Genomic DNA, 245,967 nt, shown 5'->3' with positions numbered 1-245,967 from the left:
TTCCTTAGCGGCCTTTCAGGTTATGTCGATATAGGACAAGTTTTACTGTGGATATAGATACTTTTTTACCTGTTTCCTCCAGCATCTTCACAAGGTTCTATCCTGTTGTTCTGGGATTTGCACCAAAGTAAGTTCATCTCTAGGAGACAGAATGCATCTCCTTCCTGAGCGGTATGATGGCTGCATGGTCCCATGGTGTTTATACTTGCGTACTATTGTTTGTACACATGAACGTGGTACCTTCAAGCATTTGGAAATTTCTCCCAACGATGAACCAGACTTGGAGGTCTTCATTTTTTCCATGAGGTTTTGGCTGATTTATTTAGATTTTCCCATGATGTCAAGCAATGAGGCACGGAGTTTGAAAGTAGGCCTTGAAATCCATCCACAGGTACACCTCCAATTGACTCAAAAGATATCATTTAGCCTATCAGAAGCTTCTCAAGCCATGACAAATTTTCTGGAATATTCCAAGCTGTTTAAAGGCAGTCAACTTAGTGTGTGTAAACTTCTGACCCACTGGAACTGTGACAGTGAATTGTGAGTGAAATAATCTGTCTGTAAACAATTGTTGGAAAAATTACTTTTGTCATGCACAAAGTAGATGTCCTAACCGACTTGCCAAATCTATAGTTGTGGTTGAAAAACAAGTGTTAATGACTCCACCCTAAGTGTTTGTTAACTACCGACTTCAACTGTGTATATATACATAAATATACACATATTCATATATATATATCAAATAGAAAAGGTAAAAAATTACAGCCTGTATGGACAGTGCATCAAATGCGTCGAATGTTATGCCACATATGCAGTTGTCATACAGTATTGTATGTGTCCGACACAGCCGCTCATTGTATAGAACTTTTTGGTTTTGCTGATATTTTTACCTCTTACCTTAGCAATTTGCTCATGGGGTCAGCAAAATACTAACATTGAAACATAACATGCTGGTCTTAAACCATTTCTTAAAATCAACATATCATTCTATTCCTTTAATACAGGGGGGTCAAAATCATTCCATGGAGTGCCTACTGTTTGCTGGTTTTTGTTTTTTCATTTCAATTAAGACCTAGACAACCAGGTGGGGGGAGTTTCTTATTAATTTGTGACCTTAATTCATCAATCAGGTACAAAGGAGGCGCGAAAACCCAGAGACACTCGGTATTGCGTGAAATGATGCATCCATAGAGCAAGAAAGCCATTGTTCATATAGATCTAACAATCAAAAGACATCTGGACCACTCATGACTGCTGCTATGTTTGCTATAGCTGATGCATTCTGTCATTCTTGATAAGGATGCAGACTCAAGGGAGTGGCAATGCTCGCTGAGCGACCCATCGAAGATGTCTACTTGGTTTCTTTGGTTTGGATTGTGCTGGGTCTAGGCTAATTTTGAAGTAGGCAAACACTTCACTCTGGAAATTAGTACACTGAACAAAAATATAAACACAATATGTTGGCCCCATGTTTCATGAGCTGAAATAAAAGATCCCAGAAATGTTCCATGCATACAACAAGAGTATTATTTCTCCTTTGCTAAGATAATCCATCCACCTGACAGGTGTGGCATATCAAGAAGTGAATTAAACAGCATGATCATTAGACAGGTGCACCTTGTCCTGGGGACAATAAAAGACCACTCTAAAATGTGCAGTTTTGTCAAACAACAATGGCACAGATGTCTCAAGTTGAGGGCACATGCAATTGGCATGCTGAACGCATTAATGTACACCAGAGCTGTTACCAGATATTTGTTCATTTCTCTATCATAAGCCGCCTTCAACATCGTTTTAGAGAATTTGGCAGTACGTCCAACCAGCCTCACAACCACAGACCATGTGTAACCAAGCCATAGCAGAACCTCCACATCCGGCATTGTTTGAGACCAGCCACCCGGACAGCTGATGAAACTGTGGTTTTTCATAACAGATGAATTTTTGCAAACTGTCAGAAACCTTCTCAGGGAAGCTCATCAGCTTGCTCTACGTCCTCAACAGGGTCTTGACCTGACTGCAGTTTGGCGTCGCAATCGACTTCAGTGGGCAAATGCTAACGTTTGATGGCCACTGGCACATTGTGCCATTCACGGATTACTCCCGGTTTCAACTGTACCAAGCAGATGGTAGACAGTGTGTATGGGGTAGTGTGGGTGAGCGGTTTGCTGGTGTCAACTTTGTGATCAGAGTGCACCATGGTGGTGGTGGGGTTATGGTATGGGCAGGCATAAGCTACGGACAATGAACACAACTGTATTTTAACTATGGCAATTTGAATGCAAAAAGATACCGTGACGAGATCATGAGGCCCATTGTGGTGCTATTCATCCACCGCCATCACCTCAAGTTTCAGCATGATAAAGCACAACGCCATGTCGCAAGGATCTGTATACAATTCCTGAAAGCTGAAAATGTCCCAGTTCTTCCATGGCCTGCATACACACCAGACATGTCACCCATTGAGCATGTTTGGGATGCTCTGGATCGAAATGTACGTCAGCGTGTTCCAGTTCCTTCCAATATCTAGCAATTTCGCACAGACATTGAAGAGGAGTAGGACAACATTCCACAGGCCACAATCAACAGCCTGATCAACTCAACTTTTCCTGTGACCAACAGATGCATATCTGTATTCCCAGTCATGTGAAATCCATAGATTAGGCCCTAATTACTTTATTTTATTTTAATTGACTGATTTCCTTATATGAACTCTAACTCAGTAAAACCTTAGAAATTGGTACATGTTTCGATGATATTTTTGTTCAGTGTAGGTATGTTGAAATGGTCTTGAACGTTGTCCCTCTCCTCTCCTGCCAGTTTGGGACATTCAATAGAACTGAGTAGGACCTCAACTTCCTCAGGGGCAGACTTATTCCTATGTGCCCTCCACATGACTCATTAGTACTGTATTCTGCAGTGCAGTCTCTTGTGCCCAGGACTGCATGGTATGCAAGAAGTGGGCAGTCAGGGCACTTTTTCTCAGCTGGTATTAAGATAATCAAAATCTAATTGTATGAGCAGCCACAGTGTTCGTTAGAGTTACAGTACAGCCAGAGGATAACTGGGACCAAGCTGGGACCAAGCTAATCATTAAGAGACTTGTGGAAGAAAACAACTTCAGCCATATTATATAAGCAAGGATAAATCAAAAGCATGAAAAGGCAAGCATGTCAGAGATATGTACTCAAACAAAATTACAGTGATGTAGACCTAGTAAAGTGCATGTCATATTGTGTCAACGGTGCACAGTAACCTACTCATACTAAATTTGAGACTTTTCAACTGTACATTTATTTCCAAAAGGCTACATATACATTTGCAAATTCTACTGTACATAAAACATCCAAAATGTCCATAATTATATAGATATAATATACCACAAAGCTGCCCTGGCAATACCAAACATATATGTTTAGCACTAGAAAAGCTCTGCAGCCTATTAAATTATTTAATCTTAAATACTTTTTGAACTAATACTTTTTAAAATGTATATTGGTATGGTTTTGTTTTGTTGCTTTTTTTCATCCCCATCTGTACTTTACAACATTCACCATTTACAGTAGTTAAACAAGGCACAAGAATAGTGACATGAAGCCCAATGCCATGCGTGATGTAAAAATGAGCATTGTAACCTCTAGCTCTGGTACACAGGGTTAGTGTGGCATGATGACACTGAGCCAGCTAATGCCCTGGACCAGAGCTAGGTAACATCCATCTGTGATGTAAATCAGGGTGGAGATTTAGTTACCAGGGTTGTGTCCTAATTGGCACCCTTTTCACTATATACTGCACTACTTTTCACCAGGGCCCATAAGGCTCTAGTCAAAAGTAGTACACATTATAGGGAATAAAGTACCATTTGGGACACCTCCCAGCTCAGGGGACAGTAAATCAGGGGTCCAACAGTAAACTCTTCAGCCAGTGACACAGCAATACTCTAACACAAAGCATAAGTATACAGAGAGTGAGTGTGTGTGTGTGTGTGTTCATGATTCAAAGCTCAGTGGCCCCACTTAACATTTACAAACTTAACTTCAACATTTAATAAGTTGGACATGACTCAGCATTGCTGCATTAAATAAAATAGTTACAATTATGTTTGGTTGTTAAGATGTATTGTATTTTACAGACAAATGCTCTTAATGCAACATCAGCCACTGTTTAGCATTACAACAGCACACTTGCTTCCATTTTTTGTACCACTCTTGCTCACATTAGTACAGGGGAGGAGAATTCAACAACAATTAAAAAACAATCATATTCAAAATGTAAAGCTCACTCACTAATCTGTTCTATAGCCAGCTGGGTTGTATAACGATTAACATTCGATTGATCACTAGAGTATAGCCAATCTGAATAGCAATGTAGGTTTCACTACAACGTAACTTCAGCTCTTCATGATGAGAGCGACAAAAATGGTACATGAATCCGGTCATGTAGCATAAACACTTTTCAGCTCAACACTGTATGTTTTGTGTCCCAAATGGAACCCGATTACCTTTCAAGTGCACTATTCAAAAGTAGCGCACTATTGGGAATAGGGTATCATTTGGGACGCATATTGTTGTATATGAAATTGCATATAACAAACTATGTGCCAACAGTGTTTTAGGTACAGTAGTTCAGAGGAGACTGCAACATGTGTACAATCAACAAGTTGAGCGTCTTTCGTAAAATGAGCAACACTTTCAAAAACTATTCAGATAATTTCAAATCCTTGTTATTATGATCATAATACTATAGCAATGAAAGCAGTGAGTAACTACAAAGGGACATGATCCAAACCTGTAGATGAGAAATCACACTGAACACATACAACAGAAATATGCATAATAACAATGACTTTAAAGTATACATCCGCCCTATGAATTACATCAAGAAAAATAACTATCCATCCTATGAATTACTGTTGCATTCTTTCATTTTTGTTTTAGCTGGATGTCTTTTCTAAACATGTTCAAAACAGTGCCTATTGTTCAGACCAGTAATTCATAACCCCCTGCTTTCCTAGGACATTTAAGATGCGTCCCAATTGGCACCATATTCCCTACATAGTGCACTGCTTTTGTTCAGAGCCCTATGGGCTCCCCTTACTTGTACAGTACAACAGGATGTTAGACATGCATGCTTAGTGTACCAGAAGGGCTTCCATACCATAACACATTCTATCCGCATTGATGTCCTGTGTAGTTGTGAAGTGCTGTGCCTCTGCTGGGAGGCTTGTGTGTGGTGGATAGCTATGCAGCACTTTGACAGGTGTCAATGGTTGGAAGTGGGTGATAAGATGCAGTGTTACACATGGCACAGGGCCAGGAAATGATGTCTTACAACTCCTCCAGATTTCTCCTTCTCCCCCTGGGTGGCCAAACCACAACTCGTGCGCACACACACAAACACATACACACACACAATAGCCTGACACAAAAACATTTATCATCATCGTCAGGGGTTTTGCCATTACAGTAAAACTCATGTTAATCTAATCTGTACCTTTCACATGTTTTTCAGAGTGGTTTCTCCCATTTGATACATGATTTGGAATTGATAACCTAGTCTTCAAATAGGAACGAATACCATACAGATGTCTTACGGTAAATGGGTGTGATATTGGTTCCTTCCCAAATAGCGGACCCTATTACCTATTTAGTGCACTACTTTTCACCAGCGTCCATAGGGCTCTGTCCAGAAGTACTGCACTACATAGGAAATGGGCTTCCATTTGGGCACTGAGGATAGTTTCAACCTCTCGGGATGGGGATGGTGAAGAGCTGTTCCACTCTCTGAAGAGCATTGGTTGGTCCCAACAACAGAATAAGAAAACAAGGGCAACAGAAACTCAATTGAGGGGCAGCCTGACTTAAGAATGGATTGACTAAGAGGAAAATAATGGAGGGAATGGAACACAGAAAGGCAAAACAGATTTACAGTACATCCTCAGAAAAGGGTGGATACAGTATGCACACAGCAATGACAGATTTGATATTTTTTCAGTGGTCATTGTTGTCGGCCATGTTGTTTTGCACTGTGAACAACAATCTCCATCCTATGCATTACGCTTCTGTTGTTGGGATCTATGTAGAAGAAGAATTCCTCTCATAAATCAGCCAGTATACTCTGGGACTGAGTTAGCAGTCTCATGATTGGGTGAGTTCACCCATTCCACACACTGGGTTGCCTGGGCTTCCTGTTCCTAAATGATGTACTAAGTCTGATTCAGGGTCCTCCTGGCTCTTTGCTGCAGTGCTTTTGGAGTGGATCTTGCCAATTTCCTCCAGAGCGCTTGCCAGAGAGTCCAGGTCACCAGTGTCTTGGTGTCGTGCCTCCCACAGGCTCAGTATGACCGCAGAGGGGCTCTGTTGCTTAAGAAAATATGACAGGTTTCTGTAGGGAGAAAGGGGGGGGGGACACTTTTGGTAGACAAAGTGGTCACAGCACACTTAGCAAAGTGAACAACACTGTTGTCTATAGATTTTTTGTCTCCTATGAGACACAACTCTGTTTCAGCAAAGCACTGTTTCCACATCTCTACATCTCAACTGACATGCAATGCTAGTAAGTGTGTATCTGAGAAATGACATACTAGACATGATAAGAGATTTCTTGAAATATCAACGTGAGTAAACTAGTCAACATTTGAGGGGCGAAACGTCCATGTCACATTAGGACTGAATATGTACTGTAGGCCTATGATAAACACTCTGTAGTCCTATTGGGTCGTTTGGGGTAACAACTTGCAATGCGTGTATTACAGTAAGCCATTAGATCCAGTGGAGGGCAGTATTTCACTATAAAACATTGGTTTACCCGTCCCTGCCAAAAGCATCACCCTCTGTGAATGCAGTCATTTCTGTGCCATCAGACTCAATTAAAATCAGCTTAACATGATAAGATATAATATGAGGACAGCTGATTGGGCTCATTTGGAAGCCCAAAAGTCTCAAATACCTTCTGCTGTTTGTTCAAGTAATCATTGAAACATTCAGTGAGACATGATAGACAGTTAGGCTACATCTCAAATGGCACCCTACTCCCTATTTAGTTCCATGGGGCCCTGGTCAAAAGTAGTGCACTACATTGGGAATAGGGGGGTATTTGGGATCACAGCCGTGGACACTCACCTATCTAGATGGAGTTTCTGGGCTAAGAGCTGCCAGTCCTTGCCCTTGGCATTGGCAGTGTCAAAGGTGGCACATATCCTCTGGCGGATGGAGAGGGGGATTTTGAAGGCTTTGGGCCCTGCCTGTGAGGTGACGGTGCAGTCCGTCTGGGTAAAAAATGGGACTGACTCCTTCTTGCTCTACAAGGGAAAAACAGAGCCAAAACACAATGTCACAGGAGTCAAGTTTAATTAAAAATATATTTTATTTAACAAAAAGGCTGTTAGGATACACAGGGCCATCAATAAGTCAGCTCTCATTGATAGCGTCTAGCTACCCTCGGTTTTAAAAAGAAGCATAGGATGCATCCCAAATGGCAAGCTATTCCCTATATATTTCACTACTTTTGACCAGAGCCCTATGGGCCTTGGTCAAAAGTAGTACACCACAGGGAATAGGGAGAGACAACCACTGCAGACTCCTGAGAACAGGATGTTCAGCTAGTGACAGCAGAGGACACAGACTTCACTAAGGTTAAATAAAGGTTGTGTGGATTGTGGAAGTAAAAAGTCATCCACACACGAAGAGCCAGGCTCACCTCCGCCACGGACGTATAGACCTGCAGAATCTGCTCATGACCTTTGACCTGGCGCACGCTGATCTTGCAGGAGAGCTGGGTGGTGGTGGGGCTGTTTCTCTCCAGGGAGAAGGCACAGTGCAGGGGCTTCTGATTGCTGCACCACACTTGGGAAAAGGAGAATTCCTGCAGCCAGGCACACAAAGAGAGAATTATGTATGGAAGTAATAAACATTTGTACTGGGGGGGGGGGGTTCATTTCCCACTTAATTCTGATAATGGATGTCGGATCGCGGGCTAAATATTACACACAATATGCGAGACCGAGGGAATGACGAACGGGAAAATTATTGCCTTTGATGTTTAATACATTTCAGCAGTGGGCACCTCTGTAGGGAAATCCGTGACCTCCTGCACACTTCCATCTTCCATCTCTGCATAATAAAGTCACCAGTAAACGAGTCACAGTGATGGGCTGCCTCCCAAATGGAACCCTATCCCCTATACAGTGTACTACTTATCCTCTACAGGATGGGTGTCCCTAAACTGGGACGGTTGTTGCTAACGTGCACTAATGTGACTAGAATGACGTTGTATACAACAGCCAACTTTACGGGATATAGACATGTCTTATATGGGCAGAAAGCTTAAATTCCTGTTACTCTAACTGCCTAGTCCAATTAACAGTAGCTAAAAAAAATAAATACCATGTTATTGTTTGAGGAGAGTGCACAACAACAAAAAAACTTCTATCACGGCAACTGGTTTGATACAATCACCTCTGAAGGTAAAGCATGTGCTTACATTCAGTAATCTTGCTCTGAGTTGTCATCCTGAGGGTCCCAGGGATAAAATGTAGCATAGTTTTGTTTGATAAAATCTATTTTTATGTTCAAATGTAGGAACTGGGGTCTACAGTTTGACCCCACTGCTGTCTCTGGCTCCACACCCACCCCGACAGGCCATCTAGATGTGTGAAAGTTAGTGTATAAGCTAATGATCCACCATGTATGACATTCCTGGGAGTGTGTAAACTGAACATTTTTATTACCATAGCATTTTTGTATGTTCTCTATAGTTATGTACTTGAAAATATATCAATTGACCAAACCTTTGGCAGACTTGATACAAAATATGATGCAGTAATGTAATTCTTCACTGGATCAGCCTGAAACTTAGCAAACACACTGCTGCCATCTGGTGGTCAAAATTACACCTAGACTCCAATCAATGTATGGCCTTTCTCTTGCATTTCAAAGATGATGAAAAAAAGTTTTTTTTTGTTTGTATTATCTTTTACCAGATCTAATGTGCTATATTATCCTACATTTATTTCACATTTGCACAAAAGGTATGTTGTTCTGCCCCTGAACAGGCAGTTAACCCACTGTTCCTAGGCTGTCATTGAAAATAAGAATTTGTTCTTAACTGACTTGCCTAGTTAAATTAAAAAATTTAAAAAATCATTGCTTCAGGTCCTGAGCTGCAGGCAGTTTGACTTGGGTGTCATTTTAGGTGAAAATTGAAAAAAAGAGTATGATCCCAGTGGGCTCTGGTCAATAGTAGTGCACCATATAGGGAACAGGGTGCCATTTGATATGTAACCATGGCAATAGGGACACTAGCTAACTGTACAGTAAAAAAAAACAGCCTAGTGTGCCTAAAGAGAACTTAACCCCTTAGCCTTGATCATCTGATCCTCCCCGATGTGGGATGGATGTGTCAGATAATGGTGCACAGGGGAATGATGGACGTGGAGAGGCCAGGTACTCTAGCAGTAAAATAAAAAATAAAAAGCTAACTTGATGTATGGGCCAGGCAAGAGCCATTACTCTCCAACTGCCCTTTGAATGGGGGAGGTTCATAGAGGCAGTCTCCTTCCAAAGATCATCATAAATAAGCCAAGAGGAGGTGTCTGTCTGACGGTCTGTGTGAGACACGCTACCCTACTTCCTCACCCCTCACAGATGTATGGGGGCAATGCAGTGTGCACACACAGTTACCAATTAAGGTAAACAACCTCCTGTAAAAATGGCAGTCTGGTTGTAACCAAACATTTTGTTAACCATCTGGCAATTTATAACACATATAACTTTCTATCAGTGGTGTAAAGTACTTTTAAAAATACTTTAAAGTACTAATTCAGCAGTTTTTGGGGGTATGTGGTCTTTATTATTTATATTTTTGACAACTGTTACTTTTACTTCACTACATTCCTAAAAAATAGATATATATTTCACCATACATTTTCCCTGACACCCAAAAGTACTCATTACATGTTGAATGCCTCTGATCTGGTAGACTCACTAAACACAAATGCACCATATGTAAATGTTGTGTGTTGGAGTGTACCCCTGGCTATCCATACATTTTTAAAACAATAAAATGGTGCCATCTGCTTTGCTTAATATAAGGAATTTTAAATCATGTATACTTTCACTCTTATTTTAGAAATTACATTTACTTTTGATACTTAAGTATATTTAGAACCAAATACTTTTACTCTAGTAGTATTTTACTGGGTGGCTTTCACTTTTACTTGAATAACTTTCTAGTTAAGGTATCTATACTTTTACTCAAGTATAACAATTGGGTACTTTTTCCACCACTGCTTTCTATGCTAAGATTTGCAGTTTCTGAAAATCTTTAGTGCTCAAAACTTTAGGGTAAGGCAGAACAAGATAATGTCCCTATCTGGAAGTACCAAACAGTCTACATTTGTACGCCAAGAGTGCTTTAACAATACCTGACATCTGGTAAAGAGTTTGAAGTTCCAGTTTCAACAGTCTCTGAAACGATTCAGTGCGAAACGCTTTAGGGTAAGGCAGAAGTCGATAATGTCTTACAGTGTCTAGTTCTGATTAGACTGACACAATTCTTCCTGAAACTTACAACTGACACAAGTCCTGCTGAGACAGAGACTGTCATAACATGTACATCATAACGTCTACATCTCTAAGTAGTTAAAGTCTAAAACAGTTACCTGACACGTAGTAAAGGGTTTGATGCTCCATAGAAATTGTGGGACATCCTGGATGTAGACCTGGAGGCTGAAGGTGTTCCCTCTGAAAGGCAGCATCTTAGGTTCCTCCAGGAGCTGTCCTCCTCTACTGGTCTCTGTGGCCACCACTCCCTGGAGGGAGTGAGGGACCGGAGAGTCAGTCGGCCAGTTCTCTTTACCACCACAGTTCACTTCTGCTTCCAACCACAAATCCTCACAAAACCTGATCATTTTCTAAAGTTAAGAGAAATTACATGAAATACTAGAAAACAATTCTCATTAGTAGCCAGCTATATTAAATATGGAACCACAATACAAGATTGAAGTCTCAATTTAATGCATTGGATGAGCATGTATCGGCTAACATCCATCCCCAAAATTGTATTTGAAATAATGAAAGTGCCTTTTGATTTGAGGCTGTAAGGTATTCATCTGTCACCATTGTTCTGCTCCTGTGGGACGTTTAATGTATGAGCGGTCTATTCTCAGACATCTCAATGCCAAAGAGAAGCGACAAAAGAAACAGAGGGATGACTAACACCATGCCACGCTGACTGCTTGTGACTGTTTGTTTGCATTTGTGTTAGGGCTGTGACGGTCATGGAATTTTGGATGACGGTAATTGGCCAGCCAAATGACTGCGGTCTCCGTAGTAGCAAATAGATATATAGGTACAGTGAATTCTGAAAGTATTCAGACCCTTCGTTACAGCCTTATTCTAAAATTGTACAAGTATTTTTTTCCCTCATCAATCTACACTCAAAACCCCATAATGACAAAGCAAAAACAGGTTTTTAGACATTTTGCAAAAAACAGAAATAGCTTATTTACCTAAGTATTCAGACCCTTTGATATGAGACTCGAACCTGATGGTCGCTCTGACAGAGCTCCAGAGGTCCTATGTGGAGATGAGAGAACCTTCCAGAAGGACAACAATCTCTGCAGCACTCCACCGATCAGGACTTTATGGTGGAGTGGCCAGACGGAATCCACACCTCAGTAAAAGGCGCATGACAGCCCGCTTGGAGTTTGCCAAAAGGCACCTAAAGGACTCAGACCATGAGAAACAAGATTCTCTGGTCTGATGAAACCAAGATTTAACTCGTCACGGTTAAGCGTGGTGGTGGAAGCATTATGCTGTGGGGATGTTTTTCAGCGGCAAGGACTGGGAGACTAGCCAGGATCGAGGCAAAATTAATGGAGCAAAGTACAGGGAGATCCTTGACGAAACCCTAATCCAGAGCACTCAAGACCTCAGACACTAAGCACACAGCCAACACAATGCAGGAGTGGCTTCGGGACAAGTCTCTGAATGTCCTTGAGTGGCCCAGCCAGAGCCCAGACTTGAACCCAATCGAACATCTCTGGAGAGACCTGAAAATAGTTGTGCAGCAACACTCCCCAGCCAACCTGACAGAGCTTGAGAGGATCTTCAGAGAATAATGGGATAAACTCCCCAAATACAGGTGTGCCAAGCTTGCAGCATCATACCCAAGAAGACCCGAGGCTGTAATCGCTGTCAAATATGCTTCAACAAAGTACTGAGTAAAGGGTCTGAGTACTTATGTAAATGTGATAAAGTTTGTATTTTTTCTTTGCAAAAATTTAAAAAAGCCTGTTTTTGCTTTGTCATTATTGGGTATTCTGTGTAGATTGATGAGGAAGAAAAAAAATAATTGAATCAATTTTAGAATAAGGCTGTAACGTCACAAAATGTGGAAAAAGTCAAGGGGTCTGAATACTTTCTGAATGCACTGGATAGGGAGACACATTTTCTCCTTTCCTCCGCTCCTGACTGCATGTGCTGCCATAGAAATAGAATCGATAGAATGGGTATCCCCATTCAAGTCAATGATGGCATAAAGTGTGGACTGCCTGCCATTGCGAGTGTACCCATACAGAGAGGAAGAGGCGAAACGAGACGTTTTACTCCGTTCAAAAGTATTATTTTTTGTGTTGAGGCCAACGAGTTTCGAATAGAATTTAGGTTGTTGCGAATGCACTGATATACATGGCATATCGGCAACTTACCCAAAAACAACTTTATATCGGAGTTGTGCCTGCTGTCATTACATAGATAGAGGACTCATCATGGATATAACTCATTTTAGCATGGATATTACAATTGAGGGCTTCCACAATTTTAAAGAGTTGGGACTTGTGAGCTAACAGCCAATGAGCTGGGAGAAAACAGCCAATGAAGAACAAGAAAATGGACTCATTTAAAATGGAGATAGCCTCAATGGTGCTGTCCATACTGTCACAGACACTATAATGGCACAGGCAAGCATTTTGCTACACTCACAATAACATCTGCTAACCATGTGTATGTGACCAATATAATTTGATTTGATTTGATACACAGATTAGTCCTCTATTTATCTTGGCCTGTTCTTCATACTCTTATCTGTGCTCTCATTTGCTAGAATGGTCCTACCTGATCTCACCTCCTCCCGCCTCCCGTCTTTGAGGACATGCATTTCCATTGTTAGAGCAGTTACTTGACTATCTTGTCAATCTAATAGAACATCTTTGACCCATAGGAGCAAAGCAGGAAGCACAAGCAGGAAGTAAAAGCAGGAAGTGTACCCATCAATATGTGCTGTGATTTGTTGATTCAACTCAACTGACATTACAAAAAAATACATTCCATTACACGAGCTACATCAGTTGTCATTTGAATTAACATTTAATCCTATCCGATCAGATAACCTGATCTGCAGGACGAAAGTTTTCTATTAAAATCAAATTTAAAATCCATAAAATAATTTTTAGGATACATCATGGCCATTTTCTTTGACCTTTTGAGAAATGACACCCTTCCACTGCTACATTTCCTCTTCCCCTGCATTAATATCAGCATTGCTTGAGCAAATGGTATTCCTCTGTAATTCTGTAATCTGTATTCCCTATGCAGACTAGGTTGTGTGCTAGCCCCATCCTCATATTTTATGGCAACTGAAGCCAGAGTAAGAGCTACATTTTGCACTGAAATGACACCCTTAATATTATTATCAGGAGCATCCTGTTGATCTAAATCTAGGATATGACCGGTGATTGACTCTGTCCGTCTACAGCCAGAACTTGAACAACATGAAGCAGAGTGAGTGTGATTGTAGCCGACAGAGACCCAGAGGACAGAGGGGGCTGGCATCTGCTCGGCAGGCTGCGCTGGGGACGGATTCATAAACCAAATCCAAAAAGCATTTTAAACCCAGCTGTCAGTGACTTCTGGTAAATCACAGGAACACAAGCAGGGGCTGAGTCACTCTTGAGGCCTATTCTGTTCTGATCACTTCTGTTCTGTTTTATGTTTCTTGGGTGAACTGAGGCAGTTGATTTCCCTGATGCTAGATGATGAGATATCAATACAGACATTCACATGCTTTATTGAATTATATGACCGAATGATTGGAAGGCTAACCCGTAAATATCCATGTTTGTGAGGGACTTGATTCTCTTCTATCATCTGCCGCCTAAGCACTGCCATCAATACTGCGATTCAGATGATTGCCCAAGAGCAAACTGCAATCAATGAAAAGAATGAACCAAGCAAAGGAAAACAACGTGTGCGTATGCATTATGCAACCACCAGCAAATACACCTATTATTCAACAGTATTTCTTATATTCCACTGCTGACAAACAGGCATTGCGTGACAAAAATGGATGATAATGACCTAATCTCAAATTGACCCCTAATAGCTCTACCTTGGAAGATCCCCATATTGCTTATACCAATCAAATCCTCTCAGATCTCCACAAATGCATAGGGCACATTGGTCGATTTATGGTGCAGAGCCCCTTCCTGTTTACCTGAAAGGCGTATGGCGTGTCGTCCACACAGTACACTCTGAGGCTGTAGTGCATGGGTGTGGCCCCCATGCTGCCAAACACTGCTAGCTTCAGCCTCTTCACGGCTGCCTGAGTGAGTGGTTCACCAACCAGGGCATAGGAGCCAGGCTGGTCCAGCAGCAGGTGGCAGCTACTGGAGTCCATCAGGCAGTAACAGAATGTTGACTCATCCTCTACTGACATCACTTCCTGTGACAGGGAACACAGAACACAGGCCGGTTTGGCAACAGAGGATGATAAGACAATTGCATGAAGCATCATTACATTTGATTACATTGAGAAGAAATACTATAATTATGCAATTGTGCTATGTGTGGATGTGTATTTGTTCAGCATCTTTTATAGTGGTGTGTCATCATGGGAGCATTTGAATGTTTGGTTCAATGAATATAATTGAAGTGCTTTTTTAAACGGGTTTCCGAGGTAGATGAGATGGTAACATCTCAGAACACAGATACGTCATCATGAACAACAGCAGTAGTTGGGAAATCCCTTTTATTATTTTAAACTACAATAATGGAATCAGTCGTTTTTATCATCCCAGCCAGCTACCATAATTATATCCCACATTATCTCCCTCTAAAACAGCTGTGTTCACTTCAAATAAAATAAAAAAACAGTGAGAAAATTGGAGACATACAAAGCTACATCATTTACACAAATGAGAAGTAATGAAGGGCCAAGGAAGGCGTGATGGTTAGTAGCTACCAATTTCGCTGTCTCTTGTTATTGCGTGTTGAACCTTTGGTCGCAGAGTCGGTTAATGAGATGCAAGGCTTAGCTACAGTATGTCAATTACACACCTGTACCATCCTCAGCTAGAATGACCTCCAGGGAGTCTGCAGGGTATGAAATCTGCAGCGGTGCATGTTGTATATCCAAGAGAGATTATAGACTTGGTCCCAAATGGCACCATAGGGATCAGGTCAAAAGTAGTGCACTACATGTGAATAGCTATTTGGGATATACCCATAGAAAAGGGCAAGAGACAAAAATGGTGTATATGAATGGTGGGGTCAGGAGGCAGCCTGTAATTGAGACAAAGATCCCTGCCACCCATTCCCATTGTTTCCTTGCCTGGGGTAAGCAAGCCAGTGATACATGCAAGGACTGCTACAACCTCTTGTATAGTTAATTGCCTTACATAGGGCACACAGCCCACTTCCATTGGTTGTAACAGCATTATATAGGACAGAGTGGGTGCAGGAGCAAATCCAGAGGCTGCTAATATTCTAAATAACAACCCTGTTTTAATCACCGACACCACATAGCATAACAGCCTGGGGCAGAACTACAATATTCATTATTCTGACCCCCTGTTCAGTCTGCCAAAACGTGGTCAGATGTACAATTATATTACTGCCTGCCTGGAAATGCTCTTAATTATTTTCTTTTACACTTGTTTTGTTCAAAAACACAGTTTCATGAACAAATCACTCTAAGTGAGGGAGGGCATTGCCTACAGAGCCTCTGGGTTGTGTATTAACCTCTTGGGAATGTACAATAAGTTATATACTGTAGAAAGCTCTTTTTTAGACAACAAAATAATATTAGACATTCCTAAGGCGAACAGTACACACGGGGGGAAAAAAAAACAAGAATGCTGAAATATCTCAACTAAGCCTACTACTAGCAACTTTGCATGAGAAGAAACAAACACTATGGCTTTGGGGTGTAGGCCATGGTATCTTAACAACGGTGTTGAGAAATACAAAAGGTAACAAACCAACGTCTAACAATTACTGAAAAAGCCAGTGAATGGCAGGTGGGCTGATTCACGTGTCTGTTTAGTGAACATGTCCTGAGAAGTGGGAGGTGTTTAGAAAGCAGGGCAGGCAGAGGCATCACAAATGGCACCCTATTCCCTATATAGTGCAACACTTTTGACCAGGGCCCATAGTTAAAAAATAGGGCACTACATAGGGAAAAGGGTGCCATTTGGGACACATTCGGCAAGTCCAGGTCAGATGGGAGGCCATTTCCATGACTCTTCCCCTGATTGCCTCACGTCCACACCCATTTCAGTGTGTCCATCCAGAATCCACCAATCAATACTTCCGATGTCTAACGGGCCCTTTTGCCCTGTCGTTACCCCGTCTGACTGACACAAGCAATGTGTTTCCTCTGCTATTACATGCTGTAATTGTTTTGTTTTTTTCTCCAGCGCTCTCAACGTTATTCCCCTCAGGCCGGCTGTTGTTCCCCTCAAGCAGGCTGTTGGATCCACAGTGACCGTAAGCCTTTGTGTGAGTCACAAATGGCACCCTATTCCCTATATTAAAGTGCAGTACTTTTGACCAGATCCCTATGGGCCCTGGTTAAAGGTAGTGCACTACGTAGGAATTGAGTGCAGTTTGGGACGCATCCTTTAGCAATGCCCTGCGCCACACCCTATGCTCTCAAGAGCCTTTTCACACTTTAGACACACACATCTCAACAGGCACATCACAAAAAGGCTCGCTGGAACATTGTCCCTCACAAAAGAGAGATACAGAGGTCAGGAAATTAAAAGAGCTGATGGAACAAACTGTGTTGAGGTGTCAAGGGAAAATACAACCTCTATCTGGGAATATCTTTGACCAGTTAAAAACACACTGCCCCCAGGGTTATAGAATAAAAAATAAACAATAACATAGGGCCTGCCCACATGAAAAGAATACTACAATGTATACTATGGTAGGAATACTATGGTATTCACTGTAGTGTTTTTTCAGACTTTACTGTAGTATTCACTGTTGTGTCTGAAGTGTGAAAAGGCTATTGAGGGCAAAGGGTGCGGAGCAGGGCATTGCTCAAGGATCCACCCCAAATGGCACTCAATTCATACATATGGGCCCTGGTCAAAAGTAGTGCACTTTTTAGGGAATATTATACTATAGTATTTACTGTACAGTATACTACAGTCTGCAAAAACACTAGTGTTTTTGGGGACATTACTGTAGTATTTCCCAAACAGTTTTTGTTTTATTATCTTTGACTTAAAACTGGGGGGGCTTTCTCCTAGAGGAAACCTACTGGAGAAATACTAAAAGAGCACATTTTCAGGTAGTTCAGTTTCTGCTCTTTCTATAACCTGTAAGAAACACAATATATGGTCTATACTTGGCATGTGGGTTTCTCATTTAAAGATGGCACAAATTGCAGTATGGGGGAGGGGGGGTGGGCAGGGTATATGCAAATGAAATACAGAAGTATTTACTATAGTAAAAAAATGTTTTGCGTACATTTCTGTATTATTTAATGGTGTTTTTTGTCGATAATACTAGTATTTACTATAGTATTCTACAGTATACCACACAAGTATATACTAAGTACTACACATGATCGAGGTAGTATTCTATAGTAAACTGTAGTATTTTCTTATGTGGGTGAGTAACTGGCCCAGAGAGCACAGAGTTATTTATGGTTAAAGGGGCTTCTCTTACCTCCCAACTGTTGTCCTGTGTTTTCCTCTTCAGTTGGATGTTCCAGTTCTCAGTGTCAACCTCTGCACAGTGAGCTATCGTCATAGCAACAGGACTGGAGAGGTCTAGGCCTAGAGGACCATAGGTGACCTCTGGTCCTAGTAGGATCTCACAGCCTTCCTCCGTCTGGAAACTGAAAAACACTAATTGTCGTTGGTTGATTCTGAAAAGACGCTATTCAACTAACTGTAGCTACAGGTATAATGTATTTGATAAAATGTGGTCAAATATTTAATGGAGGGGGGCCTTCCATGTCTAAGGCACTGGGTTCGAGCTCAGGCTCTGCCACAGCCAGCCGCGACCGGGAGGCTCATGGGGCGACGCACAATTGGCCCAGCGTCGTCTGGGTTAGGGAGGGTTTGGCCGGCAGGGATATCCTTGTCTCATGTGTATGGTGTTTCATCCAACACATAGGTGCGGCTGGCTTCCGGGTTGGATGTGCGTTGTGTCAAGAAGCAGAGTGGCTTGGTTGGGTTGTGTTTCGGAGGATGCATGGCTCTCGACCTTCGCCTCTCCCGAGTCCGTATGGGAGTTGCAGCGACGAGACGGTAACTACTACCAATTGGAAACCATAAATTGGGGAGAGAAAGGGGTAAAATAATACAAATTTAAACATATAATAAATATATAAATATATAAGAAATTAATATATATATATATATTTAATGGATTTGCAAATTTAAGGTACTACTAAATGAACATTGTTTAGTAGTACATCGTTATAAGACTAAAAACAACTGAAATGCTAACTCTACATAATCGACTTAAGACATGAATCTATTCCCCATGTAAAACAGGGACATATTTTAGATCATGTATGTTAAGGCCTTGAGTGTGGACCAATAATAGTCTTATAAAGGGATCTGTGTGCCGGTCGGTCGCTGATGAATTTGCATATTCATCAGCCTTGTGTTTATCATCTTGGAGTCATTATCTTTCCATCGCTCCTTGTGGTGGTACTGCATGAAATCAAAGCAATTAATGAAGGAAAACGAATGAGGGCGGTGGACAGTCATGCAAATTCACAAACAGCATAACGACACAGAGAGCAGCCTGCAGGTGTTTGGTTCCCGGATTCCCTGCTAGAGACAGAGTCATAAAGTCAGAATATGATTTACCTTAAAAATGGATGGTGTATTCATTAAAAAAGGGCTGACAATAAATAGCATCTTCAGGTTGTGTTGCCAGGGGGGGTAGGAAGGGTAGGCGGTGGTTTGAAAAGGCCAAGGAAGATCAAGGCAGTGCAGCGAAACGCCTTCGCAAAGCTCTCTAAGCTCATATCAGTCATCAAAGATCTGAGAACTGTGAATTGTCAAGATTTCCTCCACTGAATAAAAACTGATTTAGGCTATATCCAGATCCTTGAGTGATTGAGCGAGTGAGTGAGGTGGAAAGTTCACCGCGTCAAGATGCAGTGTGACTTTAAACAAATAACCCAAGGCATAAACAATGACAGAAATAATATTGGGGCAGATAAAAACTTCATTATTTCAGTAAGATTGCCACATACAGTACCAGTCAAACGTTTGGACACACCTACACATTACAGGGATTTTTCTTTATTTGTACTATTTTCTACATTGTAGAATAATAGCAAAGACATCAAAACTATGAAATAACACATATGGAATCATGTAGTAACCAAAATAATGAAAAGTGATGTAACAAATCCAAATATATTTGATATTTTTCAAAGTAGCCGCCTATTACAGTACCTTGATGTCAGCTTTGGAGGTGTTTCCAAAGCTGTCCTTGATGACACAGTAGGTGTGTCCAAACTTTTGACTGGTAATGTGCTCTCGTGTGGATTGCCCAACAATGGTTAAGATCTTTCATGATTCACTTCTCACAGTCAATGTATACTGTACAATACAGACACCTTTCAGACGTCCCAAACATTTTCAACATCTGAACCAGTCAGTACATCTATTGATAAAACATAATATATATGTTTCATTTCATTGACTTGCAGTTACATGATTGTGAATACGCTAGTAAAATACACTAATAAATAGCAATAAAATATGTGATTGCATATTCAGTGCTGACGATGACTATTTCTATTCATATAACCTTCACCTCACACAGTTAACCTGTACCTGTTTTATACAGAGGAGAGCTCACTGCTCACGTCAATCACCGTGCTGTTTTAATAGTAGCCCTGGCTGGTTTTTGAATGGTCCAGCGAGAGTTCTGACGATCCTTTAGTCAACAACGAAGAGCCTGATCACACATTCAACGGCAAGAGTAGCTAAGCAAGGTACAGATTAGCTGGACTTTAAGTAGCTGCCTACCACTTATGACTGAGAGGAGTCTAGAAGCAGCAGCACCTAAAAGAAGAAGTGCCTCTGGCTCTTATCCTGGCTGAGTCCGAAATGGTACCCTCTTCTGTTTATAGTGCACTACTTTTGACCAGGGCCCATAAGTCTCTGGTCAAAAGTCGTTTGCTATATATGGAATGGGGTGCCATTTGGGACGGACTCCTCTCTTTTTCAATTCCACTTGTCATCATCATGAAGGGTCCTGTACCAACGTACGGCTCGGCTTCCTCCCTGGCCCTAGATGAGGTGCATTACTCAAAGTGACTGATGACTCACTCTTCAGGGACTGGGGAGCCATGCAAAGTGGCCTATTGGGCCACGACGCCACAGAGAGAGCGGAGGCAGCGTGGGGCTTAATAAATGCACACATTAACATGCTCCATTAGCTTCACCTTTATTTGCTTGTACTCTCCTACCTGCCTGTCCAACTGGGTTTTTGTAAATTTTTTAAGGCGACGCATAGGCACATGTTATGGGCAGAGAATGGGGACATTCATCACGTTGGTACCAAAGAGTGAAAGCTGTACGTTATGGACTACAATTGGCTGCACATACCAAGCCATGATTTAATGTTTCATCTATCCCTTTTAGCCTCTCTCTTTCTCGAATAAAGAAATGTGTACAGTTAAATTAAATGAACATTTACATTACTAAATGACATCTTTGAAGTACTTGTTTTACTCAGGAGCTCAAGAGAATGAGGGATACTAAGATATAAACTGGACAACCATATTCTCTCCCTGTGGCATTCAAAATGAATGCTATGTTGAAACCATTACAATAGTCCCTGCCAGAGACAGTCAGGGACATCCCACCTGCAGATCGAATGGACAAATGACCCGAGGGGGCTTAGGAGAGCTCACAAATCTTTCCAAAATGGCACTATTCGCTATATACAGTAGTGAGACTACTTTTGTCCAGAGTCTTATGGGTCTTGGTCAAAAGTAGTCTCCCTAAAACGGGAAAGGGGGCACAGCCACAGTCTGTCCCTGTGGGGTGTTATTGAGGCTAACTAGAAGGTACAGTGGCCGGGCAGGGGAGCCATGTCATCCTCAAGTGGGTGAGATGTATTGCACAGCCCGGCCATGACCGCATTCCCACACCATCTTGGCAGAGCCAAGGAGAAAACACCTGGCATCCAGAACTTCAGCAAAGAACATTTCGAATGTAGGTCTTTAAATTCACAAGTTGTTGTAGGAATGTGGGTGTACAAAACAGGTGGCTCTAGCTTTGAAATACAAACAGATCTTTTTTTGTTTGTTAGACCAACACCAACTCAAACTCCACACATCAACACTTTACCTATTTGAAGTAAGCTAGACTAAATGAATCAAGACTACATTGGGAATAAATCCACATTGCTCCACATGAGCTGCACTTTCTGTGTTGCACATGAGAGATCAAAGCTGGAATATCACCCGCGAGGTCACAGTGGAAATGATCAGCCTGATCTTGCCACCTAAATGATTCGCGTGGAGAGTGCTAGATAATCTGTGGTGGTCGCTGGGTCCATCTGCCAGAGACCTCCGTATTTATAACGTTTTTAACTCATGAGGCTAAAACAGGTGAGGAAGGGTGAACAAGTAGCATTGTTCAGCTGATAAAGAATGGTAAGGCTTGATGATGAAAGATGAGGAAGTAGAGAGCGACTGACATACAGATAGATGGTCACGAGATCTGCTCTCACCTGGACTCTCCCTGATTTATCACCATGTACATCTCCCAGGAAGTGTCCTCAGTGATCGCACCATGGGGAACCAGCAGGCTGACTCCTGCAAGACACAACAACAGAGTCAACAACGATAACAACAAAACACTAAATATATCTTTGAGATGCCTGTGTATTCTATACTGAACAAAAATATAAACGGAACATGCAACAATTACAAAATGCTATTAAGTTACAGTTCATATAAGGAAATCATTAAATTGAAAGAAGGTTTGAAAGAATTGAAAGAAGATTTCACATGACTGGGTAGGAGTGCAGCCATGGATGGGTCTGGGAGGGCATAGGGCCACCCACTTGAGAGAAAGGACCAGCCACTGTGGAGCCCTGCCAATCAGAATGAGTTTCCCCCCACAAAAGGGCTTTATTATAGACAGAAATACTCTTCAGTTTCATCAGCTATACAGGTGGCTGGTCTCAGACGATCCCGCAGATGAAGAAGCCGGATGTGGAAGTCCTGGACTGCCATGGTTACACATTGTATGCGGTTATGAGGCCGGTTGATTGCCAAATTCTCTAAAACAATGTTGGAGGTGGCTTATGGTAGAGAAATGAATATTCAATTCTCTGGCAACAGCTCTGGTGGAAATTCCTGCAGTCAGCATGCCAATTACACACTCCCTCAAAACATGAGACATCTGTGGGATTGTGTTGTATGACAAAACCGCACATTTTAGAGTGTCCTTTTATTGTCCACAGCACAAGGTGCACTTGTGTAATGATCATGCTGTTTAATCAGCTTCTTGATATGGCACACTTGTCAGGTGGATTGATTATCTTCATATGGCTGCAGGGGCAGTATTGAGTAGCTTGGATGAAAAGGTGCCCATTGTAAACGGCCAGCTCCTCAGTCTCACTTGCTAATATATGCATATTATTATTTGTATTGAATAGAAAACACTCTAAACTTTCCAAAACTGTCGTAAAAATTGTCTGTGAGTATAACAGAACTGATATTGCAGGTGAAACCCTGAGGAAAATCAAAACAGGAAGTGGCTTCTATTTTGAAAACTCCATGTTCCATAGCCTCCCTTTGCTGGATTTAAAGGGATATGAACCAGATTCCTTTTCCTATCGCTTCCTCGAGGTGTCAACAGTCTTCAGCATAGTTTCAGGCTTTTATTTTGAAAAATGAGCCAGAACGATAACATCGCGTCAAGTGGTCACATGAGTTTTGCTCGCGCAACAGCGTTTGGGCAGCCATTGCTTTTCCCTCTCCTACTGTGAAAGACATTTGCGATTGATATATTATCGATTATATATTTTAAAAACAACCTGAGGATTGATTATAAAACATGTTTCTGTGGACATTATGGAAACTATTTGGAATTTTCGTCTGCGTTGTTGTGACCGCTCTTTCCTGTGGATTTCTGAACATAACGCAACAAACAAACGTAGGGATTTTGGATATAAATATAATCTTTATGGAACAAAAGGAACATTTGTTGTGTAACTGGGAGTCTCGTGAGTGAAAACATCCGAAGATCATCAAAGGTTCAAACGATTAATTTGATTGCTTTTCTGATTTTCGTGACCAAGCTTCCTGATGCTATGTGTACTTAATGTGTTGTTGTGCGATCAAAAAACTTACACAAATGCTTGGATTACTTTCGCTGTAAAGCATAATTTTAAAATCTGACATGACTGGTGGATTAACAAAAGGCTAAACTGTGTTTTCCTATATTGCACTTGTGATTTCATGAATATAAATATTCGTAGTAATATTTATTGAATGTAGCGCTATGCTAATCAGCGGTTGTTGATGACACTTATCCCGATAGGGAGATTGCAGCCATAACAGGGGTATAAGCAAATTTGAGAAAAATAAGCTTTTGTGCTTATGGAAAATTTCTGGGCTCTTTTATTTCAGCTCATGAAACACAGGAACAACACTTTACATGTGCCTTGCTAAACTATTCTGACCCCTTGGAGTTCTTCAGATTTTATTGTGTTACAAAGTGGGATTAAAATGGATTTAATGGTCATGTTTGTCAAGAATATGAGAATATGAACATCCTTATTAACTAAGATATACTAAAATATACTGTAGTTGTCGCATAAAAGTATTCACCCCCTTTATTAAGGCAAGCCTAATTAGTTTAGAAGTAAACATTAGCTAAGCAAATCACATAAATCACATGGGGTTGACATGATTTTCGAATGAACACTTCCTCTGTCTCCATACACAATACATCTTTAAGGTCCCTCAGTCAAATATTGAATTTTAAGTACAGATTCAACTACAAAGACCAGGGAGTTTTTAGAATGCCTCAAAGAAGGGCAGTGATTGGTAGATGTGTAACAATAACAAATCAGGCATTAAATATCTCTTTAAGCATGGTCAAGTAAATAATTTTGCTGCAGTGCTTGAGGCGTCCCTACAGATCCGGGTTTGATCCCAGGCTGCGTCACTACCATCTGTGACCCGGGAGTCCCATATGGCGGCGCACAATTTGCCCACCGTCGTCCAGTTCAGGGGAGGGTTTGGCTGCGGGGGACTTTAGTTGGCTCATCGCGCTCTAGCGACTCCTTTGTGGCGGGTCGGGCACCTGCAGGCTGCGCCGGTCGTCAGTTGAAGGGTGTCCTCCGACACAACAGTGCGGCTGGCTTCCGGGTTAAGCGGGCGGGTGTTAAGAAGTGCGGTTTGGCGGGTCATGTTTCAGAGGATTGAATGACTCGAACTTCGCCTCTCCCGAGCCCGCCGGGAAGTTGCAGCGATGAGACAAGATCGTAATTGGATCGCAATTGAATTTCACAAAATACATCCCAGACACATCAAAGACACTGTCATCCTTCTGAACTGAGCGGTAAGGACAGGAATGAAACTGCTCAGGGATGTTATGGCTGTGAAAACTGAGGATGGATCAAAATGATTGTAGTGACTCACAATAATGACCTAAATGACAGAGTGAAAAGAAGAATATAAATAAATATACAGAATAAAAATATTCCAAAACATGCATCTTGTATGAAAAAGGCACTAAAGGAATACTGAAAAAAGAACACAGCAAATGAATACACTTTTTGCATGTTTAGGGCAAATCCCAAACAACACATCACTGAGTAACTGCCTCTTTATTTTCAAGCATGGTGGTGGCTGCATCATGGTATGGGTATGCTTGACATCAGCAAATACTTTTCTTTAAAAAAAAAAGTTTTTCAGGATAAAAAGAAACGGGATGGAGCTAAGCACAGGCAAAATAAGAGGAAAACCTGCTTCAGTCTGCTTTACACCAGAGACTGGGACAGGAATTCACCTTTCATGAGGACAACAACCTAAGGCCATATCTACAGTGCCTTCTGAAATGATTCAGACCCCTTGACTTTTTCCACATTTTGATACGTTACATCCTTATTCTAAAATGGGTTATATGGCACCCAATAATGACAAAGCAAAAACAGGTTTTTAGAAATGTTTGCAAATGTATTAAAAATAATATCAAAAAATTATTTACATAAGTATTCAGACTCTTTGCTATGAGACTCAAAATTGAGCTCTGGTGCTTCCTGTTGCCATTGATCATCAATGAGAAGTTTCTACAACTTGATTGGAGTCCACCTGTGGTAAATTCAATTGATTGGACATGATTTGGAAAGGCACACACCTGTCTATATAAAGTCCCACAGTTGGCACTACATGTCAGAAAAAAAACAAGCCATGAGGTTGAAGGAATTGTCCGTAGTGCTCCGAGATAGGATTGTGTCGAGGCACATATCTGGAGCATTGAAGATCCCCAAGAACACATTGGCCTCAATCATTATTAAATGGAAGAAGTTTGGAACCACCAAGAGTAATCAGGGGAGAAGGGCCTTGGTCAGGGAGGTGATGGTCACTCTGAATCCAATGGTCACAGAGTTCTAATTCCCCTGTGGAGATGGGAGAACCTTCCAGAAGGACAACCATCTCTGCAGAACTCCACCAATCAGGTCTTTATGGTAGAGTCGCCAGACGGAAGCCACTCCTCAGTAAAAGGCACATGACAGTCCACTTGGAGTTTGCCAAAAGTCACCTAAAGACTCTCAGACCATGAGAAACAAGATTATCTGGTCTGATGAAACCAAGATTGAACTCTTTGCCTGATTGCCAAGCGTCACATCTGGAGGAAACCTGGCCCCATCCCTATGGTGAAGCGTGGTGGTGGCACTATCATGCTGGGTAATGTTTTTCAGCAGCAGGGACTGGGAGACTAGTCAGGATCGAGGCAAAGATGAATGGAGAAAAGTACAGAGACATCATTGATGAAAACCCACTCCGGAGCACTCAGAACCTCAGACTGAGGCAAAGGTTCACCTTCAACAGGACAATGACCCTAAGAACACAGCCAAGACAACTCTGAATGTCCTTGAGTGGCCCAGCTAGAGCCCGGACTCCAACCCGATTGAACATCTCTGGAGAGACCTGAAAATAGCTGTGCAGCAACACTCCCCATCCAACCTGGCAGACCTTGAGAGGATCTGCAGAGAAAAATGGGAGAAACTCCCCAAATGCAGGTGTGTCAAGCTTGTAACATCATACCATAGAAGACTTGATGCTGTAATCACTGTCAAAGGTCCTTCAACAAAGTATTAAGTAAAGGGTCTGAATACTTGTGTAAATGTCATATTTAAGGTTTTAAATGAATTAGCAAACATTCGTAAAAACCTGTTTTCATTATGGGGTATTGTGTGTAGATTGATGAGGAAAACACACAAATTAATCCATTTTACAATAATGGTGTAACGTAACAAAATGTTGAAACAGTCAAGGGGTCTGAATACTTTCCGAAGGCGATATACACTGGAGTTGCTTACCAAGAAGACAGTGACTGTTCCTGAGTGGCTACGTTACAGTTTTGACTTGCTGCAAATCTGCTGCAAATCTATCCCCAATATCTTGAAAGATCTTGAAGAATAATGGGCAAATATTGTATCATCCATGTGGGCAAAGCTCTTAGAGGCTTACCCAATAAGACTCACAGCTGTAATCGATGCCAAAGGTGTTTCTAAAATGTATTGACTCAGGGAGCTGAAAACTTGTGTAACAACTATATATATATGTTTTTATTAATAAAAAAAATAATATATATATCACATTTTTCTTACACTTTGACAAACTATTTTGTGTAGATTGTTGGGGGAAAAATACAACTAATCCCACTTTGTAACACAATAAAATGTGAAGAAATCCAAGGGGTTTGAATACTTTTGCAAGGTACTGTAGGACTAGACATTCAATATTGCGCATCAGCACAACCACACAGCTTCATAGCACCATTCATATATTGGAAACAATACCACTTACAATGCCTAAAAACCCTGTCTGAAACCTTACAAAGGGTTAGCGAAGACTGGGGTACAGCAGCTGTAGAGGAGATTCCATGTCTGCCTGTCGATAAAACAGCAATGGAAGTGTTTTGTCATCCCTCTGTCTGTCATCTCCCCTCTTGCAAATCAAGCAGTTAGCGTTCACCTGCCACCCTGTCAGATGTTTCACTGGGGGATGGCTGCGCAGGAGCCCTCCAGGACCTCTTCAATCCCCAGAGTGACAGGGAACAACATCCTTAGCCCAGAGGATTATGCTCACACCGCCAAAGTTTGATCATCATCAGTTTACGTCCCACAGGACTGACTGATGTCTGAGCTTGTACTGAACGTTGTCGGTCTGCATGTGTGCGCACACATGTTCATGTGCGTTTACACTTGTGCTTGAGCGTGTAGGACATGTATTCACCCCGAAAGAAGAGACTGGCAGTTAGCCAAGTGTTGGCCATGTATGGTCGTCTGTTCAGCATCGTTAACGACATTGTAGATGTGAGAGTGGTCCACTTGACCGCTGTGACTCTCTCCCCTCACACACAACCATCAGACTGAAGGAGTCTGATTTTCCTGTGCCTCTCCATCAGTGCCTCTCCAACAAAGCTGAGGGCCCTACACACACTAGGGACCGGGAGAGAGATGTCAAAAGCTACAGTTCACATGGAACTGTTGACCCCTGACAACTGTGGCAGTCCTCATAGCAAACTCATCTACTCCCTCCACTTGTAGTCATTGTCTATGATAAGAGGCCCAACCCCCGTTTGCCTGGGAGGGCTGGTGGGAATGTAGAGGAATAACAAACAGCTATACTAGCTTCCTGTACTTGACCTACCTGGGAAACAACATTAATGATTCCTACTGTACTGTAGCAACATGCATTAGACTCTAGAGAGATTAAAGGGACCTGGTCTGAGTCCAAAATGGCACCCCACTGTTTTCATAGTGCACTACCTTTGACCAGGGCCCATAGACAATACGGTGCCATTTGAGATGTGTCCCTGGTTTCACTAACCAAGACATTCACTTAGACTACCTCTACTTGTAATTAGTCAAGAGTGTGCATGTTTTTGCTAAACTGAGAACTTTATTTTCCATTAGAATAAAACATGCTAGAATGAGATATTAGCACAGAGTAGCCATCATCAAAGAACAGTCTACCCATCTCTCTTCATTAAACCTATGTACTGTACTTTACCAGTATTTGGCAGCACAAACTGTTTAATTCAGCTTTAAACACAGCTTCATGTGTAATTCAGTCTTTAAACACATTGAACTCACCAGTATTTGGCACCACCAACCGGCCACCCAGATGCCCAAACACGCCCGTGGTTCTCATCTGATCTTTAGTGGGGGTGAGGGGGGGCCCGTTGGGGGTGAGCAGACCCTTCTTGGTGCTCCGTCTCTCCACAGTGCTGTTGCTGTAGTCTCGGTTCAGCCCCCTGGGGAAGGTCTCGGGCGGATGGCCTTTGGGAGCGTGGTACTCAGCGCGGTCGGCCACACCTAGTGAAACCATAAAGGAGCTCTGAACTTTGACCTTGTTGTCTGGTAGGGGGTCAAAGAGCTCTTTATTGTCTATGGAGTCCTTGAAGCAGATGGGGCTGCTATAAGTCCGGCCCACTGTCAGTTCTGGCTGCAGAGAGGAGTTGAGAAGCAGTGGGCTCCCTAGAGAGATGGAGTGGAACACACAGCCACAAAGTCATGCCGTCATCTAAATACCCTAGCTCTCTCTGCTGGAGCCATTGGCTGAAGTGAAGTCCACTGAGCAGGGAGCACACTCTGTCAACTGATGGAAAACAGGCTTTTAGTGTGAATAACATGTCAGGGTATGTGACTAACACAGAGTTACGGTTCAGGTAAATAACGTGGATAAAAGATACTGTAGCTATCCAGGTCAGGGCTGAGTCATAGTCACTGGTCAGAGGTAGATTTAATTACCAAGCATACACAGCTTGATTGCCATAATCCATCTGTTGGAGTCAGTTCCTCTCTGTACACAAAGTCATCCTCCTGGAGGACACAGTCCTTCTCTGTCTGTGGTCACAGCACAGCGCTGGGGTTGTGTGTGTGTGTGTGTGTGTGTGTGTGTGTGTGTGTGTGTGTGTGTGTGTGTGTGTGTGTGTGTGTGTGTGTGTGTGTGTGTGTGTGTGTGTGTGTGTGTGTGTGTGTGTGTGTGTGTGTGTGTGTGTGTGTGTGTGTGTGTGTGTGTGTGTGTGTGTGTGTGTGTGTGTGTGTGTCTGGGAAGGTGCTAAGGAGGTCTGGGTGACCGTCCTGTAAATGAGGGTCCTTCAGCTCTCATAATCAACTCAACCGTCCAAGGAGGTGGTCTTCATCCACAGCCATTAGACGCCTGACCATACTGCCAAACACCGCATGCATCTATCTGGCACATCCAGACATTAGGGCCCCAGGACTCCCTGTGCCAAGATAACGGAGGAGTCACAAAGTCATTGCTGCCCAGCTGCTGCCTGGCGAGGGGCATAAGGCAGGAGGCTAGTGTTTTATTTTTAGGGGAATCGTTAATTGCTGGGGGGCTTGATTTGTGTCATGCTTTCAGGGTGTGTTTGTTTCTACTGAAAGACTAACTAGAGGGTATTGTTCAATTAAGGGCTTCTCCTTGTAACTTCATCGTCTAGTCTAGTGCCGGAAAATGCGTAACAGGATGAAAGTATACAATTGAACCATTTTGAAATCTATTGCACTTCAATCAAACACATTAAAGGATATCATGGGAAATTTCATGGGCATTTGACGGAACTGAGCAGTGTGAAATATTACTGATCAGTGGTGATTTGCTACTGATTGCAGTAAACATAGTAGTGGACTATTGAGAACATTCATATAGATCACGCAGAAGGAGAAAAAATCCAGTGGCCATTGGCCAAACTTTCAATCTGGCATGCATACTTTTTTCTTCTTCTCAGCGCAGTGGAAATGGTAGAGCAAAACGGAATTGAAGAGGAGGTGGGAAGACAGAAGTTAATGAAATGGACCTCACGTTGAATACCTTGAGGGATAGGTTTGGAATTGGACCTCTGATTAAAAAAATATTTAAAAAAGAAAATGGCTCATGGCCAGCAGTAATGCAGAGACAGGGTCAGGCCTAAAGATTCATTCACCACTCCGCCTAAGCTCCTGCCACATGAGGGGGTGTGTCTAAAGGCATGAAAAGCTACTAATTTCTTATGAAGAACACACTTGAGAAAAGCGGTTTCTCTCTCTGTGTATTGCCGTATATTATTGTGATGATGAAAAATCAACCTGAATAAGGTCGACTGGGGGGGAACAGTCAGGAAAAAGATGATATTTTTTGCTATTCATTTGTGTTTCTTTCCTTCCCTCTAAAAGAAGGATCCAGACGGGAAATGGGAAAGCGGATAATATGAGCTCTATTTCTTCTGCTCCATTAGCAAGTTGATGGAGAGGGGAATGGGATGGAGTGATGGTGGCCGGTGGAGGGCACAGCAGGCGGCTCCTGAAAAGCTGGCCTATTTAAATAGGATTGATAGCCTGCCGGATGTAGCGCTCCACAGTCCCCCATCTTTCCCTTCCCGCCCTGCGCGTGGTGAGGGGCTAGGCATGAGTGTCAACCCAGGCCTTGGGAGCAGTGGATGTAGTGGGCTCAGCGTGGCTCCGGCAGGGCTTTTCACAGTGGTGTCACATCCAGCCAGGATTTATCACCCGCTTCTGCAATGGCTATCGCTTGTGCTAACCCAGAAGTGTCATTGACAGTAATAGGAAGGATGCCTGGGACAAGCCACAGCGCCAGACACTGTTATGAACAGAAGTTATTGCTGTGCACAACAAAAATGCAATTGATGTTCAGTGTTCCATGCTTTTCACATTTATCCATCAGTGGATTTGGCTGGGGCTATCTGACGGCAGGGAAGGGGGATTGGTGGCTTGACAGTCATGCGTGTGTGTGGTCTGCGGCCAGGTGGACACAGGATGTGTCTGTCAAAGATTGATTACCTATCTCGGCAATAACAGAAGAACTGGTCTGTCAAAGTAGAAGGACAGATCCTTTCAGCGCTTATGAGAATATAAATTTGAGGCAGATGTGCAGGGTTTGCACAGTGCCGCCTCAATGCAAACACATGCAATCAATCACCAGCAGAAGCAGCCTGTCAAAAGGGTCCTTGAAAACTCCTGCCTACCGTTTGGCCTTGTGGGCACCTGGCATGTCTCCATAAAGTGAAAGGCAGCGCTCGGTCACCTTGTCTGGTGGTCTTGAAGGTGAAAGACTGGAAGCCCCCGGTGAGCGCGGATGAGTCGATGACGTCAACGCCGTAGTTACTCTGGCTCCTCCTGTACAGCATGACGGCCACCACAAGGACAGCCACAACTATGACTCCCGACCCCAGCCCAGAGTAGAGAGCCACGTCGTTGGAGCCGTCCATACCTGGTACACACACAGACCAACGCAGAAACAACAGTCTCAATGGATGTTTGCTAAGGGTAAACAATAACATGCCCGAAGTTCAACTAAGGTACAGTACAGAGACACTGAAGAGGAAAATGTGAGAATGGTGATGGTAGTGATTATTTTGTGGTGACATTCTGAGGCATCTAAAATAGTAATTAAAGTAAACAGTATTGTATTGCTAAATGACTTAAATGTGAATGTAAATGTATTTGACTAGGAGCTTTTGGAGAGAAGTGAATTCATTTGAAAGCACAGTGTAGAGCACTTCGATGACTCTCCATCCCAAGACACAGTTCAACTGCTCATCCAACAGGCTCATCTTCCTATGCTACATTATGCAGCACACAGAGGACTAGATGAGCGCGCAGAATCTCGCCTCTACACTGCAGTTACACAATACATTCATAAAGCTGTTAACAGTGAGAGTGAGAGGGGTATAACTGCCTTCACACCCACTAGTCTATATCCAATAAGCCTAATGGTACATATTAAACTACATAGTATGGCCCAATGGTCAATGTCTGACAGTGACAGGAAATGATCCGAAGCAAATTAATTTAGAGTAGCCCCGTTAGTATGATCACTCACCAGATGTCTGTCTCCCCCTTCTAGAACTCTCCACTGAATTGTTTGACCCAGAATGCATTGCAAACCAGGCACAGTGAGTGAGCCTGTCTGTCTTTCTAATGAAGTCTCATTACAATCACTGCTGAGGCTCCAGTCAAGGTAGCACCTGAATCATTTCAGGAGGTGTCAGGCGGTATGCGAGGGGAAGAGAGTGTCTGAGCTGAGACCCACCAGGGGAATACAAGTGAGGATACACTGCAAATTGGTCAAATTAGCTTGTTTGCATAATTACACTGCATTAATCCCTTACAATATAGCATATGTTCAGTTGTCACAACCGATCAATCTCTCGACTCAATCCGAGAAGAAGAGCACGTTGTGATGTCACACTCGTGAAGCGCGAACAGCTGACTGATAGAATGGTAGAACCTGGTTATAGTAAAATAGATCCTATTCAATTACTCTAATTAGTCTAATTCCTAATTCTACGGTTATAGTTCTGTTCAGAACCTGACGACAAGGGTTTTGGATGGGTGTGATGGTTGTATAAAATGCAGGGAAATTAAAGTTAACTAATAGGTAGATGTCTAAAAAAAAAAGCTTCTCATAAAAAAATAAGCTGTTAAATATTCTGATTCTGGTTTCCTGAACTTTCACAAATGAGGTAGACAAGCTACCCTGTTTAAAGAGTTGGGGGTTGAAAATAAAAGAAATGCAGAAAGGAAGGACTCACTTTGAGGTTTAACATCATGCAGCAGCTTTCCATCTGCAAAGACAGACACAGAATGAGACAGAAGAGAGAGAGAGAGAGAGAGAGAGAGACAGAGGGGATTAAACGCCAGCCCTGGTTGTGTCCCAAATGGCACCCTATTCCCTTTATAGGGGGGGGGGGGGGTTGCCATTTGGGACGCATGCAGAGCGAGGTGATTAAACGCCAGCCCTGTGTGAGTGAGGTATCCTACTAGTGCACTTCTTTCTGACTCAAATCATGTGGAGAGGCCCTACCACTGAGATATGCCAATACAGATACAGACTGCCCAGATAATGATGCATGGCTTCATTACCAGACTCAATATCCACATGGATAGAAGTGGCCAAGGGAGAGACTGGCAAATGGGTCTGAAAAATACCTTGATTATCTCTCTCCTTAACAAAGAGAAACATTTCAAATATTTTCAGAAATTGTATTTTTACCAATGGAAAATTGGAGCTTACCAATACTTCTACCAGACGAGGCCAAAATACCAGTCCTACTTTTTAAAACATGTTGATGCCTCTTTCTTTTATCCAATTCAGGGACTGTATGTGTGTAAGATTTCCCTTTAGTCAGGTAATTACTGTCACAGTTTGTGACCCTTAATATTACATCATGGACCCCATTTTGACAACGCAAGCGTGACTCTAGTTTGCAGTAGATCAGACCATGTGTTACTCGATATTTATTTCAAAACCTCCCATTGCGCAACATGCATGAGTTTATCACTAAATTATGCAAATGTGAAATGAAGCATCACGGGTGCGGGTAATACACTGCATCAGTTACTAAATTGCTTTGACAACCATAGTCAAAACGTTCAAACTGTGGTCAAAACGGAATACACTCTCCATGTCTTCAGTGATCGCTAGAGTATATTCTCCTGTGACACGGGGCACGTTTCGCCTGAACACCACAGGAGGAATTACCATAGTGGTATCATGCATCGAGTGCTCCAGCAATGTGGACTCCGTTCCAGTGTGTTTATTTGTCCAGCAAATCCCTCTGGGGCCAGCTGTTCAGATGTGTTGATTGAGAAGTCATGTTATGATGGGTGTAATGGAGATACGGCTTAATGGAGATGATAGTCGAGGTTAAGATGGCAATGTAGAAAAGAAAGAAATCCTTCAGAGAAAAAGAGTAAGGGACTTACTCTGGGTACACATTCCTCCAGTGCAGTTCTCGGTGGCATTGCTGGGCCCCTCACACATAATGCCCCTGTGCCTGGGCGGTGGGTTATTGCACTCCCTTCTACGCCGTCTTTCACACTGCACACTGCACGCCGTCCACTCACTCCACTTTTCCCAGCCACCGTCAACTGTGGGGGAGGAAATGGAACGAGGAACACACAGACAAGACAGAAGGTGAGGCGATGGTCCCTCTCAACGAACATTTAAGTCCACATTAACCCTCAGGTCCTCCTCACATAATGGGATCAATTGTCTCTCTCTCTTTCTACAGAATGTGAAATGAAATCCCCCGATTTAACCGTGCACGTTAAAACTCAGGTTCCTCGGTCGCCGGTGTCATTTGATCTAGGAGGAACCCATATGGTGCCAAAAAGAGATTTCTTGGAAGCACTTTTTCGGCAACCTTAAGCAGTCTCTCCCCGCACAAGCTCTGAAGAAGAAGATTTCTTTTGTAGGATTCCATGAGTTCTATAAGCTCTTTGTTCTATAACCCCTCTGTGTGCATACATATTGTGCTCTCTCTCCATATAGCTTCTTCCCTAATAGATCCAGTCTCCCCCTTGACCTGCGAGGAAACAGTTTAGAATTGTCCGTGAAAATTCACAGTTACATGAATTAGAATTGAGAACTACTACAAACTATTGTCTGGTGCAGGAATAGACACAGAAAATACATTGGCCTAACATCATTTCTAACCTTTAGACATATAGTGTAAGTTATCACACCCGGTCTCAGGGATGGAAATTCCGTTGGCCTCTATTGAGTTGCATCTTATTTGTGGCACAATCTTCAATATGTTTTTAAATGTGATGTTTTGGTGCCTCTAGGGCAATTCAGAAAGCTGATTGAGGACCTTATTATGGATGAATGTTTTTGCTTTATGTACATATATTTTGATATGTGTATTTCTGTCATTTCTGCAGTTCAGGGCTCATCTGTAAAAGAGACATTGGTCTCAGTATAACTCCCTGATAAAATAAAGGAAATAAAAATACTAAATATTATAATATACAGATGAAGTCGGAAGTTTACATGCACCTTAGACAAATACATTTAAACTCAGTTTTTCACAATTTCTGACATTTAATCCGAGTAATAATTCCCTGTTTTAGGCCAGTTAGGATCACCACTTTATTTTAAGAATGTGAAATGTCAGAAAAATAGTATAGAGAATTATTTATTTCAGCTTGTATTTCTTTCATCACATTCCTAGTGGGTCAGAAGTTTACATCCACTCAATTAGTATTTGTTAGCATTGCCTTTAAATTGTTTAACTTGGGTCAAACGTTTCGGGTAGCCTTCCACAAGCTTCCCACAATAAGTTGGGTGAATTTTGGCCCATTCCTCTTGACACAGCTGGTGTAACTGAGACAGGTTTGTAGGCCTCCTTGCTCACACACGGTTTTCAGTTCTGCCCACACATTTTCTATAGGATTGAGGTCAGGGCTTTGTGATGTCCACTCCAATACCTTGACTGTGTTGTCCTTAAGCCATTTTGCCACAACATTGGAAGTATGCTTGGGGTCATTGTCCATTTGGAGACCCATTTGCGACCAGGCTTTTACTTCCTGACTGAGATGTTGCTTCAATATATCCACATAATTTTCTGTCCTCATGATGCCATCTATTTTGTGAAGTGCACCAGTCCCTCCTGCAGCAAAGCACCCCCATAACATGATGCTGCCATGCCACCCCCCGTGCATTACAGTTGGGATGGTATTCTTCGGTTTGCAAGCCTCCCCCTTTTTCCTCCAAACATAACGATGGTCATCATAGCCAAACAGTTCTATTTTTGTTTCATCAGACTAGAGTACATTTCTCCAAAAAGTACGATCTTTGTCGCCATGTGCAGTTGCAAACGGTAGTCTGGCTTTTTTTATGGCGGATTTGAAGCAGTGGCTTCTTCCTCGCTGAGCGGTCTTTCAGGTTATGTCGATATAGGACTCGTTTTACTGTGGCTATAGATACTTTTGTAACTGTTTCCCCCAGCATCTTCACAAGGTCCTTTGCTGTTGTTCTGGGATTGATTTGCACTTTTAGCACCAAAGTACGTTCATCTCTAGGAGACAGAATGCTTCTCCTTCCTGAGCGGTGTGACGGCTGCGTGGTCCCATGGTGTTTATACTTGTGTACCGTTGTTTGTACCGATGAACGTGGTACCTTCAGGTGTTTGGAAATTGCTCCCAAGGACGAACCATACTTTTTCTGAGGTCTTCCTATGATGTCAAGCAAAGAGGCACTGAGTTTGAAGGTAGGCGTTGAAATACATCCACAGGTACACCTCCAATTGATTCAAATTATGTCAATTAGCCTATCAGAAGCTTATAAAGCTATGACATCATTTTCTGGAATTTTACAAGCTGTTTAAAGGCACAGTCAACTTAGTGTATGTAAACTTCTGACCCACTGGAATTGTGACACAGTGAATTATAGTTGAAATAATCTGTCTGTGAACAATTTTTGGACAAATTACTTGCGTCATGCACACAGTAGATATCCTAATTGACTTGTAAACTAATTCAGACCACCATGGCAGGCATGCAGCAGCATACAACATATATGAATCGCACACAATATAATAAAGTTGTCATAGTCTTGCATAACCAGATGTTGTATTCACGTTTACTCTGCACGTAGATGCCTGCATGGCAAGCCTACTATATTCATAAAGTCATAAAGTTGAGCATGCTATATGTACTGTATGTCCTTGCAAGTCAAATTGCTTTGCCCTTTGAGACATGCCCAATAGATAACAGCATATTATTGCCTGGTGAAACCAACTGACCTCTGCGAGAAGAGAAACAGAATGTGATCTCACAAGATCATGATGGTTGAACGAGGCTGTCTATTCACCAGCTCTACAGTACTTCATGAGGCAGAAGGGCTTACTTGGACAGAGCGCATTACAGGTGATCTTCTGCACAGACATGCCCTGGCAGAAAGATCCTCCGTTGAGCGGGGCAGGGTTGGTACAGGTACGGGAGCGTTTCTGAACACCCCGACCACAGGGCACGTTACAAGGAGACCACTCTGTCCACAGCGACCATCCACCGTTCACTACAGAGAGAGAGAGAGAGAGAGAGAGAGATAGCGGTGAGAGAGCGAGAGATAGGGGTGAGAGAGCGAGAGACAGACAGACCGAGAGAGAGAGAGTGAGAGATGGATGGAGAGAGAGATGGATGGAGAGAGAGATGGATAGCGAAAGAAAGAAAGATGGGTGAGAGAGAGCGGGAGGAAGAGAGGGAAACTTAATTTAAACTAATCTAATCTCCCACAGAGTTAACTATATAGACAACAGTTTAGAGGTATTAATGACTAGCAATGTTCCATGACTATAAGCTTGAAAATACTGAGTACAGTACATCAAATGTGGAAAATGTGAACTACTCTTCCGTTAATTGTCAGTTCAATTGTCAAAGCTCTTTGAATCAAAGAGAAAAACAGAACAAAATTGATAAGAGGAATCCATTCAAATAGGCCACTGCACATTAATACAGTCGGGCAGATGAAGTCATGATGAATGAGAGGTTCTCTTACTAAGTAGTCAACCACTTTGTGGTCTGACTTGTTTGGTCTGTGATTTGTATGAGTGGAGACAAAGTTTTCTACCAAATGCTACCAAAGCTTGTGAGCCACCGCATTGCTCCAAGGCCTCTGGCGAATGCATAATTCATAAGCAACATGTCTTTAAATGAGATTAAGAAACAATAGCACATTCCCTTTCATAACATTTCAGAAATACTGAGGCAGGGAATTATATCCTTGAATAATACATTTATCTTTCACTCGTGCTGCCAAACATACCGTCATAAAACTGACCATCCTACCGATCCTCGACTTCGGCGATGTCATCTACAAAATAGCCTCCAATACCCTACTCAATAAATTGGATGCAGTCTATCACAGTGCCATCTGTTTTGTCACCAAAGCCCCATTTACTACCCACCACTGCAACCTGTATGCTCTTGTTGGCTGGCCTTCGCTTCATACTCGTCGCCAAATCCACTGGCTCCAGGTCATCTACAAGTCTCTGCTTGGTAAAGTCCCCCCTTATCTCAGCTCGCTGGTCACCATAGCAGCACCCAAATGTAGCACGCGCTCCAGCAGGTAAACCAATTCCTCCTTTGGCCACCTCTCCTTCCAGTTCTATGCTGCCAATGATTGGAATGAACTACAAAAATCTCTGAAACTGGAAACACTTATCTCCCTCACTAGCTTTAAGCACCAGCTGTCAAAGTAGCTCACAGATTACTGCACCTGTACAATTTAACCCAAACAACTACCTCTTCCCCTACTGTATTTATTTTGCTCCTTTCACCCCATTATTTATATTTCTACTTTGCACATTATTCCACTGCAAATCTACCATTCCAGTGTTTTACTTGCTATATTGTATTTACTTCGCCACCATGGCCTTATTTTGCCTTTACCTCCCTTATCTCACCTCATTTGCTCACATTGTATATAGACTTATTTTTCTATTGTATTATTTATTTATTTATAATATGTTTATTATTTTACAATAAAAAATTAAATAAAAAAGACAACAATACTAACAATGACATGCATTGTACTGTTGAATGGGATGGCCAATTTAGAGGACAAAACAAAACTTAACTCACACATATACAAAATAAAACAAAATCCTATTAGGTGGTAAATGTATATGAAGACCGCATATAGTCATTACAAGCAGTGTAGTTAAGCCAAAAATAAATGTTGAGTGGAGTACAGCACAGAGTAGCAGCAGATCGTCAACCCAGTTATGAAGCGGGATTAGACCATTTATCCAGTATCGTCTGCCATATTTTGTATAACATTGGACTTCTATTGGAGGTATTGTATCGAATCTTTTCCATATGTATTACATTCCCTAAATCCCGTAACCACATTTCTAGGGTAGTTTCCAAAATTGCAATATGAGCTTATTGGCTATTAGAGTACAAAGAGAGACAGCTTTCCCTTCGTGGTTATTCCCATCAACTGTACCAAACAGAGTGGTCAATGGGACTGGGGCTAGAACTCTATCAAAGGCTCTAGATAAATAATCAAAAATGAGAGCCCAGTAAACATGTAACTTAGGACATGTCCAGAATAAGTGGGTCAACGTCCCCTCATCCTGCTTGCACCTCTCACACAGTGGTGAGGTGTCCGGGAATATTTTATGCAGTTTTACTTTTGAGTAATGTAACCTGTGTATCACCTTAAACTGTACAAGGTTGTGTCTGGCATTCACTGAACTGTGGTTTATATTCATGAGAGCTTCTACCCAGTCCTCATCTGAGATTTCTGACCCAAGTTCTTGTTCCCAAGCCCTTTTAATGGTGTCTGTGGATACCTCTATGTGGGCCTGTAGCACATCATACAGTCTAGAGACCGACTCTTTTGAATGGGGTTTGACAAGGATCAAGCTATCTAATGTAGGACTATTTGGCTTCATGCCATACTATGGGATATGTGTCCTTACGAAATTCCTGATTTGGAGGTATCTGAAAAAATGTGTTGTTGGCATGTTGAACTTTCCCTGTAATTGTTGAAATGAAGCTAACTGACCATCTATGTATAGATTACCAATTGTTGTGAGCCCCTTCTCCCTCCACTGTGAAAACACCACATCATCCAATGCGGGGTGGAAAGCATGATTCAGGCAAATCGGGCTGTCAATGTATACAGTGGGTATGTTAAGAAAATACCTAATCTGTTTCCAGATCCTAAGCGTATGACAAATGACTGGGTTAGAGTCATAAGTGGATATTTTCCACATATGATGGGCTATTAACAAGTGCAGGGAGTGAGGAACGTTGACAGGAGGCCTGCTCAATCAAAAGCCATGCAGGCATATCCTTCTGTCTGGTAAGCTTTCCCTCCAGAAAGACACAATATTCAGATTAGCAGCCCAATAATACAGTTTAAAGTGAGGAAGGCCAAAGCCCCCCTCTATTTTGTACTTGCATAAATGCTTCTTTGAAATTCTGGCTGCCTCGTTATCCCATAAAAATGGAGTTACTATTGAATCCAGTTTCTTAAAATAGTTTTGTGGTATGAAATTGGGTAGACATTGGAAGAGGTAAAGAAACCTGGGTAGGACAACCACTTTAATAGCGTTTATAAAAAAAATCTATATTTAGTTTAAGCTGATATATTTTAATGTCCCAATTCACTTTCAATAGCTGATCAAGGTCTCTTGTCACTACAATGCCAAGGCTTGTGAACTTGTCCATCACTGTTCTAAACGGGGTGGATTGCAGAAATTGCATATCCACAGGCCGTGATATTGGCATCAACTCACTTTTTTGCTAGTTTATCTTGTAGCCAGAGAAGGAGCCAAATGTGTTTATCAAGTTAAGTAAGGGTGGAATAGAAGTTTTAGGTTTGGACAAAAACAAAAGAACATCGTCTGCATATAGGGAAATGTTGTGCTGTATGTCCTTTATTTTAACAGAAGCTATATCGGCACATGCCCGAATGCGAGTAGCAAGGGGTTCCATGGCTATAGCGAAGAGAGCAGGCGAAATAGGGCACCCCTGTCGGCACCCCTTGAACAAGCGGAATGACTGCAACATTTCTTGATTGGTTACCACGGACGCCATTGGGTGTGCATAAATAATTATTATCCAATTAATAAATTCCTTTCCGAACCCGAAGTGCTCCAGAACCGACATCATATATTTCCACTCAATCCGGTCAAACGCCTTCTCTGCATCAAGAGCTATTACCACTGCCTCAACCTTATGATCGTGATACATTACATTGAAAAGACGTCTCAAATTGTAGTGTATATGTCGGCCTGGGATTAAAAACCTGTCTGGTCAGGGTGTATGATGTCAGAAATATATGTTTTCAATCGGTTTGCCAATATCTTTGTCAACACCTTGTTTTCTATGGGGAGTAACGACACGGGGCGTTAAGACGACATCTCCATGGAATCTCTATCTTTTTTCAAGATCAGTGCTATTGTAGCCTCATACAGTGTTTGCAGGAGTTTGTCATTTTCTTTGGATTGTTTAAACATTAAACATTAAACATAAGGGGAGATAGACTGGCGCAGTACTTCTTATAGAATTCTATTACATATCCATCGGGCCCAGGGGCCTTGCTGTTTGGAAATTGTGCCATCGCTGTGTTAATTTCCTCCAAAGTTATCCCTGCATCGAGTGCAGAAGCTGCCCCCCTGTCTAGTTTAGGAAGTTCACATTCAGCGAGAAAGCGTTCCATAGTTTGTGGATTCTATTGTATTATTGACTGTATGTTTGTTTTACTCCACGTGTAACGCTGTGTCGTTGTATGTGTCGAACTGCTTTGCTTTATCTTGGCCAGCTCATAATTGTAAACGAGAACTTGTTCTCAACTTGCCTAGCTGGTTAAATAAAGGTGAAATAAATAAATAAAAATCTAACATCTTTTAAAAAATTAAAAAACACTGAGATGGGTCTCATTCATTTGTGTGGGGGCATGAAACACACAGCAACTTGATCTGAGGCGCACCTTAAACACTTTGGGCTGGTTCGCTAGCACAGATTAAGCCTACTGCCGCACAAAACATCTTCAAGGAAGATTCTCCATTATCTGTGTCCGGGAAACGAGGTCTACGTTAGACAAACACAGTCAGCTAATGGGTGAAGCTGTGACCGGAGCTGTCATGTTTTGTCTTATATTGTCTTGTCATTTTGCTTTTCCTTCTGTTCGTTTTCCCCCTGCTGGTCTTTTTAACAGGAGCCTTACCAAAAACAACCACAGTGGCTGTGGCACTCCGTCTCTTGGCCACAATGTTGCTGGCCAGGCACTAGGAGTATTGAATATTTACTTTACTGGATTAAAGAGTTTCGCCCCGTCCTCATTCAGTCGGACAGTCGTGCCTCGTTAATGATGAGATTGTGGTCAGCTCGGGTGTCAATGTTGTCATCCGTCAGGGAGCTCACTAGCTCTTCGTTCTTCAACCACTCCACCTGCCCAGAGATTGAGAGAGTTATTACAGACTTATTATAACACACAACCTATACAACCAAACCACATCACACAATCACGTGACCACAGCCATTAGGCAGTCAGAGGAGGGCCATACCCATTACCAGCAACACAGACACAGAGAGGAAAACGAATTATGAATTACAAACTTAGTGATGCTTTACTGCTCCTGCCCTGGTATATGGAGCTGCATCGCTGCTTTTGCAAATTGCATTCACACCGGAAGAAATGATGGATTTATAGGGTGCAAAACAAACGCATGGAGTGTTTTCGAACTGCAAAAAACGTGTACACTTATTGCACTGCACTGGGCACACACAAACACACACCCATACTCAAAATGTTTTCATGGATAGGCCTACTGTATTCACTGCAGCAGGGCTACTCTAAACTACAACCAATCTGATGTCATTGAATGATGTCATCATACATTTATGACCTAGAAAGAGTAGAACTGGGAGTAGCCTGTATTCCCTTCACTTTAAACAAGCCTTGGAAAACACATTCATTGGATTCCTGATTCCAAGGTGCAATTAAAAGATACCCTTTAGCAGGGTGGCATCAGAGGCAAGCAGTTAATGTACTAAAGCTAAAAGATAAGGGGGAAAAGACTGGGAATTTACTCTAATGTTCCATGATTAAAACAATGCATCACTGGGTGAGAGCCGATTGGATGACGCGACAGTGGCGGTGGCAGAAGAGTATTTTCCTCTTCATGTATTTATTTCAATTTGATCATGGGGAACATTTGCAAGTTGAAAGAGGCAATTAAAGAGTGGCACAATCTGCCTGGCCCTCACTGCTGATCTGTAGCACTTGCTCTACATTCCCGGGCTGTCGCCTGCCGCTGCTAACAGCCTTAGGGTAATGATGAAAAGATACGCCCGGCAGAAGGAAGAAGAGAAACTGTGGCGGGACAAATTAGCCCTGTAAGTGTGTGGCGGAGGATGTGAGAGATGAATTACCTAATTGGCACATTTGTTTCAATTAGGATGCGGTTATCAGTGTTACAGGCTTGACAGACAGCAGGTTTCCAGGGCCCCCACACAGACACAAGGGGGTCCTGTGATTTCATTATGATGAAGATTGAGCCAACGGAGTGATGGTCATATTCTTCAGGTTGAGGCTGTGTGTATCTGTGGGGGTCTGGGGCTTGGGAGGACTGTGGGCAAGGAAGGACCTCTAATCTCCTGGAGCAGAGAGGAGCCAGAGGCTTGGGTGGGTGACAGTAAAGTCTTATGTCTGTAATGTATTTTTGTTGTGTGTTTGGATCCCAGAAAGATTAGCTGTCGCCATGTCAAACTGAGATAAAGATACACTACATGACCAATAGTATGTGGACACCTGCTCATCGAACATCTCATTCCAAAATCACAGCTTTAATATGGAGTTGGTCCCCTCCTTTTCTGCTTTCCACTAGATGTTGGAACATTGCTGTGGGGACTTGCTTCCATTCAGCCACAAGAGCATTCGTGAGGTCGGGCACGGATGTTGGGCAATTAGGCATGGCTCACAGTCGGAGTAATAATTAATTCCAAAGGTGTTCGATTGGGTTGAGGTCAGGGCTCTGTGCAGGTCAGTCAAGTTCTTCCACACCGATCTCGACAAACCATTTCTGTATGGGCCTTGCGCATGGGGGCAATGTCATGCTGAAACAGGAAAGGGCCTTCCATAAACTGTTCCCACAAAGTTGGAAGCACAGAATCATCTAGAATGTCATTGAATGTCATCCCTTCACTGGAACTAAGCGGACTAGCCTGAACCATGAAAAACAGCCCCAGAACATTATTCCTCATCCACCAAACTTTACAGTTGACAATGCATTGGGGCAGGTAGCGTTCTCCTGGCATCCGCCAAACCTAGAATCGTCCATCAGCCTGCCAGGTGGTGAAGCGTGATTCATCTCTCCAGAGAACACTTTTAAACTGCTCCAGCATCCAATGGCAGCGAGTTTTACACCACTCCTGCTGACGCTTGGATTTGCCCATGGTGATCTTAGGCTTGTGTGGGCTGCTCGGCCATGGAAACCCATTTCACTAAGCTCCAAATGAACAGTTCTTATGCGGACGTTGCTTCCCAGAGGCAGTTTGGAACTCGGTAGTGAGTGTTGCAACTGAGGACAGATCATTTTTTACTCGCTACACGCTTCAGCACTAGGCAGTTGCGTTCTATGAACTTGTGTGGCCTACCACTTCGTGGCTGAACCGTTGTTGCACCTAGACGTTTCCACTTCACAATAACAGCACTTACAGCTGTCCAGGGCAGCTCTAGCAGGGCAGAAATTTGACAAACTGACTTGTTGGAAAGGTGGCATCCTATGACGGTGCCACGTTGAAAGTTACTGAGGTCTTCAGTAAGGCCATTCTACTACCAATGTTTGTCTATGGAGATTGCATGGTGGTGTGCTCGATTTTAAACACCTGTCAGCAACGGATGTGGCTGAAATAGCCGAATCCACTAATCTGAAGGGGTGTACACATACTTTTGTATATATAGTGTAGATGCAATCAGAGACCTGGGTGGGTGGGTGACAAGTAAGTCTTCCTCATGCTTCCAATCCAAAACAGTTTGTGTATATTATGACAACAATTTGTGGAGCATAAGTCTACGCTGCTTCATCAGTGTTTGGTCAACAGTAAAGATTATTCAATTATGTTTGTTGTCGTTCAACGAGAGATGACTCATTTTCATGCACATTTCTTCAATTGAGAAATAGTGCACCAAAAATGATAAATTCATTACATATTTCTTGACCAATCTTATATTAATTCAGACTATTTTGAGGAAGTGTAAACTGGTTACGGCATCTCAACAGAGACAAACAGGACTATTGCAATTTTTTTCTCATTTTTCAAGCAGCCTTTTTTAGGGAGTATGCGAGGCACAGACGTTAGGAGCAATCCGAACCTAGCACCCAGACGCCTTTAGAGACATATGGGTGGGTGACACTGAGCAGCATAGCTGTAGAAGTGTTGATAAATGTATTGCATTGGCTCTGAGAGTGTGCAGCTTTTCTTTTCTGGGTGACACTACCTTACGACTGGGTCTTTGTCCCTTCCCTACTCTCCTGTGGAGTTACTGTAGTTTCAAGGTGACACACTCTAAAGTGCTTAAACAGGTAATAGCACTCTAAAGTTTTTAAACAGGTAAGAGCATAGAAATGCTGAGTCATCGAGTCATGGCTGATTCTCTGAGGATTTCACAGGGTGTGTCCAAATGGCACCGTACTTCCTGTATAGTGAACTGCTTTTGTCCAGATCCCTATGGGCCCTAGTCAAAAGAAATGCACTACATTAGTCGTCAAATAGTAGGAAATAGTAGGGCTGGGAATGGCCAGGGACCTCACAAAATTATATTATCACGATACTTAGGTGCCGATACGATATGTATTGCAATTCTCATGATTCTATATGTATTGCGATTCCATACTGTGATTTTATTACGATTCAATGTTCACTATGTGGCTGAGAAATCAAATGTACAAAGTAAAAAGTGCTGAAAACAAATTGGCTCTGTGTTTTAAAAGAACATGGAGAACAAGCTATGAATGAGTTAAGGTGCAGGTATAGCCAACTAGCGTAAAAATAATATTGCGATATTGCGATACAATATATCGTCAACAATAATATCCCAATATGTAACTGTATCAATTTTTTTCCCCAATCACTAGGAAATAGGATGCCATTTGGGACACACACAGAGTTCGTAGTGCTCCCCTTCAGCCAACAGTGCTGAGGAGCCATGGAAGGTCCGTAGATGCCAGTGGCGTAGCCTGTGACAGTGTGGGTGGGGTAACTTTTTTAATGGTTGTATATCTGATCAAGACAATTACATGGATTAAATAACTCTGAAAGACAAGCCCCAGGGACAGGAAGATAACGTGGGGGTTTACTGAAGACTGTGTTGGATGCCACCACCAAATGTGTTAGTAATCCACGAGCACACACACACAGATTGAGCCAAATCAAAGGCTTTGAACTTGCCTCTGTGTGTTCATGTCTGTGTGAACCTGACATACATACAGACAGGGGAGGGCTGTGATGGAGCTATCGCCACCGCTGCTGTGGTCACCAGCCAGGAGGTTAATCAAAAAAGATAAGGGAACACAAAGTGAGGTTGTGTAGCTGGCCCGCCTCCAAGTTGCATCCCAAATGCTACCTCTTCTCCCCTGAGCAATGTGGCTGCACCACATTCCTATTCCACCTAGATCTGTCTTATCTTAAGGAAATAAATAGAGGGAGCAGGGAGAGCTCTTCACTACACTGCCTGACCAAGCTTGGGAATGTAATTGCTTGGCTCATCATTTGCTGTCTTGGATGCAGGGCCGGCTCCAGGCATAAGCGACATAAGCAGCCGCTTACAGCCCCCAGCTGCTAGGGGGCCCGACCAAAATCTCTCTTAGGGCCCCCAAAAGGCTAGATCCGGCCCTGCTTGGAGGAACTGTGAGGAAACAACAGAGGGAGCAGGGCTAGGGAATTAGAAGCATGAGGGCACATAAGGCTGAATGTGTGGGGTTGCTGCTATATGCTAACTTATATAGCTAAGTATAATATAATATAGTTAAGTATAGAGTACCTTTCCCAAATATGAATTCAACAGAGTACATACATACTCCCCATCAAGGTGGCTAACATTGAATTCTTTATACGCCCAAAAAGTAGAAATTCACCCATTTACAATTACTCCCTTTGATTGATGTGAACAGTAAAGTTTGTGTATTGTGGGAGAAACTAACATGAAAGGAATGCAATTACATTTGGAATGTAATATCCATTTTGTTTTACAAAACACTGAGTTTCACAAGCTAAATTCAGTTCCTTTTCTACAGTTTCACTTAAATAGGCTTAAATGAATCAAAAGCATTAATGAAAATAGCATGTCGTACAAATACTCGCAATTACATTTGAAACACTCACCCTGTGTGAGTGCTTCCCAAATGGTACCCTATTCCCTATATAGTGCATCATGGGCCCTGGTCAAAAGTAGTACACTAAATAAGGAATAGGGGACGGAGCCCTGCAATTTTTCAGTATTTATTTGTGTCATAGAAATTGGAACCCAGGCCCGAGTCAGTTCAATGTGTTTCATCTCACATTAAGGTGTGGGCTCCTGAGTGGCGCAGCGGTCTAAGGTACTGCATCATAGTGATGTGGCGTCACTACAACCTGGGGTTCTTTTCAACGTCAAAAAACCCCAAACATCTCATCTGTTTTTTGGTTGAAATCTGATTGAACTACTGACCAGTGATCAAAATGCTACTCAATTAATAGACACCAAACTACATAAAACATGTGCATAGTGCTCATGGGCCATGCACCCATTGCATATACTGTAAGAAATTAGAACCTTTACGATTATTAAAATTGGAGCGATCTTTTTTAGCAATTAACATCAACAAAAGATAGGTGCATCCAACAATAACATTGTCATTATAACAAATCACAGTGTGTAGTGTATGTCTACCTCTCCCATTTACACAGTTGGGAAGAAATATATTTTCAAAGCAGACAGTTTCCCCTTGCTGCAAAGAGTTGAAATGTTCAAATCTAGAGTATTTCAACAGCCTGGAGTGTAAGGTAAGCTGTTCCCCTGCACAGAGAGGCTCTCATCTTGTTGGAGGGGTGTTAAGTGTTAAGGACTGGGAAGCTGGGGTCTTACCTCTGCCGTGGGCACTCCCTCTGGGGGGCGGCAATGCAGCACGATCATCCCTTTGATTGGCACTTCCTTCCCCTGGGGGTCCTGCTCAAAGTTCTTCCTCAGGTCTGTGTGGGGAGAGAACACCGTGCTGTCAGTCCGTGCCATGTCCAGCCTGCCCTCAATCTCCCCATCACTAACACCACTTGCCACTGCCACTCTCCCTGCCTGACCCTGCCCTTGGTTTGGACACAGTATCAACCTTGCGAGTGAGAAACGGGCTGGGGGGATGGATGAATTGGGAGCTCATCTCCTTCCTTCCTTCCTTCCTTCCTTCCTTCCTTCCTTCCTTCCTTCCTTCCTTTCTTCCTTCCTTCCTTCCTTCCTTCATCTGCCTGCAGGTTCCCAAGGTAATTTGGAGGATAGACTGCACTGGCTGATGAGTACATATACTTTATAATATGCCCATGAAGCTTTACAGTATATGCCAAGGACATCATTTTTTTCTCTACGTTGCACTCTGCTTTAATCTATTTACTCCTGCAGTGCAGTTTTGTCCATTCACTGTAATGTGAGACTGTGGTATTACCATATAAATATAATGAGTAGGATGAGGATCGAACCTCTAACCATGACAATTCTACCGGCAACCTCCTGGCAAAACTCAAAATGGCCACCAGTCCACCCATGATGGCAAAATTGACCTGAATGGAGACACCTGATCTATTCATTCTAATTCTATGGGTCAGTGTTTCCAAAGCCTGGTTCTGTGCTCTAGCACTAACATACCTGATTATACTAAAGGCTTGTTGATTGGTTGAATCAAGTATGCTAGCGCAAAAACTAAAATGTGCATTGCTATGTAGGCTACTCACATGCGATGTGTACCGTGGCCTTGCGGCTCTTGGAGGTGCCCAGGTGGCTCCAGGCCACACAGAGACACCAGTAGTCCTCTGGGCCGTGGAAGTCCTCCACCTGCTGACGGGACACGTTGATCAGCACCTCACGCACCTTCAGACCTGCATAGTGGAAAGAAACAGCCAATAAGTGATCTTACTTGTTAGATCAGGTGTTATTTAGAGATCACAGCACAAGTGCCAGGAACATTTACAGGACCTCTAGTTCTCAGTCCTTGGAATGTGCTAACCATAGTTGAGAGATCCTAACAACATATTTAAAGGGGAGGAGGGTGGGATCTGATCAAATATTTAGAAAGTCTGTCTGGTAGTATTGATCAATGGTTTCCCAAAATACAATTTTAAAAATACATTTGGTTTTTATGGTGGCCTGACACACTGCTGCAATCAGTGTGTCTAATGTTATTCTGTTCTCCCTTTACTCTATGCTGGGTATTGAAAATGCATCACAGATGAAATAGGCAGTCCCCTAGGCCTCTCTTAGGATTCTGTTGTGCGTGATGCAAAATAGTGCGAACAAGAAAAATAGTTGCCTAGAGCAACATAATCCCCACTAACAAGCTTAACATCAGACCCGCTTCAAAATAATACTCTAGTATGTACAGTATCCATGACACAATAATAGTACATATACCACAGTGACACAAGCACAGCTAGCACAATGCAAACGCAGCATATTTTTTAGAACAAGCACATTAAAGTGTGTCTGTACGAATGGACTCTCCCTACTCTGAAATCCTCTTAGCGGCGAAGCGCAAAACTCGCCAACTGAAATCTATGCAGACCTGTCACACAGTTTAGAATTGTTAAAGGCTTCCATTTTGTATCGGAGTCATGGGCTTAGGGATCTGCCATGTGTGTTTTCTTTCCTCCTTTTCAGAGCCTTGATAGCCTGCAGGCTTCCCAAACACAGGATTAAAGAAAAGATGCAACGTGGGGGTTTATGACAGAAAATGGTACCCTATTCCCTATATAGTGTACTACTCTGGTCAAAAGTAGTGCACTATATAGGGAATATGGTGCAATTTGGGACACATGCCGAGTCTCTTAACACCCCCCACCCCACTCTCCTCTCCTGCACACAACAATAAATGATAAATGCAGCCTAATCTGACATGCTCATTGAGTCATAACAGCACATTTACTGCACAGCATATCAGAGTTTTGAATAAATAACAATTCAACTCCACACTAAATAACTGCAGGGAACATGGATATTAATGTGGATATTAACATATATTAATGTGAGAGAGAGAGAGAGAGAGAGAGAGAGAGAGAGAGAGAGAGAGAGAGAGAGAGAGAGAGAGAGAGACAGCTGCATGTGAGCTCACATTTTTCAGCATGTTTTTTTTAACAAAAGATTTGATTAAGATAAACGTATATTTGTCGGCAAGGACATATACAGCATACTACCCTCCACAACATAACCTTCACTCCAAATCAAAACTCCAAACCTACAACCTGATTTTGGACAAAATTACCGGGAAGGATTTGAACTACCAAAGATTCCTATTTCCAAGCCATACAGCAAATGCTCTGGCAAACAAACATAAAGCTGAAAACACCATCCAACCTGGAACTGGAGGCCTTTGAAGCCCCCTCCTGCTGTTCAGAAACCATCTCCTGGCATTTTCTACAAGGAATCTGCCTCCAGAAAAAAAGCTTCTCCCAAGTGGGTGTGACACCTACTTCTGTTGCCTGCTGCACTGCTGCTTGGATTCCACCTGGCGATCTGTTCACCGTCTGCCCTGGCCTGTCTCCCCCTGTCTGGTACAGGTACCCCCGCCACACTCCCGAGCTTTCGTTTGCCTCCAGCACACACGCACTGTTGAGCGAGCGACTCTGAACATACAATGGCTAGCCCCAAGTCGTTTCATTTGTTATTGAGCTTTATGCTACAGTGGCTTGCGAAAGTATTCACCCCCCATGGCATTTTTCCTACTTTGTTTCCTTACAAACTGAAATTAAAATGGATGTTGGGGGGGAATGGTTGTATCATTTCAGTTACACAACACGCCTACCACTTTGAAAATGCTAAATATGTTTTTATTGTGAAACAAACAAGAAATAAGACAAAAAGAAACAGAAAACTTGAGCGTGCATAACTATTCACCCCCCCAAAAGTAAATATTTTGTAGAGCCACCTTTTACAGCAATTTTAAGTCATACTACAGATTCTCAATTGGATTGAGGTCTGGGCTTTGACTAGGTCATTACAAGACATTTAAATATTTCCCTTTTAACCACTCGAGTGTTGCTTTAGCAGTATGCTTATGGGCATTGTCCTGCTGGAAGGTGAACCTTCGTCCCAGTCAAACAGATTTCCCTCAAGAATTTCCCTGCATTTCGCGCCATCCATCATTCCTTCAATTCTGTCCAGTTTCCCAGTCCCTGCCTATGAAAAACATCCCCACAGCATGATGCTGCCACCACCATTCTTCACTGTAGGGATGGTGTTCTCAGGGTGATGTGAGGTGTTTGGTTTGTGCCAAACATAGGGTTTTCCTTGATGGCCAAAAAGCTAAATTTTAGTCTCATCTGACCAGAGTACCTTCTTCCATATGTTTTGGGAGTCTCCCACATGCCTTTTGGCAAACACCAAAAGTGTCTGGTTATTGTTTTCTTAAAGCAAAGGATTTTTTTCTGGTCACTCTTCCATAAAGCCCAATTCTGTGGAGTATACGGCTTAAAGTGGTCCTATGGACAGATACTCCAATCTCCGCTGTGGAGCTTTGCAGCTCCTTCAGGGTGATCTTTGGTCTCTTTGTTGCCTTTCTGATTAATGCCCTCCTTTCCTGGTCCATTAGTTTTGGTGGGTGACCCTCTCTTGGCAGGTTTGTTGTGATGCCATATTCTTTTCAATCTTTGTCATAGCCGCTTGCTGAAAAACTGATAGAGGAAAATATAGTTTAGATGATCAATTATGTATACTTTAATGATTAGAACCATTCATGCTAATACTATTATGTTATGATTTGAAAAGTATGGGTTCTTAATTGTACTGTTATTGAAAATGTAAGCAGAAATTAATTGTCTGTGTCTCCTGGGAAAGTTTTAAAGCAGAGATAAGATAGTACTTCAAACAGATAAGAATGTTTTGGTTGGATTCCATTAGCAGGGGGAAGTATATCCTTTAGGCAGGTTGGAATGTAGTTTATGAGGGGAGTGAAACTATCTCCAGGACCGAATACTACGCCATTGTAAGACTGGGAGAGGGGGTGTAACTGATGACGTCATTTTATGTCTTCTTCAGATTTAAAATGTAATGTTCTTTGTATTTTGGGTCAGTACTCATCAAGAATAAATGCTGAACTTGTTTTTAAGACTGGTCTCTTGCTAATTCATGCAAATGATAAACTTACAACTTATCATGAATTAGAAATGAGTGCGAATTTAATTGGTTTTGGCAATAAAACATAAGGGAATTTAAAATTCCTCTATCAAAAACTTTAATGAGCAAGCCTTCCTTCATGACCTGGCCTAAATTGGTATAGAATCAGCTGTCAAAGACGCTTGGACCTGATTTTTTTTATTTTCAGTGGTATTGTAAACAAACACAACCCCATAAAGAAAATGAGAATTAAAAACAGGTTCAGCCCCTGGTTCAACCGTGATCTTGCAGAGTTACTCCACCTCAAGAATTCCATTTGGCGAAAGGCTCGGCACACGCACACTCAGGCTGACTGGCTCTCGTTCAGGCAAATGAGAAATAAGTGCACTTAGGCTATCTGGAAGGCCAAGGTTAGTTACTTTAAGGAGCAGTTCTCTCTCTGTGGGTCTAACCCCAAGAAGTTCTGGAAAGACCTGGAGAATAAACCCTCCTCCTTACTGCTGTCCATGTCCCTTAAAGTTGATGATGTCATTGTTACTGACAAGGAGCACAGGATTCCTATTTGACTCAGCAATGCCTCCTTGCCCGTCCAACATTTCCTCATCTCCCACCCCTTCTAATGTAACTAGCCCCAATTCTCCTCCCTCCTTTTCCCCTGCCCCTCTACAATGTTTTGCCCTGCAGGCGGTCACCGAGTCTGAGGTGCTAAAGAAGCTCCATAAACTTGACCCCCCAAAAAACATTTGGGTCAGATGGTTTAGACCCTTTCTTCTTTAACCTGTTACTCCTACCCCCTACTTTTTCGAACATTCTGTTAAAAATTGCTCAACATTTCAGCGCCCTGCTACTCATGCCAGGAATATAGTATATGCATATGATTAGTATGTGTGGATAGAAAACACTCAGACGTTTATAAAACTGGTTAAATCACGGCTGTGACTATAACAGAACGTGCGTTTCAGCGAAAAGCGCAGGAAAATCTGATCACTGAAAATGGGAAAATATATCCAATAGTGATGTTTATGGGACATCTAGGAGTGCCAACAAAGAAGATGGTCAAAGGTAATGAATGTTTTATATTTTATTTGTGCGTTTTGTGTAGCGCCGACTATGCTAATTATTTTGTTTACGTCCCCTGCGGGTCTTTTGGGGTGTTACATGCTATCAGATAATAGCATCTCATGCTTTCGGCGAAAACCATTTTAAAAATCTGACTCGTTGCCTGGATTCACAACGAGTGTAGCTTTAATTCAGTACCCTGCATGTGTATTTTAATGAACGTTTGAGTTTTAACGAGTGCTATTAGCATTTAGCATTGCGCATTTGCATTTCCAGATGTCTAGATGGGACGCCTGCGTGTCGGGTAGGAGCAAGAGGTTAAGGTTTCTGCCCCTGTCATTGCCAAGCCTATCTCTGACCTTTTTAACCCGTCTCTCCTCTCTGAGGAGGTTCCCATTGCTTAGAAGGCAGCCACGGTGCATATTTTATTTAGAAAGAGAGAGCTGATCCTAACTGTAATAGGCCTATTTCTATGTTGCCAAAAGTGTTGGAAGTACTTGTCAGTAATCAACTGATTGGCTTCTTGATGTCTATTGTATTCTCTTGGGTATGCAATCTGGTTTCCACTCAGGTTATGGATGTGTCACTGCAACTTTAAATGTCCTCAATGATGTCACAATTGCCCTTGATTCTAAGCAATGTTGTGCTGCTATTTTTATTGACTTGGCTAAAGCTTTTGATAAGGTAGACCATTCCATTCTTGTGGGCCGGCTAAGGAGTATTGGTGTTTCTGAGGGGTCTTTGGCCTGGTTTGCTAACTACCTCTCAAAGAGTGCAGTGTATAAAGTCAGAACATCTGCTGTCTCAGCCACTGCCGGTCACCAAGGGAGTACCCCAAGGCTCGATCCTATACCCCACGTCTTTCTCAATGTTCATGAGGTAGTCACCTCATACAAGTACTTGGGAGTATGGCTAGAAGGTACACTGTCCTTCTCTCAGCACATATCAAATCATCAGGCTAAAGTTAAATCTAGACTTGGTTTCCTCTATCGTAATCGTTCCACTTTCACCCCAGCTTCCAAACTAATCCTGATTCAGATGACCATCCTACCCATGCTAGGTTACAGAGATGTAATTTATGGATCGACAGGTAAGGGTGCTCTCGAGCGGCTAAATGGTCATTATCATTTGGCCATCAGATTTTCCACCAATGCTCCTTATAGGAAACATCACTGCAGTCTATACTCTCTAAACTGGTCATCTCTGTATACCTGCCGAAAGACCCACCCGTTGATGCTTATTAATAAAACCCTCTTAGGCCTCACTCCCCCCTATCTGAGATATCTATTGCAGCCCTCATCCTCCACATACAACACCCATCCTGCCAGTCACATTCTGTTAAAGGTCCCCAAAGCACACACATCCCTGAGTCGCTCCTCTTTTCAGTTTTCTGCAGCTAGTGACTGGAACAAGCTGCAACAAACACACAAATTGGACAGTTTTATCTCCATTTATCTTCATGGAAACTCTTACTGACAGTTGTGGCTGCTTCACGCAACGTATTGTTGCCTCTACCTTCTTTCCCTTTGTGCTGTTGTCTGTGCCCAATAATGTTTGTACCATGTTTTGTGCTGTTACCATGTTGAGTTGCTACCATGTTTTTGTCATGTTGTGTTGCTACCGTGCTGTGCTGTTGTCTTAGATCTCTCTTTATGTAGGGTTGTGGTGTCTCGTCGTGATGTGTGCTTTGTCCTATATTTTTATTTTATTTTTAATTGTTAATCCTAGCCCCCGTCCCCACAGGAGGCCTTTTGCCTTTTGGTAGACCGTCATTGTAAATAAGAATTTGTTCTTAACTGACAGGCCTAGTTATATAAAGGTTAAATAAATAAAATAAAAAATATATAAATGGATGGATTAATAAGGGCCCTATAGAACCGGTTTTATTTTTGCTTTATTTATTTATTTATTTATTTAGAATTCTGCTTTCTCTGTTTTGTTATTACAGGTTTCAGATTTGAATCTGCCATGCAGTATTGAGGGAAAGAGTCTACCAGAACAAAGTGCTTATCTTAGTTCAAAACTCGTAATTCCCAAAATGGGAGAACTAAACAATATTTCTACTTTTGAGAATGTGGGAATGGTCCGTGGACACTGAAGAGGCAGTCATGACAGGTGTGTTTCATTTGGTGATCTCATGAAGCACAGGAAACACACAACTGTATCTCTTAAAGTGTACATTTCCCAGCTGTCGGGTTTACATATATTCATTGCAAAACATATGTGATTAAACATGAATCATGTCATGTAATGTTAACCTTCCAAATGAGAGTACGGATTTCCTATAAAGATTAACTAGTCAGTGGCCATACCCCCATGAGCCAAGACATCACATTAGGCGTCATAGAATGGCCCCTTCTTCAACAGAGGATAAAACCCACTTCCTACGAAATATACATTAAAGTCAGGGAACGCCGGGACGGAGTCCCCAAGTTGGATTGGCTACAATTCTATAGGCTACGGAGATAATACAGCTGTAGTTTTGGCTACACAGCTGGAAATGGTTAAACTCTGAGACTATAGATCACTACAGAATAAGAGCACATCTTTGACGTATAATTACTAGTCTGCAGCTAGAAATTACATAAGTCTAGAACGAGAATACCGACAACTGCTGAAGCATCTATTTTATGAGAACATTTTTTAATGGTACTCTGAAGTAACCATTCTAACCACCTACAACCACAAAATACATTGTGACTTCTGGGAAAGTTAACCAGAGAGTCTGATGAACTCTACAGGATGATTGAGGATTCCAACAGAGAAGACAACAACGACATGGGTCGTAAATATATACATTCCAATTATTGAGTGAGTGGACGTTCATGTGCAAACGATTAGCATATCAATGAATATAATTATCGACTGTGTGTAGTGAATCCATTTAGTCTTTCCCGCTCTTTCTCAGTCCCCACCCCTTTCTTTTGTCTACCAAGCCATCTTATCGGCATACCCCACTAGGGGTTTTTCGATCATTGTTAGTAACCAATATCTACTGTTTGTTTTGTATGTATTTCTGTGATTAGTTAGTTAGTAAATAAATCATTTTGCCAATTTGTATATTGCTGATTCATTATGGAAACTAAGGTCTGTGCAGATATTCAAGGGTTTGCAATGTTCAGTAATGAGAACTGATGAGGTAATAATTCATTAATAGAAGACCAATTGATTAGACATTAAAATATCTGAAGAGTTATATTCGGAAAATTATAACTGTGTAATCTCAACATTTTCCGTGATGCCCCAACTTCCTAGTTAACTAATGTTTACATGATCAGTTTAATCACATAATAATTAAACCTAATTGATCATCAGAAAACCCTTTTGCAATTATGTTAGCATAGATGAAAACGGTTGTCTGATTAAAGAAGCAATAAAACTGCAATAAAACTGGCCTTCTTTAGACTAGTTGAGTATCTGGAGTATCAGCATTTGTGGGTTCAATTACAGGCTCAAAATGGCCAGAAACAAAGGACTTTCTTCTGAAACTCATCAGTCTATTCTAGTTCTGAGAAATGAAGGCCATTCCATGCGGGAAATCTGTTTGTCCTGTGCCGTTGCCTCAAAGGAATATACAATCACTTATGCATTTTGTTCATGTCTTATCATCATCTTGGGCAAATAAAATAAACATCTAATAAGTTCAATACATTTAGTTGATTGCTACTAATTTCAATACATTTCTTTATATTGTCGAATTCCGTTTTAATATCTGGATTCCGTCCAGATAATGCTGTTGCTTGAGGGGTGATCGAGAGAAGTACTCAAGATACACATTCATCGCCACAATTATGAATACGGTCTACATTATGGCCCTGAAGAGTAGTGTATCAATGATGCTAACAAACAACCTCAGTCACCTGTTAAGGGCTCTACACAGTCTACGCAAATGGAGCCGATGGAGGTCTGTTTGCGTCACGTTTAAAAATATTAAAAACGCACAAATGTACGTAGAACTAAGTAGACGGAGCGACGCAAACGGATCTCCGTCGGCTCAGTTTGCGAAGACTGCGTATAGTATATCCCTTTAGTCTCCCAAATTGATTTTACAGCACAAATGTTGTTGAAACTCGGCCCACTGCTATCGTCCAAACAAATTCAAATTCTGATGGGAAATGTTTTTTTATTAACAGACATCTCTGTAGACATGATTATATCCTTAAGGGACAAGTAGATTCTTTGAAAGTTCTCCAATCACTACTACAGCCAGCCAGCACCAGTCACAATGTGTAGTGAGACACAAACATAATTCATAACTCCCTTGCAAAGATATGGCAATTGACAGAGCATGGGGTGAAGAGATAGCAGAGAAGGTCATTACTAATGATGTCACAGAAGCCCCCCCCCCCCTAAAAAAACAAACATCACTGAGTAATATGCTAATGAGAGTTAGCAGGTCCCGATATCTCTAGCATCGGAGAGGCACATTTCCTTGAGGACTAACCGTCCACGACAGGTGGTGTGCCTGAGAGACAGACCCGAGCTTTGGCACTTTGTCATGCCACCCCTTTTGTTTACAGGCAGAGCACCGTTGACAGGACATATTAAACTAAACCCTCGATTTCTTACATTTTTTTTTAACAAAGAAAAGTTGGGTGTAAGTGGTTTTACAAGTGACAAAGCGATCCAAAGGGCAGAATTATAAAAATAATGACTTAAGCCATGGCTATTGGCCGAAAACATGAAATAGGAATGGAGGTTAGGGTGGTGGGAGCATAGTTGGAGGGGACAAAGCATGGCTAATCTGTTCTTCCTATGGATTTGCTCTGTTGTCTTGCCATGGCTCAGCTTTTGCTGTGAGTTGGACAGGAGGGAGAGCATAAGAAGAGCCTGGATCCCGCTTTTGATCTATTAACCAACCAGCGGATGCTACATCTTCCTGCTAGGGATTATCAAATAAGGCTAAATCCCAAATGGCACCCTATTCCTTATAATGGGTTGCAATATAAGCCTTTTCACTGAGCCATTTCATGGAGCTACACTTCACTTCCAGAGTCCACTGTAAGTACGTTGGTATTACAAAGTCAGAAGGTCCCCATGGAGTGCTCTTGCCATTGCTGTTCCACCTGCACAGTGTGCATGTTGCTGTCTCCACCAAGCCTCCTCATTCCCTCTTAACACATCATCCAACCCTCTAAGAGAACCATGACTGGCCTCTGGCAACACCCGTGTTTCTGCTTCCTGCTAAAGTTATTCACAGGGGAGGCACTGGAGGGTTCGGCATATAAAACGTGTGTAGAAATCGAGACGTTTTAACCACAGATAAATGAGAAGCAGGGTGATGTATTTGACCCGATCTTACCGCAATAATTTAAACTATCAACAATGTCTAACCATTAAGGAGTTCTTAACTTGTTGCAGTTGAGGTTGTATGTGTGGGTGCGCACGTGTGTATCCCAGTCTACCAAGGCAGCCATGCTAAATGTAAACACTTTGAGCACAATTGAGAATGTAACCTCTCAGTCGAGGAGAGAAACAGCATTAGCACATTAGCACAACCTTTGGGTAGAAAGAAAGAATGTTCACACAAGGCAAGCATGGTTTAAAAATAGGCCTATCTAAAACAATGACAGGGCACTTAATGCTTTAATACAGAAAATCTATTACGAAATCAGACAACCTCTTCCCACCTACACACACTCTAACCACTCACATAGACACGAGCTTGCACGCATGTGCACACACACACACACACACACACACACACGATTCAAGCTTTAAGCTTGCTAGAAAAAAATGATAATTTCCTGCATTTGGGGACATGATATTTTATAATGCACCATTTTTATTCCTCACTGCAGAGATAGGCTGCTCTATCCAGATAAGGCTATTGCCTGCCACATCCATTAGGCCCAATGCCCACTGTTTAACTCTGGAATTAGAGGCCAACAACACTGACAGAGCCAACTCTCCTCTTTACCTCTTAACAACAAAATCATATCCAATGTAAAGCTTGCTAAAATGAAATCAAAAGTCTGACAAAAGAAACACAGACCATTAATAGCTTGTTTGGATCCATGGCATTATAAGCAGAGATAATTAGCAAGTGAGCCAAAAGGGCATTATGCGGCAATAGTTGTGGGGGAAAGAGTTTACCTAATTGCAAATGCAACCACTCGTACAGGAAATATTGGGACAGAAGTTTTCAAGTTGAGTTTCATCTCCATCTGTGGCTAGGTAAGGGAAGCGATGTCATACTGTTTTCAGTGGGCGATGGAAAAGGGGTTTTATTATTCTTCAGAATTCGTGACTTCACTGCTATGTTTGTTTTGTTTGCTGGAAAGCCGTGTTTGCTCAAGGATGTCCTGGGTTGAACCTAAAGTACATGATTATTGACTAGGTTCTGAAATGTAAACAATAGAATGAATTGACGTGTGTATACAACGCCTTAATGTATAGGCAAGCCCATGTTCAGTACAGTTGTGGGCACAAAACAAAAATCACAGTACAGGTTTTCGTAACAAACTATTGCTAGAAAAAGCCACAGCGCCTTGTTGCATTGCAGCAATTGTTCTGCCAATACCCTGTTGCAAGCTACCTTTTTAGTGGCAACAAAACCTCAATGCAAAACCCTAGTTGTGCTCCAACTGCCCATTAAATGCACCCTGAGAACATTTGAGGAGAAAGACTGAGTCCACTATTTGAACATGTCAAGAAAGTGTCCGGCACAGACAGATCTCAGGTGGACTTAGCCATCTGAGCCCATGACAGACCTCTAGGTGCACTCGAAGGAATTGTGATGGTTTCAGTACCTACCCAACAAAAGGGATATATTGTACAAATAGAACACAGGCCTCAATACACCCAGTCCTGTCTGGCATGGAATAAAGTTATATCACCCCTAAGGAGCCTATTCTGTATAGGGTACGGTATGTGTGTGAGGTGTATTGTATTGTCTGGGCACATTCAGTTAACAACACCATTAACAGTGTCACACAGGAATCCTGGGGCAAAGATAACATCAATCCTCGCTTTAGTGCCCATTACATAATGGTAAAAGCAATCCAACACTCATGATATAGGAGAGTTGAGCGTGAGGTGAGACTGAGGTCACTGCTGAGGGGAAGTAGTGTCACTGCCTGTTTTCAGCCTGTATGCTGTCTGTTTGCTTCCTGTTTGTTGCTTCTTTGCAGCAGGATTACAGCCTGTTTGTGGTCTGTTTGCTGCCTATTTACTGTTTTCTGCCTGTTTGTAGGTTACATGTTAATGGTGTTCCTCTGTCCTGGACTCATATCTCCTAGGTCTCATTCCAGGAATATGCTCCCTTCCATCTGCCCTCATTTACATTCTTTCACTGATCTGATAGGATCAGATTGGAAAGCAGCTGCGGTCATCCCCCTCTTCAAAGGGAGGGACACTCTTGACCCAAACTGCTACAGACCTATATCTATCCTACCATGCCTTTCTAAGGTCTTCAAAAGCCAAGTCAACAAACAGATTACCGACCATTTCGAATCTCACCATACCTTCTCTGCTATGCAATCTGGTTTCAGAGCTGGTCATGGGTGCACCTCAGCCACGCTCAAGGTCCTAAACGATATCTTAACCGCCATCGATAAGAAACATTACTGTGCAGCCGTATTCATTGATCTGGCAAAGGCTTTCAACTCTGTCAATCACCACATCCTCATCGGCAGACTCGACAGCCTTGGTTTCTCAAATGATTGCCTCGCCTGGTTCACCAACTACTTCTCTGATAGAGTTCAGTGTGTCAAATCGGAGGGTCTGCTGTCCGGACCTCTGGCAGTCTCTATGGGGGTGCCACAGGGTTCAATTCTTGGACCGACTCTCTTCTCTGTATACATCAATGAGGTCGCTCTTGCTGCTGGTGAGTCTCTGATCCACCTCTACGCAGACGACACCATTCTGTATACTTCTGGCCCTTCTTTGGACACTGTGTTAACAACCCTCCAGGCAAGCTTCAATGCCATACAACTCTCCTTCCGTGGCCTCCAATTGCTCTTAAATACAAGTAAAACTAAATGCATGCTCTTCAACCGATCGCTACCTGCACCTACCCGCCTGTCCAACATCACTACTCTGGACGGCTCTGACTTAGAATACGTGGACAACTACAAATACTTAGGTGTCTGGTTAGACTGTAAACTCTCCTTCCAGACCCATATTTGGCGATGTCATTTACAAAATCGCCTCCAATACCCTACTCAACAAATTGGATGCAGTCTATCCCAGTGCAATCCGTTTTGTCACCAAGGCCCCATATACTACCCACAATTGCGACCTGTACGCTCTCGGTGGCTGGCCCTCGCTTCATACTCGTCGCCAAACCCACTGGCTCCATGTCATCTACAAGACCCTGCTAGGTAAAGTCCCCCCTTATCTCAGCTCGCTGGTCACCATAGCATCTCCCACCTGTAGCACACGCTCCAGCAGGTATATCTCTCTAGTCACCCCCAAAACCAATTCTTTCTTTGGCCGCCTCTCCTTCCAGTTCTCTGCTGCCAATGACTGGAACGAACTACAAAAATCTCTGAAACTGGAAACACTTATCTCCCTCACTAGCTTTAAGCACCAACTGTCAGAGCAGCTCACAGATTACTGCACCTGTACATAGCCCACCTATAATTTAGCCCAAACAACGAATGAGATAAACGCATATTTTAATAGGCTACATATAGACCTACTATTTGTATTTTATATTTATACCTTTGCCTATTCAATCTGGTTACCAACATAGGCCTATTGTATTGTCTCCAAAGTCTGTGCTTTAAAACCAAAAAGATCTGAGGGAATTTTTGCTACCTGCACTGCTGACAACTATTTTGGTCCACTCACACAGCAGTAATAAAGGCCCAGATCACAACATTTATGGGATTACAATTTTTTTTAAATGATTTATCAGAGGGTGCTGCAGAACCTTTAGCACCCCTACTTTCCGCGGCTATGCTGAGCACACCTCTTATTACCGGCGCAGGTGAAGAAATGGGAGCAATTAAGGGGAAAAACAGAACAATGGATAAGCAGGAGAGGAACGCACGGACAAATAAACAAGGAGAACTATAGAACCAAGAAACTAGGAGAACTATAGAACCAAGAAAAGGGAAGAACTATAGAACCAAGAAACAAGGAGCACTGTAGAACCAAGAAACAAGGAGCACTATAGAACCAAGAAACAATGATAACTATAGAACAAAGAAACAAGGAGCACTATAGAACCAAAAAACAATGAGCACTATAGAACCAAAAAATAAGGAACACTATAGAACCAAGAAACAATGAGCACTATAGAACCAAGAAACAATGACCACTATAGAACCAAGAAACAAGGAGAACTATAGAACAAAGAAACAAGGAGAACTATAGAACAAAGAAACAAGGAGAACTAAATAACAAAGAAATATGGAGAACTAAATAACAAAGAAACAAGGAGAACTATAGAACCAAGAAACAAGGAGAACTAAATAACAAAGAAATAAGGAGAACTAAATAACAAAGAAACAAGGAGAACTAAATAACAAAGAAACAAGGAGAACTATAGAACAAAGAAACAAGGAGAACTAAATAACAAAGAAACAAGGAGAACTAAATAAAAAAGAAACAAGGAGAACTAAATAACAAAGAAACAAGGAGAACTAAATAACAAAGAAACAAAGGAGAACTATAGAACAAAGAAACAAGGAGAACTAAATAACAAAGAAACAATGAGAACTATAGAACCAAGAAATAAGAAGAACTATAGAACAAATAAACAAGGAGAACTAAATAACAAAGAAATAAGGAGAACTAAATAACAAAGAAACAAGGAGAATTATAGAACAATGAAACAAGGAGAACTATAGAACCAAGAACAAATAACCTAGGAGACTATAGAACCAAGAAACAAGGAGAACTAAATAACAAATAAGGAGAACTAAATAACAAAGAAACAATGAGAACTAAATAACAAAGAAACAAGGAGAACTAAATAACAAAGAAATAAGGAGAACTATGGAACAAAGAAACAAGGAGAACTAAATAACAAAAAAACAAGGAGAACTATAGAACCAAGAAACAAGGAGAACTATAGAACCAATAACAAATAACCTAGGAGACTATAGAACCAAGAAACAAGGAGAACTAAATAACAAACAAGGAGAACTGAATAACAAAGTAACAAGGAGAACTAAATAACAAATAAGGAGAACTGAATAACAAAGAAACAAGGAGAACTAAATAAAGAAACAAGGAGAACTAAATAACAAAGAAACAAGGAGAACTGAATAACAAAGAAACAAGGAGAACTAAATAACAAAGAAACAATGAGAACTATAGAACCAAGAAACAAGGAGAACTATAGAACAAAGAAACAAGGAGAACTAAATAACAAAGAAACAATGAGAACTATAGAACCAAGAAATAAGAACTATAGAACAAATAACCAAGGAGAACTAAATAACAAAGAAATAAGGAGAACTAAATAACAAAGAAACAAGGAGAACAAAATAACAAAGAAACAAGGAAAATTATAGAACAAAGAAACAAGGAAAATTATAGAATAAAGAAACAAGGAGAACTATAGAACCAAGAACAAATAACCTAGGAGACTATAGAACCAAGAAACAAGGAGAACTAAATAACAAATAAGGAGAACTGAATAACAAAGAAACAAGGAGAACTAAATAACAAAGAAACAAGGAGAACTAAATAACAAAGAAACAAGGAGAACTGAATAACAAAGAAACAAGGAGAACTGAATAACAAAGAAACAAGGAGAACTAAATAACAAAGAAACAAGGAGAACTAAATAACAAATAAGGAGAACTGAATAACAAAGAAACAAGGAGAACTAAATAACAAAGAAACAAGGAGAACTAAATAACAAAGAAACAAGGAGAACTATAGAACAATAACAAATAACCTAGGAAACTATAGAACCAAGAAACAAGGAGAACTAAATAACAAACAAGGAGAACTGAATAACAAAGAAACAAGGAGAACTAAATAACAAAGAAACAAGGAGAACTAAATAAAGAAACAAGGAGAACTAAATAACAAAGAAACAAGGAGAACTAAATAACAAAGAAACAAGGAGAACTATAGAACCAAGAAACAAGGAGAACTATAGAACCAATAACAAATAACCTAGGAGACTATAGAACCAAGAAACAATGAGAATTAAATAACAAACAAGGAGAACTGAATAACAAAGAAACAAGGAGAACTAAATAACAAATAAGGAGAACTGAATAACAAAGAAACAAGGAGAACTAAATAACAAAGAAACAAGGAGAACTAAATAACAAAGAAATAAGGAGAACTATAGAACAAAGAAACAAGGAGAACTAAATAACAAAGAAACAAGGAGAACAAAATAACAAAGAAATAAGGAGAACTAAATAACAAAGAAACAAGGAGAACTAAATAACAAAGAAACAAGGAGAACTATAGAACAAAGAAACAAGGAGAACTAAATAACAAAGAAACAAGGAGAACTAAATAAAAAAGAAACAAGGAGAACTAAATAACAAAGAAACAAGGAGAACTAAATAACAAAGAAACAAAGGAGAACTATAGAACAAAGAAACAAGGAGAACTAAATAACAAAGAAACAATGAGAACTATAGAACCAAGAAATAAGAAGAACTATAGAACAAATAAACAAGGAGAACTAAATAACAAAGAAATAAGGAGAACTAAATAACAAAGAAACAAGGAGAATTATAGAACAATGAAACAAGGAGAACTATAGAACCAAGAACAAATAACCTAGGAGACTATAGAACCAAGAAACAAGGAGAACTAAATAACAAATAAGGAGAACTAAATAACAAAGAAACAATGAGAACTAAATAACAAAGAAACAAGGAGAACTAAATAACAAAGAAATAAGGAGAACTATGGAACAAAGAAACAAGGAGAACTAAATAACAAAAAAACAAGGAGAACTATAGAACCAAGAAACAAGGAGAACTATAGAACCAATAACAAATAACCTAGGAGACTATAGAACCAAGAAACAAGGAGAACTAAATAACAAACAAGGAGAACTGAATAACAAAGTAACAAGGAGAACTAAATAACAAATAAGGAGAACTGAATAACAAAGAAACAAGGAGAACTAAATAAAGAAACAAGGAGAACTAAATAACAAAGAAACAAGGAGAACTGAATAACAAAGAAACAAGGAGAACTAAATAACAAAGAAACAATGAGAACTATAGAACCAAGAAACAAGGAGAACTATAGAACAAAGAAACAAGGAGAACTAAATAACAAAGAAACAATGAGAACTATAGAACCAAGAAATAAGAACTATAGAACAAATAACCAAGGAGAACTAAATAACAAAGAAATAAGGAGAACTAAATAACAAAGAAACAAGGAGAACAAAATAACAAAGAAACAAGGAAAATTATAGAACAAAGAAACAAGGAAAATTATAGAATAAAGAAACAAGGAGAACTATAGAACCAAGAACAAATAACCTAGGAGACTATAGAACCAAGAAACAAGGAGAACTAAATAACAAATAAGGAGAACTGAATAACAAAGAAACAAGGAGAACTAAATAACAAAGAAACAAGGAGAACTAAATAACAAAGAAACAAGGAGAACTGAATAACAAAGAAACAAGGAGAACTGAATAACAAAGAAACAAGGAGAACTAAATAACAAAGAAACAAGGAGAACTAAATAACAAATAAGGAGAACTGAATAACAAAGAAACAAGGAGAACTAAATAACAAAGAAACAAGGAGAACTAAATAACAAAGAAACAAGGAGAACTATAGAACCAATAACAAATAACCTAGGAAACTATAGAACCAAGAAACAAGGAGAACTAAATAACAAACAAGGAGAACTGAATAACAAAGAAACAAGGAGAACTAAATAACAAAGAAACAAGGAGAACTAAATAAAGAAACAAGGAGAACTAAATAACAAAGAAACAAGGAGAACTAAATAACAAAGAAACAAGGAGAACTATAGAACCAAGAAACAAGGAGAACTATAGAACCAATAACAAATAACCTAGGAGACTATAGAACCAAGAAACAATGAGAATTAAATAACAAACAAGGAGAACTGAATAACAAAGAAACAAGGAGAACTAAATAACAAATAAGGAGAACTGAATAACAAAGAAACAAGGAGAACTAAATAACAAAGAAACAAGGAGAACTAAATAACAAAGAAATAAGGAGAACTATAGAACAAAGAAACAAGGAGAACTAAATAACAAAGAAACAAGGAGAACAAAATAACAAAGAAATAAGGAGAACCATAGAACCAAGAAACAAGGAGAACTAAATAACAAAGAAATAAGGAGAACCATAGAACCAAGAAACAAGGAGAACTAAATAACAAAGAAATAAGGAGAACTAAATAACAAAGAAATAAGGAGATCTATAGAACCAAGAAACAAGGAGACCTAAATAACAAAGAAACAAGGAGAACTATAGAACAAAGAAACAACGAGAACTATAGAACAAATAAACAAGGAGAACTAAATAACAAAGAAACAAGGAGAACTGTAGAACAAAGAAACAAGGAGAACTAAATAACAAAGAAATAAGGAGAACTAAATAACAAAGAAACAAGGAGAACTAAATAACAAAGAAATAAGGAGAACTAAATAACAAAGAAATAAGGAGAACTAAATAACAAAGAAACAAGGAGAACTAAATAACTAAGAAACAAGGAGAACTAAATAACAAAGAAATATGGAGAACTATAGAACCAAGAAACAAGGAGAACTATAGAACAAAGAAACAACGAGAACTATAGAACAAAGAACAAATAACCTAGGAGACTATAGAACAAAGACACAATGAAAACTATAGAACAAAAAAACAAGAAAAGGAAAGCAGATGACATGAAAGTCAAAGACAAAGAACGGACCAAAAGACAAAGAACGTGCGTGTGTTGATTCCCATAGCCGAAAGCTAAAGCCAAGCCTAGCCACGACAGAGATGATTTGATTTAGGGTTTGACGAAAGACTTGAGTTAATGAATTAGGTTTCATTTTCCCTTTATTGAACAGGATAAACGCCATGCTGTGAAAAATGTTATATATTTTTGCAACTTAAAAGCTGACTCCTCCGCTGTATACACCACACCCTGCTACTTCATAGATCAGAACCCCTCTGGACCGATCACAGCTACAGGCAGGCCATGCTTTCCATCCAACCCTGCAACCGCCGCTACAAACAGGTTGGCCATATGATCTTGCTTTGGACTCCAGAAAAGGTGACAAGATATCCCTAGTTGATATTGGCTGCTGACATGAATAACTTTTAGCTCAAAATATAAAAACACAGTGTATTTATGCATCTTTCGTTTGGAAATGTTTATGGCTGCAATGGCGGGTCAACGTTGGAGAACAACTGGCCTACACAAACCCAGTTGTCTCAGTAAGATCCATGAAGGGAAGTGAAGGAGGACAGGGAAAGAAGACATGGTCAGGGAAGCGTGCAGGTGTGTGTGTGTCTTTGTAACCATCAAGGTTATTCATCTACTATTCTCAGGCCTCTTCTCCCCCATAGTGTCCAAGCTTGTCTGGACCTGCCACTCTCCATGTGCCTTCAATCTATGTGAGAGAGAGCAAGCGGCTTTGTCTGCTCACTGCCCGCCAACAATAACATTCACTATGCACAGACTCAACAAGAAAGGTAGGTGACTTTTCTTTAATCCAAGGGCATTGAGTCCTTACGGAATATATGGGTCTATATGGGGCCCCAATGGTGTGTGATTCCTTAGGCACATTGACTATTTACCCCTGATAAAGGAGATTTTAACTAGCTTAATTAAAAACACATAAAAGACGGTAGGAAGAATGGATCTTAAAAGGACCAATCCAGCCATTTTTATCTCAATATCAAAATCATTTATGCGTAACAATTAAGCACCCTAGCTGTGATTGTTTTCAATTAAAATGGTCAAAAATAAACAAAAATAGCTTCTTAGCGAAGAGCAATTTATCAAGCAAGAATTTAGCTAGTAATGTCTGCGAGGGGTCTGAGTGGGAAAGGGAAAACAGAAAACTAGCTATTACTGGAAGAGAGGTTTGGCAATCTCTTTCTTATTGGTCTATTAACCAATGTACTGCCTAGTCACCAGGCAGGCCAAAAGTCCATTCCACCAAAACAGGCAGAAATTATAGCTCTTGCACTAAAAGGGCATTTTCATCACAATTTCACAGTATTATTCCAACCTCAGGGGGAAATATATAGCACCAGTCAAAAGTGCTATATAGAGTTTTTCTTTATTTTACTATTTTCTAACATTGTAGAATAATAGTGAAGACATCAAAACTATGAAATAACACATATGGAATCATGTAGTAACCAAAAAATGTGTTAAACAAATCAAAATATGTTTTATATTTGTCATGATGACAGCTTTGCACACTCTTGGCAAATAGTTTTTGACTGCACTAGGCCTTTAACAGCATCAACGGAGCAGTCCATCCATAACATCATAAATACTTCTCTCGGAACAAACGTATTATGATTCCCTCTCACATACAGTGCCTTCAGAAAGAATTCATTTACTTATTCCATATTTTGTTGTGTTACAGCCTAAATTCAAAATGCATTAAATGTATTCATTTTTCTCACCCATCGACACACAATAATATTTAGACAGTTTTGCTAATTTATTGAAAACTTAAACAAAAATATAAACACAATGTAAAGTTTGTTCCCATGTTTCATGAGCTGAAATAAAAGACCCAGAAAGGTGTTCGATGGGGTTGAGGTCAGGGCTCTGTGCAGGTCAGTCAAGTTCTTCCACACCGATCTCAACAAATTATTTCTGTGTGCACGGGGGCATTGTCATGCTAATACAGGAAAGGTCCTTCCCTGAACTGTTGCCAAAAAGTTGGAAGCACAGACTCGTCTAGAATGTCATTGTATGCTATAGCGTTAAGATTTACCCTCGCTGGAAATAAGGGGCCTAGCCCGAACCATGAAAAACAGTTGCAGACCATTATTCCTCCTCCAACAAACTTAACAGTTGCCTCTAAGCATTCGGGCAGCTAGCATTCTCCTGGCATCCATCAAACCCAGATTCGTCTATCGGACTGCCAGATGGTGAAGCGTGATTCATCACTCCAGAGAACGCGTTTTTTATACCACTCGAGTTTCATAACACTCCAGCCGACGCTGATTATACCACGGCAAGTTTTATACCACTCCAGCCGACATTTGGCATTGCGCATGGTGATCTTAGGCTTGTGTGTGGCTGCTTGACCATGGAAACCCATTCCATGAAGCTCCCGATGAATCGTTCTTGTGCTGACGTTGCTTCCACAGGCATTTTGGAACTCTGTTGTGAGTGTTGAAACTAGGAAAGATCATTTGTACGTGCTACGCACGTCAGCGGTCGCGTTCTGTGAGCTTGTGTGGGCTACCACTTCGCGGCTGAGCCGTTGTTGCCCCTAGACGTTTCCACTTCACAATAATAGCACTTACAGATGACCGGGGAAGCTCTAGCAGAGCATAAATTTGAGATTATATACACCTGTCAGTAACGGGTGTGGCTGAAACAGCCGAATCAACTAATTTGAAGGGGTGTCCACATACTTTTGTATAAATAGTGTATGAACAGAGCTTGTCAATTCAATTATTTTAAACCTAACCACACGTCATCGCTTGCAGCCGTCGGTTTCAACCGGAGGCCACTGTGACATTGATTTCCCCAGTAATCCTTCGCTGTTCAATTATGTATAGGCATGCTGACCCTATAAAAAATCTATTACTGACAGGTAGACGAGACCCGCCTCGTCCCAGAGGCCTCAGCACAGCTGTCTGTAGTCATCTCTAGTCATCACACTGCACTCCATGGGGTCTGAAATTAATTCTCTCTGCTTAGGGAAATACCTGGACAGAGGTGTAGGTGGCTGTCTGGATTCATTTGCCACAGCGATATTCAAATAGACATTTATTGACATTTAAACATAGACAAATTGGGACAGAAGTCCATTTTCCTTTAAGGTAGGAAGGTTAATTGAAAGGAAACGTTCCATGAGCAGCACTTCGTGACAGTACATTCTCAACTTATTACTTCACCTTGCTGGCTGACTTCAGCCAGCCAACAGTCAGTCCCTGCTCTCCTCACCTCATAGCTCTCCTCTTCTCTCTTCCTAGCTCTCCTCCCTGTGCCTCAGTCTGGCTAAATCAAGGGCACTGGAGCACTGCTTATCTGTGGCTGTGATTCGTCAGCCTGGTTGGTAAATAAGAGACGTTATAATCACGGGCCTCCTGGTGGCATTGAGGGTCCATTTACTAATCAATAACATCCAATTCTTCATACATCTTCTGCTCTGATTATCTTGGCCTAATCCAACACTACACAATTTGTCTGTCCATTACCTGGTGCAGGACAAAGCACCGCTGAGCATGTTGTTTTCACTGGTGGTTATGATTTTAATGGTGATAAAGCTAGTTGGCTATCCAGTTGGCCAGGTGTGAGAAGAGGTGAGAAGAGGACAATCTCAGCCAGGCTCTTTTAATTGCAAATCCACCTGGTCTCCTTTTGATACAGAAACCATTGGTTTCACAGCCTAGGCAACATCGCATGCGGTGAAGTGCAGAAGATTAAGAAAAAGTAATAATTGTTCTCTGGAATATAGCTTAAAGGCAGAGAAAATGTTCAAATACTGGGAGTGCTTGAATCAAAATCTGTGAAATTGCGTAGCGAGCGAAGATAATGTGTTAGGTTAAGTACCATGTGGGGAGGCGGTGGCGCCGTCTGGAGGGAGCCCAACGAGTAGACAGTTATTCACTTGAGAATGCAGATGAGCTGAACAAGTATGAACAGAGTTAATGAATACAAAACAGCTTTCATGTCCTACAGTACATCAGACCTGATCTACTCTGGATTTACAGAGACCATATACTCCCTTTACAGTAGGAAATCACCACCATGGCTCTATGAAATAAAAAAGGATAATATCAAGTTCATAAGCTTATGAAATAAGCAATAGGAGCCATTATAGTACTGCTAGTTGCTTTATTGTAGAGAATTGAACAGACACTGATTGGTCAATATGTTATCAGACCCTATATGCACACATGTCTACAGGTAGCCTAATCTAGTATTACAACAACCCCTTTCCTCCCAATCCAGTGCAATTGTCATGCTTAGTCAGTGCAATTTGCTACATTTTGGTAAATAGCATAACATTATTCAAATACAGTGCTTGGGTTGGAGCTCATGCTTTCCATTTTCTAAAGAATTGATGGAATTTGCCAATAATTCAGTATTTAGCAACAACATATTTTTGCCCACAGTCCTCCTACCACCTAAAACATCCCAGTATGTTCAGCCCACTGTGTCAACATGTTGAAGGAGAAGAACAGGCACTTTACTTTTTGTTATTGCTAGATAACGCCCCATTCTCATCTTTCATATCAATTAACTAGCTGGCCTCTTGCTAAGCAGTGGATTTAGCATAAAACCAAAAAGAGTGAACTATTCCCTCATACTTTTCCCATGCTCTGACTGAATCACACAGAGTGGAAATGGTACAAGTTCTGACTTTCATTTCCCCCATTATCAGTCCCACAACAATTTCACAGCACAGCAATCACACAAATATGAACTTCCAGAAGTAATTAAACAGGCTTTACTGCAAAGGGACCTTCATGAATACCAGAAAGACGACGATTCCTATTGAAAAGCCACTAATCAGAACACATTCCAGACGAGGTGTCACATCAGCTTTGTTTTCCCGGAAATCCCTTCAGGAAACAGAAGTGTAAGCCTCTAATCAACACAACCTGCTCTAGGATACATCCCAAATGGTGCCCTATTCCCTGCATAGTGCACTATAGGCTCTGGTCAAAAGTAGAGCATAGGGTGCCATTTGGGGCACAGCGCTAGTCTGTTGTGCACGTCTCTCTCTCTGACACCAGCCTGATGGGTCTTAATTGGACTGAACATATGGGGTCCATACTTGCCAACATTAGAAAAAGTTCAAATTGAAACTTTTTCTCCATCTCAAAATATGCATCAGCCAATTACAATCGTTGACATAGTTGCACGTGACCAAAAGCTACGTTAGTTGTTCCCATTAGATAACCTGCCACATTTAGCCCCTTGTTGATTATCCCTTACACATATAGCATAGACATAGGCCTACACTTACAATACCGGTATTTTAAAATGAGATTATAATAATGCATATGAAACGTTGTACAAGTACACTACCGGTCAAAAGTTTTAAAACACCTACTCATTCAAGGGTTTTCTTTATTTTTTAAAACTATTTTCTACATTGTAGAACAACATTGAAAACATCCAAACTATGAAATAACACATGGAATCATGTAGTAACCAAAAAAGTGTTAAAATCATCCAAATATGTTACATTTGAGATTCTTCAAATATCCACCCTTTGCCTTGATGACAGCTTTGCACACTCAAACAAATGGATAGTATAAGATCAAAGATACAATATGGCTACATAAGCCTACGAACATTTTCATTGAATAGCAAAATCACAAGAATGGCTTCAGATCAAAGTCTACGTTGAGACTGAAGGGAGCAAGAGTTTTTAAATTAAAGATCCAAGCAGCCTCTCGTTTTTAACAATAAATTGTCGAGGTCACCTCCTCTCCTAGGGAGGGTGACGTGTTCAATTCCGATATAATGTAGGGACAAAATCGAGTGGCTGCATTCCAAAAAGTGGCCTGCAACTAGGTACACCGAGTTTTTGCACGTAATGTTACCACAATCCTCCGAGATTCATACTTTTAATTCGCGTTTCGTTTTACCCACATCATGTTTTTACCACAAGGACAAGTTATAAGATAAATAACTGCTTTAGTGGAGCAAGTGATAACACCTTTGATTGGGATGTTTCCTTGTTTGAAGGATCTACATTTGTAAGTGCCATTGCATTGAGCGCAGCCAATTACACTTGTAGTTTCCATCCGGTAGAGGCGCAAATAGATGTTGTGCAGGGGTATTTTAGGATAGAATTTCAGAGTGTATAAATTGATTTCTGCCCCGCGAGAATACGACCAGGGGAGGATCCAAAAACACATTAACAATACTGTCATCGGATCTTAGAATGAGTCAGTGTTTGTGAAAGATTCTCTTAATTTTTCAGAGCACTTTGAATAGCGGGTAGTAAAAACGCAAAAATGCTTGTTTGTCTGAGACTGTCCTGGAAAGAGATCATGTCTTGTTTTATCACGTGCAACTAAGTCGACAATTTTAATTGGCTGATGTGCATTAAACTTTTTCCTATCTTCGCAAGTATGGACCAACAATCTCCTTAAAACTCTGCATGATAACTTTAACACAACTTTAAAAATAACCTGTTGACATTTATGAGGGAAAGTTAGTGTTTTTCTTTGTTTGTTTAGGGTGCTGGATAGAATATGTAGTCAACAAAGGTTCTTAATGTGTGATTTCTGTAAGCCTACTTGTCGCCTAACTTTGGAAACATCAAAAAGAACACTGACAAGTGCCTATAGACTGAAAAGCATCTGTTGTAACAATACGTAATGTACATGTGCGGCAGGTAGCCTAGTGGTTAGAGCGTTGAGCCAGTAACTGAAAGGTTGCTGGATTGAATCCCCGAGCTGACAAGGTAAAACTCTTTCTTTCTGCCTCTTGAGCAAGGCAGTTAAACCACTTTTACCCGTGTGCCCGAAGACTTGGATGTTGATCAAGGCAGGCCCCCGCACCTCTCTGATTCAGAGAGGCTGGGTTAAATGCTGAAGACACCTTTCAGTTGAAGGCACTCAGTTGTACAATTGACTAGATATCCCCCTTTCATCCGATGTACTGCATCAAGTCTTAGATGATCATAATCAAAATGTCATTACGGAATTTTCCCACAATAAATATGCAGGCCCATGATTCCACACATGGAATCCATATGTCATCTCACTACCTAGTAGCTAGACAAGGCGATATAAATCATGCTTCTTAAAACAGAATCAAATACAACATAGAATTATAGAATATAGGATGATCTCTAATCAGGGACTGATTTAGACCTCGGACACCAGGTGGGTGCAATTACAGTGCCTTGCGAAAGTATTCGGCCCCCTTGAACTTTGCGACCTTTTGCCACATTTCAGGCTTTAAACAAAGATATAAAACTGTATTTTTTTTGTGAAGAATCAACAACAAGTGGGACACAATCATGAAGTGGAACGACATTTATTGGATATTTCTAACTTTTTTAACAAATCAAAAACAGAAAAATTGGGCGTGCAAAATTATTCAGCCCCTTTACTTTCAGTGCAGCAAACTCTCTCCAGAAGTTCAGTGAGGATCTCTGAATGATCCAATGTTGACCTAAATGACTAATGATGATAAATACAACCCACCTGTGTGTAATCAAGTCTCCGTATAAATGCACCTGCACTGTGATAGTCTCTGAGGTCTGTTAAAAGTGCAGAGAGCATCATGAAGAACAAGGAACACACCAGGCAGGTCCGAGATACTGTTGTGAAGAAGTTTAAAGCCGGATTTGGATACAAAAAGATTTCCCAAGCTTTAAACATCCCAAGGAGCACTGTGCACGCGATAATATTGAAATGGAAGGAGTAACAGACCACTGCAAATCTACCAAGACCTGGCCGTCCCTCTACTACACAACTCCATTGTGTCCTCCTCCCAGAGTGCTAAGAACCTTGGCGTGATCCTGGACAACAAACTGTCGTTCTCAACTAACATCAAGGCGGTGGCCCGTTCCTGTAGGTTCATGCTCTACAACATCCGCAGAGTACGACCCTGCCTCACACAGGAAGCGGCGCAGGTCCTAATCCAGGCACTTGTCATCTCCCGTCTGGATTACTGCAACTCGCTGTTGGCTGGGCTCCCTGCCTGTGCCATTAAACCCCTACAACTCATCCAGAACGCCGCAGCCCGTCTAGTGTTCAACCTTCCCAAGTTCTCTCACGTCACCCCGCTCCTCCGCTCTCTCCACTGGCTTCCAGTTGAAGCTCGCATCCGCTACAAGACCATGGTGCTTGCCTACGGAGCTGTGAGGGGAACGGCACCTCAGTACCTCCAGGCTCTGATCAGGCCCTACACCCAAATAAGGGCACTGCGTTCATCCACCTCTGGCCTGCTCGCCTCCCTACCACTGAGGAAGTACAGTTCCCGCTCAGCTCAGTCAAAACTGTTCGCTGCTCTGGCTCCCCAATGGTGGAACAAACTCCCTCACGACGCCAGGACAGCGGAGTCAATCACCACCTTCCGGAGACACCTGAAACCCCACCTCTTTAAGGAATACCTAGGATAGGATAAAGTAATCCTTCTCACCCCCCTTAAAATATTTAGATGCACTATTGTAAAGTGGTTGTTCCACTGGATGTCATAAGGTGAATGCACCAATTTGTAAGTCGCTCTGGATAAGAGCGTCTGCTAAATGACTTAAATGTAAATGTAAATGTAAACTTTCAGCTCATACAAGGAGAAGACTGATCAGAGATGCAGCCAAGAGGCCAATGATCACTCTGGATGAACTGCAGAGATCTACAGCTGAGGTGGGACACTCTGTCCATAGGACAACAATCAGTCGTATATTGCACAAATCTGGCCTTTATGGAAGAGTGGCAAGAAGAAAGCCATTTCTTAAAGATATCCATAAAAAGTGTCATTTAAAGTTTGCCACAAGCCACCTGGGAGACAGGTGCTCTGGTCAGATGAAACCAAAATTGAACTTTTTGGCAACAATGCAAAACGTTATGTTTGGCGTAAAAGCAACACAGCTCTACACTCTGAACACACCATCCACACTGTCAAACATGGTGGTGGCAGCATCATGGTTTGGACCTGCTTTTCTTCAGCAGGGACAGGGAAGATGGTTAAAATTGATGGGAAGATGGATGGAGCCAAATACAGGACCATTCTGGAAGAAAACCTGATGGAGTCTGCTTTAGACCTGAGACTGGGACGGAGATTTGTCTTCCAACAAGACAATGATCCAAAACATAAAGCAAAATCTACAATGGAATGGTTCAAAAATAAACATATTCAGGTGTTAGAATGGCCAAGTCAAAGTCCAGACCTGAATCCAATCGAGAATCTGTGGAAAGAACTGAAAACTGCTATTCACAAATGCTCTCCATCCAACCTCACTGAGCTCGAGCTGTTTTGCAAGGAGGAATGGGGAAAATTTTCAGTCTCTCGATGTGCAAAACTGATAGAGACATACCCCAAGCGACTTACAGCTGTAATCGCAGCAAAAGGTGGCCCTACAAAGTATTAACTTAAGGGGGCTGAATAATTTTGCACGCCCAATTTTTCAGTTTTTGATTTGTTAAAAAAGTTTGAAATATCCAATAAATGTCGTTCCACTTCATGATTGTGTCCCACTTGTTGTTGATTCTTCACAAAAAAATAGTTTTATATTTTTATGTTTGAAGCCTGAAATGTGGCAAAAGGTCGCAAAGTTCAAGGGGGCCGAATACTTTCGCAAGGCACTGTAACTATCAGGTAGAACAGAAAACCAGCAGAACTCCAAATCAAATCAAACTTTATTTGTCACATGCGCAGAATACAACATGTGTAGACCTTACCATGAAATGCTTACTTACAAGAGCAGAGCAGTTCAAGAAAGAGTTAATCAAATATTTACCAAATAAACTAAAGTAAAAAATTATAAAACGTAACAAAATAACAATAACGAGGCAATATACAGGGGTTACCGGTACCGAGTCAATGTGCAGGGGTTCAGATTAGTCGAGGTAATTTGTACATGTAAGTAAAGTGACTATGCATAGATAATAAACAGTGAGTTGCAGCAGTGTAAAAAACAAATGGGGTGTCAATGTAAATAATCCGGTGGCCATTTGGTCAATTGTTCAGCAGTTTTATGGCTTGGGGGCAGAAGCTGTAAAGGAGCCTTTTGGTCCTAGACTTGGCACTCTGGTACCGCTTGCTGGGCGGAGAAAACAGTAGAGGAAACAGTTTATAACTTGGGTGACGAGTCCTTAGCAATTTTTGGGGCTTTCCTCTGACACCGCCTAGTATATAGGACCTGGATGTGGCAGGAAGATTGGCCCCAGTGATGTACTGGGTCGTACACACTACCCTCTGTTGTACCTTATGGTCAGATGCCGAGCAGTTACCATACCAGGCGGTGATGTAACCTGTCAGGATGCTCTCGATGGTTCAGCTGTAGAACCTTTTGAGGACCTGGGGACCCATGCCAAATCATTTCAGTCTCCTGAGTGGGAAAAAGTGTTGTCGGGTCCTCTTTACGACTGTCTTGGTGTGTTTAGACCATGCATGATAGTTCGTTGGTGATGAGGACACCAAGGAACTTGAAACTCTCGACCCGCTCCACTACAGCTCCGGTCGATATTAATGGGGGCCTGTTCGGCCCTCCTTTTCCTGTAGTCCATGATCAGCTCCTATGTCTTGCTCACAGTGATGGAGAGGTGGTTGTCCTGGAACCACACTGCCAGATCTCTGACCTCCTCCCTATAGGCTGTCTCGTCGTTGTCAGTGATCAGGCCTACCACCACCGTGTCCTCAGCAATCTTAATGATGGTGTTGGAGTCGTGTTTGGCCACGCAGTCGTGGGTGAACAGGGAGTACAGGAGGGGACTGAGCACACACCTCTGAGGGGCCCCAGGGTTGAGGATCAGCGTTACAGACGTGTTGTTAACTACCCTTACCACCTGGGGGTGGTCCGTTGATCCAGGATCCAGTTGCAGAGGGAGGTGTTTAGTCATAGGGTCCTTAGCTTAGTGATGAGGTTTGTGGGCACTATGGTGTTGAACGCTGAGCTGTAGTCAATGAACAGCATTCTCACATAGGTGTTCCTTTTGTCCAGGTGGGAAAGGACAATGTGGAGTGCGATTGAGATTGTGTCATCTGTGGATCTGTTGGAGCGGTATGAGAATTGGAGTGGGTCTAGTGTATCCGGGAGGATGCTGTTGATGTGAGCTATGACCAGCATTTAAAAGCACTTTATGACTACCGACATGAGTGCTACGGGGCGGTAATCATTTAGGCAGGTTACCTTCGCATCCTTGGGCACAGGGACTCTGGCGGTCTGCTTGAAACATGTAGGTATTACAGACTCGGTCAGGGAGAGGTTGAAAATGTCAGTGAAGACACTTGCCAGTTGATCCGTGCATGCTTTGAGTACACATCCTGGTAATACGTTTGGCTCCGCGGCTTTGTGAATGTTAACCTGTTTAAAGGTCTTGCTCACATCGGCTACTGAGAGCGTTATCACACAGTCGTCCAGAACAGCTGGTGCTCTCATGCATGCTTCAGTGTTGCTTGCCTCGAAGCAAGCATTAAAGGCATTTAGCTCATTTGGTAGACTCACGTCACAGGGCAACTCACAGCTGGGTTTCCATTTGTACAGTGGTTGCTTAACTAAACATTTTGCGATTATGCTGCGGAACTTACAGGTAATTTGTGGTTTAGTACGGTACCCTGCATCACTACTTCAATGTGCCAGACCAGCGCAAAGGGGAGTTAGAGCACTGATTATGCTTTTGTGTCCAAGGTGCTACTGCGTCTCTAACTGACAATGAAAGGGCGACGTAAACCAAATAGAAACTGATAATTGTGCACGACTTCAAAATTGAATTTCAATGAACTGAATGATGAGGATGAAGAAAGTGATTCAATTTAGAACAATGGTGTAATAATTGCTATTCCTCTGTCCTGCCCGCTGCCCGCACCCGGAAAAATAGTATTTTTTTTGTTACAACTCGACAGTATTACCTACTAAAACTGTTGTTACACTAAGGTTTTTATTCTAAGAGAAACTTCTAGAGACTACAATTAGGGTGTGGAAATGTTAGGATTATTTTGCTCTTACTGTAGTACTGTAGCCGACTCTCGACCGGTCACGTTGTACAGTGACCGAGTGGCACAGTGGTCTAAAACACTGCATCGCAGTGCAAATTGAGTTGCTATGGATGCTGGTTCAATACCTGTACCGGCCACTACCAAGAGACCTATGAGGTGACGGTAGGCTTTTGGTTTCTCTCCCTCTAAAAACAGAAATAAATCATTCTGAATAACAAACTGGCTTTATTTACAAATTAGTAACAATGTCTCTCCCCATGCTCAAGAATGGTCTTTTTTTCATTCACTTTAGGTTATTTGAAAACAAAATCGTCTCCAAAATATCCTTATTTTTTTAAACAAGCCAAAGATATTTGGTTGTAATTTCAGTTTAATCCACCAGAAAAGACAGAACAAATAATACAAACAAATATTGTGGTTAAACTCAAATATACTGATTGATAATAAAAACTGTACTATATTTTATGTTATTCCTGAAAGCCCTATTCTGCTCACTTAAATTAATAGAGATCCTGATCATGGTGCTACAAGATGTTGTTACAGCATAATCAAAGTGAGGACAATCGACAATCTGCTGTATGCTTATGGCCTATTGTAAGCTGAAAGTCACATCTTTCCAGTACTCCTCACACCGCCCCAAACTCCACCGTTAACACAGTTACCATTCAAAAACGAGATGCTTATCTAAAAAAAAAAAAAAGACATTGCGACCAAAGAGAACAGATGAAATGGACATAATTTTCATCAAGCCAGCTTCTTTCTACGGTGCTACCTGTTCCAGGGTTCCACCGTAGCCATTTGAGGTCTTGAAAATTAGCCGGAGCTGAGAGGATCACCAAAACAAAATGGTATTTCGGTTTCAGTGCATTTTCTTAAAACAAATGTATATAGCCTATCAACGTGTAGGCATACCATTTGATAAAATTGATCATTAAATAAAGTTTAAATAAAAAAATCATAATAATTGTGTACTAAAACGTGAATGTGTTTTTGCAGAGTATACCAACCATGCCGACAACCATCCGTGGAGATTAGTGGACAAAAGGCTGGACAATCCATGACTTCTGTCAGACTCATTTAAGAAAAAATATTCTTCCAGTTCGAGTTGAGCAATCGCTGTTCTGATGTCCATAAGAGATGGTAACAGCAACATTATGTACAAAATAAGTAAAAAAATAAGTTACAAACAATGCAAAAAAAACTAACAAAATAGCACAGTTGGTTAGGATCATGTAAAATGTCAGCCATCCCCTCCGGCGCCATTCTACACAACTCCAAACATCCGCTGTAGGATTTGAATACCCTTGGATTATAGGATCTCTATGGCTTCTTACCAGTGTTCTGATCCATGTGCTCCCGGGACACATGTTCATTCTGGTGCACCCATTCTCCATTGCACTTGAAGAAGATCTGCAAGGCAGGCACAGCCCGACACAGCAGCTTGATTGGGTTGCTTTTGATTATGTAGGAATCTTCTGGTTCCTTGAGGAAGTGAGGCAGGGTACCTGGGACTGATGGTAGGGAGTCTGGCAGGATGTCACCTGTGGCTCCTGCAAAGAGAGAGACTAGTTAATTCAATCAATCAATTACATGTATTTTATAAAGTCCTTTTTACATCAGCACAGCAGTTGTCACAGAGTGCTTTACAGATACAGCAGATACCCAGCCTAAATTCCTAAAGAGAAATACAAAGCAGTGTTCTTCTGGGTGACAATGACTGACATTCAAAACAAAACCCAGGAAAAAGCACTGATAGATATGTTATGAAGATTTTAAAGCTGCATTATGTAACTTTTTCTATGTCCAAAAGCTGTAAGTTGCTAGTTGTCATTCAATGTGATTCAACAGTAACAATTTAGTGCCTGCAGCCTACCTGAAAACCCCTGTATTTGATTTGGCTGTTGGTTTGGATTTTCCTGACAGATTTAGTACTGTGCACAATGAATGGCAAGTTTCCGCCACAAGCTCATTGGGTCAGACTGAGAAGATCTCAATTGCATACTACTAGCATCATCTCTCCTCGTCCAGACCCATTGGATGAGAAAGGCAAAAGGCTGAGAAAGGCAAAAAGGCTGAGAAAGCCAAAAGGATGAGAAAGGCAAAAGGATGAGAAAGGCAAAAGGATGAGAAAGGCAAAAGGATGAGAAAGGCAAAAGGATGAGAAAGGCAAAAGGATGAGAAAGGCAAAAGGATGAGAAAGCCAAAGGGATGAGAAAGCCAAAAGGATGAGAAAGGCAAAAGGATGAGAAAGGCAAAAGGATGAGAAAGCCAAAAGGATGAGAAAGCCAAAAGGATGAGAAAGCCAAAAGGATGAGAAAGGCAAAAGGATGAGAAAGGCAAAAGGATGAGAAAGGCAAAAGGATGAGAAAGGCAAAACCCACCAATGGGTTTTGAGAAGGAAATGAGAGGAAAGGACGAGAGTATTATTCCATTTAGAATCTCCCAGAAACGGAAGAAAAATGGGATGCATATCCACACTTCGCTAGCGAAGAGATATGGCAGATGCGGGGAGCAAACAACATGTCCCAGCATCTCCTCCATATAACCCAAAGAAACTTAAAAGGGAGAACAATAGAGCCCGGGTCAAGATGAGAGTGAACCTCGGATTTGTGCTCACAAACTCATGACTCTCCTGTGACGATCTGAAGGATCAGGTTACATCGTAAATAAAAAATTAAGACAATTTGTATATTGCTAATTCATGATTCTATGCTATGGTTCATGCAGATACCCAAGGGTTTGCAACCTTCAGTAATGAGACTGATGAGGTAAAATTCCTTAATGAGCTACTGTTTTCATAAGATATGAAAATATAGGAATTCAGGAAATTAATGAATTAACTCGGGAAATAAAGACTCGTTAAACATTTTCCTGTGGTGCCCCAACTTCTTAGTTAATTAAAGTTACATGATTTGTTTAATCACGTAATTAAATTACACATAGAGAATTGATTTGATAATATACAGTCTTCACATTTAACAAAACTAGCTAAGGGATTGAAAACCAACCAAGAGACTGTTCTGCTGAAAAGACAAAGCTAGCCAGCTAATAAATATTTCTAGATATAAAGTAATATGTTGCGTTTGCTATTTAGTTGTAAATATGTATGCAAGTGGGCTCCTGAGTGGCGAAATGGTCTAAGGCACTGCATCTCAGAGCTAGAGGTGTCACTACAGACCCTGGTTTGATCCCAGGCTGTATCACAACCCGCTGTGATTGGGAGTCCCATGGGGAAGCACACAATTGGCCGAGCGTCGTCCGGGTTAGGGTTTGACTGGGGTAGGCCATCAATGTAAATAAGAATATGTTCTTAACTGACTTGCCAGATAAAGCTTAAATACATTTTTTTCCAAATTAAAAAAGTGCTATAGCTACTATTGATTACTTGTTTTCAAGCCATGTTAGCAGCTAGCTAGCTAGAGACTGCGTCATTGGTTTATTTAAATTTGTATAAAATGTTGCTTTGCTATTTACTTTTAATAAACTATGACTATATGTATTAATTTGTTATATTTCTTATCTCTGTGGTCTGAATAGTTAGCTAGTGAACTTTACTTCTCTTCACACTACTGTACTGGCACGGAATAGCAGTTATGGCAAAAAAGCTCTAGTTAGAAAATATATATGAATAAAAATATTGCTTCTATTTCAGTTATGAAAGGGATCAATCAATATCAATACCTACCAAGCGTTGTGTGTTTCCAACCCCACCATTGTCAAGTATTGGAGCAGAATACTTCCCAAGAATTGATCTATTAATAAAGTGTACATCTTCCAATAATAGGCATACAGTGGGGCAAAAAAGTATTTAGTCCGCCACCAATTGTGCAAGTTCTCCCACTTAAAAAGATGAGAGAGACCTGTAATTTTCATCATAGGTACACTTCAACTATGACAGATAAAATTAGAAAAAAAATCCAGATAATCACATTGTAGGATTTTTTATGAATTTATTTGCAAATGATGGTGGAAAATAAGTATTTGGTCATGTACAAACAAGCCAGATTTCTGGCTCTCACAGACCTGTAACTTCTTCTTTAAGAGGCCCCTCTGTCCTCCACTTGTTACTTGTATTTATGGCACCTGTTTGAACTTGTTACTTTGAGAATGCGGAGGGCAACAAGATCTACAGTGCCTAGCAAAAGCATTCATCCCCTTGGGGTTTTTCCTATTTAAATGTAGTTTAAATGGATTTGGATTTCATGTAATGGAGATACACAAAATAGTCCAAATTGGTGAAGTGAGATGAAAAACATTTAGTTCAAAAAATTCAAAAAATAAAAAACAGAAAAGTGGTGTGTGCATATGTATTCATCCCCTTTGCTACGAAGCCCCTAAATAAGATCTGCAACACCACTAAGAAAGCGGCAAGCTCTCCAAACAGGTCAGGGACAAAGTTGTGGAGAAGAACAGATAACGGTTGGGTTATAAAAAAAAATATCAGAAACTTTTAACATCCCTATGAGCACCATTAAATCCATTATTGAAAAATGAAAAGAATATGGCACCACAACAAACCTGCCAAGAGAGGGCCGCCCACCAAAACACACAGGCCAGACAAGGAGGGCATTAATCAGAGGCAGAAAAGACACAAAAGATAACCCTGAAGGAGCTGCAAAGTTCCACAGTGGAGATTGGAGTATCTGTCCATAGGACCACTTTAAGCCGTACACTCCACAGAGCTGGGCTTTATGGAAGAGTAGCCAGAAAAAAACCATTGCTAAAAGAAAACAATAAGCAAACACGTTTGGTGTTCACCAAAAGGCATGTGGGAGACTCCCCAAACATATGGAAGAAGGTACTCTGGTACCATCCCATGATGCTGCCACCATCATGCTGTGGGGATGTTTTTCCAACGGCAGGGGCTGAGAAACTGGTCAGAACCGAATGATTGATGAATGCACTAAATACAGGTAAATTCTTGAGGGAAACCTGTTTCATTCTTCCAGAGATTTGAGACTGGGATGGAGGTTCACCTTCCAGCAGGACAATGATCCTAAGCATACTGTTAAAGCAACACTTGAGTGTTTTAAGGGGAAGGGGAACATTTAAATGTATTGGAATGGCCTAGTCAAAGCCCTGACCTCAATCCAATTGAGAATCTGTGGTATGACTTAAAGATTGCTGTACACCAGCGGAATCCATCCAACTTGAAGGAGCTGGATCAGTTTTGCTTTGAAGAATGGGCTTGGCAATTATATGTGCCAAGCTTATAGAGACATACCCTAAGAGACTTGCAGCTGTAATTGCTGCGAAAGGTGGCTCAACAAAGTATTGACTTTGGGGGGATGGACAGTTATGCATGCTCAAGTTCAGTTTTTTGTATGTTGTCTTGTTTCACAAAAAATATTCTGCATCTTCAAAGTGGTAGGCATGGTGTGTAAATGAAATGATACAAATCCCCCCAACATCTATTTTAATTACAGGTTGTAAAGCAACAAAATAGGAAAAATGCCATGGGGGTGAATACTTTCGCAAGCCACTCTAAGTGTTAGTCGGCAGCGTAGCCTAGTGGTTAGAGCGTTGGAGTAGTAACCGGAAGGTTGCGAGTTCAAACCCCCGAGCTGACAAGGTACAAATCTGTCGTTCTGCCCCTGAACAGGCAGTTAACCCACTGTTCCCAGGCCGTCATTGAAAATAAGAATATGTTCTTAACTGACTTGCCTGGTTAAATAAAGGTAAAATAAAAAAAATAAAAAAATACGTTGTGAAAAAGATTTGTATATGTCAAATGAAAAGAATGTCCTGTTATTATTTTCAACAGATGTCAATGCTTCAGTTCTGCACTAATACTAAAATTCAATAGACAATAATATTTTATGAGTATTCTGTCTTTCAGCTATATATTAAGAAGTCTGCATAAGAAGTCTCCCTGAAGTGCCACCAACAACGGCTGAGCTGCTCCAACTTTGAGGACACGTTTCCACGCGACAGAGGATGCGGTTAGCAAACCTTTGAGAGGGGAATGACCTGAGCTATCCCTATTGTTGTCAGATTTGGTGGCTCTCTAGAATTGTATAAACCTACAGAGTACTGTGAAATGTTGAAAGAGAGGGACTTACAACCAAACTTATAAATCATATAAAAATAAGGGTAGTTTGTGTGCCAAAAAAAATAATAATTGTGCATTCTTTATCTAGCATTTCAGCATCATTGTTGTACTTTTGAAATTGTTTTAGATTAATTTACAAAACTGTACTTTCTTCCTGGATATCTACGATCCTGAATGTTTCCTACAAGAGGGTAGGTATGCAGGAAGGTGGAAGGACTACCCTGTTGTAGATACTGTAAAAAAAAAACAAGTCGGTACGATCAGACAGATCAGGTCAAATAAAAGTGTATTAGGGAGATAAGCAAGAATACAAGGTAGTAGCTGTAACTTCAATAACAAAAGCACAGTGTGAGGAAACAATTAGGAGAATGTACTGAACTGATATCACCCTAACCATGAAAAAAATCACTAAGAAAACAACTGACAAAGTAGTTGCATATGCCAATAGATGCCTAGTAGATGGCATCTGAAGAATAAAGTACAGTGTAGTCTTGGAAAGTGTAAAACTTATGTAAACAGACTTGGTAATAAAAAAATAGAATAGTGCAGTGGTGAAATGGCAGCAGACGTGTGTTGTAAAGTGCAGGAGTCTAGATTGAAGAATTTAGCAGTCTGTGCAGTCATCTTAGCAGCCCTCAAGGTCTTCCTCTGCAATTCTTTCTGAAGCCTTGCCTGTGCCCCCTCCTCTAGCTAGACTCTTCAAAGCTGGAATCCTTCAGACAAAACACACGAACAACACTGTTAGGAAGTGGTCATGATTGAATGTGTTGTCTATGATTAGGCTACATCATATTAATACCAATTTCCTTTGGTTTGATAAACATTTACCGCCACTTGTCATTATCAGAAATTACTATTTGAGAAAAAAAACTAGTTTATTAGCTTGCAAGTAGATAGATAGCGAGCTAAGGACTACCATAGTTCTCGAGAATGTTGGGCAATACCCAGTACAGTAGTATTTTCAGAAGAACAAAGGATTACCGATGCATGCTAAAGCCAAAGTTATGTTCTGTAAATGCAGAGCTATATGAGAGTCAAAATGCATTGTTTTGATAGCTATCAAATTGACCAAGTTAGCTTGATAGCTAACGTCAGAGTGTGATCTAATATTTTAAGAGACACTATAGCTATAATGTTATTGCATGTCTCCAACATAAAAAGAAATAAAAAAAGATAATTCTACCCAGTGTATCACGTTTTCACCTGTTCTCAAGACATTTCAAAATGTAAATGATGAATCTTATTTTTTTTAACTGTTTCCATAGCTGTTCCATAGCTGATCTATCGCATCCACTTTCAGTCCCGAATCTCCACCAGCCTCAGAGCGGATGCTGATGTACCTGATTTACCCAGGTCAGTGGTCACCAACTGGCCGAACTCCAAGGCATTCATAATCTGTCACCAAACATTTCTCGTAAAAACCCAATAATAAAACTTTGCGTTCCTACTTTTTTTATTTGTCTCCCGCTGTTGGCGGTAGGTGCCCTGCACGCCGGGAAGGCAAAGTGTTCCCATTTTGAACCATTTAAGGCCCAGAGAGCAAATCAAGTGTACTATAGACCTACTACTGACCAATCAGATGGTTCAGATTACCATGTCTGTAGGTGTAAAAGAAAGCTACAGCAAAGTTGATACTGTGAGATTTCTAAACTTTTAAAACCATGACTAGATATTCAACAAATACAGCAAAGAGCTGTTGTTTTTATGAGAGAGTTCATGTAAAAAAAATACTCAGCACTGTCAACACTTTTTATTCAACACTTATATAAGCTATAAAATGTGCATTCTCCCTACTTCAACTACCACCGCAGCGGCAATGAATGAGTAGGAAGTGTATCAATAGCTATGCGTTATTATTAGTAGCTTGTTTTTTTATGTCGAGGAACATTTCACTTCCTTTGGTCATTGGAGTAACAACATTAATTTGTGCATGAGACAAAAATAATGCGGCGCGACTCGAGTTTCTACATCAGTTGGAAGACAATGTACCTTTTTGGTCAGTGTGAGCGCAGGAAAGGGAGAGGGGAGGGACGTTGAGAGGGGGACCCACAGTCTGCTGCTCTCTCCCTCTGCTGAGATTGACCATCAGATGCATGCACCATCAGCCCAGTAAAATACAAAAATACCTAATTATTTAAAAATGTATGGCCACTCAGATGTGCGTCACAAGCAATACAACAACTGATCTATTACCGATGTGATCATGTAGCCTAGATAGAAAATGTTGGTCTGAAAAGAACAACCATGCATTGCCAGGGCAGTTCAAGCAAAGCCAATATGCAGTGATCATTTATTTGGCCTATAGCTTACTGCACAAACTTCATTGCTACAGTACAGTTTTAATAGGATAACGTTGCATAGGCGTACATTTTTTAAGTCATGTTAAAAAAAAAATCTGAGATGTAGATATCGGTTGGCATTTAGACTCAAAGTGATCTCGACTCAGAAAAGATTGACGACCACTGTACTACATCATCTATGAGAGAGTCATCTATGTGTAACGGTTTTCTAGGTGTGGTGAAGGGGAGTCGGACCAAAACGCAGCGTGTAGATTGCGATCCATGTTTAATCAAACAAACATAAACACGAAATAACACAAACACTACAAAACAATAAACGTAACGAAAACCGAAACAGCCTATACTTGTCAACTAACACAGCGACAGGAACAAAGACACAAAGGACAATCACCCACCACAAACTCAAAGAATATGGCTGCCTAAATATGGTTCCCAATCAGAGACAACGATAAACACCTGCCTCTGATTGAGAACCACTCCAGACAGCCATAGACTTTGCTAGATACCCCACTAAGCTACAATCCCAATACCAACACCAAAACCCCAAGACAAAACGCACCACAATACAAAAACCCCATGCCACACCCTGGCCTGACCCAATACATGAAGATAAACAAAAAATATTTCGACCAGGGCGTGACACTATGAGATTCTGGGAAATTGTTTTCAAATCTAGAAAAAAAAGCACCTGTACACACATAGCTATGCAGTGTAGCTTTAACTAACATTTTTAACTAAAATTAAGTCATTTTAACTCCTCTACTAAGACGTGCCATAGAATGAAAATGATATGCCTGGAAAATAATTAGTCCCAAAGAGGTGTCACTGGTCTATACTAAAAACAGACCTTTCTCATTCTGAGGCACCTTTCACATACTTTGGATTCACTACTCTGCCCATGTCCATATTGAAAATCTGTAATTTCCCCACAGACAATGTTCACATTTCTCATTCATCATACGTAAACATAGTCAGGAACAATAAAGAAGAATACATGGAGAACAATTCAAGCAATTCTCTTCCACATTAGTCGAAATCAGTCTCTTCAGGGTAATTGGTGGATGAATGAAATCAGAATAGACCACCAAACGAAGGCATTGGGCGAGGACTGATTACCAGCACTGTGACCGTTGAGCCCGAATGCATCTTATCTCTACCGCAAGCCCTCCTCTTTGTGCACACAATTTCTTTGTGCAGATGCCCAATATGTCCCTACGTGAGCACACAATTCATACCAGGTTATTCTTTCAAGTCAGTTTGGCAAGCAGCTGAAACAGGTTTGCTTGCCATTGTGCGTTAGATTACCTCATCAATTTAACAGAGAGAGAGGAAACATTGATCTAACAAACAGGCTCAACAATACGAGATGGGATTATAGTTCAAGATAAGAGCTGGGATGAATCCCAAATGGCACCCTACTGTATTCCCTTTATAGTGCACGACTTTTGACCAGAGACCTATGGGCTAGAAAGGAAATAGGGTGTCATTTTGGATGCAGTCCTGGACTCTTCATATGAAGCATCCAGTTCAGGGAGAGCCCTCTACATCACTCCTGGGCCCAGAACAATAAGGAGGAACAGGATGCCATCGCTGGGCTTCATCCCAGAATCGCTGGGCTCATCCCTCAATCCCATCAAGGACGATACAGCTAAGCTATTCAGAGCTGTAAAAGCCCATGAAAGCTATTATGCCCCTCCATCAAATCCAATTCTGTCCACTGAAATCGAATCGTCCGGCCCCACTTTCCACCACCACCTCCCATGAATGTTGTTGTGTCTAATAGATACATGAATGAATGCACACATACTGTAGGACGTAGTGTGTAATATAGTGTAAACACATCAAAACATCTGAGTACAGGACTCAGTACACAAGGTCTTCTAGGGATTGAAACTTTCAGAAATGACCCTGGACTTTTGAAGATAGAATTGTGTTATGTCTTCTTACCCAACATTCTTACGATTTGACGCACACAGTTTGCCAAGCCAATTCTATAGTTATTGTCTGTAGCCAGAAGGGCCTTGAGCACCAACTGCTTTTTTATGAAGTGGAAAATCCATATTTGTAAGTTGCTGTTCTGACAAAGAGATGAATGAATTCCAGTAAGAGTAAATAAGGCAACAGTTAAACATGTGGGTGATTGGAAATGACGCAGACAATTACATAGATGGAATCTACAATCGACCTGCACTATTATGGCTGATATACGCCCCAGTAAAACAACAAAAAAGTGGGGGGAAAAGAAATGTCAATGGAAATCCGTTCCAACAAAACAAAATGCAGATTGTTTGCAGTCTTTCCAGCTTCAGTTTGAAGTGATTGCATAGGCTGTGTGGTTGGCTAACTCCTCTGAACAACATTGTCCTGACGAGAGAGCACATTTTCTATGTATGAAAGGCGATATTGCACACTTGGAACACTTAGAATGAACGACTGGGTCACGTCCATAGCTACATAACAAAAATAATTAACGACCGGGTTGTGTCTCTGGCAACCGAACCGATAGAACTAACAACCAGCTGGCTTGCGTAGCAACCAATCTGTGTTGGGACTATATCTCGTGTAAGGATGAAATAGTATGAATACATTCATCAAAATAAGGTTTTTAATTAAAATGTCAATCATTATTTGAATATGTTGGTAACCCAGGTAGCCTAGTGGTCAGAGTGTTGGACTTGTAACCAAAAGGTTGCAAGATCGAATCCCTGAGCTGACAAGGTAAAAATCTGTTGTTTTGCCCCTGAACAAGGCAGTTAACCCACTGTTCCAAGGCCGTCGTTGAAAATAATTTGTTCTTAACTGACTTGCCTAGTTAAATAAAAGGTCAAATAAATAATAGTGGTGAATCTTGACTTAAACACCAGCTTCAATGACATTAAGTCAAAACTGTAACTCGGCCATTCAGGAACATTCACTGTCTTCTTGGTAAGAAAATCCAGTTAAGATTTGCCTTGTGTTTTTGGTTATTTTCCTGCTGAAAGGTATATTCATTTCCCAGTGTCTGTTGGAAAGCATCCTGAACCAGGTTTTCCTCTGGGATTTTGCCTGTGCTTAGCTCAATTAGATATTTTTTATCCAGAATAACTATTCAGTCCTTATCGATTACAAGCATACCCATAACATGATGCAGCCACCACTATGCTTGAACATATATTCAGAGTGGTACTCAGTAAGTACTGTGTTGTATTGGATTGGCCCCATAGATAACACTTTGTATTTGGGACAAGTTAGTTGTTTTGCCACATTTTTTGTAGTAATACTTTAGTGTCTTGTCGCAAATAAGATGCATGTTTTGGAATATTATCACTCTGTCAATTAAGTTAGTATTGTAGACTAACTACAATGTTCTTGATCCATCCTTAGTTTTCTCCTATCAGAGCCATTAAACTTTCCTTCCTCTCCAGCAGCTGAGTTAGGATGGACGACTGTATCTTTTTAGTGATCTGATTTATTGATACAGTACACCATCCAAAGCGTAATTAATAACTTCACCATGCTCAAAAAGGATATTCTGTCTGATTAGTTTTTTTCAGCTACCAATAGGTGCCCTTCTTTGTGAAGCATTTGAAAATGCTGGTGATTGTGGTTGAATCTGTGTTTAAAATTGTATGTGTGGGGTGCAGAGACGAGGTAGTCTTTCAGAAATCATGTTAAACACTATTATTGCACACAGAGTGACTCCATGCAACTGATTATGTGACTTGTTCCGCAAAGGTTTACTCCTTATTTACACTTGCCATAAACAATACTTATTGACTCAAGACAATACAGCTTTTCATTTTGAATTAATGTGTAAAAAATCCCCAAAACATTATTCCACTTTCAAATTATGGGGTATTGTGTATAGGTGTAACACATGGGGATCCTCAGCCTGAACTGTCCGTACTTGCGCCAGCGAATAGCTAGCTTTCTGCATGGCTCCGACTGGTAAGACACTTCAGGAGGGTGGTCACGTGTGCTAGCAAGGCATGGGCCAAATCGGGAGGAAGTGGTGCTTGCTAAGCAAGCAGCGTGGTGTCATTTACTTAAGCCAGTGACAATAAAATCTCAATTCGATCCATTTTAAATTGAGGCTGTAACACAACTAAATGTAGAACAAGTCAAGGGGTGAGAATACTTTCTGAATCCCTGTAATCTTTCCCAGATCATTAAGTGACAAGTTGGACATTGTTTCACAAGGAGAAGAAGAACCAATGATGTTATTTCTGCTACAGGAGGTAGATTGGAAGGGAAAGGGGGATACAACCTGTAGAATAAATGAATTCCTCCCAAACCTGTCAGGCAGTGGGGGCCAACGCTGACACATCCTTTGTCAAATTGATTCCTGACAGATTGTTCATTTCCATGTTACTGATGTCTGTGCTTGTCCTACTCTCAATAGGAAATGACTGCTCCATGCATACACTTTATCGCCAGGGCGTTACATACTGTATAATTAGCCCATTAGACCAGATGAAGGACAGAAAATGGTGAGTGTCCTTCATCTGGGCTAATGGGCTAATTCAACAGGAAGCGTTGACGGCTAAGAAAAAGGCCAGGTGACCCCCAATAGATGCTTTGATTTGGCTGAGAGTACACATCCATTTTCCACTGCAAACTGCTAATTATGAACCCGGTCCTCTTCTTAATGCCTACACACTTAACGTGGTCAAAGGTAACAGATAATTGGAACACGGTGACAATGCACGCTCCATAAAACACCCCTAGTCTCACTCTAGGCTGCCTGCTCGTCTCTCTCCCACCTCATGATAGATGTTCGTAAATACAGTACGAGGCTTAATGAAGGCAATGAGTGGGCCGCCAATAAGTCACTTATTTCCTCATTACGTCTGCACATTTTTACACTGCCTCTTAAAATGCTCCTCGCTTTCCTCCTATCTGCCGCCAGTCACTGGGTGGAGGGCGGGCAACAGGCTGATGCTTTCCCCCCTGACTGAGCAGAGAGCAGCCTGCCTGCCTGGATGCTGGATGGATGTGAAGGCAGGCAGTGCAGGTAAATGCCACGGTGGTTATCTGTATGTAGGGACGTTTGCGTTGTCGCCGTGGCACTGATGCTGTGATCGGGGACAAGGGAAACAATGCCAATGAGCCAGGGGACCTTGTTTAGCATGAATATTTAAATCAACTATGTCTCTGAGATATACATGCATGTCGGCTTCAGTCAGTTCTGTTCACTTTGTTTTTGGAACGCTGCGGAGTGCGGAGGACTGAGCTTGTAGTGTGATGACTCAGGACGAGGATATGCCAAAAGGAGGTTCGCATTTTCCCCCATGAATCTTGTTCGGGAGGTAGCTCTGCAGTGGTCACTAGCACAAAGCCATAGAATCAGATCTTTAACCTAACCCAAACTACACCGCTAACCCTAATGCCTAACCCCATACTTAAATTATGACCAAAAAGCACATTTTTACAATACAATTTTGACATTGCAGCCGGCCTAAGGGGGGAAATCGCTCAGTTTTGCCTCCAGAACAAGACTTGTGACAATAAATGTCAACCTGCATGCCAAGATAGGTAATCTACTGAACAGCCAAATGCTGTAAAAAGAAAAAGGAATCATACTAGGACTGCTGCCTCTCTCATACCCCTGATATGTTTGACAGTTTGTGTCTCTCCTTCCAGCAATAAGCCTCCCAGCAATGAAAGGAACTGGACAGCAGCAGAAGTAGGCTACCTGTTTATCCAGACACCAGAGCACTCCACTCCTCTACCACTCTCCTGGTTGCCTCCCTTCCTCACTCAGTTACACATTACTATTTCACAGCTTCCTCTGGACCCAAAGTCCTTTAAACCATACACTTTTATTGTCACATGCTGAAGATCACCGGGGACTTTCTCATAGATTTTTTACAGGGGTTGAGCTAGGTAGACGGCGAGGAAGAATACTGTTAGGCTGTGTGAGTGTAAGCTTTACATGGTGAGCACCCTCTCTTGGATTTCAGCAGGAATCCTCTTCATTTGAAAGCCGCGAGTGTCAGTCTAAGGTGTCAGGCTAATCCAACCACAAGGCTGTTGAAGGAGAGGAGAGGAGCGGAGAGGAGTGTGGCTGAGCTGAGTTAAGAAGAGAGGACTTGTGCTGACGAAGGTGTCTACACTCTTGACTGTTCTGTTCTCTAAAACCCCCACTTAAACTCTAGGGAGTAAAGAGAAGCAACAGAGGCACAAGCATGCTCACTAACACCCCTGGGCAGACCACCAGAATTATCCTATATCATAAAGCATTGCATGCATCTATGCAGACTAATATTAAAATGCTATTCCTAATGTGATGAGTAGCCTAGCCTAAGCACAAGACTCGGTAACAGTATCAGTGCAGCCCAGCTCATGGCTTTCTGCAAAAAAGGCAGTTGTGAACAGCGTGCACATTTCTTTGTACTGCGTAATTACAACAGGTTCCTGTATGAGAGCGATAGTGAGAGAGAACACGAGAGGGGTAACTAAATTAGTAAACACAAGATTGTGCCTAAAAAATAGAGCACAAAAAAAATGGTTTCGGGACCATGGACAGCTATGCGAGCCACTGCGGAGAAAGGCACTCACTGGCAGGGCAGCGCCCTGTATTGCTTACTAGTGGGCTATTAAGCCTACGTGTTTGACATGGGCCGGAGCAGGCCTGCGAGCCGAGGGCGAGAGAGTACCATGTTCCTTACGTCCCTTTTAAATGTAAACCAATAGAAAATATAAGTGGGAGACTATTGCAAGCTATAGTTCTCATTTCCAGCACAAACCGGGCCAGCTCAAATTCTGTGAATTGAGTCAGGTTGTGTGGGTTTCGGGCTTGCTGTGCTGTGTCTGTGCCCCTTTTCACCTACTATGGCTTGCTCTCAGCTGCAGCAGCTGCAGACATTAGTGACGCCAGGATTCCATTAATGGCTCGGCCAGAGGAATGTGTGGCCATGAGAACACACATATTTTCTGATGATTGAAATGTTTCAAATTTCGATATGAATAGGCTGGCGTACTCTCGGGAGAATGATGATCCACAAGACCACGACAGGCAGTGCATCTCAGAATCAGGAGAAGCTCATATTCCAATGGAATTTGTTAACGTCAATACATCCTAACAAAATACACCCCATGACTGCCCTCCTAATGTGCCTTTGCTGGACCTTTTAAACTATCGAAAGCAGACCCATAACGGATCCAAATGTTTTCCAAATCAAACAAAGCTAGTTATTTATTTATGATTTAATTATTCAAGGGTACCTTTGTTCTTTCATTTCTAGGCCCAGTGGCTGTTTCCTCATCTCCTCACTCCGTTGCCACCACTTTACGTCAATGTTTTCCAGAAATAAGGCTTTTTCCCCGGGTTCATTTCCTTTCTGTGATGTCGGACTGGGCCTGGGCATCGGCTCACTGGGCTTGGGTCGGACCGAGCTCGAACGTCCAGGCACGACGAGAACGCTAGCGGGGAGGTGAAGGGAGTCAAAGGTCTGTGCATCCAGTTGAGTTGTGCTTCCTTTTTCTGGGTCAATGATGGTTCTCTCCTGCTGATATCCCTAGCCCTTCCTCGTCAAATCTTCTCTCCACTTCTGATTGCACCAGATCCACTGCTTCAAAGAACTGGTGTCTCCACTGGAGTTCTCCTGCTCGGGTGCAACCCTAGCGGTGGGAAGTAGGGGTGCTGAGGGTGCTGCAACGCCGGATAAATCAAAATCAAAAATAATAATAAGACAAATTAGTGAACGAGGCTTTTGCTATTCCTATATGAGCAGAGAAAAATACTCTGTTCATATAGGAATACTAAAATAAGTTGGCAAAAAACACATGCTTCATAAACAACAGGTATACACTAACATTGAAATGCTTCCTTACGGGTCCTTTTCCAACAACGGAGAGTTAAATAAATAAAAAATAGATAGTGACACGATGAATAAATACACAGTGAATTATCATAAAGAGTAAAAATAACATGGCTCTATACAGGGAATACCAGTACCGAGTCGATGTGCAGAGGTACGAGGTAATTGAGGTAGCTATGTACATGCGCTTTAGGTAGGGGAAAGTCACTAGGCAACAGGGTAGATAATAAACTGAACTGCAGTAGCGTATGTGGTGAAAGTGAGTGTGAAAGTGTGAGTTGTCAGTGTGCACATCAAATCAAATTTGGTTTGTCACATACATATGGTTAGCAGACGTTAATGCGAGTGTAGTGAAATGCTTGTTATGTCTGTATGGGTGTATGTAATGTGTGTGTGTGTGTGTAGGTCTGTCAGTGTGTGTGTGACTGTGTGGGTAGAGTTCAGTGTGTATGCATAGTCAGTGCAAGATAGTTTGTTTAAAAAAAGGGTCAATGCAGGTAGTCCGGGTAGCCATTTGATTAGCTATTTAGCAGTCTTGTTAAGCAGCCTTGTGGCTTGGGGTAGAAGCTGTTCATGGTCCTGTTGGTTCCAGACTTGGTCCAATGGTACCGATTGCAGTGTGGGAGCAGAGAGAACAGTCTATTGCTTGGGTGGCTGGAGACAGACAATTTTTTGGGCCTTCTTCACCAGCCTCTGCAGCACCTTGCGGTTGGGTGCCTTGCAGTTGCCATACCAAGCTGTGATGCAGCCGGTCAAGATGCTCTCAATAGTGCAGCTGTAGAACATTTGAGGATCTGAAGGCCCATGCCAATATCTTTTCAGTGTCCTAAGGGGTAAGAGGCGCTGTCGTGCCCTCTCCACAACAGTGTGGACAATGTTCATTCGTTAGTGATGTGGACACTGAGGAACTTGACGCTCTCGACCCTGTCCACTACAGTCCCATCGATGTGGATTGGGTTGTGCTCAGTCCTACCACCATCATTTCGTCAGCAAAGTTGATGATTGTGTTGGAGTCATGCGCAGCCACGCAGTCGTTGGTGAACAGGGAGTACAGGAGGGGACTAAGCACACACACACACACACACACACACACGAGGGCCCCCCTCCATGTTAATAAATACTAAGCTGTAGTCAATTAACATAATTATTACATAGGTTCTGTTCTACCAATGTATATCAAAAAACTGCTAGATTTATATTTACCAATGTCCTTGTTCAGCCACGACTCTGAGAACCATACGATATTACAGTTTTTCAGATCAGGTTAATAGGATAGTCTCGAACGGAGCTCATCCAGTTTATTATCCAGTGATTGCACAATCGTCAATAGAACGGAGGGTAGAGGCGATTTATCCCAATCTCTGACATAGTCTCGTCAGTTATCCATCACGCCGGCCTCTATTGTCTATCCCGTCTGGGGATTTGGGCCCAGTCTGGGATAATCAATGTCTTTTCAATAAGTCTTTATCCAAATTGAGGTTAGTGATCGCTGTTCTGATGTCCAGAAATATTATGTACGAAAAAAAGTTAAGATCAGAGTAAAAAATAAATAAAATAGCACAGTTGGTCAGGAGCCCGTAAAACAACCACTATTCCTTCTAGCGCCATTGTCAAGCCAGTCAAAATGACCGCTTCAGCGATTCAAGTGTTAAAGTTGGTGACTGATGTGGTAAACTCCTCAACATTTTTGGATGAACCCCCGGAACACATTCCAGTCTGTGCGAAACAGTCCAGTAGCTTAGCATCCACTTCATCGGACCCCTTCTGCATTGAGCGTGTCACTAGTACTTCCTGTTTGAGGTTTGAATTCTAAGTAGGAAGCAGGAGGATAGAGTTACTGTCGTTATCCTTAGAGGCTCCTTAGATTGACTCATGAAACGTAAGTACGGTTTAGTATTTAATTGTAACTTAGAATGACATTCTCTAATGCACCTGGCATAAGCTACCTGAAGCTTTCTCAAATCACGGTTATATAGGCAGAGATAGAAACGGCTACGGCTAGCGGAAAGTAAACCCCTGTCTTGAGTCAATACTGCCATCTATTGTTAAACATAAATATACCCGGTAAACTACAGTTATGCTCTAATTTACCAAAGAGAGGGTCTTGTATGCGTTTCTGTGTGTGGAGTAAAGGACATCTAGAGTTTTGTCGCCTAACTGATTAACGCAGTAACTCTTCTGTAAATTAAATGATGTTAGTATTTTCAGACACAAGCTTTACTGTAGAACCTAACGATTGACATAAAATGCATGGTCATGATAAGACTTTGAAAAGCATTTTAGATGGACAGTAACCAGTAAAAAAAAATGTGAGTAACAGCTATAAAAAGTAGCGTAGCTCCATTTCCCCTCTATGAAAAGCAATTACATGGCGGATGTGTCCACACTCAACCAACCCATTAATTAACCTGCTCTGTGAGAGATTGGCTCAATGTAATTTTAACCATAGATCTGGAGAGCCCAGTTAGTTACGGAGGTGCTGTTGAGTCCAGAGGCTGTGAGTGCTCGTGTACGCTGATTGACTGAGACAGACTGTCAATTATTGACACTACCTCTGTGCAAACATCCTGGTAGAAAATATAAAATAGAAATGCTTCCACCAGAGGCCTGTCTGCAGTTGAGCCACCTAATTCTTGTCACTTAAAGTGATCCGTGTCTAAAGCCTTCATAACCCACCCATACTTAGTTAGCCCCCAATCATTTTCACCTCTCAAGTCCTCACAGAAAGAGAGAGGGCTGCATCAACAGTTCAATCAAATGAGCTGTGCCAGAATCCCTCTGGAAGTAGGGTAGAATGTTCCTTTTAGCTTGGTGAGTCTGCTAAGGAGACTGGTAAACGTCTACACTACCGGTCAAAAGTTTTAAACACCTACTAATTTTTCTTTATTTTTACTATTTTCTACATTGTAGAATAATAGTGAAGGACTAAAAACTATGAAATAACATGTAGCAACCAAGAAAGTGTTAAACCAATTAAAGTACATTTTACATTTGAGATTCTTCAAATAGTCACCCTTTGCCTTGATGACAGCTTTGCACACTCTTGGTATTCTCTCAACCAGCTTCAGCTGGAATGCTTTTCCAACAGTCTTGAAGGAGTTCCCACATATGCTGACCAGTTTTTGGCTGTTTTCCTTCACCCTGCGGTCCGCCTCATCCCTAACCATCTCAATTTGGTTGAGGTCGGGGGATTGTGGAGGCCAGGTCATCTGATGCAGCACTCCATCACTCTCCTTCATGGTCAAATATCCCTTACACAGCCTGGAGGTGTGTTTTGGGTCATTGTCTTGTTGAAAAATAAATGGTAGTCCCACTAATTTGACCATGACGGCCTGATTCACACACTCTTATGAACAGCTGATGTTGAGATGTGTCTGTTACTTGAACTCTGTGAAGCATTTATTTGGGCTGCAATTTCTGAGGCTGGTAACTCTAATGAACTTATCCTCTGCCACAGAGGTAACTCTGGGTCTTCCTTTCCTGTGGCGGTCCTCATGAGAGCCATTTTCATCATAGCGCTTGATGGTTTTTGTGACTGCACTTGGAAGAAACTTGAAAAGTTCTTGACATTTTCCAGATTGACTGACCATGTCTTAAAGTAATGATGGAGTGTCGTTTTGCTTTGCTTATTTGAGCTGTTCTTGCCATAATATGGACTTGGTCTTTACCAAATAGGGCTATCTTCTGTATACCCCCCTTACCTTGTCACATCACAACTGATTGGCTCAAACACATTAAGAAGGAAAGAAATTCCATAAATTAACAGCTGTTAATTGAGATGCATTCCAGGTTACTACCTCGTGAAGCTGGTTGAGAGAATGCCAAATGTGCAAAGATGTCATCAAGGCAATGGGTGGCTATTTGAAGAATCTCAAATATATTTTAACACTTTTTTTGGTTGCTACATGATTCCATATGTGTATTTCATAGTTGTGATGTCTTCGCTATTATTCTACAATGTAGGAAATAGTATAAATAAATAAAACCCCTGGAATGAGTAGGAGTTCCGGTAGACCGGTGACCGGTAGTGTACTATAGTGGTAGTGTTCTTGGTTTCAGGGTTTCATCTTATAGTGGTAGTGTTCTTGGTTTCATCTTCAAAAAGGGTTCCCTAAAAAAAGAAGGGGGACAACACCCTTCCTTAAGTTCAGTTAGGTGTTTACTGGATAAGACCATTTTAACTGAAATACAACACTGCTGTCTCTTCTATGGCATAGAGTGCGAAAATAAGAGACATTGCGACAATTGTTAGCTGTAGTGGTCACAAGGTAACATGAATAAGGGATCATAGATTTCACCTGGTCAGTCTATGTCATGGAAAGAGCAGGTGTTCCTAATGTTTTGTACACTCAGTCTTACCTGTTTTGTACACTATATCTTACCCTGGCAGAGAAGAGAAATGGCCCAAACACATGTTTGATTCAGATCAATACAAAAAAATGTAGAGTTTGAGCAAATCAGAAATCTTTCAATAAATACAGTACCGTCGAGCAATACTTTAAGACCACTTAAGATTGTGTTGTTGTACAGTTCCTTTGCTCCCGAGTGGTGCAACGGTCTAAGGCACTGCATCTCAGTGCTAGAGGCGTCACTAAAGACCATGGTTCCATTCCAGGCTGCATCACAACCGGCCGTGATTGGGAGTCCCGTAGGGCGGCGCACAATTGGCCCAGCGTCGTCTGGGTTAGGGTTTGGCTGGGGTTGACTGTCATTGTAAATGAGAATTTGTTCTTAACTGACTTGCCTACTTAGATAAAAGGTTAAATAAAACAAAATATAAAAACATGACCATGGTAGATGACTGAACCAATCTCTCTTTTCAAACTGTCAGAGTAGTTATCATTATTATAGTTTAGTTTTTTCTTATTTACTTTTGTATATACACTGAGTGTTCAAAGATTAGTCCAAATGAGGATTAAAATAGAGCCTAATAAAATAAAATATCAACAAGTGGCAGTTGGGATGTAAGTGCGCATCGTCTCAATTCTCATTGGCAGACTCGAGTGATCACTACAGTATCAAAGACATCAGAAAGTGGCCACTCGATAAAGGGCTTAGGGGCCAAGTGTTCCTTCAATTTAACATTGGCGATGTGTTGTCTTATGTAAACAAGTCCGAGGCGCTGCACAATGCGGGCAGGTCTGTCTCACAGTCTGCAGGTTCTGCCGTATGATTTGATAGAGTGCAATCAGTGCAGCTGTTTCTCTGTGTCACCATCCCGTATTAGCGGGCATGATCGAAATCCCAACCCAACCCTCAACTGTACAATGGATCCAGGAACCTAACTTGCTTCCATAAAACTTGCAAATCTCAGTTTTTGAAGACTGACCAAAATAATGCTATTTACACTTTGTAGTCAATTTTTACACAATAATCATTGTTTCTGAATAATATTGATGAAACATATTTATTTATTTTTTGACCAACTGCCCTTTACAGCTTTGCCACTGTCAAATGTCATTATTCACTGACACCTGTAAATGAATTTTGGCATGCAAGCTTGATACTGACAACTTTGTGAGGAGAAAGAGGTGCAGGATAAAGACAATTTCACCTTGCATGCATTAATAACTTCCATGATTAGTTTAGCATATACTTGAGAATTTAATCATCTAATGTTTATTCATGAAACATAGCAGATGAAAACTGAGTGAAATGCTACATTTCTGGTTAACTGCGACATATTTTTCAGAGAAGTTGAGGCAACATTGCAAAATTGACTGTCAAAAGCCAAGGGGTGGGAAATGGAGGAGAAAGAAAACCTCAGAATCCCACTGAAAGTTAATTTAATTAAAGCCTTGCTCCTTGCTAACCGGTTACATTTTCAGTCTCATGTTATAAACATGAGGTGTCGTCACTCCTAATCCTCACAATACTGCTGAATCAATCAGGCCTTATTAGACATTCACCAACTAAATAGATTTTGTTGTTGAAAGTTCTGATGAATTTTCAGAGGAAAGAAAGAAAATCTTTCAACAGTATGGATTGTCTTGTTGCTGAATTGATCCAGCTTAAAAAAAATGTAGCATATCACAAGGTCCTTAAATCTAAAAATGCACTCAAGTCTTTATATTGAGGACAGGAACAAGTGTTATACAGATGAGCAATATGAGTCGTATAGTACTACAGTATTACCATTATTTTAATGTTTTATGTTTGTCTTTGGAGTCATGATTTCGAGAGCTTGGTTCTAAGGTTCTATCTGCAAAAAGATTACTGAGATAATTGGCTTTAAAGTTCTGAACCCTCATTGGTTTGAATGGTGCCAGTGATTTTTTAAATCTTGTATTCATTCGAACTTAACATGAATTAGGGTATATAGAGTACTATACGGAACACTGAACAGAACAAGGCTGTCAATAATTCAATTTTGACTAAAATTCAGATAGAACTTTATAATCCCAAGCACTCGATTTCTCTCTAGATGTGAAAAGTAAGATTTGGTTTGCGTTCTAAATGGCAAGTTATTCCTTATTTAGTGCACTACTTTCGACCAGGCACCATAGAACTCTGATCAAAAGTAGTGCACTATATATGAAATAGAATGTCATTTGGGACAGAGCGCAAACAATGGTATTTGAAGCCACACATTTACATAACAATGACTGGCAAAAAAATATGACTATGGTCATCGTCATTGTTCCTGACGTGATTCCCTCACGTGTCTCGGCGTTCCTAATGTGATTATAAAGTCAGTGACCAGTGGTGTCTTATCTGGTGGCTTTTTTATATCCACAATGGCAAAGACATTACCATAACTCTTTCCCAGGCACATTTAAATTAAAGGACCAGAATGTGACAAAACATGTTTTATTTAATTGTTTTAATTACAAACCCTGAATGCATGACACGGCTCAATTTCTACCTCATTTTAGCTGTCAAACAGAGAAGAACTCTGATCAATCTTATTTAATACCACACCAATAGATTACGCCAATAGACTACTAAAGCCAGCCTCAATGTGTTCAAATGACTGGGCATTTACAAACCAAAGACGGCTTAGTCTCATCTGATCATAGCCCTGAAATGTATAACAGTCATTGCAACCAACTCTTCTCAACAACAGCTGATTCATTTGAAAATGTGTTATAAGGTTTGAGTGACAGTCTACAATACATTCCAGAAGGTTTACTAAAGCAAACTGTAACATGGCAGTTGTTGCTTTATATTCCACTCAATCTGTGTATGATCTCCTGCATGTTTAATCAGGCATTTTAACAAAAACCAAAGCAAATGGTCTGGATTAATAGGCCTATGCATGAAACACTGGCGACTGAACTATAGCTAAAACAATCCCACAATAAACTCCAATATACGGTCTCTGATATGCCAATATACAGTCTCCAACATATAAACTCAATATGTGAAATGCCAATGCACTGTAATGAAGGATTTGTCTTTCAGCTGTCAGATCCATCACATTGATTTATTAATATAGCATTCTGTAATTGATAGGGTGTATTGGACGTATCCTTGTTAATATTTCACTTGACCTATCACCAAACAGGAGGTGATCATTTCTGATGGATGACTTCAGTCTGGAGAGAGAAAGATTGAGGGTGAAGTCTGAGCTGAAGCTCCCACGTTGTTTCACGCAACAACACAATACGTAACCGAGGCTAAACCTAATGAGGGGAAACGACTATAAACTATACTGTACATGGCAGACCTATCCATATAATACATTATACAAGGTCAAACCATTAAACATAAACATCCACTTTGACATCCACAATTATGCATCAAACTCAAGGGGGCTTGGACATTAGAATGCCACTGCATATCAGATATCAACGGAATGCATACAGTATCAAATTGCATGCATTCTAGAGTAGTTTTAATATACTACTAAACAACAGCACTACATAAATTGGGGGAAATGGAAATGGCCCATGGGAGATCTTGCAACATTGCAGGACTAAGGGTAGTGAGCAAAAAGAGCAGGGAAGAGGATGGCAGCTAGCTAGCTAACAATTGGAGAGATAATATCTCTTCTGACACCCCACCACCAACAGCAGCAGCGTGTAGAGTACAGAGCTAGAGGAAGAGGATTCCCTCCGATCCTCAGAGGCACAGGGCTGGAAGCATTGTTGGAAATGATTTACTGAACAGCTCCAATCTTTGGACACTTTCCCATTGATTCCAACTTCAAATCAGAAAAGAGAACAGAACTCGAGTCAGGGATTTAATTACAACTCTAAAAGGACGAGAATGAGTGACATTACAGACAGGATGGTGCGAGAAATCAATTGCAGAATCCCCCCGTAATCCCCTCTGGGGTATGGTGCTCTTTCTCATCCGTCACTGCCTTCTTAACCAGAGAGAAAGCATGACCCCTTAGCCCGCAGTTAAGATATATATAAGCAAAAGATTTAGAAGCTATTACTAATGATTTAGCTATTATTACTATAGGACTTAGGGGGGAATTTTCTAATCATCTAATAGCTGGGGTGTTCTATTAGTGCAAATAGGAACAGTAGGGATCGAAACCACTTGGATGCCAATAGCAGACACCCCCAGTACTGTATACCTGACAATAAATGAAGGTTAAATGGAGTAAGAGCAAATTGTATAAACAGTGCTGTGATTCATTTCTTGGATCACAAATAGCAAATATACCTGGCTGATGTAAACCATTTTTTCCCCCTCACAACCAAATCATTTCTGCACAAACTGTCAGAAATCGTCTCAGGGAAGCTCATCTGCATGATCATTGTCCTCGCCAGGTTCTTGACCTGACTGCAGTATCAGATTATTCCAACCTGATAATTGTATCTTATCACAGGTAATGGTTGATTATTCAAAAAGGCCATTAGCATAAGTCTTGGGTAGGAGGCTTTATTTTCAAAGCCATTACCAAGCATATTTTATTTTTTACCAGTGAATACTGTTGAGTGAATATTATGGTGTACAGCTAGCCTTGAACCCTGTCACCTTCCCTGAAGCTAACAGGGCATAATCATTGATAATTGGCAGCTGGCAGCATTTACAAGAGGATAAGTGATTAATGCTAATTAAGCCTGGATGGAGTGTGTGTGTGTGTGTGTGTGTCTGTGTGTGTGTGTGCTCATTCGTCTGACCTTGCCAGGTCTCTCTCTCCTTCCTCTACTTGCCCAGCCAGCCCAACCTAAAATAGTTGTCTTCCTAAATGTCACCATATTCCCTTTAAAGTGCACTAATCTTGGCCCAAGTAGTGTATTATGTAGAAAATAAGGTGCCATTGGGGACACAAGCCTAGACAAGTGTGAGTAGCTCACCCCTGAACCTCCCTACAGCCAGATTGTGATGTGTGCTCTTTCAAGGCAGTCTCCCTACTAACACTTGCAGAGAGAGAGAGACTGAGAAGGAAAAGAAGGAAGTGTGAGCACAGAGGGGTCCGTTTTCACAGCGAGATCCCCCTGATCTCTTCACATTGTGTTGATGTCTCTGCTTGCAGCAGCAGGGATGTGTGGAGTCAGCAGTCGGCACAGACATTATGGTAGAGCGGGAAGTCAGGTAAGGAGTGAGGCAACGGTTGGGAATACAAACAAATTTTTAACACTATGGCTCAGTCCCAAATGGCAACCTATTTCCTCTGTAGTGCACTACTTTTGAAAAGGGCACATAGGGTAGTTGTGTACGATGAAGGGAATAGGCAGCCATTTAGGACACAGACTAGATTACTATGAGCAGCCATGTTCCCTTATGATCTATGTGGCCTTATCCGTAACCAGCCGCCACTGCATGCTGTTGTGAAGAATGCAAAAACATGTGCAGATGAATGTGGTCATTATTATGCGAGGCAGTGACTACGACTGGGGCAGTCTTGGCAGACTTGATTGTTGATTGTGTATTGTTAGATGAAGTATGCCAAGCAAAGCTGATTTGAGAATGAGCAGATGTGGTTATTAACTACAGTACATATTTGCACAGCAGGTGTAATACAAAAGGAGGTAAAAAGTCTGCATGCAATCTTGTGATTTACAACTGACAGTTTCTAGTCAAGAGCACACAGCATATGATATAGTTGACATTACATCAATCTATACCTGCATCATCAAAATTAATGAAATCGAAAGTCGACAGTAAGAGCAATTGTAGTGGCGTCGTTCTACCAAATGAGTACCTTTTGTGTTGTGAAATTTAAATGTTTTTTATTTAACCTAATTTAAACATTCTGTCATAAAGAGCACGATTCCCCCCAAAATGTAAGCGGATTTTCCCATGTCAAAAAAATTAAAATATAAAATACTATAGTAAGTGCCAAATAAAGTAAAAGGGTTGACCGTAACAGGGTTGACAATTTCATCTTAAATCAGCCATAAATCCCCAAATACTTATAGCCTGTTTGTCTATGGGTACCAGGGTTGATGTGTTATGCTCGACCCGCTCATTTTCCACCACAAAACCCCAGATAAGGGCCTAAAAGTGTAGACCCAGCTCACCTGCTTTTAAACTATGATTTGTCTATTCGTCAATATTTGTTTATGAATAGTTTGGAGCTTCGGATGACATCATCCACCTAATGGTTGCTTGCTAGGCACAGCCCTGTCCACCCTAAACTACACTGAACAAAAAGATAAACGTAACGTGGAACAATTTCATCGATTACAGTTCATTTAAGGAAATCAGTCAATTGAAAGAAATGAATTAGGCCCTAATCTATGGATTTCACATGACTGGGAATACAGATATGCATCTGTTGGTCAGAGATACCTTTAAAAAAATAGTAGAAGCGTGGATCAGAAAAGTCGATCAGGCTGCGAAGTTGCTGGATATTGGCGGGAACTGGAACACACTGTCGTACACGTCGATCCAGAGAATCCCAAACACGATCAATGGGTGACATGTCTGGTGAGTATGCAGGCCATGGAAGAACTGGGACATGTTCAGCTTCCAGGAATTGTGTACAGATCCTTGAGACATGGGGCCGTGCATGATCATGCTAAAACGTGAGGTGATGGCGGCAAATTATTGGAACGGCAATGGGCTCAGGATCTCGTCACGGTATCTCTGTGCATTCAAATGACCATCGTTAAAATAGATTTGTGTCCGTGGTCCGTAGCTTACATACCATAACCCCTACGACACCATGGGGCACTCTGTCCATAACATTGATATCAGCAAACCGCTCACCCACGCCATGCCATCTACCCGGTAGAATTGAAACAGGGATTAATCCGTGTAGAGCACACTTCTCCAGTGTGCCAGTGGCACATAGAAAGTGAGCATTTGCCCACTGAAGTCAGTTACGAAGCCAAACTGCAGTCAGATGAGGACAATGAGCATGCAGATTAACTTCCCTGAGACAGTTTGAGAATAAATTCTTTGGTGGTGCAAACCTACAGTTTCATCAGCTGTCTGGGTGGCTGGTCTCAGACCATCCCATAGGTTAAGAAGCCGGATGTGGAGGTCCTGGGCTGGCATGGTTAAACATGGTCTATGGTTGTAAGGCCGGTTGGACATACTGACAAATTCTCAAAAACTTATGGGAGACAAATCAACATTCAACTATCTGGCAACAACTCTGGTGGACATTCCAGCTGTCAGCATGCCAATTACACACTCCCTCAAACCTTGAGACATCTGTGGCATTGCGTTGTGTGACAAAACTGCATATTTTAGAGTGGCCTTTAATTGTCCCCAGCACAAGGTGCACCTGTGTAATGGTCATGCTGTTTAATCAGCTTCCTGATATGCCACATCTGTCAGGAGGTTGGATTATCTTGGCAAAGGAGAAATGCTTACTAACAGCAGTGGCGGTCATTGGCATTTAAGATGAGGGAGGACAATTTTTTAAAATGAGCATGGTCTTATTTCTATTTAAGTGATAATGCCAGAGTAGCCAGTGTTTGGAGGATATATTGGCACAGGTGTTGTTGAGAGCCGGCAAACCATCCCAATATATCCTCCAAACACCGGCTTCAAGGGCATTATCACTTTTATACAACGGGTTACCAACATATTCAAATAATGATTGACATATTTTCATTAAAAACATTATTTGGAATCATTTATTCATACTATTTCCTCATTCCACAAGATATAGTCCTGACACATGTCAGTAAACCCACTACAATCATGCAGTACAGTTTACAGTCATCAAGTAGTTTAGCAGTTACACGGGCGGGCACTGGTGGCAAAGAAATGAATAAAACCAAAGGCTTACCTTCACTTGGAAGAGTTCTAGTGTTGGTAAGCCATAGCCAACTAGCATAACTAACATAACATAGCTCTGTTTGAGCCGGGTGTTTGAGTAGGCTAAACTAGCTAGCTGCATTTGCTAGCTACTGTAAGCGAAACTGAAAAAAAATGCAATGAAATATAGCTACTGTGTGTTCAGAAAGTATTCATTAAAACAATTATTTAAAAAAAATGAAATATCACATTTACATAAGTATTCAGACCCTTTACTCAGTACTTTGTTGAAGCACCTTTGGCAGCGATTACAGCCCCGAGTCTTCTTGGGTATGACACTACATGCTTGGCACACCTGTATTTGGGGAGTTTCTCCCATTCGTCTCATCAGAGATGTTTGATCGGGTTCAAGTCCGGGCTCTGGCTGGGCCACTCATGGACATTCAGAGACTTGTCCCGAAGTCACTCCTGCATTATCTTGGCTGTGGGCTCCCTCGATCCTGACTAATCTCCAAGTGCCTGCCGCTGAAAAACATTCCCACAGTATGATGCTGCGACCACCATGCTTCACTGTAGGGATAGTGGCCAGGTTTCCTCAGGACATGATGCTTGGCATTCTGGCCAAAGAGTTCAATCTTGGCTTCATCAGACCAGACAATCTTGTTTCTCATGGTCAGAGTCCTTTAAGTGAATTTTGGCAAACTCCAAGCGGGCTGTCATGTGCCTTTACTGAAGCTGGAGCTGTCAGAGTGACCATCGGGTTCTTGGTCACTTCCCTGACCACGTCCCTTCTCCCTCGATAGCTCAGTTTGGTCGGGCGACCAGCTCTAGGAAGAGTCTTCGAAGCTATTGTTCTTGGGGACCTTCAACACTGCAGCATTTGTTTTGCACCCTTTCCCAGATCTGTGCCTCGACACAATCTTGTCTCGGCTCTCTAAGGACAACTCCTTCGACCCCATGGCTTAGTTTTTGCTCTGACGTGCACTGTCAACTGTGGGACAGTGTGTGCCTCTCCAAATCATGTCAAATCAATTTAATTTACAACATGTGGACTCCATTCAAGTCGTAGAAACATGGTCAATGGAAACAGAACGCACCAGAGTTAAATTTTGAATCTCATAGCAAATAGTCTGAATACTAATGTAAATAAGGTCTGTTTTTTATTTTTAATACATTTGCACACAAAATAAATTGCTTTGTTATTTTGGTGTTTTGTGTTGATTGATGAGGATAAGGCTGTAACGTAACAAAATGTGGAAAAATTCAAGGGGTCCGAATACTTTCCGCTCATGAATTTCAGCTCATGAAACATGGGACCAACACTTTACATGTTGCATTTATATTTTTGTTCTACCTCCATCCATTGTTTTGGCACCACGTTTGTGTTAAACATCTGAAATGGATTCAGTTTGAGCAGGCATGGAAGAAACACGTTAGGACCGAAGGGAAAACTAAAACGACATGAGCCCGACGATGGCGATGCTAGCCCACAGGAATCACAGGCAACCAAAGTGGGCACAATTGTTACTGAACTCAGAAAATACCGACAGGAGATGAATGAAAGCCTGAGTAAGATGAAGAGCTCCATTGTCATGCTGGAACAATCTATTAAGGGACTCTGTGAAAGGGTGACTGAGGTGGAGAATAGTATTTATGACAGTGGAGGATGGGTGTGTTAGCACTGACCGTCTCCTCTCATACCTGCTACAGAGGGTCAGACAGATCGAGGAGCAACTTGAGACTCTATGGGTCGCAGAAAATTATAAGATTGGGGACACTGTCCAGTGGTTTGAAAACTTCCTCAGAGAATTACTGAAACTACTACCGAACTTCTCTCTGAAACTTGAACGAGTGCACCGCTCACTGCAACAAAAACCGACCGAAGTCAATGCGCCCCCACGATCATTCATGATGAAATTCCGCAGCTTTCAGACACAACAACATGTACTCACGAAAGCCTCGAGTGTGAAGAACTTGAAGTACAAAGGAAAGAGGATTACCACGACTACTCACCAGCGCTGCAAAGGAGACGACGACAGTAAGCAGACAGCTACGGGAAAAGAACATCCGATTCCAAACCCCATACCCAGCGCTGCTGAAAGGCCACCTGCAGGAAGGGACCAAGACCTTCAACTTAGCATGGGAGGCGGCAGATGGGCTACAGATACTGGGCATCGAAGCGACCCTATCCAAGGACGAACGTCTGGAAAAAACGCTCCACCGCATCAGATGGCAGACAGCAGGTGGGAGAAACCGAAGCTGCGGCTCGGCTCCTAGCTTAACCGGAAAGTTGTCTGGGATATGGAAGGACTGCTCAAGAATGGGAACTAGCTTGAATGCACCGGTGACAAACTGAATGTAGATAGCTATGCTAGGCTAATGACTGTTATTCTTAGCTGAGATGTTAGGCAAATTCATTGAGATTTGACAACATTAGCTAGCTATTATTAACTGTGAGTGGCTAACAAGCCACACAATTAAAGATGTTTCATAAAGTGAACAAAGAATGCAACTTTAGTTGTTCATATCAGGTAAACATATTTTATGAGTGGCTGGAAACAATGCTTTTACTACTGAATGTATAGCTGGCTAGCTACAATAGCTCAAATGTGGCTAGTTTTCACTCGGCCAAATCTGTGGGAGACAGAGTGGATTGACTGTTGGGATGGGTGGGGATAGCTGTTTTGCAACCCAACGTGAAAGCCTACAGTCAGGAGAGTAGTAAGAGAGTTCGCACAGCTGTGTTTACACCATACAGTTAAGGTCCGAGCACCAACAGGTACAGCTCTGAAAATCCTTTACAATTACATACATTTGTTTGTGTTACTGCATCAGGTCTCATCGTTCAATAGACTTTCCTGTGACAGGTCACACAGCTACGAGGAATGTTGTCCTATGCCCATCCTGTGGGCTTTTTTGTTATTATTCTCTCAATAACCAAGGTAAATATCTTGGTACGGTTTTACTCCACCCTTCCCGGTACACATTTCCTTTTATTTCTGCTTTGTTTTAGTTTTTTTATTCTGTCCTACTGGATAGTTTCAAATGTCATCACATCTGCTTATAGAACATTCTGGGGCCACTTAAAACCTCTGCAGGATTGGTGTCCCTAAACCGGGACGGTTGTTACTTAATATGTGATAATGTGACTATAAAACATTGTATACAACAGCCAACTTCCCGGGACATAGACATGTCTTATATGGGCAGAAAAATTACTGTAACACGAATTTAAGTTAACTACAGTGTCCAATTTACAGTAGCTATTACAGAAAAAGATACCATGATATTGGGTGTGAAGGTAAATAATGTACTTACATTCAGTAATCTTGTTCTGATTTGTCATCCTGGGGGTCCCAGAGATAAAATGTGGAGTAGTTTTGTTTGAAAAAAAATAAAAATAATTATATTCCAATGTAGGAATTGGGTTCTACAGTTTGACTCCACTGCTGTCCCTGGCTCCACTTCCACCCCGCTAGATGTGTATTTTCTGTATGGAAGCTAATGATCCATCATGTATGACATTCCTGGGAGTGTGTAAACTTGTATTTTTTATTACTATAGCATTTTTGTATGTTCTCTATAGTTACGTACTTGAAAATGTATAAATTGACCAATTCGGCACATTTGGGCAAACTCCTGGCAGACTTGATGCAAAATGTTGTGTAGTGAGGTAATTCTTCACTGGATCAGTCTGAAACTTTGCACACACACTGCTGCCATTTGTGGACAAAATCAAAATTACACCTATGTTAATGTAGGCTTTTCTCTTGCATTTCAAAGATGATGGAACAAAAAAACAAAAAAGAAAAAGCATGTTTTTTTAAACCAGATCTAATGTGTTTTATTCTCCTACATTAATTTCATATTTACACAAACATCAAAGTGTTTCCTTTCAAATGGTATCAAGAATATGCATATCCTTGCTTCAGGTCCTGAGCTACAGTCAGTTAGATTTGGCTGTATCATTTTAGGCGAAAATGGAAAAAAAGGGTCCGATCCTTAAGAGGTTTTTAAGGTAATAAGCTATACAGTAACTTGAAAGGCATTCATAACCCGAATGAGAAAAATAAAGTACTCTATCAGTTGAAACAATTTGGATGTAAGATTGCATTTCTGCAGGAAATGCACTTGTCGGGTAATGAACATGAGCAACTGAATAGAACATGGGCTAATAAAATATTGTATTCATCTCATATATCAGGAAGGAAAGGGGGGGCAACTCTAGTGCACAGGTCAGTCAATTACACTGCCAGCTCCTTGGGATACATAGGGTAGGTTCATATTAGTAAATGGAACTATAGATGGGGTGGATCTATCATTGCTAAATGTCGTGGAAGAGGAAATTTGATTTTTTTATTTTTTTTTATCTTATATTACCTAAAGAAGAAACAGGTCATCCTGTTCCTCATCTTGTCTGTAAGATTGCTCTGTTCCCTGATATTCAATATAACCAGTCTGTTCTATAACTGTTTCTAAACTGCCCTGTTCTTACTGTCTGTAAAACAATCTTTCAAGGTTCCTGTTATCCCAGGATGTGTGGGGGAGTGGTAATGTCCTTGGTATGATTTTCTCTGTCTTTCTCTGGCCTACTATCTGTGGTGATAAGCAGAAGTACCGGGCATTTGAAACCCCCCCCCCCCCCCCCATACTCGGTCCGTATAAAATGTCTGTAAGAACAAAAAAGCGAGTCGAATTGGTCTTCCCATGCATGTTCAAATAAAGCTTTTGTATATTGAGATTGGACTGCCTTCTGAGTTTTTTTTTTCCCAGCACAATGTGTACACTCCCCAATGAGGATGATCCGAGGTTCGTCAAAAAGATTTTAAACCTCATCTTGGAGAAAGGCTCTGGCTTACTCCTAATGGGGGAGACTTTAATTATGTCTCAGACTGTAGATAGATCACCTGTACCATCAACTCAATCCTCTAGGATGTGCAAGTCATTGACCAGCCACTGTCTAGAAGTGGGATTGGTTGATGTATGGAGATACCTTTATCCAAGTGAGAGAGGCTCAAACCACCACTTATCCTGTTCCCGCATTGATAATGTCTTTACCACTCAGTCTAAAGCCAATAGGATAATGGATTGTGAGATACTTCCAATAACGTTGGTCGGACCATTCACCATTAATAGCAACGTGGGATTTAGGACAAAAATATGTCTCACAAAGATGGAGACTAAACGTGTCCCTCCTTAATGAATGACTCTAAATGTGTGGCCTTTGTTAGAAAAGGGCTGCAGTTGTATCTTGATTAGTGTTGCAAAAAGGGTCAGAAACTTTCCAAGGGAAGTTAAAGTTAGCGTATAAAAATGAACCTTTTTTTGTGAGATACACATCAGGCAATTCTAGGTCTTATGGCATTTTTGGTTAAACTATCCCCAATTGAATGAAATTGCAACCCTCTACATGCACAGTGCATTCTTCCATCATCTCACAGCTGATTCTCAGGATCTTGCACACTAATGAGACGCTATTGAGCCCACACTACTACACTGTCTGAGCCAAGTACTACATGCTATCTGTTAAGTTTTGGTTACAATACTGTGGTGGGGGGGGTGGGTGGGTGGGTGGGGGGGGGGGTTGAATATATTTTACATGACATACAGTGGCAAGAAAAAGTGTGCGAACCCTTTGGAATTACCTGGATTTCTGCATAAATTGGTCATAAAAAGACATCTGATCGTCATCTAGGTCACAACAATAGACAAACACTGTCTGCTTAAACTAATAACACACACACAATTATGTGTTTTCATGTCTTCATTGAACACACTGTGTAAACATTCACAGTGTAGGGTGGAAACAGTATGTGAATCCTTGGATTTAATAACTGGATGACCCTCCTTTGGCAGCAATACACTCAACCAAATGTTTCTGTGGATCAGACCTGCACAACTGTCAGGAGGAATTTTGGACCATTCATCTTTACAAAACTGTTTCAGTTCAGCAATATTAGGATTTCTGGTGTGAACTGTTCTTGAGGTCATGCCACAGCATTTTAAAATCGGGTTGAGGTCAGGAATCTGACTGGGCCACTCCAGAAGGCGTATTTTCTTCCGTTGAAGCCATTCTGTTGTTGATTTACTTCTGTGTTTTGGGCCGTTGTCCTTTTGTGTCACCAAACTTCCGTTGAGCTTCAATTGGCGGACAGATTGCCTTACATCCTGCAAAATGTCTTGAAAAACTTGGGAATGAATTTGTCCAGTGATGATATAAAGCTCTCCAGGCCCTGAGGCAGCAAAGCAGCCCCAAACCATGAGGTTCCCTCCACTATACTTTACAGTTGGGATGAGGTTTTGATGTTGGTGTGCTATGCTTTTTTTTCTCCACACATAGTGTTGTGTGTTATTTCCAAATAACTCAACTGTAGTTTAATCTGTCCACAGAATATTTTGCCAGAAGCGCTGTGGAACATCCAGGTGCTCTTTTGCAAACTTCAGACGTGCAGCAATGTTTTTTTGGACAGCAGTGGCTTCTTCCGTGGTGTCCTCCAAAGAACACCATTCTTGTTTAGTGTTTTACAAATTGTAGACTCGTCAACAGAGATGTTAGCATGTTCCAGAGATTTTATAGGGCAGGGCAGCTCTAACCAACATCTCCAATTCCATCTCATTGATTGGACTCCATGTTAGCTGACTCCTGACTCCAATTAGCGGTTGGAAAAGTCATTAGCCTAGGGATTCACATACTTTTTTACAACCTACACTGTGAATGTTTAAAATTATGTATTCAATATAGACAAGAAAAATACAATAATGTGTGTGTTATTACTTTAAGCACACCATGTTTGTCTATTGTTGTGACTAAGATGAAGAACATATCCAATTTTATAATATATTTATGCAGAAATCCAGGTAATTCCAAAGGGTAAACATACTTTTCATGCCATTGTACATTATTTTTTTGTTAACTAGTAAATAGTAGCCTACAAAAAAGTGTGTTTAAATAATTTCTAACTTGTTAACAATTTCTGGTAGTTCATTTTTGCTACCATGTGGGTTTTAGCTTGCTTGAGCCTGCTAACTGAGGAGTGTTAATTCACCTGCTTCCATACATGAATCATTTTAAAACATTGATCTTACAAAGGAGTTGTTTAATCTTACCGCTTAACTATGTATCTGTACATGGAATTGTATTTGTTTTTTTAATGAAAAAAAAATGATAATCTTTACAGTAAAATGCCACGGGCACTATCTGATATGTGGAGACATTTCACTGCAGCTAATATATAAGGAAAAGCTGTGTACATTTGCAAATAATGTGCCAAATCATATGTGAAGAATGCAACAAAGATGCAGAATCATCTGGCCAAGTGCATAAAGTTCCTTCAGCGCTCGCTGCTCACAACAAGCAACCTCTGACAACCTCTGACAAAAGTCCCTCTACTTCTATTTGAGGTGAAAATTATGAATCAGACCACCTCACCAGCTCATGGTCCTCCCGGAATCAGATTTTGTTTTGACTCAATGGAGGAACCTAGTCAGAGAAATTCTGATAAATGTCTTGCACGAGCTGTGTATGCAACTTGTTCACCTCTGATGCTCACAGGAAATGTGTATTGGATTACTGAATATTTTTTTGCCCAGCATACACCCCGTTGTTGGGCTTTTAGAGCCTGACAACGAGCCATCCTCAACAAGGTTGCAAACTGACAATGAAGATGAGGCCTCAAAGTCTGATGTTCAAGAGGTGTACACTGAGGAGGTCCAGGGAGAAGACATGGAAGCCTGAGAGGATGACAACCAAAGCTTTAGTTTCTAGACTAACGTTTTTGGGTGATGCGATGGATCATTGGGGATCATTCAATATTCCCTTTCTTTTGTTGTTCAGTGAAATCATCCCATGTGACGAGTCTACTAATGAAATTTAAATTAAATTTGTAACACAATTGTTTTAATCAAGGATTTAATCATTTGCAATTATGTCTATGTATGATAAGGTAAAAGGTTTATGTTTCTGTCTCCATATGTTAAGGTAAATATATCCAATGCAAAAAACATCTGCATTTAAATGGTATTAATATGCATATATTTCCATTAATTCTCATATATTCGTGTTAATTCTCATGGAAAGTTTCCTCCACTGAATATTTCCCAAAATGTGCAACCCTAATCTTGATCTTAACCCCTGAGATTTCATTACTTACGCTTTGGGACTGTGCAAAAGCATTCCTAAGAGGTCGCAATATGTATCATTCGCAAGCGGGGAAAAAACAGGAACAAATCCAAGCACACTGAATTGGAAAGCAAAAGAAACCATTTCAAACAACAGAACAAAGTGAAACCATCCACAGCTCTGATGACATCCCTTAAGGAAATGCACAGAGCTTTAGATAGCTTGCTCTCTGAAAACATAAAGGGCCAATAAAGGATTGCCAAGGAGAGACATTATGAACATGGCAGTACAAGCCGCTTATTAGCATTCCAGCTAAGGAAGCAGCAAGCAGCTAATATACAGAGCCTTCAGAAAGTATTCATACCCCTTGAATTATTTCACATTTCTTTGTGCTACAGCCTGAATTCAAAGTGGATTCAATATTTTTTTCCCTCACCCATCAACCCACAATACCAAAGTAAAAACCTGTTTTAGAAATGTTGGCACATATATTGAAAATTAAATACAGAAGTATTGCATACAGTAAAGTTCATAAGTATGTGGACAGTGCCACAATTTGCATAACTTTGGGTCTGTACACAAACACCACAATGGATTTGAAAGGAACCAATCAAGATATGCTTGAAGTGTCGACTTTCACCTTTAATTTTAGGCTTTTGTCTAAATTATTGTATGAACCATGTAAGATGAACAACCATTTTATACATAGGGGCTCAAAAGTAAATGGGACAAACTAACATAATCATATATTAAATTGTGAGTTTTAATAGTTGGTTGCAAATATTTTGCAGTCAATGACTGCCTGAAGTCTGGAACCCATAGACATCACCAGATGCTGGGTTTCATCCCTGGTGATGCTCTGCCAGGCCTTTACTGCAGCGGTCTTCAGTTTCTGCTTGTTCTTGGGGCATTTTGCCTTCAGTTTTTCCTTCAGCAAGTAGAATGCATGCACAATTAATTGGTCAGGTGATGTGATTGCCATTACAGAACATTTCACTTCTTTGCCTTTAACAAGTATTGGGTTGCTTTTGCTGTATGCTTCGAGTCAATGTCCATCTGCACTGTGAAGCGCTGTCCAAAGAGTTTTGAAACATTTGGCTGAATCTGAGCAGATAATATAGCCCTAAACACTTCAGAATTCATCCTGCTGCTTTTGTCAGCAGTCACATCATCAATAAATTCAAGTCTGTAATTTCAGCTCATATTCATTATTTAATTTGAACTCCAATATGCTTTGTTGTACTGCAAAAAATAATAACTGTAACCCGGACACTCCCGAACATTCACTGTCGTCTTGGTAAGAAACTCCTGCTGAAAGGTGAATTGATCTCCCAGTAGGGAGCGATTGAATATACCTTGCGAGGGTTAACAAGTTTAAATGTTTTACTCATATCAGCCATGGGCGCAGTCCTTGTTAGCGGTGTTACACTGTACTATCCTCAAAACAGACAAAGAAGTTGTTTAGTTTGTGTGGAAGTGTGATGTCAGTGTCAGTGACGTGGCAGGATTACTTTTTGTAGTCTGATTTCCTGTACACCCTGCCACATACGTCTTGTGTCTGAGCCGTTGAATTGCGACTCCACCTTGTCCCTATACTGGCATTTCACTTTGCGGAGGGAATAGCTACACTGTTCATATTCAGTCATATTCAGACCTCTTTCCATGGTTGAATGTGGTGGATTGTACTTTCAGTTTTGCGCGAATGCCACCATCCATCCACGGTTTCTCGGTTAGGGTAGGTTTTAATAGTCACAGTGGGTACAACATCTCCAATGCAATTCTTTATAAACGCACTCAGAGTCAGCGTATAGGTCGATGTTGTTCTCTGAGGCTGACCGGAACATATTCCAGACCGCGTGATCAAAACAATCTTGAATCATGGCTTTCTATTGGTCGGACCAGCGTTGAATGGTTCTCGTCACTGGAACATCCTGTTTGGTCGGATTTGCCGAGGGGAGGGCGGGGGAGGGCTTTCTATGCATTGCAGAAGTTAGAGTAGCTGTGGTCGAGGGTGTTGCACATGCGCATAGTGCAATCAATATGCTGGAAGAATTTTTGGTCGACTTGTTCTCAAATATGCTTTGTTAAAATCCCCAGCTACAATAAATGCAGCCTCAGGATGTATGGTTTCCAGTTTGCATATACTCCAGTAAAGTTCCTTGTTGGCAGAGTGCGACTCCATACAACATATGATGTGACTTGTTTTTACTCCTGAACTTATTTAGCCTTGCCATAAAAAAGGCGTTGAATACTTATTGACGCAAAACATTTCAGATTTTCATTTTTTATTCATTTGTAAAAATGTCTAAAAACACAATTCCACTGTGATATTATGGGGTATTGTGTGTAGGCCAATGACAAAAAATGTCAATTTAATTCATTTGAAATTCAGTCCAACATAAAATGTGGAAAAAGTCAAGGGGTGTGAATACTTTCTGAAGGCACCATACTGTAGTTAAGTAAATAAGGTCACAGATGCCAAATCACTTCTTAACTCAACCAGAACCGATATCTGAGACCTTGCCGACTATTATAAGGTTCTCTATAGAATCTCAGGTACTTGCTCAGATAGGGAAGAATTTAAATAATTTTGGGAAAAGGTGGGAATGACAGAGCTACTGTACCTGAAACATTGGCTAAAGAATTAGCTAGCAGAACCTATAGAAGATTAAGATATTGATGAGGTCATTTCAAATCTTAAGAATAACAAAAGCACTGAATCATATTGAAGATGTGCTATCTCCTCTTCTTCTACATATCACCACTCCCTAGAGACTGGGAATCTTGCCCCCTCCTGGAGGGATGCAACCATTACAGTAATTTACAAAGAGGGTAAAGACCCAACCCAGTGTTGTTCGCATAGGCCTTTTTCTCTTCTCAACCTCAACATTTTAACAGCAATCCTAGCCAGATGGGTGAATAAATGAATTGCCTCTATCATACACGTGCACCACAGGCTTCATCCCAGGCCTCTACTCAGGTGACAATATTCGTAGGCTCCTCAATGTCATAACCCATTCGCGGGCAACTGGAAGGGAGGCAATGATCTTAACTTTAGATGCAGAAAAGCATTTGATCCCGTGTCCTGGGGATTCCAGTTTGCAACTCTGCAACGCGTTGGGTTCTGGCCTAACTTTTTAAAATGGACTCGGATACTTTAAAATCCACGAGCGTCGATAAGGGTGAATGGTCACGCGTCGGCAGCCTTCTCCCTATAGTGCGGCTCCAGGCAAGGGTGCTCTCACTCTCGCCACTTTTTTTCCAATTTGAATTGAGCCCTTAGTCCCTTAGCCCACAACTGATTAAAGATAAGACAATAACAGGAATTGTGATAGGGGGGAAAAAGCATAAAGTGTCACTGTATGCGGACGATGTATGGCTTTCATCAATACCCGATGTGAAGGAGTGTGTCTCACAATTTGGATTCTATTCAGGCTATAAATTTAATGTGGATAAGACTGAGGTGATGGACATAAGTGGGATGATTCTACCCCAGGTTGAGATACAAAGTGGCCCAGTGAGGGCACTTTTTATTTTACCTTTATTTAACCAGGCAAGTCAGTTAAGAACAAATTCTTATTTTCAATGACGGCCTGGGAACAGTGGGTTAACTGCCTGTTCAGGGGCAGAACGACAGATTTGTACCTTTGTCAGCTCGGGGGTTTGAACTCGCAACCTTCTGGTTACTAGTCCAACGCTCTAACCACTAGACTACCCTGCCGCCCCAGGGTAGCCTAGGAATCTTTATTCCGCCATCACTAGAGTTTATACGGGGGAAACCATGATAAGATAATCCATTGCAATAAAAATGACCTGCGAATAGATTGTTGTATCTGTTTCAAACACTTCCTATACAAATCTCCAAATCTACATTCAATATGCTTGACCGCCTGACTTCCAGATTTACAGTGGGGCAAAAAAATATTTAGTCAGCCACCAATTGTGCAAGTTCTCCCACTGTGTACCTATGATGAAAATTACAGGCCCCTCTCTTCTTTTTAATTGGGAGAACATGCACAATTGGTGGCTGACTAAATACTTTTTTGCCCCACAGGGAGACGCCCGAGAGTAAGACATAAAACATTACAGCTTCCTAAATCAGTGGTAGGCTTGGCAATTCCAAATGTAAGGTTTTACTTTTGGGCAGCGCATTTAAAACCAATGACGTCTTGAGTTATTGACAGTATGAAAACATGCTGGCTAAGCATAGAGAAATGTGCATGCATGTCAACAGGGGATTTTGAGTTTGCCTTTTATGGATATGGCTGTAAAGAACTATAGAATTAATGAATGGACTGCGTGAATGAATGAATGAATGACATTTATTTTTATGTCAAATCTGCAGTTGGCAACACATCCCTTATGGGGTTAATTGATACAAAAACCAACAATAATTCACTGTGATAATTCAGTAATAATTATTCCAGTGTCCTGTGCAGTGGACAACGCATAAAGAGTGAAACAGAAATCAATACATAATAGTAAATATGGTTAACTAAGCAATAACTATAACCCCAGAGCAGTAAAAATAATACAAATAAATACAGGTAAAGAAAGAAAGATTAAACGAAAGGCGTTTGAACCTTGGCATAAGGAGAAGAGTCAAGTGTGAGACAAGCATACACACAATCTATATCTATCTATATATCTATATATATACACATACATATACATATATATATACACATATATATATATACACACACACACACACACACACACACACACACACACACACACACATATATACACACACACACACACACACACACACACACACACACACACACACACACACACACACACACACACACACACACACACACACACACACACACACACACACACACACACATATATTTATATATATACACACACACACACTTGCCATTCACTCTATAGGGCCTGAAATATTTTTAGGTTTCTATAAGTCACCCTTTTTATTTTATTCCAGGCTATATCGAAAAACTCTACAAAATGAAATACACAAATGGACAAAAAAGCATTTCAGTTTCTCCTCATGGCTCTGTGCAAGGTGCCTCCCCTGAATAAGGGATAGCCAGTGCATTCGGAAAGTATTCAGACCCTTTTTTCACATTTTGTTACATTACAACCATATTCTAAAATGGATTAAATTGATGAAGGGAAAATACAATCTACACAAAATGACAAAGCAAAAACATAGAAATTTTAGCAAATGTATTAAAAATAAAAAACTGAAATACATCATTTACCTAAGTACTCAGACCCTTTACTCAAAACTTTTGGCAGCGATTACAGCCTCAAGTCTTTTTGGGAATGACACTACAAGCTTAGCACACCTGTACTTAGGGAGTTTCTCCCCTTCTTCTCCGCAGATCCGTCGCTGCCAAAGCGTCGCTGCACTAGAAACTGTGGGATTTTTTAAAAAATATACAAATAAAATAAAATCTACAAACCTGTTTTCACTTTGTCATTATGCGGTATTGGTTGTAAAGTGATGAAAAACATTTATTTAATACATTTTAGAATAAGCCTGTAACATAACAAAATGTGGAAAAAGTAAAAGGGTCTCAATACTTTCCTAATGCACTGGCTATCCCTTATTCAGGGGAGGCACCTTGAAGTCATGTGAGAATATTAGAGAGGAGTTCAACCTCCCTAGAACAGACTTCTTTAGGTTTCTACATATTAGGAATTGTCTTAACAAACATAAGCATCGCTCGCGGGAAGGTAATATCTTGTACTTAGACACTGCTATCCATGGAACCGAATTGCTCCCTCCATGTAAAGAGGAAGTGGGGAGCTGAAATGCAGCAGGAAATACAAGTAGAGACATGGGATGAAATCTGCTCTGAGGCCTACCTAGTTACCTGTTCAAACACCTGGAGGAAATTTTAATGGAACATGATTACAAGATTCTTTAGAACACCACATGTAACAGGCAAAATGGTTGTAGTAGTAGCTGTTAGAGGAACAAGTGAGCAACTATGCACATACATTCTGGTCATGTCCAAAGTTGAAACTGTATTGGGATGACGTTTATACAGCTTTACATGAAGTGTACCATGTAGAAATACCACAACACCACCTGGTGGCTCTCCTGGGGGCGATTCCAGAGGGCATAGAGGGAAGAGGTCAGAACTATCTTTTGCAGATTTTGCTCACAGACTCCATAAAGGGCATTAAAATGAATTACATTTATTACAAGATGGAGCCCAGTAATGACACTATTAATGTCATGAAATAAAGCACCCAAGTATTTAATCATATAGAAAATCTTCATTTAATATAACAGGCTTTTAAAATTCAATATTTATCATTCAAATATCAAAAGATTGAAAAAGAAAAGGTGCTAAATTCACTTTTGTCATGTAACGACCCAGTGCCATCATTAAACTCATGGTTGAAGGATGAATTCTAAAGTTTCTCAATTACATTTTTTTTGTATGTCAACTGTCAAAAAGGTTTCATCTTTGTAGGGAGTCTTTCATACAGTACGCTTCATATGAACATAGAGCTTTATTTCGCTGTAGAACTTTAGAATCATTGAGCCTGAAGTTGTTGACCTTCATGTCAGTTCAGCTTAATACTACATGCCACGACAACTGGCAGCGTTGCTATGACGTTCCCGGCCAATAACTAGCTGTTATTGGCCGAGAACTGAAACTGCCTATTAAAGTAGTTCTTGACATAATGCGAAGCAGGAACGGGATTTCTCTAGCATGACAGACAGATATGTTCTCAGAGACAAAAGGTTGCATCCTAAATTGCATCTTCTAGTGACTTCTTTCGCACCTTATAGTACACTACTTTTGACTAGAACCCATAAAAGTAGTGCACTATAATCGGGAATAGGATGCCATTTGGGCCACATTCTGAGCTTTAAAAGTCTGGGTTATAATGTGTCTGCTGCCTAGACAGCTCTGCCCACAGGGTTTCTCATCCTGAAGGTTAACATGGTGGTGGAAACATTCAACATCACCTCCTGTACAGTTAGACACAGGCCTCATTTACATCTTCACAAGACCACATCAACTGCTGCATGGCAGATCGTGGAAACAGGTTCAGACTCACATTCACATTCATGTATTTTATAGGTATCCTAAGGTATGTGTCACAGGTATACTAAGCAGAGGAACCTGGTGGGAGGAGCTATAGAAGGACAAGCTCATAGTAATGGTTGGAATGCAGTGGTGGAAAAAGTACCCAACTGTCATACTTGAGAAAAAGTAAAGATACCTTAATAGAAGATGACTCAAGTAAAAGTGAAAGTCACCCAGTAAAATACTACTTAAGTAAAAGTATATGGTTGTAAATATAATTAAGTATCATAAGTAAATGTAATTGCTCAAATATACTTAAAAATCAAAAGTAAAAGTATGAATAATTTAAAATTCCTTAAATGAAGCAAACCAGATGGCACAATTGTCTTTTTCTTCTATATTACGGATGGCCAAGGGCACACTCCAACACTCAGACATCATTTACAAAACGAAGCATGTGTGTTTAGTGAGTTTGCCAGATCAGAGGCAGTAAGGATGACTTGGGATGTTATCTTGATAAGTGCGTGAATTGGACCATTTTCTGTCGCGCTAATCATAAAACTTGTAACGAGTACTTTCAGGTATTATTTTCCTTAGGAATATAGTAAAGTAAAAGTTGTCAAAAATATAAATAGTAAAGTAAAGTACAGATACCCTTAAGTAGTACTTTAAAGCATTTTTACTTAAGTACTTTACACCAAGTACTTTGGAATGGAATAATGGAATGTAGTCAAATGTGGTTTCCATGTTTGATACCATCCCATACTATTCATTACAATGAACCCATCCACCTACAGCTCCTCCTAGCAGCCAGATACTAAGGTATGTGTCATCTCCAGAAGACCACATCAACTGCTGGTCTGTCAGATCATGGATATATTGTATAGAGGTCAGGTTAAGGGGTTTACACACGATATATCGGTTCACATCCACATTATATTGACCTTGTCATATACTGTGTTCCATCCACACTATCATCTAGGTATACTAAGGTACAGCTGTGCCATAGGTATCCTTAACCCCACGCTGTTACACTTCCTAGACCTGGCAGAACATTGGATATCAAGGTTCTCCCTAGAGTGCCTACTGTACAGTGCATGCCAGTACATAGAAATAAGTATCTTACCAATTTCTGCCTCTGCCCCATGTTAAAAGTAGCTACTAATTAGAAATATATTATATTAGAAAGCAAAGCTCATTTGCCAAATTAAAAATATGTTAAAAGTGCACTGAGGGACTGACAGTCTGATCTTCTCCCTCCACTATCCGCTTCGAAACCCGCCTCACTTATCTGCCCTATCTTTGACCATGCAACAGGAAAAGACTTAGAGACAACACAGCTCTCTCTATATGAGCTTAAGTCACATTTTGTGGTTATTATTATTTTAATTTTATTTTATGTCCAACGTAGCAGTTTTTATCAAATCATTTCTGGGTACAAATGAAGTACCTAACTGTAATTGTTTTCAATAAAAAAACATCAACAATAAACAAAAATAGCTTCTTAGCATAGAGCAATTTCTCAAGCAATACTTTTGCTAGGACTGTTTGGAAGTTGTCTGAGTGGGGAGAGGAAAATGAAAACTATCTGTTATTGGCCAAGAGGTTTGGAACCCTCTTTCTTAATGTTCTATGAACTAATTTACCACCTGGTGATGTCACCAGGCAGGCCAAAACCTCATCCCACCAAAACAGGCTAAAATTTCAGGCGGTCTTTTCAAATAGCTCTTACACTAAAAGGGCATTATAATTATTTTCACAATTTCACAGTATTATTCCAACCTCATTGTGGAAATACATATAAAAACACAGGAAAATAATATCTAAGGAAAATCATAGATATAAAACACAGGAAAATCATGTTTTTGACAGCACGGTAGTTTTATGAAACATCGGAGTTTTGCTGCTTTGAAAGTTCATAAACTTGTAAACCCACTTAATAGAGAAAAGGAGAAAAGTACTAGCTAAATTCAGGGCAGGAATGTTTTTGAGAGCTGAAACAACACTTTTGCAGTTTCACAGTATTATCTTTCCAAAACTAGAAAACAGTATCTACAGTGGGGCAAAAAAGTATTTAGTCAGCCACCAATTGTGCAAGTTCCCCCACTTATAAAGATGAGAGAGGCCTGTAATTATCATCATAGGTACACTTCAACTATGACAGACAAAATTAGGGAGAAAAAAAATCCAGAAAATCACATTGTAGGATTTTTTTATGAATTTATTAGCAAATTATGGTAGAAAATATGTTTTTGGTCACCTACAAACAAACAAGATTTCTGGCTCTCACAGACCTGTAACTTCTTCTTTAAGAGGCTCCTCTGTCCTCCACTCGTTACCTGTATTAATGGTACCTGTTTGAGCTTGTTATCAGTATAAAAGACACCTGTCCACAACCTCAAACAGTCACACTCCAAACTCCACTATGGCCAAGACCAAAGAGGACCAAAGAGGACACCAGAAACAAAGACCTGCACCAGGCTGGGAAGACTGAATCTGCAATAGGTAAGCAGCTTGGTTTGAAGAAATCAACTGTGGGAGCAATTCTTAGGAAATGAAAGACATTCAAGACCACTGATAATCTCCCTCGATCTGGGGCTCCACGCAAGATCTCACCTTGTGGGTTCAAAATGATCACAAGAACGGTGAGCAAAAATCCTAGAACCACACGGGGGGACCTAGTGAATGACCTGCAGAGAGCTGGGACCAAAGTAACAAAGCCTACCATCAGCAACACACTACGCCACCAGGGACTCAAATCCTGCAGTGCCAGACGTGTCCCCCTGCTTAAGCCAGTACATGTCCAGGCCCGTCTGAAGTTTGCTGGAGAGCGTTTGGATGATCCAGAAGAAGATTGGGAGAATGTCATATGGTCAGATGAAACCAAAATATAACTTTTTTATTAAAACTCAACTCGTCGTGTTTGGAGGACAAAGAATGCTGAGTTGCATCCAAAGAACACCATACCTACTGTGAAGCATGGGGGTGGAAACATCATGCTTTGGGGCTTTTTTACTGCAAAGGGACCAGGACGACTGATCCGTGTAAAGGAAAGAATGAATGGGGCCATGTATCGTGAGATTTTGAGTGAAAACCTCCTTCCATCAGCAAGGGCATTGAAGATGAAACGTGGCTGGGTCTTTCAGCATGACAATGATCCCAAACACACCGCCCGGGCAACGAAAGAGTGGCTTCTTAAGAAGAATTTCAAGGTCCTGGAGGGGCCTAGCCAGTCTCCAGATCTCAACCCCATAGAAAATCTTTGGAGGGAGTTGAAAGTCCGTGTTGCCCAGCAACAGCCCCAAAACATCACTGCTCTAGAGGAGATCTGCATGGAGGAATGGGCCAAAATACCAGCAACAGTGTGTGAAAACCTTGTGAAGGCTTACAGAAAACTTTTGACCTCTGTCATTGCCAACAAAGGGTATATAACAAAGTATTGAGAAAAACTTTTGTTATTGACCAAATACTTATTTTCCACCATAATTTGCAAATAAATTCATTAAAAAAATCCTACAATGTGATTTTCTGGATTTTTTTGTCTCATTTTGTCTGCCATAGTTGAAGTGTACCTATGATGAAAATTACAGGCCTCTCTCATATTTTTAAGTGTGAGAACTTGCACATTTGGTGGCTGACTAAATATTTTTTTGCCCCACTGTATATACCCACCAGGGAAGCCCCCGTTCTGTTATAGACTGAATCATGTGACATGACAGACCAATCAGTACTCATCTCTTGGCATGTCCAAACTCAACATAATCGCAGCCAATCATGGCTAGCCAGGATGGATCCTGTCTTTTTGCCTATATATCTGTGCCAATATAGCTCAGTGCTCTTCTCCTTGGTTTTAATAGTTTAATTCATATTTCCAGAATAAAGCACATTAAAGTAATTAAGGCACAAACAGCCCTACTGTGACGTAGTAACGAGCATCAAACGCCTTGGATCATATAACCAGTCAAATGTTTTACTGACACAAGCCTGCTTTTTGATCTTCAATAGCAAAATATCACAAGCTTTGCTAATTTCTTGAGAGCTTTCTAATTTGGCATACGGTACCCACAGAAGGTGACATACTTCACACCACCCATCGAGTCACAACTGGTGCGGTTGTTGTTCTCTCTCCTCTCTGTCAGAACTCAGAGTCTCTCGGCAGTCAGGTCAACGGTGGAATTAATTACACATTCACAGGTGTACAGATCTCACTGCAAACACAATGAGATCAACATAAACATAATTTAATGCTGGTCAGCATCAAGCTACACACAGTCAGATGAATAAAACACACCATTATCTCTGGCTATCATCTCTCTTTTGGCTCTGCTGCTCCACTTTGCAGAGCAGAGAGTGAATCTGCTGACTGCCTTCGTTGTGTGCAGCAGCTTGATATTAGAAGCAAAAAAGGCATTTGCTTCTCTCCCTGCATGTGATGAAACCCCCATTGCAATTAAATATTAAACTATCATGTACTCCCTTATGTACTCACTAATGAATACATACAGTTGAGGTCGGAGTCATTAAAACTCGTTTTTCAACCACAAATTTCTTGTAAACAAACTATAGTTTGGCAAATCGGTTAGGACATCTACTTTGTGCATGACAAGTCATTTTTCCAACAATTGTTTAGACAGATTATTTCACTTATAATTCAGTCAGAAGTTTACATACACTAAGTTGACTGTGCCTTTAAACAGCTTGGAAAAATCCAGAAAATGATGTCAATTTGAGTCAATTAGAGGTGTACCTGTGGATGTATTTCAAGGCCTACCTTCAAACTCAGTGCCTCTTTGCTTGAAATCATGGGAAAATCAAAAGAAATCAGCCATGTCCTCAGAGAAAACATTTGTAGACCTCCACAAGTCTGGTTTAACCTTGAGAGCAATTTCCAAACGCCTGAAGGTACCACGTTCATCTGTACAAACAAAAGTACACAAGTATAAACACCATGGGACCGCGCAGCCGTCATACCGCTCAGGAAGGAGACGCGTTCTGTCTACTAGAGATTAACATACTTTGATGCTTGAGGAAACAATATCCACTATAAAACAAATCCTATATCGGCATAACCTGAAAGACCACTCAGCAAGGAATAAGCCACTGCTCCAAAACTGCCATAAACAAGCCAGACTACGGTTTGCAACTGCACATGGGGACAAAGATCGTACTTTTGGAGAAATCCTCTGATCCTCTCGTCTGATGAAACAAAAATAGAGCTGTTTGGCCATAATGACCATTGTTATGTTTGGAGGGAAAAGGGGGAGGCTTGCAAGCCGAAGAACATCATTCCAACAGTGAAGCACAGGGTTGGCAGCATCATGTTGCGGGGGTGCTTTGCTGCAGGAGGGACTGATGCACTTCACAAAATAGATGGCATCATGAGGACAGAAAATGATGTGGATATATTGAAGCAACATCTCAAGACATCAGTCAGGAAGTTATAGGTTGGTCGCAAATGGGTCATCCAAATGGACAATGACTCCAAGCATACTTACAAAGTTGTGGCGAAATGGCTTAAGGACAACAAAGTCAAGGTATTGTAGAATTGCCATCACAAAGCCCTGACCTCAAATCATATAGAACATTTGTGGGCAGAACTGAAAAAGTGTGTGCGAGCAAGGAGGCCAACAAACCTGACTCAGTTACAGTTGTCAGGAGGAATGGGCCAAAATTCCCCCCAACTTATTGTGGTAAGCTTGTGGAAGGCTACCCGAAACGTTTGACCCAAGTTAAACAATTTAAAGGCAATGCTACCAAATACTAATTGAGTGTATGTAAACTTCTGACCCACTGGGAATGTGATGAAATAAATAAAACCTGAAATAGATAATTCCTTCTACTATTATTCTGACATTTCACATTCTTAAAATAAAGTGGTGATCCTAACTGACCTAATAATTTTTAAATTATTTATTATTTAAATGTATTTGGTAAGGTGTATGTAAACATCCGACTTCAACTGTACATGCATACATACTGTGCATCAGCAATAATTGTAATACAAAATAGGACAGATTAAACTAAACTAGCTTGAAATATTGTACAAATAAAATAATTTATGGAGAAATGCAGAGTAACCTTCCTTGCTATTAATTTCAAAATGTATCTTTACAACAAAATAGATATCCATGATAGCAGTTACAAAAAAATTGTATTTACAGAAACACTAAGGTTCAATTCTAAAAAAACAAACACTTAATTACCGACTTCAACAATAGGCTCAAGCATTGACAGATTTTTTACATTCATTAAGGATCCCAAAAGATTTATTACAGAGAAAAGGAGCTTCTTCCTATTCATTAAAAAAGAGCAAACCTCGTTATTCATGATAACACATATCGCTGATGTTACATGAATGACATTACATCCATCCTTTGTCTGTCAGCGCTTGCTCTGTTACTGCTACGTTGCATGGAAAATTATCCGCAAAGCCTTTACTTCTCTCATATGAATATATAATGTGTCAGACCTCTGATGAATACATGTACATGTTTGTACTGTCCTGAGTTCACTGATTCATAACTATATGTACAAGTTACACACAATATACAGTATGTACTTTTTTTCAAAAACTGAATATATGTTACCAACAGGAACATTAAGAGAAGGTGCACTTGTTGATAACTATCACAAAAAAACAGCAACATTGGCTACATTGCAAGAAACTCAATATTAAGGCCAGAAAACACAGTTTCTAAAATGTAGAAAACATTGGCAGGGCATAAAAAAATTATCAAGTCCACCCCCAAACCAAGGAAAACATGGCAGAGACAGAATAGGAGATGCAGCGCTCTTTTCACAGGAGTGGGCCTCTGATCCTTGAGCTGAAGGAGCTTTGCTCTCTCCAGACACGCTTCCTGCACACGCAGCATTACAAGTGAACTCAAGCCTGATTGGAAAGGACAGGCTGGCAGACAGAGCCAGCCAAAGGAGAGGAAAGGAGCTCAGGACGCAGTGTACAGTACCCACGCTGGGCTGGCATTCTCCTCGCATCCTGTCAGGGACACCAGTGTGATGGGCTGAGGTTGGACTGTACTGGCAACAGAGACAGGTGCCACACCTCACTTGCAGCAGAAGCCCAGATAACATCTGGACATGGAGACTTGGGGTGTTCAGACAGACGAGTGGTTCTGAGGTGCCAACGTGGCAGTGAGTAAAGAGAATCAAAAGACACCTCGGAATATGTCCCAGTTGCTCCAGCAGGTTAGCCATATCCCTGGGAAAGACATCTTTATGTCTTCAGAAAATATCCCTCAACAGAGGAATGGACCTCTCGCTCTCTCCCTAGTGAGGAGTGAGACAGGCAGACAGAGAGGCGAGGACGCAGACAGCTAGACTTGACTGCTGAACAGATAACTGCAGGGAGAGCAGGTTTTCCCTCTACTACAGAACAGAGGACACGGTCAAAAGGAGGGCTTGACACAGCGCCTTTGAAGACTAATGGCATTATGGTTTCAACCGGGCAGCTGGTTATTCGGGGCGAGGGGGAGCGAGCGAGAAGCAGGAGGAGTGCATTATTAAGTGTAATGAATGTCAGCCAGCGCATCCAAGTTGTCTGACACATCAGGTGCCAATTATATTGGCAGGCCCATTTTCCCCCTCATCCACTCTGTAGCTCTGAGGAGAGTCTTCTTTGGCATACCTGACATCTGCCTCATTAGCTGGGACAGACGGACAGACTAAGCAGGCTGGTCGCTGTGCTCCATGCCCAACCCAGGCCTCCCTGGGCCTTCACAGGGGTGCAGGGAGACTATCCACTTCTTCAAACTCCTCCACTTAGCTCAGCTCTCTTACCTATTATTGATGAGGTGAATGGAGGACGTGGTGGAATATGAATTAGAGACAGATGGACTGAGAAGAGTGACATTTGAGGTAATTATAGTATTTTGTCCAAAATGGCACCCTACCCCCTAGGTAGTGCATGGGATCAAGTATTGCACAATATAGAGAATAGGGTGCCATTTGGGACGCAATCGTACTGGTACGTGCTGTAGCTGTAGTGGTCCCTTGGTTTGGTATCACAAGCAGGGCAGGTTGTTCATTAGTCAACATCTGTGGTGTTTTCGTATCAGATATTCATAAAATGGTAAATAAAGCATTCATGGGTATCGTCGCCTCAGGTGTTTCGGAGCAAACACTATTGATTTTGTGAAGCTTTTGCAAAATAATGGTCACAGATGTGTCAAGGCATTCATCAGATTGTATCAATGAGTTCAATGGTGTTTTCGTATCAGATAATAAGCTGTTCTCTCTGATAATCATATGCACTGACTGATCTCAAAAGGTATTATAAAACGGTTTGCAGCCAAGCCAGGCATTCTTACATTTCATCTCTCCCAGAAAGAAAGTGTCTAGACATTATTTCCCCGTGCTTATTGGCTAGCATTTGGTTCAGCGGGGGTTAATAAGCCTTGTCGTGTTTCTACCTGGCCTGCGCAACATCTTGTAGTATTTCTTGTGATCTCCATTGTGCCATGCATATGAACGTGACGAGACTTACACCTTCTCTGAGCCAGGCGTATAATTATCAGGATCTTTAAAATGAAGATATTCAAAGCAATAGCAATATAGAAACAAAGGTAAAACAAATGGAAATACACAGTTCGCTGTCATTTCAGCTGCTTTATGTTATTGTGTGTTAGCTTGCCTTTAGTTGGCTAGCTAGCAAATGAGAAGTAACATTAGCCTAGCTATCCTCCATAACTATGTTATCGGCATGACAATCAACTGCTTTTTGCCTATTTATACATGATTTTTCAAATCCTTATTTGCTGAGGTTCTTGTTGCCTATTTCTAAATTATTTAAAAAATCATTTATTTATTGGTGCTCATCTCTCATCATCATTGAACCTCTGCTAGCTAGCTGGCTACATGTGAATTATTTTTTTAGCATAGCAATTTATAATAAATAAAATACATTTGAACGAAACGTACCAAAAACATACCAAAAAAATGTATGACCAGCATGTTTGGAAAGCAACTTCAGAACCTCAGAGTTAACAACTGGCTTTTTGCCTAGGCTAAATTGTCTGGTGGAAGTACAATATAAAACCAATTCACTCATTAAAATAATGTTTTTAATGACAACATGAAGTTAATCTTCAATTTTTTTTATGATGGCAACCGTTTCATGAAAGCGGTTTTATAAAATCATTTTCACCAGACAATTTAGGCCAGGCAAAAGCCAGTTGTTAACTCTGAGGTTCTGAAGTTGCTATCCAAACATGCTGGTCATACATTTAAAAAAAATAATTTTTATAAAAGAGGTTTTATAAAAGCAGTTGCCAACTGCTTCGCCTTGGGCCTAACAACAGGAAAGATGGCGTTTTACTGGATTGGGCCACTGTTTAACAATCTCTGACCCAATTTAGTTATTTTGTCTTTATTTGTATTTTATTTGCACAAAATGTATCCGCTATCATTTCTTACAACCGACAAGAACTTGTAAAATTCAGATCGGCAGTTACTTACCTAAATTCTGGCTTCAACTTTGACTCATCTGCCCTTTCTGTAATTCCGACTCAATTTTCGTACTGTATTACCCAAAAGGAAACGCCGGCACAACAGAGCCAAAAGAGGGGGGATCCTAGCGAGACTAAGGCAAAGGGAAACCTGGCAAACTCTTCCCTTCATTCTACTAATAAGATAGATGGATGACCTTCGATTGCGGATTTGCTACCAACAGCAATATTCTCTGCTTTTCTGAAAAATGGCACTTACTGAACTGTACAAGGCTATAAACAGGCAGGAAAACCTTCATCCGGAGGCTGCTTATCTGGTTGACATAGATTTTAAGACACGTGATGGTGGAAGGACGATGTACATCAACGCGTCTCCTTCGCCACAAGGGGAGATAAAGTCCTAGACCACTGTTATTCTACCCACATAGCAAGCAATCAAGGCCCTTATGATCCATTTGCTGAATGGCGGACAACTCCATACTCCTGCTTCCTGTTTACAAGCAGAAGCTCAAACAGGATGTACCCATGACTTGCTCCATTGAGAAATGGTCACCAGAATCAAAGATTATGCTACAGGACTGTTTTGCTAGCACTGATCGGAAAATATGTTTTGAGACTGCGCCGATAACGTCGGTGAGCTTACCACCTCAGTCACTGGCTTCACTAGGAAATGCAATTGATGACATTGTCCCCATAGTAAAAGGTTAGCTGCGGGATTAACTAAACTAAAGGACAGGGCAACCACATACAGGGCTATCGCAGACTACCCTGAGGCTACGGCTGAGGACAAGAACATGTACAAAAAGTCCCGCTATGATCTCAGCAGTCATCAAAAGTGCAAAAGGACAATATAGGAATAAGGTGGAATCCTATTGCACAGGCTCAAATGCCCACCAAGTGGCAGGGGATACAGTCCATTACGGATTACAAAACGAAGACCCCAGTCGTGATGTGCCCAACGATGCCTCTCTACCAGACGAACTCAATGCATATTATACACGCCTCTACAATAACAGCATTGTGCCGGGTGTGAGGGCCACCACTGACCTCAGAGGACTGGGTGATCTTGCACTGCAAAGCTGGAGGGAAAAGTCTTTAAATCAGGTCAACACCCAAAAGACCGCATGGCCCGATGATATTCCCGGGTTCATTCTCAGAGCATGCGCAAAACAGCTGACAGGCATATTCACAGTAATTTCCAACCTTTCCTTGTCCCCGTCTGTAATCCCCACACATCTTAAGATGAACACCATCATTTCTGTTCCCAAGAACTCTAAGGCTTCAACAATGACTACCACCCTGTAGCACTCACATCTGTACTCATGAAGTGCTTTGAGAGGCTGGTTATGGCACACATCAACTCAATCATTCCAGACACCCTCGACTGAACACCTCCCTCTGCGAATTGGATCCTGGACTTCCTGACGGGCCGACCCCAGGTGGTGAGGGTAGGCAACATCACTGTCGCCACGCTGACCATCAACACGTGGGCCCCACACAGGTGTGTGCTTAAACACCTCCTGTACTCTGTTCACCCATGACTGCGTGGCCATGAACGATTCCAATACCATAATCAAGTTTAATGACGACATGACGGTGGCAGGTCTGGTTACCGGTGACGATGAGAAGACCTACAGGGAGGTAGGTGGTCAATGACTTGGCAGTGTGGTGCCGGGACAACAACCTCTCCCTTCACACCATTAAGACCAAAGAGCTGATCGTGGACTACAGGAAGGGCTGAGGGTGGGGGGAGCATGCCCCAAACCACATCAACAGGGCTGCAGCGGAGCAGGTCAAGAGTGAAGTTCCTCGGTGTCCAAATCAAAGGACTCAAAATGGTGCACACACACAAGCAGTTGTGAAGAAGGCATGACAGAACCTCATCCCATTAACGAGGTTGAAAAAGTTTGTCATGGGCCCTCAAATACACAAAAAGTGCTTCAGCTGTACCATTGAGAGCATCTTGACTGGCTGCATCACTGCTTGGTATGGCAATAGCACCACCCACGATCGCATGGCGCTACAGTGGGTGGAGCAGACAGCCCAGTACATCACTGGGGCTGAGCACCTTACCATCAAGGACCTCTATACCAGGCGGTGTGAACGGTAGGTCCGGAAAATCGTTAAAGACTCCAGCCACCTAAGCCAGAGACTTCCGCACAGCAAGCAGTACCAGTGTTCCTGAACAGCTTTCCCCAAGCCAGAAGACTGCTAAATAGCTAACTAATAGCTAACAAAATGGCTACATGAACTATTTGAGTTGACCCTTATTTTTGCACCGTCTCTATGCACACTCACAGGGCCCTACACACTCAGGCACACCAACACTCCAACACACACACACAAACACTCACTTCATAATTTGCTCACATACACATAGCCATACATTTATACCGACTCCATACACACTCACACACAATCATCATAAACGCTGCTGCTACTCTGTTTATCATATATCCTGATGCCTAGTCACCTTACTCCTATACATATCTACAGCTATCACCCCAGTATCCCTGCACATTGTAAATAAAGTCATAGAACTGACTGACCCTGCATATAGTATGCTTACTTACTTTCATGTTCTTCATATTTCTTATTTGATTTCTTGTGTGTTTTTGTTCTACCATATGTTATTTTAGAATTAAATTGTTATTGGATTACCGCATTGTTGGGATTAGAGTTTGAAAGAAAGGCATCTCACTGTAGTAGTGCATGTGACAAAAAAAAACGGGTCGTGACAATGATATTCACCATAAGCACATCACACCACTGTTAGAAAATAAAGTTCCTCTTTTCAAACCAACAAGTCTTCTAGAGTGCTTTACCCCAAGGTTCAAGTTGTCTACTCTCCAGATAATATGCAATGGACTCCTGTGCCATTAAACAGCACTAGGACCTCTCTAAGGCACTCCCGAATGTCCCATAGTATATATGCTTGCTTCACACAGTGGCACTAAACACCAACCTACACACCATTATATTAGGACAATAGATCACTGTTAACGATAGTCCCCTAGTATGACTACGATGACCTTTTATATCTCTGTCCTTTGTAAAGCTTTATCAGAAGTCTGTGTCCCTATGGCACCCGATTCCCTTTATAGTGCACTACTTTTGACCAGGGTTCATAGCACTTGGGTCAAAAGTTGTGTACTATTGTATATAGAGGACAGGGTGCCATTTGAGATGAAGCCAGGATGAATTGACCCCAAGTACCCACTAGGGAAATAGGATACATGTGTCAGATGGGGGGGGGGGGGGGGGGGGGTCAGAGGATTGATTGTAACCTCAAGCATTTTGATAGAGTGACTCTTTAGGACATATGTGTAATGTAGTTAACCTTCAAAAATCCATCAAACCACAAAATGATTCAAAATTCAAATTTGTTTGAATCATTCAGTGTTGAATGGCTTTACTTTTCAAGCCATGGCTTTTAATCTGCACAATATTGCAGACTTTGATATTACTTTGATATTGCATCTGTTGATTTACTTACTTCAGTACATCCATCAGGCACCACAAAGACTGGCGGATGTGAACTAATGTGTTTCTAAGACTCTTGTTTCTTCAATTCAGTGTTCGATTAGTTTACTTTTCAAGCCATGGCTTTTTATAATGGCCAAGAGAATATTGTCAACTGTACAAAACATGAGACCAGGGCTAAGCTTTTGGTATTTTGTTTACAAGGCAACTGTGTTATTCTTGTCCTGTCCAACAAATGAAGCATCAATGACAAAGCCATCAATCACGTGACACCATTCATTCCTATGTGAAGACTCAATCACGTGACACCATTCATTCCTATGTGAAGACTCAATCACGTGACACCATTCATTCCTATGTGAAGACTCAATCACGTGACACCATTGAAGCCAAATTACGTCGGTTAAGATGTGAAAGTGACGTTGCAGGCTCGCTCAGTGCTGACCCCTCTCATTGAGTAACTGTTTAAGGGCGACCAGTGTATTGCAGGCTGCCATTCGCTACTAAATTATCCTCATAACTTCTTGTGTGTGAATGGAGACCTCAAAAACTTGTGTTGGCATCAAAAATGGAAAACAATTGGCTTTCAATATAACCTTTACTGAGTAGATATACTAATCTGTATTTGATGTTTAAAAAATACACTTAAGAGACTGAGATATGCATACGTTAAAACATCTGGTCATGCAGGAAACAGTGTTTATGAAAGTTGTTTGGCTCTAGGCCAGTTGTTCCCAAACTAAGGGTCGCAACCCCAAGTGGGTTCGCCTGATATGAAAATGGGGTCGCAGGAGAATTTCCAAAATCCTGGGAAAAAAACTAAAACATTATAATATCGTCTTTGTCTCTCAAAATCATTGTAATGTAGTTAACCTTAAAAATCTAAATGAAAATGATTCAAAATTCAAATTAATTTGAATCATTCCCACGGTGAATGGCTTTGCCCGCTACGCTATTAATCTGCACACTATTGCAGACTTTGATATTACCGTCCGCAATTGATATGGTGAGAACAATGTGTGGGGAGGCATAGGTAGAGAAACTCACATCAACACCTTTGTCAGATGACAGTGTGAAACTAAGAATTGATGCTATAGCTAGCAATCAAGAGGAAACTGACTGAACGACTCAAACTCCCCACCTTATGCTCTCCAAATGGACGTTAGCTGTGAGCGCCGAGATGCCCATTCATCGACTTTTGTTTGCTATATGTCAGAGGATGCTATTCACGAGGACATAGTGTTCTTTCTCACAATTCCCGGGCAGGAAACGGCTTAGAGGATGTTCAGTGTGCTGCGTGGCTATATTGGCAAAAAACTGATTCCATGGGATTGAATGGTGAGCTTTTGCACAGATGGGGATCTATCTATCATGGGAAGGCTGGCAGGCCTCTGCAGTGTAGTTATGCATGCGTCTCCCTGCCATATGGACGCATTGTATGATACACCCACTGAGCTATAATGGATACATACCAAGAGCAACTGGCGGCAAAAGAGCTGAACGCAGAATTCTGAGATATGAAGCAGGTAAAACTATTTTGAGATATGGGATCAGAGCATGGACATTTTATATTTCACACCAAGGCTTGTTGGTTATCGAGGGGGGAGTGTTGGAAAGATATTTCGAATTGAGAGAGGAACTGTTGTCATTCGCAATGTATGTAAAATACACTGTTGACTTTCTGTGTAATGAAAAGAATGTGTGTCCTTGCCTAAGTAACAGACATATTTGGGAAACTGAACAAACTGAACGCAAACATGCAGGGTAAATAGAAAAACGTTCTACATATGTGACCCGTTTCAGGAATCTGGGCGTATGTCGCAAGTCACGACTTCACAGGAGAGCCATTTGAATTTATACACTTTTTTATGTGTTTTTTTTTGCCAGAAATGCCTTCTGGAACATGTGAACTGTCATGTGCCTTAATAACAAACTTGTATGCCATCTGTAAATATGAATAAAATTGTTAAAATTACAAGCCTTGTTGGTTAAGCCACAGAAAAAGTAAGCAACCTTCCCATTAGCCATGATTGGCTGAGATAATGAGTAGGCTGGACATGCCGAGAGAGGAGTTTGGATTGGTCTAGCATATTGAGGGCTTCTGTCTATTTGAACTGGTCAGTTTGTGTTGGTAATCCTGTAGAACGCAGATTTATTTTAAATATATCACTGCATAAGAGTGGCTCTCAACTTTCTGGAGGATCGAGTTTCAAACTAATTACAACGTGGCATGGCATCAATGACAGGGCAACGTTTCTATAGTCTTTGTTACGCAATTGCATGAGAAAACAACGTTTTAAAAAGAGGAAGATCTCTTAAAACGAGGATCCCGCCAGCTTTGTATTGGCTAGGCTTATTATATTTATTACTCAACTTTCCATAAATTAAAGACACTGCTTGGCTTTACGAGCGGAGTAGCCTACCTGACTGGCATGAAAATTAACCGTTGGGAAAAGCCTCCTCAATTTGCTATTCAAGTGCATACGGATGACATTTTTTCCCCTTGCCGGTTTCGACAGGTGCATGGTAACAGCCCATTCTAAATCAAAACTCATTTCACACATATTATTTAGTATATGTAAAGACCCGTGCTTCATTTGTAAATCGGGAGGTGACGGAAAAAAGGGAGGTCGAGATGGGGATGACCTTGGGAGCTCTGAGGTTCCGAAACGCATAAGAAGAACAAAAAACACCTTTATAATAAAGCTTAAGCATTTGCATAGTGGCATCGAGCAAGTGGAGCTGAGGCACTTACAGAAGTGGCACACGTTGGGACAAATTTGTCCTTTTAAAAATTAATTTTACATGACTGGAGACTGGCACCGCACAAATGATAGAAATGACAGGCTACTTTGACACAGACAAACGGAGATCAATAAAGACGACCTTTTCTTCAATCCATCAATAGCCTAGGCCTAGGTATGTGGGGAGACTCACATATTGTAGGCTACAATATGAGGAGGAAATTATAGTCCTAAAAATGCTTTCCAGTTTCACTGACTCACCCAATGATGCCTAGCTCACTCGCAGCAATGTGTTCGAGACAAACGCCTATCTCGCTTGTTTTACTTTGTAAAACAATATTTGGAAGTTGATTCAATACTTTGGTAGCCTACAGCATACGGATTTGAGTCTTCTCTTTTCAGCGGGAGCCTTTGCATTTGAACCTGTGTTTTCCAGCAATTGTATTTCAAATATTGCGAAATGACAGTTTTGTCTGCATGGTGTTTAGCCTTGCTATTGGGCTACACACAGTCCACAGCTTGGCAATTTTTTAAAGAAGCTATTGATCCTCTGTGTCTAAATTATTGGCCTTCTCATGGTGTAGTAGGCTATTTTGAATGATTTAATTTATTTCTGAACAGCTAGCAGTGCAACATTTTGACTGGCCACTAGATATTAAAGTGGATCCCAGATTTCTCCTGCTGCTATACAGTATTTATTGCTAAATTCTTCTATTAAACACATTCATCCACTTTACAAGTGGTGTAGCCTACCTGGCATATTAAAAAAGTAATTGCACATAACTTCCATTCCCTAATTGGGTGCAGGCTATGGATGCCATTTTTTGTGGGCCATCCTAAACAAAAAAATAATTACACACATACAGTACCAATTAAAATAAATTAAAATTAAAATTAATTTAATTAATTAAATTAAAATAAATAAAAAATTATATGTTATATTTTATATTCTTCAAAGTAGCCACCCTTTGCCTTGATGACAGCTTTGTATTCTCTCAACCAGCTTCATGAGGTAGTCACATGGAATGCTTTTCCAACAGTCTTAAAGTACTGGTCCAACTCATCCCAAACCATCTAAATTGGGTTGAGGTCGGGTAATTGTGGAAACCAGGTCATCTGATGAGGCAATCCATTACTCTCTTACCATATAGCCCTTACACAGCCTGGAGGTGTGTTTTGGGTCATTATCCTGTGGAAAAACAAATAATAGTCCCACTAAGCACAAATCAGATGGGATGGTGTATCGCTTCAGAATGCTGATTAAGTGTGCCTTGAATTCTAAATAAATCACTGACAGTGTCACCAGCAAAGCACCCCCACAAAATCACACCTCCTCCTCCATGCTTCACAATGGGAACCACACATAAAGAGATCATCCATTCACCTTCTCTGCGTCTTACAAAGACACGGAGGTTGGAACCAGAAATGAATTGCCGATTTCTGAGGCTGGTAACTCTAATGAATGTATCCTCTACAGCAGAGGTAACTGTGGGTCTTCCTTTTATGTGGCGGTCCTCGTGAGAGCCAGTTTCATCAGAGCACATGATCCTTTTTTTGACTGCACTTAAAGACACTTTAAAAAAAATCCACATTGACTGATCTTCATGTTTTAATATATTGATGGAATGTCATTTCCATTTGCTTATTTGAGTGGTTCTTGTCCATATTATGGCTTGGTCTTTTACCAAATAGGGCTATCTTCTGTATACCATCTCTACAGTACCTTGTCACAACACAAATGATTGGCTCAAATGCATTAAGAAGGAAAGAAATTCCAAATGAACTTTTGACAAGGCACACCCGAAAATCGAAATGCATTCCAGGTGACTACTTCATGAAGCTGGTTGAGGGAATTCCAAGAGCGTGGAAAGCTGTCATCAAGGCAAAGGGTGGCTACATTGAAGATTCGCAAATATAAAATGTTTTGGTAACTACATGATTCGATAGGTAGAAAATACTAAAAATAAACAAAAACCCTGGAATGAGTAGGTGCGTGAGGACCTGTTTCTTTGTTAACCACTCAACACAGAAGAGCCACATGTGCACACTCCCTTGAAAAACATTTGTGGAAAAATATCCTTTCTATTTCATTCAGCTATGTTCAATTGTATTGTTCTTACTATAAAATAATGCCATTGATTAATAAACTAGTGTAGCCCACAGCCCCATGGCATAACCAGATCAAGGACTAACATAAGGACGACTTAGAATATGCTATTCTGTTCTTATTAAATATGCTACATTTTGTTCATATCATAATGCTGCCTAAAATAAATAATGGATGCATTGTGATGTTGTAGGCTATATTAAATTGCCTAAAATGTCAAATGTTCCAAAGATCCACATTAGAGGCTTGTAGGATATGCGTGGAAGCCTGAGATGCTAAATGTGTTAATTAATGGTCAATTACCGTGAGACCGGCAATTATTTGAATGACAATCACCGGCTGACAAAATGTAATGACTGCCACAGCACTAGTTGGGTCGCGAGAATTTTCAGATATCAAAATGAGGTCATGGGTCAAAAAAGTTTGGGAACCCCTGCTCAAGGCCTACATCGTCTAAAAGTGATCCCAGGTATTGCCTTTGGACTTAACCTAGTAGTGGGAGCACTGTCTCCCCAGGGGTTGTTGGACAATCCTACCTGGTGACACATTGATGCATGATTTCCAGTTTCGCTCTCTCTCTCTCCCTCACCTCTAATGAGCAGATGTGATGATCAGTGCCACTTGATCTGTCAGTTGGATGGATAAAAATAGCCATAGAGATAGAGAGCAGGGAGTGGGACTTGATTTGTTTAACTCTTATGTGCACGGAAACTCAACTGAAATTGAAAGGCTCTGCAAGGTTCTTGACCATGGGGAACGAGACAGTATTTTTCAAGGTCAATTGTTTAAAGATGCCTTTTCAATTTTCTGTTTGTCAGCAACATAAAACTAATGTGTTAACACTGCTACGGTATGTAACACTGCGATCAAGACTTCATTTTTGAAAGATATGTCTCATCTAAAGCATAGAGGCAATCAACCCCACTTGGATGGAGAAAGAAGTCATATCCTCCCACCTAATGTAGAGAAATCAAATGTGTTCCAATCTGCTTGCTAGTCCACTATACCTATACCCAGTATTTTACTGTCAGATTTGCTTGTTATATCCTATCTTTTTGTAGCTGTAGGCTCTTCAAAAATGCAAAACTTCACATATGTTTTGAAAGTTCACGATCAAGTGGGTTGGAGGGCAGGGACTATAACATGGGCTTGAGAACAGCAGAGTCAGCATGTTGCATTGTGGTGGAGAAGGCATCTAAATGGTAACAGCTATTAAACCAATGGAGGCCCAAAATAATTACCTCAGCCTGAAGAAAGCTCTGTGCCTTCTTCCCAAAATGTCACTCTCTTGTCGAGTCACAAAAATGGCACCCTATATCCTTTATAGTGCACTACTTTCGACCAGGGAATAGGGTGCCAGTTGGGACACACCCAGAGTACTGCTCACTCACTGAGCAAGGGAGGTCAGGAGGGAGGCAGTGTATCGTTATACTGCTGTTGGTTCATCACAGTTTGTTTTATAGTTCATTACATTTCCTTCTCTCTAAATTGTTTCCCCTCGCAGTTGAAGAGGAGATGATAATATAATCGAAAATGAATAGCATTCATGTTAAGGACTGCATTATTAAGCGCCCCGTATTAAACCCAGGTCAATTAGTTATGTAGCGAGGGTATCACCTCTTTCTCTGACGGAGTTCACTTTTAATGAGTCATTCTGTCATTTCAATTTTCACTTGACGCGGTTCGTATCTGACTTTATCACAGGTGTGAAACGAGGTGCTAAAAGGAACCATGTTACATTAGGTAACCACTTAGAGGTCTCACGGCTATGATTCCAAATACTGAGGCTATTATTATCATCATCATCATCATCATGGCTATTACCATTACAACAGCCAGAGGCCATTCCCACCAGGTAAACAGAGCTAAATGACTGAGAGCAGCACAGTCAGGCTCTGAGACCCTAAGGATCCAGCTGGCAGAGGTTTAAGAGAGAGAGATGGACAGAAACAGAAGGGACAGAAAAAAGTGGGATGGAGAGGGACAGAGAAAGAGAGAGACAGTAGAGAGGACAGAAAAAAAGTGGGATGGAGAGGGACAGAGAAAGAGAGAGACAGTAGAGAGGACAGAAAAAAGTGGGATGGAGAGGGACAGAGAAAGAGAGAGACAGTAGAGAGGACAGAAAAAAAGAGGAGTGGTCATTATATAACCGCTGAGACCATGAGACTGATTTCCCTCCTTCAGCCTCCAAAGTCAGACACAGACCTGATTTCTCCTCTCTGCGGGGACTTTCTGCTTCACCAGGCAATCTCAACACATGCATGTGGCTGGTAGTGACAGTGGCTCCCTGTAGTGTTTATTAACAGCTGGCGTAAAGCGGATGTTATGTTGACCTACTGGTAAGTGGGTTTAGCATAAAAGTGTATGCTAAACCCAACTACATCATGTCAAATGAATAATCTAATGTTTTTTCCTGAATGGACATCCTGGACATCCTTTATTGTTTCTGTCCCACAGCAAATTTTCCCAATGTGTTTTTTCACTCCAACTGTAGTGATGCTCAGCAGTTTTAAGAAGATGTGGCCACTTCGGCATGAGGAAGAAACAGATAGTTCTATTTCCTGACACTCAGGTAGCATCATTGCATCTTAATTAAGTTAATTATGTAAATACTGTTGTTCTATTCCCTTCTCACCAGTCAGGTTAAATGTTCAGTTTCTCGATTCATACTCCATCCGAGAAGGATTATCTGCATTAGTCAAAGCTCACCAACACACCTGAGAGGATGAGGTGTCCGTCTGTTTGAAAAGGAAAAGCCAATACCAAAACGCTATCACAACAGAATTTAAAGTGTGGATTTTGCAAGGATTAGGAAAACAAGTACTACACCAGTTATACCTTGAGCGATAGGCCCCATCAGGGTCGGTTCCAGGCATAAGTGGTCGAACATTCTCTCCACCCCATGGCAAAATGTGTAGAATTACAGAATATTGAACTTTAAAACCAAAATGTTTCTCTCCACCGTCAAGAGGGGGGCCACAAAAATGATATGCCACAAGGTGGGGGGCCCCCAAGCCAAATCTTGCTTAGGGCTCCAAAAAGGCTAGAGCCAGCCCTGGGCCCCATCAGAGAAGGGGGGGGGGAGGTTTAATTATGTGCATAAAGCAAAAATAATCAAAGCATATTATAGAGAGCGGGAAAGATAGACGCTTAGGCTGTGTGTTTTAGTCCCAATTGTCCCAAGGCTTTCAAATGCACTGTAACATCTTCATCAAACGACAGCTTTGGATTCATAGATAGTTTCACAATTTTGTTATGCTCTATCAAACACCTAAACCCCTCAATGGCTTAGGAGGAGGAGAGAACCACAATGCCTTTCTAGGAATTCATTAGATAGTCAAAAGCCTTTTTTGAGGCTGTTTCTAACACAATGTTGACAAATGTAAGGATAATACGCTGTGTGGTTATATGTGCATTAGTCAAATAAATACGCTACCACTGACAAACTGTAAACATTTACATAAAATAGAGGAGGTTAGAGCAAGCATTTTGACACCAGGGAGAAGTTTAACTCTAAAACACCACACAGCAAGCAGAGGAGACAGGAACCATGTTGAATCAGAGGAAGGGGGAACCATTGAACAAGATAACCCAGTATATTCGGATCAAAGATTGAGATGGCACAGGGAAAACAAGACATTTAATCTCCAGAGTTTTTTGTTGTTGTTGAATGAAGCCACGCTTTGGTCATCGGGGGGGGTTCCTGGCAAGTAGGGTAAATCATGTCCAAATGGCCCCCTGTATCTCAAACAGCCTCTCAACAGTTGTACCGAATATGGAGAATAAGTCAGCATATTACACCTGCTTGGCTGGGCCAATTTGAGGGAGAATATTTTACACGTATCATCTAAATTAAAGTCATGGGAGCCAGCACCACAGAGAGAGAAAGCCTGTGTCCCAGATGGCAGCCTTTTCCCTATATAGTGGACTACTTTTGACTAGGGCCCAGATGTTTCAGGTCAAACGTAGTGCACCAAATAGGGAATAGGGTGCCATTTGTGACGCAGCCAAGGCTGAAGTGAAGGCTAGTGTAATCTCGGCAGAAAATAAATAAGTCAAGCATGGACATTTAATTGGTCCCTCTAACTTGGCCTGTCCCTGGTCTCCAGGGAGCGAGAGAGAGAGAGAGCAGGCCTGCTGCAGAGGAGAGCTGGGTAACCATCAGAGAGAGAGATAGGGGCCTGGCTGGGCAGTGTGCAGAGAGAGGCTAGGACTGCGTCTCAAATGGCACCCTGTCCCTGATATAGTGCACCACTTTTAACCAGTGCACTATGACCAAAGCCTATAGGTCCAGGTCAAAGGTAGTTCACTATAAAGGAAATAGAGCGCCATTTGGGACAAAAACTTCAGATTTAGCCTGGGTGACTGAACTCTTGGACATAAGGTCATGTGTGATTCATAGCTCGGATTTCTCCTTCTATGACCTCTCTCTCTGTCTACTCAGAAGTGAGTGAGTGTATGTGGAGAGATCTCACTAATATTTCCTGGTTTAATAAGGGATGGACATTGCCAGTAACATTTGCATTCTATTGATCGACCATTAGAATGAAACTTTGATTTAATGGTGATTTTGATTTAATGATGATCACATACCTGCACAGATTGATGACAAATCATGTCACCTCCTTTCGAATGGCATTATCACTTTACAACAATGGCGTACACAGAAATTCATAACAGTGACACCCACTGAGGGGATCAAGCTACGTATGTACAGCAGAGATATTCCAAACAGCACCATATCCCCCTATGTAGTGCTCTACTTTTGACCAATCCTGCCTGCATTGCTTCCTTTACTGCCCCTTGTATTTTCCTTTCAATGTCCTCCATTCAAATCCTGATGCAGCAACTCTCAGATGCTGTCTCTCTCTCAGGCCCCTAAAGTTTTTTTTTTTAATCCTCTCCCCCCAACCCCGAGGACTTGAGATTATAAACTAACAAATACCCATTCCCTGAGGAGAGCGAGCCACTAGGCCTATTCCGCAGCAGCATACCCTACTTATCAGAACACAATGCCAGGTTGTTGATGCTTATCCTAACATATCTCGTTAAATAAAAGTCCTTTCGGAAGCATTTTATGTTCCCGCTGTATGCTATTACTGCAGCTATAATGGTATAGAACACAATTTAAATGTTCTCTTCCCAAACAAATCAAACTGCTTTTCCTCCGAAATAAAGCATTGAACTGAGTTGAAGGCTATTAACATTTCAGCAAGACAGGAACATCAAAAGCATAATCATCTAGCAGGGGGAGAAAAAAAAACTAATTTTCTTTTTACTGACGGCGAGAGAGATCCGATTCTCAGCCTCATTAGTTATTCATTGCCTCTGACGTCCGAACATCTGGTCAATCACTGCAAATACTCCACGGATCACTGAAGTTGCCGGCATCACACATGAGAAATGTGGCCCTGAGCTTTCTGGAAATCAAATAGGCTACACAGCTACACATTCACTGTGGCTCTGCTCTGACTGCACCCGGCCACTGAGTTTATCAGCATTCATTCAAGATGTTTGTGCTGTGGAAATCATGAGGTACAGTGTCAATCTGTGTCACTAATAAAAACTCATATTTTAAAGAGGCAGTGCAGTTAACATGATTTTCATGTATTCTTTTATATAGTATTTCCACACTATGAGGTGGAAATAACACTGACATTTTGAAAATGATTTGATTTGTTAGACATAATAGCCTTCATTAAAAAATGCACAGGGGCTTTAAAGTAAACATTCTCTCTTTGGGTGTATGTTATTTGGAATTCTGGGTGCAGGTATGACTGGGAGGAAGGGATAAGGTACAAGCCTTGGGTTATTTACTAGTTTGGAACTTTCAGAACCTTGCAGACAGGCAAATAAGGTATATAATGGCTGCAATGTTAAATTTATCACATTTCTTTCTGCATCTCTTGGAACATTTCACCCCATTTAATAAGCCTCAGTTGGACTAACTTGGACCAAGCTGCTAAAGAATTAACACCACACAAACGCTGCAAGCATGACCATTCTTGATGGAATGGGGGAACATGGGAATTCAAAATGGATTTTAATAAGCATGTTAAAATGTAGCTTTCTGAGAAACACTTATGAGATCTCACAGAAGCAACAAAACCGAGAAAAGTGTGACTGTGGCCCGCAATTCAGGGCGTTCCTGCATCTTTATACTTCTATTGGTACACTTTTCAGCTAGGACTCCGGTACACAGGTGGGAGACTCCAGTACGGTAGTAGGTGGCAGTAATGCACCATAACATTGGATGCCAAACGCCGATAAATCCCAGTCGAAAAAGACAGGTGGGAGGCAGCTAGCTACAACACCGGTAGACAGTGTCCTTCGCCCCTGACTGCCAAGGTTAGGGGCGAAGGACACAGTGTTTAATTATGTTCATGCTTCCCCACCTCTCCCTGGCCTGGTCTGAACAGCAGGTAAACTGTCTGTATCCTAAATGGCACCCAATTCTCTATTTAGTGCACTATCACAGGTCTCTAGTCAAAAGTAGTGTACCATATAGTGAATAAGGTGCCATTTGGTATGCAGACACTTCTTCCTCCACAGCAAGAGGCAGGTTAATAAAGGAGCATGTTTGCCTGCAAACTTACCCAGGTATGAGTCAGCTAAGGTCTGAGAAATCAAAACTGCTTTAAAAAAAACCAAGGATAATCCCCAACTAAAATACTAATTGCTTTACTCAAGCATTGAATAAGATGATGACTTGTCTAGCATCAACTGTTATCATCAAAATGCATTGAAAGGTAAAAACAATTTAAGGATAATAAGAACTTGTAAATGAATAACTTATCTGTTGTGGCAGAAATTGGAGAAAGAAGTAATCAAGTGGGAAAATGTGTCAGCTATTTCAGACAAGCAGAGCCCACAAGATACTGTGCATTAAAAAAACAAGGGGATGCTTACAGAATGCCACATCTCATGGCCTTAAACTAAAATAGAGATAATGGGGTTACACACAGCAAACACTCTTTAATGCCACTGCTTTGGGCTCCCGAAGATCCATACCTCTGAGATCTGGTTCTAAAAGAACCATGTACTCCCTTTTCTATTTTACAATCAAACACAGTCCGTATGGATTTTATTCAGGACTTTCATTGTGTGGAGCACAGCACTCGTGCAACAACTCCTGTTATGAACGACCATGCAGAGCTTTGTGTCACCGCTGCCTTCAACTGGAACATTGGACATTTCCCGCTCTCTTCCATTTCATATGCTTTCTAACGTCCGCCAAAGCTGCACAAAGCATATCCAATGCTAATTAAGGCCAAACGACATGAACTTATCTGAGGTCTGGGATACTTGATAAGGAAAGACAATTATCTGAAATTAATAGAATGATGGAATGTCTACACACAGTATCTTCACACTCAAATCTTGGCAAACTTTCAAGGCCATTATTAAGTAGGCCTGTGCACTAACGATATTGCCTATTATGTTGGGTAGTGGTATCTGAATCAGTTGGTGTTTCATTAGAAACTAAGTGATTACCAGTCAGAGGTGATGTGTTGCTGTGTTCCAAGGTAAATACACTCACACCAGCTGGGCCAAGGTTGATGGTTTGGCTGTAAGGCTTTGCACAGCGGGAGCTCTGTGTACTGATGAAAGTGCATAAATAAAGCCTCGAACAGCCTATTAATTGCTGTAAGCAGCCCTCCCCCTTGACTGGAGGTGGAGTTTGAAAAGACAGTAGCATAAATTGGCACTGAATTCGATGATTCCATTAGCCTAAACCATACAGTAATACCAATCCTGGTGCCATTTCTGCTGTGAGGAGTGAATTGGCTACAGGTTATGGGGATTTAATGTTTTCTCTAAACTGCTATCTCTGGGGCAGACAGCTATGGATACAGTTATTTGAGGGGTGATGATGGTTGCTTCATGGCATTGTTGCTGCTAAGAGTTCTAATCATCCAAACCGCCACAGTAATCCCTTAAAGTAATAAGGTCAGGAAGGAAAAATAGATTTTCTGTTGCTGCTGAGCTGGATTGGTCCTATTACAGTAAGCTGTCAGAGATTTGTTGAAATTAACTTTGTGCCCTAGTCTGTGGCAGGTCACTACAGAGACATATCAATAATTCAGTTGGCAGCTCAACTCCCTTCCCTGATCTGAAATAAATCTTGTTAGCAAGACCTGCCAACACACTCTGGTCTTCCTACTACGCGGGTTATTTGTATCCCAGCGTTGGCTTGGAGATTATAAAACTAAATATAGATGTGAAAGCCATCTTCCGGAAGTTGCAAATTAAAGACATAGTGTCCATCTTCTGTTCCTTCCCTAACTTGACACTAACATCTGAAGAGTGTGTTTTTCAGCTCATTCCCAAACAGGGGGGGGGGGAAGAAAGAAGGAAAGAACGAAGGAAAGAGAACTGCTCAATGTGCCACTCTGATAAGATCCAGGGAGACCTCTCAACCTCTCCAGACTTCTCAGGACCAAAGTAATCTTTCCCGTCAATGACAGCAGGGGATTATGGACAACTACTTTCAAATTAGTACAATTCTTCCTATGTTCTCTATCGTCTTCTTAAGGTGCAACATCTGGGAGGATAAGGGTTGCTGTGTGACCATTTCATTTTGAGTCGAGGTGCCGTTATAATATCTTTCCCCCGTAAATGGATGTGCACTCTCTATGTGAATATGCTTTGATATCTGTCTTGAAATTGATATCTAAGTGAGTTTTGATGACAAGGCAACATGCCTAGCCTTTTGGGGGCACTAAGCGAAATGTTGTGGCGTAAGTCACACATTTGATCGCAAGACTGTAGGCCTATTTGAGTCTTAATGAAATTGCATTTCAGCTCTTAAGCTAACATCTAAAACATTATTAATAAACAAACACTGTAAATTACAGTGAGCTCCAAAAGTATTGGGACAGTAACAAAAATGTTTTGCTCTGTACGCCAGCACTTTGGATTGTCAAGAGGTTAAAGTGCAGATTTACAGCTTTGATTTGAGAGCATTTTTATCCATATCGGGTGAACCGTTTAGAAATTACAGCAGTTATTGTACATAATCCCCCTATTTTAGCAGACCAAAAGAATTGGGACAAATTCACTTGTGTCGTCAAAAGTGTAGTATTTGGAACCATATTCTTAGCACACAATGATTACATTAGGCTTGTCACTTTACAAACTTGCTGGGTGAATTTGCTGTTTGTTTGGGTTGCGTTTCATTTTATTTTGTGCCCAATAGCAATACATGGTAAATAAATGTTTCGACATTTTTATTGTAACTTAGAATATGTTTCTAAACACTTCTACATTCATCTGGATGCTACCGTGATAACGGAGAGTCCTGAATGAATCGTGAATAATGATGAGTGAGAAACATTCGAGGCCCTGGTCTAAAATAGTGTACTATAAAGGGAATAGGGTGCCATTTGAGATGTATCCCCTGTTCTAGTTTAAATTTAATCGACAAGGGTAAGCCAAGTCTAACAGAGTCCCCTATATTAGCTTGTTAATGAGGTCCCAGTGTGATGCTTTTTAATGAAACCATCCAAGAGGCCAATTGCCCATAACTAATTATCATATGCTAATCGGCCAACCAAAGTGGTGGAGAGAGCAGAGGACTGATCTTATTTATCTCTAGTTTTTCATATCATATTTCAGTCTCTGTGTGCACATTGTTTCAAACGTGATTAATGGTTGTAATTAAGGGCTAAAACGTGACGCAAATCTAATGTTTCTTTAATGTGACTGCTACAGGAACCTTCATTAATAACGAGGAATTCTTTATACACTATATACCTCATCTCCTCATGTAATGTGATAATGAAAAGTAAAAAAAAATCCTTGAGATCCTAATTTTGAAAGTCTGCAGGAATTAGGAGGGCAAACAACAAACTTTGTTGGTTCAGCCTCTATCTCTGCCTAGGGGACGTCGCAGTCCAATTTAGTGTGTAATTATCATTCCGATCGATGATTCTTATTCAGTCGGTGGTGGTCTTGATAAGCCAGGTGTAACAAATGCTTCATCAAATAGCTTTATATTAGGCTACTTGCCACATTTAGACCCCTGCAGTATGAAATAATTTTGAGACAGACATCCACAGTGTATCTTACGGTTTTATTTCAAATAAAATAAAATGAGTGGAGGCTACTGGAGATGGTCCACATTGGGTCAGTTCTGGTTCAATGTGCCATAAAATGGCACAGAGACCACAAACAAAAATGGAACCTAGCTTGCTTTAGGGACTATGCTGCTTGCCTTGTTTCACAAAATATGTAGGGCTACAGCCAAGGCATGGTTCAATGGTTAATACATAGTCAATGGCCGTGCTAAAGCATGTGGCAAGGCTACACTCCAGTGAGGAAATGGCACACAGAGATTGGCCTTGTCATTGCAATGGTGTATGACTGACCAAATTGGGATTCTAACGGTGCCATGAGACTGCTGACAGGCTAGACAGCCAAAACGGGCACAGCCCAATTCCCGATGACAAGGCTAGGCTGTGTGTTCAGTTGTTTGTAAGCCTCAATCTCCCTTTCCATGCCCAAGTGCATACCATCCACATACACTCCCCTACGTATTTATTTGGGCAGTGACGCAAAAACTTTTAATTTGCCTAGTTAAATAAAAGGTGAAATAAAAATAACAAATCCTAACCTTCCCTGTTATTGGTAATGGTGAGAGGCTAGCTTGTTTTGGGGGCATGATCTTTGTACATCTGGAACTTGCTCATTCATCATTCATGATTATCCGTAATTATTGTAGCATTCACATTAATATAGAAGTGTTCAGGAACAGATTATATTCTTATGTACAATAAAAGTGACTCCAAAATGGAAGCTAGGTCTAATTATTGCATGGAACCAAATACTAAACTTGACTAAATTTAATACACTATAAGTGTATTTGTCCAAATACCTATAACATTTTCAAATGGAGGGACTAGATACATAAAGTGCATTCATTTCTAAACAGTAAAGCATACAGTGGGGAGAAAAAGTATTTGATACACTGCCGATCTTGCAGGTTTTCCTACTTACAAAGCATGTAGAGGTCTGTAATTTGTATCATAGGTACATTTCAACTGTGAAAATTCAGAAAATCACATTGTATGATTTTTAAGTATGTCATTTGCATTTTATTGCATGACATAAGTATTTGATACATCAGAAAAGCAGAACTTAATATTTGGTACAGAAACCTTTGTTTGCAATTACAGAGATCATACGTTACCTGTAGTTCTTGACCAGGTTTGCACACACTGCTGCAGGGTTTTTGGCCTACTCCTCCATACAGACCTTCTCCAGATCCTTCAGGTTTCGGGGCTGTCGCTGGGAAATAGACTTTCAGCTCCCTCCAAAGATTTTCTATTGGGTTCAGGTCTGGAGACTGGCTAGGCCACTCCAGGACCATCCTTCTTACAGAGCCACTCCTTAGTTGCCCTGGCTGTGTGTTTTAGGTCGTTGTCATGCTGGAAGACCCAGCCACGAACCATCTTCAATGCTCTTACTGAGGGAAGGAGGTTGTTGGCCAAGATCTCGCGATACATGTCCCAATCCATCCTCCCCTCAATATGGTGCAGTCGTCCTGTCCCCTTTGCAGAAAAGCAAAAAGCATCCCCATAGAATGATGTTTCCACCTCCATGCTTCCCGGTTGGGATGGTGTTCTTGGGGTTGTACTCATCCTTCTTCCTCCAAACACGGCGAGTGTAGTTTAGACCAAAAAGCAATATTTTTGTCTCATCAGGCCACATGACCTTCTCCCATTCCTCCTCTGGATCATCCAGATGGTCATTGGCAAACTTCAGATGAGCCTGACCATGCGCTGGTTTGAGCAGGGGGACCTTGCGTGCACTGCAGGATTATAATCCATGACGGCGTAGTGTGTTACTAATGGTTTTATTTGAGACTGTGGTCCCAGCTCTCTTCAGGTCATTGACCAGGTCCTTGTGCAGGTCTACAATTGTATCCCTGATGTCCTTACACCCTCTCTGGTCTTGGCCATTGTGGAGAGGTTAGAGTCTGTTTGAGTTTTTTTTTTTTTTTACAGGTGTCTTTTATACAGGTAACGAGTGGAGAACAGGAGGGATTCTTACAGAAAAACGAACAGGTCTGTGAGATCCGGAATTCTTACTGGTTGGTAGGTGATAAAATACTTGTCATGCAATTAAAATGCAAATTTATTACTTGAAAATCATATAATGTGATTTTCTGGATTTTTGTTTTAGATTCTGTCTCTCAGAGTTGAGGTGTACCTATGATAAAAATTACAGACCTCTACATGCTTTGTAAGTAGGAAAACCTGTAAAATGAGCAGTGTATCAAATACTTGCTCTCCACACTGTATGTATGAAAACACCCTTAAATAAAAAGGTGACATTCTGTACTGTCGCCTATAATAAAACATTTGTTCTTGAATACAAAATGCTGGAGAATAAAGCCAAATTAAAAGTTGTAATACGTAGGCGAGTGTAAGTGCCTTCCAAATGAGCATATACACGTGTCCAAATTTGATTTTCCTAATTTAGCATATTCATTAGAATAGTGACAATTAGCCATGGGCAATCAGCTTCAGAGGTAGGACAGAGGTATCATGCTGCATTATCTCATTATCCCATCTCCATTATCCCATTAGTGTGAAAGGCCATTAGTTGGAGTGAGTTGGTTGGGGCCCGGGATGTTGTTTGTTGCACTGCAGTCAGACAGTCGGCCAATGCAGCACACAACAGGGAAAGAGGATGATGTCCCAAATGGCACCCTGTTCCCTATTTAGTGACCTACTTTTGACCAGGCCCCATAGGGAAGGGGGTGCAATTTGGGATGCATGCAAGGACTGGAAACGGTCCGAGAGACTGATAGTGTCACGCCCTGGTCGAGGTATTTTGTGTTTATCTTCATTTATTTGGTGGAGTCCAGGGTGTGGCATGGGTTTTTGTATGTGGTGTGTTGGTATTGGGATTGTAGCTTAGTGGGGTGTTCTAGTTAAGTCTATGGCTGACTGAAGTGGTTCTCAATCAGAGGCAGGTGTTTATCATTGTCTCTGATTGGGAACCATATTTAGGCAGCCATATTCTTTGTGTGTTTCGTGGGTGATTGTCCTTAGTGTCCTTGTTCCTGTCTCAGTGTTAGTTTACACAAGTATAGGCTGTTTCGGTTTTCGTTACGTTCTTTGTTTTGTAGTGTTTGTAATTGATTCGTGTTTTACGTTTGTTTATTAAACATGGATCGCAATCTACACGCTGCATTTTGGTCCGACTCTCCTTCACCACAAGAGAACCGTTACAGAATCACCCACCACACCCGGACCAAGCAGCGTGGTAACAGGCATCAGCAGCTGCAGGAGCAGCGCGACAAGAATTTCTGGACTTGGGAGGAAATCCTCGACGGGAGAGGACCCTGGGCTAAACCAGGGGAGTGTAGCCGCCCCAAGGTGCTGCGAGAGAAGGACTGGACATGGGAGGACGAACTGGACGGTGAAGGACCCTAGGCTCAGCCTGGAGAATATCGCCGCCCCAAGTGGAGGCAAGGAAAGCGGAGAGGCTCTGGTATGAGGAGGCAGCACGGCGACGCGGATGGAAGCCTGAGAGTCAGCCCCAAAAATGTCTTGGGGGGAGGCTCACAGGGAGTATGGCTATGCCAGGTAGGAGACCTGCGCAAACTCCCTGTGCTTACCGGGGGGCTAGAGAGACCGGGCAGGCACCGTGTTATGGCTGTGGTGCGCACGGTGTCTCCAGTACGAGTGCATAGCCCGGTGCGGTATATTCCAGCTCCGCGTATCGGCCGGGCTAGATTGAGCGTCGAGCCAAATGCCATGAAGCCGGCGCTACGCATCTGGTCCCCAGTGCGTCTCCTTGGGCCGGCTTACATGGCACCAGCCTTGCGCTCGGTGTCTCCGGTTCGCCTGCATAGCCCAGTGCGGGCTATTCCACCTCGCCGCACTAGCAAGGCGACCGAGAGCATTCAACCGGGTAAGGTCGGGCAGGCTCGGTGCTCAAGAGCTCTAGTGCGCCTGCACGGTCTGGTCCATCCAGTACCACCTCCACACCCCAGCCCTTTGGTAGCAGCTCTCCGCACCAGGCTTCTTGTTCATGTTCTTGGTCCAGTCCCACCAGTGCCAGCACCAAGCATCAGGCCTACAGTGCGCCTCGCCTCTCCAGCGCTGCCGGAGTATCCCGCCTGTTCAGCGCAGTCAGATCCGCCAGTCTGCGTGGAGCCGCCAGATCCGCCAGTCTGCGTGGAGCCGCCAGATCCGCCAGTCTGCGTGGAGCCGCCAGATCCGCCAGTCTGCGTGGAGCAGCCAGATCCGCCAGTCTGCGTGGAGCAGCCAGATCCGCCAGTCTGCGTGGAGCAGCCAGATCCGCCAGTCTGCGTGGAGCAGCCAGATCCGCCAGTCTGCGTGGAGCAGCCAGATCCGCCAGTCAGCCAAGACTCTTCCAGATCCGCCAGTCAGCCAAGACTCTTCCAGATCCGCCAGTCTGCGTGGAGCCAGAGACAGTCTGCGTCCAGATCCGCCAGTCAGCCAAGAGCCTTCCAGATCCGCCAGTCAGCCAAGACTCCGCCAGATCCGCCAGTCAGCCAAGACTCTTCCAGATCCGCCAGTCAGCCAAGACTCCGCCAGATCCGCCAGTCTGCGTGGAGCTCTTCCAGATCCGCCAGTCAGCCAAGACCGCCAGATCCGCCAGTCTCGTGGAGCCGCCAAGACTCGTTCCAGATCCGCCAGTCAGCCAAGACTCTTCCAGATCCGCCAGTCAGCCGTGGAGACTCTTCCAGATCCGCCAGTCAGCCAAGACTCTTCCAGATCCGCCAGTCGTGGAGCCAAGACTCTTCCAGATCCGCCAGTCGTGGAGCCGCAAGATCCGCCTTCCAGATCCGCCAGTCAGCCAAGACTGGAGCTTCCAGATCCGCCAGTCAGCCAAGACTCTTCCAGATCCGCCAGTCTCGTGGAGCAGCCAGAGACGTGGAGCAGCCAGATCCGCCAGTCTGCCAAGAGCAGCCAGATCCGCCAGTCGTGGAGCCAAGACTCTTCCAGATCCGCCAGTCAGTGCGTGGAGCAGCCAAGACTCTTCCAGATCCGCCAGTCAGCCAAGACTCTTCCAGATCCGCCAGTCAGCCAAGAGCAGCCAGATCCGCCAGTCTGCGTGGAGCAGCCAAGACTCTGGAGCCAGATCCGCCAGTCAGCCAAGACTCTTCCAGATCCGCCAGTCAGCGTGGAGCAGCCAGATCCGCCAGTCTCAGCCAAGACTCTTCCAGATCCGATCCGTCAGTCCAAGAGCTTCCAGATCCGCCAGTCGTGGAGCAGCCAAGACTCTTCCAGATCCCAGCCGTGGTCAGCCAAGACTCTTCCAGATCCGCCAGTCAGCCAGAGACTCGTGGAGCAGCCAGATCCGCCAGTCAGCGTGGAGCAGCCAGATCCGCCAGTCAGCGTGGAGCAGCCATCCGCCAGTCTGCGTGGAGATCCGCCAGTCTTGGAGCAGCCAGATCCGCCAGTCAGCGTGGAGCAAGACTCTTCCAGATCCGCCAGTCAGCCAAGACTCTTCCAGATCCGCCAGTCAGCCTGCGTGGAGCTTCCAGATCCGCCAGTCTGCGTGGAGCAGCCAGATCCGCCAGTCAGCCAGAGACTCTTCCAGATCCGCCAGTCAGCAGCCAGAGACTCTTCCAGATCCGCCAGTCAGCCAAGACTGGAGCTTCCAGATCCGCCAGTCAGCCAAGACAGCTTCCAGATCCGCCAGTCAGCCAAGACTCTTCCAGATCCGCCAGTCAGCCAAGACTCTTCCAGATCCGCCAGTCAGCCAAGACTCTTCCAGATCCGCCAGTCAGCCAAGACTCTTCCAGATCCGCCAGTCAGCCAAGACTCTTCCAGATCCGCCAGTCAGCCAAGACTCTTCCAGATCCGCCAGTCAGCCAAGACTCTTCCAGATCCGCCAGTCAGCCAAGACTCTTCCAGATCCGCCAGTCAGCCAAGACTCTTCCAGATCCGCCAGTCAGCCAAGACTCTTCCAGATCCGCCAGTCAGCCAAGACTCTTCCAGATCCGCCAGTCAGCCAAGACTCTTCCAGATCCGCCAGTCAGCCAAGACTCTTCCAGATCCGCCAGTCAGCCAAGACTCTTCCAGATCCGCCAGTCAGCCAAGACTCTTCCAGATCCGCCAGTCAGCCAAGACTCTTCCAGATCCGCCAGTCAGCCAAGACTCTTCCAGATCCGCCAGTCAGCCAAGACTCTTCCAGATCCGCCAGTCAGCCAAGACTCTTCCAGATCCGCCAGTCAGCCAAGACTCTTCCAGATCCGCCAGTCAGCCAAGACTCTTCCAGATCCGCCAGTCAGCCAAGACTCTTCCAGATCCGCCAGTCAGCCAAGACTCTTCCAGATCCGCCAGTCAGCCAAGACTCTTCCAGATCCGCCAGTCAGCCAAGACTCTTCCAGATCCGCCAGTCAGCCAAGACTCTTCCAGATCCGCCAGTCAGCCAAGACTCTTCCAGATCCGCCAGTCAGCCAAGACTCTTCCAGATCCGCCAGCCAGCCAAGACTCTTCCAGATCCGCCAGCCAGCCAGGATCTGCCAGAACCGCCAGCCAGCCAGGATCTGCCAGAACCGCCAGCCAGCCAGGATCTGCCGGATTCAGCTACCTGCCTGAGCTGCCCCTCGGTCCAGATCTGCTCCTCGGCCCCGATCTGCTCCTCAGTCCAGTGGGGTTCTGGGTGAGGACTACTAGGCCACGGTCAGCGGCGAGGGTGGACTATCCAAGGACGCGAGGAGGAGGGACTAAGACGGTGATTGAGTGGGGTCCACGTCCCGCGCCCGAGCCACCACCATGGACAGACGCACACCCGGACCCTCCCTATTGTTTTGAGGTGCGTCCGGGAGTCCGCACCTTAGGGGGGGGGGGTTCTGTCACGTCCTGGTCGAGGTATTTTGTGTTTATCTTCATTTATTTGGTCAGGCCAGGGTGTGGCATGGGGTTTTTGTATGTGATGTGTTGGTATTGGGATTGTAGCTTAGTGGGGTGTTCTAGTTAAGTCTATGGCTGTCTGAAGTGGTTCTCAATCAGAGGCAGGTGTTTCGTGGGTGATTGTCCTTAGTGTCCTTGTTCCTGTCTCTGTGTTAGTTTACACAAGTATATGCTGTTTCGGTTTTCGTTACATTCATTACGTTCTTTGTTTTGTAGTGTTTGTAATTGATTTGTGTTTTACGTTTGTTTATTAAACATGGATCGCAATCTACACGCTGAATTTTGGTCCAACTCTCCTTCACCACAAGAGAACCGTTACAGATAGGCACTTTACACTTCAGTCACACTTAAGAATGGGGATACCTCAATGTTAATGATCATGAAACAGAGGTTCCTTTGAGAAAAATTCATTACAAACAACCGGTTAAAAACATTAGAAACAACTGTTCTTGCAGAAAGCATATCAGAGCCAATTGCAGCAGCTACCGTTTGCAATGTTTGTTGAACAGCAAACGCATGAGACCGATGCACAAGAGTTTGACAATCAAATCTGAATCTCAGTAACTGCCTGTATTTGTTAGAACTAATCAACCATGCTGCCAAAATACCATTCAAAACCTAGGAAATATCAACAATATTCTCATTGCCGAAATCCAAACACAGTAGCATGAGGGGTAGTTAGCTATAAATTAGAGGTCGACCAATGATTTTTCAACGCAGGTACCGATTATTGGAGGACCAAAAAAAAAGCTGATACCGATTAAATCGTCCGTTATTTATTTATTTGTAATAATGACAATTACAAGAACTAAATGAACACTCATTTTAACTTAATATAATACATCAATAAAATCAATGTAGCCTCAAATAAATAATGAAACATGTTAAATTTGGTTAATATAATGCAAAAACAAAGTGTTGGAGAAGAAAGTAAAAGTGCAATATGTGCCATGTAAGAAAGCTAACATTTAAGTTCCTTGCTCAGAACATGAGAACATATGAAAGCTGGGGGTTCCTTTTAACATGAGTCTTCAATATTCCCAGGTAAGAAGTTTTAGGTTGTAGTTATTATAGGAATTATAGGACTATTCCTCTCTATACCATTTGTATTTCATATACCGTTGACTATTGTATGTTCTTATAAGCACTTTAGTATTGTCAGTGTAACAGTATAGCTTCCGTCCCTCTCCTCGCTCCTACCTGGGCTCGAACCAGGAACACTGATAACAACCACCCTCGAAGCAGCGTTACCCATGCAGTGGAACAGCCACTCCAAGTCTCAGAGTGAGTGACGTTTCAATCGTTATTAGCGTGCATCCCGCTAACTAGCTAGCCATTTCACATCGGTTACACCAGCCAAATCTCGGGAGTTGATAGGCTTGAAGGCATAAACAAAGCTGCTGGAAAAACGCACGAAAGTGCTGTTTGAATGAATGCTTACGAGCCTTCTGGTGCCTACCATCGCTCAGTCTGACTGCTATATCAAATCATAGACTTAATTATAACTTAACACACAAATACGAGCCATAGGTCATTAATATGGTTGAATCCGGAAACTATCTCGAAAACAAAACATTTATTCTTTCAATGAAATACAGAACCGTTCCATATTTTATCTAATGGGTGGCATCCATAAGTCTAAATATTCCTGTTACAGGCCTCTTGGGTGGCGCGGTTGTCTAACCAGAGACTCTGGGTTCGAGCCCAGGCTCTGTCGCAGCCGGCCGTGACCGGGAGGTCCATGGGGCGACGCACAATTGGCCTAGCGTCATCCGGGTTAGGGAGGATTTTGGCCGGTAGGGTTATCCTTGACTCCTCTGGTGGGCCGGGCGCAGTGCGCGCTGACCAAGCCGCTAGCTGTACGGTGTTTCCTCCAACAAATTGGTGCGGCTTGCTTCCGGGTTGGATGCGCGCTGTGTTAAGAAGCGGTGTGGCTTGGTTGGGTTGTGTTTCTGAAGACGCATGGCTCTCGTCCTTAGTCTCTCACAAGAGCCGTATGGGAGTTGTAGCGATGAGACAAGATAGTAACTAATAACAATTGGATACCACAAAATTGGGGAGAAAAAGGGGAGAAAACAACATACATTGCACAACCTTCAATGTTATGTCATAATTACGCAAAATTCTGGCAAATTAGTTCGCAACGAGCCAGGCGGTCCAAACTGTTGCATATACCCTGACTCTGTGTGCAATGAACGCAAGGGAAGTGACACCGTTTCACCTGGTTAATATTGCTTGCTAACCTGGATTTATTTTAGCTAAATATGCAGGTTAAAAAATACATAAATCTGTGTATTGATTTTAAGAAAGGCATTGATGTTTATGGTTCGGTACATTCGTGCAACGATTGTGCTTTTTTCGCAAATGCACTTTTGTTAAATCATCCCGTTTGGCGAAGTTGGCTGTCTTTGTTAGGAAGAAATAGTCTTCACACAGTCCGCAATGAGCCAGGCGGCCCAAACTACTGCATATACCCGGACTCTGTTGCAAGAGAAGTGACACAATTTCCCTAGTTAAAAGAAATTAATGTTAGCAGGCAATATTAAGTAAATATGCAGGTTTAAAAATATATACTTGTGTATTGATTTTAAGAAAGGCATGGATGTTTATGGTTAGGTACACGTTGGAGCAACGAAAGTCCTTTTTCGCGAATACGCACCGCATCGATTATATGCAACACAGGACACGCCAGATAAACTACACTGCTCAAAAAAATAAGGGGAACACTTAAACAACATTTAACATTTACATTTAAGTCATTTAGCAGACGCACTTATCCAGAGCGACTTACAAATTGGAGCAACACAATGTAACTCCAAGTCAATCACACTTCTGTGAAATCAAACTGTCCACTGAGGAAGCAACACTGATTGACAATACATTTCACATGCTGTTGTGCAAATGGAATAGACAACAGGTGGACATTAGCAAGATACCCCCAATAAAGGAGTGGTTCTGCAGGTGGTGACCACAGACCACTTCTCAGTTCCTATGCTTCCTGGGTGATGTTTGGTCACTTTTGAATGCTGGCGGTGCTTTCACTCTAGTGGTAGCATGAGACTGAGTCTACAACCCACACAAGTGGCTCAGGTAGTGCAGCTTATCCAGGATGGCACATCAATGCGAGCTGTGGTAAGAAGGTTTTCTGTGTCTGTCAGCGTAGTGTCCAGAGCATGGAGGCGCTACCAGGAGACAGGCAAGTACATCAGGAGACGTGGAGGAGGCCGTAGGAGGGCAACAACTCAGCAGCAGGCCCGCTACTCCGCCTTTGTGCAAGGAGGAGCACTGCCAGAGCCCTGCAAAATGAACTCCAGCAGGCCACAAATGTGCATGTGTCTGTTCAAACGGACAGAAACAGACTCCATGAGGGTGGTATGAGGGCCCGACGTCCACAGGTGGGGGTTGTGCTTACAGCTCAACACCGTGCAGGACGTTTGGCATTTGCCAGAGAACACCAAGATTGGCAAATTCGCCACTGGCGCCCTGTGCTCTTCACAGATTAAAGCAGGTTCACACTGAGCACATGTGACAGACGTGAGAGTCTGGAGACGCCATGGAGAACATTCTGCTGCCTTCAACATCCTCCAGCAGGACCGGTTTGGCGGTGGGTCAGTCATGGTGTGGGGTGGCATTTCTTTGGGGGGGGGCCGCACCGCCCTCCATGTGCTCGCCAGAGGTAGCCTGACTGCCATTAGGTACCGAGATGAGATCCTCAGACCCCTTGTGAGACCATATGCTGGTGCGGTTGGCCCTGGGTTCCTCCTAATTTAAGACAATGCTAGACCTCATGTGGCTGGAGTGTGTCAGCAGTTCCTGCAAGAGGAAGGCATTGATGCTATGGACTGGCCCGCCCATTCCCCAGACCTGAATCCAATTGAGCACATCTGGGACATCATGTCTCGCGCCATCCACCAACGCCACGTTGCACCACAGACTGTCCAGGAGTTGGCGGATGCTTTAGTCCAGGTCTGGGAGGAGATCCCTCAGGAGACCATCTGCCAACTCATCAGGAGCATGCCCAGGAGTTGTAGGGAGGTCATACACGTGGAGGCCACACACACTACTGAGCCTCATTTTGACTTGTTTTAAGGACATTACATCAAAGTTGGATCAGCCTGTAGTGTGGTTTTCCACTTTAATTTTGAGTGTGACTCCAAATCCAGGCCTCCATGGGTTGATAAATTTGATTTCCATTGATAATTTGTATGTGATTTTGTTGTCAGCACATTCAACTATGTAAAGAAAAGTATTTAATAAGAATATTTAATTAATTCAGATCTAGGATGTGTTATTTTAGTGTTCCCTTTGTTTTTTTGAGCAGTGTAGTAATATCAACCATGTGTAGTTAACTAGTGAGTATGATTGATTGTTTTTTATAAGATAAGTTTAATGCTAGCTAGCAACTTACCTTGGCTTCTTACTGCATTCGCGTAACAGGCAGGCTCCACGTGGAGTGCAACGTATAGCAGGTGGTTATAGAGCATTGGACGAGTTAACCGTAAGGTTGCAAGATTGAATCCCTGATCTGACAAGGTAAAAATCTGTTGTCCTGCCCCTGAACAAGGCAGGTAACCCACGTTCCTAGGCAGTCATTGAAAATGATAATGTGTTCTTAACTGACTTGCCTAGTTTAATAAAGGTGTAAAAAAAAAAAAATTGGCCAAATCGGTGTCCAAAAATACAGATTTCCGATTGTTATCAAAACTTGAAATCGGCCCTAATTAATTGGCCATTCCGAGTAATCTGTCGACCTCTACTATAGATGGATGGAAAACAAACATTTCACCGTTGATCCTTTTTCCTGCCAACTAATTCGGATGAAAATCGATGTTCTTTGGTTTCCCAGTGTTATGTGTCACAGATAAAGCAACAGGCCGTCCCCATATCCAGCTTCTAACACCTCTATGATGGACCATATTGAGGTAGGACCAAACCCCTTTAGAGCAGCAGCTCCATTGTCTAGCTAGGCCACTTGGTGTGTTTCTCAAATTGCACCCTATTCCCTTTATAGTGCATTATTTACGAAGAGAGCCCTATGGGCCCTGGTAAAAAGCTGTGCACTATAAAGGAAATAGGGTGGCTTTTAGGATGCAGACCTGATTAAACCAGCCCCAGTTACTGGCTGGGCTAAGAGTAGTTCTCATTCCTCTTAGCCAACCTCCAACCCCCCTTCCTGATGTGGAGCATGGTCGTTTCTGGGAGTAGTATTGACTTATCAACACAAGAGACAGCATGAGGGAATTTCAAGCAGGTTCCTGGAAACCGAGGGCTAAAAACATCCATCACTCTGGGCCGGTTTCAAATTCAGACATAAAAAAAGTAACCTTTTCGATTGATCTCTGTGATCATATAATGGATTTCAGCAGTGAGACTGACGTGTGTAATGGGTTCCTACTACACTCTCCCTATCGGAGGGAGTTCTACGCTGTCGGTTCCTCAGTCTTCTCTCCTAATGGAATGTTCCATACATTTTCCAGAGGCTACTAGAACCTGTTCCTCAGCGGCCACTTCAGAGCTAAAATTGACTTCAGACCCATCCAAAATACTGAAGTGATTCAAAATTGCTAAATCATATACTATCACTTTTATCAGCCATGCTGTCTTCAGTGTTGTGATTGAGACCACCTAGAGCAAGACCTAGGAAATCAAGTCAACACCGAGATCGAGAGGTGGACAACGGGGCCAAGACTGAGTCAAGACCAATATCCAATTCTAGACCATGATTTTAATTTAGTCATATCAAGACCATAATAAGAGTGCAAAATGTAAAGTGTTTCAGAACATCATATGGATTCTTTAGACATTCAAAATAGTGAAAAAATGCATGCTGGGGGAAAATAGAGCCACTGCAAATTATTACTAACCCAAACCCAGTGGGAACAATGGGCATTCTACGGATTCAGAGAACAAAATAACGATTATAATAATTTAAGAATATAATAATGATAATTACATCTGGGAACATTACAGCCTTATTGATCAAACAACCATGAAAAGGTAGGCTCTCTCTCCCTCAGTTATGCACATATCAAGAACAATAAGATCAACAACTAATGCTAGCCAGAGCAAGATGAGCTCAAATCTAAAAGAAGGAACATTAGATAAACCCTCTCAAACTTTTCAGCTCGTTGGCCGTCAAAATTGCACTGATAAATGATGGAATTGTAGCCTAGCTAACCATCTCTTTGCTGTGTATAGCCACCAAAAAAAAACAATATGAGGGGTAAAAGTCAGTCACTCACCCCCTACTCCAATGGCATGACATCCTCCTAGTAGCTAGCTAGTTATCTAGCTAGCGTAAGGCTACATATTTTTAGCTTGCTATATAGATACGCAAGCCTAATAGCCACGTTATGACTGACTTGTGATCATTGTCCTTGCTAGTTTGATTGTATTGACATTCCCAGCCTTAGTTACATTTGTCCATTTTTGTCCAGAATATCCAGCTGTGATTTACAACCTGATAGTAATAACTTTTAACTGCCAAGAAATGGATTGGTGAATTATATTAATCATGCATTGAACTATTGGCTATTCTGCCAACAATGCCTTAGTGCATATCATGGAACGTTGAGTCAAATGTAACCTATTTTTAAACCTCTTATAAAGTTTGTTTTGAAGCATAAACTGGGAATTTGATCTTTTTTACTGATATTATGATTAACTACTTTTCAGATTTTGTCACGCCTTGGTCATTATATTTTGTGTTTTTGTTATATGTTTGGGTATGCCAGGGTGTGACATGGGTTTATTATGTTGTTTTCGTAGTGGGGTTTGTATTATTTGGGATCGCGGCTGATTAGGGGTGTTGTTAGGCTTGGCTGCCTGAGGCGATTCTCAATCAGAGTCAGGTGCTTATCGTTGTCTCTGATTGGGAACCGTATTTAGGGAGCCATAGTTTCGCTTTGTATTTCATGGGTGATTGTTCCTGTGTTTGTGTAGTATTCACCAGATAGGCTGTAATTTAGTTTCACGTTCCGTTTGTTGTTTTCGTCTTTCAGTTATTTCATGTACCGTGATTATTTCATTAAAGTCATGAGTAACCAACACGCTGCATACAACACCGTTACAGATTTGAAACAGGCAAACTGCTATCAGTTCCACTTTAAACTTTAGGTCACCGTTTACTTTGTGTGATTAAACATAAAATGTTTTTTGGAATGGGAATAGTTGTAAATTTCCATTCAGAAATGCTTAATGGTTTTGTTTTTGTATTCTTATGCATGGAACCTACTGTCTTATTATGTCAGAGTTGACGGACTACTACAAAAGTATGAATTATTTGTAGTTAATCTTACCTGTAATGTTAGTTCATCATATCAGTGTTGTAGCTCCGCCCACCTGTAAAGTGGAGCAGAGCATGCTGGGTGATATCCAGCTCAGAGAAGATGATCAGCTCGAGAAGTGAGAGAAAGTTCCAACCATCCTTGTGTTTTCCCACCAATTAGCTTTCATTGTGTTAGCCAATGCCGTGTCCTTGTTGACATGCAAGTACATATTTCATATCTTTCAGGTGTTTATGTCTGAAGATGCACTCTGTCGATAATGTCATGGTTATGCTAATTAGTAGTTTCTACTGTGAGCTAGCTATTGTGAGCTGGCCAGCTCTGTTTTGGTTGTCATATAATTTCTAACATTTGTAAAGGATAATGTCCCTCTGCGAGTTGTTTACATACCCTGTAATTATATAGGTGTTTGGTACATCATTATATGGGTATTACATTGTATTTCACTGTTTATATATATTCAAGTTCATTGTGCAGTTGTAGCCCTGTACTGAAGATGATAGTGCTATGCTTTGTAGTGCACATGCAGCGGCACCCCTTTGATCTAAAATGAGAGCAGTCACAGTCAAGTTGTATTGGTTGTATGGTCCTGTATAGCATTAAGTCATCATAGTCATGTTATAGCAAAGCATTTGGTTAATAAGAGATGTGAATTGGAGATTGTACACTGTCATTCTCACTCACTCACTCACTCACTCACTCACTCACTCACTCACTCACTCACTCACTCACTCACTCACTCACTCACTCACTCACTCACTCACTCACTCACTCGTAGACCACACACGCACACACAGTTTGGTTGAAGCAAGTTGCCAGACCACTAACGGCCTTAGCCAATCCACACTACACACACTGTGCGGTGCTGTTCCGTGCTTGTGCATCTTCAGCATTATTAAACCACCTAAACTGGAATCCTACCTGTCTTATCTATGCCCTTACCAGCACACGGGAGCAAACACAATGTAAAACCCAACCTAAAGAATATACAGTCTACCAAGTCCACACTTACAAAAGTCACCCGTTTCAGGAAACTAGGTGTATGTCGTGGGTCACTACATCACAGGAGAGCCGTTTGAACGTAAACTTTTTATTTGGCAGTAACATATGCCGTAATAACAAACTTGTATGCTATCTGTAAATACGAATACAATTGCTAAATTTTGAGCCTAGTTGTTTAAGCCACAGAAAAAGACTTCAACCTTTCTGCTAACCATGATTGACTGAGATAATGAGTGTGCTCGACATGCCGAGAAATTAGTTTGGATTGGTCTGCCATATAGCACACTTCAGTCTATTTGAGCTGGTCAGCATGTCTAGGTAATCCTCTCTAACACAGCGTTTTAATTATTTAAAAATTGTGTAGTAAAACTGCATAAGTCTAATGTCAAGTTAAATTGTACTGTTAGATAGCTAACGTTACGTGTATGTTCTCCGCTTTCTGGAGGACAGAGTTTTGAAAATCAGTGGAAATATGATAGTATGATAGCTAAAGAGATGGAGAAAACAGCTGTCTCCGGATTACATCTTCAAACTAAGGGCAACCGACAGGAGATGCGTCCATCAATGATGTGTACGGGTAAGATAGTCGAGCTAGCATCATGAGTTGGGATTATGGTTAATTTTTCTTAACAAAAGACTCCACTATGCAAGTATCCATTTCCATAGAATGTCACTGCAGCAACTTTTGATAAACGTACTAAATACTAAACGTACTAAATTCATGCTGGCTATCTACTCCGATTTCAGGTCAAATAGTCTAGCTAGCTACATTTTCAGATATTACATGGTTCTAATTTTGACAGAAAGTGGTTTTATTTCAAATTAAAGTGTTCTGTCTAACGTTATTTGTATGATCTTATTATTCATACATCTCAGACCCATTTGCTTGACTAGTTATAGCATAATGTTAGCTAGCTAACATTGAACCTGGTTGGTTAGCTACATGCAGATTCATGTAGGCTAGTAACGTCATGAGTTGGGATTATGGTTCATTGTTGTCTTAACAAAAGACTCATCCGAGTGTGACAGAGGGCAGGCAGAATAACTGATGAATTTATGAATGCTCAACACCCGTTGAATATGTCTGGTGTCAATAAACGTTGGCAAAAAAAATCGTAATTAAATTGTTCCAGTAGCACAGTTAGTCACCACCGCTCCAGATAACATGAAAACAGCCTAACCAGCTCTTCTATGGCGAGTAACATGGTCAGAGTGGGGTGTGCCCTCATAATGTGTCTGGAAGTAGCTAGCAAGCTAGCCAATGCTAGCCAATTAGCTTGGGTGCTTGACTGCCATTGTGAGGTCAGAACGCTCGGATCAACCCTACTCCTCAGTCCAGTGTGCGCTTGAACAGTCCGAGAGCATAACAGCCTATCCAGCTCTCAGTTGTGTCTGGAAGTAGCTAGCAAGTTAGCTTGGATGCCTGACTGTTTTTTTACATTTTTTATTTGTATTATTATTAGTAGTATTATTATTATGATGATGATCAAAACAAAAACAAAACAGAAATATACGAACAAGAGTACACAAACCTAACTGACAGGGGTATTACAAATATGAGATACATTTTCAATTTGTCAAAAAGTTATGGTACGTATATTTACTCTTACTGATAGAATTGAAATAAACAATGTGAAGAGGGGTTTGTTCTGCGCCCATTTCATTTTATTGATGAAGAAAGGATGAGGAAGACAGACTTGATGCCCAAATCTCAGTCTTATCTAAGGGCCGCTCTTTTGTACCTACATGTACAGACAAACCATTTGATGCGAAATAATTTAAAACAGATCTACAATCATAAGATTAAACTTAAGCACGTGTTTTCTCAAAACACTGGTTCGGGCCTAGAAACGCAACAAAAAACTGGTACTCATTTTAAGGACAAAAACAAATTCTGTCCTATGGTTAACAACTCCTCAATTAATACCTATTATAGGTTAGTCAAACAAGAAGCCATGTCAGTATATACGAGAAAAACAAACATTCAGAAGAACAGTCACTTAAAGAACTAATGAAAGATTCATCTTTGGTTATTAAAACTGCAGACAAGGGAAGGGGAGTGCTGTGGTCAGTTTAGACTATGAAAAATACAAGCAAGAGATTCAGAGACAACTCAGTAATGAAGGTTTCAATAGAAAACTGAGTGTTGATCCCACACACGTGTTCCAAAGGGATATATGCTCCAATCTGGAGCGAGGCCTATTAAATAACCGCATCTCAAAACGTGAACATGAATACCTTCGCTGAATATGTGCCATACGTCCATGACTGTACATTTTGCTGAAATTACACAAACCTAAAACACAACAAGGTAATTGTCCAGGCAGACCAATGGTTGCTGGAATAGACTCAATGCTAGAGCCATTGTCGAACTTCACAGACTCTTATATCAAAACTCATGTGCAAGCATTGCCATCATATGTGAAAGACTCTAAAGACTTTATAAACAAGATCTCACCAATAACGGGTTTAACAGAATACTGTATTTTGGTCACATTAGATGTCAAGGGTCTATAAGCCAGCATTCCCCATACGGGGGGGGGCTATTTAAGAGACAGAGGTACTGACAAATACCCACCAACAAATTATATTCTAGAGCTGGCTTAATGTGTTTTGATGTGCAACTATTTCAGGTTTGATCTCCAAACGAATGGCACATCGATGGGCTCCACATTCGCTCTGGACTAAGCTAGCCTTTATGTGGGTCTTTTTGAAGAACGTTTTGTTAATAATGAAAACTACAATTCATTTTTGAATAAAGTCCTGAAGTGCTATCGATATATTGACGACACTTTTTGCATAAGGGGAGGAACGGGAAAAGAGCTGTCAGACTTTATGGCATTACTCAATGACATTGACCCCAATCTCAAATTCACTATCGAATGTGACACTAAACGTGTTCATTACCTCAATATAGGGATTGAGAAATCAAATGGAGCCCTGTTAACAACTCTATACAGAAAAGAAAAGGACATGAATACTCTATTACAGGGGGACAGCTTCCACCCTGAGCCAATAAACAGAGGACTTCCACATAGCCAGTTTTTCAGACTGGGGTGCATATGCCACTCCATAGAGGATTATCTAGAAAAAGCAGCGGAGATGCGCAATAGGCTTCTAAGAAGAGGCAAATCTCGACAATGTGTGGATGAAGCTCTTAATTTGGCATTGGGGAAAACATGAGAGGAACTGCTACAAAAAGACCCACTAGAGCTAAAGAACATTAATGTTTACAACCACATATACAGTTGAAGAAGTCGGAAGTGTACATACACTTACGTTGGAGTCATTAAAACTCATTTTTCGACCACTGCACACATATCTTGTTAAAAACTGTAGTTTTGGCAAGTCGGTTAGGACATCTACTTTGTGCATGACACAAGTACATTTTCCAACAATTGTTTACAGACAGATTATTTCACTGTATCACAATTCCAGTGGGTCAGAAGTTTACATACACTAAGTTTAATTTAAACAGTTTGGACAATTCCAGAAAATTACATCATGGCTTTAGAAGGTTCTGATAGGCTAATTGACATCATTTGAGTCAATTGGAGGTGTACCTGTGGATGTATTTCAAGGCCTACCTTCAAACTCAATGCCTTTTTGCTTGACATCATGGTAAAATCAAAAGAAATCAGCCAAGACCTCAGAAAAACAATTGTAGACCTCCACAAGTCTGGTTCATACTTGGAAGCAATTTCCAAACACCTGAAGATACCACGTTCACCTGTACAAACAATAGTAAAAGAGTATAAACACCATGGGACCACACAGCCATCATACCGCTCAGGAAGGAGACGTGTTGTCTCTTAGAGAGGAACGTACTTTGGTGCGAAAAGTGCAAATCAATCCCAGAACAACAGCAAAGGACCTTGTGAAGATGCTTGAGGAAACAGGTACAAAAGTATTTAGTCAGCCACCAATTGTGCAAGTTCTCCCACTTAAAAAGATGAGGCCTGTCATTTTCATCATAGGTACACTTCAACTAGGACAGACAAAATGAGGAAAAAAATCCAGAATATCACATTGTAGGATTTTTTATGAATTTATTTGCAAATGATGGTGGAAAATAAGTATTTGGTCACCTACAAACAAGCAAGATTTTTGGCTCTCACAGACCTGTAACTTCTTATTTAAGAGGCTCCTCTGTCCTCCACACGACCTGCACTAGGCTGGGAAGACTGAATCTGCTATAGGTAAGCAGCTTGGTTTGAAGAAATCAACTGTGGGAGCAATTATTAGGAAATGGAAGACATACAAGACCACTGATAATCTCCCTCGATCTGGGGCTCCACGCAATATCTCACCCCGTGGGATCAAAATGATCACAAGAACGGTGATCAAAAATCCCAGAACGACACGGGGGGACCTAGTGAATGACCTGCAGAGAGCTGGGACCAAAGTAACAAAGCCTACCATCAGTAACACACTACGCCGCCAGGGACTCAAGTGCCAGACGTGTCCCCCTGCTTAAGCCAGTACATGTCCAGGCCCGTCAGAAGTTTGCTAGAGAGCATTTGGATGATCCAGAAGAAGATTGGGAGAATGTCATATGGTCAGATGAAACCAAAATATAACTTTTTGGTAAAACTCAACTCGTCGTGTTTGGAGGACAAAGAATGCTGAGTTGCATCCAAAGAACACCATACCTACTGTGAAGCAGGGGGGTGGAAACATCATGCTTTGGGGCTGTTTTTCTGCAAAGGGACCAGGACGACTGATCCGTGTAAAGGAAAGAATGAATGGGGACATGTATCGTGAGATTTTGAGTAAAAACCTCCTTCCATCAGCAAGGGCATTGAAGACTAAACGTGGCTGGGTCTTTCAGCATGACAATGAAGGAGTGGCTTCGTATTCATCTGCCAGAGAGCAGCCCCAATTGTCCAGATCCCCAGGTAATACAGTTGGGCCAGATAACTCACACCGGAATCGACCCAAGCTCATTCCCCGCCTCCTAGCAATAAGAAATACTGCCGAAGGAGGCCCAGACTCGGGCCACATGACATCGGCCGAGTCGGACTCTCAGCAGAGTGCACCAGCTCTCAGCCGGGAATCGGCCCAGATCCACTGTGCTAGCTGGGATAACACTGATTTGAGCCGGTCGGTCACAAATGTCTTTCTATTGGCCCTATGCAGTGGTGCCTGGAAAAATGGGTATACAAAAATGTTGCCAAAATGTTCCCAAACGGCCAGCATAGCAAGGAAAGGGACCCTGTGTGAAAACTCCTATGGTTTCCTACGTTTCCCTATAGAGTTTCACTTTTGTTGTTGAAAAAATACACACATGCATGCTGGTCTAAGGCCACAACAATGAATAAACCACATCAATCTGATGTCAGGGCCAGGCTTCCCAGTGGGTGGGGCTCTGTCCACCCAGGCCCATCCATGTCTACGCCCCTGAAGCAAACAATGAATGATTATAATTGCACATCACAAATAGCCAACTAACCAATACTTCGGACTAAACGTTTTCAATACCTGGTTTGCATACTCATTATTGCCTTAATTAGTATTTACTAGTAGATAGCATAACTTGTAACTTCTTTCCAACCCTACCAGCTGCACACTCTTCCGTTGAAATCAGGCTGTCTGCTGCGCTGGTGTGAATATATTTCATGTGCTTTGCAATTGTGTAGGCTACTTTGTGCATTATTTATCCATTGTACTACATACTTGATAAATCATATACCTCCACTACACTACTTTGACACGCATCAGTAGTGTGTATACAGTTTATACCTGTATAGCCTCCACTACACCTCTCTGGCGCTTTGTGTTTTACAGAAAGTGTACTCTCCTACATGAGTGTGCTGGTATTATGGTTGCTATCCTTTCAGAATCACAACCCTGTCTCTAATAGATATAAAGGCTGTTAAGCTACTGTATCCAATCATGTTTCAAGAAAGGAGTGTATATATTTGGCCTGGCAAAGTGGTTTTATGTGCTAACTGAATGGGAGCTGATAATGAGTTTTTTTACTCTGCTGGTCTCGGGAAGAAATGACCCCAAAGTCCTCACTTTCAGAGACCAGCCTAAGATCAAGTACAAATCAGACAAGAGACTTGGAGCGGTTTCGAGTACTACAACACTATCTGTCTTATCCTGCATCCTCCTTGCTAAAATGTTCTGAAGTTCATTGCTAACAGGCACATTCATATTTACATTTATATTCACTGCATTCATTGGGTGTGGCCATCAGGAGAAATCAAAATAATTTTTATTTCACACAGAATGTTTAGTTTGTTAACAGAATATTATAGGTTGTTGTGCTTCTTAAAAGATCGGGATCAAATTCACTCAAATGGAGCACATGACAGTATTGCGATTATGCTTTTTTTTAATGGAACAATTTCCTTTCTACTCTGATGATTGCGTTTCCAGTTAAGTGAGTGTGAATTTGTTCTGTTTCTAGACAGTAGCCATTCATTTTCAGTAGATAGTAGCCATTCATTTTCAGCACTTAATCTAGCAGAGGACAGAGCACAGATTTCAATTAACTCGTCAAATAAACCAGATGACACATCCATCATGTCTATGACACCGGCAGTCTGGCTTTCATCTCCTCAACTATTCAGATGGAAAATAGTGTTTTACACTCTGATGTACTGAGGTGGTTTCAATGCTGTGTCTTGAGCTAGTAACATATTAAAGTTATTCTAAATGAGCATTTTTCTAAATTAGCATTTTTAATTAATACAGATTATAAATTCATATGCAATTCGAATCAATTTGTTCATCACACCTGCCAAACATGGCATATGGTCCTCAGTGAAATAAAACTTAAATGTGAAGATATGGCTATATGGAGGAAACAAAACTTATCAAAACTAACAAAGAGCCCTTAGCAAGAGTGAGTAACACAAATCTGTAAGCAAAGATAAGGTTTGCAGAGGGGTGAAATGAGACGTTTTTGTACTATGCCAAAGTAACAAACTTCAAACGACCAAATTATGCCTTCAAGTCCATTATCAACCTCAAAATTAAGATTGATTTGGTCATTTGATAAACATAATTGCATTTTCTGTTTAATCATAATGCAGGAGAAGATGTGGCGTATTTCTGAACCTGGAGGGAGAGAACATCCCTAATTCAACCTGACGATTCACTGAAGATGCTTGGGGTGCAGCTAAAACACCCCTCTTGGAAATGAACCCATAACTTAGCTTTAATCGTGGAATATTTGCACAGCAATGGAGGCATCCAAGTTAAAAGGCAATATGGTGATATGAAAAAAAAGTGAAAGTTACATTTTTTGTCCCGCTTTAAATGAAGTGCAGCTTGTAAAGGCTTCATAAACACTACATAAATGTGTTACAAATCTATAACTATGTGATGCTTTATAAACCTATGTCAAATATTACATAAACCTGTGCTTTATAAAGCGTGGCATAAGCACTGCTTAATAAAGACCTTATAAATCATACTAAATTGAGGCTTCACAACGCATTTATAACACTGTCATGCATCTCGGTAGAACATTGCAATGCCAGGATAGCAAAAAACATTGGTACTGTAGGACCTTTCAATCCAGGTTTTGGATTTCCCTCCCCAAAAAAATCTGGTTTTCGCAGTTTTGTTGTACTTTAATAAAGAAAAAAACCAAATTTGATTTTCTGTGTTCACAACAATGCTTAAACCACATAAGGGGATGACTTTTAAGGTCCGGGAAAAATTGAGACTTTGATTTTGAGTGAAGTTGCCCTTTAAATTTGGTGAGCATGCCCTGCAATGTTTGGTTAGCTGGTTGTCAGTAGCTCAGTAAGCGCACGTGATGATTGTATTCCATATACAGGGATTCACATTGTGGCCGATCAATGGAATGGGTGGAGTAAAAGGCAAGCAGCGTACTTAATGAGTGCTAATTTCATTTAAAAAATGCATTACAGTGGCTTGGAAATGCAACATTGCAAAAGGAGTCAAATAATTAGTAAAAAATGTAGTCATCATTTAGATGTCGCCAGATTGACTTTAGATACATTATGACCTTGGCTAGCTAAGATTGAGGAGTGATCAACCAAAATTTTTGTTAGCTACCGTTAGCATTGCAAGCTATTTTTGACTAACTCTTAGTTAATGACAACATTGACATCCATTCAATGACATGATAATGATGACAAAGTTGATTCCTACTAAACATTTGCCTACTTTATCAATGTCATCATATTTCTAGGTCACTATAGTGTTATTTAGATGAAACAGTCGTTAGCCTCCATCTATCAACCAGATTCCTTTCCCTATGGCTTCCACATGGTGTGAACAGTCTTTAGACACAGTTTCAGCCTTTTACTCTGAAAAATGAGCTAGAACGATCACATCGCGTCAGTGGATGGCTGGGTGCCAGCAGAGTTTTGAATGCGCAACAGCTTGGAGCAGACATTTTCTCTCTCTCTCCTATTGAAAAAGCTACGGTCCGGTTGAAATATTAATGATTATTTCTTGTAAAAACAACCTGAGGATTGATTATAAAAAATGTTTGACATGTTTCTACGAACTTTACGGATGTTATTTGGAAATTTAGTCTGCCCGTCATGACCAACCAAATGGAGGTTTTTGGATATAAAAATAATCTTTATCGAACAAAATGAACATTTATTGTGGAACTGGGAGTCTCGTGAGTGCAAACATCCCAAGATCATCACAGGTAAGCGATTCATTTTATTGCTTTTCTGACTTTCGTGAACAATCTACTTTGCCGCTAGCTGTTTGTAATGTTTTGTCTGCTGAGAGAGATGTCCTAACAAACGCTTGGATAGCTTTTGCTGTAAAGCTTTTTTAAACTCTGACACGCCAGGTGGATTAACAACAAGCTAAACTGTGTTTTGCTATATTGCACTTGTGATGTCATGAAAATTAAATATTTTTAGTCATTTAATTTGAATTTGGTGTTCTGCAATTCAGCGGATGTTGACGAAAAAGATCCCGCTAACGGGATGGGTGCACCAAGAAGTTAAGGACGTTATGACTAAATAACTGTAGCTCTAGAAATGTATACATCCCAGTTATTAAATTTATATCTAAATGTTGTAAAACTTATATGATTAAATATTAAACTATTTGTGAGAAGATGAAATGTGATTTTAGCCTTCTAAATTAGAATTGTTTTTATATAAACATTTGCCAAGTCAGTAACCACGCCCACCTGAGTGCAGCCATTGTGTCAATGTGATGGAACCGCCCTCCAAGGCGAGTGCATAAAAGGACTGCTAAAGAAATTTACATTAGGCCAGTACATTGCTAGGTTGCTACTGGCGTGTAAAATGGTTTAAAACTACTAGACCAGTATATGTGCAGTGCGAGCTGAATACATGACAAATGGCCTAAAACTACCAAGACCAAGCAGGCGGACGGTGTTGAGACGGACATCAAATGGTTAGACTCTACCAGACCAGAAAGTGTGGAGCGGTGGCTACATGTTGAAATGGTTGTCATTTAAATACAGACCAGCATGACCAACAGTGTGAGCTGAATGTTACGAAATGAAACTCAGAAACTCGACGAGTGAAGAAGGCAAAGACCATACCAAACATTCTCAGTCTGCAGCTGGGTAACGTAAAGTACTCTAGAACTTTGACCAAAGACACAAGGAATATCTTACCAAAAGACAATTGGAACATCTGATGTATCCAGTCTAACGAACATGCAGAGACAAAGAAGCCTACAACTGAGGACATTGCGACCTCTGGTGCCACATGGTCTCCCATCTCTATTATAGTGGCCTCTGCTAACCTCTTGGTCTAGTTAGGTGAATCAAGAGCTTCACCCAGGCCCGGGCTTGGCTTTGGCTTCCAGCTGGGTTACAGTTACAATCCCCTTTGCTTCTGACCACATCAATTATCTACTAGGGGCTTCACATTCTTCTTGAGGCACTGATATTACTTTCTAAATTAAATGTTATCTTGGTCGGATGACTTACAACAGTGAATGATTATGCTGCCTCAGGGGACAGTTCCAGAGACTGTAAGGGGGCTGTTGACTGAGAGGAAGTTTACAGAAGTTATTTTTGGAATAAATTATGTTCTATATTAGTTTAGGGTTCATCTAATCCTGACCTGACAGTGTGCCTTTCGAATAATACATTTTGTTGTCCAGTCGTCAGGAGACTATGAGACTATACTTTTCCTGGCCAACTGACCAATTCCATTGCTGTGTGTGGTCAACTCCAGCAGCTCCTCTAGGTGATCCAGCAGACCTCTTGTCGTTTAGATCCTGCTGAAACGGTCCACTATCAGCCAGGTGAGGATGGTCTTCCATGGAAGGAAGGGCTGTTGTGGCACCAAAATGTCTGAATGTTGCCTGGGCAGCGCCTCCTTTTTCAGAAAAAGGCAAGTTTTCCTGTCATCCAGAATCTAAGCACTAAACTAGGATCCTCCTCATTACCACTTTGGGTACGCTATTAAAGTTTTCAGTTCTGGAACTCTCCCTACATATTTGTAATTTTCCACGACATCATCATGTATGCATCCTAATTTATGTGCTTGTATCTCGCTTCCAGAAACCAGAACCCTTCCTTCCAACCATAACAATCCTACAGGACTCGAAATGCAAACACCTGAGCCTCCACTCCAACCAAACGGGTTAAATTGTGTGAACATTTTAACCTCCCACCTCCTGTAATTGGAGCATCCTACATAACTACGGTTTCTCTCCTTGCATTTCATACCCTCTGCCTCTTTATAACCTGTAGTCCACCTGTGTGTGTGGTCGATCACCTCTTACGGCCTGTGCTGGGAGTTGGAAAGTTTCCATGGTGCTTGCGTCCAAGAAACAAGCTGTCGGCCACTCCACCTGCTCGGTGTGATCATGCCTTTGCTAAGGAATTTGTTATGATTTGTAAAGTAACTTATTGCTTTGTACGCCAAGCTATTTAAAGTATTGATTGAATAGAGCACAAGCCACCATACGATTAGTATCGGAAACACAGAACAATCCAACAGCAGTGACTAGGTGTGGGATTAATGACAGACTCGATTGGTAACTTCATCAAAATCTAAATTCCGGAGAGGGTCCTCTTCAGACAGACAACTCTCCTAACAAATCACAAGTTTCGGTTGGTGGGGTTTAACATGCTGGCAGGCACTGAGGGGATTAGAATATCTGGCCCATGATAGTTTGACCGGGTGAAAAGTGATTGCATTTGTTTTTGAAGTGCCTCCTGGGAGTGAGCCAGGTGCTCCGTTCAAAGTCCAACGCAAAGTCAGCTCAAAACAAAAGTGACATAGCCTAGGCTAGGTTAAGCATGTGGAGTAATGAGTAGGATTCTGTTTTTTCACAAGCCAAAAGTGATTCCTTTTGATAAAAATGATTTATCTGGATCCCAATGAAAACTAGTTTTAAAAAATTAACATTCATGTATACTTTATGGTAAAGATATGTGTTTCTAGACTACACACAATGCTGCCTTGACAACATAACAGAGCAGGGGCAAGTTACTGTTAGACTTGAGAAGAGCGTTCCTCCCTCACCACTTTTGATCGTTCACATTTACATTTACATTTAAGTCATTTAGCAGACGCTCTTATCCAGAGCGACTTACAAATTGGTGCATTCACCTTATGACATCCAGTGGAACAGCCACTTTACAATAGTGCATCTAAATATTTTAAGGGGGGAGGGGGTGAGAAGGATTACTTTATCCTATCCTAAGTATTCCTTAAAGAGGTGGGGTTTCAGGTGTCTCCGGAAGGTGGTGATTGACTCCGCTGTCCTGGCGTCGTGAGGGAGTTTGTTCCACCATTGGGGAGCCAGAGCAGCGAACAGTTTTGACTGGGCTGAGCGGGAACTGTACTTCCTCAGTGGTAGGGAGACGAGCAGGCCAGAGGTGGATGAACGCAGTGCCCTTATTTGGGTGTAGGGCCTGATCAGAGCCTGGAGGTACTGAGGTGCCGTTCCCCTCACAGCTCCGTAGGCAAGCACCATGGTCTTGTAGCGGATGCGAGCTTCAACTGGAAGCCAGTGGAGAGAGCGGAGGAGCGGGGTGACGTGAGAGAACTTGGGAAGGTTGAACACTAGACGGGCTGCGGCGTTCTGGATGAGTTGTAGGGGTTTAATGGCACAGGCAGGGAGCCCAGCCAACAGCGAGTTGCAGTAATCCAGACGGGAGATGACAAGTGCCTGGATTAGGACCTGCGCCGCTTCCTGTGTGAGGCAAGGTCGTACTCTGCGGATGTTGTAGAGCATGAACCTACAGGAACGGGCCACCGCCTTGATGTTAGTTGAGAACGACAGGGTGTTGTCCAGGATCACGCCAAGGTTCTTAGCACTCTGGGAGGAGGACACAATGGAGTTGTCAACCGTGATGGCGAGATCATGGAACGGGCAGTCCTTCCCGGGAGGAAGAGCAGCTCAGTCTTGCCGAAGTTCAGCTTGAGATGGTGATCCGTCATCCACACTGATATGTCTGCTAGACATGCAGAGATGCGATTCGCCACCTGGTCATCAGAAGGGGGAAAGGAGAAGATTAATTGTGTGTCGTCTGCATAGCAATGATAGGAGAGACCATGTGAGGTTATGACAGAGCCAAGTGACTTGGTGTATAGCGAGAATAGGAGAGGGCCTAGAACAGAGCCCTGGGGGACACCAGTGGTGAGAGCGCGTGGTGAGGAGACAGATTCTCGCCACGCCACCTGGTAGGAGCGACCTGTCAGGTAGGACGCAATCCAAGCGTGGGCCGCGCCAGAGATGCCCAACTCGGAGAGGGTGGAGAGGAGGATCTGATGGTTCACAGTATCGAAGGCAGCCGATAGGTCTAGAAGGATGAGAGCAGAGGAGAGAGAGTTAGCTTTAGCGGTGCGGAGCGCCTCCGTGATACAGAGAAGAGCAGTCTCAGTTGAATGACTAGTCTTGAAACCTGACTGATTTGGATCAAGAAGGTCATTCTGAGAGAGATAGCGGGAGAGCTGACCAAGGACGGCACGTTCAAGAGTTTTGGAGAGAAAAGAAAGAAGGGATACTGGTCTGTAGTTGTTAACATCGGAGGGATCGAGTGTAGGTTTTTTCAGAAGGGGTGCAACTCTCGTCTAATGTTGGTCTAATGTTGTTATGGTCTAATGTTGTTATGGTCTAATGTTGTTATGGTCTAATGTTGTTATGGTCTAATGTTGTTATGGTCTAATGTTGTTATGATCTAATGGTCTAATGTTGTTATGGTCTAATGTTGTTATGGTCTAATGTTGTTATGGTCTAATGTTGTTATGGTCTAATGTTGTTATGGTCTAATGTTGTTATGGTCTAATGTTGTTATGGTCTAATGTTGTTATGGTCTAATGTTGTTATGGTCTAATGTTGTTATGATCTAATGGTCTAATGTTGTTATGGTCTAATGTTGTTATGGTCCAATGTTATTATGATCTAATGTTGTTATGGTCTAATGTTGTTATGATCTAATGGTCTAATGTTGTTATGGTCTAATGTTGTTATGGTCTAATGTTGTTATGGTCTAATGTTGTTATGATCTAATGGTCTAATGTTGTTATGGTCTAATGTTGTTATGGTCCAATGTTGTTATGATCTAATGGTCTAATGCTGTTATGATCTAATGTTGTTATGATCTAATGTTGTTATGATCTAATGTTGTTATGATCTAATGTTGTTATGATCTAATGGTCTAATGGTTCACGTCACAGACCATAGACCAGTGCATCGCGGCTCAGGTTAATAGAACTACCTCATTGTGCAGGGGTAGTGTTTCCCAACTCCGTTCCTTAAGTACATCCCAACCGTACACATTTTCATGGTTGCCCTGGGCAAACACGCCTCATTCAAATCAAGGACTTGATGATTAGTTGACAAGTAAAATCAGGTGTGCTTGTCTGGGGCTACAATAAAAATGGACACTGTTGGGGGTCCTTGAGGACTCGAGTTGGGAAAGACTGTGCTAGGGCAAAAGCGGATAAGGCAGTGACCTAGGAATGCTGGATATCCCAACTCCGCCCTTTCCTCTATGCCAAACTGACATTGTTTGCATACAGAAGTATAAACCGGGAACATTGGTACATTGTGGGAGGCAACCCGTCGGTCTAGAGAGACGACCATCCGGCTATGTATTATTGATTGATGACTGTTGGAACTGGCTAACAGAAAGTGCCAGTGGTTTTAATCTTGTAATTTAAAAGACAAACTTGTAATAAAATTATATATTTTTAACTTAAGTGTTGTCTGATCCATTCTAATGCTCAGAAGTAATGATCCAGCTCGATAAGTGGCCGGTCACGAACCGGTCTTCCTATGGTTGAGGTGTTCCCCCACAGTAAACAGGAACTGCCGTAGTCTGGTAGTTGTGCCATTTTAGGTAACCCTATAGGCGGCAGGTGTTACATAGTGTTACGACCACAAAAAGCAAAAGTTGACCACTGATTACTTAAACATAAAACGGAATACATGTATTAAACTAAATAATAATAAACATAAGCTGCGGACGTCTGTAGGATCAGTAGTGGATGCAGTGTGTGGATGAGTGGAGAGGGTGTTGTATGGTGAAAAAAAAGGGTGCTGGAGAGTCAACCTGCCAGTCAAGGAAAATAAGTTTTGGCTGATGCGTGGACACCTTTTATAGCCTGCAGGCCAAGCCTGCCCAGGTGCGTCACATCAGCTGACAATCCTCCCAGCAGCCCACTGGCCTCCTGCAACAAGCAGACTACCAAACAGGAGATCCCATCAGACGGAGTGAGAGGGACGTCAAATGATGTATTATTACAATACAGACAAGTACTTGCTCTTTAGTGAAGTTCTGTCCATTTTATGTTGGAAACCATATTCACGGAAACCTGGTTGCACACTACTTATACAAATTGTAACCCGTTTCTTGAACACCAGTGCTTTTTTAGGACAAAAATGACTGTGTAAACTTTAGGACAATGTCTCCATCACAGGTCCCCAAGGGTACAGTAAGAGTATATCGTTAACATACCTTGTGATGGTTTAAATGTTCAGATTGGGCATGAAAAAAATCTATGAACTAGTGATATCAATGTTGTTATTAACATTATACCTCACACACTCTTTTCATGTTGACAGTGGCAAGGAAAAACTTGATATTCAATGAATGTTGGATTTTCACCCTTATGAAGTAAGATGTATCTTTAAAAGGATTGACTCCGTCAACAATGTTATTGTTCAAGCAAATATGATGTTAACAGTAGTGGAGGGGCAAAACAAGCAGGCGTGCTTCCTTCATCTTTGGGGACACACTGAGGGTGGCGTTTCAGGATCCCCGGCTGAGCCTGGGTGAATCCGAACATGGTGGATAAATGAAGGTAGATGATATTTGGGTGTGGCTCTCCCGTAGACACCCAAAGCGTTAGCAGCTGGGTCTGGTCTACTTAGTTCATTTACTTCAAATGAAAGAGGAAAAAAATGTGAGATTGATTCTTGATTCACCTGGCTAGACCAAGAGGTTATGAGGTAGGGTCCACCACTATGAAGGAGACCACATGGTACCTAGGGTGGAGAAAGGTAGATGAATGGGATGGGAAAGGAGAGGAGGTACATACAGTTGAAGTCAGATGTTTACATACACTTAGCTTGGAGTGATTAAAACTCATTTTTCAACCACTCTGCAAATTTCTTGTCAACAAACTATAGTTTTGGCAAGTCTTAAGTCATTTTTCCAACAATTGTTCACAGACAGATTATTTCACTTATAATTCACTATCACAATTCCAGTGGGTCAGAAGTTTACATACACTAAGTTGACTGCACCTTTAAACAGCTTGGAAAATTCCAAAAAAGATGTAATGGCTTTAGAAGCTTCAGATAGGCTAATTGACCTCATTTGAGTCAATTGGAGGTATACCTGTGGATGTATTTCAAGGCCTACCTTCAGACTCAGTGCCTCTTTGCTTGACATCATGGGAAAATCAAAAGAAATCAGCCAAGATGTCAGATAAAAATTGTAGACCTCCACAAGTCTGGTTCATCCTTGGGAGCAATTTCTAAATGCCTGAAGGTACCATGTTCATCTGTACACACAATAGTACGCGAGTATAAACACCATGGGACTACACAGCCGTCATACCGCTCCTAGAGATTAATGTACTTTAGTGCGAAAAGTGCAAATAAATCCCAGAACAGCAGCAAAGGACCTTGTGAAGATGCTGGAGGAAACAGGTGCAAAGGTATCTATATACACAGTAAAATGAGTCCTATATTGACATAACCTGAAAGGTTGCTCAGCAAGGAAGAAGCCACTGCTCCAAAACTGCCATAAAAAGCCAGACTGCGGTTTGAAACTGCACATGGGGACAAAGATCGAACTTTATGGAGAAATGTCCTCTGGTCTGATGAAACAAAAATAGAACTGTTTTGCCATAATGACCATCGTTATGTTTGGAGGAAAAAGGGGGAGGCTTGCAAGCCAAAGAACACCATCCCAACTGTGAAGCACAAGGGTGGCAGCATCATGTTGTGGGGGTGCTTTGCTGTAGGAGGGAGTGGTACTCTTCACAAAATAGATGGCATCATGAGGACGGATAATTATGTGCATATATTGAAGCAACATCTCAAGAGATCGGTCAAGAAGTTAAAGCTTGGTCGCAAATGGGTCTTCCAAATGGACAATGACCCCAAGCATACTTGGCTTAATGGCTTAAGGACAAAGTCAAGGTGTTGGAGAGGCCATCACAAAGCCCTGACCTCATTCCTATAGAAAATTTGTGGGCAGAACTGAAAAAGTGTATGCGAGCAAAGAGGCCTACAAACCTGGCTCAGTTACACCAGCTCTGTCAGGAGGAATGGGCCAAAGTTTTCCGAACTTATTGTGGGAAGCTTGTGGAAGGCTACCCGAAACGTTTGACCCAAGGTAAGCAATTTAAAGCTAATGCTACCAAATACTAATTGAGTGTATGTATGTGAACTTCTGACCCACTTGGAATGTGATAAAATAAATAAAAGCTGAAATAAATCATTCTCTACTATTATTCTGACATTTCACATTCTTAAAATAAAGTGGTGTTCCTAACTGACCTAAAACAGGGAATTTGTTACTAGGATTTTTTATATTTTTTATTTGACCTTTATTTAACTAGGCAAGTCAGTTAAGAACAAATTCTTATTTTCAATGACGGCCTAGGAACAGTGGGTTAACTGCCTGTTCAGGGGCAGAACGACAGTTTTGTACCTTGTCAGCTTAGGGATTTGAACTTGCAACCTTCCGGTTACTAGTCCAACGCTCTAACCACTAGGCTACCCTACCCTGTCAGGAACCAAACCCTGTCAGGAGTTTAAAATGCACATTTAAAAAAAAAATGCTAGCTAACTAATGGGTTGTGCACAAAATGATATAATCATGCTAGCTAATTGTTTTAATGCACATTCCAAATGTGAAATTACAAGACAAAAAGGACACTTACCTAAGATGTTCCTCTATAAACTCTTGGTTGTGAAGAAGAGGTAGCTAGCAAATCTCCTTTCCAGAGACTTCTGGCCAAATGTGCAGTCCATGGGGGTCTAGAATTTAAAGTAAATTCCTGACTGTGTTTCGGGTCACCACATAACCTGTTTGGATGCATTTAAAATGCATCAGTTTGTATCCATGAAGCGTTCCATGTCCGCCCAGTTAATCAAGAAGGAATAACGCCATATGAAGGAGGTCTGATTGGCTCTACAGCAGATGGAAAAAACAGAACTTAGATTTCTCTACAATGTAGATGTCAACACCATTGCTCATTGACACGAATATCTCCCAATGCCTCAAGCAAAGGAGAAAATAAAGTTGATCAACTCAAGCAAACCAGCCATAATATCTAACTGTGCATGAGAGGAAGCCAAACTTGCCAAGTAGCCTATGCTAACGTTTCAGCATAATAAAAGGCTAATAACGTACAATTGGATTATTTGGTCATAATGTTATATTTCTCGTTATAATGTCATCTTCCTCATAATAACGAGACAATGGATTATTTCAATATAACGAGTTATTTAATTATTTCTTAATAATGTGATCTTATCTCGTAATAATGATAGATAGTTTAAAAAATATATATATATATAAAAAAACTATATAAAAAACTGAGTGGCAGCAATACGTCACCATATAAGCATACCATAATTTGTTATCTCTGAAACATTCTGTGAATAACAGTGCATTTATGAGCGCATCCAAAGCAGATTGGTGGAGATGGGGGCTTTACCGGGGATATATAGGCTACTGAACATAGCCTATTAATGTCGCCGTTAGAGCGGCTATTGTGCCGTTTCCTCCCACATGTTGGAAGACCAAAGCAAAAGTCTTAAGAAATTTGGGACGCAAAAGTTCTGCTTCTTGATAATCATAGATTAATTGAATGTGAGCATTTTTCTCTAACGCCTAGTGGTTAGAGTGTTGGGCCAGTAACAGAAAGTCCACAAGATCGAATACCCGAGCCGACAAGGTGAAACATCTGTCAATGTGCCCTTGAGCAATAATTTGGCTGCATACTACTATGGCTGACCCTGTGAAACAACCCATTTCACTGCACCTATCCATTGTATGTGACAATAGGCATTTTAGTTTGTTTGACATTGTGAAACCAACCGGACCAAATAGAAAAAAATAAAGTGTAACAAATAATCAAAAGCTTATTCGAACTATAGCTCAGAACTGTGTAAGAATGCTCTAGGTAATTGATTGTTTGTGGACATGGAATACAAATCACATCACTGAGGCAGGCCTACTTCAAGAGAATAACCCTGTAGTTGATACCCTATCTTGGGTGACTTCGGTTCTGCTCTGGCCCATATCAAATCAGGTTGGTTTCGGAGGGATTGGGACATGAAAATGGATTCCCCTTGGCTTAACAAAGCCTTGTTTGAGAGACAAAGCCCTATTGCCGCTGCAAGCTCGCTTGAAAATGAACTGTCTTGAGTCCCAAATGGCCCCCTTTTCTCTATATAGTGTACTACTTTTGACCAGGTCCCATAGGTCAAAAGTAGTACACTATAGAGGAAGCAAGGGGCCATTTCGGACTCAGAGGTAATGTGTGACTGCATTGATTGGTGGCAAGCAAAACAGAAGGGTCAGGACTTATGGCGGCCATAGTAGCTCCATGTCCTCCATCACTCAGCATTCATTCATTCAGTGTGACCTTAACGTGGCGACGTGGCAGCAGCAGAGCACCTCGCTCACCTTGAAATTAATGGTGTCCGTCTACGCACCTTCGACTCTGGAGGTGCTGCTCAGCACTTAGACAAGCACTGCTTTATCAACAGTCCTGCCTGCTATCAAAGTGTCAAGGCCACAATGTGGCAGCCAGGAAGCCTGAAATGTTACACAACTGCCACAGCCAACAACATTTTGAAACCACTGAGAGTTGGGCAGAGAGAGAAAAGGGCTGAAGCTCAAATAGCACCCCATTTCCTATATAGTGCACTACTTTTGACCAGAACCCTGTGGGCCCTTTTGGGATACAACCAAGGTGTGCAATAAGGTCCTGGCCTGAGGAATATAATAAAGAATAAACTAAATAAATAAACAGAAGTAGTGGGATAATAATGCTGGCTTTAGACACACAGAGAGAGACAGCACTACAGTACTAAACTGTGATTACACTCACCTCCTACAGTACACTTGTTTCTCAAAGCAAGAAGAACCTGCTGCTGGAACAAGGAGTAATTGTCTGCCATCTCTGCAAATAAACAAAGTGTCCAAAATGTGTAGGAGACTTCATTTGAAAAAGTGCTCAAGCCCTCACGAAATGTCCTTTTGTAGTTTCAAAAAGTGCTTAAGTCAACAATCTGCTGGGGCCGGACCTGATGGATATACAAGGTTGTCATTTGTTGACAACTCCATTGTGTCCTCCTCCCAGAGCGCTAAGAACCTTGGCGTGATCCTGGACAACAAACTGTCGTTCTCAACTAACATCAAGGCGGTGGCCCGTTCCTGTAGGTTCATGCTCTACAACATCCGCAGAGTACGACCCTGCCTCACACAGGAAGCGGCGCAGGTCCTAATCCAGGCACTTGTCATCTCCCGTCTGGATTACTGCAACTCGCTGTTGGCTGGGCTCCCTGCCTGTGCCATTAAACCCCTACAACTCATCCAGAACGCCGCAGCCCGTCTAGTGTTCAACCTTCCCAAGTTCTCTCACGTCACCCCGCTCCTCCGCTCTCTCCACTGGATTCCAGTTGAAGCTCGCATCCGCTACAAGACCATGGTGCTTGCCTACGGAGCTGTGAGGGGAACGGCACCTCAGTACCTCCAGGCTCTGATCAGGCCCTACACCCAAATAAGGGCACTGCGTTCATCCACCTCTGGCCTGCTCGCCTCCCTACCACTGAGGAAGTACAGTTCCCGCTCAGCTCAGTCAAAACTGTTCGCTGCTCTGGCTCCCCAATGGTGGAACAAACTCCCTCACGACGCCAGGACAGCGGAGTCAATCACCACCTTCCGGAGACACCTGAAACCCCACCTCTTTAAGGAATACCTAGGATAGGATAAAGTAATCCTTCTCACCCCCCCCTTTAGATGCACTATTGTAAAGTGGTTGTTCCACTGGATGTCATAAGGTGAATGCACCAATTTGTAAGTCGCTCTGGATAAGAGCGTCTGCTAAATGACTTAAATGTAAATGTAAATGTAAATGTCATTGCATATTAATTTGAGATCCCCAATGGCAGCAGGAGGTTATACACACAACTGAACGTTATTTGATGTATAGCCATATATGGACTATATCTAGCAAAGAAAACTGACATTCATTCAGCTAGTAGGGCCATGATTATGTAGTAAAATCATCAATGACCCATTACATTCTGGGTGTCATTGTCACGCCCTGATCTGTTTTCACCTGTCCTTGTGCTAGTCTCCACCCCCCTCCACCCCCGTACCCATCTTCGCCATTATCCCGTGTATTTACACCTGTGCCTTCTGTCTGCTGCCAGTTCGTCTTGTTTGTTCAAGCCTACCAGCGTCATGTCTCAGCTCCTGTTTTTCCCTAGTCACTCTTTCTTGTCCTCCTGGTTTTTGACCTTGATGTCATCAATAAAACAGATGTTAAGTCCCGAATGGCACCCCATTCCCTATGTAGTGCACTGCTTTTGACTAGGGCCCATAGTTCTCTGGTCAACAGTAGTGCACTACACAGGGAATAGGGTGCATTTTTTGGATGCAGACAGACAAGTCATGTTTTGGTTCCTAACCACAACTACTAAGAGCCTAGATACAGTAGGCTACAACATAAAAGGGGGGGGTTTAAATGCTTTGCTAGAAAGGGAAATAAAACTAGCAGTTCAGAATAGCCTCATTGGCAGACTCACAGGCAGGCTGTCTCAACCATATGGGATTTGAACTAAATTAGAACACCCAACTCCACTATGATCCCATGGAAACACATTTAAATCAGCCTCAAATATATGTTTTCATGTCAACAAATGAATGGATTAATGACAAAACAGGACAAGAATGACTGAACCGCCGTCAAATCACACTAGAGACAAATAGCTGCATGCCTTTTTTTTCTCAAATGAAACAAGCATACTTGAATGGTTTGATCATATTCAGGATTTGAAAATCAGATATCTAATTAGGGATATTCAGGTCAGTGACCATTTCCATTAAGTGATAATAAATAGGTATGGCCAGCTCTTACTAATGAAGTGATTAGCGTGAGAGGAGGATTATTTAGCTGTTGGTAGCAATTGCCGTAGTTCAGTAGGACTATCAGTGATATTATTGTTATCATTGCACAATGAACAGGGCCCTGGTTGTCCCAAATGGCACCATATTCCCTACTGTTTAAGTAAGTGCTCGACCTCTGGACAGAGTCCTATGGGTCATGGTCAAAAGTAGTGCACTATATAGGGAATAGGGTGTCATTTGACTTCCAGATCCTATTCTTCTTCTACTGTAGGCCTAGCCGAGATACATTATCAAACCTCTAAGAATTACAGTAGTTGTTATTGTACCAACAGTAGTAGCACAGTATTAATGATATTACTGTTATGATTGCACAACGAACAGGACCTTTTTCTTCTTTCTGTTGGAAAACATGATTGGTCAAATCTCTGGAGTGTTCCGATTGCATCCCAAATGGCACCCCATTCCATATATAGTGCACTACGTTTGACCAGAGCCTTCTAGGCCCTGAGGAAGTGAAGTGATACCCCAGTGGAAGAAATTATGAAAATCTGGAAGATGTTAATTCAGGCCAAAGGGTTCATTTCTATTCCTTTATCATCTTGGAAGACTTTAAATCTGTTTGGTTGAATGTAGTGGGTGTATGGTGGACTTAGCTGCAGTAGCCCGAGCGGCTTGCCACGCCAGTGCTTTAAAATGCTTAATTACTGTGTGTTGTGCATTTGGATACATTACTTTTCCTTCGCTGTAATTAAAAGTTGTATTAATCCTCCCACTTTGAAATGTAATTGGAGACAGTTCCACTGCCAGGGAGAGAGAGCGAGAGAGAGGAAGAGCCAAAAGAGGGTTTTTGAGTCCCAAATGGCAACCTATTCACTATATAGTGCACTACGTTTGCAATAAATGGGGAGCAGGGTGTCACTTGGTATGCAGCCAGTATCAGTTGACTCATAGAAGAGCATAATCCACGTGAACTTTTTAAGGAGACAAAAAAAATATACATTAAATTAAAGATGAACAAAGCTGGTCTTTTTATTCTCCAGAATTCATAATCAGTGTTAACAAAATGTCTACAAGGCATAACTTAATAAAAGTAATCAATGCTAATTATCATCTTTCAAAACACAGTTACAAACTTTCCTAATGACGAGAGAGAGGAAAAATGCATGGATAAGCAGCCATCAACAACAAGTCCATGTATAACGATGTCTCATGATGATGTTATCTAAGTACATGGGAGAGAAAATAACTAAAAAGGCACATACATGCTGCTATCACTACTTTGTACTACCACAGCAATGTGTTAGCTGTGTGGATTGAGTTTAGGAATCACAGAGCCTTTTCAAATGAAGACAATTACGACACAAGGCACTCCCGTTCTATTCTCATTCTCTGTCCTCCCATTTTCTGTCCTGTCACTCTCTCATAGTTTGGGCACCGGCAGCCTAAACATTCAGTATGGGCCAATTACATCCCCTGTCATTTCCTTGGGATTAATTCACATGCCTGAAGGATGTAAAAACCTACAGAATCAGATACAGGTTATAATATACATGCAGAGAGTACGTCCCAAATGAAGGGTGCAATTTGGGACGCACAGCGAGTGAAAGACTAAACTGGGTCTAGCTCAAACTGATTGATGACAAAATGTTCTGACGTGGCAGATAACAGTAATGTATGGGTCCTTATCCAGTATTTGACACATTGAAATGGTGGGCATGGCAAGACTGTGATGAATTGTAAAGTGAATGGTACATGCAGAAGGTGTGTGTGTGTGTGTGTGTGTGTGTGTGTGTGTGTGTGTGTGTGTGTGTGTGTGTGTGTGTGTGTGTGTGTGTGTGTGTGTGTGTGTGTGTGTGTGTGTGTGTGTGTGTGTGTGTGTGTGTGTGTGTGTGTGTGTGTGTGTGAGAGAGAGATAAGGTAAGGTTAAATCCTTTACACAGTGAAAAGCTGAGCAACAAACAGACAGTGTTTGTGCAAGTCATACCCGTGGTTGGTGACAGGTCACACATGCATTACGAATTCTCAGAACCACCTATCTTAGTGGTGATGGTTTCTGACACACAGAGCCCCTATTAACACATGCATACAGCCAATAAAATACTTACTTGGTAATATCATCCTAGTCTTTTAATATCACGAGAGAATAGGGTCGGCAGGTAGCCTCAAAGTTAAAACGTTGAGCCAGCAACGGAAAAGTGGTTTGAATACCGGAGGCGACAAGGTGAGAAATCTGACGCTGTGTCCTTGAGCAAGGCACTTAACCCTACTTGCTCTAGGGGGTCATGACCCCACTCCCTGCGGGTGTCTCAGGGGGAGTTGGATATGTGTTTTTTGCATATTCTAAAACCCACTTGTGTGTAACAAGACAAATATAAGCACCCCACAAATTATTATAGGACTGTTTGTGAAATCAAGAATAACAAGGGAATCAAACAAACAAAAGAGAAGGTCAACTGCTCACGACTTTATACTGCCTATGAAAACAAAGCCCCCCCAGAGCACTCGAGGATTCATACACAAATATGCTTACACACAAGCTCACAAAGGGCAGATAGAGACATGCAAGGAGAGAGAGCGAGAGAGAAAATGAGAGAGGGAGAGGGAGTGCGAGAGAAGCAGAGATGGGGAGAAAGAGAGAAAGAGCGAGTGTATTGGTGTTATCACAGCCAATGCGCCGAGTTTTTTAAGGCATATAATAGGTTTTGCACTGATGTCTATTTCCAGCAGTAGAAATGGGATGCAGCAGAAGACTGCCAGGTGCTAAAACTAACGGTGTATAGGGGAGGCCTTGGGAGGGAGGGATGTATCGACACAGCTCGTCTTCCTGCCAAACTCAATCATCAGGAAACTTCACAGAGCAATGGAAATGTATGGCTGACGGATGATAAACCCATGATGTGCCTTTCTAAATAAGGACATGGTGGAGCATGCTTCCATGTGCTGTAAATGCTGTTCAAAATAGAATGTGTGCGCGATTACTCTTTTCCCCACCTCCGCCTACCACTGTAATACGGTTAAGCGCTCATCATTTGCGCCCGTCTCTTTTTCTCAATTCCCTCAGGCGTACCATTAGAGGAATACAATCACAAAGCTTAACAGTAGGTGGCATCAAGGCTTCTGACTCACTCAGCTTAAAGTTAGCACGCCACTCCCTCATTGATTCCAAACGAAAGGAGTTGGATGAAGAAGGACTGGTCTTTAGTAAGATGTTTTATGGTCACATACACCGGGATGTGTTGTTTCACAGGGTCAGCCACAGTTGTACGTTGCCCCTGGAGCAAATTAGTGTTACATAAACAAGGGCACAGAGCGGTTTTTCATCTTGTTCGGCTCATGTATTCGAACCAACGACCTCTCGGTTCCTGGCCCAACACTCTAACCACTTGCTGCCCTTGACAAACTCTTTCTAACTAATATGAGAGAGTTTGACACTTCTGTAGAGTTTGGCGTTATCCACAGAGAAGCAGTGGCGAAGTTTAGATATGATCTGGGTGCCATTGCGCCGCCTTATGAGATAAACTGAACCTCTGAAGAAAAATTAACGACAGCAAAGGCAGATACAGTCACCTCCAAAATGATTGGCACCCTTGATATAGATGAGCAAAAATGAATTAGAATACTGAGCTAAATTGTATGATCAAAAACTTAAACAATTATGTTGTATTATATTAACACAACTACTCAGGGAAAGACTTTATTAATCATGTAATATTTTTTTTCTTTGCTCGAAATTAAATGGCACCCTAGTGTGAGGATTACGGAACTGAGCCTTTTTATAAAATATTTTCTGAAATTGGAGAACACATTGGGAGGGATCTTAGACCATTAGACCACAGAATCTTTCCAGATCTTTGATATCCTTCAGTCTGCACTTATTAACTGTCTTCTTCAGCTCAAACCACAGGTTTTCAATGGGGTTCAAGTGCAGAGGCTGAGATGACCATTGCAAAATGTTGATTTTGTGATCAATGTACAATTGTTTTGTGGATTTTTATGGAATTTCGTAGTCCATAAGCACAGACCAAAGGGTATCAAGGACCTGGAAAAAAAGATCTGTATGGAGGAATGGTCTAAGAACCATCCCGATGTGTTCTCCAATCTCAGAAAACATTTGAGAAAAAGTGCCATTTCTCACAAGGAGAGGGTGCACAAAGTATTGAAAACAGCGGTGCCAATCCCTTTGACACATCATTTTGAGAGAATAAATGAATACTTGATTAACAAAATCTCTTTCTCTGAGTAATTAGATTAGTATAACAGAATATATATATATATTTTTTAAATATCATACAATATAGCTCAGTATTTGAATTATTTATATTATACAGTCTTTTTTTGCTCATCTTTATCAAGGGTTTGAGGTGACTACTTATTCAAGTCAACATATTGACTAAAAGCTCATGATGCAGTGCTTCAGTGCTCATACAGACATCTATGTTGGTCTACAGAGCTTTTTTTGGCTTAAAAAGGAACAGAGCTTTCCCTAGTTGAGCCAGTGACAAAGCTCAGTAAAGCTATGCCATACAGAGACTGCTGCTGATAGATTGAATTAGAAAATAACTGTTGGTGGATTAGTGATAAAAAAAAACCTAGGGACTCATTTAAGATCAAGAATATGAGCAAATACTCTAGGACACAATTCATTAACAAAGTAATTCTACACAGAGGAGCTACCCGTCATAATTATCTTCACAATTAAATTCAACACTGGTTTCCAAATTGAACAATCCTTGGACAGTTGAATTTAAGTGATCTATAACAGCGTTAGTGTGTTTAAAAAAAATTAAATATCATTCAGTCTATTACCATTTACTGAGTGAACAAAACATTATGAACACCTGCTCTTTTCATAACATAATAATAATAATAATAATATTATAATAATAATAACAGACAGACCAGGGGAATTCTGGTGAAAGTTATGATCCCCTGAAGCGACAGGTTAAAGAATGTTTTTAAACATTAAGACATGGATTATGTATGTGTGCCATTCAGTGAGTGAATTGGCAAGACAAAAGATTTAAGTGCCTTTGAACGGGGTATGGTAGTAGATGCCAGGCGCACCGGTTTGAGTGTGTCAAGAACTACAACGCTGCTGTGTTTTTCACAGTTCCCTGTGTGTATAAAGAATGGTCCAACACTCAAAGGACATCCAGCCAACTTGACAACTGTGAGAAGCATTGGAATCAACATGGGCGAGCATCTCTGTGGAACGCTTTCGATACCTTGTAGAGTCCATGCCCGACATTTTGATTTTGTTCTGAGGGCAAAAATAATAATATTAGGAAGGGGTTCTTAATGTTTTGTACACTGCGTGCATGTAAATAAATTTCCATGAGAAACTGACTGATATATTGAGAATTGAATTTACAGGACAGAAAAGGACGCAAAAAACATATCATATATGTACATTTGAATGTACTGCAAAAGCATTTGGCTTGACTTAAATCATATACATTAGACTATGTGGTGGCATATTCATCTGAAGGTTAATTTAAAAAAATTAATAAACAGCTTCAGCAGAATCATAAATAGTATGAAGTACTATGAGGATCTCAAACACAAATCACCCAAAACAAATATAGTACATCATTTACTACCATAATGACAGTCCTCCTCGTCAGTAATTAGGACCCACCACATAGCCTGATTAATGAGATAAAGGATTCTCTCTCCCAGAATGACTGGTCCTTAATTAGCTACCACTAGATCAGCCGGTCTTCTCCACTGCCCAGCAGCTACACTGCTTTTCTCCTCTTTCACAACTATTTCAAATGGCCTTCCCTTTACAGGGCTTCTACTCATTTAAGGTGTTGGTCAGGAGGTGCTCTCTCTCTATGGATCTCCCTCTCCTCGCCCTTCCCTCTCTTATGAGGCAACGGTTGATAATAAACCAAACAGGGCTCCAAAGGAATATTTAACTCATGAAAAGCGCTCCCCCGTCTTGGCTGCTGGCCATCCTCTGTACTGCCCTCCAATCTCTCAGCATGGATCCTGAGAAATGGAACTGAACTGGCAAATAAAAAAGCAACCCCCCCCCCCCGTAGTGACTGGTGTTGCCACGTTCTAGCCCTCTGGTAAGAAAGATGAGTCAAATGTAATTTTTACAATTCTAATTAAAAGCATAACGCCTAATATTCAATCAATCAAAATAAAATATATATTTTTAAAGACCTGTCAGAAGTAGCCCATACCGCGTCACAAATGGCACCCTCTTCCCTACATAGTGCACTACCTTTGATCAGTGCCCATACTGGTCAACCATCTAGTATAGGCCCTGGTTAAAAGTAGTTCACTAAATAGAGTGGAACTCCAACTATATCAGGGCATCAATACATGAGTAACAAGAGGGAGACAGATGCAGAAAAGCTGGCATTAGCATTTAAGCCATGCTCCGACCTACATCATCTGACTCTTTATTGTGGCATAAAGGGAGACATATAGAGAGCTGAAGTGTTCATCTGCATTCGAAACAGCACCCTATTCAATAAATATTGTTCTACTTTTGACCAGGGCTCAAAAGGACACGGGTCAAATGTAGTGCACAATGCAGGGAAAAGGATGAACAGCCTTGGTCTGTTGAGAATGTAGGTACGGTAGGAGTAGTAGGAGAAGGGAGATGGCAGAGGCTCACCTGAATGGATGGTAATAGTAACAGGAAGAGAGGAGCCAAAATGACCCAGCTGAGTCGACGCTGACTCATCTAATCACGTCAGTAAAAGAGAACCACAGTGTCTATGGCCACAGAACAGCATCCTATCTGAAAATGACATTGATACCTGCACTAAAGTCAAAGAGTGATGTTGCAAAGTCATACTGTAAGTATGAAAACCAACTGATTTCCAAAAGGTAAAGGCATTTATGGTAGCTTGCATTGTTGCACACTGTTTACCACAACTTATTTTTTCAGACCGTCAGTTAACATAATAATGTTTGCGTATGCAGTAGCAACAACTAAGCATGAAACCAGTGTTACAGTAAGACATTGTTGGCCATGCCATGTCTACAGATTGCACCATCTGATCTTCCATAATGGCTGAGATCTGCAGCTTCAGTAATAAGACAACCAGGGTTGTAGTCTTAACATTAATAATAGTTCCCTGTCAGTAGTAGAGGGATGGTTGGCATGATAATGCATCATGTCAGACGTGCTGGATGCCATTCCTGAAGATCTCTCAATGCAGCACCTCCATTCAGCTCAGTGCAGAGCTGCCACCGTCTGCTGTCTTATTAGGAATTATCTGCAGCCGATTAATAAATGTCGCGCTGGCTGTGTCCCATAGGACGTGGGGCTAGAGAAGCAGGTCCTGATAAAGGAGGGGTATCCATCATATATGCCTGTCAGGCTGCACGTATCTGCCACCCAGGCTACCGCCCGTGGCCCAATACAAGTACAGTACAAGAAAAGTAAAAGTAGAGGGCCTCCCGTGTGGCGCAGTGGTCTAGGGCACTGCATCGCAGCGCTAGCTGTGCCACCAGAGACACTAGGTTCGTGCCCAGGCTCTGTCGCAGCCGGCCGCGACCGGGAGGTCCGTGGGGCAATGCACAATTGGCCTAGCGTCGTCCGGGCTAGGGAGGGTTTGGCCGGTAGGGATATCCTTGTCTCATCGCGCACCAGCGACTCCTGTGGAGAGCCGGGCGCAATGCGCGGTGTTAAGAAGCAGTGCGGCTTGGATGGGTTGTGTTTCAGAGGACGCATGGCTTTCAACCTTTTTCTCTCCCGAGCCCGTGCGGGAGTTGAAGTTACTATCTTGTCTCATCGCTACTAACAATTGGATACCACGAAATTGGGGAGAAAAGGTGGCACGATTTTAAATAAATAACAATAAAAGTAAAAGTATTGAGTGGGAATGATAGTGTAGACAGGCAAAAAGTAAAAATGGTGAGTAGGGCTCCCACACGGGCTCGGGAGAGACGAAGGTCGAAAGCCATGCGCTCTCCAAAACACAACGGGCAAAAATATGACAGGCAAAAAGTAAATGGTTAGAAGGAATGAGTGTATAAACAGGCAAAAATATAAAAATGTGGGGAGTAGGGAAGAGTGTTTCCTCTAGAACACATGTGTAGCAGTCGGGGGTCTCCCTTATGCACAGTCCATATGATCAGGCATGCTATTAGCATCATCACCTTTAGCTCAACTGATGCAGCATAGTGGCTAAATAAATAGGCTGAAGCATTGGGTTGCCCATCTTCATTTACCCTATTTACCCTATACTATTAGTATAGTCCTGCATCAGGTCGGATATCCACGGTTCCCCATAGGTGAGCGGCCAAAAACAATCCGCTGGCCGGAGGATGAAAGCGGTCGTGGGTCTGCTCGAGGTTCAGAACATATACATTGCCAGTCGGAAACATTTAAAATCAAGATGATACACTTTTAAAAACCCAGGAGCTTGTTGTGTTACAAATTACGTTCTGTGAGTGGCGAGGCAGACATAAGGCTACCAGCCACGCAGTCTGTGGAGCTGGGAGCTGCCCCTTATTTGTGTGTAGTTGACTTTCCATGTATAGCCTAGCTCACACAAAAATGGCTAACGCACAGTAGGCCTAGCCGGAGAAACAAAAAGAAAGGTTATGATAAGGGAATAGGCTACGACACCATCGTGAAAACAGGTGCTACGCAAAAGGAATCCCCAGTTTGGAAGGACAATGCGGAAGATAAGATACACAGCCTGCAAAGTGCAAGCAAGTGGACCTATTCGTTTTCGCTTATTCGGTTATTTATTACATTAATTCAGGCTTTGGTTCATTAGACCCTACACAGGCCATATAAAGTGTAAACCTGTGCGGCTGGTAAGCCTATATTCGATTCTGGGAGTAACTTGAATGCACCTCGAGAGGAATAGTTCTCTCGCATAGAACACACAAGAACAAGCTGACTAGGTAAATAGATTAACTATTACAATGGGGTTGTCAGATTTTTCTATATTTTTAATTATTTTGTTTGCAGAGATAAAGTAAATGTGGACTGTTCCACCATCTTCAAAGTGAGCTTAGGCAGAAATATTTCTTCATGTTCCATCTTTTTTTTTTGGCGTGGCCGCAAAGGATTTTGCCATGGCGCAGCGCCACAGCTAAATGACTGCAGCAGAAACACTGAGGGAATTTCATGTAAGCCTATAGGCAGGCTTAGCGATGTCCATTTTTATTATCAACAACCATTTGACAGCAAACAAATAAATTACATGGGCAATTCCACAATAACAGAATGATGCCGAGGCTCCGATAACTCACTTTAAAAGTTTGCCAAACAAAAACCATTGAAATTGTAAAGTTAAACAAACCATACAACTCTAGGACTTTAACAATTTCCATGAATATTTTTACAAAAACACATTTACTCAAAAGAACAAGTTTATTGTTTGGCATTAGACGAACAGTAAAATCTCCCTCAGTTTTTAATGTGACCACGTTTAACAAAAACTCTTAAGATTCAAAGATGTCTGCAGAAAGAGTGGGGTGTTTGCTATGATATGAAACTAAGAGTTTGAAAAAGAAATTTGGTTATTGGTTATTTATTGTTACCATCATGGATAACAATTCCTAATAGCTAAATTGCCCCATCTATACTGAACAAAAATATAAAATGCTACATGCAACAATTTCAACGATTTTACTGAGTTACAGTAATTATAAGGAAATCAGTCAATTGAAATAATTTCACTAGGCTCTAATCTATGGATTTCACATTACTGGGCAGGGACGCAGCCTGGGGGGGCAAATGCCAAGCCACTTTGGAGCCCAGTTTTTCCCCACAAAAGGGCTTTATTACAGACAGTTATAATCCTCAGTTTCATCAGCTGTCCGGGTGGCTTGTTTCGGACGATCCCGCAGGGGAAGAAGCCGAATGTGGAAGTCCTGGGCTGCAGTTGTGAGACCAGTTGGACATACTGGCAAATTGTCTAAAACATTCGATGTGGCTTATGGTAGAGAAAATAACATTACATTATCTGGCAACAGTTCTGGTGGACATTCCTGTAGTCAGCATGCTAATTGCATGCTCCCTCAAAACTTGAGACATCCGTGGCATTGTGTTCTGACAAAATTACACATTTTAGAATGGCCTTTTATAGTCCTCAGCACAAGGTCCACCTGTGTAATGATCATACTGTTTAATAAGCTTCTTGATATGCCACACCCGTCAGGTGGATGGAGTATCTAGACAAAAGGAGAAATGCTTACTTACATAAACAAATTTGTGCACAACATTAGACAGCTTTTTGTGCACATTCTGGGGATCTTTTATTTCAGCTCAAGAAACATGGGACCAACACTTTACATGTTGGGTTTATATTTTTGTTCATTATATATTCAAGTCAGTAAAAAAAAAAAAAAGTGCCATTTAAGATTCATTTATTGAAACCGTAATATTAACTGGCTTTATTATATTGTGGAACACAATCTTTAAAAAAGGCAGTAAGCTCAACAGTGCTTGTTGAAGCCGTATGTTAGGAATCAAAAGGACTACATAAAAAGTAGGCTAAGTAATTAAATATGAACTGAAATCAAATTGCAATTTGATAGGGCCATCTTCTGTACACAACCTCTACCTTGTCACAAAAAAACTGATTGGCTCAAACGCATTAAGCAGGAAAGAAAATCCACAAATTAACTTTTAACAAGGCGCAATTGTTAATTGAAATGCATTCCAGGGGACTATCTCATGAAGCTGGTTGAGAGAATGCCAATAGTGTGCAAAGCTGTCATCAAGGCAAATGGTTGCTACTTTGAAGAATCTAAAATATAAAAGTTTGATTTGTTTAACACTTTTTGGTTACTACGTAATTCCACGTGTTATTTCATAGTTTTGATGTTTTAACTATTATTCTGCAATGTAGAAAATAGTAAAAATAAATAAAAACCCTTGTAGGTATGTCCAAACGTTTGACTGGTGCTGTGTGTGGTGTGTGGTGTGTGGTGTGTGGTGTGTGGTGTGTGGTGTGTGTATATATATCATCACTGACACGATGAGCTATGTACCGGCTGGGCTCTGGCGGGGTTACAGAGGCACTTGAGCGTTTTCCCCTACCAGCTGTTTTCCCCTACCAACCGCTGGAGTCTCACAAAATGGAATATGCAGTGCATTAGGAAAGTATTCAGACCCCTTGACTTTTTCACATTTTGTTATATGTTACAGACTTATTCTAACATTCATTTGAAATGTTTTCACAAATGAATCAAAAAATCAAAAACAGAAATACCTTTTTTACATAAGTATTCAGGCCCCTTGCTATGAGACTCAAAAATTGAGCTATTAGGAATTGTTATCCATGATCCCATTTACCATCCTTGAGATGTTTCTATAACTTGATTGGAGTCCACCTCTGCTAAATTCAATTGATTGGACATGATTTGGAAAGGCACACACCTGTCTATATAAGGTCCCACACAGTTGACAGTGCATGTCAGAGCAAAAACCCATGAAGTCGAAAGAAATTGTCCGTAGAATTCCGAGACAGGATTGTGTCAAGGCACAGATCTGGGGAAGGGTACCAAAACATATTTGCAGCATGGAAGGTTCCCAAGAACACAGTGGCCTCCATCATTCTTAAAAGCAGTTTGGAACAACCAGGACTCGTCCTATAGCTGGCCGCTCGGCTAAACTGGGAAATCGGGGGAGAAGGGCATTGGTCAGGGAGGTGACCAAGAACCCGATGGTCACTCTGACAGAGCTCCAAAGTTCCTCTGTCGAGATGGCTGTCCATCTGGAAGGTTCTCCCATCTCTGCAGCACTTCACCAATCAGGCCTTTATGGTAGATTGGCTAGATGGAAGCCACTCCTCAGTAAAAGGCATGACAGCCCATATGGAGTTTGCCTAAAGGCACCTAAAGACTCTCAGACCATGAGACACAAGATTATCTGGTCTGATGAAACCAAGACTGAACTCTTTGGCCTGAAAGCCAAGTGTCATGTCACTTTGAGGGCTGCCCTAAAAAAATATATATAAATATACTCTTGGCAATCATTTGACACCAAATTTGTAGTGCTCCTATGAACTTCACATTAGTGCTCGTGGGGCCTTTTACATATCTAATTGTTTCTGATCTGGATGGCAATCTCTGAGTGAATGATGAGATGCGAGAGGAATGATTCATTTAGACAGCTGGAATTTCAAAGCAGTGTTAGTCCTTATCAACTTAATCTTGACAACAACACAGTTCAATTCAATAGTTGCTGTGGCAACAAGCAGCAAGCCTCTCCGCAGCCAAAGATAACGTCACAAAAACAACTTACTAGAGTACAGCTTCAGGAACTGTGCAAGAATAAACAAGGACTAAATAAAGGATCAAATATCACTTGAGCGCGGGAAGATGCATAGATGAAAATTGATTTTCATAGGTCATTTTATTCACCAACCCGTTTACTGCTTTTCTTTGACATACTGGTCTTTGCAGACTCCCTGCTAAAACCAAAACACCAGAAGAATGGGGGTGAAGAGGGTCAGAGGGATATGCAGTATGGAAAACACTGAGATTGATAGCTCAATCTACCTCAGCTGTCTCTTCCCCTTAATGCTGCATCTACAATCAAACAATGTTGTGACTATGTTGTACAACTGTCATGTCTATAGGCTACTGTTAGCCTACCCTTCCATTTGCTGCATGATGTGCAAAGTGAATTCTGTGGTGATCGAAATATCAGCAACAGAGGAGGCTTCTTGTTTGTGTTAAATTCACTCACCTAACACCTACCTTTCTCCTTTATAGATAGCATATCCCAAACATGACTGTTTGTCTAGGGGAATACAGTGACAGCTGTTCAATTCTCTGAACAATAAGATAATACAGTTAGTCCTAGAATTGAGGCTAAACACATGCACATCATTTTCACCATTCCAGTGGTGTATGAATACAAATTGTGTATAAAAAGTGGTGAAGGCAGAAAAGGTAGCAATATACAATTTCCTTCTCGCCAACCAGCGAACACAATTTGATAATGAGGGGGGGGGGGGATCTGGAATGTCATGTACTAGTTGTAACAGCTTTCATTTTCTAAAGGCAATGCATTTCAAAATGTAAAAGGCAGACATGATTCCAAAGCATAAGCATGAAAGGCCTCCCTTTACACAAATGAATTCAGCTCAAATCATCCCAGAATCCTCCTAGGACAGCAGTGGAGCGGGCTGTTTTTCTGACACGCCATGAATAAAAAAACCAACAGAGGTTTTTGCGATGGCCTGCGCCCTGCTGCAAAAACAGAAAGCTCAGCGCTCGCTCGTTTTCCCACCAGTGCTCTAGTAATAGGCCGGTGGAAATAAACGTAATCACAACACTTTGTTCTCCCCGGTGATATAATTTCTTATTATTACTTTTCACCTCGTCCGCCTCTGAGACGACCATCAGAATCTCATTTGATTGTGTTTACATTTGTTTTGGATCCCAACCATGCTGATACTAAAATGCGATTACGGCTTAAAGTCGCATCGGGCCAAGAGAGAGACACATGAGATCTATTCGCAGAACAGGAACATGGAGGATTCACACAGCTCTAATGCTGACATTTACGATTGGAACTTTTCCCAAAAGTAAGGTTGAGTACATTCAAAAGAAAATAACTGATTATGACAAACATGGCCTTGAAGAGAAGCCTAAGACTAAGACCTTTGACTAAGAATCTAAAGAAATGAACATTTAACAAAGTCTAATAGTACAGTTCAAAGCTACAGTGGTAAATGTAATTGATCACATTTTCAACACTTCAAAACTATACATGTAAAATGACACTTTCCATCTTAACTTTAATAAAATATACAATTGTCACATTAACTGTAACATTCACTCTCTAAATGATGGTCTCAGGGCATTCATCTTTCATTAATAGTTCATTTAACCCTTTAGACTTATGGGAATTGGCATATCTAGATTGAAACCTTTCAATTTGTCCTTAACAGAAGAAAAATGAAAAGCATATGCATAACCATGGTAGCAATTAAAGGGGAACAGTTTGGCGATTATGGGGAAATGATCAGACCAAAAGGTGAGGACACAACAGTTCACCTGACACAAGACTGAATTCAAACATCATGCTGTGGATTTTATGTGCATTTGACATTTACTGTCCTTTTCACCGCATTTGTCGATAACGAAATCTTAAAATACTGTGGACACATTCAGTAACGTAATAAGAATATTAATGGAAAATGTGGGGTGGGTGCAACACAAAGACAAAAGAAATGACAGGGTTTGAGTGAGAGGACTAACTGGTGACTCCAAGTGGCCAAACACCTCTCAAAGTGAGCACAGTTCCAAAATATTTTCAATGCACTTTTATGACTCAAAATAAAAGTTGTTGTTGTGAACAAGAGCAAGCCCATGTGTAGTTGTTTCGCTTGGAACACAGCCCTGCATCCCTGCCTTTACACAATGACTGTTGTTGTTTACACAATCCAAAAACTGGGCCATTATAAAATCGCAATCTGGGTCAGGCGGGCATCCTTTGAAAGCTTATTCTATTGCCAACATGACTAGCTAAATTGTACAATGCGTACAGTGCAAGGCACATCCGAGAAACAACCATTTTGGTGAGCATAGAATGGATTCATGAGTGCATTCAGGTGCGTGTTCCGCGGCAAATATAGGTGCATTCGGTTTAGAACGAGCCAGAGTATGAAGCCCTGTCATTCTTGTAACTGTACATCAAACGTAGCGTTCATAAACATTGAGTTTCGTAATATGGAATTGTGAAGTGCACATTTGGATTCCCCGCTCTCAGACCAAAATGAATTTAGCAAAAGTAGCCCAATAATCATGTTATTGTGATTGGTGCTCACATTTAGAACGTCTGTGAGTTGAATCTCAAATTAGAGCACTGTAAAGCGGAGACCCTGAGCTCGCACCTCATCTATATGCTTATCAGTGACCAAATCTGACATTTTCAACCCATATACGGGTTGTGAGTGTGAAGGGCTAACCATTTAAAATAATGACTATCCTAGAGTTAAACTAACACTTCAAGGTTGAATGTCTTCAGCGTCCTACAGAGTTAAAAACCGCAGAGCCACACGGTCCAACTGTTACGACTTAGCCAATGAAATTAGGTTTGTAAATATGTAATAATGGGCTCATTATAGATATACTGCTCATTTTCTTCTTTCTGGTGCAGCTATCTACTGTACCGATTGTGATAATTATTAATGAAAGTGAAGGGGCCTTTAGAATTCGTCAATATGGTATCTAAATCATGATAGTTTTTTTATTCTGTCGTTTATGAAGATAATTTGATTCTAATCAAAGATCACACCGTTCTCTGTGGTATAACCTGTAACACAAATCAAACCCAAACTCTTTCCCACCACACCCTCCTCTGGGAAAACTTGACAATGGGAGGATGTCCATGTCATTAAAGGCAATTTCTTAAGCAACCCCGTTTCCAATTGATTTAGCCGGTTGCAAATGGAGATTCAATTACGTTCTTCTTCCAAGTGAGTGCAGAGCTAACAGTCTACAGCCATCAATAGAGGACCTGCTTGGGGACAGGTGGTAGTGGTTGAGCCAGATAGTCAGAGCTCCTTTGCTGTGCACTCTGTTAAATTACCCCAGGTTAGTGTAGCATACTAAAGACCGACAAAGCAATTAGTTTTGGACCAGTGTTGCTCAACCTTCGTTAGAATAACCATTGCAAACAGGTCATGCATCAATACTATTGAACCGGTTGGAAGCTTTTATTTCCTAGCAAACAAGTTAAACTGATCATGGATTAGACTACCAGTGGGGCATGAACAACCAAGATTACTTAAAAGGGTTCCTCAACAACAAACAAATGGTCAATAAGGAATAGAGAGGTCACCCTTGGCAACCAGCAACAGCAAAACAGTCATCCCAGCACATGGGATAGCACCGTCATGGGATGGCATCAAAATGAATTGAGGAAAGTAGTGCCAACTACATAGGGAATAGGGTGCCCTTTGAGACATGGACAACTTTCATAAAATGGAGTTAGGGTGGTGGAGGGGCAATGTATTCCAGCTGTGGTACACTAAGCATCATAAAGGCTTGCAAGTCTTAACAGTGACCAGAGGACCTCTCATTCAGCCTACCAATCACAATTAAGTTTTTACTATCAGTATTGACCTCCCAGCCATTACAGAGCAGTAATAGAGGCCCTCCTTACATCTGCCATTAAAATAATGAGGTGCTCATACGAATGTTAGGGATTTTTTTATGATTTTCACCTAATCGTATGATGGAGATTTATATTTCTTTCAGTAGGAAGTTGGACAAAGTGATTGACATAAAAGCTCACTGTTATTCTACAACAACATACAAGAAAACGATAAGGAACATGTAATATGCACACATCACAGAGCACAGGGACTGCTGTCAAGGGTAGGCTATGTGTTGGGTTTCCATGAACACATAGGTACATTGGTCCAACTGTAAAACCACTGGCCCACCAATTGTGATTCTTTGTATTCTAATTATATAGTTATAGTTCATCTACAATGTTCAGGAAATTAATGCATACGAGTAAAAAACAAAAACTTTAATTTAAACATACAAATTGAAAGAGTAAACTCCAGTCTAATTACATTCCATTTACGTGTGCATTCCTTTTCCCGCGGCAGATGAACAGTCAAAGCCGAGCTGAGAATTAATCTAGAAGGCCATTGAAGTGCTGCAAAATTCTACACTGGTCTATGCTTTCCTCCATTTTCTGCAATTACCTTTCTGTTTCACATTCAGCCCCAAGGACTGCTCATTCCTCAAGGTGCTGATAGATTACTTGTTGTCTTCTTTTTTTCTTACAGTCAGTTTGGATGCTCCTGCAATTCTATCTAAATGCAGACTTGTATTGTGCAACACATGCGTCCAACAACTGTATGATATCCTCCGTTGCCAAAGGATCAACAGAAATCTCTGAAAATGTATAGTCTGCTACAGTATACATGTTGTTCTAGTAATAATACTATATTGTCAGTGTAAATCAGCTTAGAAAATTGAGGTTTTTGTTCCCCCTCAGTACTCCATCAGATTAATGTCTGGATCCCAGTTTGTATTTATGCAGTAAAATGTGCAGCATTGCACATCACTCTCATAACCTGTAGCTAAATCAGTTGCTGTGCCTACTCAGTTGCTGTGCCTACTCAGTTGCTGTGCCTACTCATCATCAGTTGGATTTGGAATGTACAACAATCAATGATCTTCCATTAATTATACTTTATTCTCAATGAACATTTGCATAAGAGCTTATTGATAGCTAGCTATATTTTCAAAACACATTAGGACCTGTTAATCACATGACTGCATTATTAAATGGCACCAGCACCGATGAGTTCATACAGTACAGTAAGGCTACGGCACCGGTCTCGATGCCCTCAGATCTGAAACATGGCAGGGTGCATTCTGGGCATGGCAAGAGGGGTGACGTTAAAAGCTTTTTACTGTTAGGAGGTGATTTCTGCTCCCTCCATGAGGGATAGCTTTTTTTCAGGGAGGAAGTGGATGGGTCTCACATGCCCTGGGATATATAAGAGGGCAGAATGGACTCCTATAAAATAGAAGATGGCTCTTATCTCAGTGTGTGTCCTTCCACTAAGAACATGACATTAAATCACTGTGAGCTTGGATGCCTACCGCCTCGGGCCGACACTAGGCTACTTCATTGCACGCAAAGGACAAGTTTAGCTCAGTCGGATACAATTTTAAAATATGAATATTTCCATACAATGCTTACTACAGCTTCAAAAAACCGATATGATCTTGGCGTGTGGCGTGTGGGTACGAAATAAAACCAACAAAGCTGCAGCATGACCTGAAAGGGCGAGATGAATACATCATGATCTTAAAATGTGAGGTTTGTGGGACCCACAATGGAGCTGACCCTCAAGAGGTATTTAAGAACAAAAACAGTCTTTTAAAAAGGGAAAGATTCAAGAGGATGCCTTCAGGGAAATAACAAACCAAAAGTCACTCAGCTTGGAGTACAATGCCGTTTTCATAAATGCTGACTGAGTCAGAGGAAAATCGATAAACGCCACCACAGATCAAAGTCTACTGTTATCCACCTCCTACGCATGCTCATTAAAAAGGCCTAACAATAGAAGTCTGTAACTACGCTGAATGAAAACTTGATCGCAAAATAAAACACAAGAAACAGAAAAGGGTCCTCATATAGGTATAGCGTAGACAAACGCAACAGTTAACCCTCCCAGACATTCAACCATGAGACTTTGAGAGCCCTCTTACCAAGAGCCATGGCATCATCAGGATATGGTGGGAGATGTACCTCTTCGGGTGTTGTATCTTAATGCTTTTGACATCCGGCTGAGGAGCGGTGAGGACTTAACTGCAGTTGTCCCAAGTCTTCACCACATGTACCGTCTGCCTCATTATCCTGTCCAAAACCGTGGCTTAAAATATGCCGAAACAGTCTCTGCTCCTTGTAAACCGATGCCTGATGCTTCCGCCCCTGTGACAGTTTTTTAAATGCGTTTTTGTATTACTCAGTTTCACTGTAGCCAGCACCCTTGAGGCGTACTCTGATCATTCATCAATTCAGTTCAAACTCACAGTGAGTGAGTTTATATGAAAAGGGAGGGTAACGGTAGGGAGGGTGGGAACAGACGGCCACAAGGAGATAGGAGGACAGAAAACAGATAAGCAGTCAAGAAATTGCAAGTCAGGAAAAGTTTACAATCAAGATGACGGTGTCTATAGAACATAGTAATATTAAACCAAATTCAACAGCTGACATAGAACTGTAGCACAATTCCAGGGTGAAACAAAAGGATATGGGCTAACTGGGATTTGGTTCTACGTGAATAACGGATCAAAACAGTCGGTTCATATGCCATTTAAATTTGACAGCATGCTCAAAAACTGATCAGCTATGCATCAATCTTCATACTTCCACATCAGTCAAAATCTGGTGGTGCACATTGTAGAACTCTAATGCTGGAAGATGAATAGTAGAATGCTCTCCGAGTCTAATTTACATGGAAACACTTCTTCACTTATCAAAATGGATACTGCTGCATTGATCAAATAACCCAATATAGTTGACTGAACCCCTGTTGTCCTTGGCAGTTCTTCTCTCTGAACTAGATTCATCGCAGCAGCCTCTAGATGTAACCAAGTCGGAATGAAAAGCTCACTCCTCGGCTTGAAATGCCTCTAACTTTGCCACCAAATTGCTAGCTTTTCTGTGGCATAGCTGGGCAGTCAAGTGTGTTTCTAAGACAGAGGACCAGAGAACACTCACAGTATTGGGCTTTTCATAACCCACCTGGGCACAGTCGTCATTTCAACATATGGTTGAGTTGTCAACTAACTCATTTCCAATCAGTTTTCCACATTGATTCAAAGTCATCACATTACCTTTTTTGGGGTTGAAATGATATGGAAATTACATTGATTCAACCAGTTTTTGCCAAGTGGGAAATAATGGAATGAATAGTTCAATAAGGTCTGAATAGCTACCATGGACCCATTATAGAAACTGCTTAGTCCGCCAGGCTAGAGTGTGCTATGGCTGTGTTTCTACACTCTATTTATCACAACTTGTCCTACAGCACTGACGGCTCTGCTCTGTTCTCTCCCACTGAATTTGCTCGATGGATCATCAGAGGACATGTTTGAACAGCTGACCCCCGGGCCTCAGATGAAGAGGCTAAAGAAACAGTGAAAAGACCAGACTGACTTGTAGCAAAGCGTGGGTAAAATCACTGGGTATGCCAAGCCAGAAAACAAATGCCATATTACAACCTGTGATGTGATAATTGCATTGTTTGCTCTGTACCCTGTTAGGCATATATCACGGTCGCAAGGCATATGAACTAAGGCCAAGCCAATAAGAAGATAGTGGCAGAATATATATATATTTTTAAATATTTGTATTTATTTCACCTTTATTTAACCAGGTAGGTTAGTTGAGAACAACTCATTTACAACTGTGACATGGCCAAGATAAAGCAAAGCAGTGCAACAAAACAGCAGTCACACATGGGATAAACAAACATACATCAAATAACACAATAGAAAAATTGGTATACAGTGTGTGCAAATGAAGTAAGGAGGTAAGGCAATAAATAGGCCATAGTGGTGAAGTTATTACAATTTAGCAATTAACACTGGAGTGATAGATGTGCAGATGAGGATGTGCAAATAGAAATACTGGTGCACAAAAGAGCAGAAAAACAAAAACAAATATGGGAATGAGGAAAGTAGTTGGTTGGATGGTCTATTTACAGATGGGCTCTACAGCTGCAGCGATCGGTAAGCTGCTCTGACAGCTGATGCTAAAGTTAGTGAGGGACATATGATTCTCCAACTTTCAGTGATTTTTGCAATTCGTTCCAGTCATTTGCAATTCGTTCCAGTCATTGCCAGCAGAGAACTGGAAGGAAAGGCAGCCAAAGGAGGTGTTGGCTTTAGGGATGACCAGTGAAATATACCTGCTGGAGCGCGTGTTACAGGTGGGTGTTGCTATGGTGACAAGTGAGCTGAGATAAGGCGGAGCTTTACCTAGCAAAAACTTACAGATGACCTGGAGCCAGTGGGTTTGGCGACGAACATGTAGCAAGGACCAGCTAACAGGAGCATACAGGTCGCAGTGGTGGGTAGTATATCGGGCTTCGGTGACAAAACTGATGGCACTGTGATATACTGCATCCAATTTGCTGAGTAGAGCGTTGGAGGCTATTTTGTAAATGACATCGCTGAAGTCAAGGATCGGTAGGATAGTCAGTTTTACGAGGGTATGTTTGGTAGAATGAGTGAAGGAGGCTTTGATGTGAAATAGGAAGCCGATTCTAGACAAAATTTTGGATTGGAGATGCATAATAGGAGTCTGGAAGGTGAGTTTACAATCTAGCCAGAGTGCACATTTAAGTCAGAACTTGTCCAGAGTAGTGATGCTAGTCGGGCGGCGGGTGCAGGCAGCGATACGTCGAAGAGCATGCATTTAGTTTTATTAGCATGTAAGAGCAGTTGGAGGCCACGGAAGGAGTGTTGTACGGCATTGAAGCTCATTTGGAGGTTTGTTAACCTGTTGCAACGAGAAATCCCGTATCCGGGAGCGTAATTATAGCCTCAAGCTCATTACCATAATGCCAACGTTAACTATTCATGAAAATCGCAAATAAAATAAAATAAATATATTGGCTCACAAGCTTAGCCTTTTGTTAACAAGAAAAGAAACAAGAAAAAACAAGAAAAGCATTCAAATAAAATAATTTACCTTTGAAGAACTTCAGATGTTTTCAATGAGGAGACTCTCAGTTGGAAAAATTGAACATTTGCTATCTAAAAAGATTATTTGTGTAAGAGAAATCGCTCCGTTTTGTTCATCACGTTTGGCTAAGAAAAAAACCAGAAAATTCAGTCATTACAACACGAACTTTATTCCAAATTAACTCCATAATATCGACAGAAACATGACAAACGTTGTTTAGAATCAATCCTCAAGGTGTTTTTCACATATCTATTCGATGATAAATCACTCGTTGCAGTTTGGTTTCTCCTGTTCAAAATGGAAAAATGCACGCACCTGGAGATAACGCAATAGTTTCGACGGAGGACACCGAGCGGACACCTGGTAAATGTAGTCTCTTATGGTCAATTTTCCAATGATATGCCTACAAATACGTCACAATGCTGCAAACACCTTGGGGAAATAACAGAAAGTATAGGCTCATGCCTTGCGCATTCACAGCCATATAAGGAGACATTGGAACAAAGCGCCTCCAAAATCTGGCTCACTTCCTGAAATTTCATCTTGGTTTCACCTGTAGCATTAGTTCTGTGGCACTCACAGACAATATCTTTGCAGTTTTGGAAACGTCAGTGTTTTCTTTCCAAAGCTGTCAATTATATGCATAGTCAAGCATCTTTTCGTGACACAATATCTTGTTTAAAACGGGAACGTTTTTCATCCAAAAATGAAATACTGCCCCCGGAGGTTCAAGAGGTTAACACGGTGTCCAAAGAAGAGCCAGAAGTATACAGAAAAGGGTGTCGTCTGCGTTGAGGTAGATCAAAGAATCACCCGCAGCAAGAGCGACATCCCTGAAATATGCAAAGAAAAGAGTCGGCCCGAGAATTTAACCCTGTGGCACCCCCATAGAGACTGCCAGAGGTCCGGACAACAGGCCCTCCAATTTGACACACTGAACTCTATCTGAGAAGTATTTAGTGAACCAGGCGAGGCAGTCATTAGAGAAGCCAAGGCTGTTGAGTCTGCCAATAAGAATACGGTGATTGACAGAGTCGAAAGCCTTGACCAGACCGATGAAGACGGCTGCACAAGTACGGTCTTTTATCGATGGCAGTTATGATATTGTTTAGGACCTTGAGCGTGGCTGAGGTGCACCCATGACCAGCTCAGAAACCAGATTGCATAGCAGAGAAGGTACGGTGGGATTCGAAATGGTCGGCAATCTGTTTGCTTTCGAAGACTTTAGAGTCTAGAGTGTCTCCCCCTTTGAAGAGGGGGATGACCTTGGCCGCTTTCCAATCTTTAGGAATCTCACACGATTCGAAAGAGAAGTTGAACAGACTACTAACAGGGGTTGCAACAATGGCGGCAGATAATTTTAGGAAGAGAAGGTCCAGATTGTCTATCCCAGCTGATTTGTAGGGATCCAGATTTTGCAGCTCTATCAGCACATCAGCTGTCTGGATTTGGGTGAAGGGGGGGGGGGCATGGGCCAGTTGCTGCGGGGGGTGCAGAGCTGTTGCCCTGGGGTAGCCAGGTGGAGTGCATGGCCAGCCGTAGAGAAATGCTTATTGAAATGATCGATTATTGTGGATTTATCAGTGGTGACAGTGTTTCCTAGCCTAAGTGCAGTGGGTAGCTAGGAGAGGTGCTCTTATTCTCCATGGACTTTACAGTACCCAAAAACTTATTGGAATTCGTGCTACAGGATGCAAATTTCTGTTTGAAAAAGCTAGCCTTTGCTTTCCTAACTGACTGTGTATATTGGTTCCGGACTTCCCTGAAAAGTTGCATATCGCGGGTGCTATTCGAAGCTAGTGCAGTATGCCACAGGATGTTTTTGTGCTGGTCAAGGGCAGTCAAGTCTGGAGTGAACCAAGGGCTATATCTGTTCTTAGTTCAAACATTTTTGAAAGGGGCATGCTTATTTAAGATGGTGAGGGAAGAACTTTTAAAGAACCACCAGGCATCCTCTACTGACGGGATGAGGTTGATACCCGGGCCATGTCAATTGGAAAGGCCTGCTCGCAGAAGTGTTTTAGGGAGCATTTGACAGTGATGAGGGGTGATCGTTTGACAGCGGACCCATAACAGACGCAGGCAATGAGGCAGTGATCTCTGAGATCCTGGTCAAAAACAGCAGAGTTGTATTTAGAGGGCAAGTTGGTCAGGATGATATCTATGAGGGTGCCCTTGTTTACAGGCTTGGGGTTGTGCCTGGTAGGTTCCTTGATCATTTGTGTGAGATTGAGGGCATCTAGCTTAGATTGTAGGATGGCTGGGGTGTTAAGCATATCCCAGTTTAGGTGACCTAACAGTACGAACTCTGGTGATAGATGGGGGGCAATCAATTCACATATGGTGTCCAGGGCACAGCTGGGAGCTGAGGGGCGTCTATAACAAGCAGCAACAGTGAGGGACTTATTTCTGGAGAGATTGATTTTTAAAAGTAGAAGCTCGAACTGTTTGGGCTGATCTGGATCGTCTAGTGCGTTGGGAAAAGAGAAAAAAAGGAGCAGATTTCTGGCAACGAATCCTTCAGAACTAACCTGCTCTGGGGCAGGCTAACTCACGGCTAACTCCACTTACCCTGAATGAAATGACATAGCCACAAGTTGAGGACCAATTAAATAACATTCCCTCCCTCTTGCAAAGATTGTCTCATCACCCCCTATTTTATTACTACATGTTTGTCAATTAAAAAATAGTGATGGTAAAATATATATCACATTACACATTTAGTAATAGTAGAATAGATTTTAAACTTCACGCACAGTAACACTTTTGCATGACTTAAAGCTACAATATGTAACTTTTTTGGCGACCTGACCCAATTCACATAGAAATGTGAGTTTTAGATTTTTCATTCTCATTGAAAGTATCTATAATAAGTGGTAGATCTGTTCTACGTGCGCTATTTCTATGCTTAACATCTTTAAAATTTAGTTTTTGTGTCTTTTACTTCCGGTTTTGTACACCAGTTTCAAACATATTTGATGGTCTGATGTGATTAATGAGGAGCATCCAGATGCTGCACTTGATGAATTTATGAAATTGCTTCTTCCAATTATTGATAAAGATGCACCTGTTAAGAAACTGACTGTTAGAACTGTTAAGGATCCATGGATTGATGAGGAATTGAAAAACTGTATGGTTGAAGGAGATGGGACAAAAGGAGTGGCTAATAAGTCTGGCTGTACATCTGACTGGCTTATTTACTGAAAATTGCGAAAATGTGTGACTAAACTCAACAAAAAGAAGAAACTGTATTATGAAGCCAAGATCCATGATATAAAGAATGGGGGGTACTTTAAATTAAACAATTGGTAGAAAAACAAATTCAATTCCATCTTTCATCGAATCAGATGGCTTATTCATCACAAAACCATTTGACGTTGCCAAATATTTTTAATTATTATTTCATTGGCAAAGTGGGTAAACTTGGGCAGGAAATGCCAACAGTGAGCAATTGTATTCATGCATAAAACAACAAATAATGAAAGAAAAGTATAGTTAGTGTGGGAAAGGTGGAAACATTATTGTTATCAATCAATAATGACAAATCTCCTGGCATTGACAACTTAGATGGAAACCTACAGAGGATGGTAGCTGACTCTATAGCCACTCCTATCTGTCATATTTTTTCATCTGAGCCTAGAGAAAAGTCTTTGTACTCAGGCCTGGAGGGAAGCCAAAGTAATTCCGCTACCCAAGAGTGGTAAAGCAGCCTTCACTGGTTCTAACAACAGACCTATAAGCTTGCTACCAGCTCTTAGCAAACTGTTGGAGAAAATTGTGTTTGAACAAATACAATGCTACTTCTCCGTAAACAAATTAACAACATACTTTTAGCATGCTTATAGAGAAGGGCACCGACACAAATGACTGATGGTTGAAAGAAATAAGAAGATTGTGGGAGCCATACTGTTAGATTTCAGTGCAGCCTTTGATATTATTGACCATAGCCTGACCATAACCTGTTGTTAAAAAAAATGTGTGTTATGGCTTTTCAACCTCTGCCATATTGTGGATTCAGAGCCATCTATCTAATAGAACTCAGAAGGTTTTCTTTAATGGAAGCTTCTCTAATGTCAAACATGTAAAGTGTGGTGTACCGCAGGGCAGCTCTCTAGGCTCTCTATTCTTTTCTATTTTTACCAATGACCTGCCACTGGCATTAAACAAAGCATGTGTGTCCATGTATGCTGAAGATTCAACCATATACGCATCAGCAACCACAGCTAATTAAGTCACTGAAACCCTTAACAAAGAGTTGCAGTCTGTTTTGGAATGGGTGGCCAGTAATAGACTGGTCCTGAACATCTCTAAAACTAAGAGCATTGTGTTTAGTACTAATCATTCCTTAAGTTCTAGACCTCAGCTGAATCTGGTAATGAGTTGGTGTGGCTGTTGAACAAGATGAGGTGACTAAATTACTTGCCGTTACCTTCGATTGTAAACTGTCATTGTCAAAACATATAGATTCAATGGTTGTAAAGAAGGGGAGAGGTCTGGCTGTAATAAAGAGATGCTTTGCTTTTTTGACACCACACTCCAAAAAGCAAGTTCTGCAGGCTCTAGTTTTGTCTAATCTTGATTACTGTCCAGTCGTGTGGTCCAGTGCTGCAAGGAAAGACCTAGTTAAACTGCAGCTGCCCAGAACAGAACAGCACATTTTGGAACTTCCTTCCATCTCATATTGCTCAAATAAACAGCAAACCTGGTTCCAAAAAAGAGATAAAGCAACACCTCGCGGCACAATGCCTCTCCCCTATTTGACCTATATATTTCACAGCGGTTCAGATTGTACAGTGATTCTCTACAGAATGAATTCTTGTTTTGTCACAAACTAAAATTAGGCAAAGTATTAGAATTTTAGCAACCAGGAAATTGAAGCGTGATTTCTGCATAGTGCATCTTTAACACAATTATTTTATCGATAGGATTCCAAAATAAAAAGGTGCTTGTGGCACTTCTAAAAGCCTATTTCAGACCATAGGCCGCTGAATTTGCAACATAAATCTTCTTTCATTTTGATTTCAGCACAAATAAAAACGTGGCACTGACTCGCCATGGATTGATGTTTCAGCATGGTTTCAATGTAGAGTCCAGTGTTCGACTAGCCATGTGTGACATGCATGCTCAGTTACAAGCCTGCTAGTGTTAGCGGCAGGCAGACAAGCAATATCCACCGACACAGTACGGATGAAGCTGGAATGAGCTGGAATGTGAAGATAACTGAAGCTTGTTAGCTTTAGAAAACCCTGATTAAACCTAGCTTGCTTTGTAGGATAACCCACGGGAAAATCAGCTACAAGTGATTTTAATTTTGGAAATCTGTTCCCAAGTATTTCCAAGCGTAATAGAGAGACACGTGATTGTATACAAATGTAAGCAAGGTTTGAAATGATTATGTTTTAGTCAAATATATCCGTTAGGGCTTGTTAAAAGGCACGTAGCATCAAGGACCCAACACACCCCAGCCACGAGCTGTTCACTGCCTTACTATCGGGCAGACGGCATCGGAGCATGAAGTCTGACACCAACTGTCTGAGACAGTTTCTATCTTCAAGCCATTAGACTGCTGAACACTTGAACTAGACTAACCACCTGCTCTGATTCTCTGCACCTTAGCACACATGCACTCACTCATGCGCACACACACACACACACACACACACACACACACACACACCACACACACACACACACACACACACACACACACACAGCTACCAAACTGATTATACTGCTCAATTTATACACAGACTATAAATTGTGCCTTCCTGTATTATACTTATGCTCAAATGTATTATTCTACCCTACTTTATGTTTGTATTTTTATCTTAAAATGTTTATTGTTGCATTGTCAAGCATGAACCTGCAACTAAGCACTTTGTTGGACGATGTACAGTATACCACGCGTGTTCCTTACATACTAATAAAACTATTTGTAATTATGTTCCGGACCATCCGCTCAAGAAAAATAAAACGGCCTGCGGCTGAATCTAGATGATGATCCTCGTAATAGGGTGTCATTTTGGATTAGGGATGGGCATTTGACATCTTTGGACTGTTTTGAGTACTCACATGATTTTTGCACATGTACAAATGGAACACAAGAGTCAAAGTAAATGAATGTTGTCTTCAAGACAAATTTCAAAGCACATTCCACCAAATAGTTTTCCAGAAAAAAAATGTGATCTCTGGTCAAAGATCGAGTACTCCATTACTCATGCCTAACCCTATTCTGGTGGACTGATTGAGAATGGAGATTGTGTACTAGGTACGTAATAGGTCACCATTGGGGCCAGCTCACTATGACACTGTCCGTCCATCCATCCTCACTGAAGAGTGAAGCGCTGCTCTCCGCACTTTAACTACACATTTCAGTGCCCCATATATAAAAATGTCCAATAATTAACACCGTGTAAAACCTTTAGGTTCACACAATGCTCATTCAAAATCAATACTTGTAACTGTTACTGTGAATAGAATGGCAAACAATAGAGGTGAATTAGCATAGATTAACTTTATAGTATGTTAGGGTCCTTAATTTGAAAGCTAGTGGACATAATACTCCCTAACCACTACAGAGCTGTGGATTTCAGTTCTATTACTGAAAGAAAAAATCATTTTTAGGTCATCCAACTCAATATTGTACCCTCAACACTGGTCAATAGAATAGAACTAACAGGTTCAAAAGGACAGCCCACACTTTACTGAGGAACCTCACTATCAAAAGGCCATTTGTTTGAGATAGTCAAATATCCATTTCAGCAATTCACCCATAAATCAACATGACATGTATTTCGATAATAATATTGAATTTTCTCCGACAGAATGAAAGATATTGGCTTTCTTTTCAACTGACATACCTGTAACTACATGAAGGCTCATGGCAGGATTCAAATCAGAGATCTGCCTTAGAAGTGGTTGTGCAATAGCAAATTTGATACTGCCCCCTGCCCACGGCCTGTTGCGTAAAAAAACATGGCGTAAATGCTACAGCGCAAATACTGCATTGTATGTTGGATTGAAGTGAGCCCTTGAGAGAACCTTTGGACAGGTACATTTTCTATTTCTGATAAATAGACCACTTTCAACCTCTCCAATCAGCAGTCTTTTGTTCTGAGGGACAAAGAAACATTATGTTCATGCTAATTAAACATAACTTTTGTTAGCAAGGGTTTTTCATAACGATGTAAACATCCTTACAGAAGTTTGTGTGTGTCGAGTAGGTGTTATGGCTGCTTGGCATTTTGCTAAAGAGGACGCTATCGTAACAACTCTGGGTAAAAAGCACATCTGGTGCAGACCATCTGTAAATACTGATATAGTAAAGTTAGCCAGTCACCTCCATATTTGGACATGGTCAAATCAGTGCGTTAGACACTCGCGCTATCACAAAAAAACAATCGCAATGGCAAATGATTCATACTAAATTATTTCCGCTAAATGTGTAAGGAAAACAAAACTGTGCCAATCCCGATAAAATTATAACAGGTAAACCATAAACCACCCAACACTAAACAACCCGCATGACACACACAGGGCCATCTGCTTCCAGGGTGAATACGAAGACAATTTTGAGCAAATAAAGAGTTGTATTAGTATACTATTAGAAAGATTCTTATTCAAACAAAAGATTTGTATAAGCAAACTATTCAAACATGTCTTATGAGCAAACTGTTCCAAAGTAATGTGGCTAACAGTTAACATAACATAATTGTAACATTTTTTGTTAAAAAACTGACCCGTTCCGTTTCTTTTTGCAGATCTGGTTGGCATACTCAAGACTCATTTAACTCTGAAAACTACACTGAACAAAAATATAAAACACAACATGCAATAATTTCATACAGTTCATATAAGGAAATCAGACAATTTAAATAAATGAATGAGGCCCTAATCTATGGATTTCACATGACTGGGAATACAGATATGCATGTTGGTCACAGACACCTTAATAAAAAAAAGAGCAGACTTCTCCAGTGTGACAGTGGCCATCGAAGGTGAGCGTTGGCCCACTGAAGTCGTTTACGACGGCCAACTGCAGTCAAGTCAAGACCCTGGTGAGGACTATGAGCATGGAGATGAGCGTCCCTGAGAATGTTTTTGACAGTTTGGTTGTGCAAACCACAGTTTAATCAGCTGTACAGCTGGCTGGGCTCAGACGATCCCACAGGTGAAAAAGCTGGATGTGGAGATCCTGGGCTGGCATGGCTACACCTGGTCTGCGGTTGTGAGGCCGGTTGGACGTACTGCCAAAGGACATTGGGGGTGGCTTATGGTAGAGAGATAAACATTCAATTCTCTGGCAACAGCTCTGGTGGACATCCGTGCAGTCAGCATGCCAATTGCACGGTCCTTAAAAACTGTAGCATTGTGTTGTGTGACGAACTGCACATTTTAGAGTGGCCTTTTATTGTCCCAAGCATAAGGTGCAGGGATGTAAACACATTTTTACACAAAATTTGAGAGATACAATTTTGTGCGTATGGAACATTTCTGGGATCTTTTATTTCAGCTCATGAATTACCTCAACAGCTCAACAATTAACATGTTGTGTTTATATTTTTGTTCAGGATATATATATATATATTTACAAAACAATAATCTAATCAGTTACCTTGGAGTTACAATCGTAATTATTTTCCTCATTTTAAATGATATTTGCATAATTTCACTTTAAGGTCACTGACAAATTAGGCAATAGTATTAACCAAGGAAGATTTGCAAATGGGTACTAGGGTGCCTGCCCTGTGTTAAGCATGGCCGCTTGGAAGTAATTGCTCTTTAGTACAAAGTAGGATTATTTCATGCTTGGAAAAATAAAATATGCATGTGATGAAGGGAACACATGTATGCAACTTTATTGTGATTCTGTGGAGTTTTTTGTCCATACTATGACAAGTGACAACTTACCAGTGACTATTTCTCACTACACAGAGAAGCTAACTGGGAGCTAGACAACTAGGGTGTGGACAGATTCAGTAGAGACATGAACAAAGACCATGATCTCTTTCAGAGACGCTGCAGTGTTGGTTCTGTCTCTGAACTGCATAACATAAAGGAGTCATACAAGCACTGGGTTACAAGCTGCAAGCACTTTAGACCTTGCTTTAATTAGTCCCTAGAGCGGCCACATTTCTCAGGCTCCCAGAAAAGAATATTCCCCCGCCCAGTCATCAAGTGCCCACTCTCCTCTATGATGCTCCGCTCTCCCCTCCATATTTCCACTGTCTGTTAACATACTTTCAAACGGTCTCTTGAAATTAAGCACTTTTCTGTTGTTCAGCATTAGAGCATCGAGGAAAGGTTTTGTACACACTTATTCAAGCAGCTCTTAGTTAGGTGGGCGCAGTAGGCAACGAGTGAACAATTTTGAGAGCTTGGGACTATATTCTCTGTCAAAATTGAGTTATTGACTTAGTCTTTTCAATGTTCTCTACCAATACAGTACTCTAAATACCACAAATGCATGTAGTTAAGTTCAAATATTACAAGGTAAAAATTGCTGACACCATTCAAACTAATGAGGGTTCGGAACTTTAAAGCCAATTATTATATTTTTGCAGATAGAACTTTCTAGTACCAAGATCTCAATGTGTTTATACTGAAGATAAGTCCATCATGACACGGGCATTGGCTAATGGAATTCAAAACAATGCTGTTTTTTTTTCTTCCTTTCAGGCAATGCCTATATTGATTTGTCCAAGTTGTCGGTGAGAGTGAGAGAAAGAGCTCACTCACAGTAACACCATCTGGGGTGTAATTTGAAGCTAGTTATCCACTTTAAACACTTTCTCTCCAAGACAAACAGCTATATTAGAGCTGGATAATGATGCACATTGTCAAAGAGAAAAGCACAGAAAAGAGGGTAGTACACCCACCTATATGAGCTGTACTGTATGCTCATACAAAGAAAGAAATCAACAACTGAAATGGATGCATGTATTGTACTTAATAATAGTCATAAAATACCTGCAAAGTGCCTAAATGACAGCAATCTCAAGCAGTAGCTACTAGCTGTTCTAACAGAGCAAGGGGGCTGTGCTTTTAATACCACCACCATTACTGTATATCACTTCTGAATGTATAGCCATTTGGTTTCATTTAAATGTAAATCTGGGCACTGAACTACACACTTTGACACCCCAGGCAGACAGATTCTGATGATTCATTCTCGAACAGAACGGCAGTTGGAAATATCACAGCCCCCTACTCTCTCTCCGAGTGGAAACAACAAATTTGACCTTCGTCTCATTTCATCAATGCCCTGCTACCCTGCAGAACAGAAATGTAAAGATTCTGCAAAAACAACAAACATGTATATGGAAATTTCAGACCAATGTGTATTTTTCTTGTGTGTCAGTTGTTGTTCCAACTGTGTCAATCATATTAAGGACAGCTAACAGAGAAAAGCACAATCAGCAGCCTGGTTCACGGGTGAACTGATGTATGAAGCTATTTGATGAGTCTCCATGTCAAATGTCTCTAGGAGGGATAGAAAAAGAAGGGGGTGGGTTGATGGTTTTAAGGGGTGCATTCCAAATTGCATCCTATCCCTTTATAGTGCCCTACTACATAGGGCTCTGGTCAAATGTAGTCTACTATAAAGGGAATAGGTTGCCATTTGGGACACAGACCAGGTTGGATCATGAATGTACTGTAGTCTGCCTGACTGAGCATCCAGTGGGTGATCTGGCTGTAGAGCTGACAGCTATCTGTGCATTTGAGAGAACAGCACCACTGGGTGAGGGCTCAGACAAAAGATAAAATACATGCATTTGCATGTTGCTGCAGGGCCAGTTGATGCTGCACTGACTACTGACTCGGGGAGCAAACGGATGGACTGAATAATGCAAAGATTGTGATGAATTAGACAGCTTCCTTATCCAGTCTTCATTGCACTAACTGTATAATAACAGCTAAATAGTACTCACTTCTAAGGGATACACAGATAAATAATGTTTCAGGTGACATTAAAAATGTATTAGAAATGCATGAGGTGAATTAAGAATTTATACAAAGGACATGTATATTCCATCAATTAATTGGAAACACAATACTGTGCTTTGTCGCAAACAATAAATTGTATTGTATGTGTGAGGCATGATCTCAATAAGAAAGAAATAGCCTAGGCCTACTGTTGAAATGACATTATACAGTATATACAGTGGGGCAAAAAAGTATTTAGTCAGCCACCAATTGTGCAAGTTCTCCCACTTAAAAATATGAGAGAGGCCTGTAATTTTTATCATAGGTAGTACACTTCAACTATGACAGACAAAATGAGAAAAAAATAATCCATAAAATCACATTGTAGGATTTTTAATGTATTTATTTGCAAATTATGGTGGAAAATAAGTATTTGGTCAATAACAAAAGTTTATCTCAATACTGTTATATAACCTTTGTTGGCAATAACAGAGGTCAAACGTTTTCTGTAAATCTTCACAAGGTTCTCACACATTGTTGCAGGTATTTTGGCCCATTCCTCCATGCAGATCTCTAGAGCAGTGATGTTTTGGGGCTGTTGCTGGGCATCACAGACTTTCCACTCCCTCCAAAGATTCTCTATGGGGTTGAGATCTGGAGACTGGCTAGGCCACTCCAGGACCTTGAAATGCTTCTTACGAAGCCACTCCTTCGTTGCCCGGCGGTGTGTTTGGGATCATTGTCATGCTGAAAGACCCAGCCACGTTTCATCTTCAATGCCCTTGCAGATGGAAGGAGGTTTTCACTCAAAATCTCACGATACATAGCCCCATTCATTCTTTCCTTTACACGGATCAGTCGTCCTGGTCCATTTGCAGAAAAACAGACCCAAAGCATGATGTTTCCACCCCCATGCGTCACAGTAGGTATGGTGTTCTTTGAATGCAACTCAGCATTCTTTGTCTTCCAAACACAACGAGTTGAGTTTTTACCATAAAGTTATATTTTGGTTTCATCTGACCATTTGACATTCTCCCAATCTTCTTCTGGATCATTCAAACGCTCTCTAGCAAACTTCAGACGGGCCTGGACATGTACTGGCTTAAGCAGGGGGACACGTCTGGCACTGCAGGATTTGAGTCCCTGGTGGCGTAGTGTGTTACTGATGGTAGGCTTTGATACTTTGGTCCCAACTCTCTGCAGGTCATTCACTCGGTCCCCCGTGTGGTTCTGGGATTTTTGCTCACCGTTCTTGTGATCATTTTGACCCCACGGGGTGAGATCTTGCATGGAGCCCCAGATCGAGGGAGATTATCAGTGGTCTTGTATGTCTTCCATTTCCTAATAATTGCTCCCACAGTTGATTTCTTCAAACCAAGCAGCTTACCTATTGCAGATTCAGTCTTCCCAGCCTGGTGCAGGTCTAAAATTGTGTTTCTGGTGTCCTTTGACAACTCTTTGGTCTTGACCATAGTGGAGTTTGGCATGTGACTGTTTGAGGTTGTGGACAGGTGTCTTTTATACTGATAACAAGTTCAAACAGGTGCCATTAAAACAGGTAACGAGTGGAGGACAGAGGAGCCTCTTAAAGAAGAAGTTACAGGTCTGTGAGAGCCAGAAATCTTGCTTGTTTGTAGGTGACCAAATACTTATTTTCCACAATAATTTGCAAATATATTCATTAAAAATCCTACAGTGTGATTTTCTGGATTTTCTTCTCATTTTGTCTGTCACAGTTGAAGTGTACCTATGATGAAAATTACAGGGCTCTCATCTTTTTAAGTGGGAGAACTTGCACAATTGGTGGCTGACTAAATACTTTTTTGCCCCACTGTACATATGAGATGAGTAATGCCAGATATGTAAACATTATTAAAGTGACTAATGTTCCATTCCTTAAAGTGGTCAATCAGATCACATGAATGTGAATGTGTTGCCACCCTAGGGTCATGGACTACACAAAGCATATTTAGAACTTTTATTATTAGAAAACACAAAACACAGTCTTACATGTCACAAAATGTGCAAAATATTGTGACATGGTACTTTGGCAATATTACCCAGCCCTATTTTGAATTGCCTATGTTTGAAGGAGCGCGTCTTTGGTAACGGACAAGAGGCGCTCTTTGGAAAAGGGGATGATACAAGCTGAATGGAGTATGCACTGCAGGTAGGCCTATGTGAATTGTGAATAATGCAAAGCATGTTGGCAAAAGCCTCACGAGTAGACCGTTTAGAAACCTTCAGGCTCCTTGGCTCATGCTTGCCCAGGATAAGAATGACATCAGACGCATTGTTGTTAACCCAGATTTCGTTCTCATAGGTTAAGAGAAGCATACTATAAGAGCTTCTTAATTAATCAAACGAAACGGAAAACAATTGGGAATGGGCAGTTTTTTATGTTTCTAAATACGAGGTTTACGGGCACAAAAAAAACACATCTATCTTGTCCCATGTGCATCACGGCTGGACAAGATGTGCTTCCGCATACTGAAATTGTCATTTTGGCGCACGTTTTTAAGAACGCCGCAGACATTGCCACCCCTCCCACCTTAGCGCAAGTGTTCTCATTTAAAACAAGTAAATTACCAATCCTGGCACTAGGGTTTGAAGAAAGAACAGTGCCAGGTTTAACAGGGAGAAATCGCAAACGAGCGTGCGTTTCACAATTGCGCTGGCTTCACGCCAGCTGAAAGTAAAGCCCTAACCTCATGTCCTAAATGTCGCCCTACTCCGTATAGTGCACTACTTTTGACCTGCGTCATAGTGCACTACTTTTGACCTGCGTCATAGGGCTCGGGTCAAAAGTAGTGCACTATGTAGGGGAAAAGGGTGTCATTTGGGACACAAATATTAATACACCACTGAGAATGAAATCTTCCATTGATAACATTTATTTATGGTTGGCATCTCCAGCCATAATACACTCGTTATGATGTCAAACCTGCATCATTCTCTGACAGTTACCAATCAATCCTCATCAAAGCTCACCCGAAATGCATCATCATGTTCATATGTATGACCATGATTATCTATTGAACACATCGTTTTCACAATCTTCACCCAATCAACACACTGTGGTTGAGTTTTTCATATCTAAATACCATGTTCCATACTGATCAGGCATGATAACTGATCAATAGAAAAATAATATTTTTAATGAATCGCAAACAAATAACCCTTTTTTTAAATCATAAACATGCTGTAATCCACATGAAATTAGCATGGTTTATAGCATAATATGGCTACAGTATATGGTATGAAATCATATTGGCCTGTAGGCTACTTCATCCCTTATCCTTGCATGTGATGAGGCAACATTGGAATTGTCAATCACAGACTGGATGGATACAATTGAAAAATCATTTTAAAAGTTTCCCTAGGGCCTCGTGCACTGTGCTTGCTTAAAGTAAAGTAGTGTTGCACAGGAAGAACCTCCGTTCATGACCCCTTGCATGATTGTCATTCGGGGTGAATAGAGATTTCGACATCTCAATTGATGCTTAAAGGGATACTTCAGAATTTTGGCAATTAAGCTCGTTATCTTCTTCCCCAGAGTCAGATGAACTTGTGGATACCCTTTTTATGTCTGCATGCTAACTGACGTTAGCGCATTTGCTAACTAGCTTTAGCGCAATGGCTGGAAGTATATGGCTGGAAGTCTAACAGCTAACATGTCAGCATTGGCTCGAAGAAGATAAAGGGCTTTGATTGACAAAATCCCAAAGTATCCATTTTAGAGCTTAAATCTGTTGAGTGGTAGCAGGCACTGGGGCAAGGTCCCAGTGCTTGAAAGGCTACCGTGTTGATGCCTTTTAGTTAATAGAATCAACCATGTCAGGAAAGGTGCATGCAACACCTGTTTTGACCTCAGAGTAATGTGTCACACGCAAGGAAGGGACATGAATAGAGGTCTCTCTTCAGAGCTATTAGGCTACTGCAGTAGGCCTCTACCAAGAGAATACATAGGTATTGTCACAAAAGTCACCCTATTCCCTTTATGGGGCCTGGTCAAAAGTAGTGTATTGTAAAGGGAATAGGGTGCCATCTTTGTGCACTATAAAGAGAATACAATGGGGACGTAGTCAGTTTTGCCTCTGGTTTTAAATTAAAGGCATCTCATCCACATCCAAGTTTTACTGGAAATATCTTTCCCACCAGGAATGCAAATAAAATAAGTTTATGCCTTCATTGTAGAAGGCATAAAGACATGTAATATTTTCAGTAAGCAATAGCTGACAAGCCAATGCAGCACTGCAGTCAGTGCACAACACCTGTAGCACATCTTAACAGATCAGCAGTAGCACACCGCAGCGAACTGTGGGGGGAGAATTATCTGTCATACCCTTGAAATACTATGGATACAGTAGGGCTAAATCTCAAATGGCACCATATTCCCTTAGGGCTCTGTTCAGAAGTAGTGCACTAGGGTGTCATTTGGGATGCACAATAGGGGCATATTCATTAAGCCAATTCTGTAGCAAAACATTTCTTAAACGGGGAGGGACCTACCTTCTTTGGACTTTTGATCAAACACACACACGGGTTATAACCCTGGGTAAATCAGACATTTTCACTGCATTGTGAAAATGTCATGGTCATTAATCGTTAGAATACTGTCTATTGGAAAGTGTGTTCTGTCAGTAAGTGTGTTAACGCCATGGTTAAAGTTGCTTTAAGGTAACATTCTAGTAACAAATTGAAAGGCATACTATGACTCAATTAAGTAAGTAGACAGAAATATGGTAATTCAAAATTAATTTGTGATTGCTTGATGGTCTAACCCTTTCCTTTATTTAACATCTTCATAATTTGATCTCGCTTTCTATATTTGCCTTTTAACTTAATTTTTAATATGCTACTTGTGTGTAAAATAATTTCGCTCGCTAAATGGATAGTCCTGTAGATGATGATGGTCACAATGGCACCGTTATTGCGCCTGTTGAATCTCACTTCACACATATTGGTGTAAAGCTAAGGCTATTCAATCAGCTCAATATAAGACAGAAGGCGTTAGTAGAGGAGGGAACGGAGTAGCCTACTGTATTAAGAGGCAGCACATGCCGACATGACCACGCAGTGCAACGTGGACAGAACCGTAGGCTATGTCCTTCTAGTGGAGTGATAAGAGAAGTCATGCTGATAATCAAATGGTTTAAACAGTTTTATCAAACAGTGTCCAACTTACTCAAGTAGCCCTTCAGAGACAATAGCAAAACACAAGCAACGTAAAAGTGATGGGTAAGTGCGTAACTGAGAAACGGCATCTTGTCAAGTTACTGGACCCAATGCAAGTAAAGTAAATACACACATCAATCCCACAGTGATGGACAAATACCCGAATTCATTCTTACCTTTAGATTTCGTGCAAGTTGTGCAATAAACAAGAAACACGAAGCCCAATGAGAGGTAGCGTCCTTTCGTCAGCGCAACCATACTGTAGCTGCTGCTTCACTTTCAAGTGGATACGCTGAACCGGGAGAGATTCTCCCGTTTCACCCTCTTCTTGCAAGCCTTCACAAGGTGCTGCCAGTAACAGCTTCCTACGTAATTATCATGGACCACGGGACAGTCACTCTCACCGGTTGGAACGAATCTGGCACTGACACACCGGAGAACTGCATCTTCTACTCACTTTTTACAGTGTAAACAGAAGTCGCGGACTTTTCTAACATCTCGCATGCCACAGTGTATTATGACAAACCGATGTTAGCCAATGGCACATCGCGGTGGGAGGGGAAAAGAGCAGACCAGCGGCGACGCCCTGAGAGCTGGGAGTTTTTACGTAATTGAACGTTGGGCATTTTCGATTTTTTTTCGGTGAGCCGACTCATTTGGCTCCGTTAACGTAAAAGACACGGCTCATTCGGATCCCAAACGGCTCTTCGTTCAAACTGCATAAACATCGACTTAGAATCATAAATAAATTGGAAAACTCCAATGTAAAGAACATTACTGTAGGTCAGATATTGAAATGCTTGTTCAAATGCATTTTTACCTGACGAAATTATTAGATGACCTGCAAAAAAAGTAAAATGGACCAGATTGAAGCTCTCTCCCCAATGTATTGTTTCTGCAGGGAGGATTCACCATCGTTATATAATTACTTTGTAATTTATCTGCCTAACTAATGTCAAAAACATTAGTAGCAGTATGCAAATCAGGGAGCCAAATGATCGGCTCTTTCACAGATGCTATTCTATTCTGTTCCCGACGTTCACCAAAAAGACCCGATCAAAAAGAGCCGTTCGTTCGCGTACGGCTCTGTAGACGAGCGACAATATATTCGGCTCTATTTACTCTCCGATTCGAAAACGCCAATTAGCATCAAAGTAGACATCATGCAATATTACAAATTCCTGCAAGCTCCTGCACATCATCTCTAGTTGACCCCTTTACTAACAGGTATTGTATCAATTTAAAACTTGCACAAGACTGTTATCCGAATTGTGCATTTAGAGACATTTAGCTAATTTATTAATTACTACATTTAGCTAACATTAGATAGTTAATCAATAGATTCTTACATTTGCCTCAATTCGGTAGTCTCGTCCAGATCCTCATGGCATTTGTAGTTGTTTTTGATAGCCACATTAGCAAATACAGGAAAATATATTGATAAAAGTCACCTTGTCCTAGTTTTCACATCACACCAGAGTAAGCCTACATGAAACACAGCCCTTATTTTAAGTGTTTTTAAAATGAATGTTGGAAAAACTATTGGAACATTTTCCTTGTTTCACAGCTAGGTTTTATGGGATATTATGACTTATGCTGTGGTACTCTATTGAACATAGGGCTGGCTGGTGGTCTGTGAAAATCAGGGTCGAGTCCATTTGTCTTCCCACCACATCGTTGTAGCCTACATGTAAATGATGAAGGAAGAATACTTTATTATATTCTCTTTTGGGGGAGGTGGGGGTATTTCTGGGAGCCAAATAAACAGAATATAACTGCAGTGGTACAGTACTGCAAACTGCAGCACCTTGCCTACATGTCAGACCTATATGAAATCCTCAATGTGATCTTTGGTCATTAAACTCCTATTAGATTAAGAAAAAATAAAGATTCAAATTACACTCGAGGTTGGATTCTTGAATATAGCATAGACCACAATATTATGCACATTACCTGAAAAATGACTATATTATTTTGAGTACGGAATCTCCCTGATTTGATTTTCATCAGTTTCATCACAGCAACCCATTAACTTTGGCAGGGACAATTCCCACTGAAGTGTCCGTGTCAGGTTACATTATGGCGTATATACCAGTACTTCCAAAATACATTAGCCTGCCTTCTTTATATCACTACAGCTTTCTGTCTTCAAATCAACAAAAAACATTTGTCACATGCTTCCTAAACAACAGGTGTAGACTAACAGTGAAATGCTTACTTCATATTGGATATAGGATAGCCCAAATGACTGTTCAAGGAGAGAAAAGACCAAGGAATTACTCAAATACTAATTCAAAGTGTCCACTGTGTTACCATATCCAGCTTGACAGACTCTACTCCATCACACTCTTACCTCTGCATGTCTGGTGAAAGTGACTCACAGAGAGGCGCATCATCAGACGACATCACAGGAAATGCTTTTTTGCAAGTCACACTATCCGAAGAGGATAGGGAATCATTTTCACGAGAACACTTTATTCTGTGTGAGATCATAACATATTTTATTTGAACCTCATGTATAATAAGACACACCAATAACAACAAGAAAATGATGATTGCTTTACAGAACAATGCAAAGGCAGAGCAAAGGCAGGGGCAACTCTTTGAAGTGATTTTCTGCTTTTTTCTATGGCCTGTATTTGAATTGCAGCAACAGGCTGTTGTCTGAAGATATATTCACATGCTTCCATTTGTAAATGTACATTATACTACATGTCACCAACCTATTAGTTGAAAGACATGTACAGTGCATTCGGAAAGTATTCAGACCCCTTGACTTTTTCCACTTTTTGTTACTTTACAGCCTAATTCTAAAATTGATCAAATGCATTTTTCCCTCATCAATCTATACACAATACACCATCATGATAAAAACATTTTTTTAGAAAGTTTTGAAAATGTATTACAAATAAAAACAGACCTTATTTATATAAGTATTCAGACCCTTTGCTATGAGACTCGGAATTGAGCTCAGGTGCATCCTGTTTCCATTGATCATCCTTGAGATGTTTCTACAACTTGATTGGAGTCCACCTGTGGTAAATTCAAATGATTGGACATTATTTGGAAAGGAACACACCTGTCTATATATATATAAGGTCCCACAGTTTACATTGCATGTCAAATCAAAAACCAAGCCATGGTTTAAGGAATTGTCTGTAGAGCTCCGAGACAGGATTGTGTCGAGGCACAGATCTGGGGAAGGGTACCAAAACATTTCTGCAGCATTGAAGGTCCCCAATAACACAGTGGCCTCCATCATTCTTAAATGAAAGAAGTTTGGAACCACCAAGACTCATCCTAGAGCTGGCTGCCTTGCTAAACTGAGCAATCTGGGGAGAAGGGCCTTGGACAGGGAGGTGACCAAGAACCCGATGGTTCTTGTGAAAGATGAACTAGGCAGAGTACAGCGAGATCCTTTGATGAAGACCTGCTCCAGAGCGCTCAGGACTTCAGACTGGGGCGAATATTCACCTTCCTACAGGACAATGACCCTAAGCACACAGCCAAGACAACACAGGAGTGACTACAGGACAAGTGTCTGAATGTTCTTGAGTTCCCCAACCAGAGCCCGGACTTGAACCCGATCAAACATCTCTGGAAAGACCTCAAAATAGCAGTGACAGAGCTTGAGAGGATCTGAAGAAAATAATGGGAGAAACTCCCCAAATACAGGTGTGCCAAGGTGTAGTCGCTGCCAAAGGTGCTTCAACAAAGTACTGAGTAAAGGGTCTGAATACTTATGTAAATGTCATATTCCGTTTTTTATTTGTAATACATTTGCAAACATTTTTTTTTTCTAACTGTTTTTGCTTTGTCATTATGGGATAGATTGATGAGACTTTTTAAAAATAAGGCTGTAATGTGACAAAATGTGGAAAAAGTCAAGGGGTCTGAATACTTTCCGAATGCACCGTATATTGGAAGTTACTGGGGTGCAGTAAAAGTTTGATCGACATGGCTGTGCCTTTCCAACACTGAGGGAACTCAAACGTATTATTGTCACTTGCTGCTTCTTCATTCAGAGCGGTGCAGTATGACATAATTTATTGAGCCAGACATGACGGCTGGTTTCTTATCAAACATTATTTTTTCCTGGAGGGTATTCAACGTTCACATCTTTGATGCCGTTATGAATTGATTGAGCAGCTTTATATTTATTTATTTTCACACGCTATGAACTGAGTGCAACTCAAGGCAGCCAGAAAACTCTAGCAAAAATGTCACTGTAACTTTCTATGTCCAAAATGGTACCCTATTCCCTATATAGTGCCTCTACGCTGCTCTGATCAAATGTAGTGCACCATATAGGGAATAGGGTGCCATTTGGGAGTCACACACTGTGACTTTCAAGTCAAAACTATTGAGTGGCTCGTAATGTGTAGCATCCTGCGGGGATCAAGGGAACATGCCGGAAATCCATAAACAAACCAGCAGTGAGTGTGTGATAGCTGGGCTGCCTGAAGGCTTTGTCTATTGGAAGATTACTGTAGGTACCCACAGGGGAGGCAGTAACAGATGAGGCGGCACTCACATGTATACAGATGTGACTGCAGTATGTGCATCAATTCTCAAAGAGCGCTAGCTAGCGTACATTATGTAAATGCTGTGTTTAGCAGGGAAATGGCTATACTGCAAAGCTTCACTGATATTCAGTGGTCATCAGGCACTGCTTACAGTGATGCGTATTTCACAAGGAACAACTTCACAGTGCTTTACCAAGGGGGAAATAGTCAATTAAATAATATTTGTAGTTAGCTTTTAGAAAGACATTTCACATTGACGGTATGAGAAATAAAATTATGTAAAAAAAGGATATGTCAAAAAAGCTTGTTTGTTTTGTTTGTTTGCTTTATCTGGTGCCATCTAAAAGCAAGCAATTACAGGTTTTATATCAAGCAATAATTTGAGCTACATCCTCCCACATTCTTCAGCCTACATTGTCTGTGGAGTTGCCATGAGCACTAAATGCATTCAACAGCTTTACTTTATGAAGTCCTTTATATTACACTCAGAAAAAAAGGTGCAATCTAGAACCTTAATAATTAAAGGGTTCTTCGGTTGTTGTCCAAAAGAGAACCCTTTGAAGAACCTAATTTGGAAGGCAACTCATGTGACTTTAAAGAGTGACACACTTCAGATGACACTCAAGTACATACAAATCCATGTTAGAGCCAATGAATAGCAAGCTGCAGATCCTACGTTGCCAAGCGGGCAGTCACGTGTGTTGGCGACATTGATTATTTCCGTGTTAACCTAACATTACGCAGGATGAATATACCAAAACACTTGTTCAGCCTTGTCACGTACTCCACTTTGTGGACCTTTTGAACTACAGGTGCACATCCTCAAAGTATGGTTTATGGATCAGCATATTGGTGTTTTTTTTAATTGCACTTCACTGGTAGATTAAGGAGTGAGAAGGTCATTTATCATGATCCTGACTTGAGTTTCGACTAAAACGACATTCTTGGCATTCAGTAGATAGAAACAGCCTTGCTTGGAGAGAGATCGCATCCACTCAAATTTGTGTATTTGTCAGGTTATTTGATTATTCACAACAGGGTCATAAAAAGGTGTCTTTATGTATGTGAGGTACAGTGGGGCAAAAAAGTATTTAGTCAGCCACTAATTGTGCAAGTTCTCCCACTTAAAAATATGAGAGAGGCCTGTAATTTTCATCATAGATACACTTCAACTATGACAGACAAAATGAGGGGAAAAAATCCAGAAAATCACATTGTAGGATTTTTAATGAATTTATTTGCAAATTATGCTGGAAAATAAGAAGTTTACATACACCTTAGCCAAATACATTTAAACTCAGTTTTTCACAATTCCTGACGTTTAATCCTAGTAAAAGTCCCTGTCTTAGGCCAGTTAGGATTACCACTTTATTTTATGAATGTGAAATGTCAGAATAATAGTAGAGAGAATGATTTATTTCAGCTTTTATTTCTTTCATCACATTCACAGTGGGTCAGAAGTTTATATACACTCAATTAGTATTTGGTAGCATTGCCTTTAAATTGTTTAACTTGGGTCAAATGTTTCGGGTAGCCTTCCACAAGCCTCCCACAATAAGTTTGGTGAATTTTGGCCCATTCCTCCTGACAGAGCTGGTGTAACTGAGTCAGGCTTTTTTGCTTCCTTGCTCGCACATGCTTTTTCAATTCTGTGCACAAATTTTCTTAGGATTGAGGTCAGGGCTTTGTGATGGCCACTCCAATACCTTGACTTTGTTGTCCTTAAGCCATTTTTCCACAACATAATTTTCCTATCTCATGATGCCATCTACAGTATTTTGTGAAGTGCACCAGTCCCCCTTGCGAGCCTCACCCTTTTTCCTCCAGACATAACAATGGTCATTATGGCCAAACAGTTCTATTTTTGTTTCATCAGACCAGAGGACATTTATTCAAAAAGTACGATCTTTGTTCCCATGTGCAGTTGTAAACCGTAGTCTGGGTTTTTTATAGTGGTTTTTGAGCAGTGGCTTCTTCCTTGCTGAGCAGCCTTTCAGGTTATGTCGATATAGGATTAGTTTTACTGTGGATATAGATACTTTTGTACCTGTTTCCTCCAGCATCTTCACAAGGTCATTTGCTGTTGTTCTGTATGAAAATGACCTGGTCCCATGGTGTTTATACTTGCATACTATTGTTTGTACAGATGAACGTGGTACCTTCAGGCGTTTGGAAATTGCTCCCAAGGATGAACCAGACTTGTGGAGGACTACCATTTGTTTTTCTAAGGTCTTGGCTGATTTCCTTTGATTTTCCCACGATGTCAAGCAAAGAGGCACTGAGTTTGAAGGTAGGCCTTGAAATACATCCACAGGTACACCTCCAATTGACTCAAATGACGTCAATTAGCCTATCAGAAGCTTCTAAAGCCATGACATAATTTTCTGGAATTTTCCAAGCTGTTTAAAGGCACAGTCAACTTAGTGTATGTTACGGCTTTCTTGTGGTGAAGGAGAGTCGGACCAAAATGCAGCGTGTAGATTGCGTAAAACACAAATCAATTACAAACACTACAAAACAAAGAACGTAACAAAAACCGAAACAGCCTATACTTCTGTAAACTGACACAGGAACAAGGACATTAATGACAATCACCCACAAAACACACAAAGAATATGGCTGCCTAAATATGGTTCCCAATCAGAGACAACGATAAACACCTGCCTCTGATTGAGAACCACTTCAGACAGCCATAGACTTAACTAGAACACCCCACTAAGCTACAATCCCAATACCAACACACCACATACAAAAACCCCATGCCACACCCTGGCCTGACCAAATAAATGAAGATAAACACAAAATACCTCGACCAGGGCGTGACAGTGTATGTAAACCTCTGACCCACTGGAATTGTGATACAAATCCAGTGGTGAAATAATCTGTCTGTAAACAATTGTTGGAGTGTATGTAAACTTCCGACTTCAACTGTATAACAGGATAATACAGATGTGTTCTGGCCCCAACCAATCAACACAGACATTGATCCACGGACATCGACCTTAGGGGGTTAAAGTACAAATATGTCTCTACTCCTTTTATAACCAATATTATTACTAATTTAAAAGTGTTAAGTATTAAGGTGACAAAATACCATAGTCCACAATTGATAAACGTTTCCCTTTTTCATTCCATGACAGTGTGATTATGAACAGATCCTTTCAGCACCACTAGCCAGTACCATGGACAGCTACTCTTAAAGGCTTTGCTTTGTGCCTGCCTGGGCCTGTGCCAGGCAATCTACAAAGCCTTTATCATTCTCTTGGCTGCCACTCCAACACGTTTGAAAGACCTGTTATTCATACAGGTTTACATCTTTTTCAAACCATGCATCTGCAATGGTGGAAGCAACACGCCAGGTTTACACATACAGTATTAAGTATGATTAGAATGTTCTCGTAGTTAAATATACCACATTTATGTTTTCCTCATTGATGTCTGCTCAAGTATATTTCCCCAGGACCAAAAGCTTCAAAATAAAATAACAATTGTACAACTCTATACAGAAGAGATAGAAAGCAGCTCATCCTCTCTAAACAATACTGCTGTCTTACAGCTTTCTATATCACGGGCATCACCACATCAAAATATTAGACTACATATCCCACGTCAATGCAAATGTATTTTAATTGGGAAATGTATTCAAATGAGCTTGTCATATTTTGAGGAAATCTTGGCACCATATCTGGAGTCCCTTATTGGCCTGCACAGTATATCAAAGATCATCTCACTCAATCAGAATAGCAGCCTCTTTGATAGTGCACTTGATAACAAGATAGATGTCAGTTGAAAGCATAAATCTGTAATGTGTTTTGGTGTTAGATACAACTATCTCAAGTACTTTGCTATTAGTTCCCTGCATGCCTATCAAAGACATGACACTACCTTTTATTCCTGGGTCTGCTTTTGGGGGATGAAATGGGGTGAGCTGACAGGCTTGAACGGGATTAGTAATGACAGTTATTCAGCTGCTTTAATTAGCGCCGCTTCCACAAGTCTGAATGATGAGATAGTTGGCTATCTGTTATGATTTTGCCTCAATCCTCTACATGAAAAAGTCCACAGCAAACAAAACATTTTGCTGGGTGGAGAAAATCCAAATCCATGTAGCTTTACGTCTGCATTATATCTTAGAGTCATCAGATCTATTTCTAATCAGCCAAGCAGCAGAAAGGGAGGGCCTCTCACAAGCTTATCCTGTGGACGACAACCAGATTGCCATATTGATGTGACATGTGTGAAGATGACAAGAGCCAAGCACATGGCGAATGTACATATTTGACATATTTCTGTTGTATTGTAAAGCATGATTAGCAGGTTTAGAGGCTCTGAAATGTGACTCACATGGCGGCATCACAAATGGCACCCTTCCATATGGGCTCTGGTCAAAAGTAGTGCATTAAATAGGGAAAAGGGTGCCATTTCAAATGCAGAGTTCATTTAACAGGGTGTTTCAGACATATGCACTATAGCTGTATTTTTTTTTTCACCTTGGAAAAGTTCAACCAATGATGCCATTGGTTGATTGAGCATGCTCTCTGATCAAAACATTAATGGAGTCATGTTTTGTTAGCAATTACTGTGGTCTTTGTATTTCGCCGATTGCATGATCACGCTGGCAGCGAGTAGATATGGATGTCTGTTCAATAGTGCCATCGGACTTCCAATCTGCCAGGACATTGCAGAATATCTACGTTTACTTATTTTCTCTGGTTTTGTAAAGACTACAGCCTGACGGGAGCTATACTTCATTGTTCCCACCCTCGAAGGCAGGCTTTTAAAAATGGGGGCAGTACTAGTTTACAGGTTCACAGGAGCTAGATTACCATGTACTCACTGTCTATCCGATATTGCTAAATAATTAGCTACAAAGGCTTCCTCTGATGATTCCTCTTTCCAAGAAGAGCTGGACGATTAAACAGTTTTTGACGTACTTTTACACAGGAAAATACAAACCTATTTATTTGAGCCGGAATACACTGGAGAGGAGTTGAGACAGTGAGAAAAATTATTGTGAGACCAGCAAGTAGCGGCAGTAGCCTTAACCAGCTGGACCAGGACAAATGACAAACTAATAAGTTGTTTTGCTGTCTGTAGATAGCTATCAATATAAGATTTCTTTTTACATGAGGCAGTGTTGTTCAGTATAGTACAATTTGGTGATCGATTCGGCCATACCGGGGCTTGCCAGTACCACCACAAGCCAAGCTAGCCAAATTTAGCTAGCTAACTAGCTCGCTATGTTTGCTATACCTAAAATGTACTGTAGTCTAACATTATAGCTAGCTAGCTAACTAGCCTAGCTAGCCTCAGTGCCTCTCATTAGGAGCAAAACTAGAGAAATATTTTAATGATGGTGGAGAGTAAAGGAATGTCTTTGGCTTGATGACTCATATTAGTCTTGGAGTAACTATACCTGTGTGTTGTAGCTAGCTAACGTAAACTCACCCCATTCCGTACAAATGTGCGTAACTGAGACATTCAAACAAGGCTACAAAGACAACTGATGGGACTGTAGCGATTGTGTGGACTTCAAAATCTGGGTTGTGAACTACGTTTCTATTCAAGTGTTGATCGACATGGTAATGGCTCTATAGTATTGGAGAAAAGTAGAAAAAACTGACCGTCCATTACACCGTGACGTGTCATGCCGTAACGCACAGCATGCATAAAGCAACTATTTCTGTCTTACAATCTCTCTTCACCAGGTGTAGCACTTCTCTCATCGTTAGAAAACAAGAAATGGAAAGTGACGGGGGTAAGGGGGGGATCACAAGTCGTTTTTTTGCGTCATCACTGTAAGCCATCATGACTTTCAAAGCCTTCTGAAGATCACTTTAGCACCGCCCTAAAAACCCGATTCAAATTTGACACAAACCTTCAAATAGGTTTGTAATGACACATTATATAAACTCTTTATAGTGTTTTAATTACATTTTAGAGGCAATAAGGTGATAAGTTGGACAGATCGAGTGAAAAGAAGTAGTTTTCCCACACATCCCCTCCTTCTCACTATCACGCATTAGTTTCGCTTCCTCACCCGAAGGAGCTCATTGCCTTCTTGAATTATGCAGAAACGGGCAGCATTGAGGTCATGTCCTTAATTTTGTTGGAAAGGGGAGAAATTGTGCTTTACAATGGTATTGACATTACAGTTGATCTGGAAGTATTACGTTTTTGGGGCACTAAAATAAGGTCAATTGTACGGAACAAGGCGATGTACAAAAGTGTGTGAGTTTACGTTAGCTAATGTGTTTCTTTGAGATGTGTAATAGCCTTTGTCTTTCTCTCACAGAACATACCGCTTGGATAAAAAAAAGTTGATTACTGAAGAGGAAAGGTCCCATAACAACAATCTCCCCTTATATAAAAGTGACTCCAAACACCTCACTGCACCACATGCAAGTATTCCCTTTTTAGAAGTATTCCCTTGTATTTATTATAAGCGTTAGTAGTACATTTTCCTTCAACTGTGTATACGTCACACATTGCCATAACTGTTCCTGCATCCTGCTGTGTAAACTCACCTCGGACTCCAGAGCAAATAAACTTTGTCTTGAATACAAGCCATGTCTACTTTTTATTCGCTATATTGACAGACTAATCTGTTTGATTAAAACATGTTTACTTGCCAACAAATTCAAGTTGAAATGATAAATCAACTCCCTGCATCATTTCTATTAGCAGTAAGACTGAGATACGTAGTTTATCCAAATACATTTGATGACTCACGGATTACAAAAATAAAACCAGCCCCGTCACGGACCAGGATGTCTTGCTCCCAGGCAGACTAAATAAATGTTTTGCCCTCTTTGAGGACAATACAGTGCCACTGACACGGCCTGCAACCAAAACATGCAGCCTCTCCTTCACTACAGCCGAGGTGAGTAAAACATTTAAACGTGTTAACCCTCGCAAGGCTGCAGGCCCAGACGGCATCACCAGCCGCGCCCTAAGAGCATGCGCAGACCAGCTGGCTGGTGTGTTTACAGACATATTCAATCAATCCCTATCCCAGTCTGCTGTTCCCACATGCTTCAAGAGGGCCACCATGGTTCCTGTTCCCAAGAAAGCTAAGGTAACTGAGCTAAACGACTACCGCCCCGTAGCACTCACTTCCGTCATCATGAAGTAATTTGAGAGACTAGTCAAGGACCATATCACCTCCACCCTACCTGACACCCTAGACCCACTCCAATTTGCTTACCGCCCAAATAGGTCCACAGACGATGCAATCTCAACCACACTGCACACTGCCCTAACCCATCTGGACAAGAGGAATACCTATGTGAGAATGCTGTTCATCGACTACAGCTCGGCATTTAACACCATAGTACCCTCCAAGTCTCGACCCCGCCCTGTGCAACTGGGTACTGGACTTCCTGACGGGCCGCCCCCAGGTGGTGAGGGTAGGCAACAACATCTCCACCCCGCTGATCCTCAACACTGGGGCCCCACAAGGGTGTGTTCTGAGCCCTCTCCTGTACTCCCTGTTCACCCACGACTGCGTGGCCACACACGCCTCCAGTGGTAGGCTTGATTACCAACAACGACGAGACGGCCTACAGGGAGGAGGTGAGGGCCCCCGGAGTGCGGTGTCAGGAAAATAACCTCACACTCAACGTCAACAAAACTAAGGAGATGATTGTGGACTTCAGGAAACAGTAGAGGGAACACCCCCCTATCCACATCGATGGAACAGTAGTGGAGAGGGTAGCAAGTTTTAAGTTCCTCGGCATACACATCACAGACAAACTGAATTGGTCCACCCACACAGGCAGCATCGTGAAGAAGGCGCAGCAGCGCCTCTTCAACCTCAGGAGGCTGAAGAAATTCTTCTTGTCACCAAAAGCACTCACAAACTTCTACAGATGCACAATCGAGAGCATCCTGGCGGGCTGTATCACCGCCTGGTACGGCAACTGCTCTGCCCACATCCGTAAGGCTCTCCAGAGGGTAGTGAGGTCTGCACAACGCATCACCGGGGGCAAACTACCTGCCCTCCAGGACACCTACACCACCCGATGTTACAGGAAGGCCATAAAGATCATCAAGGACAACAACCACCCGAGCCACTGCCTGTTCACCCCGCTATCACCCAGAAGGCGAGGTCAGTACAGGTGCATCAAAGCTGGGACCGAGAGACTGAAAAACAGCTTATATCTCAAGGCCATCAGACTGTTAAACAGCCACCACTAACATTGAGTGGCTGCTACCAACACACATTGAGTGGCTGACTCAACTCCAGCCACTTTAATAATGGGAATTGATGGGAAATGATGTAAAATATATCACTAGCCACTTTAAACAATGCTACCTAATATAATGTTTACATACCCTACATTATTCATCTCATATGTATACGTATATACTGTACTCTATATTATCTACTGCATCTTTATGTAATACATGTATCTAGCCACTTTAACTCTGCCACTTTGTTTACATACTCTACTGTATCTTGCCAATGCGGCTCTGTATCATCACTCATTCATATATCTTTATGTACATATGCTTTATCCCCTTACACTTGTGTGTAGAAGACAGTAGTTTTGGAATTGTTAGTTAGATTACTTGTTGGTTATTACTGCATTGTCGGAACTAAAAGCACAAGCATTTCGCTACACTCGCATTAACATCTGCTAACCATGTGTATGTGACAAATAACATTTGATTTGATTAGATTTTTACATTTCATGAATATCACGATTATGTATCAAGAAGTAAACACTATCGTTTTTTTGATGCAGTTGGGATCATTTAGTAAACATTATATAAAACACCTTATGCACATCAGCTAGCTATATCTATACCACAATGCAGTTGTGAGCATACTAGGCATTCTATATTATACTACAACATCGGTCTAACTGAATGTGGATTGTGTGTTGGTTGAATGTTCCAGGCAGGTTCCAGAATGTTCTTCAGCTGGTGAACCTCGTCTTGGGTAATGGCAGCTGGTTTAGAAGGCTTTGGCGCTGTGGTGATGTTGTGTTTGGGAGCTGTGACTCTGGATCCTTGTAGACAACCGTGTGGTCCTTTCTGCACTCCACAGCCAGGTGGACAAGCCTCTCATACACTTTCTTCACCAACCACTGCTTCGACCTCTTGCAGAAGATTTGTTTGTACTGCAAGCACATGGGGATGTTTACATGTTCATTTGTAAACATAAAAGGATACAGTAGACTGGTGTTTTGTTACACTCGGTCAATAATGGAGCATTGAGATGGGCTGTTAGCAAAGACGTGAAAAGCTTGAGGGGGGCTCGACTTGAAGACAGTCTAGTCACGTACTGTTGTGTATGAGCACCTACAGTTGTGCTGTTGATGACAAGCACTGCCAACAATAGTGAATAGACTAGACAAACACTAACAGCCCTTCTCCCCCATGCCAAAGAGCTGATTGCAAGGGTGTGAAAAGTTTGAGGATCACTGTAGATAGTTGTGTACTTATAATTTGTTTTCCTTTTTTCATATCTACAGATCATGCATAACCTTCACACACACAATACCCACCTCCAACAGACACAAGTCAGTGACCCACAGCATTCCCTCCTTACTAATACATTCTTTTCTCCAATTTAGACCCGAGGCCTTGCATGAACAATCAACTAAGCCTCCATAAGACAGAGAAAACCATAGTAGAAATTGTAGCCCAGTTAATTTATTTTGCCATATAAGTTGACTGAGAAGACATTCTCAATTGCAGCAACAACTTAGGGAAGAGTTGCAGAGGAGACAAGGGGGATGAATGAGCCCATTGGAAGCTGGGGACGATTAGGTGGCCCTGGTGGTACGAGGGCCAGATTGGGAACTTAGCCAGGACACCAGGGTTAATACCGCTATGAAAAGCACCACGGGAACTTTATTGACCACAGAGACGAAAGACACCCATTTAACATCCTAGCCGAAACACCAGTACCCTACACAGGGCAATGTCCTCAATCACTGCCCTGGGTCATTGAGATATATTCTTTAGACCAGAGGAAAGAGTTCTTCCTACTGGCCCTTCAACACCCCTTCCAGTAGCATCTGGTCTCCCATCCAGGACCATCCCTGCTTAGCTTCAGATGCAAGCCAGCAGTGGGATGCAGGGTTGTATGCTGCTTTTAGATCCACCAACTATGACAAGACATAGACCATGTTTATGCCTAGATCTAGTATATTTATTTGCTCATCATGGAGTCATGGAAAGATTTAAGTATGATTATAGAAGTTGACTTACACTAGTTCCTGGTGCTGACCTTGATAACTCTGGATATTGATGGGATCGGACTTTAGCCTCTGGGGTAGTTAGCTAAAGTAAACAAATGTAGTTCGGTAGCTAGCTAGGTAACGTTAGCTACATTATCTCAGCTTATTGTCACGAACCGGCTCAAAGCCCGTAACAAAAGGGAGACAACGTGGAGATAAGGAGTAACAAAATATATATTTATTAAATAAAGTAAACTAAGTACAATATACCATGGTGTGTGTAATCAGTAGTGTAAGTGAGTGTTTTGCATGAATGAATGTGATCATGCAGGGTGTTGAACGATGCCAAAGCAAACATCCAAAAAACCACCAAGAAACACAACGAAATCTATAAAGGTGTCTGCATGGAGCCAGTCTCCCCTATGAATGGGGAAGTGGTGTATTTATCCTGGTAGACACCGGGCCCAGGTGTTTCCCATGTAGCTGACGACCCTCCCAACTCCACCCACTGGCATCCTAATAAGGAAACAAGAACAAAGAGAGAATATGGCAGACAGAGTGGGAGGATCATCACATTCCCCCCATAAAACCAGGGACCAACAAGGACCCCGGAACACCCGCCTCTGCTTCCCAAATTGATGAGGGGTTACGTATTCACACCTCCACCTTCCCCAGCAACCTTTGTGCACAGGAAGCAATGTTTAAGAGGAAAGAACAGAAGACCAGGAGGGAACAGACAGGAAAGATAGAACAAGACAACCCCAAACAATGGTCAGTCACGTAAACATTCAGAAACATGGCACAAAAGGCCACAACAGCTACAAACTCCAACGAAAAGAACATCAGGGTCCTTAATTTTTACAACAACTCCCAACGATTCATAGTCACTTCCCAACGTACCAGAATTTCAATCATTTCAATCATTCAACCTTGTAGTGTTTGGCGATCTTCAACAGCTGTTCTTTAGTACATAATTCTAACAGTTCCTCTGATGGAAAGCAAATGAACTTGTCTACATGAGACACCATAGTCATAAGTAAATAATCTTGCTCAACCCCTCTGCTGAGCACATCAGACCACAACCAGAGAAATGACAATCACCCTGAGCACCTCAGAAGAGAGATACGGAGCTTCCCAAAACCTACAATAACTCAACCCTCGTCTTCGTGCAGATTTGGTGGGAATACGGCAGACAGAGTGGGAGGGTCGTTATTTTATATTTTGTTAATCCGTCCACCACCCCTCTCTTCGGAGGACAAATATATGTTTTTCTAATAGATTTTCTGCTACCTATACATATATTTGACATATACATTTTACATACACATTTGACATACATGGTACGTTATATAAAGCAGTCACATAACAATAATACATTACCATACATAAACTCTTTAATCCCACCCCTCAGCCACTCTCAGCCCATCCCACCTATCACCATAGACCAGCCTCGTTTGGTTTCCAGGTGTCATATACTTTTCAATTGTGCTGTGAGGTTTTACATACATTTTGAACCTTTCTAATCGTATAGTATCCACAGAGTGTGAGCTAAAGATGAAAACCTTTCCTATGAGTATTATTATATTATGTATTGACTGCCAACGGCTTTCCAAATCACTCAACACTGGTGATTTGGGTAAGGTACATTTTAAGTGCATGTTGTGATTTTTTAACCATTCCTGAACCTGTGACCATAAACAAGCTACATAGGGGCAATACCAGAATAAATTATCTATTGATTCTGTCTCTTCGCAGGAAAATCTACAGAGCTGAGTTTGTTGTATGTCCCATACATACATGTATATAGCATTCTGTTGATGGCAAGAATTTTATATCATTATTTAAATTGAAAAACTTGAAATGTTGAGTCAAGTGTTGTTTTTTGTACCAGTTCATAAACCATGTGCCATGGAATCGGTACAATGGAAATCTCTTCCCATTTATTTTGCCACCTGTATGGTGTAGCTGTCAACATTTCTGTCCTCAAATTAAACTGGTATATTTGTCTATTTATGATAATTCCTTTCAGCCAATTTGTATCTTTAATATATGTTAATATATGTATGTTTCCTACATTCTCACTTTTCCACTTGCCTCCTCCATTTGTGTGGTAGTGCTGCAATCAGTTGGTTGTAAGTTGGAATTGAGCAGACATTCCCATATATTTTTGATAGATGCATATGTGACACAACTCCTCCGTTTCTATTCATAATATCATCTATAAATATAATTCTTTTAAAAATATTAATCAGTATATTTGAGTTTAACCATAACATTTGTTGTAATATTTGGTATATCTTTTATAGAGGATAAAACTGAAAATGTAAACAACTTTGTATGGCTTTTTTAAGAAAGAGCAATACTTTAAACAAAATTTCATTTTTTTACCCCCTTTTCTCCACCATTTTGTGGTATCCAATTGTTAGTAGTTACTATCTTGTCTCATCGCTACAACTCCCGTACGGGCTCGGGAGAGACGAAGGTCGAAAGCCATGCGTCCTTCGAAACACAACCCAACCAAGCCTGTCGGAGCATGACCTGTACGTCAAGGCTGAGAAATGCCTGTTCTTTCAACAGTCCGTCTCCTTCCTTGGGTATCGCATTTCCACCTCAGGGGTGGAGATGGAGAGTGACCGCATTTCAGCCGTGCGTAATTGGCCGACTCCCAGCACGGTCAAGGAGGTGCAGCGGTTCTTTGGGTTTGCCAACTACTACCAGAGGTTTATCCGGGGTTTTGGTCAGGTAGCAGCTCCCATTACCTCACTGCTGAAGGGGGGCCCGGTACGCTTGCAGTGGTCAGCTGAGGTGGACAGGGCCTTTAGTCACCTGAGGGCTCTGTTTACCTCGGCTCCCGTGCTGGCCCATCCAGATCCCTCTTTGGCGTTCATAGTGAAGGTGGACGTGTCCGATGCTGGGATAGGAGTTGTACCCTCTCAGCGCTCGGGTACGCCACCAAAGCTCCAACCCTGTGCCTTCTTCTCGAAGAAGCTCAGCCCGGCGGAGTGAAACTATGACATGGGGGACCGGGAGCTGTTGGCTGTCGTCAAGGCCTGGAAGGCGTGGAGACATTGGCTTGAGGGGGCTAGACACCCTTTTCTCATCTGGACTGACCACCGATCATTGCTATGCAGACGACACACAATTAATCTTCTCCTTTCCCCCTTCTGATGACCAGGTGGCGAATCGCATCTCTGCATGTCTGGCAGACATATCAGTGTGGATGACGGATCACCACCTCGAGCTGAACCTCGGCAAGACGGAGCTGCTCTTCCTCCCGGGGAAGGACTGCCCGTTCCATGATCTCGCCATCACGGTTGACAACTCCATTGTGTCCTCCTCCCAGAGCGCTAAGAACCTTGGCGTGATCCTGGACAACACCCTGTCGTTCTCAACCAACATCAAGGCGGTGGCCCGTTCCTGTAGGTTCATGCTCTACAACATCCGCAGAGTACGACCCTGCCTCACACAGGAAGCGGCGCAGGTCCTAATCCAGGCACTTGTCATCTCCCGTCTGGATTACTGCAACTCGCTGTTGGCTGGGCTCCCTGCCTGTGCCATTAAACCCTTCAACTCATCCAGAACGCCGCAGCCCGTCTGGTGTTCAACCTTCCCAAGTTCTCTCACGTCACCCCGCTCCTCCGTTCTCTCCACTGGCTTCCAGTTGAAGCTCGCATCCGCTACAAGACCATGGTGCTTGCCTACGGAGCTGTGAGGGGAACGGCACCTCAGTACCTCCAGGCTCTGATCAGGCCCTACACCCAAACAAGGGCACTGCGTTCATCCACCTCTGGCCTGCTCGCCTCCCTACCACTGAGGAAGTACAGCTCCCGCTCAGCCCAGTCAAAACTGTTCGCTGCTCTGGCCCCCCAATGGTGGAACAAACTCCCTCACGACGCCAGGACAGCGGAGTCAATCACCACCTTCCGGAGACACCTGAAACCCCACCTCTTTAAGGAATACCTAGGATAGGATAAGTAATCCCTCTCACCCCCCTTTAAGATTTAGATGCACTATTGTAAAGTGACTGTTCCACTGGATGTCATAAGGTGAATGCACCAATTTGTAAGTCGCTCTGGATAAGAGCGTCTGCTAAATGACTTAAATGTAAATGTAAATGTAATTTGGAGTACATCCGGGCAGCTACGAGACTGAACCCTCGCCAGGCAAGGTATGCCACGTTTTTCACCCATTTTGTGTTTAGCCTTTCCTACAGACCAGGCTCCCAGAACGTGAAGGCAGACGCATTGTCCCGGCTGTATGACACAGAGCAGCGGCTCATGGATCCCACTCCCATAATCCCCGCCTCCTGCCTGGTGGCGCCGGTAGTGTGGGAGCTGGACACGGACATTGAGCAGGCGTTACGTGCAGAGCCCGCTCCCATCCAGTGTCCCGCTGGGCGTCTGTACGTCCCATCTGCTGTTCGTGACCGGTTGATCTATTGGGCCCACACGTCACCCTCCTCTTGTCATCCTGGGATCGGTCGGACAGTGCACTGTTTGAGCGGGTGGTACTGGTGGCCTACCTTGGCTAAGGACATGAGGGTTTATGTTTTCTCCTGCTCGGTGTGCGCCCAGTGTAAGGCGCCTTAGGCACCTGCCCAGAGGTAAGCTACACCCCTTACCCATTCCACAGCGGCCTTGGTCACACCTGTCGGTGAATTTTCTGACTGATCTTCCACTCTCACAGGGTAACACTGCGATCCTGGTCATTGTGGATCGTTTCTCTAAGTCCTGTCGTCTCCTCCCTCTGCCCGTTCTCCCTACGGCCCTACAGACTGCGGAGGCCTTGTTTACATACGTCTTCCGGCACTACGGGGTGGCTGAGTATCAGTGTCTGGAAGGCGTTCATGGAACGTCTGGGGGTCTCGATCAGCCTTACTTAAGGGTTTCACACAGAGAGTAATGGGAAGGTGGAGAGAATGAACCAGGATGTGGGCAGGTTTCTGCGGTCCTATTGCCAGAACCGGCCGGGGGAGTGGGCGGCATTCGTGCCCTGGGCCGAGATGGCACAGAACTCGCTTTTCCACTCCTCCACTAACCTCTCTCCCTTCCAGTGCATACTGGGGTACCAGCTGGTTCTGGCGCCTTGGCATCAGAGTGAGACCGAGGTTCCTACGGTGGACAACTGGTTCAGTCGCGCGGAGGAGACATGAGAAGATGTCAGTGTTCACCTTCAGCAGGCCGTGATGCGCCAAAAGGAGAACGCAGATCGCCACCGCAGTGAGGCCCCGGTTTTCGCACCAGGGGACCGGGTCTGGCTCTCGACCCGAAACCTGCCCCTCCGCCTGCCCTGCCGGAGGCTGGGTCCGCGGTTTGTGTGGCCATTTAAAGTCCTCAGGAGAGTGAACAAGGTTTATTATAGATTACAGCTTCCACCCGATTACCATATTAACCCCTCGTTCCATGTGTCTCTCCTCAGGCCGGTGGTGGCTGGCCTGCTCCAGGAGTCTGAGGTGCGGGAAGTTCCTCCGCCCCCTCTAGACATCGGGGGGGGCCCTCGCGTACTCCGTTCGCACCATACTGAATTTGAGGCATTGGGCGAGGGGCCTTTAGTATCTTGTGGAGTGGGAGGGGTTGAGGACGTGTCGGACCCTTCAATGCTGCAGGGGTTCCACCATCTTTGTCCGGATCGCCCTGCGCCTCACCCTCCGTGTCTCCCCCAAGGCCCATGTCGATGCGCTGCTGGAGCCACGTGTCAAGGAGAGGGGGGGGGGGGGGGTACTGTCACGACTTCCTCCGAAGTTGGTCCCTCTCCTTGTTCAGGCAGCGTTCGGCGATCGAAGTCACTGACCTAGCCATCGCTGATCCACTTTTAATTTTCCATTGGTTTTGTCTTAGAATTCGATCACACCTGGTTCAAATTCCATCAATTACATGTTGTGTATTTAACCCTCTGCCCCCCCCATGTCCTTGTCGGTAATTGTTTCTTGAAGTGCTCATGCATGGTACGCTGGTATTTACCGGGTTTTGTTTGACCCATTAATTGTATTGTTCTGTTGACGGTGGTTTATGGATATTAAACGACACCGTTGTAAAACAGTTTTCGCTCTCCTGCGCCTGACTCCTGCGCCTGACTTCTCCAATTCTTTTAGTTTTTTTCTCTAACCTATTTTGTGCCTCTATAGTACAGTTTACATTACCATCTAACTGTGCTGTTATTTCCTATATTTTATTTATCAGTCTAATCTCATTTGACCCAAACTGCTTTTGTTTTAATGATGAGTGTTGTTTTGAATGGCCTCTAAAAGTACATTTAAACGTGTCCCAGTCACGGATTCCCCCGGTACTGCTGCTCATTCACCGGCCTCTAGCCATCACTGAACTGTCTCATTACACACACCTGATTCCAATACCCCTGATTAGTAATTGTATATATGTGCCCTCTGTTCACCATTGTCTTGTCGGTTATTGTTCCCATGTCTGTTGGTCTTGTGAGTACCTGTGCTTTGTTGTTTTGGTTTTCGTGCTGCATGTATTGTGTACTTGTTATTATGGGTCTTGTCCTGTATATTGTTGTGCATTTGTTATTACGGGTCTCGCCCCATGTAGCGTATTGTAGGTATCATCCTGTGTATTTGAGGATTTACCTCGCTCTTTTGTTTGGGTTACCTCCATGTTTTTGTATATGTGTTTGTTTTGGGCTTCGTCTCGTAATGATGTGCGCTGAAAGTTGGGAAGCAAGTTCAGGGAGTGAATACATTTAATTAATTAATTAAACAAACACAACACAAACAGCGCACCGACATGGAACAGAAACCGATACAACGAAGACTGGGGAAGGAACCATGGAGTGACAATTATAGGGCAGGTATTCAAGGAGGTGATGGAGTCCAGGTGAGTGTCGTATTGCTCAATTACGCGATACAATGGTGACAGGTGTATGCCATAACGAGCAGACTGGTGACCTAGAGGCCGGAGAGGGAGCAGTTGTGAATACATTTAATTAATTAAACACAACACAAACAGCTTAATCGACATGGAACAGAAACCATACAACGAAGACTGGGGAAGGAACCATGGAGTGACAATTATAGGGCAGGTATTGCCGTACGCGATACAATGGTGACAGGTGTATGCCATAACGAGCAGACTGG

General features: G+C 41.7%; 1 non-coding gene and 1 pseudogene across 1 annotated transcript; both read right to left on the bottom strand.

The window, feature by feature from the left end:
• Positions 1-3,272: 3,272 nt before the first annotated feature.
• On the bottom strand, positions 3,273-224,641 carry LOC124034138 (annotated as a pseudogene).
• On the bottom strand, positions 17,518-17,570 carry LOC124034754. The gene has a single exon (XR_006838641.1). It is a non-coding gene; the product is annotated as a U7 small nuclear RNA (small nuclear RNA).
• Positions 224,642-245,967: the final 21,326 nt, after the last annotated feature.

The sequence above is a fragment of the Oncorhynchus gorbuscha genome, linkage group LG04 (assembly GCF_021184085.1).
Source record: "Oncorhynchus gorbuscha isolate QuinsamMale2020 ecotype Even-year linkage group LG04, OgorEven_v1.0, whole genome shotgun sequence".
Classification (NCBI taxonomy): domain Eukaryota; kingdom Metazoa; phylum Chordata; class Actinopteri; order Salmoniformes; family Salmonidae; genus Oncorhynchus; species Oncorhynchus gorbuscha.
This window is presented reverse-complemented; position numbering and strand designations above follow the sequence as displayed.